The sequence below is a fragment of the Silene latifolia genome, chromosome 5, assembly GCF_048544455.1.
Source record: "Silene latifolia isolate original U9 population chromosome 5, ASM4854445v1, whole genome shotgun sequence".
Classification (NCBI taxonomy): Eukaryota; Viridiplantae; Streptophyta; class Magnoliopsida; order Caryophyllales; family Caryophyllaceae; genus Silene; species Silene latifolia.
The window spans coordinates 26,297,030-26,585,387 of NC_133530.1; the positions used below are offsets into that span (position 1 = coordinate 26,297,030).

General features: G+C 38.1%; 9 protein-coding genes, 2 non-coding genes and 2 pseudogenes across 15 annotated transcripts; 6 read left to right on the forward strand and 7 right to left on the reverse strand.

Moving 5' to 3' along the window:
• Nucleotides 1-23,357: 23,357 nt before the first annotated feature.
• Nucleotides 23,358-26,814, forward strand: LOC141655107 (putative F-box protein At3g61730). Its single transcript, XM_074462204.1, has 7 exons — nucleotides 23,358-23,392; nucleotides 25,279-25,469; nucleotides 25,591-25,641; nucleotides 25,814-25,975; nucleotides 26,064-26,111; nucleotides 26,391-26,561; nucleotides 26,708-26,814. Exons 1-7 carry the CDS (start codon nucleotides 23,358-23,360, stop codon nucleotides 26,812-26,814), a joined length of 765 nt encoding a protein of 254 aa, XP_074318305.1.
• A 3,987-nt stretch (nucleotides 26,815-30,801) lies between these two features.
• Nucleotides 30,802-33,239, forward strand: LOC141657089 (polycomb group protein FIE1-like; annotated as a pseudogene).
• A 1,598-nt stretch (nucleotides 33,240-34,837) lies between these two features.
• LOC141657090 (protein ACCELERATED CELL DEATH 6-like) lies at nucleotides 34,838-39,715 on the forward strand. Of its 2 annotated transcripts, XM_074464214.1 has the most exons (5): nucleotides 34,838-35,658; nucleotides 37,183-37,776; nucleotides 37,884-38,392; nucleotides 38,482-39,030; nucleotides 39,291-39,715. In XM_074464214.1, exons 1-5 carry the CDS (start codon nucleotides 34,983-34,985, stop codon nucleotides 39,336-39,338), a joined length of 2,376 nt encoding a protein of 791 aa, XP_074320315.1. In that variant the 5' UTR covers nucleotides 34,838-34,982; the 3' UTR covers nucleotides 39,339-39,715. The 2 variants fall into 2 exon arrangements, with proteins under 2 accessions (XP_074320315.1, XP_074320314.1); XM_074464213.1 differs by lacking the exon at nucleotides 39,291-39,715 and having other exon boundaries at nucleotides 34,918-35,658; nucleotides 38,482-39,177.
• An 8,177-nt stretch (nucleotides 39,716-47,892) lies between these two features.
• On the reverse strand, nucleotides 47,893-50,643 carry LOC141657091 (putative fructokinase-5). The gene is made up of 5 exons (XM_074464215.1): nucleotides 50,241-50,643; nucleotides 48,868-49,278; nucleotides 48,642-48,776; nucleotides 48,368-48,484; nucleotides 47,893-48,253 (listed from the first exon to the last, which is right to left on the reverse strand). Exons 1-5 carry the CDS (start codon nucleotides 50,439-50,441, stop codon nucleotides 48,125-48,127), a joined length of 993 nt encoding a protein of 330 aa, XP_074320316.1. The 5' UTR covers nucleotides 50,442-50,643; the 3' UTR covers nucleotides 47,893-48,124.
• A 10,415-nt stretch (nucleotides 50,644-61,058) lies between these two features.
• On the reverse strand, nucleotides 61,059-144,455 carry LOC141655108 (putative fructokinase-5; annotated as a pseudogene).
• Nucleotides 144,456-159,527: 15,072 nt separating this feature from the next.
• On the reverse strand, nucleotides 159,528-160,895 carry LOC141655109 (uncharacterized). Its single transcript, XM_074462205.1, has 4 exons — nucleotides 160,635-160,895; nucleotides 160,453-160,542; nucleotides 160,202-160,341; nucleotides 159,528-159,615 (listed from the first exon to the last, which is right to left on the reverse strand). Exons 1-4 carry the CDS (start codon nucleotides 160,893-160,895, stop codon nucleotides 159,528-159,530), a joined length of 579 nt encoding a protein of 192 aa, XP_074318306.1.
• Nucleotides 160,896-176,182: 15,287 nt separating this feature from the next.
• Nucleotides 176,183-179,280, forward strand: LOC141656019 (peroxisomal membrane protein PMP22-like). Its single transcript, XM_074462984.1, has 7 exons — nucleotides 176,183-176,631; nucleotides 176,745-176,843; nucleotides 177,571-177,672; nucleotides 177,783-177,858; nucleotides 178,459-178,529; nucleotides 178,643-178,728; nucleotides 179,022-179,280. Exons 1-7 carry the CDS (start codon nucleotides 176,560-176,562, stop codon nucleotides 179,068-179,070), a joined length of 555 nt encoding a protein of 184 aa, XP_074319085.1. The 5' UTR covers nucleotides 176,183-176,559; the 3' UTR covers nucleotides 179,071-179,280.
• A 5,517-nt stretch (nucleotides 179,281-184,797) lies between these two features.
• Nucleotides 184,798-193,012, forward strand: LOC141657092 (protein NPGR2-like). Of its 4 annotated transcripts, none has more exons than XM_074464219.1 (7): nucleotides 184,798-185,093; nucleotides 185,297-185,335; nucleotides 185,982-186,256; nucleotides 188,268-188,520; nucleotides 190,020-191,236; nucleotides 191,883-192,033; nucleotides 192,510-193,012. In XM_074464219.1, the coding sequence occupies exons 3-7, from the start codon at nucleotides 185,999-186,001 to the stop codon at nucleotides 192,827-192,829; spliced, it is 2,199 nt and encodes a 732-aa protein (XP_074320320.1). In that variant the 5' UTR covers nucleotides 184,798-185,093; nucleotides 185,297-185,335; nucleotides 185,982-185,998; the 3' UTR covers nucleotides 192,830-193,012. The 4 variants fall into 4 exon arrangements, with proteins under 4 accessions (XP_074320320.1, XP_074320318.1, XP_074320319.1 ...); XM_074464218.1 differs by having other exon boundaries at nucleotides 184,920-185,183; XM_074464217.1 differs by having other exon boundaries at nucleotides 184,798-185,335.
• Nucleotides 193,013-193,155: 143 nt separating this feature from the next.
• Nucleotides 193,156-195,767, reverse strand: LOC141657093 (large ribosomal subunit protein bL28c). The gene is made up of 2 exons (XM_074464220.1): nucleotides 195,455-195,767; nucleotides 193,156-193,636 (listed from the first exon to the last, which is right to left on the reverse strand). Exons 1-2 carry the CDS (start codon nucleotides 195,675-195,677, stop codon nucleotides 193,404-193,406), a joined length of 456 nt encoding a protein of 151 aa, XP_074320321.1. The 5' UTR covers nucleotides 195,678-195,767; the 3' UTR covers nucleotides 193,156-193,403.
• Nucleotides 195,768-207,446: 11,679 nt separating this feature from the next.
• On the reverse strand, nucleotides 207,447-208,679 carry LOC141655110 (uncharacterized). The gene has a single exon (XM_074462206.1). The coding sequence runs from the start codon at nucleotides 208,677-208,679 to the stop codon at nucleotides 207,447-207,449; it is 1,233 nt and encodes a 410-aa protein (XP_074318307.1).
• Nucleotides 208,680-222,607: 13,928 nt separating this feature from the next.
• Nucleotides 222,608-234,944, reverse strand: LOC141657094 (uncharacterized). Its single transcript, XM_074464221.1, has 10 exons — nucleotides 234,752-234,944; nucleotides 230,146-232,522; nucleotides 229,892-230,029; nucleotides 226,632-226,754; nucleotides 225,116-225,157; nucleotides 224,931-225,020; nucleotides 224,129-224,236; nucleotides 223,960-224,052; nucleotides 223,766-223,845; nucleotides 222,608-223,638 (listed from the first exon to the last, which is right to left on the reverse strand). The coding sequence occupies exons 2-10, from the start codon at nucleotides 232,519-232,521 to the stop codon at nucleotides 222,969-222,971; spliced, it is 3,720 nt and encodes a 1,239-aa protein (XP_074320322.1). The 5' UTR covers nucleotide 232,522; nucleotides 234,752-234,944; the 3' UTR covers nucleotides 222,608-222,968.
• A 23,052-nt stretch (nucleotides 234,945-257,996) lies between these two features.
• Nucleotides 257,997-258,103, reverse strand: LOC141658141 (small nucleolar RNA R71). Its single transcript, XR_012549045.1, has one exon. It is a non-coding gene; the product is annotated as a small nucleolar RNA R71 (small nucleolar RNA).
• A 24,140-nt stretch (nucleotides 258,104-282,243) lies between these two features.
• Nucleotides 282,244-282,350, forward strand: LOC141658287 (small nucleolar RNA R71). Its single transcript, XR_012549181.1, has one exon. It is a non-coding gene; the product is annotated as a small nucleolar RNA R71 (small nucleolar RNA).
• Nucleotides 282,351-288,358: the final 6,008 nt, after the last annotated feature.

Sequence of the window (288,358 nt, forward strand, 5' to 3'; positions counted from 1 at the left end):
GGGGGGAGTAGGTAAGCCAATTCCTACATCATGTAGGCATTGGAAGTTCCTGAGAACTTCTAATTCCCCCATTTTCCAAAAAATATGGCAACCAAACAACCCATGTTTTTGCAATTCATGTGATTTTCCAATTCCTGTGTTTTTCAAGTGTCAACCAAACAACCCCTTAAAATACCTACCTGTATGCCGTATGATGTATTGCTATATCAACCAATCATCCCTAATATTGGTACTTTTCTTAAACCACAAAGACAAACCATAGGATTATAGGTTTTGGATTGCTCAGTTCGATAAGGATCGTGCTGATAACGTGTTATAGAATAAGGACTTTTTAGTTGCGCATCAAAAACACACGAATTGTAATTCATGGGAAGTGTGAAAATAACTATTTGTTTGGTTGCCCCAATTCATGTGAATTGGTACTTCCTAGGAACTCTAATTCCTCCATAATGGAGGAAGTTGGTACTTCCTAAGAACTCTAATTTCTCCATAATAGACGAAAAGGCTACATGTACACGGGGTGTACAAGGCCCTTGGTACACAGGCCAATGAGCGCAGGCCAAGTGGAGTTTGGTAGGTACCATATGAAATCTTTTTCAAATAAGTTTTTAGAGGGAAAAATTTGAAAATTTTGAATTTCAAATTCAAAAAGAGACAACTTATTAATTGCTACACTTTCCAAAGATCATTAGCAATATTAATCTAATTTTTTTATACTAATCTCTATACTAATTATTTTTTGTTTCTTATATTTATTTTATGTTCTTATTTATTTTAACCATCAATTATTCCTTTCTCTAACTAAAAAAAATCGTTTCTCTCACTTAGAAAAATCATTATATTTTTTTTCGAAATCTATTAATCCATAAAAAAAATAGTTTCTCTCAATTTAAAAAATCAGTATATTTTTTTCCCAAATCTAATAATTCATAAAAAAAATCAGTATATTTTTTTTCCCAAATCTAATACTCCCTCCAATCCTCTATTTTCTTCCTCTTTACTTTGAGTACAAGAATTAAGAAATGAAGTATTATATTGATAAAAAGTTGGGTGGGGTTTAGTGATAGGAGAGAGGGATGAATAATTAAGAGTTAAATCATGAATTGTGGGCCACAAATATTAAAGTAAGGAATAAAATAGGATTAAAAGAGTTGGGTGGGTGGGGTAATAGGAGAGAGGTATGAATAAAATAAGAGTAAAAAGTTTCCAAAAATAGAAAGGGGAAGAAAACCTGAATAACCGTTTTAGGAAATAGGGAAGAATATGGTGAATTGGAGGGAGTAATCCATAAAAAAAAAAATCAGTATATTTTTTTTTCCAAATCTAATAATCATATTTAATTATTAAAATCTCATACGATATTTCAGTTGTATCGACACCATCATCATCTTTCAAATATGAGTTTTAGTCAATCTTGTTCTTGCGATTCACATTATTATCATAACTTGGTTCCAATCCGTCAACTCGTGAAAAAAATGGACCTAACAAAGGAAGGTTTTATTTATCGTTGTCCCTTATGGAAGCTATATTTATGTTTATAGCTCAAAATAATTTAATTAGTATAATATCTATGTTTATTGCTCTAATTAATTTTTAATGCATCTTTAGAATGAAGATTGTGGTTACTTCATATGGGATGAATGCGTGGAGGTTGATCGGAACTTGAACAGGTTGATTGATCTAAACAACTCTCTGGAGGATAGGTTACGCCAATTGACATCGGAAAATATTAAATTGAAATCTCAGAAGTTACGTGCTACTAAATCAGAAAAGTTAGCTCGTCGGTTATTGTATTATTCATGGGTTGTATTTGTATTATTACTCTCAATTTGTATTGTGATAATACTACATAAATAAGAGAAGAAGCTTTAATTTCTTATTCATTGTTGATAGTTGTCCAATATTCGTTGTCGATCAAAAATAATTTCGGTCTCGTTTTGTTATGCTTGATTATTTTGGTGTTAAAAACTTAAAATGAATCAATTGCAAAAAAAGAAAAAATTTAATTTGTAATGTGTTAACTTTGCAAATTGCAAATGACATCTACTGACTGACGGCCCAAGTAAATGAATCGATGAAAATGGCCCAATTGAGGAAGTAAATGGGTCGATGAAAATGACTCAATTGAGGAAGTAATAATGGGTCTAGTTACCGAAGGCCCAAGTAAGTTAGTTGATAAATAAAATGACCCCAAATTGTTATATAAGACCTATATTTTGATTGGGCTTTTCCCCTATTGGGGCCACATTCCTAATGGCCTGGTTTTAACATAGAAACATGGTAAATGAATAATAATGGCCCAAGTGAATAATGGTCAGTCCTACCAAATTAAATTGCATGATGATTTGTAGTAGCATAAGATCTTGTTGTGGCGTTTGTTACTCGCTTGGCCGTGTTCTACTCATGTGCCGGATTTTTTTTGGATTAAATTTAGTCGTCACACATTGGTAAATTACGGGTATTTTTTTAACGAAGAACGTAAGATAGTAATTAAAAAAAAATAACAGGACTTTGAAAAGGAAAATGGGTAGTTGATAATCATAGATCCATTAGAAAATATAAACCAACCTTTTAATCCTTACAAAATACGTACTATATAAATCATATTTAACCTAACTAAAAACCAAGAAATTCAAGTTGATCAAGCTCCAACTCAATTTTCCGGATTTCAATCACCCATTGTTCACGATTAGCTTTCACTTCATGTATAAGAGCTTCCATATTTTCCTGCACGTCCTTCATCCCTCTATTTATTGCCCGCTGCCTTGTCACCTCCGCTTGGTCTATTAGATCAGCCAACTGAGTGTCAATCTCTCGCAACTAAGCGAGTTTGTTTCTGCGATTGATAGTGTATTGTACTAATATAGGAATGAATTGTCTAACCATCTGAAATTCATACGAGTTAATTAAATTAAAAATAAAATGTTATGTAAAAAGAAAATTGGATGACAACCATTCATATGTCATCGCCAATATGCACATAAACCATTTATATTCAATTAAAAAATAATTATGATTGAAGAGTTATTAAATTGATTGTCACAAACATGCAAAAATCATTTATGATTTTAAACTTATACAAACGATTTCATTTAAAAGAAAGAATGGCTAAATACCTTGATGAAATGAGTAGTAAAAAAGAAATAATGGTTAAAATACCTTGATGAATGATGAATGAATTAGTAACAAGAGTTGTGAACAAGTTTGGACTCCTCCTTACAAGTATATATGAGATCTAGAGTTTGTGTTGTAAAGGGAGTTTTATTTTTGTAGATGAATGTAAAATAGTGTCATTTTCCTTTTATAATGGAGATAAAGACTGTAGATACCCGTATCCGTCGATATTGGAATTTATAGAGAACCCGACAAACACCCGATGATGATAGGACACATGTATTCCTTAGTTGTCATTGTCATTATTTGGAGCTCGTTTTACGAGGTAGAATGGGCGTCGTCGATGAAGTATTTTATTAATTTAAATGATATTTAAATTAATGTTTTTTTAAAAGGGAATTCATTTTATTATTTTAAATGATATTTAATTTAATGTTTTTAGTGAGTTCATTTTGCTAATTTGAATGATATTTAAATTATGGTTTTTTAGGTAAATTCAATTTATTTTATTTTATTTTGAATTTATTTTCCCAAGTTTATTTTATTGAAAATAAAATAAATAATTGATTTGAAAAATCATTTTATGAGTATATTTGATTTGAAAAGTCATTTATTTTAATCTATTAATTGATTTGAAAAATCGATTTTAAAAGCGAAGAACTCGTTTTTAACCGTGTGTTTTGAGCTCGATTTTAGCTCGGTTTTTAAGCCCGTTTCCTTTGCGAATTGGCACGAATCTCGATTACACTAACCAACCTATACCAATACCCATCAACCCATGTTCGAATCCCCTCACAAGCGGCCCAAATCCTCATCCCAAACAGGCCACAAGCAGCCCGCAAAACACCAATGCAGTCCCCTGTTTTTGCGTGTCAATTCGCGAGCCCAAACCCGCTCCAAACACTACCAAGACCCGTACCCATTAACCCTAACCCATACCTAGTATCCTACCCATATTATCCTAGCTTAATCACCAAGAAAACCCCCCTCAAACCCTCACAAAAACCGATGGACAGCAGCCATACAGGATTGAGCCCGACTGCCTCCTCCTCTCTTTTAACCTACTTTAACTCCCTATAAATACCACCCCTTCACCATACAATCATTCCTCTAAGTCCTACATACATCCAAGCATCACATACAAGCTTTAAACCTCAGAAACAAACCCTAAACATCCTTCAAAAACCCTAAACAAAACCGACACACAAACTGAAACTGTTTGTGTGTCCTCTTCGAAAACCCTTTCGTTCCTCCATCAAACCTCCATAAAAACTCGAGTTTCTTGTTCCTAATTAACCACATAACATCCATATACACATTAGGCAAAGAATTACGAGCCAAATTGCCCTTGAGAGTACACGAAATCCCTCGAAAAACAGAGTGAAATAACACTCTGTTTTCGCGGTTTCTTCTTGTCTGTCCAGTTCTGTTTGTGCTCGTTTTTCGTGCCCATTAACCCAAAACGAGCAGGGGTTGATTTAAGATCCTTGTTCTCCTCTCTTTCTAGTTTCCAAAACATCTTTCGGATCGAATTTTCGTCGTGAAACGAGGGAGATATCACTGTTTTAAAATCGCTGTCCAGAAACTTTCCAAAACGCGTGTTTGCTTTATTCTTCGTCGACGACGGCCTCTCGAGATAAAATCTACCATCGATTACGACCCAAGACGGTGTCAACGATACATGTAGGTTGAGGGTGCATCAAATCCCCTTTTCTCTCCTTTTTTTTTATTTCGTTTTTTTATGCCTTTTTTATAGTTTGTTTTTGTTTGTTTTCGTTTTGTTTATCGTTTGTTTTAATTAACTATGAAACTAGTTAGTCCGATTATGAGTTAAAGTACCACCACGAACACCCGCGTTGACTTGAGATGGGAAAAGAAACCGCTACTTCTGTCGGTCGTACACCCCCGTCTCATTTACATATCCTCGTGTTCAAGGTAGGGCATAAATAAAACGAGTTGTCTAACTTTCATCGCTTTCGACCCCTTTCTTCGCTTTCGCCAAATCGATATACCCTAGGACCCGTTGTATGTTAGTTTAACCTCTGATTGTTAACCTATGACGTATTTAGATGACTTTAAATTAATTTAATAATCTAATTAGACACGATAGGTGGCTTCGACGTAAGTTATAAAATCAATCGACGATTCTGTAAATAATTGAATGCATCTCTCTCTTTCACCTAATTTCTCGCTAGTATAAGAGTGCGTGATTAGCACCTTCTTATTGACACTCGATGAGTTAAATTAATTAGCGAATTTGACCTAATTAGACCCTTTAGGCCGTGTAGAATGCACCCTTGCGCGACAATCAATCGACATCGTTTTTAACTCGTTTTCTAACTTGTTTCCTATCCCTTTTCGCAATCATTCGATCTAACCAATGAATCTAACTTAGGAACTAGGTTGGCCTTGTCTTGGCCGTGAGGTTGCCGTGGGTTTGGGCCGTGAGTTGGCCGTGGGTTTTGTCTTTCCTATTTCGTTTCTCTTTCCTTGTTTGTCATTCGTTCTTTGTTTGTTTTGTAGCTTGTAATTCATAGTTTGTTTATCGAGTTTTAACCTTTCAAGTTTGTTTTCTTTTATCGAGTCAAATGATTTCTAAAACCTTAGTCTTGTTTGGTTAGACGGTTGTTCCCCAATGTTTGTAGAAGCGTAGTAAACTGCATGTTGTCTAAAGCGACATGGCCCTTGTTTATGCTAATGCATGCTTTGGTGCGTAGCCTTATGTCTAATTCGATGAGATTAAGCGCGAGCACGCATTACGAGGAGTGACCCAAGGACCGTGGGTCATGTGAGCCGTGGGCCACCCTCATGTGCACGGTTTTCAAGGCCCAATGGCCGTGTGTTTTGTGTCATGTATTGCGTCGTGTGTATAGCTTTGTATTTAGATCGAGTTGTATCTTTAATTTGTTGTTGTGTCGGCATGAAATGCCTGGTTTGTAATAGGTAGATCCCAACGGCTCCCCCATTCCCCATCAAGCCTTGTTTGTTTCGTTTGAATGTTGCTAGATCAATCAACCCACATGCTAAATTACAACTTTGACAAAGTTAGTTTAGTTGCATCTAAAACGACATAGAAATTGTTGTCACATGATAGGGTTAAAACAACGTTTGCATTTCATACATCGTAGTAGCTATGACCTTGTTTGAAATCCGACACTTGACTTAGTAGAGGCCGTTATTGACGGGCGGGGTTGGGTGTCCTTATGGGCTTCCCAACACGTACCCTCACCCCTTACTCAAGATCTATGGTTTGTGGATCCGTCTAAATACCATTGGATTACGAGAGTCATTCAAATCGAGTGATATAGGGTACAAGTCTTTATCTTTAATCACTCGTAGTCGATGGGCTTTATGCTTTTCGATGAAAGGTGTAAAGTTGACTTGAACGGTTCCAAGTTCCCATAAAACTTGGTGGCGACTCTAGTTTGTCTTAATTCGATTCGAAAGAACCTCGAGTCGATTATGCCTAGTGTGGATCCCGCGGACGCAGCCTCCCGAGGGCCTTGTCCACAGATTTGGCGACTCCGCTGGGGAAAAGAGGACTAGTTACACTGTGTTTCTAGGGTCTTTTCCTCCGAGGTGAAACTTGAAAAGAAAGTGTTGGAAAGTAAAACATTACTCATAGTGCTACGATTCATGCATAAACCCTTAAGGACTTGCCCGGGCCGTCCCAGCGTTTCTTCGTGATGCGTGGGGGGCGACGTCCCACTATGCTAGGAAGCTGCACATTGCTCGCTTCCACTTCACCTCGCGTGGTTCTTGATGGTGGGGACGATCTTCTAGGTACTCTACCTTAAGACACCTTGCTCTATAAGACCGCAAAAGGATGGAGGGCATAGACCTTCTTATAGAAGACTTGCCGAGACTTAGAGATGTCTAGGAGCATACATCCTTACAACATGAGAATGACAATGTGCAATTTGTTTTCCCGAGTCTTTTTCGAAATTTCCCATGTCCTTTTCAAAACCGAACTTTTGAACAACTTACTTTCGAAATAGCATGGTTTTAAAAACGCGAATGCCGCCCCAAATAGGACTAGAATTTTCGGCCCAAAAATGAGCTTTTATAGCGCGTCGCCCATTTCAAATCTCATTTTCGAATCAATCTTTCGTTTTTTTTTCAAAACCAATCCAAAATGCCTCTCGAACCTCAACCAAGCATGAAATGCGTCAAGTCGTGTCCAGGTCATGGCCGTGTTAGGCCGGGTGTGTTTCGTTCTAAGAGTCTAGAACACGACCTTGTTGGGTCACCCAAGCTCACCTCTTGGGCCTTGAGCCATGTTGGTCGACCTTTTGGTCTAGGATAGTCCACAAAAACGCCCAAGCTAGGCCATTTAGGGCGTTTCACCCGAACCTATGGGCTATGTTAGTCCAATCACGGGTTTGGCCACACCGAGTCCGGTTTATAACCGATTTATGACAGTTTGAGTCATGTCGTTTTGTCGAGTCTAAAATGAACCAAGGTCTAGATCCAACCGTGAGTCGAACCTCTGGTTAGTCAATCTCAAGTCGAAGTCTTTGTTTGAGTCAAGTTGGGGTCGTGTCTTTAAGTGTGCAGGGGCTTTTACTTTAAATATTGACTCAGTACGGGGTTTTCTTGTAGAAAGGCCGCCAAAAACCCGACGTCAAGCAATGGAAGATGCTATCAACAAGCTCACCGAGGCCGTGAACCTCATGATGACCCGCATGGATGCAATTGAATCTAAGCTGGGTGAAGATTCCCCTCCATTTACCCCACCTCTGACCGATCTGGAGAAACGGTTCAAGTTCATCGAAGACCATTTGAAACTCTCCCAGGGGAAGAACATTCACTATGAGAATGCTAGGGCCTATGCCCAAGTTCAGGATAAGTTGCCCACGAACATGGTACTCACTGACATCCCAAAGTTTAAGGGCACAGAAGATCCAGTCCACCATGTTAAGGCCTATAAGGGGTACTTAGCACTGAAGGGAGTACCTGCTGACATGCTCTCTGAAATTTTCGCCCAATCTCTGGATGAACACCCGAAGGCGTGGTTCTATAATCTTGACCTTAAGAACTTCCCCACTTTCGAAGATATTACGGTGGAGTTAGTAAGCACTATCTTGACAATGTTGAGATTCAAACCAACATAAGAACTTTGGAGGTTATGACACAAAAGGAGAAAGAGGGCTTTACCGAGTTCCTCGCAAGATGGCGCAACAAAGCGTGAAGTTGGCTAAGAAGCCTGATGAAGTTGAAATGGTAGATACGTTCGTGAAGAATTTACGACTTTTATCGTAATGCTCTGAAATACCAAAATTTTGGTTCTTTCAAAGAATTGATAAGGATCGGGATAAAGGTAGAGGACGATGTCCGAATTGCTGAAGCTGAGAAGCCAAAGGGATACCAAGGGGCTTCGTCATCTAAAGCAAAAGCACCCGCAGCGGCCCACTTTGTTGAAACTGTCAATCTCCTAGATGGACAGTAAAAAAGGCCTCCACGCCAAGCTCCGAGGGTATTCACCGATATCGGGTGCACTTACGCCTATGCTCTCCAAAGGCTCATGGCCCAAGGAAAGTTAAAGCCCATTGGTCCAACTCCGGACCCTCCTGCTGATCAACAAGGCAAATGGTACAAACCGAATGCCTCATCAGTGCCTTTCATCAAGGGAAGGGACACGATATCAAAGGTGCTTTAGACTAAAGCACGAAATTCAAGATATGATTGAGAACGGAACGCTCCCAATCCCGGCCATAAAGCCCAATAACGTCACCAATCCGTTTGGCGACCACACTAACTTTGTCTCTACCGAAGATAGTGTCGATTACTCTCACTTGATTCGCCCATGTCGTCTAAAAGGGGTTTTCGTCGGAAGAATATTCGTAGATTGCTCTGAATTCCTACCAAACTCGAGAAACGAGATTACATTCGGGGATTTTGTTGTCGATTGTACCCCTTACATTCTCCGAAGCGGCAATGAAATCAATGGCGTTTGGGCCGATGACGAGGATGATGTTTACCTCGTCAAAGGTGCGACAATTCCTCACACCCAAGAAGAAATCTTAAAGGTGAGGCAAGATGCCCTAGAGTCAAACCATTTGACTAGATCCGGGCGCCCATATCGTGTGGAGAAAGCTAAGGATATCCCGAGTAAGGCACCTCAAAAGGAGCCGGCAGTGGTCGAAGTTCTTGGTGAAGGGTCGACCTCCGAGGCTTCCCTCATCAAGCAACTCCAAAAGACTAAGGCCGACGTATCTATCTGGCAACTTATCCTGAGCTCTTTCGAGCATCGTCAAGCTTTGTTACAAGCTTTGATGAACATGACCGTGTCGTCAAGTACTACTCCCCGCGGACATGGTCACTCACATCGCCCGAATCGGCCTCGATTACCAACGCCGTGACATTCTCCGACGAAGATCTGCCACCGTTCGGGCCTCGACATAACCTGGCCCTCTATATTGCTACCGTGTGTCTCAACAAGCATATCCCTATGACCTTGGTTGACGACGGATCGGCCGTCAACGTACTCCTCTCGAAAACGGCGCACATTCTCGGGCTTGGAGAAGAATGACTTCATCCCCACTACACGATACATCCGGGCATTCGATGGCACTGTGCGTCGAGTGAGTGGACTTGTCGACCTAGTAGTACAGACTGGGCAAGTGGAAAAGAAAGTGAGTTGCCAAGTGATTCACATTTGCTCATCCTTCAACTTATTGTTGGGAAGACCTTGGATCCACGCTACAAGGGCCGTAACATCAACGCTGCATCGAAAAATCAAGGTCCCACTCAATGGCAAAACCGTCACCATTGACGCCACGCCAATTACTGTAGCGGGAGGAGACATTACTTCCGAAGTAAGGGTCGAAGCTACCAATGACGCATGTGGTTTCGAGATCGTCAACATGATCGAGCTGAACTCCGAAAATATGGATCTATATACGGGAAGTCATGTCTGCGAGGTGATTCTCAAAACTGGGAAGTACTTCGGTTTTTCATTATATCCTAGAAAGGAGGAGGCTTTCGAGTTGAAACCACCCGTAGCCAAAGGAGTAACCTTCGAGCTTGGATATGAGCCCACTGAGAAAGATCTACGGGAAAAGAAGGGAAGAACGATCGAAGATCGCGATATTAAAATGGGACCGTATCACCTAACTCTCAATGGTCACTTCGTGAAAGCTGGGGAAGAGCTCCCTTGCATGGACTTCCCCGAACCTATCTTTGACCCAAAAAAGAACCTTATGGTCCCAGGAATCGAAGTATTCCAAGATTGCTACTACATCCCTGAAGACATTCGACCGTGATGCGGAGAAACCAAACCGGATCCAATAAATGACGAGAAAAGCTATGGGTCTCCTTTTCGGTGAAGAGAAGAAATCACCAATACCAAACGAAGATTTGGTAAGCATGATCCTGAGAAGCGAGCGGTTTGACCCATCTACCCTCATCACCGATGTGGATCCTCTTAGGACCAACACGGGATGGCGTAAAAACAATCAAGTGGATCGACAACAAAGGACTCCTTTTCAAGTTGACAACGGGAGAAGGAGAGATGTTCAAGCCGACGATGTTACCGATTCCCGAGTCCGAGCCGAGTCCGAGTCCGAGTCCGAGTTAGGTCCTAAGATTGAGTCTAAGGAGTCAGGTGTTGAAAATACCCCTCCCTAGCTTTCCCTTCCTATGCACCTTTTCCTAATGGTGGTATTCCGGGCCTGTCCCGAATACCCCTATCTCGCCACCGAGCTCCGACCGGTTGGCTCAAATGTTAGCGCATTTCGCGCAATTTCAAATCAATAATAATATGAACCCGTTTGCTTACGACTCGTCTTACTTACATTGCAATTCAATTTTTGAAAATGATTGTTTTAATAATGACATTGAGACTGGGGTCGAGGATGAACAGTTGGTCGAAGAAGAAGAAGAAGAAGAAATGGAACCACCTCTACGATTTGATAAAAGGGTTGGAAGAGTACGAACAGAAAACCTCGGTCATCGAAGATACCGAAACCATCAATGTAGGTACAACCTTAGAACCACAGGAGCTTAAAATAGGAACTACTTTAAGTCCCACCGAAAGACAGGGGTTCATTGATTTGTTGCATGAGTTCAAAGATGTTTTCGCATGGTCCTACAAAGACATGCCAGGCATTGATAGGGAAATTGCAGAGCACAGGATCCCAATCAAGCCGGGTATAAGCCGATCAAAGCGAAGCTACGCAAAATGCACACAGATTGGTCTTTGAAAGTCAAGGAAGAAATCGACAAGCAACTCAAAGCTGGGTTCATCAAGGTGTCGTAATACTCTGACTGGGTGGCTAACGTCGTTCCAGTGCCTAAGAAAGATGGTAAAGTTCGGGTTTGTGTGGACTTCCGGGATTTAAACAAGGCAAGTCCGAAGGACGATTTCCCATTACCTCACATCGACATCCTGGTTGACAACACGGCAAAACACGCGTTACTTATCCTTTATGGATGGATACGCCGGTTATAATCGATTAAGATGGCGAAGGAAGATATGCATAAGATCTGCGTTCGAACGCAATGGGAACCTCTTGCTACACAAGAATGCCTTTTGGGTTGATAAACGCAGGGGCCACATATCAGAGGACCGCGACAACATTGTTACATGATTTGATGCACAAGGAGGTCGAGGTTTATGTCGACGACATGATTGTCAAGTCAAAGGAGCGTGATGGCCACCTTGGTACACTACGCAAATTCTTCGAACGATTGCGCAAGTATAACATGAGGTTGAATCCACAAAAATGCGCATTCGGAGTCACATCCGGCAAACTGTTGGGTCACGTCGTTAGCCACCGTGGCATCGAGGTGGACCCATCAAAAATAAAGGCCATAATGGAAATGCCTCACCCGAAAACCGAGAAGGAAATTCGAGGTTTCCTGGGAAGAATCCAATATATAAGTCGGTTCGTGGCAAGGCTAACGATGATATGCGAGCCAATTTTCAAGAAATTGAAGGTCGGGGAACACGTCGTATGGGATGATCACTGTCAAGCTGCGTTCGATAAGATCAAAGAAATACTATCTTCCCCTCCCGTGCTTAGCCCACCAACGGCTGGGTTACCACTTTTGTTGTATCTTACAGTCACAGATACTGCAATGGGGGCAATGCTGGCGCAAACGGTCGATAAAGAGGAGAGAGCGATTTACTACATTAGTAAAAAGTTCTTGGAGTATGAAATCAAGTATACTCAGCTCGAAAAGACATGTTTGGCTTTAGTATGGGCGACAAAGAAGTTACGGCACTACATGCTCAGTCATAGTGTCTGCATCCACTCGAAGATGGACCCAATCAAATACTTGTTTGAAAAACCAGTTCTGAACGGCAGGGTGTCAAGATGGACTTTAATGCTTTCCGAGTTTGACCTGAAATATGTACCGCTAAAAGTGATAAAGGGAAGGGCGGTTGCAGACTTCCTGGCGGATAACCCGATAGAAGAAACTGAGGTTTTGGATACGTGGTCGTTTCCCGACGAAGATATCGTTCACATAGACAATGATACGTGGGACCTCTATTTCGATGGAGCATCGAACTATAGGGGATACGGGATAGGAGTTCTACTCATTTCACCGGAAGGTGAACATGTCCCTATTTCGATCAAGTTGGACTTTAACGTCACTAATAACGCGGCTGAATATGAAGCATGCCTACTCGGTTTGCACAGTGCTCTCGAGTTAGGCATCAAAAAGCTCGTAGTACATGGGGACTCGTCCCTAGTGATCAATCAGGTGGCCGGGACGTGGAAAACCCGAAGTGATAGCTTGGCTCCGTACCAAGCGAAAATAGAGGAACTAGAAAAGTTGTTCACCGAGGTCAAGTACGTGCACCTCCCCAGAGATGAAAACCGGTTTTTGATGCACTATCAAAGCTAGTCGCTTCCGATCAACATACCGATCACATGGATACTATGCCGATATGTGTCGAACGAAGATCATCACCGCTTATGTTAATGTAATCGGAGACACAGGAAAAAACCGAGGCCGAACCTTGGTATCATGCTATTCTAAAATTTAAAGAATCAGGAGAGTATCCACCCGACATGGATAACCGCGGAAAGCGCGCTATTCGAATGCTAGCCGCTCAGTTCGTTAGAACCAATGACGGACAATTGTACAAGAAGACCGCGCAAAATGTCCTTCTGCGATGCATAGGCTCACCAATCATGCGAAAAGAGTCATGGAAGAAGTCCATGACGGAGAGTGTGGCCCACACATGAATGCCCATATGCTTTGGTTCGTAAAATCATGAGATTAGGGTATTCTGACAACGATGGAGACAGATTGTAGCCAATATGTCAAACATTGCCACAATTGCCAAATCTTCGCAAACATACAAAGATGTGCCGCCATCATCGTTATACACTTTGACATCACCATGGCCTTTCTCAACATGGGGAATCGACATTATTGGAAAGGTCAACCCATCCGAACAGGGGCATTGCTTCATGTTAGTCGCCATCGATTACTTCACGAAGTGGGTAGAAGTGAAATCATACAAAGTTCTACAAGCAAAGCACGTAGCAAAGTTCATTCAGAATGAAATCATTTGCAGATATGGGGTGCCGCATGAGCTCATTAGCGATCATGGCACTCACTTCCAGTGAAATCGCCGTAATACTTGAAAAGTATAAAATCAAACACCACAAGTCGTCACCGTATCGACCTCAAACAAATGGTGCAAAGTGGAAGCCGCCAACAATACAATCACCGTGATCCTCGAAAGATGACCGACAATTATCGCGAATGGCCGTAAAAGATACCGTTCGCACTATGGGGATACTGAACGTCTATTCGCACACCACCGGAGCAACTCCGTTCTATTTAATGTATGGGATGGAGGCGTTCACCTATCGAATTAGAGGTACCTTCTTTAAGGATCCTGTTAGAAAGTCGTGTCCTCGAAGGACGATCGGCTGCAAGCCGGTATGATTCCTTGGTCATGCTCGACGAGCGACGGCTAAATGCGTTACACCATGTTCAACTCTATCAGAAAAGGATACAAAGGGCATTTAACAAAAAGGTGAAACCTCGAGGAATAAAGGATGGGGATTTAGTCCTAAAGTCCGTCCGCGCTTTACTACCAATTGACCCGAGGGGAAAATTCAAGCCGAACTGGGCCGGTCCTTACCTAGTAAAGAAGATATTATCGGGAGGCGCAGTCAGACTGACAGATCTAGATGGAAATGACTTTGCGAATCCGACGAATTTGGATCAACTGAAGAAATACTATCCGTAGAACTCATTCTCAATGTCGTAAAATAAAATTTTGAATTGCAGTGCTCGTGAGCGAGTCTAGGCCGCGGCACTTTGCTTCGCTGCTTTTTTTTTTTTGCGCGTTATAAATCGATGATTGTAGCGCGTTTGTTTTGTGGAACTACGAGCTCGGTTTGATTCTGTTGATAACAGATACGTAGGCAGCTCTTTAAAAGAGTACAACCGACCCTTCCTTTGAATAAAATGAAATTTTATGCAGAAACTGGAATTTTTAATAGATAGTAAGTCTTATTAAAGATCGGGCGATGCCCGTTACATCCTCCAAAAGAAAAAAAAAAGAAAACAACTAGCAACAAATAATAAGTAGTAGTATCAAATAATATATTTGGAGTCGAAGGCTCCTACATCTTCTTTTTCCCTTTGCCTTTTGGGTCACGTGACCGAGGCTCCTGTGGGGGAGGGGTAGTTGTGTTCTGTCTAGCGCGCTTCTTAGGAGGGATCATCATTTCCTCCCGAGGGCCCACCTATCTTTCTTTTACACTCAAGCGAGGACCAAGCCTCCCTTCTAAGGCTGAGCCCGAGTGTGCCTTTGAACCCAACCGTTTCCACACACCTGTCGCCTGTGAGTCAGTCTTAGGAGTCTTCTCAGTCTTAGCACTCGACGTAGGCTAGGACGAGGATATAGGTTCAGATGAGTAGTGTCAAGTCTCGGAATGAGCTTTATCTAACGGTTTAGGCAAAGATGCCGAGTCATATAGATGTAGGTTTGTGTTGGGAACATAAAATATGAAAAACCCGCTGAAAAGAAAGAAGGCGTGGAAGAAAAATAGTAAAAACCCGCTGAAAAGAAAGAAGGCGTGGAAGAAAAATATTAAAAGCCCGCTGAAAAGAAAGAAGGCGGTGGCAAGAAATGATGAATACTCGCTGAAAAGAAAGGAGGCGAGGAGAAGAGTGACAGAATGTTCCCAACAAGAGTGATATGTGATGCCTAAGTGTTCTCATAAAATCAGTCTATGTTTAGTGTCTGGGCGAAGCCAACGTTGTTCCTCTGTGAGTTTAATCCACCTTGTCAATGCCAAGTGATCTTGATTCCCATGTGCCCTCGGGAGCACGCCCATGCCATACGATATCTCCGTCCCAAGTTCGACGACCTTGTGATTCCCATTTGCCATCTTGTGGCGCCGGAACGGCCGATTTACATTTCTACCCTCGACAAGTCCATATTTGAATTAAAGCCCGTGCACACTTACGGTTTTATTTTCTTTTTTTGTTTTGCGGTAGCGGGCTACGCCCACGTTGTTTACGGGTCATACGGAGTGTCTGAGTCGTATTTCCTGCTCACCCGTCAAGGTTCGATTTCAAAATGCCAAAGATTTCAGAATTTCGAAATTTCAAAAACTTTTTGGGTCGACGACCCAGCATCCAAGTGATTCATTTCAAATTCTAAATTTGGGTCGATAGCCCAATTATTCAAAATTTTCAACATGTTCAAATTTCGGGTCGATGACCCAGTCTTTCAAACTCAAATTTCGGGTCGATGACCCAACATTCCAAGTGATGTCAAATTCAAAATTCGGGTCGATGACCCAATTATTCAAAATTATCAAATTCAACTTTCGGGTCGATGACCCAGTACTTCAAAATGATCCAATTTCAAGATCGATGATCCAAATGTGCTCATGTGATGATTATTGCTAGTACGTTTTTTGTGTTTCAAATATAGCAGGATATGCTTCAACTGGGGGCTCTAAAGTCTTCGACTTTAGAGCCATTATCAGAAATCGGGGCTCTGAAGCCGTTGGCTCCAGAGACCATTATCAAGATGAAATGGATGACATCCACTCAGAATTCAATTCAATGCAAGAGTATGAAATGGAAGAATTCCGTAGCTGAAAGCAAATGATGAAAGCGACGGCAACCTCCTCGGAAAGTCCCGTCCCATTTTGACAAGCGCCAGCAGATGATAAATTTTGGGCAAATGTCAGAAGATGATGAATTTTGGACATACGCCAGCAGATGATAAACTTTGGGCATGTGTCAGCAGTGCCGAACTACGACGCGGGTTTTATTCCGTCAGAAACGGATACGTAGGCGCCTAAGGATAAGGCTCAACCCACCATTTATGCAACTTATGGGTCGATGACCAACGAAGATAATTCGACGCAATGAAGGAAGAGTTAATCCCGACGAAGTTTCGTGTATGATCTCTTCTTATGGTCAAGCGAGCTTATATACGCAAGTCTAATGGACTATAAACGACCCGTTAATCCTCGGTCGAAAGGGACCTGGGGTATACTTTGACTTTCGCCTTGTCCAAGCCTCAGTCAAAGTGGGGGCTCTGTAGATACCCGTATCCGTCGATATTGGAATTTATAGAGAACCCGACAAACACCCGATGATGATAGGACACATGTATTCCTTAGTTGTCATTGTCATTATTTGGAGCTCGTTTTACGAGGTAGAATGGGCGTCGTCGATGAAGTATTTTATTAATTTAAATGATATTTAAATTAATGTTTTTTTAAAAGGGAATTCATTTTATTATTTTAAATGATATTTAATTTAATGTTTTTAGTGAGTTCATTTTGCTAATTTGAATGATATTTAAATTATGGTTTTTTAGGTAAATTCAATTTATTTTATTTTATTTTGAATTTATTTTCCCAAGTTTATTTTATTGAAAATAAAATAAATAATTGATTTGAAAAATCATTTTATGAGTATATTTGATTTGAAAAGTCATTTATTTTAATCTATTAATTGATTTGAAAAATCGATTTTAAAAGCGAAGAACTCGTTTTTAACCGTGTGTTTTGAGCTCGATTTTAGCTCGGTTTTTAAGCCCGTTTCCTTTGCGAATTGGCACGAATCTCGAGTACACTAACCAACCTATACCAATACCCATCAACCCATGTTCGAACCCCCTCACAAGCGGCCCAAATCCTCATCCCAAACAGGCCACAAGCAGCCCGCAAAACACCAATGCAGTCCCCTGTTTTTGCGTGTCAATTCGCGAGCCCAAACCCGCTCCAAACACTACCAAGACCCGTACCCATTAACCCTAACCCATACCCTAGTATCCTACCCATATTATCCTAGCTTAATCACCAAGAAAACCCCCCTCAAACCCTCACAAAAACCGATGGACAGCAGCCATACGGGATTGAGCCCGACTGCCTCCTCCTCTCTTTTAACCTACTTTAACTCCCTATAAATACCACCCCTTCACCATACAATCATTCCTCTAAGTCCTCCATACATCCAAGCATCACATACAAGCTTTAAACCTCAGAAACAAACCCTAAACATCCTTCAAAAACCCTAAACAAAACCGACACACAAACTGAAACTGTTTGTGTGTCCTCTTCGAAAACCCTTTCGTTCCTCCATCAAACCTCCATAAAAACTCGAGTTTCTTGTTCCTAATTAACCACATAACATCCATATACACATTAGACAAAGAATTACGAGCCAAATTGCCCTTGAGAGTACACGAAATCCCTCGAAAAACAGAGTGAAATAACACTCTGTTTTCGCGGTTTCTTCTTGTCTGTCCAGTTCTGTTTGTGCTCGTTTTTCGTGCCCATTAACCCAAAACGAGCAGGGGTTGCTTTAAGATCCTTGTTCTCCTCTCTTTCTAGTTTCCAAAACATCTTTCGGATCGAATTTTCGTCGTGAAACGAGGGAGATATCACTGTTTTAAAATCGCTGTCCAGAAACTTTCCAAAACGCGTGTTTGCTTTATTCTTCGTCGACGACGGCCTCTCGAGATAAAATCTACCATCGATTACGACCCAAGACGGTGTCAACGATACATGTAGGTTGAGGGTGCATAAAATCCCCTTTTCTCTCCTTTTTTTATTTCGTTTTTTTATGCCTTTTTTATAGTTTGTTTTTGTTTGTTTTCGTTTTGTTTATCGTTTGTTTTAATTAACTATGAAACTAGTTAGTCCGAGTATGAGTTAAAGTACCACCACGAACACCCGCGTTGACTTGAGATAGGAAAAGAAACCGCTACTTCTGTCGGTCGTACACCCCCGTCTCATTTACATATCCTCGTGTTCAAGGTAGGGCATAAATAAAACGAGTTGTCTAACTTTCATCGCTTTTGACCCCTTTACTGTTTCGGCTATATCGATATACCCTAGGACCCGTTGTATGTTAGTTTAACCTCTGATTGTTAACCTATGACGTATTTAGATGACTTTAAATTAATTTAATAATCTAATTAGACACGATAGGTGGCTTCGACGTAAGTTATAAAATCAATCGACGATTCTGTAAATAATTGAATGCATCTCTCTCTTTCACCTAATTTCTCGCTAGTATAAGAGTGCGTGATTAGCACCTTCTTATTGACACTCGATGAGTTAAATTAATTAGCGAATTTGACCTAATTAGACCCTTTAGGCCGTGTAGAATGCACCCTTGCGCGACAATCAATCGACATCGTTTTTAACTCGTTTTCTAACTTGTTTCCTATCCCTTTTCGCAATCATTCGATCTAACCAATGAATCTAACTTAGGAACTAGGTTGGCCTTGTCTTGGCCGTGAGGTTGCCGTGGGTTTGGGCCGTGAGTTGGCCGTGGGTTTTGTCTTTCCTATTTCGTTTCTCTTTCCTTGTTTGTCATTCGTTCTTTGTTTGTTTTGTAGCTTGTAATTCATAGTTTGTTTATCGAGTTGTAACCTTTCAAGTTTGTTTTCTTTTATCGAGTCAAATGATTTCTAAAACCTTAGTCTTGTTTGGTTAGACGGTTGTTCCCCAATGTTTGTAGAAGCGTAGTAAACCGCATGTTGTCTAAAGCGACATGGCCCGGTTTATGCTAATGCATGCTTTGGTGCGTAGCCTTATGTCTAATTCGATGAGATTAAGCGCGAGCACGCATTACGAGGAGTGACCCAAGGACCGTGGGTCATGTGAGCCGTGGGCCACCCTCATGTGCACGGTTTTCAAGGCCCAATGGCCGTGTGTTTTGTGTCATGTATTGCGTCGTGTGTATAGCTTTGTATTTAGATCGAGTTGTATCTTTAATTTGTTGTTGTGTCGGCATGAAATGCCTGGTTTGTAATAGGTAGATCCCAACGGCTCCCCCATTCCCCATCAAGCCTTGTTTGTTTCGTTTGAATGTTGCTAGATCAATCAACCCACATGCTAAATTACAACTTTGACAAAGTTAGTTTAGTTGCATCTAAAACGACATAGAAATTGTTGTCACATGATAGGGTTAAAACAACGTTTGCATTTCATACATCGTAGTAGCTATGACCTTGTTTGAAATCCGACACTTGACTTAGTAGAGGCCGTTATTGACGGGCGGGGTTGGGTGTCCTTATGGGCTTCCCAACACGTACCCTCACCCCTTACTCAAGATCTATGGTTTGTGGATCCGTCTAAATACCATTGGATTACGAGAGTCATTCAAATCGAGTGATATAGGGTACAAGTCTTTATCTTTAATCACTCGTAGTCGATGGGCTTTATGCTTTTCGATGAAAGGTGTAAAGTTGACTTGAACGGTTCCAAGTTCCCATAAAACTTGGTGGCGACTCTAGTTTGTCTTAATTCGATTCGAAAGAACCTCGAGTCGATTATGCCTAGTGTGGATCCCGCGGACGCAGTTCCTGAGGGCCTTGTCCACAAAGACAATTTTTTTATTTTTCTAATTAGTGATGATGTGTTTAAATCCTGTCAATTGGAAGTCAAATAAACATGCATGCATGCTAGATTTCTGCCCTTTCGTTGCTTGCTTACACGACACACACAATCAAATCAAATCAATTGTAATTCTTTTTGTGTTGTGTTTAGTCAAATCAAAATAATTTATACGAAGTACTTAATAGAAAAATCAATCCACATTTTTAACTATTAATAGATATTCATATGTTATATCGAAACCAAAGAAAATCGATGAAAATAAAACTGATTTAAATGGAAAATATTAAAAACCCACATTTAAAATTTACATACTTAATATAAGTGACATCATGCATGCCCACTAAATTAAATAGAATTTAAACGAGAAATAGAGGCTCTTAGGGAGGCATTCTCTTCCATGATTTTGATCTTTACCTCCCTTGCTAGTTTGAGGTCTCGTAAAGCAGATGCAATATCTGCCTGCATCTTCTCCAACTCCGGCATAAAGCCATGATCTTTGGGATCTTAACATTAACAAGGAATAATTTGTTCTTCCTTTCGATTTCCTCTAAGCGATTTATGAAACATTTGTTGTACTCGATTGTTATCAATGTTTTGGTAATGTTCTGATCCATTATTTTGAAGGAAGTTTTAAGTTTAGGCTTTAAAGGTTTAGGGTTTGGAAATACTGAAAGACAAATCAAATTAGATAATGGCTTGGGTAGTAGATGTGGTTAGGATTTACTGAATATATGTAGTATATATATAAATAACAAGTGTGAGTCATGTCGTTTCATATGCCACACAGGAGGTTTTTTAATTATAAATTAAAATTAACAAGTGGAAGTTGATTTAAAATTAATATGTTTATAGGAAATGACAACTTGTCCTTTAATCTTCCGGTATAATGAATTGTATTTTAATAAATCTTACGTAATAAATATAATTCCGAGTATTTTTTTGCTTAAGAAGTTTTTTTTTTTAAATATTATTTATCATATTATGTACTCTATTTAAAACTAATATTTATTTATCAACTCTTGTTCAAGTACGAAATTAAAATGACGTCACATAGTTAACATTCAAATTCGAACAAAATATAAAAGAGGTAGAAGAGAAAACCCAACCATGATAGTACAAAATTGAAGTAATATTAAGATAAATTTAAATAAGAAAAGTACAACATAATAATAGTATAAAAATAAAACATGCATAGATATTAATTGGAAATTAAATACATGAATATTTAATTAAGGACTTCTTTTAATCCTTACTAATTTAAGGATTTTAAAGCCTTTAGATCCTCCTCAAATTCTTTCCTAAGGTCGATGCATTATCCATAAGAAACAAACAAGGATTGTATGAGATCATCCGCTTCCTTTTCAATCTCCTTAACGCCCTCTATATAACAATAGTTCCGAGTTTCAATCGCACTAACAATCATTTTCATCGTTCTCAACTCTTGTTCAAGTACCGTTTGAATGTGTTTTTCCAAATTGGCGATCAAACCCGTTGACATACCACTTAGGTTTGTCATTTGAAATCTTTTGTATTTTTAGTGAGAAGACAGAGAGAACTATTATTATTTTAAATGGTTTTCTTTTAGAATGATGTTAACCACCAAATATTTATAATTGAATTTATGACCTTTGGAGAACTGTGCGTTGAATAGTTTACAACAATTGCCACTTGCATTTTTATTTTTATTTTTATTTTTGACAAAATGGTTCATAAATTATGACTGTTGGTGATTGCCAATTGCATTTACCTTGCAAACAATGACCACTTGCATAGAAATCAAATGAATGATACACCTAAAAACGGAAGTAGATAACATTTTATCGGGACAGAGGGAGTATAAGAGAGGTAGAAGAAGAGAAAACCCAACAATGTTAACTAATTTAGAAATAATATCAGGATGAACTTAAAAAGAAAAGTACAACATAATTAAATAACTAAATATAAAACATGAATAAAATAAGGTCTCCTAATCCTTATTAATAATGAACTTTAAAGCGTCAATATCCTCTTCAAATCCTTTTCTAAGATTGTTAAATTTTTCATAAGTACCCAATACGTATTTGATGAAATCATCCGCGTCCTTTTCTGTTTCCTTAAGGCCCCTTAAATAACAATCGTTACGAGTTTCAATCGCCCCGACAACCACCTTCATTGCTTTGAACTCGAGTTCACGAAGATTGGAAACTTGTTCTAAAAATAGCAACGATTCAATTAACAAGTCATTAAGGTTTCTCATTCTAAAAATTTCAGTTGATTTATTTAGAGAGAAGATAAAAGGTGAAATTGTTTAGAAAGAGAGGAATAGTTATGTTTTAGAATGGATACTTTGTGTTAGCTCCCCACTATTTATAATTAAGTTGGTGACTGTTCGTGTATCATGTGTAATACTACGGTTTTATGAGTCTTTAGATACTCTATCGAGTGGGGTTTACTCTGTCAAGTAAGTAGTTTTGACGCAAAACTGTAATCTGTCTGTAGGGTACTCGATCGAGTAAGTTGGGTACTCGATCGAGTAGGGGACACTCGATCGAGTAGGGGACACTCGATCGAGTAGGGGACACTCGATCGAGTAAGTGCCTTACTCGATCGAGTAAGTGAGTTTACGGGTTGAGTTTTGACGGGTTTTGTTAATGATGCGAGATTAATATATAATGATACCGTCACTTTTCTTAAACCTTTTTAACTATTCTAAAAACCTAATTGAGAAGAAAGGAGTTACGTAAGTTCATCTAATCGCATTATCATTAGCAAATCCCCAAGGCTACGTTCGTTGGATCATCTTGTTCTTTACACCGTTGTGATCCTTGTGTCGGGGGTAAGCTTTTCATATAAATTTTATAATGTTTTGTTAAAGTTGGTTAAACCGTAATTGGGTGATTTGGGGTTTTTATGATTATGTGGTTAAGGTAGTAATTGTATGCATGTATGTATAGGAGGAGGATTCGTGGAGGAGAGATTTTGAGACAGCTGCTAGATCGTCTGATTCTGTGATTGTTTTCCAGGTAGGGTTTCCCTACTCAGTATTGGCTACATAAGTTGTTGGTAATTGTTGTTGTAACTATTGAGTAATTGTATTGTTGGATTGGTTTTAGTGTTGTTGATAGTATACTGTTGATTGATTGTGTAACTGTTTGTGATCTTCGGGGCGCGTCCCTGGCTGAGTGGAGTCACTTACGGGAGTGGATTCACGCCCTTGATTCGCTCTCTGTGGAACCCGTCACAGAGGGGATGTGCACATTAATGAACTTGAGTTTATCGCTCGATGGAGATGAGCGGGGATTTGGTGGGTACGGTTGCGGTCCCCCACTGGCGGCGTGGAGTACTTGTTGCGATGGGTACTCTGGCAGGACTACACACTTTTGTGTGTAGTCAGTTGTGTGGAATTTGGAGATGGGGACTGGGGATTTGTGTGAACTGCTTGAGCTGTTTGTGACGTTGTTTCTTTGTGGCATTTGTTTTTATGTAATCAATACTGACCCCGTTTAAATGTTTTAAAAACTGTGGTAATCCATTAGGGGGTGGTGAGCAGTTATTGAGCAGGTATGAGCTGAGGCGTATGAGATAACTGGGAGGAGTCACCACGATGCAGTTTAGAATTTTTCCACCGTGTCTGATAGTCTTTTGATAGTATACAGTTTTGGAGAACTTGTATCTCTTTATCAGTTTTGGTTTTTGGCATGTAATCACATTAAACGTTATTTACTATTTAAGTATGTTTCTTTATTGTCTGATGATTATCATTGCCTCGGGTAGCCGAGATGGTGACGTTCCTATACCCGAGTGATCCTGGTAAGGCACTTGGAGTATGGGGGGTGTCACAAAGTTGTATCAGAGCGACGATCTTGAAACCTGTAACCAATGAACCTAATGAACATAGGGAGTCAAATTAAAATGAACCCGGGGTAGAAGTTGTATGAGCTAATGCAAAGACTTGGGAGACGTCCTAAAGCCGCGAACTCGCCCTACAATTTTGAACCGGTCACCATGGGATATGAGTCGGGATCGCTATGTGTTTAATTTATGAATTGTGTACCTATATAGTGATGTGTGGCATGAATCAATATGATTTTGTATGTTGTTGGTTGAAAGCATGTTGAATGATAGTTGGTTTACAATGTTGGTTGAAATTGTTGAAAAGTATATGAGAATGATGAATGATGTGGTGGAAAAAGAAAGTAGTTCATATATGATAATATGTGATGAATAATGTATTGCAGGATGAATTATTTATATTGTGGCAATCTTAGTAACATGAGATTAGGCGATGTGATATGGTTATACATGATTTTGTTCCGTAAAGTTATATAATAAAGCTAGATACTATATGCATGCGTTAGATAAAGTGTATGATGGATGATGGATAATGTTGCTTAAAAATATGATTTCATGATTTAAGCATGTTTATATGACTGAAGTGGATTTTTTTTTTTATATAATGTTGATATGTTAGTAACACATGAATGAGAATTTTATGTTATATATATATATATATATATATATATATATATATATATATATATATATATATATATATATATATATATATATATATATATATATATATATATATATATATATATATATATATATATATATATATATATATATTGAATCATGTGAGGCACCCTCCTTAAAGGTGAGGTAGTGAACCCTTTTAAACCATTAGATTTAATAATTGTAGGTTCACCAGATTATAACACGTGTCCCTTAATAATTCCTAACTCACTTCACACTCTCTCTCTTTATCTCGTCTTCATCTGACACCGTTTTCGCCATTCTTCTTAGCTCCATTTTCGCCATTCTTCAGAGCTCCGTCTTCGTCATTCACTCAGATTTCGACGCCATTTTATCGCTGAGCTTCCTTCCTCCATTATCACTAAGCCTTTTGACCTCCATTAACATCCGGAAGTTAGGTAATTTCAATCACATACTTTTCATTTCGATTTATCCCGATTTTAGTCCTCATTCTTCACAATAATTTTCGATCAATTTATTTACTTTGTTAATTTCTCAATAAACTAGTTTAATTACTGATTTTCGTTCTTTTTTATGGAGGTTTTGATCGATTTGAGAGGAAATCTTCCTTCATTCCGTCTTTTTCGATTAATCTCGTCTTCGCCATTATCGTTGACCTTTCATTCCGTATTTTTCACACTAGCTTTTGAGTTTTATCCATTTAGTAGATAGGGGATTTTAAATTATGTTTTTGAGTTTTCACACTACCTTATTTAGAAAGATATTTAGTATCTTTCGAGTTTATACTTGCTCGAATTTATCTGAATGTGTTATTTGGTAATCTGTGTTTGTCAAGTTATGAGGATGATGTATGGATAGAGATATCAAAGTACTTAGGCGGAAAGTCACTGGTGAAGCTAGGAAGTACTTGCAAATGGTTCTACAAACTCATGTCAGAAGATTGCATTTGGAAATACGCTTGCTTACGAGATCTTGGCATGCCTAATCCAGAAATGTATCCTTCAGTGGCAAAAATCTATGCATCAAAGATTTGGTATGATCAGTATTCTTAAGAATTTCATTTTGTTATCCAATGTAATGCTATGTTGTAACAATAACGAATGAAAATGCTTACGCTTTTGATAAGCTTGATTCTCGTTTGATTATCGTTGCGATGGTACTCACTCGTACTTGTTTTGTCAGCAAGAGAAGTATATAGGTGCAGTGACACTTTCTTCTCTGGTCAATCAATTTATTACTCATTGGAGAAAAGTTTGAGTCTACTGATGGCTTTTGTTTAATTTGGTGCAAGTTCAGCAGTTAAAGAATTCCGATTGTTAAATGTTAATTACTCACTCGAGAACTAAGCATCAAAAGTCACCAATGTACAGAATGGATGCGGATTGGGGCTTTTTTCATGGACTCACCAGCAACACTCGTGACGGGAAAATTATCTTGGCCTAGAAGAGTTTCTATGGACACTATTGAGAAGATGTTGAAAACCATTGGATTATGTGTGCTCACCAACATTAAAACCGGAATCTGGATAGCTGGTAAACAATTTTGATTGCCAGATTTAAGCTCGTTTTAGTTACTTCTAGTTTGATGAATTCAAGTAAAATTCTGATCATAATCTTGCAGATCTGCAGCTTGTTCGATGCCCAGTCTGTAATCTCAGCACATGTGATGGTGAGCGCTTTAGATTTATGTGTGACTAGAGAAATATAGATGATGAATAAGCCACTTTGAAGCTATAGAAAAACTTACATGAGAATATGAGACGGTTATATGCATACAACCAAACCACTGTTTTACTGCATATAACCTTCTAACACAACACTCAATGTTGCTGTTTTTTCCGATCATCTTCTAGAGCAACATGGTGTAGAATTCTGCAACATGATGATTATTCTGTGTTATACATCATTTTGTTATAAATTCATTGGTCTAAAAGTTTGGTATGTGCAGGGACAATGCAGATGCTAGATACAAGGCACTTTGAGCTCTTTCTGAATGAGGGCTATCAAAATGGAAGCTGGGACTATATCCAACTCGGGTCACACGAGACAAAGAAACATGCCAATGAAGCTACTGGGGCCATCTTTGATTTGAAGCACTTGAACGACGCTTCAACTACAGGTTAAAACTTGAGACTGAATTTAGCCCAAAAGTATCTGTGGCGTATGTTAACCCGACTTTTTAGATTATGTAGCACAGCCACGGGCAGTACTCAGATATTTCTAACCGCGTATGGAAAACATAGTCTGACGCTTGGCATTCTGCAGAGGTGCTCAAGACGAAGACATGGGTCGAAAACAGGATGACTGCATACCAAAGGTTAAGATCACGCGTCATGCTGTTGCTCTCAACACCAACCTGCACCAAAGGTTAAGATCACTCGTCTTCACAAGATTAGCCCCAAGTCACAAAATCAAGTCCAAGATTCACAATATTAGGTTCAGGGTTCACAAAATTAGGTCCAGGATTCACAATATTAGCTCCAAGATTCACAATATTAAGTCCAAGATTCACAAAATAAGGTTCAAACATAGACCTGATTTTGTGAAACCTGGACTTGATTTTGTGAAGCTTAGACTAGATTATGTGAATCTAGGGCTGTTCATGTGAGACTTTTAGAAGTTCGTTCCTGATGCCCGTTCTACAATCACGGAGTCATATGGTAATGAATCTAGGGCTGTTCATCACATTGACAATCAATCGCAGGTTAGGCTTTTCATTGTTGCATATCTAAAGGCTATTAGCTTAAGGTTCCCCTTATTTAATCTTTGTTATGTACTCGTATATCTTAACGGCTATTAGCTCAAATGGGAGAGCAATGTGCAAATCTTGCACAAAGGTATGAGTTCGAATCTCATATAGCCTAGTTAATTTAAGAATTTAGTGTATTAAACTTAAATACAATAACATTGAGGATGAGTTAGCCAAATCCGTACTCAGATGTGCAAAATTGAGGATGAGTAGAAGAAGCTCAAACTTAGATGCGCACAAACGGCGTGCATAAGCCAAAACGTCGTCAGAGCCACTAAAGGAGCAAAGGATTACAATTTTGAGTCCTTTGTAAAGTCAATGTTAGAAATTATCTAAATTGGGTGCAATTGGATTTGACAGAAAATGTCAAAACCCAAAAGTCCACTAGAGAAATACCAATTAGGCTTTGAAGTAACAGTAGCAGTCAATAACCAACATGGGAATCGAACCCACACCTTGTGCATTGCACAACGCTCTGCCATTTGAGCTAATTGGTTTTAAAATAATTAAATCATTCCACTAGTTTTCATCATGTGAGTTGTTCCCTTATCTCTACTCCCCCTGCCATTAGAGGAACGACTGAAGAAATTGATTCTCGAGGTGTGCTCTAGTCCTTACCACTTATGATGACCAAGTTTCACAAAACAAGCTCTACGATTCACTGAACAAGGTCTGAGATTCACAAAACAAAGTCTCAGATTCACCTAATAAAGAAAAGAGCAAAATAGATGATTTTAACCACTTATGATGATCAAGTTTCACAAAACAAGCCTTAAGATTCACTGAATAAGGTATGAGATTCACAAAATAAGGCTTGAGATTCACCAAATAAGGAAAAGAGCAAGAAACGTGATTTTAACCACTTATGATGACCAGGTTTCACAAAACAAGCTCTAAGATTCACAAAACAAAGTCTGAGATTCACCTAATAAAGAAAAGAGCAAAATAGGTGATTTTAACCACTTATGATGATCAAATTTCACAAAACAAGCCTTAAGATTCACTGAATAAGGTATGAGATTCACAAAATAAGGTCTGAGATTCACCAAATAAGGAAAAGAGCAAAAAACGTGATTTTAACCACTTATGATGACCATGTTTCACAAAATAAGCTTTAAGATTCACTGAACAAGGTCTGAGATTCACAAAACAAAGTATGAGATTCACCTAATAAAGAAAAGAGCAAAATAGGTTATTTTAACCACTTATGATGATCAAGTTTCACAAAACAAGTCTTAAAATTCACTGAATAAGGTATGAGATTCACAAAATAAGGTATGAGATTCACCAAACAAGGAAAAGAGCAAAAAACGTGATTTTAACCAGTTATGATGACCAAGTTTCACAAAACAACCTCTAAGATTCACTGAACAAGGTCTGAGATTCATAAAACAAAGTCTGAGATTCACCTAATAAAGAAAAGAGCAAAATAGGTGATTTTAACCACTTATGATGATCAAGTTTCATAAAACAAGCCTTAAGATTCACTGAATAAGGACTGAGATTCACAAAATAAGGACTGAGATTCACAAAATAAGGCAAAGAACAAAATAGGTGATTCCTAACACCTATAATGACCAAGTTTTAGAAAATTATCTTACAGGTTCACAAAACAAGCTATAGGATTCACAACATAAGGACCGAGATTCACAAAATAAATCAGGAGAAGAGCAAAACAGGTTATCTCTTATCACTTATAACAAATTTTTATCAATAGAAGTAAACCTGAAAATTTGATAAATTAAAACCAATCGGATTCATAATTAAATCGATAATCAACAACCACTTTGTTTGTCCGAATATGACCAAATTATCAGCTTTTTCAGTTTTGCTTTATTATTATGGAAACACAAATGTTACGTGTTCCGCTCCAATTTGAAAGTCAAATGGGGTCAACATAAATATATGGAGGGACTAGGGAATATTGTAGATCACAGTTATCATCAGAGAAACCAACAGAATTTTTGCAGCAAGACACCACTATCATTGATTCATTGCTTAGTCAATTAGCTAAACAAATCCATCATGTTAATCAATGTCACCCAAACTTCTGCCAAATGTTTCATGTATTATGGAATACAATGAGAGGATATTTTACAGAGTCATAGAACCATATCTAAAACCACCATAAGTGTCGGGTTGCAAGGAATATAATCTTAGCAAGACAACACGAAATCGAGTTAACAGTCGAGCAACACATCTTAAAGGCCATCATATCATTAGTTTAAGAGTCGCAATAGCTATGACTTAGGCTACATATTAAGATTCAAAGATTTGAAGCACAACATATCCGACTGACATCAAAACAGCTGGTATAATCAGCATAATTCAGTGCCATGTCCATAGCAGAGCATACAGAAGAGAAAAATACCAACCAATTTGGTTAAATAGTATTAAAGAGAGACTCAAGCTGAAGGATGCCAGAAAAAGAGGAGGGAGGGGAGGGGGAGGGGGAGGGGGAGGGGGGTTTGAAACAGTAAAGGACACATGATAGGAGATTCAGAAATTACAATGAAGTAAATCGTGGAGAAAACAGTAAAGGACACATGATAGTCCAATAATATCTTCCCAAGTCATGCAACTAACAATTTTCATATTCCAAAAACTAAAATAAAAACATTTTTGTAGAATACAATAACAACAGCAGCAGCGTAAGACCCAAAATGGTCACTAAAATCGGCTTAACTACTCAAATAGCAACAAAATGGTTCACAAAAATTCAATTATTCTACTGTAGTATCTTAAAATTAGGGAAGTCGGTATGAGATGAATATCCAAATGGACAACATATTACTGAAATTGATAGTATAGAAAAGCAATAGACAAAACTTATAGATGCTATATGTCGATAAGTAGTAAAGCGCACCTTTGATGTTCTAGCTATTACTCGATGAATGCGTCGAGAGCAGAGAAACGGGGAAGCGGCAGAGAGGCGTCGTGAGCAAAGAGGAGGGGACAAAGCGCGAGTAAACCCTGGTGTGAATTGTGTAACAACGACGGCGATAGGCGAGAGGCGATGGCGATTTGGTGGTTGTTGAATTGATGCAATTTGAAAATCGCTACAATTGATCTGAAAATCGCTCAATTGATCAAATTGATCGAAAAAACGCCGGAATTGGTCAAATTGATCGAAAAAACTCTGAAATAGATCAAACTTATTGGGAAATCGCTACAATTGATCGGAAAATCGCTGCAATCTACGAACAATTGCTTCAATTGATTAGGTTATGGAGATTGATTTGGGAAAGATGGCTGAGAGGAGTTTTGATGATGAAGAAAGAACGTTGTTTGTAATAATGTAATTGGGTCAATTTTGATCTAAGCCCAAGAGCGCGCGCAATATCACATCCACTCAACATGTATCATTTTGGTGAGACCCGCCGCCTCGCCATAATGAGGTCACACCGGATCCTACTATCTATATATATATATATATATATATATATATATATATATATATATATATATATATATATATATATATATATATATATTGTCATTGTTTTTATGTAAGGTTATAGAATAAAAGCATGTGGGCATTACATGAGTGGTAAGTTAAATAATGTATGTGCATGATGGAAGTTGTTGTTTGGCTTTTGTAAATAGTAACATGTGGTTAGGGATACTGGTTTTATGAGTATTGAGTTGTTTTTTTGTTTACCTTGTTGTTGTTTAAGTTGTTTGGAAGTAAAATCGAATAGTTATGTCGTCTGATTACAGCAAAGTTGTCTTTAAACTGTTATAACTTGAGATGCATAAATTTGCGGTAGCTTGTGTTTACTCTTTGTTTTGGTTGGTGATATTTTAAAAAGCTGATGTAGTTTTGCTCATTAGTCTATTTAGGGTGGTAACAGCTTTCTGTTCTTTTAACGTATTCTAGATGACGATTTATAGATGTCTTGAAGGTGGTACAATTGCAGTTCTGCAATCTTTCATTGATGAGGATGTAAGTAAAGTCATTCATCCTCTCAACAGAATTTTATTACTTGGTTGAGTTCGCATATCTCCTTTATTTTGTGGTATAAATGTAAGCCAAAGGATGTTGTGTGGATCAGAAGGAGGAATCTTTCTATACTGTCAGCTGGGCTTGTGATGTGGACCGTACACCACTCCTTGTTGCTGGAGGAAGCAATGGCATTATACGTGTAATTGATGCTGCAAACCTGCAAATGAGAAGATACACAAGGTATGTTTTGCAAGTCTTTTACTTGGCATCGTGAGGCTTTATAAACTGTGAAATGATCAACATTTCAACCTTAGTGCTACACTGTTGCAGTGTTCGTACTAGTTTACTGTGATGAAGATTTATAATTTTGAGCAAATCTGTTTTCTAGGGGAGTGAGGCTGGGATGGAAGGGAATCTCGTTTATTTAATTTTGAGTTCTCCTAGTTTTTCTTCCCCGAGCTTATATATTTCAATTGTTTCCTGTAAATTTTTGCAGAGTTATGTTGGTCATGGGGACTCAATTAATGAAATAAAAACCCAGCCTTTGAATCCATCACTTATAGTGTCCGCGAGCAAAGTAAGTAAAATACCAAAAACATGATTTTTGAAGTTTGAACATTTACGGAGTTGATTACTCATGTTAATAGTTGTCCAGGATGAATCGGTTCGGTTGTGGAATGTTCATACTGGAATTTGTATTTTGATATTTGCTGGAGCTGGGGGTCATCGTAATGAAGTATTAAGCGTGGTGAGTCTTTGATAAGATGATTTGAGCTGCCTCTTTTCGCACGGCTAACGCCTTTACTTGTCGAGTTATTTCTATTGTGCCCCCATACTATGATGATATTGCTTTCTTTCCCTCAGGATTTTCATCCTTCTGATGAACACCGAATTGCAAGCTGTGGGATGGACAACACAGTTAAAATTTGGTCGATGAAGGGTAATGGTCTTTCCTTTGGTTTGACAAAATTGAAATTCTGTGTGTTTATTTCATGTACAGCGGAATTCAACCTTCCTCAATTACAAATGAATCAATTATCCTTTCAATATGGCATATGTAATAACTCTTTTGATTCAAGTAAATTCTCAAAACACAAGTGATCAATGCTGTAAAAACTGAACAGTACTCTATAAAATGGTTTTAAGGATAATAAGTCAATAACATCATTATATATGTGTGCTACCCTTATTATATCATGTATTACATCCCATATTCTATTGATAATACAGAAGAACTTGTAATTCATCAACTCCTAAACATTTATAGGCATATAATGGGCTTCGGCCCCTCTTTGCATCAAAAGAAAAAAGATAAACACAAATTCTCATTATAGACGGGAAATATCCGTCTATAGTTATAGACGGGCCAAATATCCACCCACTTTAAGATAAGACAAGAACACAAGTTGCGTGGTGGAGCCAAAAAATGTCACCACTTTAAGCATATTTGACCCGTCTTTCACTTTAGACGGATATATCTGTCTATAGTGAGACTAATTGAAAAATAAATGTGCTTGTTCTATTAGAAAAGAAGATATGTGCTGTTCGTTATCCGTGTTAATTGCTCTTGGGCATTCTTACTTGTACATTAAACTAGAGCTTAGACTGTAGATCATTGAATTGTTTTTTAATCAGAAGAGCAGTTGACTGTATCATCTTAAGTGGGGTATGTCACCATTTTCTGTAAAAAATGCTGACTTGCTTCATGCTAGTGTTGCAATCATATTTTTCTTTTGGGATTTTATTCAGATGTCAGAAATCTGAGCTAAAATTGTCGACGTTTTCTTGACCACAGTACAGTTGTTCCTCTAATCTTTATCTGCTTTGTTGTAGAGTGTTGACAATGAGATTGTACTGTGGGAACCTATTATGAAGGAACAGTCTCCAGGTGAGGTGAGTATATATCTGTCATAATCTTAGTCGTCTTTGGCACAACATGCATGTTTGCTTGAATGCATGAATGCCTTATTCCGGATTGCATTTTTGTCCAAGATGAAACTAACTTGCGTGATGCTCCATACTTTTCAGGGCTCAGTTGACATCCTTCAGAAATACCCTGTGCCCGACTGTGATATTTGGTTCATAAAATTCTCATGTGATTTTCATTACCTAGTTCCGATCAATATTTTGATCGAAGGATTGTGAGAGTATGATTTGAATCTCTTGGTTAAGTTCTGGTGATTGGTATTCGTATATACATTCAAGTAATTTTGCATTCTAGCTGTTTAAGAAAGACTGACATCATGACTTCATGAGCGACGGACTGATTTTTTTAAAACTTGGTCTTTGTCATTATGCAGAGCTGCAATTTGCAACTTAATCTTTGATTACCAATCTTGGATTTGTGAAAGATTGTTTTCACGTCTTTTTTGTTTACAGAATATTGATGGCTGAACGTTTGCATCTCTTGGTGTTGAGGATACCGTGTTGAACGAGGTGAACGACGTCTTGGCTCGAGAATGTGGGTACGTGTGATGTTACTCATGTCTCAATCTATATTCTTTATGTATGTGGGGTCTACTGCAAAGGCTTACTTTTGCTCTTTGGGACCTGGTGGAGTGGTGGGTGCACATTAGCGGGGTCATGTAAGGGACAATGTGAGCCACCATACATGGTTGAGTTGAACGTTGCGAGCTTGGGTCCCAGCCTTTCGTTGCTGCTTTGTTGTCTTAGAAACAAAAAATCGAGGATGATGGAAACCAAGCTCAATTTTCTTATGCTAACCAAACAATGTAGCTCCGATAAAATTTTTATTTAAATGAAATTAAAGTTTATAAGAATTTCATTTCATGCACAACTGCACAAGCTAGTAGCACCAAGTAATTTCTGTAAGGTTGCCATATAAATTTTCCTCAGGGAGTTGACTTTTGACTAGGTTAGTTTGGGTCAAAGTACTTGTGTTCTGGCGGCTGAAAATTCCGAAGTTTTGGTTAAAATTTTCCAGTTTTTTTCAAGGTAGTCCGCCCCCGCTGACCTGGCTCCGTTACTGAGATAGGCTCTAATGGGTCTAAATAGGCTGATAATTGGTAACCCCTAACTGACGGAGCGAGTAAATGGGTACCCGCAGAGTGGTGGAGCGGGTATAGTTGTTATTTTCCAAAAGTTTCACCCATCACGGGTCTTTAGGCGCGTGTGGACACTCGTTTTGGATTATTCCATTGCTATATTTCATTACATGATTGTAATTGAAGTGTTCACATTGCATATTCTCTATTAAGTCTATAAGCTGCGTGTCAAAGTCAACGAGATTGATTACGAAGTGAGCTTCCTTCAATACTCCATATGCCAAGAGTATGGGAACGGAACAACCTGTAATACGTACGTAGAGTATGTATTATGTATATCATAATTGATCCAGCTCATAGCTTAGTTGGACAAAGAGACGAGAAACGGTTAACTAAACCAGTCCGTCTCATTGTATACGGACACTATCCGTCTAAAGCTGTAGACGGATAGTGGCCTTTTCACAAAATGCAAGTGGGGGTATTCATTTCCCACCCACTTGCACTATCCACTCTCATTTTGTGAAATGCACACTATTCGTCTACAGCTTCAAACGGATAGTGTCCGTCTAAAGTGAGAATTTGTGTAACTAAACATAGTAGATTGATTAGTAGTCAATATTTTATTACGACCAGAAAAAAAATTGATTGGGTAGACGACTGATAATATTAAAATAATAATAATAAAAAATGAACGAGGAGGTAGTAGTGGACAGGTGGCGATAAAATGTGTGTGTATATATATAGAGGCGTGCAGGAGTTGTGGGAGTATGAAAACAATACTACTTTAAAATTAGAGTTAGAAATAAATCACCATTTTCCAAAAGAAGCGTTGCATAGAGGATGGATCCGGCGTTGAGGAACGCGGCTTTTGTAGGAAATGTGGAGTTTCTGAAAAAAGCATTGGCTAGAGAACCTACCGAATACTTCCTCGGTCTAGACAGTGGGAGAAAGTGCATCTTCCATCATACCGCATGGTTTGGCAGGGTAGAGTTTATGGAGGAAGCTATGAATATTCTACCCCCAAATATCCTAAAACAATTCCTCCACATCAGAGATGTAAATTCGTATACCGTGCTTCACACAGCGGCTTTGAAGGGCAGGTTCTCGGTGATCAAGTGTATTAGAGGAATGTACGAATCATTGTCGTGGGATGATGACGACGAGGATCACGTCAAGCCTTGGTTAGCGTTGACTGAGTTGCGTAACCAGAGTTTTCACATGGATCATTGTGGTGGGATGACGCCGTTGACCTTATGCTTGGCACAAGATGAGTTGGATGAGGATGCCAACACCCCGCTCTACTATGAGGAATGTGCGATGGAGATAATGTTGATGGATCCCGAACTAGTGAGCTGCACCATTGCTGATGAGGATGGCTACACCCCGCTCTACTATGCCGTCAAAGAGGGTTACAATCGTGTTGCTCAGAAGATTTTGATGTCTTCTCAACCTGCCACTTCTATTGTCGGCTCCTCAGATCTCTTGGAACTTGTTAGTCTTGCTACTAATTGCACAGGTCACTACTACTCTTCCTTTATCTACCTCCTTCATTCACGGATTCACCTACTCCCTACTCCCTACTCCCTACTCCCTACTCCCTACTCCTTACCCATTTCCATTAATTTGCATAGGCCAGGTTTGTTTCGACTCAAGCGGATCGGGTTATTTCCGGCCGGGTCAATGATTAAGTGGAAAAAAAAAGCATTTCAAGTCTTTTGGGTAATAAAAGTTATGTTTTGTCGGGTCATTTTCAGGTTGTGTGGTTTCGGATCGGGTAATTACAGGTCAGGTCTGTTACGGGTCCACAAAAGCTCGGGTCATTTTCGGGTCGGGTCGGGTCAATTCGGGTTTTGGGTGTCATTCGAGTACGGCAGTTTGAGTCGATCTCGAGTCTCGGGTCAGCCTTTTCGGGCCGGGTCGGGTTGATTTTGCCAGGTCTACTCTTAGTGGGTGTTTGGCCTAACTTTTCAAAGTGTTTTTGGAATTAAAAACACTTTTTGGCCAAACACATCATATATATTTAAAAGTTACTAATAAATTCTCAAAATCTCAAATGTCACCTTTTTGCCCATAAAAATAGAAGCATCAATTTGGTGCTTCTACATTGGGTTTTTGATCAAAAACTACCTTATATTTAGGGGTATTTGTAAAAAGACTACCTTATACTCCGTATTATTTTTGTTGCTTTTAACTACCTTTGTTTTCTTTATTTTTGGTCATTAACTACCTGTGTTGAAAATCTGACGAGATTTGATCAGTTTAGCGACATTAACGTATCTCTCATGACTTTGTTAACATCAGACAACAATTACCAACTACGACCAAACTGTAATTTAACTTCAGACAAGCAAAAGTTATGTTTACATATATCAACAACAACTACAAATATTCACTAAAGTTAAGCGTAAGTACATCTTGACTTCCTAAAATCGGATCTACGCAAGATTAAAGTAAGAAAGGACTCTTGTGAGATCAGTTAATGCTGTAAAACTGACCAAATATGTCTAGAATCTTGGTGCAGGTAGTTATTAACCCAAAACAAAGAAAATAAAGGTAGTTAAAAACAAAAATAATAATGTAAGGTAGTATTTTTACAAATACCCTTAATTATAAGGTAATTTTTGACAAAAAATCCTTCTACTTTTAAAAAACTACTTTTAAAAAATTAAGCTTAAAAAGTAGAAACTCATTTTTATCACACACATTATTATTTAAAAGCTAAAAAAAAAAGTGTTTTTGGACTCGAAAATACTTTTTGGCCAAACACATTATTATTCAAAAACTAAAAAAAATTCTCAAAAACCAAAAACCATATTTTTGGCTTTTTGCCCATAAAAATAGAAGCACCAAATTGCTGCTTTTGAAACACTTTTAGAAAATTGCTTGAAAAACTAAAACTCATTTTCTACAAGTTAGGCCAAACATATTCTAAGCAAAACATGCTCTTACTCCAACCATGAATTTAAGGGGTTCGATGAATGCACTCATTTGAACCAAAAAAAAAAAACACATTTCTAAGTCTCTAACAATGTAATAACAGATCATGTAGTGAGGTTGCTATTCCAAAAACTTGGAGATTGGTTTGACCTGATTGACGACAGAGGATTCACAATAGTTCATCAATGGGCCAAGGATGGAGAAGCAAGGCCGTGTAAAATACTTCTAGAGGGAGATGATATTGCTGAGGCGAAGACCAAAGTCTATAAGGAAATGATTATTATGAAAGATGATGAATTCGACACTCCATTGCACATAGCCGCGAGGAATGAGGAATGTGAAGTAGCGAAAATCTTGATACGCGGCTATCAGCAACAAGTGAGTCTAGGCGAGGAGATAAGCCAAGACAAAGTGGCTGCAGAGTGTCCTCCTTGGAAAATACAGAACAAAAATGGAGACACACCGTTACAAGCTGCCTTGTCTTCAAAACATGAAGAACTTGCACTAGAGATCCTGTCAATCGATCCAACGTTGTGTCAGATTCTTAACAACAAGAGTGAAAGTCCCTTCTTTCTTGCCGTTAGGTGTGGCTGTGCACGAGTTGTGGATGAGATCATGAGAATTGATGAACCTCGGTTCAAGATGCTTCGTCGCAATGACAGAACCACTGTACTTCATTATTTATCTACTCTTCCAGGTATGGTTTTTTACTTTTATACACTAGCTTGTATAAAAATGGTTCGCCTGCCAAGCCTTCCTGCTTCGGTTGGAAAGAACTAATATAAGTTTATATCACGAGCACAGAGAAAACATGCCGAATGTTGCTTAGTAAATATTGGTGGATCATCAACTTGGAAGATGATCAGGGAAAGACGGCCCTTGACTATGCCAAACGTGAAAACATTCCTTGGCTAGTAGATTTATTAACCGATCCTTCTCGTATACAAAAAGAAGACTTTGATTGGATAGAAGCATGTACAAGAGAAGAGAGCGATGCTGTTCTGGCCTTTGTTGATCACTGTCCAAATCTACAAAATCTTTGTCGCGAAGAAAGTGACACTCCGTTGCACCACATTAAACTACCCACTTTCAAAGATTACCGTTCTTTTCTAAAAAATTCGTCAATAGCAGAAGTTAAGAATTATGCTGATCATGATGGGGCAACAGCGTTACACCGTGCACTAGAGAGAAAGGATATACATCTTGCTAGGGCACTTCTACTTGATGATGAGGTCCAGCGGACAATCAAAGACGATAATGGCACAACTGCCATGGATTTACTCGCCAAGCTTTGTGAGGAAAATGAAGACTGGGTATGTTTAAACAACCTAATTTCTATGGTTACATTTTGATGAAAAAAATCGGGTAAGCTGAAAATGACGATGTTTGATACAACTTGCAGGACAAAATGTGCAAGCTAATAAAAGTGAATCCAAACCTAAAAACATCATTTATTCAACAAGGGACCAATTTGGACCAAATGAGAAACACCCTCTCAGTTGTTGCTGCTCTTTTAGCAACAATTACATTCGCGGCAGGATTCACTCTTCCTGGTGGCATCAACAGTGATACCGGGGAAGCAGTTCTCGCAAAGAAAGCAGCATTCTTAGTATTTTTACTGGCTGATGTATATGCAATGTGTACTTCCATATTAGTCCTCTTTTGCTTGATATGGTCTATGGTTATGGATTCTGAACCTGACGTTGCTCGAGTATTGGTCGACCGTAGTATGTTCATACTAATGCAGTCCTTATATGCAACCTTGTTAGCTTTTATGACTGGCATCTACACTGTTATACAACACAGTTCCTTATGGGCGGCCATAGTTATATTTGTCATGTGTTCAGTCATTGGAATCGCGGTAAATAAGTCCATTTTACATTTGGTGATTTCCAAATTAATTCCTGCTACAAGTCGGGAAAAGCAATACCGAACACCGGCGAACCAAGAGGTAACTCATTTGGCTCAAATCTTTACCCTTCAATATCACCATTATTCTTTCTCTTCTTGATTTAAATTCTCTTCTAATAATCTTAACTCTTAAGTGTGATTTCAAATCTCTTCTCTTCTATCTAAATTACTCCGTATAATCCTAATCTCTTCTTCGGTAATCATAGTCATTAGATCACTTACATAGATTTATACATTCTGTTAGCCTATAATCTTTGGAAGATATTGGAAATCATAATTGATTAATTACTCTTTTGACAGGAAATCGAGATCATAATTGCAAAAGATGAAGAGAGGACAATCGAGTAGATTACTGTACTTGCAATTTTCTCTACAAAACGAATCCTTGTTACTCCCTCCCATTCACTGGATTCATGGAGGAGGGGGTGGTCGGTCGGGGTTGAGATTTGAATTAGGTTTAATTTTCGGTTCATTGTGTGTATGACATGAGATCGGCAAAGTCGGAAAGAGTCAAAAATTTGTGATTGGGTATCTACATTCCAACTTGTATAAAGAATTAATTATTTCATTTAAATTTCCTTGGTTGTAAGTGATGAACCGGTTTTTGCGGTGTTGGAGACTTGGAGTGCTTCCGCTATGGCGCTATCATGACTTTGAAATAAACTCAGGTTAGTCATGTAATCATTTTCATTTTTCAATATATTTGGTGATAATATTGCTTGTTATACTTTGCTTACCACTGTTATTCTTAAGAAGTAATTTTATACAATGAATTGAATGAAACTTCATGTAATCATGTACTCCCTATTTCTTAATCCCTATGAGAATCCAGACTTAAAAATTGGCTTTATTTTACTAAATTTAAAATTGAAACGGTGGCTGAAACTTGTAAAATAGCTGAAATTTAATACTTTGTAGGAAGTGGTTAACTCTAAAGTGTGTATTAAAATATTGTGAAAAAAACGGACATTCGATTAAAAAAAGGCATAAAAGAAACATGATTACTATTCACGGTCATATAGATGAGCAGTTTATAGGCTATACATCTGAGGTAGTACCTTTTATTGTTTATTTTCTGAGTTTTATTTTAAAGTTTTTAAGTTCTGCTTTAGTATAAAATTTTTGAGCACATTTACTAAAATATTACACTAAAAAATTATAATATTTCTCAAAAACTATATTTATAAATGGTTGCTACCAACCAAGTTGGTTGCTAATCGCCCTTTTTCTTGTAGTGAGAGCAAAGGGCTCATACTTTATTTAAGCACTCATAAAAAGTATTCCGATCCATACTATGGACTAATATTTATTATTATCACTAGGAAAAAAATAGGGATAATTCACGTGGTGCCCTTGAGGTTTGGCTTAATTTACATGGTACCCCTGCGTTTAAGAATGTGCACATGGTGCCCCTGAACTTTCAGTTTAGTGCACTATTTGCCCTTTGTCATTAACGGTGTCAAATATTTAACGGCAGCAAGTTTGGGAGGAAAGTTAGTTAAAGCCCAACAACCTTTTGAATTTCCAACTAACTAAAATCTACAACTAATTATAAGTAACTAATTTGACTTTCACCAAATACCCCCGAAGTTTGAGAATTGTGCACCAAATACCCCTGAGGTTTGAGAATTGTGCACGAAATACCCCTGTTACCAGAAACACCTGTAACAGCTAGAAAAGTAGTCGTTGGACTAGAGTTATTGCATATAAAGTGAGTTGATGTTAAAATTGAGAGCGCAAATCATTGAGTGACTCTTAAAACACCATTACAAACATATTCCTAATAATAATGAAATCATCTAACTCAAGATTTAATTCAAAATGGATGCAAATAAATAACAAATATTGCCCTATACGCAAGACGAGATTCAATATAAGGTCGTCTGGACCTTTGGGAGAAAACCTCTCAAGATTATAGAAGAGTTGAAGAAGAAATTGAAGGAACAAACAACTAGCATTTGTGACTTAAAAAGAGATTATAAATTTATCTAAAATGTTTCAATATAGTTGAAAACAATTATAATAATGTATATGTTTTTAGTCTATATTATAATGAAGTAAGTGTACAAGCATTGTGATATCAAAAATGAAGATTTCTGAAACCTAAAACAACTTTCATGCATTATATGACATCATGGCATCCAAGCATCCATTCATTTTTCCCAAAAACTTACATGACTAATCTAGTACCATCTACACTCATATGACTGCTCATCCTTAGTATCATCTTTATCCCGTTCCTTTGTTTTATCAAATGGATCCCTACTACACTCAGATGACTACTCATCCTCAGTACCATCTTCATCCCCTTCACTCTCTTCAACAGTGGCAGAGTAGTCTTCATCAAATTCCTCAATCTCTTCATATCTTCATCCTCATCCAAGCCCAAATTAATTGGCTCACCCTTTTCTTACCCCTCTCTGTCCTTATCTTAGTTGCCTTAGCATTAGTTTCAGCAGCTCTTGACCTAGAATGGAGTATAAATCTCTTCTCTTAGGAGTTGGTCTAAGAATTTTTTGCATTATTATAGAAGGGATATCTTTGTTATCTATTTGCACTCCTTTTGAATTAGATTTTGAGTTAGATGATTGCATTATTATAGTAGGACTATGTTTGTGATAGTGTTTTAAGAGTCACTCAATGATTTGGGCTCTCAATTTTAACATCAATTCTCTTTATATGCAATAATAACTTCAGTCCAACGGCTACTTTTCTAGCTAGCCGTTACAACCTTACAAGTCTTTCTGGTAACAGGGGTATTTCGTGCACAATTCTCAAACCTCGGGGATATTTGGTGCACAATTCTCAAACTTCAGGGGTATTTAGTGAAAGTCAAATTAGTTACTTATAGTTAGTTGTAGATTTTAGTTAGTTGGAAATTCAAAAGGTTGTTGGGCTTTAACTAACTTTCCCTCCAAACCTGTTGCCGTTTAATATTTGACACCGTTAATGGCAAAGGGCAGATAGTGCACTAAACTGAAAGTTCAGGGACACCATGTGCACATTCTTAAACGCAGGGGTACCACGTGAATTAAACCAAACCTCAGGGGCACCACGTGAATTATCCCAAAAAAATATGCCTAGTGGACAAAGTTGGGGAGACACAATCGTAGGAGACGTTAGACAATAATACACTAGTTTATTAGCATTTGTTCCTCGGCAAAACAAAAACAAAAAACAACTGGATGTATAATCTTATTTGTGGTAAAACACTAGGAGCTGGTAGTGGACATTAATCATTATATCATATTTTAAGCAAAGGCGAGAATCTAGGAAAACTAGAAAGTAGAAACAAGTAGATGGAACTATAATCCTGATTCCGTCACTGAATATGTCAATGGATTCGGGTTTAAGGAGAGCGGCGAAGAAGGGAGATGTGAGCTTCCTGAAGAAAGCAGTTTCAATTCAACCTTCTGAGTACTTCCTGACTCAAGCTCCCAAGGACGAATCCGGGAATATTGGAGGTAACATCCTTCACTTGGCGATATGGAACAACCAACTCGAGTTCATCAGGGAAGCTGTTAGGATTATAGAGGGGGAGACGATAATAAGAGAGATTTGTATTATTGATTGATGTTCTTTTACATCGATATGGTGAGGTATTTATAATACCTCTCAACTTAATGGCAAACTCTAACCCTAATGGCAAACCCTAATGGTAGCCGGGCCTAGTATAGGCCCAATCTCCTAATACCCTCCCGCAATCGTAAAGGCAGTACGTATTACGAACTTTACGATTGGAGAAATACAAAGAAAAAAGAACATAAAAAAAAAATGAAATCTTCGTCTTCTTCAATCTTCATTAATTCTTCATCTCCGCAAGGTTGGTTGGTAAGATAAACAAGTATAAGACTCGTTAGAAAATTTTCTAACATCCAAAAACAGCTTTTGTTCCAGGTCGATGTGGACTATGTCTGTACCCCGCTCCACACAGCGGCTGTGATGAGCCAGGCGAATGCAAACCACGAGTTTGTCGTGATTGTTAAGGAAATGTTTGCGCCTTTGGATATTGATTATAATAAAGATGGTCTGGTTAAGCCGTGGTTGGCTTTAACACCGCATCTTATGACGCCGTTGCACATTGCTTTGAAAGACAATAAGGAGAATGAGAAATGTGCGATGGAGATATTGTTAATGGATCATGAATATGTGAGTTGTACTATGGTTGATTCTGATGGTAATACTCCGTTATACTATGCGCTCAAGAACGGGTTCAATCTCGTTGCTGAGACGATCTTGATGTCGCCTCTTTCTTCTAATTCGATTTACAGCTCCAAAGTTGTCGCCACGCCTTTCGATTGTGCTATAAATTGCTCTCATTTCGCTTACAATTACTCTGGTAACACTCTCGTTCTTGGTACCTTTTTATTCATTTTCAACATTTCTGTATACATACCCGACTTGAACCGACCTCTAGATTTAGATTTTTAGATTTATTTGAATGAAAATATTGAGATCTAGAATTTTAGATCCGATCCAACGAGCAAATGCTAAAATACTTACAAATTGGGTTTATTAGGTTGGATTAGAATCATTAGATCCAAAATTCATTTTAATTGCCTTTTATTAGCTTACAAAATTTTATATTTATCTACAAAATTTTTATTATTTTTTTGAAATAGAAGAATACTTTCATTAATGGAAAGTCATACGGCCCTATAAAGAATAATTATAATCGAATATGAATTTATTTGAAACCAAAGACAAAAAATAAATTTCTTGTAAATTAGGGATTTCAAACCATGATCTGACAATTCGACTCGGCCTCGTATTGCTATCTTCATGCAACTTGGCCCAAAGCGGACAATATCGTACTATTATGGGTTGTGGACACAGATGCAGCAGAGGCCCAACACGGGGTATTCACGCTCCCGCACAACAACAAGAAATACACAAATGTATTATTGTTGGGGAATAGACATAAAGACAAGCCGCAATAAGAAACTACTTCGTCTGATTCTTAAAAATTGCCTCATTTAATTAAATTAGTCCTCAAGAATCTTAAGAAATGGAGCAATTCCAAAGAATCCAAGGGAATAACTTTTATGATTTTCTTATACTCCCCTTCACAAAATTAATAAACATACAAGCTAACACATACTCCTTCCCCTTCTTAAACACAAGTCTTTAGCCTAGCGGTTAAGCCTGAGGTTTTCTTACTTTTTTTAGCAAACGAATTCGTTCTTGATTTTCTCTGTCTGCAGCAGGAACTAACTTGGCAATCACATAATGCAAAATGGTCCGATTTGCAGAAATTCCAATGATCGAACACATGACAAAAACAAGTATTGATGCCCATAAGGAAATGTCCGCTATTACAGTGTAGATGCCAACCATAAATGCCAGCAAGATGGCATATAAAGATTGCATTAGAATGAACACACTACGATATATGATGTGAAAGTCATCGTCGCAAAAAGCGCAGCAACAACAGAGAAACTGTTTCTTATTTTCGACAAGTTAGTCCCTCGTTGAACATATGATGTTCTTAGATATGGATTTACCTTAATTAGCTTGCACATTTTCTCCTGTAAGTAGTTCGTCTAAATTCAGCATTCATAAATAATTGAGATACATAAAATTTTTGTCTCATTTATCCAAGTGATTCATTTGACCCGTTTTAATCTTAGAACGGATATGCGTCTTAAGAGTGACCGATGGTTTATGATTAGGTGGTCCTTATATTGTCGATGTTAGTATAAAACTAGTATAGACCCATGCAATGTATGCATGGTATTAATAGAGTTTTACTTTTCAGAGTATTATTTGTGAAATTTAAATTGATAATTTAATTATCTATTTTTCATGCTTCTCATCATTGTATTTTGATTTAAGAAATAAAAGATTTAAATCGTAAGAAGTCATGAAATGAGTGTTTTTTTATTTTATTTTTTCCAGAGAAATTAACGACGTTACTTTATAAATATTTACTAATAACATATTTTTTTTGCGATAAATTTTTATCATAAATAATCAATGAATTTTTATCATAAAGTTTTAAGAAAAAAATAAATAATTTCTTTATCATAGAAAGACCGGAGATAAATTTATGCAGAATGTGAAATATTAAATATTATAAATATTCAAATCTAAAAGATTGTGCCCATTTATAACCCGTCATGTAAATACCTATAGTATATATGCTAAAAATACAAAACCCTATTCTAGGAAACATGTTTTAGGCGGAAAAATTTGAAGTTTCTCCTATTCATTTAGTAAATAGGAGATAGGAATAAAGGCTTTGTGAGGCGGTAATTAGACCTGACAAAATTGAAACCCAAATAACCCGGCGCAACACCCGAATTAAGGACCTGAACTTGACTCGAATCCGAAATGACCAACTCTTATCTTATACAAAAATAACCCTTATATTGAATTGAAGCATGTGAAAGAGGAGAGACCCCTGCGCTTCTGTTAAGAATTTGTGCCTTAAATTTGTGTCGAAAGATGGGCGAAGTTAAGACAAGAAGAAAGAAAAGCGTCGAAGGAATGGTGTAAGCCTCACGTGCGGGTCGCAGAAGTATCTGATGCCAAAGTAATTCTTGTACGTTAATGTTGGCTATATCACAAGCATTAGATGCTACATGAATATTAGACACGTTGACGTCTTTGTTAGTGTTTAGGAAATCTTATCTTTATTTATACAACCTTTTTTTTATTTTTTTTGGAAATTCAGGTTATGGTGGGTCCCGTTGGTGTGCAAAGAATTTATTTTTTCAAATCATCTGCCAATACAAACATGCGACAATTTCCGTCTTAAATTTTTTTTTATGAAATAATTACATACAATCGGAATAAATGAAATTAATTGCATGTAATCGGAATGAATTAGATTATTATAATAGAAATGCAAATGAAAAAATTCATCAAAAAAACATTCATATCGACCTAAATACATACCCGTGCAATTTTGCACGGGTTTAAAACTAGTTAGTTGTTTAATTTCCTATTAGTTTATTCTTTATTAGTTTAGATATTTTATCTTGGGTGAAATTAATATCACAAAAACTCCGGAGAGACGATTGAGAGACCTCTCACATGATGGGGTGAGGGACCCACTAAATTTTTTTCCCCCCTATTATGTCTCCCACTAAATTAGTGGGAGACGGTATCTCATGAGACCTACTAAATTAATATATAAAGACCCAAGTTTTATTCTAGGTTAATTAAGAGAGTGAAGAAGAAAACTCAGTTTGTTTCGGATTTTATTATTGGTGTTCGTATGTCTGCGAAGATCAGAGGAGTTTGTTCAGATCTTGGTAGGCCTCAAGATTATCTGTCCTTCGTCTTATTGGGGTAGTCTCTTTTGTTCCTCTGAGACTACTATATTTGTTGGTAGAATAGGGTATACTTTTGGCTCACATTAAGCGCGTGTGTACCGGTCTACTGTTCTACTATTTTCTCCACTATAGTGAAATTTGATCTCCTCGCAGGGTGAACGTAGCCAGTTATTTTACTGGTGAACCACGTAAATCTTTGTGTCAACGTTATGGTACGTAATTATAAGAATATTTTACTATCAGAAGTGAATGTAGACATAGGCTCCGTTTGGTAAGGCATTTCAGGTACCTGATTTGGTCAAAGTAGCTTATTTGACCAAAATTCCAGGTACCTTATTTTTTGTACGCGTTTGGCAAGTAGCTTATTTAACCAAATAAGCTACCTGAAATGAAATGCTACCTAGAGTAGCATTTGAGATTTCAGGTACCTGTTTTGATTTAATTTTCCGTTTTTACCCCTTAAATTTATACTATTAAATTATTATCATATCCTTTTACGTCATTTCATCAAAATCAGTTACCTTTTCAGTTAGTTTGCCAAACACTTTTTTATATAATCACTACCTTATCGGTTCCTAATTTTCACTACCTAATCGATTACCTTTTCGGTTTCGATTTACCTTTTTCGGTTTTCACTTTCCTTTTCGGTTTCACTACCTTTTCGTTTCAGTTTCAAATAGCTTTTCAGTTAGTTTTACCAAACAGAGCCATAGTGTAAAAATGGCTGGAAGATCAAACTATCAAAGCATAGCCATGTACCATATGATATAGTGATGGAGATAAAGAATAGTTTGTTATGGTATGTAATTATAAAATTATTAAATTGGTATATAATATTAGATATAGTTTAATTTTAATTAGTATATTTTATTAATAATACTAAAAGATTATGAATTACGCTTTTACCCTACGATGTTAGTGCAAAAACGAAAACTACTTGGCTATTTTTTATATTTTCTATTTTTTTAATTAGAGTGTTACCGGTGTCGCCCTAGCACTCTCCTAATTTTTTATGAGTATGATATAGTGACTTTGTGAACTTAGGATTTATATTATTTTTCAGATGCATCACAATTATTTTTAAGGTTTCGTATAATCATAGGATTTTAATGTTTAATCGGTAAATGTTTTTGTGAGTTCATTCGAGACTGGTTAGATACACATAAAAAAAAAAGTGTAAACAGTCAAATACTGGAAAATGGGTGATGTTTAAAAAGAATTTGGAAAAGATAGAAAGTAGATGTGTGCGCAAAGGTTTTAGCCAAATACAAATTTTTGTTTGAAACGGAAGTAAAATGTCAAATTGACATGACACGAAAAGTACAACGTCAGGAGAATTTTTTAACTCATCAACCTACAAAACGTAATATTCATTTCGTTTTTATACTTAAAACAGATATAGTCGGGAAACAGTCTCTCTGTTGACTTACTTTTATTGACTTGCGTTGTTCCAATTTGTCTTGAATCTTGAGGATCCATGGGTTTTTATAAATTTTATTCATGGAAAATTGCCAAGTGTTGACCACTTTGATAATCGGCAAATGCAATCATAACAAAAGGTGAAGTGACCAAATCTTATTTTCAACAAATCCCTTATCCGCATATCCGAGTTTACAAATGACTTAACAAATACGGAATAACCAAGTTTTAATCACTGGGAGTCGAACGAAGACCATAAAAGATAAACATGAGTAAAACGCTAGTAAACATAAATATAACCGTAGCATTATTCTAATAACATTAGGTGAAGTTTCACCATAAAGCACACTAAAAACTTAATTTAATCCCTAATTTAAAACCAAATTAAAAGACAAAATCGAAAAAACCATTGTTAATTAACTAATGTAAAACATCTTAATTTTTGTTGACCAATTCAAGTGCCTCAGCCATACTTGGAAGAGCAGGGATCGCACCCTTTTGAGTTGTTGCTAGTGCTCCACATGCATTTGCCAATTTTAGTGCCTCTACCAGCTTGCTTTCATCCTGTATATTCAAAGTTTAATAAATTATTAAACCGTACACTATGCATAAATATTATATCGAAATTAACTATAAACAAAAAATAAATGTTAAATTAAAAAAAAAATATATAGATACCTCCAGGAGTGAGGGATTGTTGGCAAGGGAGTAAAGGAAGGACCCAACATACGCATCTCCGGCTCCTGTTGTATCTACGGTTGCCACAGAGAACCCTTTTACCGATCCCTTGAATTTCTGCAATTATATTCAATGTGTATCCCAATAATCAATTTTTTTACCGTTATAAAATAATAACATATATAGGTCGAATCTCAAAATTATCCATTGACATCACCATTTAAGAATACGATTTTTGGTGTTATTTAATGGAGGTGGAGATTGAAAAACAAACCTTAGAGAAATATCGGCAGCCCTTTTCACCATCAGTAACCATGAGAAGCTTAAGATTATCATGCCATAAAGACATGACAACTTCTTCATTGTAAGGATCTTGTTGGGTTAGAAACTCCACCTCTTCATCACTTACCTATAAAGGAAACAAATTAATTTAGAATCTATTAATCTTGTAAACTACAAACGGAAAATCGAGTCAAATTTTGAATCGAGTAAACGTAAACCTTAATAATATCAGCGTGATTCCAAATGCTATTAATACCATCCCTAGCATCTTGAGCGGAAGCCCACAAAGGAAGTCTAACATTAGGGTCGTAAGAAAGAATAGCACCGGCTTCCTTGGCTAACTTCATCGCAGCTAAGTGAGCCGACCTGCATGGCTCGGTGATTAAACTAATGGAGCCATAGTGGAAGATCTTGGCTTGTTTGATAAGTTCGACATTAAGTTCAGATTCTTTTAGAAGCATATCTGCGCTAGGATTTCGGTAGAACATGAACTCCCTCTCACCATTTTTCTTTAGAGTTACGAAGGCTAGGGCCGTTCTTGCTTCCTTGTCGAAGGACACCCCTTTCGTGTTCACACCATTTTTGTCTAGTATGTCTACTAGCATTTTTCCAAATTCATCCTCGCCCACCTGTATTAGGTTATATACAAATTAGGGTTAGTGGCTTTGTTATATGTATATGAAAAAACACAAAATGTATGTATCGAGATTGATGATTAAAAACAACGAAGATCAGTGCTTTATTTAATTTATTACTAATAACAAATATGAGTGCTTTATTTAATTTATTACTAATCACAAATTAATTCAAAATACATAATGCATCAATAATTACTCGTAAGCAAAAATAATTTTCCATTATTTATCAAGTTTATTGTGTTGGGAAATTTGAGATGAAAGAAGACAAAACAAAGCAATTGTACTTGAAATTGAAGAAACTGGCTTTGTATTGCAAAGGAAACGTACATCATAATGGCCACTATATAGGCTAACTAGTTAACAAATTCCTAAACTCAAGCTAACTACATGCATTGACCACTAACATAGCAACTAATAATTACTCGTAAGCAAAAATAATTTTCCATTATTTATCAAGTTTATTGTGTTGGGAAATTTGAGATGAAAGAAGACAAAACAAAGCAATTGTACTTGAAATTGAAGAAACTGGCTTTGTATTGCAAAGGAAACGTACATCATAATGCCCACTATATAGGCTAACTAGTTAACAAATTCCTAAACTCAAGCTAACTACATGCATTGACCACTAACATAGCAACTAACCCATGAGCATGCAACATAATAGGAAACATGGGTATAATGCTAAACCCACACATACTGTATGTAACTAATTAACAAATTAATAGGCTAAGATAAATTGACTAATTTTGAATCAATTATTCAAAATATTGTAGAACTTTTTCCCCGGGTGACAAACAAAACACACAAAGATTTCATATTTAAATAAATTATATGCCAATTGTGATAAGAACCATATAAATTATGGTAACCATGCGGATGCGGATAAATAATGAAGCATGTTTAAAAAATGGTGCACAAAAATATTTAACGTAAAATTGAGAATAGTATGTTACCTTGCCCATGAAGGCGGATGAACCACCGAGTTTAGTAACTGCACAAGCCACATTAGCGGGAGCACCACCTGGAGCTTTGACAAAGCCACGAGATTCCCCCAATGAAACACCGGCTTCGTTCCCCAATGAAACACCGGCTTCGTCAGGAACGAAATCGATCAACATCTCTCCGAAGGAGACAATAGCAGCTGGGGACTCCATTGGTATTGAATATTAGTATTGAATTAAGGGGAAACTAATAATATTGAAGAAAGAATAGAGATTACTTGATAAGAATAAAGTGAATTAGGATAGGTATTGAGACGTGTATTTATAGGGTTAACATTGTACATTATTAATTTGTGATCAAACTCCTAGTCCGAATTATTTTTTTGATTTTTGATTTTTATTTGTTATCTAAATCGAATCGGATTAGTAGACAATTCCTTGATATACTCCGTATGACCGTATATCTATATCTATATCTATTTTGTGATCAGATTCTACTCCTAAGTTGTTTTTTTTCTTTTTAATTTTCGGTTATTAATGTTATTTAAATCGTATCGGATTAGAAGATAATTCCTCGACTCCGTATATCTATATCTATATCTATCTAATTTGTTTATAAAAATATACTTTCATTAGCAAATCAAATTAATATTAGGATTTAAAAAATATTATCCTAAATACAAACGATAATTAAACGACACTAGAGATCTTGATATTTTGGCTTACCTAATTACCAAGACTTAACAGAATAATAAGAGTTATGATTTAGTATACAAGATTTTATTTTATTTTATTTAGATAACTTTTTTTTCAAGAGTATTTTATTTAGATAATTAGATGTTCCACATAATTTTATCCACATTGCTAAAGGATAACAACGATAATAAACGAAAACACCATGTGATTAGAAGTTAGTTAGGAAACAAATTAGCATAATTTATGACAAAGTAATTCATTCATATTCAACCTCCATCAAACTCGTTAGATACATGAATTTCTCACTTTATCTATGATAAGAATATAATCATATTTGAAAATTAATAATGATTTGATATATTAATAAAATAATTTTTTGGGGTGCATAAATAAAATTATTGATATGATATTCATTAGTAGTTCTGTTAAAATCGATCGTAAATATCTTAATTGATAATCGATCGAACACTCGATATCAGTAATCTGAATAGTACCTGAAACCCGACTCAATCTGAATCTAACTGAAACTGAACAGAATTCAATAATAACCGAACGATGACCAAACTTGCATATATCCGAACCTATAAAAACTGAACTGATAGACCCAGATTATAAATACTTATTTTCTTTAAAAAACCACTTATTTTAGGTGTTTTTTCATTATTTTTTTATTTTATTAATGGTATTATGTATTATTTATTCAAATTGAAATGTATAAGATACAACTAACTCTAGAAAATTATGATCTAGAATTAAACTGAAATGATATTTTGACCCGATCTGAATCGCACTTGACTCAAAATAGTACAAATTGATTAAAGTGTCTAATCAAAATGAGCCCAATCGAACTGATCAACCCGATTTAAACCTAACTGATTTAACCCGATTCGAAATCAAATCGTATGACCCGTTTACCATGTCTAGTATATAAATATTATTATAAGGGCAAATCTTAAAAGCCACGTAGATAATGTCACCTTGCATTACTAAATGTCACCTTACATAACCAAAATTCCACGTCACCAACTATAGAAAGCCATGTCATTATTTCTTATTTAAAAAGAAAAAAAAATTGAACCATTAAATGTAAATAGCATAACAAACATTAACTTTGGCTTTTTTAATTTTTAGATAAATTAAACAACCATTAAAAATAAATTCATACTAAATTTAAAATGTTTACGTTTATTGTTAGAATATTTTAAGCAACAAATAAATATCACATAATTATAATTTTATATAATTTATGCAATAATATATAATTTGTAAATATTAAGAGCAAATAATAACATACTTAACATTAAACATTAATATTTTAATTTTTAAAACTAGAATAGGTTAAACGAAAAATTAAAATTTTACATCACTCTAATTTTAAACTGTTTATATGTGCAACTCCCTCTTAAATCTTATTGAAATAAACTTGCTCAATTTGGTTAAATTTGATAAATAAATAAATCTATAAATATAATTTATAAATAAAAGACAAGACAATATATCCACCTCTTTTAGTTTCGTATAAAAAATTCCCTAAACAATTCTCATTTAGTGTAAATTTTGTAAAAAAAAAAAAAGAAAAAAAAACTTTTACATTTCATTTCTATTTACTCTATATTTATGTCTATAATAAATATGCTAATAATGAAAACGAATATTCAAAAGTCATGAAATTTTTCTACATATTTATGCATATATTAACTTTGATAATAATAATAATAATAATAATAATAATAATAATAATAATAAAAAAGTCTAAAAGTCATAAAATGCATCCTTATTTGGCTATATAAATATTTTATGGAAGGCAATATTTGTGAGCCAAAATTCAAGCCAAATTTTTTACCCCTATTGCCAAAAGAATTGTATGTATGTGTCAATTATATTTCTTATCATTGTATCAACATCAAGGTAAGTGTATTAAGGTTTTAAATTAAGAATTTATTTATTTATTTTTAAGTTCCACTATTTTGAAGTAATCTTCACATTTTTAACCTTAATATATATGTAATTTCGTTTTCATTTAGAGGCTATCAAGATTTGTGGAGATTCAAAGGTAAATATACTTATATCTTTATAATTCAATGCCTATTTCTAACCTTATTTAAGAGAAAACTTAAATTAATAACGATAAGGTTAATATTACATAAATCAAATTCCATCATTTTATTTGTTATTAATCACTCAGTGGATTTTTTTTTTGTATGGATAGTTAATTGGAGAAATAAGACTATATGAAGAAGAGAAATAATTGCTTAAACAAATATTCCCTCCATTATACTCAATACTATGTTATAAACTAACTACAAGATTGACAACATGAATGTGAATGAGTAATTGTTTTTAGGTTCATAATTTTTTTTATTATTTCAGAAACTTTCACCTATATGTTTTATTTGGGTATGTGTTATTTTTTAATTCATCATTTTTTCTTTGAAAAATAGCTCTCATAGAATGAAATTGGAGTTGCGAGGATCTCGATCTTATTAACAAGTTGGACAAAAAAATCTCTTTTGAAATCTCTTTTGGTATTGATAACAGCTAAATGTAAATTATTGTCTAATACTTATGCGTACATGTCATATTATCTTGTGTGTATGTCTTATAACACAAATGAGACTGCAATGAGATTTGTAGTAGGCTACCATTTAACTCATTTTATCTTTTATGCAAAATTTTAAAATTTAGGATGTCTAATAAATTGATATAAACGATATATTAAGATTATCATTTATTAAACTTCATAATTATGCTACTATTAGAAAATATGATTTATGAGAATTAAAAGATTGAGAAGATAAAAAGTCTTATAATTCTATATCTTCTTAACTCCTTATATTTTGAGATTTATTATTCTAAAAAAGAAAAAGAAAAAAAAGAATCAATAATTTAATATTATGGATTAATTTACTCTTTCGTCTTCACGTACTAAATGACAAAGAGACATTCAAGCTTTCACATAGAAAATTTAGTACATAATCTATACAACCTAATTAAAAGGTAATCTTTAAGCATTTATCATAAATTACTGGACTTATTAAAGGTAATCTATAAAATATTATTAAAAGGCATCCTAAAAAATGTCAACTAGACAAAGCCACGTAGGTTGTGGAAAAGCCACATAGACATTCACATTGCCACCTTGGTTAAGATTGACACACGCCTACCCAACCATTCTCCACGCAGACTCTATACTATAAAGTTAAAAGGCTACTTATACCATTTAATTCTATTCCACATGTCATTTTTAGATTGGTTAATATTAATTAATTTTAATTTATATTGCTTACTTGATTAATGACAATTGACAACATAACATTAACTTATAAAATTAACATTTTAATTGAATGTTTTGTAATAAAACATGTTAATGAATTGATTAAGTTTTTTCATAGCTTTTTTTAAAAATTTATTTTCATATGATGAAATGTTGGTTGAAAATGTTGTATAATTTTTTTTTTTGGTAAAAAGTTAAACTTAACTTTCCTGAAATTGTAACACTTAAAATTTACACCTACATGTATTTATTTAAGAGCGTTATATACACCTTTTTAATTAAAAATTAAATAATTGTGAAGTTTAATAATATTCTTAAAAGTAAAGGTATGACATTTTATTTCAACCACTATTTAAGATCAATAATAATAATAGTAATTTTCATTAACATTTTTTCCTATTTGTTTTACCTCTTGAGCTCCTCATTAATGAATTATCTTATTTAATAATACTCATAACTCAAAAATAAATGAAAAGGCAAATTAAAAGATGGGAATCAATAGTTTATAACGGCTATTAAACCTACAATAGTGTCCATTCACTAATCCTCCATTTAATAACTATTACTCATGAACTTCCAAATTACAACTATATTTCATGGTTGAATTAAAAAATTCGAAAAAAAAAAAGAGATGTAACTTACCAAAAATCACATCAAAATTTCTTAATTTACAATTAAAATTCCCATTTTACAATAAAAAAATGTTAGTGAATCGATTAACATTTTTCATAGTAATATACTAGCTCATAAAAGTTATACATTTATTTATTTATTTAAAATTACACAAATTTGAAAATAAAAACAAATGAGTAGCTTAATAATATTCTTAAACGTAAAATTATGGCATTTTATATTCAACTATTATTTAAGTTTAACCCACGATAGTTTTCACATAAGTCCAATGATTTTCTTAAAGGCATCGTCGAATTTTCTCACAAGTCTCTTCTAATTCTCTACCCTAGCCTAACCGTTACTTCATTTAACTCTCATACTAATTTTGTAATAATTCTTACCACCATAAAGATTATATAAAGCAACCCATTATATACAATCTTTTGAATGCTTTTATTTTTTTCCCTAATTAATATTTATGTCATTTAAATTTTGTGAACACTAACTTTAGTGTGCATCATTTAACTTCCAAATTAGCATTATTTAGCCCCTCCTATTTAAGACCGTCTCATTTGTTTTCCTCAAAAAAAATCATTTAAGTTGGTAAAAATTTGCAGTATTTTCTTTAACTTGAATTTGGAATGACGAATTACTAATTTGTGTATTGTTTTTTTTGTTGTACTTTTGTTTTGTAGGCGGTACGAAAGGAAGACCTTGTGGTGAAGTCGTATGGTTAGCGGCTAACTCTTGATGTCACGCACACTCCACGGGTAAATTCACTTTTTATACAACTAACAACTTCAATATTTCAATTTGGTTTTAAAGTTTTCTAATTCGTACATAATCAAATTCTAAAATTTATGAATTTTTATTAGATGATGATCAAAATTAAAGAATAGGAATATGTATCAACAATGAAATAAATTCTGATTTCATTTGATATTCACAAAAAAAATCAACTATCTAAATTTTTAATTTTCCTAGAGATAACCCATGATTTTCACGGGTAACAAAACTAGTTAATTAGTTATTAACAACTAAAGTAAAAATTATTTCTTTGTCCTGCAGGGGGGTTAAGGCCAAATGTGGTAATTATGCAATTCGGGCCGGTTACGAGATCGGTTAAATCGGGTTGAGTTATTTCAGCTCCTAATTTTTGTCGGGTTAATACCTTGTCTGGATATGTTCATTTTCATGTCTGTCATCATCTGATTAAAATATCATTTAGTGACATGATGTGTCGGGTTTACCAAGAATCGTTATTGGATCAAGTGTCAGCATAAATTTTACGGAAAATTCACGTGGTACCCTCAAACTTTATCATTTTACACATGATACCCAACTTTTTAAGTTTATGTACATGATACCCTTTATGTTTGATTTTTATGCACAACATACTCTTTTTGTCGCTGTAAAAAAACTCAATTACGCATAACTCCTAGACCAGAATTCAGAATCCGCCAATTTTTTTTCTTAAAATGATTATCTTTTCGTAATCTACGATTTGAGAAAAAAAAAATTGCCGTCTGACATTTTATAGGATTTTTTTTTTCAACGAAAATCTCAAATCAACCATATCTTCGATCTTAAATTTTTGAATGACCATTTTTGTTTTATCAATTTATAGATCCCGAAGAGATAATCAATTTGAAAAAAAAATTAGTCAATTACGATTTTTGGTCTATGATTTATGCTCAATTGAAAATTTTAAAAACAATAAAAAGGGTACGTTATGCTTGAAAATCAAATCTTAAGGATATCATGTGCAAAAACTTAAAAAGTTGGGTACCACGTGCAAAATGACAAATTTCGAGGATACCACGTGAATTTTCCGTAAATTTTATCTTATTTAATTTGGGCCCATGGTAATGTTACTACACAAAATCTCATTTGTGACGGCACGTATTCGTCACTTTGGAGTGACGGATACCATTTTCCCTCACAAATGACCCAAATAGAGGAGAGAGGGAAGCACATGGGGTTGCCACCACCTTGTCCTCCCTATTCGTTTTGTGAGTGACATTATCCGTCACTTGCTCCGACCTGTCTTCAGCAAGACTAATTGTACTTACTAATAGGTGTATTAATTTAGTTTTGAGTTAAAACAGTTGATGTAAATGTTGATTTGATCTTACTCGAATCATTTTTCAACTGATTCGTTATCTATTTATCCATGGTGTCGAGTGAGTTTCGGGTCATGAATCATCAAGAGTCTAAATTAGTTTAACCTTTGGGTTACGTCAGGCCAATTTTAGTTCACTAAATTGTTAAGTTTTATTGAGTTATTGTATGTCACATCATACAAATTGAGTTTCTGGTTCAGATTAGTTTTTATCCACTCTCGATAAGGTAAATCCTTTCTACATGGCCTGATGGCCTAGTCTTTTAATAAGGAAACTTGGTATGCATAACACTCGAATGCATGCAAATATACCATGCATGGTTTCAAAAATTGACAAAACGCTAATGGTAGAACTAGGGGTATTCTGTCCCATTTTTGTGTCTCATCTCGTATACCAAGGTTTTTATCTTACGACATATTATCTCTCACAAAATAAAACGGGTAACTAGTTTTAAAACCCGTGAAAAATCACGGGTCCTATACAAATTTCCTTTTTTTTATTAATACTACTTGTATAAAACAGATTTTGATTTGGAAACATTGCAGACGATAAAATAAGATGGAAATTATGAGATTTAACATAATAACACGGTAATATAAATAATAATAATATGAAATTAGTGGGAAATGGAGGCATTTTATTTATCGTTAAAATGTGGGTCTTTGTAAAAGATATAAAAAAAATCTAATCATGAGTAACTCTTCTTCTCCTCCATTAACAACCTAGTAAATTATGGGATTTAGGCATTTAATAGAGAGTTTTTTTGAATGTATATGTTGAACGAATGACGTTGCTCATTGCTATGATGATTCATGATTTATGTTAACTCGTAAATTCAGTAATGATTTGCATTCTCAATTCATCATACTCAAATTAAATAGCCTAATTACATGTATATAGACATAAATTGTTTATATAGAAATCAATGATTAATACTTATACATGGGTTATGTATTATGTAACTTCAAGATACTTGTGCTCCGGAGATTGAAGAGTTTCTTAACCGCCAATTTATAAAAGGCGGTCGAGTTTTTCTCCTTCAATTGGTACAAGAAAAATAGCCTAACAAAGTGAATGAAGTAAGACTAATATAGTTATTGAATACATTAAATACGTGTCTCTCCATTTCAAATTTAATTATCATTTGATGGTTTTTTTTCTCTTGTAAGATTATCCGTCGATGTTGTGTCGATACTATCACTACAACTAAAATGTCAAGAATAACTAATAGGATAAAAATCTTAGCATAATTATTGGAACAAAAATAGATAGGCTAATATCAATTAAAATGATCAACGGCGTAAAAATACATCCTCAATATGGTGATTACTCCATTCAAGAGTTTCAGATTTGATCATCCATATGAACACATCCTCCAACATCAAATATCGTGTTAACTGATATTGAACTAATATCTGAAATAAAAAAAATTGATAATTCTTAAATTGTGTTCTGTACTCATCGATTGTCATGTATTAATAATTAAAATAGGAAAATATCCCAAAAAAAAAAGAAATTCCAAGAAAAAAATGAGAAACATCATGCTACCTCTTAAAAAATCCACATACTTGTCGATTGTCATTTGCACGTATTAATCTCCAAGTATGTCATGCTCCTGAAAATTCAATCAATTGTACAAATTAGTATTATGCCAAAATCAATTGTACACGAAATACAAAATTGCATAAGATATACAGAGCATATGTAAAATATTATCAAATGAGTTTTGTATTAATAATTAAAATAGAAAAATCTCCCAAAAAAAGAAATTCCAAGAAAAAAAATGAGAAACACTATGCTACCTCTTAAAAAATCCACATACTTGTCGATTGTCATTTGCATGTATTGGTCTCCAAGTATGTCATGCTCCTAACAATTCAATCAATTGTACAAATTAGTATTATGCCAAAATCAATTGTACACGAAATACAAAATTACATAAGATATACCGAGTATATTTAAAATATTATCAAATGAGTTTGACCAATATAGTAAAATCTTATAATGGAAAAGAGAACATGAGAAAAACGAATGAACTATATGCTGATAAAAAATTATAATAAAAATGCATGTCTATTGTTATGCTCATGCAATAAACATTATCATCTCTAGAAAAAAAAGTAGTAATTAAGAAGTCATAATATCATCAAAAGTTTTAAGGTAAACTAAAAATATGAATCATTATAAAGAAACTTGAGAAATGAGTTATGGAGAAAGAAGATGAAAAGTATGGTTAAATGCTTGTGGTGAAGTGAATAAAGTATTGAATTGGAAGAAGATAAAAAGTTTATTGTCTTCTTTAATTTTTTCTAATATTGTAATTGTAAGAATAAATATTAGGGGACATAAAAGCAAATAATTATGATATGATGAGACTTGTAATATGGCTTCTTGAAATCATGTGGTTATATCTCATGTCATTTAAAAGTGTACTCAATGTCAGCCTTTTTATACTATTTATTATATAGATTTTAAAGAAATAAATAAATATATACTTTAATTTTATGAGCTGTGTTAATATGAAAAAAATTAACCGACTCACTAACATCTATGTTCTCTTCCAAAAATTTCAATTAAAATGTGAAATATAAATGTAAATTATGAAAAATTTATGTGAATTTTGGTAAGTTACATCTTTTTTAGGTTTTTTTCTAGCATCAAATCTTTAATATATACATTTAGTTTAAGAATATTAATGATGTCTTTTAATTTTCTTTATTTGTATGTTACACAATATGTAATGACATTTTTGTAAGGACTTTTAGTAATCATTCATTTTTTTAAGAATCATATCAAATAACCAATAATCTAATAATAATATTAAACAGTCAATAAAAATTAATGGAAATTAACGAGGTATAGAATATTAAATGCTAATGCCATGTGAAATTAAATTAAATGCTTTAATCTAGCCTTTTAACTATATTGTATAGATTTACTTAAGTATTTACAGAATTTGTTTGTAAATTACTTAAATTAAATAAATATTTTCTTTTCCATATATTTTATATTTTCCAAAATCTTATCATTTACATGAAATAATTTCATGAACTAAATATACGGTATTTCTACCCTTTTAAAATTCTATTATTAGTGTTTAACTTCACTTAAATATTTACAGAATTTGTTTGTAAATTACTTAAATTAAATAAATATTTTCTTTTCCATATATTTTATATTTTATTAAGAAAATATTTTATATGATCTTTAATACTCATTTGTCGATTAATTAGTTCTGTAAAACATCTTCTATATACAACAAAGTTATAGTCACAATAATAGTGAATTAATGCCTTTCAAAAAAAAATTAGTGAATTAGTGATAATACAATTTATTTATTTTGTTTTCAACTTCATTTATTCTTCTTCGTTCTTAATTTCTTATGTATTCAATTTCTTTATTTCGAATACATATAATATTACTCCATATGAAATATCTTGAAATTATTAACTTATAGTTAATGCGTATTTTTTATTGTAGTATTTTTTTTTGAGTTAATTAAATTTAAAACTAATGGAATATGGATGGATTTTTAAAGGAAATAAGTGAATTAAATTAATGCAATATAATAATAAATTGAATAATTCATGTCATATTAATTTGCCAAGTCACATTATTATTGTGTACGTGGCTTTTTTTTTCATCCAATGTGGCATTGTCTATGTGGCATTTTTAGGCTAGCCTTTTAATAATATTAATAGATTATTTCTTTTAAATTAACGATGTGCTATAAGTAGACTTCTCACAATCAGACTCGGTACGAAAACCAACCCTAACCTGAACCGTAAGTAACTCGTTTTTACAACCCAAAAAACACCAGAATCCGTTTTGAACTGTAAACAACAGTTGACCAGTTGGGTCAAGAATGTATATATTCTTTAAAAAACGTCAAATAGCTATTGAATTTTAAAATTTTGAGGAAAAAATGTATATATGCCAACTTGTAACATTCTAACAACATCAGGTGAAGCTTCACCACAAATCACACTAAAACTTAATTAAATCCCTAACTTAAAACCAAATTAAAAAAATAATTGAAAAAAACCATTATTTATTAACTAATGAAAAACTTGTATAGCTTCCCCTCAAAAAAAAAATGAAAAAACTTCTATAACTTGGTGAAATTCAGTTTTTGTTGACCAATTCAAGTGCCTCAGCCATACTTGGAAGAGCCGGGATGGCACCTTTTTGAGTTGTTGCTAGTGCTCCACATACATCTGCCTATGTCAATGCCTCTACCAGCTCTAATCCTATATATTCAAATTTTAATTAGTTACCAACATATTAGATAAAAATAATATCGAAATTTATCGTAATAAAAAAAAAGAAAAAAAGTACAGATACCTCCAAGAGTGAGGGATTGTTGGCAAGGGAATAAAGAAGGGACCCAACATATGCATCTCCGGCTCCTATTGTATCTACTGTTGCCCCAGAGAACCCCTTCACCGATCCTTTAAATCTCTGCAATTTCATTTAATATTTCAATAGTTAATATTTTAAGTTATGCATATATGTTTGCTAGCGTTCTTGATACCATTCTCTAGCATTGAGAAATTCGATACAAACTTTAAGAGTTTGCAATAACCTTAGAGAAATATCTGCACCCTTATCACCATCGGTAACCATGGGAAGTTTGAGACCATCGTGCCATAAAGACATGACAACTTCTTTATTGTAAGGATCTTGTTGGGTTAGAAACTCCACCCCTTCATCACTTACCTATAATATAACAAATTAATTTATAATCTACTAAATATAAACGTAACAAATTAATTTAGAATCTATTAATCTCATAAGTTCCCTTTAAATAATATTTGTCTAAAAGTTTCAACCTCGTGTTACTTTTAAATTACTCGCTACCAATATGTAAAATTAACTCAAATTTTCTCGTGGGTTATATATTTTCATAAAATTAAACACTACAAACAGGGAAAAATAACTTAAATTATTTTAAATTGCGCGAACGTAAACTATGCAAATATAAACACAAACCTTAATAATATCATCCTGATTCCAGATGCTATTGATACCATCCCTAGCATCTTGAGGAGAAGCCCAAAGAGGGAGTCTACCATTAGGGTCGTAAGAGAGGATGACACCGGCTTCCTTGGCTAACTTCATTGCAGCTAAGTGAGCCGACCTGCATGGTTCGGTGATCAAGCTTATGGAGCCATAAAGGAAGATCTTGGCTTGCTTGATAAGTTCGACATTACGCTCAAATTCTTTTAGAAGCATATCAGCACTAGGGTTTCAGTAAAACATGAACTCTCGTTCGCTGTTTTTCATTAGAGTTACAAAGGCTTAGGCGGTTTTGGCTTCCTTGTCGAAGCACACCCCTTTTGTCTTTCCGAATTCATCTTCTCCAACCTTTGGTATAAGAAAAACCACAAAAATAGTACAAATAGTCCGTATAAAAACTGATATAGGATATCATGAATAAAGTATAAATTTAAAACAACGTACGTAGAAATGTAGAATCTAAGACATTATCATAAATGAGACTAAAAAGTTATGAAAATACAATTATTATAAATAAAACTAAAACTTACTACGGAGTAACATACAATTATAAATGAAAATAGTTAGCAATTATGTTTAAGTTAATAATCTCACACAATAACTACGGATATGCTTACCTAGTTTTGTGACTCACGCAATGCATGGGTTTTATCAAGACACTTTCTTAAAACTTTATTCTGATACGAAAGTGTAATGAAGAGGAAGGAAAATGGAGTCAAATTTTTTTTTCAACTATAAATAATTTTTTTTAAGATAAAATATAAAATAGTTGACACATGTTGTGAAATAATCCATATTGTGGTAAGATTTAAAATTTAGGGAATAATTTAGTTTGAGAAGTGGGTTAGTTAATACAGAGTATAATCCTTCTTAAAAATTATTCATGCATATGTTTGTTCAAAGTGGGTTGCAAAGTTGAAATGTACTTTTTTGTTAGTAAGTCAATGTATACTTAATGTGATGACATTATAAATAAAGAAGGAACACATAATTTTATTTACGTGGAAATTCTTATGTTAAGGACAAAATATGCAAACTTAAATTCATTTTGGTGGACTATCTTGTGAATTTGAGCTGTATTACAGTTATAATCTACGTAACATTCTAAACACGATGATGTAATTTGTTGCCTCAAGTCATATGCATAATCATTTTTCATTATATTTAATTACTTTTTAGGGTTAACAACTAATATTGTACATCACGTTTCAAACTAAATAATTGTTGTGCCTAATTAATCACATACTGCAAATCTGTCGGAATCTTGAAATTGGACGAATTTGTCTTAGCAATGTAAATCAAACTACTTAATAGGAATGCATGATATGCTTTGTCGCACACCTAATCAAAGATAAATTTCCCTAGACACAAATTAATGTAGTACGAGAGGTCGAACACAAGGAGACGGGAATTGCGTTATGAAAAGCTATGAATAGACTTCTATCAAGGTCGATTACGATTGTTTGTTTGATTGGTTTGGTGATTAGCAAATAAAGTGATGTAAAAGTATATGATAAAAAGAGTCTAGGAGAGTCGGGTCACACATGCAATTGTATATAGACGTTCATGTTAAACTCGGAATAAATAACATTGTTAATTGTTTAGGCTTAAAGACAATCACCTCTCGGCCTTATTGTCAATCATAGACCGGGTTTTAGAGAACTCTCGTTATGACTAGGTCGTCCTACTAACACATGCTTAGTCTAATTCGATTCCGTGCCTCTCGACTTATAGAACGAATTAATAAACTTGATCGATGAATATGGCCACTAAACAAAGATTAATCATGACGATGCAAACATGTATGTGATAAAAACAAATAGATAATATTACATCAACCTAATTTACCATTTACAAATATTAATTATGCATGGCTTCTCTAATCCCTAGACAAAAAGGAACTACTCACTCATATTAGAAATGAAACTAACAACAATGTATGAAATAATAAACATGCTAATAAATGTAAATATAACTAAATGAAATTGTAGTAGTTATAAATAAACTAGGTAACGTTAACATATGAAAAGTGAAATTACTAATGATAAGAAATGCTAATGATAAACTTGATAATAAAATGTGATAACAAACTAATATGAAATGCTAGTATCTAAATTGTAAATTGTAAATTAATGATAATGGAAAATATAATAGCGTAATAAACTAGAAACGAAATTACTGAAACAAGAACTTGAAGTGTAACACCCCCATATACCAAGGAGCCTTAACAAGACCTTCCCTAGCATATAATGGAGTTACCATCTCGGTTGCCCGAGGAAAGCAATCATCAAAAGTCGATAAAAGAACATTTATAATTAATTTACAAGTGATTAACCAAACTACTGATATACATGATACAACTCATCAAACACTATGAAGACTACTCCTGTCATGACTCGTGAAGACTCATCCCGTCAAGACTCCAGCTACCATCCAAGACATCACCTAATAAGACTGACTGCTCACCATAAGGGATCACGGCAGACACAACAGAAAAAAATAAGAAACAACCACACAAGGTCAGTCACAACAACAACTATCATCATACTACAAACACAACCAAGCACACACACAAACCACAACCACTCCAGCCAATCATCATCACCGACCGTCCACTGGACCAGCCCTGCCAGTGGGGGACCGCAACCATTCCCACCTAAGCCCCGTTCATCATATCGAGCGATAACCCTGTCCCATTAATGTGCACATCCCCTCCCGTGACGGGTTACACGGAGGGCGAAACTAGGGCGTGAAGCCACTCCCGCAAGTGACCCCACTCAACCGAGGACGCACCTCGAGAACCATAGACAATCATTCACACTCAGCTGCATCACAACAACAACAAACGGAACAACACAACCCCAACTGATTACCATAACCAAACAACTACACCGACACTACAATCAGCACAACAACCGACACACTAAACAACCAACAGAAACTGAGTAGGCGAACCTACCATTAGCCAACCGCAGCGATTCCTTGTTAAATCACATGACATCAACCAAGCAAGCAAAACTTCTATACAAATAGTACAAAAGCCTATTACTATCACCACAACCCTACAAGGAACAACAATGACAAAGATGATGATGATGATGATGACATACCTACGCATCTCATGTCGACGTTAAGACCGCTACCCGACTCAAGCAACCCATCCTCAAGACACTAGCATCCTCAAAGGCTCCCATGGAAGGAATTATGGTGAAGGGAAAGGATAAAAGCGACATCTAGGTCTGAAGGAAGGAGGCGGAAATGATTTGCGATTTTACCAAAACACGATTATAAACTCCCGCTGTAAAGACGCTACTCGATCGAGTAACTAACCTACTCGATCGAGTGCCCTCTACTCGATCGAGTACCCAAGCTACTCGATCGAGTAGACTCGACTAGATCGAGTACCACTCATTCCAAGGTCTAACACAACACGAGGCATCTCTTGCACGAATCCCCAAAGACTATCACATACCCCCAAGGTCGGTCAACATTGGTTAACGGGTCCCTAAAAGGACGGGTATTACAGTCCTCCCCCCTTAAAAAGAACTTCGTCCCCGAAGTTCGACTCATCCTCCCCCAAACCACACGACAAGAAACCAAGGTCGACACCACCGTTTACCCGACACAGGTCGACAATTCTCTAGAAGCATTATCCCACTACGTATGTCCATCAAACATCATCATCGTCATTAGCCTAACACACACCACACACTCACGCCTCGAAGAACCACTACTTGAATTACCGAACACACAACATGTACAAACACGACCAACTCAACTATCGTTTATACTACTACCTCGAACTATTCAAACACACATTAACGCAACTACGAGACTATGCTTTCACGGGCCAACGATTTCCAACACAAAACATGCAACATAACGGTCAGATTCACAACAATGTATGATAACACGGTCCTATCACAGATTCACAATAAGGTATGATTGTTGGAATATGTGTCCTCCGACAATAATGCGATCACAACTGTTGATCATGATGATCACATGTTTAAGTCTCATTTTAAGAATGCATGTGGGAAGTAATATTTTACTGTCAACTGGTCCACACATATCGGTAATGATTGGCTGACTAGAGTTTGACATTACTGTCGTGCGACGGTGGTGATCAGTTGATCCCCTTAGGTCATACCTAAAGGGTAACATTCTTAATTGATTATTTAATTGATCGTATGACGATACGGGTTAATTAAATTACTTAAAATTGACGGACAATTTTGGAAGTAATATTTACGTATCTCATTATAATTTGATTAAATAAGATACGGTCTAAGTGATCGAATTGTTTTATTACTTAGATGAAATTATTGTTTACGGAAACAATTAAATTTGAATGAATAATTTATTATAAATACAAGATGTTGTGATTTATAATTGGTAAATCATTTTGGTACAAGTAATTATGAATTACTAAGTCGATTTTGTACATGACGTATTTTTATTAATGCGTTGATTTTTAATATGTTAAAAATGCATAACAATTTTACATGACTTGCGACATGTGGCAAATTGATAAATTGACAAAGATAAAATGGAATCCATTTTATCTTAAATGGACCGAAATAGAGGGTGTATTAGGCTAAATATTGTATTGATTAATTTTTAAGTGGAAAGCATAATCATTTACCTAATTTCTAGCCATGCATACCTAGTTACTCTTGTGAAGAGCACCTTGGTCATGCATTGGCCCCTTTACCCTCCCCCTACCCGGTTTTCCTAGTGTAAAAGCCAAAGGGTTTTTCTCTTAATTTACCTAATATACACTACTTGAAAAAACTAGTGCATTATTCATTCTTGCATCATCTAAAACAAAAGAATTTTAGAGAGATAAATTACTCCATTATTCCTCCCTCTTGATCGAAATTTCAAGAGGACAAAACATTAGTTTTGGGTCAATTTTTAGTTAAATTAATATTGTTCTAGTATTAATAATATTAATTTTTAAGAGGTTATCTTGGGTATAATTCCTTGGGAGGGATTCTAAACTTGAATCCTTTTGTTCATCCAATATTAGGAAGCTCAAGAACAAGTGAGTAGGAGAACTCATTTGTGCCCATATATCCGATTTCTCAATGTAAGGAAAACGATTTATTCTTTATCTTTATTTATGTTTGCATGCATAAGATCTAAATTAATTTTATGACTAGATTAATTGAAACATATATGAATATGTTGAGTATAATGAGATATAGATTTCTAACAAGCGGTATCATGAGCCTTAGGTTGTTTGCATGCAAATCGGTTATAGTTTTTCTGAGTTATACGATTAACAAATAAAACTTATAAATTTGTGTTTATTATGATATATCACGAAATCAATTATGCATGTTAAAGTTTCTGGTCCTAAAATATATTTAGGATATTTTGGTTAATTTATGGATTTTTATTGTTCATTTTATATAATAATGGCATTAAAAATGTGATTTTATGATAAAAATGTCATTTTTGGACTAAAATTAGCTAAACTTCGATTTTTCCAGTGGTTTTTGGATATGTTTTCACATATATTATATTTTGATGACCTGTATTTGTTCATAATTTTATGACTTTGTATGCTCGAAATATGGATTTTTCAAGATAAAATCGAATTTAAATGGAAAAATAGGTTAATATGAGTTATATTTTGAATCTGGTCATAGAAATTTAGTATGTTGTCACATGCAATTTTACAAGATATGTGTAAAATAATTGGCTATAATGAAGTCTTTATGCATGATTTATGAATTTTTGATGAAAAATCACATAAATAGTGACTTTAATTAGTAAAAATTGCTAAAACATACTTCATGACTAAAGGAAAAACATCAGATATTGCATTTTATCACCTATTTCAGATCTAAAAGTGAAAAGTTGATAAAAATAATTTTTCTCATATTTTTATGGTTATAATTGATAAATCCGATAAACCGCAACATTGTTTTTCCTCGATAATTTTTCGAAATTTTAACCTAAGCTTTTTGAACATTATGAGTGTCATGGTATTTTTCCAGAATGTTCATGAGTTTAAAATTTCAAATTTTGAATGTATTTGAAATTTTTATGATTTATTTGAAGTTTATGGCATTATATTGTAATTTTAAGTTCTTTTATGAACAATATTAAGAAATATAAGTTAATTATTGTCAATATGTTAGTGGAGACTAATTTTGAGTCCTAAGATGGTTAGGGTAATTAACTAGTACATAAATATGATTTTATGTAATTATTGTGATTTTTAAAAGGTTGAATCACGCAAATCCGTAAAAACCAATTAATATACGATATTGGCTCCTTAAAGGCGATTTAGCATAAAATTGGGCATGGTCATACATATTATAATGCTGCATTTTATTTATGATTGTCATAATTTAATTTTATGTAATTTTTGAATTATGTAATTTTACTTAGTATGGCCTTAGTTTTTAATTGATATTACCCGAAATGTATGGGAATATCGATTCGGCTGTAATTTATTGTAATCTCGTATCACCGTTTTGTAATTTAATAGACTTATTTTATTTTAATTACAAATATATAATAGGAAATTATGTAATTTGTTATGTAATTTATTTATTCCGGAGATCCTTGAAGACGGTGCCACTCAAGAAGGCGATCCATTAAAGATGGTGTTACCTCGAGATGCGTGCCAAAACCGAAGTTCAAGGGACCAATGGAGTTGGTTTCCGAATTTGTAATAGTTTATTAGATTTACTATTTTAGGAAGGCCATACTAGGATTTTATTTATGCTTTGCATTTTATTTATATGTTGCATGCATCGCTAAATCGCCATAACTAAAACATGCATTATCATTTTAATCGAGTATATCGACCGTGTCAATTAAAATTATCGTAGTTCACCGCTTTAGTTCACTTAAAACGTGATAGATAATAAATTGACATGACCTCTCGCTAAAAATAAACAATTGAGACATAGCCTTACCAAAAAGTAGAAACCATGAAAACCTATTTCGCGAGGGAGTGCACTCGGCCACCCCGGGGTACAAACCTTGTTACGTAGGGGAAGTGGGTGATAAATGTCTATCCACCGAATTCATGTTGATGAGGGTTTCATCGGCTACCCCGTGCCCAAGTTAATGTGAATTTGGATCATGGACACATTTATTCGAAATTTGGATTGACCTCAGCGGAAGTATTCGTGACCGTAGTCGCATGTGTTCCGGGCTATAGATAAACATTAGAGTAATTTTATCGACCGAGAGTTCTAAAAGTAGAATCGATTAAAAAGTTAATCCACCGAGTTATATTGATAAGGGTTTCATCGGCTACCCCGTGCCCAAGTTAATATGAATTTGGGTCTTGGAATCATTTATCAAGTTGGGTAGAGGTCACTAGATAAATGCAGTAAAACTTGTTTAAATTAAATTTTTACGAGTGTTATTATTATTTTTTGAAAACGACATATGTTTTATTCCTTCTATTTTCGTTTTGTAGACCACTTTTATTTCTCATAACAAATGGCCGCTCCAAACACCAATGCCACACCTCTCACTAATGCTTCATGGCTCCGATCCTTCATGGATCGTTGTAAACTTGAAAAGAATGGGTCAAATTTCTCCGATTGGGATGCCCAACTCAAATTAGCCGCCCAAGGTGACGACAAGCTTCGTTACCTTACCGAGGCCTCTCCACCCGAACCTAATGCTAGGTCGAGTGCCGCCACTAGGGAAGCATATGAGGCTTACCACAAGGAGTCCGCCGCAATGAAAAATGTATTGATTTTTGCGATGGAGGCGGATCTCCAAAGGAGAGCCTTTAAAATGGGCACCGCTAATGAAATCTACTCCAAGCTTGTGACAATGTTTTCACAAACTCCGAGGATCGTCCAATATGAGGCGGCCGCGGCATTCTTTGATCTCGACTTTAAGGAGGGCCAAAAGGTTAGCCCTCACGTGCTCAAATTGATGGAGCTAGTCGAGACTTTGAAGATTCAAAAGGTTGAAATCCCCAAAGAACTCATTGTAGATAGGATTCTACACTCCTTATCCAAAGTCAAAGCATATGTTCAATTCCGGGTGAATTTTAACATGCAAGACAAGGACGTGTCTCTTGAAGAGTTGCACAAGTTACTTGTGCAAGCCGAAAGAGACATGGGGTTAAATGTTAACCCACCTAAGAATGTGCTTAACATAAGCACCAAGAGTAAGGAGAAGTTCAAAAAGAATGGGAAGAAGGGTAAGAAGCAAGCTCCCACTTTCACCAAGGCTAAGACTTTTGAAGCTAGCACTTCCAAGACCAAGAAGGGTCCTCTTGACAAATGCCATTATTGTAATGGTGTTGGACATTGGAAGAGGAATTGTTTCAAGTATCTTGGTGACATCAAAGCTGGAAAGATCACTCCAGTAGGTAAATGACTATCCTTTCTTTTATGTTTCTAATTCAACTATAGTATTGTGATACAAAGTTGTGATAATGTATCCACTTTTTATTGTAAATAGGGCCTCCACCAAGCAAGGACAAGGGAAAGGAAAAGCAAGCTTGAGAAATCATGAAGGAGCTAGGAGTAGCTACCGACAAAGCTTGGCTTTTATTATTGTCTTTATTTTAATGTTATGGATTTTTAGAACTATTTTGATTTCCGTGTTCGACATGAAAATAGTTGATCCTTTCTAAACAATGGTTGTATTTTGGATAATGGTGGCTTGGTTTGCAACCCAAGTCACCCGTTTTATCGTATTTTCTTTGTTCTAAAAATTCGTCTTTATATGCTTGCACATAGAAACATATGATCATCTACTTAAAGTGATCTAATAGACAACTATAGTGATGGGATTCATTATATGTCCACAAGCTTAAGGCTTGTGTATGATCAATTATAAAGTAATGTTGAGTTGATGAACTCTCTAGCTTAAAGGAATGTCAATCACCAAGTACACTTATCAAATCTAAAACAATTAGTCAACCTATGAGATAGTCCTCCTTATAGTTCAAAAATCATTATTTGTGTCTCATAAGCTATCTTTGAATCTCTAGTGTATTTATTCTAAAGATAGAGTGGGAGAAAAATGAAGACACAAAGAACACAAGGCAAACTTGTATACTTGAGTAAATGAGATCTACGCAAGAAAGAATGATTTGTATACCTATATAGATAGTGTACACGAATAGATGAGATCTATGGTCTCGAATAGATGAAATCTACATGACATAAGAGACCAAGTGAAGTAATCAAAAGAATATGTTCTCAAGATAACTACACGAGGAGACCAAAAGAAAGTTTTGGAATAAGAATGACTAAAGTAAAGTCTTAACAAGAGATTTGGCTAGTTTATGAACGACTTTTGACCAATAGTTTCAATATTGATATTTACTTAAGAGCCTAAATGCAACAAAGTTGCATCCTCGAAAATAAATGAGATTTATGACTGAAAGTTGCAAAGAATGATATGTCGATATCCACAAGAGCTAAGTTAAGTGTTAACCACGCTAGTGTCATTACTTAACCTCATTATGAAAATGAAATAGTTAAACCTCCTTCCGGAAAAGGGTATTTTGAGAAGGACGTATATTAAATGAAATTCACATTTAAATAATGACATTGCTACGCATCATTATAAAATGAATGAGTTAGAGATTAGAAATCTCTTTCCATAAGTTTAAGATTGAAACCTTTTCTAAATAGGTATTTTGAAAAGATATGTTGGGAACATTTTGGTTTTATCTTAATAACTTGGCAAAGCAAAATATATTTCAATTCTTGAAATGTTTTGATTGAGTAGTCAATTGCGAAACATGTGGAATTAAGTGGGAGTTTGAAATTATCATGTGAAGACATGGAATTTAGTGGGAGCAATCATCTAGTAAAAATTTATAACTCATTACTCATTGAGAATGACGAGCTAATACTATCTTTCACAAAGAAGTATTTGAGTTTTCAATTCTGGATGAAAATGGACTATGATGAATCCAAACACATCATGAGATGTTGGATAAGTATTGAGATATACACATCGAATAACCGAGAAACGTAGGTTATTCATGTCAATGAAAATGGAATTGCCGTTAGCAGTCATGGTCATTCATTGAACCTAAGATTGGTTGATCACATGATTATAAATTACTAATATTTCCGCCATTAGAATAATCATGCACATGTCCAATAATGAATCATATGTATAAGAAAATGATGAATCATTGGCAAGCCATAGAAGAATCGTCATGAATTCTCGAGGAGAACTAATGAGCGATTCCAGTGTTGGACAGAACACTCTGTTATGTGACAAGAGGTTTCACATATTGAAGTTCGAACACACGTAAGGATTTATGAAAATTCTAAGCTATTCAAGCTAAAAGGAGAAATAAGAAGTTTGGAAAGATACTTAGTTAAAGCAAGAAGTTACTCAAAACTAATGTTTTCTAATATACTAGGACTTATGAGAAGTGCTAGGCTAATCATCTTGACAATTATTGCAAGACCCTACAAAACGTATACCTAGTGCATTGTGAGTTGGTAGAACACTTAACCAGTGCAAGTTATATCACCCACCATAAAATCGTTGGTTATGTGATAAACAACGAGAAAGTTCTTTCAAGATAAAGAACCCAAACCAAGGTTGGGAACCTATATGTGTACTTGGTAAGGTTCATGCTATGAAAGATAACATGAATATAAAGGAAAATGCAATAAAAGAAGTTTGAACACATGGACACATGGTATGTTAAACTTCTATTGCAATCGACTAGTGTTTACACACTTACGATATACATTACGAGGTTCTAATATGGTATTGACTACCCGAAGGTGATGTCGACATTCGTCGTTTGAGTTATTATTAACTCACCTTATACCTTGTTACATCCTAACGGGTTGTAGAGACAATTGAACCCCGTTAAAGTGAACACGAATTAGCATTGTATTCGCCCATAGTTACATAGGCAGACTGTTTGTAATACTCCGTATTTATAAGTCTTTGGGTACTCTATCGAGTAGGCCTTACTCTGTCGAGTAAGGGTAAGTTGCGAAATAAAATAGTTTCTGACCTGTTGGGTACTCGATCGAGTAGCTGGGGCACTCGATCGAGTACCTTAGGTACTCGATCGAGTACCTTGGGTACTCGATCGAGTGTCCGGTTTTACGGGGAATTTTCTCGGGTTTTGTTAATTATGCGATTAAGGTATTTAAGTATCGTCGTCATTGTTTTAAATCACTTTTGCAAAACCTAAAACCCTGTTTAAGAGAGAAAGCAGTCAGTTCATCTTCCTAATCGCATTCTTAGCAATTCCCGGAGTTCAGACGGTCAGTTCTTGTCGTTGTTCGTGTCGTTGAGTTCCTTGCGTCAAGGGTAAGCTTTTAACATAATTTTTATAATGTTTAGTTAAGTTTGGTTAAACCCTAATTTAGGAATTGGGGGTTTTTATGTGTAGTATGTGATGTATGGCCTATATGTGTTATATGATAGGAGGAGGGTTCGTAGAAGAGGCTTTTTGAGACAGCTGTAGATACCGTCTGCTTGTTGTGCTTTTCAGGTAGGATTTCCTACTCAGTATTAGTCCCATAATGGGATATTGGTGATGTGCTGTAGTTAGTTGTTTGATATGATGATTGTGATTGTGATTGTGATTGGTTGTCTATGGCTCTCGAGATGCGTTCTCGGCTGAGTGGGGTCACTTGCGGGAGTGACTCCACGCCCTAGTTTCGCCCTTCGTGGAACCCGCCACGGAAGGGGATGTGCACATTAATGGGACAGGGTTATCGCTCGGTATGATGAGCGGGGCTTAGGTGGGAACGGCTGCGGTCCCCCATCGTGGTAGGTCCAAAGGTGGACGGTCAGATTGAGATGGTGGGGATTGGTTGGTGGTGTGTGTGTGTGATTCAAATTTTGTCTGTTTTGTCTTATTATTGATATATATATATATAAGTTGTGTGATTAGTATCGACCCCGTTTAAATGTTTTAAAAACTCGTGGTGATCCATTCGGGGTGGTGAGCGGTTGCTTAAGCGGTATATCTTGGATACGCGTGGGATCTAGCTGGGGATGGAGTCATCACATATCAGAGTCTTTAGTCTTCCGCTGTGTTTATTAGAACAGTTCCTTTCAGTTGGTTTATAGTTTGAGGACAGTTGTATTTTGCTTACAGTTGGTTTTGTAATGTAATCACTTAAACTTATTTAATAAAGTATGTTTCTTCATTGTCTTATGATTATCATGCCTCGGGTAACCGAGATGGTGACATCCTCATACCTGAGTGGTCCTGGTAAGGCACTTGGAGTATGGGGGTGTTACAAATGGTATCAGAGCGACGATCCTGAAACCTGTAACCAATGAATCTAATGAATCTAGGGAGTCAATTAAAATGAACCCGGGGTAAAGGTTGTAGGAGCTAATGCAAAGACTTGGGAGACGTCCTAAAGTCGCGAACTCGCCCTACAATTTTGAACTGGTCACCATGGGATATGTGTCGGGATCGTTATGTGCTTATTGTGTGCTGTGTTTATTTATGTAGTAGTATGTCGTATGAATTGATGGATGAAAGATGATAATGACGTGAATTGTATGTTGGTGGATTGTAAAGCATGAAAGTATAATGATTGATACATGTAATTTGGCATGTTATAGTTATGTAAGGGAAAAGTGTTTTGTCTATATATATATAAAGCGATGTGTAAGTCTACATGTTGTTGTTGTCGTGTTGAGTAAAAGTACAGAAGGTTGGGAGTGTGAATTGAACATGTGCTGAGTGAATATGTTGAACGAACATGGTGGATAAATATGTGGTATGATGGATGAATTAGTGAAAAAAGATGAATCATCGTGGTAGTAACATGTGAATAGGGGACTTGATGTCATGTATTTGTGATTTTGTTTACGAAAAGTGATAGAATAAAAAACATGTGGGTAAGTCATAATTGGCAAGTTAGATAAGTTATGTGCATGATGAATGTTGTTGTTTGGCTTTTGAAAATAGTAACATATGATTATGAATACTGGTTTTATGAGTTTTGGACTGGTTTTGTTTGCTTGGTTGTTGTTTAAGTTGTTTGGAAGTAAAATCAAGTAGTTGTGTTTTTCGATTATAAAGAGGTTGTCTTTAAACTGTTATAACTTGAGATTCATAATTGATTTTGATGTGATTCCAATTGAAGGTGATAGCTTGCCCTTTTACGATTCTAACGATAGGTCACACGCCCAAAACGACCAAGAAATGAGTGAGTTATATGTTTTTCTGAAAAACTGGGCATGTCTTGAGAATTGGGGTACTCGATCGAGTATCCTCGGTACTCGATCGAGTAAGGGGGCACTCGATCGAGTACGTTAGTTACTCGATCGAGTAGCCCTGGTGATTTGTTTTACGTGCTTCTGATCTTGACCTACTCGATCGAGTAAGTCCCTTACTCGATCGAGTGGCCTGTACTCGATCTAGTGACCCTTGTTTTGGGTCATATGTTTATCTTTTGACTTCGTTGCATATTATGTTTAATTCAAATGCGTTATTTTGCTTCTTTATGCATTGTTTTACATGTATGTTGGTCTTGACGCGTAAGTTACCCAATTTTGTGGTGTAAAGAGTGGCACCTATGATGAGTATGAGTTCGGTGGGGAGGACATGATTTATATGTGTTGGGATTAGTAAGACTTAATTGAGGCATAGAGCATGTTGTGTGAGACGAGATGAGTGACATGATTGTATGTTGAGTAATGAAAATGTAAGTGAATGTGGGCAAGGCATGATGTAAGTTTAAGGAACGTGAGAATGAAAAGATTGAAAGAAAGGATGTGGATAGTAGCAACCTGAGATGTATAATAAATTATGGAGGGAGATGGCTAGAAATAGTGTTGAGTAAGAACATATGTAATGAAAGGTCATTTGGAAATAGTGGTATATAGCGAACTTAATGGGACATGTCGCGACGTGGATTTGCGGTAGTAGTGAGTTTGGAAATTTGTGTTATCGAGAGACGAAACTCTTTGTGTGATTTCCTTGGGTAATTAACGGTATTAAATGAATTATGATTTCTAGAGATGTAAAAAGGGAGATGCAATTGTTTGAACATTAAACGTTGATTCTATGGATAGATTAGTGGCAAGTGTGAGTGATAGCATAATAAGAGAAGACCCATGGTAAGAAAGAGTGGGATGATGTCGGTAGAAAATAATGGAATTTGAGTTTTGGAGCAACGAAAGGGTAAATGGATTTCTAAAGAGTTAGCTAGAAGGAATAAGGAGTTGAACTATTAATTGGTATTATTGAGTGTAAAGAGAAAAGAAGGATAAAAGTAAGTTGAGGAAAATATTCACCGGAGTTATGTGATATAAAGGTAAGGAATCATCGAAATGTGTGATATTATCATGAGGATGTTAGTTAATGGTTATATGGGAGCTTCAGGACAACATGTTTAATAATGAGTTTCGAGAAATTAAGGAAAGTAAGAATTTAGTAGAATATCTGCATGATATGAGATTTTGGTGGAAAAATGGATGATGATTCAATTAAGGAAAATATTGGGAAGAATGTTGAGGTAATTTTGTTCATGGATTCGATGTTCGTTGTTTGGGATGTTAACCAAAGATAGAAAAGAAATCATGATGTTTAGAGATGAGTGAAGAGGTTTGATGTCCTGGACAAAGGTAGTGTTATGGTCTTTGACTAGTGGTTAAGGTTAAGGGTATATTAGAAAAGTGGCAATTCTAAAGAGGCCGATTTTGTAAAGACCGAATTGATAAAAGTATGGTTGTCAGGAAGTATAAGACATAGTCTTAGGGGGTGGTTTCTCATAATGAGTGTTAGCTGTATGGTTATGTATGACGAAAGGTCTTTGGTGATGCGAATGGAAGAATGTGATGAGGGGCATGCGAGTTAAGCTCGGACAACAGGTAACCTTTGTTGAGTGGTAACTTACGTGGTCGGGATTGACTAGTTGGTTGTGATTACGGGTCTATGATATGTGTAAATGTTTGTGTGAGGTTCCGACCTCACAAGAAGTGGTATGGTGTGATAATTATAAAGTTGTTTTATGAATGTTCGGTAATATATATGTTGGACACGGTAGTTTAATTGAATGATATCCAAAAAGGTAATAATTTGATTAATTTGACATGGCTAGTTATAATTTTATGTGTATTAATAACACATGTGTATTCCGTGAAATGGTAGAGATGATGTTCATGAGATGCTTATCTGTTTAATTCATATAATATGTTGCGTTGTGATTGAGTAAAGTGGATTTGAGTAAGTTTTCTTGTCCGAAAGGTTATTTCCGAGTCGATATTTATGGAATTGTATGTAGCTGTGATGTCTATCGATGTGGTTGTGGTGCCTCCGGTGGTGATCCGGGCACGGTATTTAGTATTGTGATGCGGGTATTTTCGCATTGTGGTGTGGCTGTTGGTGGCGGTGTCGTGATGCCGTCACCGGTTGTGGTGGAGTAGGCGGGATGATTATGATACGAGTTTTCGAAAGTGCATACAAGTTATACATAGATTGTTGTTTTGTTTGCTGTTGCTCTTTGTGAGTTTTGGTTGAACATGTAGACAGTTGTCTTGCTTATTGATGTTTTCTTTACCAGGTTAAGTTAAGAATGAGGTAGAGTATGATATGAAATAGAGTTGAATATGTTTTCGTTGTTGTCATGGTATAGTGATGTTCTATTGATGGGACACGGTTGTGAGAGGTTGTTCTGATAATTTTGATCTTGTTCTAGATAAGGCTTTAGTAGACATGGTAATGGAAAATGATTCGTGGAACATGTGTTGTAATGATCTGAAAGCGGCAGGTAGTTCATAATCTTTTGTTGGGACAGTGAGTGTAGGGTGTTGGGGGAATTAGTGTCATATTAAGTTATGTATGAGTTTTGCGGTAATGAAGGAAAGAACTTGAGGATCTAGTGTGAGTATGAGTAACGAGTGTGGATCGGGAGTTATGCTTCTGGAAGATAAGTGCTTTACATAGCGAGGTATGTTGGTTTGCAGTGATAATGAAGAGTTAGTATGGTGATTTTGCTACGAGCCTTATGGTATAGGTTAGGGGTGTGCAGATTGATTTGAAGTATGAGAACTGTTGAAGTAAGAGAGCCTTGAGAAATAGGAGTGATTATGGAAATGAGGTTATAGGCAGTTATCTTTGACATATGGTGGTGATGAGGATAATGAGATAATATAGCTAAGGGTTTAGTATTAGTGAGTTACGAGGACGTAACATTTGTCTTAAGAGGAGTAGGATGCAATAAAAGAGAGTTTCATGGTGGTGCATGCGGTAATATAATTGGAAGTAGAGTGTTAGCGTTGCGTAAAGGAGGGATTTGTTTTGTGGACAATACTTATAAAAGGCCATGGCCGTGCTTGTAGTAGTGTGATGCTTCGGAGTATGAGAATATTTTATATAGTGTTGACAGTTGGAGGATGATGTTATGAGTCTGAGTAAACTTCGAGGACGAAGTTCCTTTTAAGGGTGGTAGAATGTAACATTCCGTTTGTTGTCTATGAGTGTCTTAGTATTGGGTTTGATAGTTGATGATATTATGGAGCTAGCAGCATTAGAGGATGGTAGTTGATTATGTATGGAGTTGGTGTCGTGAGAGATATATATGTGGTAGATACGATATAGTGAGTCATGTTGTGGAAGTAAACATAGTTGGTAGAATGGGGGTTAAGAGTTCATGTTCTATGTTCGGTCGAGTTCTTGAGTCCTTAGCTAAGTTGTTGTGTCTTGGTCGAGTCAGTATGGTTGTTTTTATGTATGGGTTGAACTTCGGGGACGAAGTTCTTTTAAGGAGGGAAGACTGTAATACTCCGTATTTATAAGTCTTTGGGTACTCTATCGAGTAGGCCTTACTCGTCGAGTAAGGGTAAGTTGCGAAATAAAATAGTTTCGACTGTTGGGTACTCGATCGAGTAGCCGGCACTCGATCGAGTAGGGGGGTACTCGATCGAGTACCTTGGGTACTCGATCGAGTGTCCGGTTTTACGGGGAATTTTCTCGGGTTTTGTTAATTATGCGATTAAGGTATTTAAGTATCGTCGTCATTGTTTTAAATCACTTTTGCAAAACCTAAAACCCTATTTAAGAGAGAAAGCAGTCAGTTCATCTTCCTAATCGCATTCTTAGCAATTCCCGAGTTCGACGGTCGATTCTTGTCGTTGTTCGTGTCGTTGAGTTCCTTGCGTCAAGGGTAAGCTTTTAACATAATTTTTATAATGTTTAGTTAAGTTTGGTTAAACCCTAATTTAGGAATTGGGGGTTTTTATGTGTAGTATGTGATGTATGGCCTATATGTGTTATATGATAGGAGGAGGGTTCGTAGAAGAGGCTTTTTGAGACAGCTGTAGATACCGTCTGCTTGTTGTGCTTTTCAGGTAGGATTTCCTACTCAGTATTAGTCCCATAATGGGATATTGGTGATGTGCTGTAGTTAGTTGTTTGATATGATGATTGTGATTGTGATTGTGATTGTGATTGGTTGTCTATGGCTCTCGAGATGCGTTCTCGGCTGAGTGGGGTCACTTGCGGGAGTGACTCCACGCCCTAGTTTCGCCCTTCGTGGAACCCGCCACGGAAGGGGATGTGCACATTAATGGGACAGGGTTATCGCTCGGTATGATGAGCGGGGCTTAGGTGGGAACGGCTGCGGTCCCCCACTGGCAGGGCTGGTCCAGTGGACAGTCAGTATTGAGATGGTGGGGATTAGTTGGTGGTGTGTGTGTGTGTGTGACAGTTCAGCTGTCTGTTTGTCTTATTATTGATATATATATATATATATATATATATATATATATATATATATATATATAAGTTGTGTGATTAGTACTGACCCCGTTTAAATGTTTTAAAACTCGTGGTGATCCATTCGGGGTGGTGAGAAGTTGCTTAAGCGGTATATCTTGGATACGCGTGGGATCTAGCTGGGGATGGAGTCATCACATATCAGAGTCTTTAGTCTTCCGCTGTGTTTATTAGAACAGTTCCTTTCAGTTGGTTTATAGTTTGAGGACAGTTGTATTTTGCTTACAGTTGGTTTTGTAATGTAATCACTTAAACTTATTTAATAAAGTATGTTTCTTCATTGTCTTATGATTATCATGCCTCGGGTAACCGAGATGGTGACATCCTCATACCTGAGTGGTCCTGGTAAGGCACTTGGAGTATGGGGGTGTTACACTGTTAGGAACACCTTGTCGGGCCTTATGACCGCTTATAGAGTTCTGGCAAATTTATATAGCCTGGTCGTGGCGAGAGCTACTATAGTATTCTAATGAGTCGATTCTTTTCACTAAAGACTGTTCGCCTAAGATGGAACAGTTTCAGATTAACTTTGATTTGTGTTACTACGACCTTCGTAAATGGGGTCAAATGGGCATATTTTGGGTTATGATGGTTGTGGCTAGTCGAAGGGAATGAGTGCGATAGGAATTGTCCACCCCTTGTCAGGGTTATAACAATATCTCAGGGCCACTCGAGGAGTAATGAACTGGAAATGCGTGGCCACGCTCGGAAGATATCTATGGTAGATAAATCCGGTCAATCAGTTATTCTCCTGATCGAGGAAACCACTCTCGATATGATCACTTGCAAGTACGACCTGAAAGACACCTTGCATTGAGTGGGAGATAGTAATAGGACAAGAGAATTGGTGACGCACACATGTCGAGGACAAGTGGGAGATTGTTGGAATATGTGTCCTCCGACAATAATGCGATCACAACTGTCGATTATGATGATCACATGTTTAAGTCTCATTTTAAGAATGCATGTGAAAAGTAATATTTTACTGTCAACTAGTCCACACATATCGGTAATGATTGGCTGACTAGAGTTTGACATTATTACGTGCGGCGCGGTGATCGATTGATCCCCTTAGGTCATACCTAAAGGGTAACACTCTTAATTGATTATTTAATTGATCGTATGACGATACAGGTTAATTAAATTACTTAAAATTGACGGACGATTTTGGAAGTAATATTTATGTATCTCATTATAATTTGATTAAATAAGATACGGTCTAAGTGATCGAATTGTTTTATTACTTCGATGAAATTATTGTTTACGGAAACAATTAAATTTGAATGAATAATTTATTATAAATACAAGATGTTGTGATTTATAATTGGTAAATCATTTTGGTACAAGTAATTATGAATTACTAAGTCGATTTTGTACATGACGTATTTTTATTAATGCGTTGATTTTTAATATGTTAAAAATGCATAACAATTTTACATGACTTGTGACATGTGACAAATTGACAAATTAACAAAGATAAAATGGAATCCATTTTATCTTAAATGAACCGAAATAGAGGGTGTATTAGGCTAAATATTGTGTTGATTAATTTTAAAGTGGAAAGCATAATCATTTACCTAATTGCTAGCCATGCATACCTAGTTACTTTTGTGAAGAGCACCTTGGTCATGCATTGGCCCATTTACCCTCTCCCTACCCGGTTTTCCTAGTGAAAAAGCCAAAGGGTTTTTCTCTTAATTTACCTAATATACACTACTTGAAAAACCTAGTGCATTATTCATTCTTGCATCATCTAAAACAAAAGAATTTTAGAGAGATAAATTACTCCATTATTCCTCCCTCTTGACCGAAATTTCAAGAGGACAAAACATTAGTTTTGGGTCAATTTTTAGTTAAATTAATATTGTTCTAGTATTAATAATATTAATTTTTAAGAGGTTATCTTGGGTATAATTCATTGGGAGGGATTCTAAACTTGAATCCTTTTGTTCATCCAATATTAGGAAGCTCAAGAACAAGTGAGTAGGAGAACTCATTTGTGCCCATATCCGATTTCTCAATGTAAGGAAAACGATTTCTTCTTTATCTTTATTTATGTTTGCATGCATAAGATCTAAATTAATTTTATGACTAGATTAATTGAAACATATATGAATATGTTGAGTATAATGAGATATAGATTTCTAACAATGATAACATACGAATGATTGCTGATAACCCCGCTACTGCTCATGACATCATATTCTCATGATAACATAACGAATGATTACTGAAAATAAGATATAACGACATGTCATCCTGTTCGACAATTACCGACAATTATCAATTCTCACCCAATTATACAATTCCCACAATAAAACTACTAAAACAATTATAAACTCATATTTTAAATATAACAGAAATACTATAAAACATCACAAACATACTGCAAAATTGTTTTAATCACGGCATTTTCCTTTTGCGACATTACTCTTCCCCTCTAAAAAGGAATTTCGTCCCCGAAGTTCATCATCAAACGACTTTCCTGCCCCTTAACCCGACACATATTGCACCTTATCGACATTACTCATTAATCACGACTAACATTAATTTATATACACATGTCACTTTACGAACGGACATTACGTGACCACAACCCATCCACACGTAAACCATTGGAACAATATGTTACTCACGGACACATATGTATGTATATATATATTGTGATAGACTAGTAACCTCTCAACCACTTGATGACAGACAACCACAGTGAAGCAGTTAGAACATAATAGACATATTACTCGATTAACTATGACAGATGGTACGCACATACAGACTAAAAGGTAATACAAATACTAGTGAAACTGCGTGAATTGCTCAAAATCCCTGTCCATCCATGATACCTGACATCACGTAGCTACTACTCACAAGGTAAGAATATGTACATATACGAAAACGAACTTAAACAACATCACTTGCATGTCAAGTTCCCGCAACAATATGTTTTATTGTCCTGTCACCCCTATATCGCACAATTTTCACTTATAACTCAAGCACAAGTCAAAACATGACTAATAATGGGGCTAAAACATGTTACTAACCATTAAAAACCATGTCTAATATAGAAACATCCAAAACAAAAGCATTCGAACAATTTAAATTTCGAAAGGTTCCCGTAACAGTGACACTCGATCGAGTTGGTCAAGCACTCGATCGAGCTGACCCTACTCGATCGAGTTGGTCAAGCACTCGATCGAGCTGACCCTACTCGATCGAGTTGGTCAGGCACTCGATCGAGCTGACCCTACTCAATCGAGTATCTTAGCTACTCGATCGAGTAGCCTGAGATCAGAATACCCCTCCATCTGCCATACCTGCAGCTACTCGATCGAGTGGCCACAGGTCAAAATTCCCTCATACTTCAAAACACAAGATGTATGGTCACATAACTACGAGTCGGGATGATAACCCGACTACAAATCCTGTAAAACAAGTTCAAAACCAGCAAGTACGGCCTTATGGCCACCGATACAAACCAAGTACGAAAAGAAAAGGTTCCAACCGAAACAAACTAATATCCAACATAAACTATAAACATGATAGAAAGAAACGGAGTATCACTCCTGCATGCTGCTGCTGCTGCTCGTCCATCACGGTATCCTCATCTCCACCACCACCTGAAGTTCCCGCTCATGACGTACCAAGACCCGCATCACCACCGGCTCCAGCATCTGGCCTCACGTACCAAGGGGTCAAACCACCGTAAGGGTATAACTAAGGTGCTCCCCATATAGACATATCCACCCCGTAGGAGTGGAAAACCCCGCTGCTGTCCCCGACAACCCTCCACCAAACCGGATGGGGTCCCGATGCCCCTACACCCTGAACATATACCATCTCATGCAGGTTCCGGAGCGTCAAGATAGAGGACACTCTCTCGGCAAGGTAGCTCTCACGTGTCTCCGGGGTATCAAAAGAAGGGTAACCAGGAAACGGATACTGTGGTGGTACAGGCTGCTGTGGCTGCGTCTCAGCCACCCTCTCTCGCACTCGGCGTGGCCCTCTCCCCATCCTCGGTCGATCCTCCTCAACCCTCACGTTCTCCCCCTTCCTCGGCTCAGGCATGACTCAGAGGAGGTCCGGGTCGATGAAATACGTCTGCCTCGCAGGACGCGCATCCTCCTCCTCCTCGTCAAAATCGGCAAATATAACTGCCGCAGGTAAAGGCTCTGTCGGTGGGAGATGCTCAGGATCTGGTATCTTCATCCAACTCATGCCCCACACCCTCCACGCTAAACTGCCATCCTCCAAGGTTCTTAACCATTTCAGGTCGAGGAAATAGACTCTGTCCAAGGTAGGTACTGGGGTGGCTAAAGGGGTGTAGGCCGGGGAAGCCTCAAATGAAGTTAGCTTCTCAGCTAAATGTGTGGCAATGGCACCACAACTCAGGATCCTAGTGTCCGACGAGGCCATTAAAGCTAGGCTGGCACACACCATGGCAAGAGCAATAAAGGTCACCCTCTCAGTCCGCTCGGGGTTAAGGTACGCCATCAGAAGCATCAACTCATGTGAGTTCAACTTACTCACATCCGATCTCTCATAAAGGAGACACGACAAAGCACGAAGGAAGATTTTCAGAGTGACATGTTGCACATCATTGATCAACATGTTACTAGGAGTGGGAGCTGATTTCCCGGTGATACAAGGCATTAGACTGCAAACCCCACACTCGGTCGGTATATCACAAAGGGCTCCTTTGGCAGTCTTAGCCAAGCCAAGGTGAGAAGAAAACGAGTCCATGGTCAAGGCAAAGCTGGTATTCATGAGGCGGAACTCCACAGTTTGTTCCACCGGCTCGTATTTAAACGAGCTCATGAATTCGAGGGTCAGAAAGGCATACGAATTCTTTCGTAGGCAATATAGTCCGGTCAACCCCAAGGTCTCGAAAATGTGTCTGACATCAATCTCAATACCTAGGTCATCCAAAAGGGTCGTGTCAATGCAGCGGGTCGGTCTCATCTTACGAGTTTGTAAAGCCACAAACTTCTTTCTCTGGGTGAATTCTACGAATACCACAGACGAGTATTCGGGTACAACTTAGAAAACCGGTCCACTCCCCTTCCCAATTTCGGGCTCAGAAGCCCTACCCCTCTTACTCTGTCTGGTTCCTACTGTTGGTCTCGGCATCTGTTTCAACATACAATTTCAATATACCACCACATATACACTAAAGCATACAAAGCTTACATGTTTGATCATAAAAGAATCATCTAAGTACACACTATCACCAACAATTCCAAAATTACAAGTAAAATTCTCAATTCTTAGAAATCAGACGGTCTGTACAGCTGTAAAAATTTTGACATATTTGGCATCTTTTACATTACCAATACTAATTTTGAAGACTTGTCACTCAAAATAGCTTTCCCAACAAACAAATTTCACCATAACACAAAACGAATTTCAGTTTGGGGCACCTTTAAGACGGAGTTTTAGGGCAAAAGTTTGAGTGAAAACTATCAAAATCAACTCTAAACATGATATATACAACACACCTTACCCAATTTTCCCCCTTTTATATACAAAAGACTACCAAAATCCAATTTAAAATCTCAAACCCTAGAAATTTTGAGTCATAAAAACCCCTTTTTTATTCGATTTTTGGCACAACTAACATCAATAATCAACAAATTGAAGTAACTAGAGCATATGACAACAATTACAAACAAGATTTGGCACATATAAATCGATTTTCCAACAATTTTTAACATCCTATATTATTCTAACCAATTGAAAACATCAAAATACAGGGAGCATTCATACCTTGATCAATTAGGAAATAGGAAGAACAAATTCAAGCAAGAACATCACTAAATTGAAGCACCACAATCACAAGAATCAAAGAGTTTGAGAGGGATTTGGGGATTAGGGTTGGAGAAACAAGGAAAGAATAAGAAGAATGAATAAAAGAAAGGGTTTATGAACCCGCTACTTTCCGGGTACTGTAGCACTTACTCGATCGAGTAAGTACGGTACTCGATTGACTCGATCGAGTTGAAGTTACTCGGTCGAGTTTCAGCTGGCAGTTTCAACTTTTTCGACGTTATAACATCCTAACTAGATCGAATGAAGTCTACTCGGTCTAGTAGGCACTCGTACTCGGTCAAGCAAGGCTAGGTACACGGTCGGAAGTACAAGATTAAGAACGAGGTCAAAGTTACGAGTTTTGAGTCACGATTCCTGCAAAATAACAATGCGTGTCAATTCCAAAATAAATTCGGGAATCGTCACAGATTATTACATTAATTCTCACGCATTATCACTACTCATATGCAACACAACAATTTCATTCGACCAAAGTACATATCACTTCATTGTAAACGACGTTTCGAAATTAATTGACTACACTATTAGCTTTCTCATGCATACATGCAACATATTATTTTACTTCCAACTATGCAATTACAATCTCAATAACACAACCAACAATTATACTACTCGAAACATTCATCCAACATCATACCATTATTTATCACCCAAACTTTATAATAATCTAATCTTGTCACAGCAATTAAGAAACACTCACTCAAACCAATCGTCACATTGCGGAAGCGTTAATTCATACACCTATCACATCCAATCCAAATACTATTTTGATTCTTATTACGACAACTCAAAACTTATTAACTATCATTATTACCACATACAAGACTCGCAAGCTCTTTATATCAACTACTAATACCAACTATTTGGAGCAACCATTGCCATCACTTCATCACACCCATCGTCACGTAACATATATGTTTCACTATTCCCATTACTTTCATACCCATACCTACTCGACCACATACGCACACAGTTCCTCTTCATAATTACACATATTAGCATCCATAATGACTTCTGTTAGGCCTGGAAATCCGCAGACCTTCCTGATCAGTATCTCATCTAAACCTGACTGCCAGGCCGTCAGGGTGTCAGGCCATCAGGGCACATGAAGATAGGCGCCAGGCCATGGAGAGGACAACGGTCAAAATATCAGGACGATATTAGACCATAAACGCGTATTATAAAAGGATTATATACGCAGCATTGAATGAGAAGATCTCGCAAGAATGCGAATTAAGGGAGGAATATTTAGCCATTATTACAGGCAATAATAGAGAATAATCCGCATTCAATACCATATCAAGCAGCCGTTCAAGATTGGAACTTATATAAGGAACACTTTGAACACTTTGGACTCATCTCGTTCTCACACAAGAAGAAGCATACGCAATATATAGAGAAATATAAGCATTGTTATTGTCATACAATTATTCTCCTAAATTACATAGTGAAATCCTCTCCTGGCTTGGTGCCCGTGGTTTTTTCCCATTCAAGGGTTTTCCACGTACAAAATTCTTTGTCTCATTATTGTTATTACTATTATATTTACAGCTTTACATTTAAGCCTGACGACCTGACCAATAGACCATTTAGAGCTAGTTAACCTTGCATAACTCTACCCTGACCTGATTTCGCCTTGCGCAAAATCCACACAAAACAATTGGCGCCCATCGTGGGGCATCTAGCTCTTTAAATCCTTTTTTCTTATCCTACAAAAACTCAAAAATCCTACAAAATTGGCCCAACCCACCGTTGAAGAACAATTGAATGCAGCTCTCCAACAAATCGCTGAGTTGGAAAGCCTGAAAGAAAAAGTTGCCCAAATTGAGGCAGAAATCCTGCAATTAAAAGAATCTGAGTCAGCTCTAAAGGAAAAATTAGAAAAAACTCAAGGGGGAGGCTCTAGATTCCAACCAGGAACCCCATTTGCATCAATCATTAAAAATATTGATTTTTCCAGTTTTGGGAGCCCAAGTATTCCTAAATCCATTAATGTTGATGGTGATGATGAACCAAAAGATGGTAAAGACAAACCTGATGAATCCGCAGCAGCCATCATGATGGCAGTCGTTCAAGAGATCAAGAAACTCAACGAAAAATTCGATAAGATACCTAGAGTACCTGCCAGCATGGAAGAAGCTGCCGACAGCTATGCTGATTCGCCTTTCATAGACGAAATAGCAAAAGTAGACCTACCAAAAAAGTTCACAATTCCATCCATGAGGGTCTATGATGGAACCACGGATCCACAAAATCACGTGGCTCTTTACAAGCAGAAAATGCTGGCTGCATCCATTCCCAGCGAGTTTAGACAAGTTTGCATGTGCAAGGGATTCGGAACGACCTTGACTGGCCCTGCTCTGCAATGGTACATCAACCTGCCAACTGGGAGCATCCATTCCTTTGCGAACCTGATCAACAGTTTCAACCAGCAGTTCGCAAGTAGCAGGGAGTTGGAGAAACGATCCAGTGACCTTTACCGAGTTACACAGAAGCCTGATGAAACTCTCAGGACATTTCTTGCAAGATTCAACAAGGAGAAAGTATCCATACCCAGGTGTGACGTTGGAACAGCAGTGGAGGCATTCAGACAGGGGTTACTACCATATAGTGACTTATACAGCGAGCTCACTAAGTATCCCTGCCACACCTTCGAAGATGTTCAGGCCAAGACTCTTGCTTTCATCAGGCTAGAAGAAGATAAAAGCTATAAACTTGGATCGCCCAGTAGACCAAAGGATCATGAAAGGAGCAGTAGGAAGAGCAACAAAGGAAACAACTATAGACCTACTCCATATTCCAGGCCAGATCAGTCAGAAGTTAACCTGGCTCATGAGTATCAAGGTAAGGTTAAAGTTTATCCACCTATTTCCGAACATAAGTTCAGTGTTGATATTGCAGGATTAATCCAGAGACTTGACAACATGGGATCACTGTCGATGGCCCAGAAGTCGAAAAATCCAAATCCTAGAAGAGACAATTCTAAATGGTGCGAATTTCACATGGATATTGGACACACCACGGATGATTGTTTCACCCTGAGGAAGGAAGTGGCCTACCTACTAAAATCTGGATACTTGAAAGACCTGATCAAGACAAAAGGCAGGAACGCAAACCAGGATAAAGAGAATTAGGAGCATAAGCAGGATCGTAGTCTCCCTCCACCACCACCAATCTATGAAGTAAAATTCATATCCAGCGGATCAGAAATTTGTGGCCTGACAAGTTCAGCGGCAAAGAAGATAGCCAGGACACCAAGGACCGTATCACCCTGCAAGCCGGATCATATCCCAATAATCACTTTCAATGATTGTGACCTGGTGGGCATCCCTGATGTTCATCATGATGGCCTGGTAATTTCTATGCAGATTGGAACAGCCACAGTAAGAAGGATCCTGGTAGACGGAGGCAGCTCAATGAATCTGATCATGCTTGACGTACTGAAAGCCATGAAGATCAACGAGGACCAAATCATCAAGAAATCCAGCGTCCTAGTGGGATTCAGTGGCGAAACCAGGAGCACCCTACGAGAAATCCACCTCCCAACCTACGTGGAAGGAGTCTCATCTTATGAGAAATTTGGAGTCCTTGACTGCCTGTCATCCTACAACGCTATCTTGGGCAGGCTCTGGATTCATAATATCAAGGCCGTACCGTCAACCTATCACCAGTGTATCAAGATACCAACAGACTGGGGCATAGCCACAATCAAAGGGGATCACAAGATAGCCCAGGTATGCTACACAGCAGCCTTGAAGCCTTCCAACGCAGGTAAGTCGCTGGCATAGCAGTTATAGTACTCTGTCAGGAGTACCTATGTGGCACCACCCAAAATGGAAACGGGTCAGGTAATACTAGACCCTGAGTACCCTGACAGGTATGTTTTGATAGGGTCTAACGCACCAGATAGTGTCAGGCCTGAACTGGTGAAGTTCCTTAAAAATAAATCATCTTGGTTTGCTTGGTCACATTTTGATATGACTGGAATTAGCGCTGATATAATTACACATAAGCTCAATGTTGACCCATCTTTTAAGCCTGTACAACAGAAAAGGCGGAAATTTGCAGCTGGAAGAAATACCATTATTAACGAAGAAGTAGAAAAATTCTTGGATATGGGGATGATCAGGGAAGTAATGTACCCTGAGTGGTTGGCTAACGTAGTTGTTGTGCAGAAAAAGAATGGAAAGTGGAGAGTCTGTGTAGACTACACCGACTGAACAAAGCCCGTCCTAAAGATCCATTCCCCCGCCTCATATTGATGCCATGGTAGACGCCACAAAGAGGCCACGAGATGCGACATTCATGGATGCTTCCAAAGTGGATTCAATCAAATAAAGATGCACCTGCGACCAGGAGAGTATGCATTCATTACAGATCGAGGCATAAACTGTTACACTGCCATGCCTTTCGGCCTGAAGAATGCAGGGGCAACGTAACAGCGCCTGGTCAACATGATGTTTAAAGACCAAATAGGTGACATCATGGAAGTATACATAGACGACATGGTGGTGAAATCCAAAAATGCAGAAGATCATGTGAAACATCTAGAAATAGCATTTGAGATATTGGAAAAATACAACATGAAGCTAAACCCTGCAAAGTGCCACTTCGGAGTCTCTGCAGGCAAATTCCTTGGATATATGGTCACAAAAAGAGGCATAGAAGCTAGCCCTAAACAGATAAAGGCTATCCTGGAACTATAGTCACCCAAGTCTGTCAAGGATATCCAGAAATTGGCAGGTCGGGTAGATGCCATGAACCGTTTCATATCAAGATCCTCTGAGAGATGCAAAACATTCTATAACCTCTTCAGGAAGAATAAACAGTTCCAATGGACGGATGAACATGAGACAGCTTTTCAGGATCTAAAATCCTACTTATCATCTCCACCCTTACTGGCTAAGCCAGAGAAGGGAGAGCCTTTATCAGTATACCTATCTGTCACTGACACAGCAGTCAGCGTAGTCCTAGTAAAAGAAGAGGACGGTCAACAACATCCAGTCTACTATGTAAGTAAAAGCCTGGTAGATGCTGAGTTGAGGTGTGGACTACTTGAAAAATATGTCTTAGCTTTAATTATGTCATGTACTAAATTGCGACCTTATTTTGAAAGTCACCCCATTATAGTCAGGACCAATTTACCCATAAAATCTGTCCTACGTAAGCCTGAACTTTCAGGCAGGATGGCCAAATGGTCAGTACAGATTAGCACATACGACATCTCGTTTGAACCCAAGGCAGCGATCAAATCGCAGGCCCTAGCAGACTTTGTGGCTGACTTTAGCCCTAACCTGGAACCAGACCTGATAAAGAAGGTCAACCAACTAGAAAATAAAACCCCAGACCAAGAATGAACCCCATTCATAGATGGGGCATCCAATGCCAGGGGGACAGGGTTAGGACTAGTACTTAAATCGCCCCAGGGAGATATGATAGCACAGGCTGTAAGCTGTGAGTTCAAAGCCACGAACAACGAAGCAGAATATGAAGCCCTGATAGCAGGCTTAAAGGTATGTCTAAACCTCGATGTTCAAAACCTAAAGGTAAAAACTGATTCACTCCTAATTGCTAATCAAATAAAGGGAATTTATACGGCTAAGGATGCAAAAATGATTTCGTATTTAAAATATACAAAAAAACTTACCGCTAAATTTGCTTTATTTGACATAGATCAAATATCAAGAGATCTGAACACCCAGGCTGATGCTCTGGCCAGCCTAGGTTCAAATTTTACCCCCACTGTTTTCGACAAAATACCAATTGTGCACTTATTAGAGCCAGCCATCAGCAGACCTGGACAAGTTAGTCCTGTAAATCAGGACAATAACTCTTGGACTAAACCCTATTATGATTGGTTTCTCCGAGGAATACTGCCTCAGGGCAGACATGAGGCAAGGGCTTTTAAAATTAGAGCTTCAACTTATGCTATCATCAATAACACTCTGTTCAAGAGATCGCAGGCTGGACCCTACTTGAGATGTTTGGAGCCTGACGAAGCCAAACTAGTACTTCAAGAAATACACGATGGACACTGTGGCAACCACAAAGGAGGAAAGAGCCTGGCGAGAAAAGTTCTCAAGACAAAGCTACTCGGCCTACACCGAGGGCCGATCGCACGGAATACTCTTCAAAATGCGAAGCCTGCCAAATTCATGCACCAATCATACATCAGCCATCTGAACTCCTCCATTCAATTTCCGCGCCCTGGCCATTCATAAAGTGGGGCATGGATATTGTGGGAAAACTGCCTGTAGCTCCAGGACAAAAAGTGTTCATGTTGGCTATGACTGATTACTTCTCCAAATGGATTGAGGCTGACTCTTTCAGGCAAGTAACAGAAAAGGAAGTAATATCCTTCATCAGGACAAACATCATTTGCAGATACGGAGTCCCATCAGAAATAGTATGTGATAATGGAACTCAATTTGTGGGGAAAATGACCCAAGCATTTTGCCAAGAGTGGAATATCAACCTGGTAACATCAACCCCTGGATATCCAAAAGCTAATGGCCAGGCTGAATCAAGCAATAAGGTAGTTATAAGCTGCCTAAAAAAGAAGCTGAAAAGAAGATGAGGCAGATGGGCTGAAGAACTTCCATTAGTACTATGGGCGACAGACAACTCCAAAAACTCGCAACAGGCCAAACACCTTACTCCCTGGTGTATGGTCAGAAAGTCGTCATTCTGCGAGTACAAAGCCAACATCAAGGTACAAACAACAATGTTGAAGCAAACAAAGACCTAATGCAAGATAACCTGGTCCTAACAGAAGAATTAAGAGACGCTGCCAAGATCAGGATGGCATCATATCAACAAGCAGTCGCCAGGACTTACAATAAAAACGCCAGGATCAGAGTCTTTAAAGAAGGAGACCTTGTCCTACGCAAGGTATTTCCAAAAAAAAAAAAAAAAAGAAAAATCAGCAGGCAAGCTGGCTCCCACATGGGAAGGCCCTTACTTAATCGATTCAATTGTCGGACAAGGAGCATACAGGCTCCAAACGCTAGAAGGGAAAATGATCCCAAGATCCTGGAATGTAACTCATTTAAAATTATTCCATATGTAAAGATCAGATCAGGCTACAATTAGGTATAAATTCAATCACTACTCAACCTGACGTGCTACTTGATGAACTACATGTTTTACATGCCTTGTCTGTAATTTATATCTGTTCAACTAACCTATTTATTTACTTCTTGAATCCTGAACAAATATACATGATAAAAGATTATATGTATAAATATTCAGGATTGAGGGCTACTCTACTATATTTCTGAAACAAAAATTCTGCACTTGACTGTGCCTGACGAGTTGGTAACCGCCACCAGATACAGTAAATGTCATGACCAATCAGGCATGAAATAATTGCCTGACCTGACTAGGTTTACTGCTACGGATTACAACCAGCTGGACGCAGCAAGACAGGTGTAAGGGTGTTCTCTCCCAAACACTTAGTCTAAAATGCCCTCTTGACAGGCCGAATACCAAGCCCTCCAGCTAGGCAGGGGACATAAGCCCTCCCGATAGGCCGATTTTCCCACCCCTTCAACCATTATAGCAAAAAACTATACTTGGTTGAATTACTCATGAATAACAAAATAAAACGAAAATGATGTGCAGGTTATTCAAACAAAATGTTTGACAGGCCCAACAGAATGAAACTCACAAATCCAAGCAAAGTCAAAGGCAAAATCAGCCAAAAGAAGGCCATCATGCCTATATTAATAAAAAACCCTTACCCCCTGGGGTAAAGGCGCCAAAATATTCATAAAGGCCATGGATAGTCTCCCTGACCCAAAACAGAAAAAGAAAAATATTGTTTGTCCAGGGACATCCCCCCTGAATGGGCCAAAATTCCAACTAGAAAATTAAATTACTACTTCTCCTTAGAAACAGTACCAGCATCAACATCCTGCTCCCTACTCTTAGCCGGATCAGCGTCAACATCCTGCTCCCCTGGAGAGTCGACCTCCTGTTCATTTTCCATATTATGCAGGTCAGGATACTTTGAAGCAAAGAAAAGCCATCTCAAACTTCAGGGTTCCACTTCGCCCTGGCCTCAACAGGCTCTGACATAGCAGCAGCCCTTCCCTTGATATAGAAGTAGAGGGAAGCATCATCTTGCTTGAACTCCAAGTCATCCCTCTCTTGGGTGAACTCCTCATTTCTGTCCAAGGCCTCCTACAACAGCCGCTTGCTCGAAACTGCCTCAGTCTTAGCAACATCTCTCTCAGCCTGAACCCTCACTAAGTCAGCAGCTTTAGCAGCCAAGTCAGCTCGTGCAAAATCCAGCTCAGACTTCAGCCTATCATAATCTGATCTCATCAGATCAATCATGGCTACCAAAGAAGTAGCCTGATAGGCATTACGGAGACAGGTCGCAGCACCCTGATCAAAAACAGAGAGAAAAGTTTGAGTAATATACCCCAATAATAAAAACTGCTCAAACAAAACACACATAAATATTGTTCCAGCCTACCTCCCTTACAACAGCCAAGGCACCCGCCAAGAGGCTGACTGAATGATCCACCGAAGCAACTTCCTGAGTAGCAGTCTCAACAAGGTCAAGGGTGAGCATGACATCTGATTTAGAAGCAGCGTAATCCCTGATCTTCACCCTAGCAGCCTCCATATTGTCCACCCTAGCTCTCACTTTCCTGACGGGGGCAGAAATGTCAACATCTTCAATCTTCCTTTTTTGGGCTGCTGAACTTGTTTCAGCAGGGGCAGCAGGTACAGCAGTGACCTTGGCAGCATCAGATTGTTCAGGCAAATCAATAACAAGCTCAGCATCCCCGCTTCCCTGGGAACCTTCTTCCTTGATCTTAGCCAGCCTGGCTGAAAGGTCAGCCATACCAAACCTGGCAAGACGAGTAGATGACCTGGTGGCTACAACATGAAATACTATATTAGCAATATAAACCAAATATTATCAGGAAGCCAAAGCAAAAAGAAGAGAAAGACTAAGATAGACTTACTGCCTGAGGTAGTGGAACTAACAGCCCCAGAAGGTTTAGCCGGCCTGGCAGAACCGTCAGCCTTCAAGCAGCGAGGAAGGTGACCAACCCCACAACAGAGAGGCCAAGACCTCTCTAAAGGAGGAATAGCAAGGAAAGCAGAAATATTGGGAGTGGGATACTCAGTTTCAGTAACCCAATCATCAACTGCACATATAAGAGGTATGACTTATTATAAATTTCATTTTATTTTTCACTAACAAATAAAACATGCAGGGCAAAGAGAGAAACCAAAAGACTCACCAGCAACGCAAGCCTCATGATTTAAATATGCCAAGTCAGGACCCACAGAATTGGTCCTGACAAACATGTACCCAGCAACCCAGCCTTTATCATGGCCGCTGTCCAGGTTGCTCAAAAGAGGAGTAGTAGAAGCCCTGACCTTAAAACTTATACGGCCATGACTATTTGTTTTAACGGCATAACAAGCCTTCAAATCTTCAAGAGAAAAAGAAATATTGTGTTTTTTACAGAGATTCTCAATGAAATAGACAACTTTCCACACCATAGGCATCAACTGATAAGATGGAACACCGATCTCCTTAATAACCTCAACCATAAGAGGAGAAAAAGGAAGCTTACAACCTGCCCTGAAAGCCAGTCATGGATACAGAACCAACCAGGACAAGCCCAGTCGGCCCTGATAGGAGAATTCTCAGGGATCCAGACTTCAGCATCAGCAGGGATGATCCCCTTATCCTTCAAAATATTCTCAAACTCAGGCTTCAAACGATTTGCAACAGACTGATCCTCATTTAAAGCCTTCGTAGGCTTGAATTGAAAATCACCATGGAATATTGAGATCATCTCCAATGGAGAATCACTCGGCTTACCTATCACATCCAATCCAAATACTATTTTGATTCTTATTACGACAACTCAAAACTTATTAACTATCATTATTACAAAATACAAGACTCGCAAGCTCTTTATATCAACTACTAATACCAACTATTTGGAGCAACCATTGCCATCACTTCATCACACCCATCGTCACGTAACATATATGTTTCACTATTCCCATTGCTTTCATACCCATACCTACTCGACCACATACGCACACAGTTCCTCTTCATAATTACACATATTAGCATCCATAATGACTTCTGTTAGGCCTGGAAATCCGCAGACCTTCCTGATCAGTATCTCATCTAAACCTGACTGCCAGGCCGTCAGGGTGTCAGGCCATCAGGGCACATGAAGATAGGCGCCAGGCCATGGAGAGGACAACGGTCAAAATATCAGGACGATATTAGACCATAAACGCGTATTATAAAAGGATTATATACGCAACATTGAATGAGAAGATCTCGCAGTAAATGCAGTAATTAAGGGAGGAATATTTAGCCATTATTACAGGCAATAATAGAGAATAATCCGCATTCATACCATATCAAGCAGCCGTTCAAGATTGGAACTTATATAAGGAACACTTTGAAGACTTTGGACTCATCTCGTTCTCACACAAAAAGAAGCATACGCAATATATAGAGAAATATAAGTGTTGAGCCTGATATTTTACACTACCGTCAGGCTAGAATTCGGCCTCAGTATTACCGTTCAGGCGAGTTCAACGTAGCGGTCCAGGCAAGGAGACAGGCTAGAAGACTATATCAGGCGGACAAGGCATCATACTGAAAATACGATCGGTACAACTCGGTCGCATTATTATAAGTCAAGACAAGACATCAAGATGAGGCATTGTCGAGTGCAAAGAAGACAACATGCATTGTCAGGGTACAACAGACACAGTCAGGCTTGCGTACAAAGCAGTTTAGCCTGACAGGCATTGATACAGGCTAGGAGAGGTATCCAAGGATGAAGTGGACGACCAACATATAATATGGAGAAGATATTTACAAATATTGGGGGCTAAGCAATTAAGCACATGTTGAAATAAACTAAGTCAAAGGTAGTTCCTATAATCAAGGGAGACTAAGTCCACATCTTTATAAGCATGAGGTGAAGATCAAAACCCTAGAAGAATGAGCATAAGGTAGCAGCAACTAATAAGGAAAAGTCAACTATATTTAAGGAGTCTTACCTACAAACTAGCAACAACCACCACATCTTAAGGAAGGGGTTGTTGCTCTCCAACGGTCACTATAAATAAGAAGGGATGAAACTCATTCAAGGGACATCTTATCCCACTCTCATCTACTCTACCTTAAGTAAATACTACAATTATTTAGCAATTGCAACATTGTTCTTATATTACGCAAAATACATAGTGAAATCCTCTCCTGGCTTGGTGCCCGTGGTTTTTTCCCATTCAAGGGTTTTTCCACGTCTAAATTATTGTGTCATGTCTCTTTTTATTATTCTTTACTTCTAATTTATTTCTTTTTACTTTATAATCAACCCTGCAAAAGTACAACCACAATACCATCATAATAGGATGATACTAGTTAACCTCACCATAATCTACCCTGGCCGGAATACCCTAGAATGCCTGGCCGGATTCCAGGCTGCGTAAAATCCGGTCAAAACAATTGGCGCCCACCGTGGGGCAACTAGTTTATCATTCTTATACATTATTCGCAATATCTTTTCTTCTCCACAACAAGTTTTGAGAGCTTTAAGAAAGATCGATACAAAAATTTCCATCTCTACACTACAAACGTTGAATCCAAGAGAAATATTGTCAAGACAAGCTAGAAGCCCTTCCAATAACAACAAGTATAACATTGCTTAGGAGAATGCGGAGTTCAAGTGAAAATTTCTTTCTAAAGAAATTCAAAGATAAGTCTTTCTCATATCCAATACAAGTTTCGCAAACTCTAAACAATATATGTTAAAATTTTGGTACTTTGATCTTACTTGTATATTTAAATTTTAGATTTTTTTAATTCTAATAATTTTATGTTCTTAGGAAATTCAAAGCCTTGAACATCAAAATACAAGTCTGGCTGGACAACTTAGCCCTGACCGAAACAGGCTTAAAAGTCACCAACAAAGAGATGATGCGGCAAGACGACCGATCTTATCAGGACAGGGAATGCTTACCAACACTATATTACGCAGTAGCCCAGGAACAAATCATAAGGGCTGTTCTAGGAAAATTTCATGCAGGGGAGAAAGTTCTACCAAGAATTATTGTGCAGGGCTACTATGATAGGCTATCCTTCATTCCCCCTCATGGCTGATGCCTGGTCGTCATCTGCTAGCCTGGCTAGAATGCCCCAGCCAAATGTTTCCAAGCTGCACAAAGTCTGGTCAGAATATAATTTATCCTGGCCCAACATAAGTGTTCAAATATTTCTACACAAATAAGTCCTTATCCTTTATATAACATTTAAATATATATGTCAACTAAGGATCAAATATTTTTTTTTAAAAAAAAAAAAAATATAACCATCTTACATATGATATTTTTAATCTATCCTGATACACTAGTGTTAGTCAAGCCCGACATGACTGATTTTGGATAGAAAATCACCTGGCTTTGGCTTTGTTTTGGAAAGATAAATTGGCATGGCCTGACCAGTCAGTCCCGATATGCTTAGATCTATCATCACACTACCTTAATGAATTCTCACATTATTACTCATTAACTTTTCCTTATTATGTTTCAAACTTTTGTAGCATAAAACTAAAAACTTTGAACCAATAGAATTGTTACCTTTAATGGTTGATAATGCCTGGACAATTAAAGACACAATCTATCCTGACCAGCTAGTCAACATAGTTGTAATTGAATAATTTATGTGAATCATTAAGAAACTACTTGTGACTATTTTGGAAGATATGATATAATTTCAGTCATATCAAATACAAAACATTGTGTGCCATGTGATAAGTTTATAAGTTACAAGGAAACCAAAAGAGGCATAGAAGCCTGTCCCCGAGCAGTTAAAAGCAAACTGGAGCTCCAATCACCAAAGTCAGTCAGGGGCATCAAAAAGCTCTCGCCTGGCAGGAAAAGTTACAGCCCTGGACAAATTCTTATCGAGGCCCTCGGAAACATACAAAGCTTTCTATAACCTCCCTGAAAGGAAAACACAACTATTCGTGTGGACTCCTGTTCATGAGATGACATTACAAACTATCTTTCCACTCCTCTCATTCTCGGCCCGGCCGGCAAAAGGCAACCACTATCGGTTTACACATTTTTGTGACTGAAACAACCGTCGATAGAGTCCTGGTCGGGAAAGATAATGATCGGAACACCCGACCTATTCGGTAAGTAAAAGTCTACTAGATGCGGACATGAGGTATGACTTTCTTGACAAATATGTTTTAGATATAATTATTTCATGTACTAAACTTCGTCCCTACTATGAATGTCGCCCTATTATAGTCGAACTAACCTCCCCATTAAACCTGTCGTGAGGAAGCCCTTTGTTAGGCGGTAAGATGACCAAGTAGTCCATTCAGCTAAGCACATATGATATCACCTTTAACCCATGATAATAATCAAATCCCATGCCCTAGCAAACTTTGTGGCTGATTTTAGTCCTAACCTAGAATCAAACTTTAAACCAATTAGACACCTAGACCTCCGGTCAGGGATGAACCATGTTTACATATGGGGCAACCAACATGCAGGGGACATGATTAGGTTTAGTACTAAAATCGCCACAAAGGGACATAATAGCGCATGTTGTAAGCTGTTTATTCAAAATTGTCAACAATGAAGCTCGATACAAAGCTCTCATAGCAAGGTTCAGGGCTGAACCATACTTGAGATGTCTTGAACCACACAAATCTAACCAAGATCTCCAGGACAGACATGATGGATGTTGTGTCAACCACAAAGAGGAAAAGACTGGCCAGCAAAGTGCTCTGGGCTGACTATTATTGGCTAACACTGAGGGCCAATTGCCTGGACTACAACACAAAATGTGAAGCTTGACACAAACATGCTCCAATAAACTAACACGATTACTTATCTCCTTTTTTTCTCTATCAGCAGGACGTCAGGCTATCCAAAAACAAAATGCTAGGCAGAATCTAGCTGTAACACCCCCATACTCCAAGTGCCTTACCAGGACCACTCAGGTATGAAGATATTACCATCTCGGTTACCCGAGGCAGTGATAATCAAATAAACAATAAAGAAACAACGTTTAAATAGAAATACTTAGTGAAGGGTTACAATTCTCGAAACCAAAACCAAAAGTATAATACATGTTCTCAAACCGATCATTTCTTGTTCTAACTGAAATGTAAAGAAACTAATAAGCTACGGCGGAAAGACTTCTATCATCATATCGTGGCAATCCCAGCTATCCCAGTACTCATCTCATACTTGCTCAATATCTGCTCACCATCCCCGAATGGATCACCGCAGTTTTTACAAAACAACAACCGGGTCGTACTAATCACACAACTCAATATATATCAACAATAAGATAAACGGATATCTTAACTGTCACACACACAAACCACACCAATTCCAATCATCTCAATCACCGATCGTCCACTTTGGACCCACCACCGCTAGTGGGGGACCGCAACCGTACCCACCAAATCCCCGCTCCACATAGTGAGCGATAACCCTGTCCATTAATGTGCACATCCCTTCTGTGGCGGGTTCCACAGAAGGCGAAACTAGGGCGTGAAGCCACTCCCGCAAGTGACCCCACTCAGCCGAGGACACGCCTCGAGAACCATAGACAACAATCACAGTCACAATCACAACCGTCACAATACAATTACTATATCAAACAATCAATCTCAACACATCAACAATCATCCCATTATGGGACTAATACTGAGTAGGAAATCCTACCTGGAAAGCACACTATCAGACGGTCTCTACTGCTGTATCAAAAAGCTTCCTCTATGAAACCTCCTCCTATCATACAACATACAAATGTTACCAAATCACATACTACTCAAAAACCCCCAAATCCCTATATTAGGGTTTAACCAAATCAAAGGAAAGACAACAAAAAGGGTACATAGATCTTACCCTCGACGCAAGGATCTCAACGGTATAACCAACGATGAGAACCGACCTTCCAAACTCCGGGATTTGCTAACGATGCGATTAGGATTAAGAACGTACTTGCTTTCTCTCTTTAACAGTAAATTAGGTTTTGCAAAAGTGTTTAGAATAATGACGACGAAGGTTATATATCTTAATCGCATAATTAACAAAACCCGAGAAAAACTCCCCGTAAACCGGCTACTCGATCGAGTACCCCCTTACTCGATCGAGTATCCTAGTTACTCGATCGAGTACCCAACAGGTCAGAAACTTTTCTAAAACGCAACTTACCCTTACTCGACAGAGTAAGGCCTACTCGATAGAGTACTCAAAGACTCATAAATACGGAGTATTACAGTCTTCCCTCCTTAAAAAGAACTTCGTCCCCGAAGTTCAAACCACTACTAAACAAAGGTACTCCCATAACACTTTTGACTCAACAACCAAAACAAAATTCAACATAAAACATGTTACTAACCCAACTCATCCCGACACAACATACAAAAAGGGTGTAAAACTCTTAAAAACTGTTCGCGATCATCTCCTACCCCCTAAAAGAAACAAGGTTACGTCCCCGTAACCACACATACCTGATCAAAAAGAAAAGGGTAACGCTCTTTCATAGCTTCCTCTGGCTCCCATGTAGATTCCTCAGTCTCGTGGTTAGACCAAAAGATCTTAAGCAAAACTGTCTCGCCACTCCTAGTCTTCCTAACCTTTCGGTCAAGAATCTGCTTAGGCACCTCAAGATATGATAAGGACTCATCTAGCTCTAAGCTCTCTGCCTCTAATACATGTGACGGGTCACTCACATACTTCCGCAGCTGCGATACATGAAACACATTATGCACTCTCTCTAACGCAGCTGGTAAAGCCAGACGATATGCAACTTCCCCAACTCGCTCTAAGATCTCATAAGGCCCTATAAACTTCTGACTTAGCTTGCCTTTATTCCCAAATCTCATAACCCCATGCATAGGAGACACTTTCAAAAGAACCTTGTCCCCAACTTGAAACTCTATGTCCCTGCGATGTAGATCTGCATAACTCTTTTGCCTATCCTGAGCTGCTCTCATCCGTTCCCTGATCATCTTAATCTGTTCCACCATCTCATGCACCATCTCTGGTCCTAAAACCACTGCCTCAGCACTATCGTCCCAACAGATTGGACTCCTACATCTCCTCCTATACAAAGCCTCAAACGGTGCCATACCAATACTAGTGTGATAGCTGTTATTGTAAGAAAATTCTATCAAGTCCAACCTCTGTTCCCAGCTACCACCGAAATCCATCACACAAGCTCGCAACATATCCTCAAGAGTCTTGATTGTTCTCTCAGTCTGTCTGTCTGTCGCAGGATGAAATGTTGTACTCATCTTCAAAGTTGTTCCCAACGATTCCTACAACTCTTTCCAAAACCTTGATATAAACCTCGCATCTCTGTCAGACACTATATCCTTAGGGACTTCATGTAACTTAAGCACGTTCTTTCGATAGGCCATAGCTAATTGTGCCTTAGTCCATGTATCTTTCATTGGAACAAAGTGAGCTGACTTGGTCAGTCGATCCACTATTACCCAAATCATGTTGTTACCTTGTTGACTCTTTGGCAAACCCACAAAAAAATCCATGGGAATGGATTCCCACTTCCACTCAGGTACCTCTAAAGACTGAATCTTACCGTGTGGTCGTCGCTGTTCCCCTTTAACTCTTTGGCATGTCAAACAACGGGACACAAACTCAGCTGTCTCTTTCTTCATCCCAGGCCACCAAAACGTTTTCTTCAAATCCTTGTATAGCTTGTCACCACCTGGATGTACTGAATACGGTGTACAATGTGCCTCTGTCATGATAGTCTTTTCAACTCCTCATCATTAGGGACACACCACCTACCATCGAACCTCAAACTACCATCTGTATGAATAGAAAATCGGGACACTGTCCCTTTCTCTACTCTAGCTCTCCACTCAACTATCTTAGGATCCAACGCCTGCTTACCTCGAATGTCATCATAAAACTCAAGCTGTACTGTCATATCATCCATGGCATCTCCTTTCTGCATCATATGTTTCCCAAACCTCGCTACCTCATCTCTCAGCCTCATCAAAGATAGAGCTGTACACAGAGAATGTACACTCTTCTTACTCAAAGCATCAGCAACTACATTGGCCTTCCCTTCATGGTAGATGATTTCCATGTCATAATCGTCAATCAGCTCCATCCACCTCCTCTGTCTCATGTTCAACTCCTTTTGAGTGAAGATGTACTTGAGACTCTTGTGATCAGAAAATACCTTAAAGATTGCTCCATAAAGGTAATGTCTCCAAATCTTGAGAGCAAACCCCACCGCACCCAACTCCAGATCATGAGTAGGGTAGTTCTCCTCATAAGGCTTCAATTGCCTAGAAGCATAGACAATCACTTTACCATTCTGCATCAACACACATCCCAACCCATTCTTTGAGGCATCTGTATAAACCTCAAAGTTCTCGCTCCCTTCAGGCAATGCTAACACAGGAGTTGTGGTCAAACGCTCCTTTAATGTTTGGAACGCCGTCTCACAACTCTCATCCCAACGAAACCTGTTCTCTTTTCTCATCAACGCTGTCATAGGTCTAGCTATCTTGGAGAAATCTTTCACGAACCGTCTGTAATATCCAGCTAAACCCAAGAAACTCCTAATCTCAGCAACATTCTTTGGTGCTTCCCACTTTGTCACCGCCTCAATCTTCGCCGGATCCACAGCCACTCCCTCCTTAGAGATCACATGCCCCAGAAAAGCAACTTTCTCTAACCAGAACTCACACTTGGACAGCTTAGCATACAACTCATGCTCCCTCAAAGTTTGCAACACGATCCTCATATGCTCCTTGATACGTGCATTTTATATAGTCTTTTTAGCCTATTCTTGCACGCATCTTTATGCTATTTTAGTAGTTATTTTCTACGAATATGCCCCGAATTGCATACTTTGGAAGTTCTTGTATTAATTGCAGGAATGAGCTTAGAGATGCGGAATCAAGCCTAAAACATGTCCCTACGCATGCATTTAGGAGATGAGTTGAGTCGGAGCTTGGAAAGTGCTATTTTGAGATGCGCATTGGAGTAAGGAAGTTAGGCGAGCCAAGAGAGTGCTTCAATTTGCTAGTTCCTGCTTGTAAGAGCCATATCTCGAGTTCTACAACAGCTATTAAGGTGATTCCAGTTGGAGGTGAAAGCTTATCCTCTTAGATTTCCAACGCCACCAACCACGCCCTATTTGCCCAAGTAACGAAGAAATGGCAGCCGTTTGAAGTTCAGTGCGCGAAGCAGGAATTACGCGCTGAGAAGTGCTCGATCGAGAACTATTTCTATTCGATCGAGAGCCCATTTGCTCGATCGAGAGACACTTCTTCTCGATCGAGTGGTTTAGGATGAATAAGTACTCGATCGACTATTTGTCCTTTCGATCGACCAGTTCCTTTTATGCCTTTACTCGATCGAGTGATTTAGTTACTCGATCGAGTGGACTTTGCTACGGGCTGGGCTTTTTAGTCTAATTCCGTCATTAGGTTTAATTATACTCCTATTTTCTTATAAATAGGAGTTAGGATGTCATTAGTTATCATCTAGGGATCAATATACGTTACTTTCTTCTGTCACTTTCCCTGTTACTTTTGTTCTTTCATTTCCGGATCATTTATATCAGTAATTTCTTCCCTCTTTTCTCTCTTTTTATTTAATGTTTATTATTCCCCCTCCCTCTTTATTTATTGTTCTTATTAATTTCATGTCTAGCTAAATCCCCTTAGTATGTTAGGATTAGGGAAGCCGTGGTAGCAATGTTTTAACTGACTTATATAGATTAGTCTTGCGATAGGAATTGTATTAGGCAATTTAATTGTTATCCGGTCGAATGAATGCATGCAGGAGACCATAAATCTAGTTAACCCCGACCTAGATCGAAAGATTGGAAGGGAAGGCTTGCTTAATTACAATAGGGTATTGCGGTGAGGGCGAAAGTTAAGTCGTTTTACGCTCTAGGGCGGTTTAAGGACCGAAAGGTGACGACCATAGCTCTTCTTATCAATAGTCTAATCGCTTTAGTATTCATGATCGTATAAGATCGATAGCTGCCACGAGACCGACTCTAGCATACTTCCTTCCTCTTACTGTTAATTCTCTTATTCATTTCTCTTCTTTAGCCTTTTTAGTTTAGTCAACACAATCAATTCAACCCCATCAGTGACATTAGACAGATAAATCGACAAATAGATAGTACACCGCCTCCCTGTGGAGATCGACCCTACTTACCGCTGACTTCTGTTAGTAGTACTTAGGTATTTTATTTTTGGTACGAAACGACAGTATCACTCCTCATGCTCCTCCTTAGTCTTAGAATAGACTAAGATGTCATCGATAAATACCACCACAAACTGGTCCAAAAACTGTCTGAAGATTCTGTTCATCAAATCCATAAACACAGCCGGTGCATTAGACAACCCAAACGGCATAACCACATACTCATAATGGCCATACCTCGACGTGAAAGCTGTCTTTGGTATGTCCACCTCTCTAATCTTCACCTGATGGTACCCCGACCTCAAATCAATCTTGGAAAAGACTGATGCACCACTCAACTGATCAAACAGGTCATCTATCCTTGGCAAAGGGTACTTGTTCTTCACCGTCACTCGGTTCAGCTCCCTGTAATCTATGCACAACCTCAAACTCCCATCTTTCTTCTTCACGAAAAGAACTGGTGCTCCCCACGGCGATACACTTGGTCTAATGTATCCCTTCTCTATCAGATCATCTAACTGTTTCCTGAGCTCCTCCATCTCCTTAGGACCCATCCGGTACGGTGCCTTAGAGATTGGCCCCATCCCCGGTTTCAACTCAACGGTGAAATCTATCTCCCTCTTTGGTGGCACCCCGGAATCTCCTCCGGAAAAACATCTGCAAACTCTCCCACCACTGGTATCTGATCAACTGTCGGACTCTCTATCCGGTCATCTCTCACATGGCACAAGATCAAAGGACATCCCTTCCTCAGATAAGACTTCAAGGTGACAGCTGCAATCAACTTAACTTTGGGTTTGACTAGAAACCCACGATAAGACACACTAACGCCCTTAGGACCCTTTAAAGACACTTTCTTTTGATGATAGTCTATCTTAGCTTTATACTTTCCTAACCAATCCATCCCGACTATCATCTCAAAACCGTCATAAGGAAACTCTAGCAAGTCTACAAGTAGATCAACTTGCCCAACTATCATAGATACATCTCTAAACAACCTCCCACATGATACCGACTCACCCGAAGGTATAAAAACTTGCTCACTAACAGACTCATATTCCCTCAAACCCAACCGTTTAACATGACTTGAAGATACAAACGACTGAGAAGCCCCCGAATCAAACAAAACAAAGGTATGAATACCATTAACAAGGAAAGTACCGGTGATAACGTGTGCATCCTCCTCAGCTGCTTTCTTCTCCATCATGAATAACTTTCCACTGGTCTTCTGTCCACCTCCCTAGACAGTACTGGCTGATGTGGTCGGCTTCGCACCCGACCCTTGATTGTTGTTGTTGTTCGTTGGTGGTTTCTGATAAGAATTACTGCCGTTGCGGTTGCCTCCACTCTGGTAACTCTGACTTCCCTGGTTTGGCCATGACCCAGCCGGTCTATTGCTCGCATAGCTCTGCGCAGGTCTCTGGAAAGATCCCGGTGCACTTGTGCACTCATGTCTCTTGTGGCCTACACCACCACAGCTATAGCAGGTCACTCCCCAACTACCACTAACACTTCCACGGCCACGCCCAAAGGAAGCCCCAGCACTGAACCCTGACCCAGAAGAAAACCCCTTAGCATGATTGTGGTTGCCTTTCTTGTGATTAGACTGGCCACCACCCTCGCTCTCAGACTTCCTTTTCTCACCACCTGACCTCTCCTAAGCCATCTCCACCAACCTCTCAGCTCTCCCAGCCCTCTCATAAGCTTCCTTAACATCAGTAAGGACTCCCACGGGTAACTTATCCATAATCTTAGGGGTCAACCCCCTCTCAAACCTCAACGCCAAATTCTCCTCACTCAAACCCATATCCTCAGCATACCTAGACTTGTCATTGAACCGCTGTAGTACTCGGCCACGACATCTCGGTCATCTTAAAATCACAAACTCTTCTCTCAACTTACTCCTCACATGCTCCGGTTTAACTCCTTTATCACGGCCCTACGAAACTCCTCCCAAGGTATAGCAGGTAAACCTTGGTTTGTATATATCTCCTTAGCACTCACTTTCACTCAGTATCCCACCACTTGCCACCGCCTCCCTCAGATAGAACGCAGCTTGTTCCACCCTCATCTCATCAGGACAGTGAACCAAATCTAATATGTTCTCCATCTCTCAAAGCCAACTATCAAGAAGGTTAGGCTCCCCAACTCCCTTATACTCTTTCGGGTTAAACCTCGCTATATAGAGGCTGATTTTAGAATGATCAACCTCCTTCTCCTTATCCTTATCCTTATCTTTTCCCACAGTCTTTAAAGCCTCAGTAAGAGCATCCTGATGCTCCAACATCTTAACGATGTCGTCCATGGTCATAAGCTCAGCTCTCGCATACAACGCATTCTTCTTGGGCGGCATCTTGAAACTATCACAGAAAAAGGGGTGGATATAAACATACGAGCCAAAACCTCAAAACAAGAAAACACGCTGCCCAGACCCTACTCGATCGAGTTCCCAAACATACTCGATCGAGTAACGGGCTACTCGATCGAGTGCCCACCATACTCGATCGAGTGCCCCAACATCAGACCCCAAACAGACCTTCTGATCTCTAACATACTCGACCGAGTAGCTAGGCTACTCGATCGAGTGACCCCCCCTACTCGATCGAGTGCCCAAAAACACGATTCTGGACTCAAAATCGTCAAAAACTCACCCGATCAAGTCAGTCCCACTCGATCGAGTCATGCTAACTCAGAAACGCTACCCGCATGCTATGTCATATGCTAACATGCTAAAACTTTATAAAACCAACATTATATCATAACTAGGCATATAATGCTACGCATCTTTTTATACGATCTACGAAATCATTATATCATGTTATTAAACGCCACATTGTAAACACCCAACATGTTTTCATTCCAACAACAAGTCTACATATATCATCAACCTTTCTTTCATATTCTCAGCTTTCTACTTCTCCAACAGTTACACACACTTCATCACATTCACACACAAGTTAACCAAACAACACATACGACCTTGACATACACCCCCTCCCCCCATGTGACCGGTTCAAAATTGTAGAGCGAGTTCGCGACTTCAGGACGTCTCCCAAGCCTTTGCATTAGCTCCTACAACCTTTACCCCGGGTACTTTTTAATTGACTTCCTATGTTCATTAGGTTCATTGGTTACAGGTTTCAGGATCGTCGCTCTGTTACCATTTGTAACACCCCCATACTCCAAGTGCCTTACCAAGACCACTCAGGTATGAAGATATTACCATCTCGGTTACCCGAGGCAATGATAATCAAATAAACAATAAAGAAACAACGTTTAAATAGAAATACTTAGTGAAGGGTTACAATTCTCGAAACCAAAACCAAAAGTATAATACATGTTCTCAAACCGATCATTTCTTGTTATAACTGAAATGTAAAGAAACTAATAAGCTACAGCGGAAGACTTCTATCATCATATCGTGGCAATCCCAGCTATCCCAGTACTCATCTCATACCTGCTCAATATCTGCTCACCATCCCCGAATGGATCACCGCAGGTTTACAAAACAACAACCGGGGTCAGTACTAATCACACAACTCAATATATATCAACAATAAGATAAACAGACACTTAAGCTTAACTCACACACACAACCACACCAATTCCAATCATCTCAATCACCGATCGTCCACTTTGGACCAGCCACCCCGATGGGGGGACCGCAGCCGTACCCACCAAATCCCCGCTCCACATAGTGAGCGATAACCCCGTCCATTAATGTGCACATCCCTTCGTGGCGGTTTCCACGAAGGCGAAACTAGGGCGTGAAGCCACTCCCGCAAGTGACCCCACTCAGCCGAGGACACGCCTCGAGAACCATAGACAACAATCACAGTCACAATCACAACCGTCACAATAAAATTACTATATCAAACAATCAATCTCAACACATCAACAATCATCCCATTATGGGACTAATACCGAGTAGGAAATCCTGCCCGGAAAGCACACTATCGACGGTCTCTCTTCTTTGTATCAAAAAGCTTCCTCTATGAAACCTCCTCCTATCATACAACATACAAATGCTACCAAATCACATACTACTCAAAAACCCCCAAATCCCTATATTAGGGTTTAACCAAATCAAAGGAAAGACAACAAAAAGGGTACATAGATCTTACCCTCGACGCAAGGATCTCAACGGTATAACCAACGATGAGAACCGACCTTCCAAACTCCGGGATTTGCTAACGATGCGATTAGGATTAAGAACGTACTTGCTTTCTCTCTTTAACAGTAAATTAGGTTTTGCAAAAGTGTTTAGAATAATGACGACGAAGGTTATATATCTTAATCGCATAATTAACAAAACCCGAAAAAAACTCCCCGTAAGCCGGCTACTCGATCGAGTACCCAAGGTACTTGATCGAGTACCCCCTTACTCGATCGAGTATCCTAGTTACTCGATCGAGTACCCAACAGGTCAGAAACTTTTCTAAAACGCAACTTACCCTTACTCGACAGAGTAAGGCCTACTCGATAGAGTACCCAAAGACTCATAAATACGGAGTATTACACTAGCAACAAAGTAATAATCAGTTGCCTAAAGAAGAAGCTAGAAAGAAAGAAAGGAAGATGGGCTGAAGAACTTCCCTTGGTCCTTTGGGCTGACTGAACCACGCCTAAAACATCCACAGGCCAAACCTCCTACTCCTCGGTCTATGGATGTGAAGCAGTAATCCCAGCTGAGGTCGACATTCCATCGGCCCGGATGCGGCTTTGTATACAATAACGAGCAATATACCTCTAATGGAGGACAACCTGGACTTGACGGAAGAGCTAAGAGATGCAGCCAGCATTAGAATGGCAGCATAACAGCAAAGATTTGCAAAAAGCTACAACAAGACTGTCAAAGCTAGAGTATTCAGGGTAGGAGACCTTACTCTTAGAAAAGTTTTTCAAAACACAAAAGAGAAGAATGCTGGCAAATTGGCCCCAACCTGAGAAGGTCCCTACCTGATTGACTCAATAGTCGGCCAGGGAGCTTATAGACTACAAACCCTGGACGGCGAAATGATCCCAAGAGCTTGGAATATTGCACACTTAAAACTATTTCATATATAAAATATATCTCCTAGTCCAGGTATAATCTTCATCTTACCATTTCTGCCTAACTTTGATATGAAACTAAATGTATGATATTTGCCATTATATGAATAAATGCCTTATATGATTTCTTCCATTATGTGCCCAAGTACTTGTCAATATTCTCGTATTTAGTTTCTAGAGTAGAATCTTCAATATTTGTTTTACATACTGTACTTTACTTAAAACAAATTTTAAAGATTGGGGGCCACCCCACTGATATCCAAGTGATATCCAACTTTCAGTTGCAAAAACAGGCCTTAAAATATTGAGCTCAATTCAATATACAAACCTGGAAAACCTTTTCCTGGCTTGTATAACATAGATGGGTCATAAGCCCTCCAGACAGGCAGGGGACATAAGCCCTCCAAACAGGCAATAACCCCACCCATAACACAAAGAACTGGCCAGATCCAGCAAAAAAAAACTGGCCCGATCCAGTCGAATAATTGGCCAGATCCAGTACACATCCAAAATGGCCAGATCCAGACGAAAAGTTATATTCACGAGCCCTCCAGTCAGGCTGAGGATCATAAGCCCTCCAGACAGGCAAATATCCTTTCAAAAGTACAACTACCAAAAAACAAACAAAACAGGATCAAATACTATCACCAGTCAGAAATTGTTTCTCGCCTGACCGAGCACCATAATTCTTCTTTTCTCATGAAGGACATCAACCTCCATCAGCTTACGATCCCAGGATTGTTCCAGAACTAATGCCTTCACTTAAAAGGTGTTCTGAAAAGTTATAACATTATTTATCTTCATCAGCATTGGGACATCCTACATAACATATTGTTCAAAGGTTGTCTTATACTCATCATCATGTCCTTAAGGAGGAAACTTCACCTCAACTTCATCGTCAGGCTTCTAATGAAAGTCGGGGTATATATCATCAAAGCTATATCTTTCCTGACTTGGCAAAAGCTTCATGAGTGATTCCAATACACTTACAAAAAACAATATGTCAGCGATTGCTTGATTATTGCCACCAGGTTCACTCTTTCCTATATTTCATATTTCACTCTCCTGTTTTTCTATATATTTTCCACCTATCAGGAGCTATCATTCACGTGCAGGACACAGAGCGCATGACTAATCTAATTTTATTTACGACTATCTAAATGCTAGTACAAAAAATATTGCAGGGATATTAATTCATACACACTTGGTAAATACACTTGATCAAGTTACTAACATTGTCGATCTGCACTTTACTCTAATTTTATCTATCATATAAGTGGGGCAAAAACAAGCCCTACCAACTGTATGCAGGTTAGAAAGAATCCTTAGACACGTAAGAAAGCGGTTATTTTTTCATATATGGCCTGACCCAGCGCAGTGAAGAAACATTAAGTCAGGAATATGTACAAACTGCATGATCAAGCTTTGTCTATGATTGGAATGAAGTTATCTCCTCATTATTGGTTTGAACCACAAATAAATAAGGAGATAAGGGGCAATTGTTAAGCCTGATATTTTACACTACCGTCAGGCTAGAATTCGGCCTCAGCATTACCGTTCAGGCGAGTTCAACGTAGCGGTCCAGGCAAGGAGACAGGCTAGAAGACTATATCAAAGGACAGACATCATACCGAAAATACCGATCAGGGTACAACTCGGGTCGGCATTATTATAAGTCGACAAAGTACATCGATCAAGACAGGCATTGTCGGTGCAAAGAAGACAACATGCATTGTCAGGGTACAACAGACACAGTCAGGCTTGCGTACAAAGTAGTTTAGCCTGACAGGCATTGATACAGGCCAGGACAGGTATCCAGGGATGAAGTGGATGACCAACATATAATATGGAGAAGATATTTACAAATATTGGGGGCTAAGCAATTAAGCACATGTTGAAATAAACTAAGTCAAAGGTAGTTCCTATAATCAAGGGAGACTAAGTCCACATCTTTATAAGCATGAGGTGAAGATCAAAACCCTAGAAGAATGAGCATAAGGTAGCAGCAACTAATAAGGAAAAGTCAACTATATTTAAGGAGTCTTACCTACAAACTAGCAACAACCACCACATCTTAAGGAAGGGGTTGTTGCTCTCCAACGGTCACTATAAATAAGAAGGGATGAAGCTCATTCAAGGGACATCTTATCCCACTCTCATCTACTTTACCTTAAGCAAATACTACAATTATTTAGCAATTGCAACATTGTTCTTATATTACGCAAAATCTATAGTGAAATCCTCTCCTGGCTTGGTGCCGTGGTTTTTTCCCATTCAAGGGTTTTTCCACGTCTAAATTATTGTGTCATGTCTCTTTTTATTATTCTTTACTTCTAATTTATTTCTTTTTACTTTATAATCAACCCTGCAAAAGTACAACCACAATACCATCATAATAGGATGATACTAGTTAACCTCACCATAATCTACCCTGGCCGGAATACCCTAGAATGCCTGGCCGGATTCCAGGCTGCGTAAAATCCGGTCAAAACAATAAGCATTGTTATTGTCATATAATTATTCTCCCAAATTACATAGTGAAATCCTCTCCTGGCTTGGTGCCCGGGGTTTTTTCCCATTCAAGGGTTTTCCACGTACAAAATTCTTTGTCTCATTATTGTTATTGCTATTATATTTACAGCTTTACATTTAAGCCTGATGACCTGACCAATAGACCATTTAGAGCTAGTTAACCTTGCATAACTCAACCCTGACCTGATTTCGCCTTGCGCAAGATCCACACAAAACAACTTCTATCACAAAAATTTCTAACACAACTATTAAACACACTAAGCATATAATTCCCGACTTAACATCCCATAACCGGTGACTGGCTTAAGCATAATGGGGCCATGATTTTGAAATGAGGGCGCCTACTCACCCAAAACCTAGCATCAGCTAGGGCTCCCAATACAAATACACCAGGTTCCTTTTATTAGACTCACTACGTTCATTAGGCTCATTTGTTACAGGTTCCAAAATCGTTGCTCTGATACCACTTTGTAACACCCCATATACCAAGGAGCCTTAACAAGACCTTCCCTAGCATATAAAAGTGTTACCATCTCGGTTACCCGAGGAAAGCAATCATCAAAAGTCGATAAAAGAACATTTATAATTAATTTACAAGTGATTAACCAAACTACTGATATACATGATACAACTCATCAAACACTATGAAGACTACTCCTGTCATGACTCGTGAAGACTCATCCCGCCAAGACTCCAGCTACCATCCAAGACATCACCTGATAAGACTGACTGCTCACCATAAGGGATCACGGCAGACACAACAGAAACAAACAAGAAACAACCACACAAGGTCAGCAACTGAGGCAAGACACAACAACAACTATCATCATACTACAAACACAACTAAGCACACACACACAAACCACAACCACTCCAGCCAATCATCATCACCGACTGTCCACTGGACCAGCCCTGCCAGTGGGGGACCGCAGCCGTTCCCACCTAAGCCCCGCTCCTCATATCGAGCGATAACCATGTCCCATTAATCTGCACATCCCCTCCCGTCGCGGGTTCCACGGAGGGCGAAACTAGGGCGTGAAGCCACTCCCGCAAGTGACCCCACTCAGCCGAGGACGCATCTCGAGAACTATAGACATTCATTCACACTCAGCTTCATCACAACAACAACAAACGGAACAACACAACCCCAACTGATTACCATAACCAAACAACTACACCGACACTAGAATTAGCACAACAACCGACACACTAAACAACCAACAGAAACTGAGTAGGCGAACCTACCTTTAGCCAACCGCAGCGATTCCTTGTTCAATCACATGACATCAACCAAGCAAGCAAAACCTCTATACGAACAGTACAAAAGCCTATTACTATACCACAGCCCTACAAGGAACAACAATGACAAAGATGATGATAATGATGACATATCTACGCATCTCATATCGGCGTTAAGACCGCTACCCGACTCAAGCAACCCATCCTCAAGGGACTAGAATCCTCAAAGGCTCCCATGGAAGGAATTATGGTGAAGGGAAAGGAGAAAAGCGACATCTAGGTCTGAAGGAAGGAGGCGGAAATGATTTGCGTTTTTACCAAAACACGATTATAAACCTCCGCTGTAAAGATGCTACTCGATCGAGTAACTAACCTACTCGATCGAGTGCCCCCTACTCGATGGAGTACCCAAGCTACTCGATCGAGTAGCCTCGACTAGATCGGGTACCACTCATCCCAAGGTCTAACACAACACGAGGCATCTCTTGCACGAATCCCCAAAGACTATCACATGCACCCAAGGTCGGTCAACGTTGGTCAACGGGTCCCATTCATGTTATATTTATATGACGTATCTGTTGATGATTGATTGGCAGCTGAAGATAGGAGCAACAAAAACATACAGAATCTGCAAAGAACAAGTGAATGGATACGAAAACATTGGAGCAAGCTTAAATGATTTTAAGAACTTCCATAGGGATGTTAAATGTTTCATTCACGGACGGGATGGTCAGTTGTTTGTTGACCATTTCAAGAAAATGACTGAAACAAGAATAGGTTTCTACTTTGACTATGACCTTGACGATGATGGCAGCCTACGTAGGGCCATATGGGCGGACGGTACCGCCCGAGATAATTACAAAATTTTTGGTGATGCGGTGTCATTCGACCCAACTTACTCCACCAATAAGTATTCTATGGTATTCACACCATTCACAGGTGTTGACCACCATAAACGATCTGTGATGTTCTGTGGGGTCTAATTGCAAGGGAAGATTATGAGTCGTTTAATTGGGTTTTCAGCCGGTTTTTACAAGCAATGGGGGGTAAGGAACCCGAGTACATATTTACAGATCAGGACCCAGGTATTATCAAATCTATCCCTCTTGTTTTCAAGACAGCGCGCCATCGGTTCCGTATGTGGCATATAATGAACAAAATGCCCAGTAAGTTTGGCGTCTCGAAGAGTGATTATAATGAGTTCATGTGTAAAATTAATGACATTATATGGGACGATGAGCTTGAGGCAGAAGAATTTGATGATATCTGGGAGCAAATAATTGAAGATCATGGTGTTGGCGTAAATGATTGGTTTGCAGATACATATGTTATAAGGGGACAATGGGTGATGGCGCATTGCAGAGACTTGAGGATGGCGTCGATTATGAGGACAACTCAAAGATCAGAGAGCGAAAATAGCTTTTTCAAGAGGTTTGAGCACAAGTCAGGAATATTGGTTGAGTTTTGGATGCGTTTTGAGAACGCTATGGACCAACAAAGACATACACAGAAGCAGCTTGACAACATGGATAAGCACTCGTCCGCAACGGCGTCAACACATCTGGCATTAGAGATTCATGCTGCAAAGGTGTACACCTATTCAGCTTTCCACAAATTCAAACAAGAAGCCATCTTCTCAATTGATACATGTAGAACATGAGGTTTCACTAAGAGAGGCGAGCTAGAGGTAACTACTGTCAAAGATTCATCCAGAAAGAAGAATTTTGAAGTTGCATACAGTCCAGGTAGTTTACACTTCCTATGACATTTACACTTTCTGTTTTTATCTCATTTAAATTCCTATAACTTAACCTTTACACTTCTAATAACTTAACATTTACACATTACAGTTCATGACATTTACACTTCCTATTAGTTTACATTTACACTTCTAATAACTTAACATTTACACTTTACAATTGATGACATTTACACTTTACATCATATGACATTTACACTTCCTATACCTTAACATTTACACTTTTCCACTTTACAGTTCCTGACATTTACACTTCCTATTAGTTTACATTTACACTTCTAATAACTTAACATTTACACTTTACAATTGATGACATTTACACTTTACATCATATGACATTTACACTTCCTATACCTTAACATTTACACTTTTCCACTTAATGACATTTACACTACATTTCATTACATTTACACTTTACATCATATGACATTTACACATTTAAATCCCTATAACTTAACATTTACACTTCTAATACCTTAACATTTACACTTTTCCACTTTACAGTTCATATCATTTACACTTCCTATTAGTTTACATTTACACTTCTAATTACTTAGCATTTACACTTTACAATTCATGACATTTACACTTTACATCATATGACATTTACACTTTCTGTTTTTATCTCATTTAAATTCGTATAAGTTAACATTTACACTTCTAATACCTTAACATTTACGCTTTACAGTTCATATCATTTACACTTCTAATTAGTTTACATTTACACTTCTAATAACTTAACATTTACACTTTACAATTCTTGACATTTACACTTTACATCATATGACATTTACACTTCCTATACCTTAACATTTACACTTTTCCACTTAATGACATTTACACTACATTTCATGACATTTACACTTTACATCATATGACATTTACACATTTAAATCCCTATAACTTAACATTTACACTTCTAATACCTTAACATTTACACTTTACAGTTCATATCATTTACACTTCTAATTAGTTTACATTTACACTTCTAATAACTTAACATTTACACTTTACGATTCTTGACATTTACACTTTACATCAGTGACACTATTTTTAACGTTCACACTTACATGATAGCTTTATCTGATGACACACGTAAAGCAAGCTGCAGTTGTACGATGTTTGAAAGAACCGGAATCCTATGCCGCCATATAATATGGATTTTTTCAGCAAGTGGGATAAAGACTATACCAGAAGATTATGTTGTAAATAGATGGATGAAAGAGTATCTCCGATTAAGGATTTTCAATACTAATGGTGAAGGGACATAAAACATGCAAGTCATCGATGAAAAACAAATTGCAATGTCAATAATGTGGTCAGAAGTTCATGAAGCTGTAGGGCTCCTTCGAGACAAAGGAGTAGCTGATGTTGACAGCTTTTCCGCTGTAATTAGATCATTTAAACACTCCCTGTCACCATTAGGGGAAGTGTTGAATAAAAATCAACAAATGGAGAAATTTCTGAATTGTACGGCATCTGAGGTAGTGACTATATTGCCACCAAAGAATTCGAAAAATAAGGGGACCGGAAAAAGATTGTTGTCAGCCAAAACAAAAGCAATGGTGTTGGCTAGGAAACCCAAACGTAAGTGTAAGAATTGCAAGAGAATGACAAATCACGACAAGAGAAAACGCCCTAAACCCCTTCTCAGCACACACGCCATTGTGCGAAGGGGGTCGTCTCGAACTGAGAAGAGGATGAAGGAGAGGAGGAGGAAGAGCTGGAGTCAGAACAAGAATAGACGTCAGATCAGTGACAAGTGTTGCTCTATATATTTTGAGTGTGTAACTTAAAACTTTGATGTGCTATAACTGGAGCGGGCGATAAGGAATTGGTCTCATGGCAGCGTAACTTTGAACTGCAGTTGGTGTAACTTTTAGTAACACCAACGTTAGAGTTACACTGTCATAAGACCAAAATCTCTCTGTTTTATTAGATAGCCAAACATTGTGTTACTTGAACTTATTTTGGATTACTTATGTTATTTCAAGTAACAGTTACACTTATTTTCAAATAACTGGTGTTAACATTTACACTTACCATGTCAAGACATTTACACTTCCAAAGAACTTCACATTTACACATACTATATCCTCACATTTACACTTTGAATATCTTCACATTTACACTTCCAATTTAGTCAGTTTTACACTTTATTTGTTCACATTTACACTTCTCCTATATTCACATTTACACTTCCTATTTGTTCACATTTACACTTTTTTTTGTTCACATTTACACTTGGGTCATCACCACATTTACACTTCCCATGTCACCACATTTACACTGCATTCAATTTAATTTCAGTGTGTTCACATTCACACTTTCAAGATGATAAAGTTGACACTGGCAGTGTTAACATTTACACTTTAAGTGTGTTAACATTTACACTTAAAGTGTAAATGTGACTAAATTACAAGTGTGATAACAGTTACACTTGCAATTTAGTCACATTTACACTTTGAAAAAACTATGATTATAACTGCCAAAAAATAGTCAACCATTACACTTCATTAGTGTAATTTACCATTACACTTCATTACTGTAAAGCTTACACTTGCAAACATTGCCAACCACAGTGCAAAACATTCTTTTCTAAGTTCAAGATTGCCAAACAAAATACATTTCAAAAAAAATATGTCCACAAATTGTTCACTTTTTCGATAATACAGCCTTAATTTTGCACTTCTTTTGTAACTTGGCCCATAAATCTTCTTTTCCAGCGATAAACCCATTCAACTTTGCTTCAAAAATGTCTCTGTTGACATTTATGTCAGCTAGAACAAGCGTCGCCACCAACTCGACTACCAAGTACCGTCGATTCTTCTTCCTCTCTAAGTCTGGATGCTCAAAAGGTTGACCCTCGTACATCAGCATATACATCATACAGAAAATCCCTGATTCTGTTATGTTAGGAAGGAGTGTTTGGCGCCTGAACGGGATTTGCCGATGCTCAAAGCTAGTAATCTCATATCCCCTGTCCGTTCTGACATGCAAATAATCGCTAACAGCTGATGCCACTTGGCGAGTAACATTGCACATTTCAGACTGATCCCAGTTGGCATGATGTTGGTAGTCAAGGAGATCAACAGTTTGTTGTCCAAAATTTATACACACGCATGCAAAGTGCCCACCAATGTTGACAGGTACGAAGATAAACTCGGCATTCAGGTTGAAAGTTTTATCACAGTTGATACAGTCGTTATGTACCAAAAATAAATACCTAGCTACTACTAACAGAAGTCAGCGGTAAGTAGGGTCGATCTCCACAGGGAGGCGGTTTACTATCTACTTGTCTATTCTATCTGTCTAATGTCACAATTGGGGGGTTTGAAATGTTTTGACTAGACTAAAGATATTAAGGCAAGAGGGAAAAGAATAAGAGAAAATAAAGGAGAAATACAAGGGTAAATCAGATAAAAGAGAGAAATATGCTAGGAATCGGTCTACCGTGGCAGCTACACTATCGGGTCAACTGAGTCGATTAAATTATTGATAAGAAGAGCGAGGTCGTCACCTTTCGGTCCTTAAACCTACGATTATACCCTTTCGGTCTCTAATCGCCCTAGGGTCTCCCTAACTTAGCTTCCGCCCTAATTAGGTATCACCTATTGTAATTAAGCAAGCCTTCCCTTCCAATCTTTCGATCCAGGTCGGGGGTAACTAACTAAATTGGTCTCATGCATGCATTCATTCAACTTAATGACAATTATATTGCTTAATACAATTCTTATCGCAAAACTAATCTGATCATGTCAATCCTAACATATTGCTACCACGGCTTCCCTAGTCCTAACATATTAAAGGAATTAGCTAGACATAATCAAATGAAGTACATAAATAATAAAGAGAGGAAGAGAAATAAACATTAAATTAAAGAGGAAAAAGGAGAGAAATGTTACTGAAATAAATCTGGAATTAAGGAAGAATAAAGTAAAAGGGAAAACAGCGTCCGAACCAGAGTAAGAGGAAAGAAGGAGAGATTACAACTGACGTCCTAGCTTCCTATTTATAAGAAAATAGGAATTATTTAACCTAATGACGGAAATAAACTAAAAAGCCCAAGCCCGTAGGAGAATCCACTCGATCGAGTGGTTTAGAACCACTCGATCGAGCAAACTAAGGCTCAGACCGTTCGATCGACCAAACAAAGTGCTCGATCGACTAAACACTAATATGGAACTGGTCGATCGACCAACTAAAGTACTCGATCGACTAATTATTGAATCTAAAACCACTCGATCGGCTAGTAAAGTGCTCGATCGAGTGAATACTAACTTCAGCAGCTCATAATTCTCGTTAGTTTGACTTTGACTTGTCCTTTTGGCTCCCGAAACAGCTTCACGCGTCCCAAGACAGCAATAATTCCGCTCCAAATTCACTCTTCCTCCAAATGCATGCAAAACGGACGATAAATGGCTTGATTTCACTACTATCTGGTTCATTCCTGCAAATAAGACAAGATAACCCAAAGTAGCATATTCGGGGCATTTCGTAGCAATAAACTACTATAAAAGCATGGAAATACGTGCATAAAATAGGCTAAAAAGACTATATAAAATGCACGTATCAACAGTCCTGGATGAAGGTATCCCAAATGTGATACAGCCGATCAGTGATGTCATTAGACTGTGAGCCTGCTTCACGTATATCCAAAAGCTGCATGATACATTCCTGTTCAGAGAAGTGAGTGAGACTACATAATAAAAGTAAGAACTAATGTATAACTTTTAGGCTTTGTGCGGGGGGAGGGGGGGTGTACCATATGACGTATCCCAAAGAAGGCCATCCTAGGAAGTAAGTATTCAAAGACTCCAAATGGTTCAAAGAAACACCCACGACTCAATGACAACAGGCGACATTACAACCTCAGGAAGCATGGTCATGATGTCGGATCGGCGCAGCGCAGCATGCCTACTGTACCAAGAGATTGATTCGCTGCAATAAAACACACGTATAATAGTAAGAAATTGAGAAGTAGTCACAAATTAAATATCGTAACTAATTGGCCCTATTATAAGAGTCTGGCAGGTACTAACGAATTTTCAAAGTTGTAGTCGTCTAACAAGCAATAGTCCACCGCATGCTTTCGACGTGATCGAACACCCCTGACCAAGGTTTGATTGTTCCGTAAGAAGGTCGAGACAACAAGAGTCTGCGTACCAGCAGCCCCACAGTCAATTGAGCAACCCAAGCCATCCCCCCCACCCCGGGGACGGCTCCGTACGGCTGACAAAGGTTGGCTACTCGACGATCATGCGCGACGCTTGAACAACAACGGGGCTGCTTTCCGCCTGTATGGCTACAGGATTGACCACAGGGCTTCCTTCTACGCGTTTAGGGGGTGGGACTGCAACACGGGGACGTTTACTGTACGTAATCTCTTCCTTATTATCCAGACTCCGCTTCTGTGCAACATTGGAGACCGGGTTCAGACCTTGACCATACTTTTCCCTGAATTGGGTTATCCTTGCGCGAACGCTCTCCTTCACTTTGTTATGGTCACTCAGGATAAGAATCGACACCACTTCAGCCCGGACGAGATTGATAACGTCCATCTCACCTAAGGCGCAGTCAAATAGCTTCCCATTGAAAAGCAGCATGTGTATCATCATGTACACCCCGCAATCAAACGCAGAATAACCCGTACCTTGCCATTTAAATTCGACATTGACAAATTTGAACCCGGCAACCTTTGAACCTCTGACAAACCCTTTAGACTCCAGATACTCACCCATTAAATCACACTGTAAAAGGAATTTAAAAACAAAAAAGTCAATTTAAAAACAGTGTTTACAATTCTAGAATACATAAACACTAAAGAACAAATTAAGGTATGCTATTTATAATTATTACCGCAATACGGGAAATTTCAAAATATGGAAGCTTCTCAAAATCATCGTCGTATCGACGGTTGTCCAAATACTCTATCTGCTCGGAAATGAAGTTTATGCATGCACAGCTGTAATGATCATTATTGCTAGATAAGATCGGGATGAAGACCTGGCGGATGTAACAACAAAGACATAAAAGATACACTCAGTAAAATTTCACATTTACACTTTCAATAATTCGTCACATTTACAGTCCCTGTGTCATGACATTTACACTTTCCATATATTCACATTTACACTATATATGTCATGACATTTACACTTCATATTTAGTCACCTTTACACTCCCTGTGTCATAACATTTACACTTCACTATATCTCACATTTACACTTCCTATGTGATGACATTTACACTTTCCATATATTCACATTTACACTTTATATGTGCTGACATTTACACTTCCTATTTAGTCACCTTTACACTCCTATGTCATCACATTTACACTTTCTATATAATCACATTTCCACTATACATCATGGCATTTACACGTCACTATGTATCACATTTACACTTCATATTTCATTACATTTACACTTCACAATATCTCACGACATTTACAGTTCACTATGTCTCACGTTTACACTTCATATGTCATGACATTTACACTTTACATATATTCACATTTACACTTTATATGTGCTGACATTTACACTTTCTATTTAGTCACCTTTACACTCGCTATGTCATCACATTTACACTTTCTATATAATCACATTTACACTATACATCATGACATTTACACTTCACTATGTATCACATTTACACTTCATATTTCATGACATTTACACTTTCTTCTTAATCACATCCAGGCATTTACACTTTCTGTGAAAATCACATATACACTTTCGGTGTGATGACATTTACACTTCACAATAGGTCACATTTACACTTACCATATCAGATCCAAGTTGAAATGGAGACAAACATGATTGAATCCAAGCAACCCACCCAGCCCAGATTTCGTCCTTTTTGTCAAGAACAATTCCTTTCTTCTTGGCTTTCCAAATATCCAGTGCAGGGCTCTATTTAAACGAAGGGCAGCGCTATTAAATTTAGACACTTACGTTACAATTAAATTGGAATTATAAAAATTGCATTGAGTGAGGATAGGACAAGTACGGTGTGACTAAGCCCGAAGAAACAACGAGAGGATGCAATCGTGCGGTTTGGTCATACATCATCTTATTGATTAGTAGGCACCAACAATCGATTACAGAATTCATAACTTCTTGTCCAGGTTCAAGGGTTAACATGTCTTCCCGTGACACGAAGAAAAAGTCTGAAAAAACTGCCAATTCTTCCCTACAAAAAAAGAAAAAATTATATAAGGCGAACATGGTTACGACAACATATAAGTATTAATATGTTTGACATAGAAATTAATCGACTCACCCTTTCAACCAAGCTTCTGATTTGTTAAATACGTAGTCCAGGACGTATTTCCTTTCCTTAAAAACACCCCTAAATAATTTCTTATTCAGCTGCAGGTATACAGTAACAAAGCCCTGCTCGGGCATGGGTTCCCCACAATCCATGGTGCAAGTCAGATTCTCAGGGACCACTTCCATGCACTGTAAGGGCTCATGTGAATGAAATAGGAAAGGGTGGTGATCCATATTACTCCGGGGGACATAAATTTCCCGACCATCCGCAGGAACGGCTGGTTCAGAAGGGCCTGCCGCATCAGTCACTCCAAAATCCTCACCTGGAACCCCCTTAAATGCCTCAGCTAGCTCTGCAGTAGATATAAACGTACACTGAAATTCCGGCAACTTAAACTCAGAGGAGGGTGCTTCAACAACCACCTTATCTGCTCCCTCTGCAACATCCATCGGCTTGTCATCATTCTGAAATGAACCAGGATAACCGGGTTATGCAGTAGGGCCCTCACCTTGCTCGTTGACCATGCCACTACCAATCTCTAACCCTTCTTGCGATGCATCTTCACGGACTGTGGTTGAAACAACGTCAGGCTCACCATCCGGTGCTTTCGTACCACTAACTTGGCGTCGGTCAACAGGCTGTTCCACTCCCGGTGCACCGCTAACATCCACAGCCTCACCAGGCACTAGTCCAACCACGAGGGGTTCGGGCCCACGGCAGGGCCCCTGATCTTGGGGTGGCTCCATGTCCATGCCCTGCACAGCCTCATCCTGGACTGTCGGTGCACCGCTAACATCCACAACCACGCCAGGCACTAGTCCAACCACCACTGATTCAGGCCCACGGCGGGTCCCCTGATCTTGAGGCGGCTCCATATCCATTCGTTGCACAGCCTCGTCCTGTTCTCTCGGTGCACCACCCTGTGCCACTTCACTGTCACCGCTGTCTGTCAACTTTTTCAGCGCGTTATCAATATCAGCTGTCACTATAAATTTCAACTGAAATGAAGATGATCCACCTTCAATTGACAGGACTACTAATCCGCATCCACCTTGTTCGCTACTTTTGAAAAAGACGCCTCCCCTTCACCAGAAACAGACCCATGTTCTTGAGCCAGCTCCATATCCATACCCTGCACAATCTCATCCTCACCTATCTGTACGCAGCCCTCTACCGCTTCACCACCACCATGACCAATATCTCAAAACCTTGCGGCGTTCTCAATATCAGCAGTTAAAATAAATTTTAGTTGAACTGAAGATGAACCATCTTCAGTTGACTGACCTACCACATCCGCATCAACCTTATTCGTTGCTTCTGACTTACACTTCTCAACAACATGTTCAGCTTTCTCAGGGGCACCACTAGTGTCAGGCACTTCCCATCCCAAACTTTCCTGCTCCTCGTTCAATGAGGGCTTTGTGTAAGCTTCTTCAACTTCATCCGGGCTATAAATTTTCTCTAGAATCTGCCGATCAATTAATTGAGTCAAGTCATCGGTTAAATCTAGCCCGCATTCCTCTTCCTCTCGTCGACAGGCTTCGTTAAGTTCAGCGGTGTTGTAGAAATCAGCGGTCTCCATTACCTGTGACATCGCCGCATCACCTGCTTTATCACCCAAATCAGAATCTTCTGCAAGTGATACAGGCTTTATAGTGGGCGTAAACTCGAACTTAGGAACCTTGGTCTTTTTTTTCTTGCTTGCCTTTGTTTTTTTCTTGGCCACCTTCCCAACATCTGACAATGAGGGAGCGTTATCATTATACTTCTTCATTTGGGAAGCTAAATTTCTAACTTCTTCAACATATTCCTTCAACTTTGCACCTTCAAAAAAAGCTTGCGTCGCTTATGACGGAACAAGATCAGTTGAAGAAGTAGACCTGTTGTTAAATTCTTAAGCATTGCAGCTGCATCCGTATACCAGGAATAGAAGGCCACAGCGTTCCTTTGAATCTTCAAGTACAGCTCGTGTACACCCTACAGTTGGTAACAAAAAAATATTTAAGAGTCTAGATACACAAAATATACCTGCTCAATATATATATATATATATATATATATATATATATATATATATATATATATATATATATATATATATATATATATATATATATATATATATATATATATATTAAAAAAATATGCGATTAATTAAACATTCATAACATAAATCTTACATCTACAGCCCTAAATTTCAACTCATCGTCATCTTCAACACCGAGAGGGAGTTCAATCTGAATAAACTTCTTATCGGGTGATGTACCCGACGTTGAAATCAGAAGAGGCGTAGGGCTTGCCAATGGCGCCTTGGGCGCACCAGCTATAGCCAACATCGTATTACCAGTGTCCTTCTCATCAGGGGTCTTGTTTTGACATTGCGGGTGCTTCTCCTTCGACAAAGTTAGTCGACCCAGTGGACCCACGTCCAGCTCATCCTTTAACCTCTTCGATAGAGTTTTCAGATCCCAAACATGAATAAGTGGAAGGCCATCTGGGCAACTCTTGCCACGGGAATCATACCGCTGAAAATAAGTAATCATAAGGAAAGGGATACAACCAAGCAGATGTGACTGCACGCTGCGACCCTCGGCTGCAGCATTAGCTAAACATTCTAATACATACGAGCACCAGTCATACTCCGGTATGGCACTCACATCTTCAACCACTTTCAAAAGTTTGATTTCAATGCCGTTGTTCAATGTCGGCGCAAGGAATGATGAAATGCTATGAAGCACAAACAGGCGGCAGAATTCATCACCTCCATCTTTGAATTGCTCTGACTCAATATAATTGAAGACGTCTCCTAAAGGAATAGAATCAGAATTTGATTTCACTTTGAACTTTTTGCGCCACAGTTGTTTTATGCGCACATATTTTTCATCTTTAGCACTAGGCATATGTCCAGTAGGTACTATTTCCATCTCTCTCTCACCAACAGGTAACATGAAACAGTCATAGACATCATACTTAGTAACCATAAACTCCTTCAACTCCCTCACATTTACACTTCCAGTATCCTCACATTTACACATCCAATTTAGTCAGATTTACACTTTTTTGTTCACATTTACACTTCTCCTATCCTCACATTTACACTTCCAGTATCTTCACATTTACACTTCCAATTTAGTCAGATTTACCCTTTATTTGTTCACATTTACACTTCTCCTACACTCACATTTACACTTCCATTATCTGCACATTTACACTTCCAATTTAGTCAGATTTACCCTTTATTTGTTCACATTTACACTTCTCCTACACTCACATTTACACTTCCATTATCTTCACATTTACACTTCCAATTTAGTCAGATTTACCCTTTATTTGTTCACATTTACACTTCTCCTACACTCACATTTACACTTCCATTATCTTCACATTTACACTTCCAATTTAGTCAGATTTACCCTTTATTTGTTCACATTTACACTTACTCTATCCTCACATTTACACTTCCAGTATCTTCACATTTACACTTCCACTTTAGTCAGATTTACGCTTTATTTGTTCACATTTACACTTCTCCTATCCTCACATTTACACTTCCAGTATCTTCACATTTACACTTCCAATTTAGTCAGATTTACCCTTTATTTGTTCACATTTACAATTCTCCTACCCTCACATTTACACTTCCATTATCTTCACATTTGCACTTCCAGTTTAGACAGATTTACACTTTATTTGATCACATTTACACTTCTCCTATCCTCACATTTACACTTCCAGTATCTTTACATTTACCCTTTATTTGTTCACATTTACACTTCTCCTACACTCACATTTACACTTCCATTATCTTCACATCTACAGTTCCATTTTAGTCAGATTTACAGTTTTAGTGTTCACGTTTACACTTACTCTATCCTCACATTTACACTTTGAATATCTTCACATTTACACTTCCAATTGAGTCAGATTTACACTTTATTTGATAACATTTACACTTCTCCTATCCTCACATTTACATTTTCTATTTGTTCACATTTACACTTTTTTTGGTTCACAGTTACACTTGGGCTGTCCTCACATTCACAGTCCCAATTACATCATATTTACAATCCCCAAAAATAGGCTTGATTAAAACCCTAACAAATACATTGACACTACCCATCAATTCAGATTTACACTATGAATTTAATTAAAAATTCAAACACGCAATAAAATCACATAAATTGAAACACGCAATAAAATTGAAACACGCAATATAACAATTACGACTCAAGCATAATTTGCAAAATTAAAAAATTACAACAAAGAAAAGAATAAAGGATGATCAATGAATTACCTTCAAAGTGAGGTAAAGAAACAAAGATAGGAACTACAAGGGTTTGAATGCGATAAAATATAGAAAATAAAATGGAATTGTTGTATTTGGTAAGCAAGAGAAATGGAACAGTAAGTAATAGAAAAGAAATGAAGAAATGTGAGATGAAAGACAGGAATAAGGAAGGACGGATTTTTGAAATTATGAGGAGGTTGTATGAGATAGTGGAGGGAAGTTGAATAACGTGCAAGTGACTGATAGAGGAACATACATGCAGAATGGAACAGTAAGTCTAACAGCCTAAGGAGAGAGGTAATTAGTCTACATATTATTATAATGTTATAAGTTGTTTTTTGGTGTAATCTTAGCCATTCATCCTCACAATCTAAGGGCTCTAAATGGGACTTATGGACTTAATGACTTAAAGTGGACTCACTTGATCCTTCTTCTATATAGAGGCAAGATCCGGTGAGTCCACCTATATTTTTGAGTCTCATGAGTCCAGTTATGTATCGCACGTTGTACACAAGAATATCACTTGAAGAAAATTTTTGTTTCGACACACAACAAAAAAACGAGGCTGTCTTGAAATTTATCTCATACATCAAATAATCCTCTATTATCTAAGAATGTAATCATTATAAAAAAAGATAAAGCCCTGGTCAAGATTGAGGTGTATAAGACAGCAAGAAACATACAAAACCCACTCCCATTACTGCCCCCACAAGCATATGAGTGGCTGAGATTGACAATCCGAGTTTTGATGCAAAAAGAACAACAAAAGCACCTGCAAATTCTGCAGCAAATCCCCTGGTTGGAGTCAATTCTGTGATACAAAACCTTTGCATATAGACTTAAGGAGACAACTTGTTTGCTATGGATCTGAAGAGTATTATTTTCACTAGAATGGATTAACTTTAAAATCAGGTTTTATTCTCATGTAATCCTCTTCCTTCGTCATTTATTGACCCGCTAACCTCGTCGTGATTGACGCTTTTTAATGTAAAAAAAAGTAAGCCCCTGAAAATAAATTCATCATAAAATGAAATATAGATGTATGAATACTAACTTCCATTGTAATGGCCGCTGTAAAATGATATAACGTGCAAGCTTTAGAGAACTAGTTTTGCATATTTTAGATTTAGTGGTATGATATTGTATAGTATAACCCGTGATATTATTTAGTACAACCAGTGATATTGTTTATTGTAAGGTGTGATCTTGTTTTGTATAACTCGTGATACTCTTTTACTGGACTCACATACTCAGATACAATATCACAGGTTATACTAAACAATATCACAGCTTTTTTTTACAAAAAAAAAAAAAATTGTTTTTTTTTTGTTTTAAAAAGAAACGTGATATTTTTGTGTAGAGCGTGTGATACATAAGTGGACTCACGGGACTCAAAAAGATAGGGTGGACTCATGTGATCCTAATTCTATACATATATATATATATATATATATATATATATATATATATATGTGACACCCTTAAATAACCCGATAATTAAACGCGTAAATTCTACGGAAAAACTGGTAGGATATGTTTGTAATTGGTTCAACTAGCCAAAAACCTGTAATTTCAAAAAAATTTCCTAAACCAATCACAACATTTCCAACGTTCCCAATAGACGGGTGCCAAAACCTGCAATTGCTAACAATCTAACTTACTTACACCGCTAAAGGTAAGAAAATACATAATGATACAACCCAAAATAGAAAAGGGAGACATATGTCCCTTCAAATTATATACAAAACCAAAAGTTAAAAGGTTATATACATAACCAAAAGATAAAAGGTTTCTACAAAAGAAAGCCAAACTAGGTCCAAGGTTCCTTGCTCACTAGCTCGTCTGTGACCCCAACTAAGCATCAACAACCTGTCAATCGCATTTTATACAAACACGAAAGCCACAATTCAGTGGGGAGTAACTTCGAGTCCTCCCAGCCACGAATCGTCATAATTAATGTAACATGTAGTAAAACATGTAAACTATATGATAATTCATCTAATTTCCAAGCATCCTAACATATGAATGCTAAATTGACTAATTTAAACTAACATGTGAAAAATTTAACAAATTGTAATCCAAACTCTATCAACCATAGCCGGCTTGCATCTCACCTTCTATGATTCATAGAATCATCAAACAAGAAAGGGCAATATATCAAAGACAGGCATAAGTTCTTAGTCCCGTCAATAGTCACTTTGTAACTCGAGTCTATACCACGAGGTAGGGAAGGTAATCGAACCGGTATCTTGGCTCAGCGGTTAATATTAATAAAAACATGGCCAAGAGACAACACAACCCTAGCCTAAAATCTGCGCAGACCTAGACATGCGGATACACACCACCGCACCCAAGACCCACAATTTTTCTAAAACAAAGTGAGTACCCTAAGGAGTCCACCAAAGGGTTGGCTAGTACTTAAGCTGACCACTTACTATCAAAATAAGTAACTGAGATCATGCCCCAACTTGGATATAAATCCACTAGTCAGGAACACAAAGGCTATCAAGCAGTGAACATATACTCGTCAAAGACTATAAAGACCTATCTATGATGAAGGCCGAAATACTCACCTAGGACCTAGTCCCAGCTAGTCCCAGCTTGAATACTTTAGCCCACACCACACAAGACTCACCACACAAGTCAAGTAAGACACCCACTTAACCATAAGAGGACCAAAAAGTCCAACTTACCCACCTAAATGCTAACATTCTATCATGTGAAAGGCTATATAAATGTCTATTCAGCAAACAACCCAACAATATCCTCAATAAGTATTCAATACTAATTTCTAATTCTAGCAATTTTAACAATATTAAAGGCTTTAGGGGAAACTAGGGCCATTTCTACAATACAAGACAATATTAAATTCAATAAGCTATACATGTGAACTAAAGCTTGATAAATGGCCTAAAACAAGAAAAAGGCCGATTATCTAATTCATACAACCGAATTTTTACCCGCAACCCCACCTGCGGCGAGTGCGGGTTAAATTGCGGCTGACCAATCACTCAATTAACTGACATCGCATCAGTCAAAGGGACTAAGTCTCAGTTTTCGGCACAATCAACAAAACATTACAATTATCCCTATACAATTCATTCTGAGCCTATTATTTACAAATTCATTTTGTAAACTATTCTAACATGTGATAACTATTAACATAAGCATAGTTTTACCATTAACATAATTTTTATTACTTATATGATTCAATTCCTAAAGTGTACTCATACTAACTATATCATTAATAAACCTGAAATGACAAATTTTGCAAGGAAAACCGCGAAACAAGCAACGGACCAACCCGGGCCAACCCCAAGGCCGGCCGTGGGCTGCCGTGGGCTCTGCGGCTTTGGCCGTCCCCCTACACCACCATTTTTTTCCATTTTTGTTTAGTAAAAGACCGTCTGAACATTAATTAATCGTCCCCAATTCAACTTTGATAATTTAAACTAACAAAAGGCACAAATTAAGCATGCATGCAACAAATTCTAACATGTGAAAACTACTACTCAAACAAAAATCACCAAACATACAAAAACAACAAAGCATGTGACGATCTTTCGTCGAGTAACTCGAAATATGTTACCTTAAGCTAGAAAAAGAGCAATTAGCACCTCAAAACCGAAACCCTAACAACAACTAGCCGCTATCCTCTACAATATACGAGTCCCCGAACTCGTCTTCCAAATCTTCACCTAATTAAACAATAAAAACACCATAAATAAGCACAAATACCGAAAATACCGAAATTTTGTCTTAAAACAACTTAATGAAAACTGAAATTAGAACATACTAAGTTGTAGATCTCGGCGAGGGGATTCCGGAAAGGTAAATTTCGTGAAAATCCGAGTAGAAACGAAGAAATTATGGCCAAATTAGCTTGATTTTATGTAAAAATGGTGTTTGTAAGATTAGAAGTTGAAGATGATGAAGGATAGAAGAAAAATCAGAAAAATGAAGGGGAAGGGGGGTTTGGTCCGCGGGAAAGGGAGAAACAAAGGAGGGAGTCGGGTTTGAGTCGGGATTTTTCGAGTTGGTTTTGACTCGTTTCGATAATAATTAAAACCGTAAGTCAAATGCAAATTTCGTCAAGACCAAAGTTTTTAAACATGGGATTACAAGAAAATTGAATATTTATACTACCCATTTCCAAATTCGTTTACCCAACGTTCAAAAGAATTGTCATTTTCCCCCCGATACGCCTTTATTTCGAAATAAAAGATTTTACACGGTTTAAACTATTTTTAAACATTTCAAAACTATCAAAATAAATACTTTTCTTCAAAATATAATAAAATTATATTTCTTTGAATTATTTTTACTTTAAATACTTTAATGTCAAATTTTACTTGATTAATTAATTATTTTCGAAATATATTAACGGTCCGAAATTTATATATATATACTCGTGATATTATTTAGTACAACCAGTGATATTGTTTATTGTAAGGTGTGATATTGTTTTGTATAACTCGTGATACTCTTTTACTGGACTCACAGACTCAGATACAATATCACAGGTTATACTAAACAATATCACAGCTTTTATTTACACAAAAAAAAAATGTTTTTTTTTGTTTTAAAAAGAAACGTGATATTTTTGTGTAGAGCGTGTGATACATAAGTGGACTCACGGGACTCAAAAAGATAGGGTGGACTCATGTGATCCTAATTCTATACATACATATATATATATATATATATATATATATATATATATATATATATATATATATATATATATATATATATATAGAAAAGGGATCCTATAAGTCCACCTTATTTAGGTGAGTCCTTGAGTCCTCATCCAAGCCCTTAGATCTAAATAATGGATGGCTAGGATTAGAGCAAAATAAAGGGTTGTGCTATAAATACCACAAAACCCTAATCTCTCATTTCATTTCCTCACAACACAAATCTTTCACTTCTCTCTCTTCCTCCCATCTCTCTCTAAACTGCCGCCAGCCCGCCACCACACCTCCACTGCCGCCACACCTCCACCACCACGCCAATGTTGCAGGCCGCCGCCGCCACCACTCGAACGCCGCCACAACTCCACCACGGTCTCCTCCACGCTGCCGCATCCCTCATCTTTTCCATTTTTTTCAGATCTGAGAAACCAACAAAACCACCCCCGTATCCCTCACGCCGCCGCCGCCGCAGCCGCAGCACTTGGACCGCAACTCCACCATGCTGCCGCCTCCTCTTTCCCCTTTTTTTTAGATCTGAGAAACCTCCCAATCTCCCTCACCCCGACGTCGCCACACCGCCACCACCATTCCACTGCCGCCTTCACTCCGTGCTCCTCTTCTCCCTTCGTTCTTTCTCATATCGTCCTCCTTGCAAATCTGTTTTTTTTGTCTTTTTTTTTTTATTGCGTCAAAGTTGGCGGTCGTCCTCCTTGCAAATCTGTTTTTTTTTTTTTTTTTTTTTATTGCGTCAAAGTTGGCGGTTGTTGTTAGTATTGTGGTGGGGTTTTTTGGTCTTTGTTGCAGGCGTGGGTTGGTGGTGGTGGTGAGGACGTTTTTTTTTTAAGTTTGTTGCTGGTGGTTGTTTGGTGGTCGGTGAGAAAGAAGGGTGGTCGTGGTGGTGATGGTCCTGACTGAAGTTACACTCTTATCGGACAAAAGTTACACTCTTACCGAACTGAAGTTACACTCTTATCAGTCTCTTTTTTACACTCATATCGGACTAGAGTTACACTCTTAACGTATTGCAGTTACACTTATATCGGACTAAAGTTACACTTATTATGACTATAGTTACAATCGTAAATGAGTAAAGTTACATAAAATTGTGTTAAAATTAAATTTCAACATAAATTAAAAATTACATAAATTTTACATAAAAAATGACTTAAAAAATTAAAGTTACATCCTTAAAATACTAAAATTACACTTGTAAAACAGTAGAGTTACACTCATAACGGATGGAAGTTACATAAATCGTTAAAATTACATAAATGTAAATTTATATATTTAAAATAAGATTATATAACATAAATTCAAATTTTTGTATAAAAAAATGACTTAAAATGAACAAATTCAAATTTTTTATATTAAAAAATGATTTAAATGATTAAAGTTACACTCGTAAAGAATTAAAGTTACACTTAAAATTACATAAATGTAAGTTTATATATTTAAAATAAGATTATATAACATAAATTCAAATTTTTTTATAAGAAAATGACTTAAAATGAACAAATTCAAATTTTTTATATTAAAAAATGATTTAAATGATTAAAGTTACATTCGTAAATAATTAAAGTTACACTTATGGACTAAAGTTACACTCATAAAGTACTGAAGTTACATCTAAAAAATGAGTGGCTAAGATTAGGACTCAAGGACTCAACCAAATTTGTGGACTTATAAGAACTCATCTCTATATATATATATATATATATATATATATATATATATATATATATATATATATATATATATATATATATATATATATATATATATATATATATATATAACCCGTGATATTATTTAGTACAACCAGTGATATTGTTTATTGTAAGGTGTGATATTGTTTTGTATAACTCGTGATACTCTTTTACTGGACTCACAGACTCAGATACAATATCACAGGTTATACTAAACAATATCACAGCTTTTTTTTACAAAAAAAAAAAAAAACAAAAAAAAAAGAAAATTAAAGGTATGCGGTATGCCTGCATCCTCAGAATTCCGAGTTCAGGACACGTTGTTATGAATCCAAAGAATACGTGAAAACTGAAAAGCACTACCCCCACATAATCACATATGTGACTATTGACTATGTCTCTGTTTATCAGGTTGGTTTTATCGTTCCAAAGCCAACCTGTTGATACAGACTTTGTCATACTCCTGTCATATATCAGGAATGCCGATGTTGGAGCCAAAAATGAAATGATGATTTGCACGATCTCAAGCTATGTTATATTTGACAAAGTATATGCTTAAGACTTTTAGTTATAATTAATCAAGTGCAAGTAGAATGTATACACTTACTCACGTCCCACGTTCCATGCTTCGGCCTCGAGGATTGTTTCCACTTTTATGCTCTACTTGCTTTACTAAACCATGGTTCACATGGGACTTACCTAACCTTTCTCTTCAATGTTGCAAAGACCGCCAAAGGTCAAGACGATCGGAGTACAATCGGTGTTTGAGAGAGCAGACCGAGAGTTAAATTGTTTCAACAGAGCTCAGTTCCAGCAGAGTAGTGCTCTATAACCTTGTATTGTGGTTAGGATTATTTGATGTATGAGAGAAATTTCAAGACAGCCTCGTTTTTTGTTGTGTGTCGAAACAAAAATTTTCTTCAAGTGATATTCTTGTGTTCAACGTGTGATACATAAGTGGACTCATGAGACTCAAAAATATAGGTGGACTCACCGGATCTTGTTATGTAACGAAGATTTGGTGGAGATTTACTAAGGGTTTTCACGGTTCTCATTATGTTAGTGGTTCTCACCGGATCTCGACTATATATATATATATATATATATATATATATATATATATATATATATATATACATATATATATATATATATATATACATATATATATATATATAGAGAGAGAGAGAGAGAGAGACACAGAGAGAGAGAGAGTAAAGATCAAGTAAGTCCATGCTCTAAGTGTGAGTCCATAAGTCCTCATCCAAGCCATTGGATGAGGAAGATGGGTGGTGGAGATTAAAGCACAAAAAGGTGATTAATTAGCTAAATAAACACTCTCTCTCACTACCTTAACTAATCCACCCTAATTATCACTAATTCCACTATATATAATTTATCATCACACCCATTTATCTCCCATCCCACACAATTCATTCACCTTCTCTATGAAAAACCCAATAAAATCAAAAACCCAATAAATTCAAAACCTATAAATTCAAAAAAAAATCCCCCTCTTTTCCTCACCAACCCACCCCCTCACGCAGCCGCCACCACCCACGCATCTTACCACCTCCTCACAACCACCTCCCCCACGCAGCCACCACCCCCACAAGGCCACGACCCACAACTACCTCCTCCCCACGTCAGATCTGCCGACACACCATAACCGCAACCACCACCACCCACGCATCCCACCACCTCCTCACAGCCACCTCCCCCACGACCACAACCACCGTCATCCTCACACGACACACCATCACCGCAGCCACCACCTCCCCCTCATTTCTCTTTTTTTTTTCAGATTGCACTCACGACTCACGCCCCCACCCTACACCAAAACCACCGCACACCCACCACCCACTACACGACTGCCTCCCTCCTCTCCAACCCGACACCACTGCCACATCTCCTCTCCAACTCCACACCTTCACCATAACCGACTGCCTCCCTCCTCTCCAACCCGACACCAACTCGGAACCACTGCCACATCTCCTCTCCAACTCGACACCACCGCCGCACCACTCTCCACCGTGCATTTAAGCTGCCACATCTCGTTTATTCTTTTTTTTTTCAGATTTGTTGTTTGTGTGTCTTTTTGTATTTTGTTTTTTGTTTTGGGTTTTGTTTTTTGCTTCTTTTGCATATTTTTTTTTTAAAGTTTTGATGGTGGTGATGTAAAATGGTCTGTTGTGTTTTGTATTGTTTTATTTTTCTTTTCCTTTTTTTGTTTTTAGTTTTTTTTTTTTAAGTTTTGATGGTGGTGATGTAAAATGGTCCATAATGTTGTGTTTTGTATTGCTTTATTATTGTTTTGTCGATAATTTGTAAATTTTTTGTTTTTAGTTTTTTTTTTTTAAGTTTTAGATCTGATTGTTGTGTTTTTTTATCTCTATTAAAGTTACATTTTTCTTAATTAAAGTTATAATTTTCTCGATTAAAGTTACATTTTCCCCTATTTATTAAAGTTACACTTTATCTTGTTAAAGTTACATTTTTCTCTATTAAAGTTACACTTATTAAAATTACAGTTTTCTCTATTAAAATTACACCTTTTTTATGTTAAAATTACACTTTTCTCCATTAAAATTACACTTTTTTATGTTAAAATTACACTTCTTTCTGTTAAAATTACACTTTTTTTCTGTTAAAATTACACTTTTTTCTATTATAATTACACTTTTTTCTGTTAAAATTACACTTTTTTTCTGTTAAAATTGCACTTTTTTCTATTATAATTACACTTTTTTCTATTAAAATTACACTTTTTTTTGTTAAAGTTACACTTATCTCTATTAAGGATACCCTCTCAAGGACTAAAGTTATACTCTCAATGGATTAAAATTACACAATGAACATGGACTAGAGATTTATACTCTCAATAGACTAAAATTACCATTTAATGGCCTGAAATTACACTTTAGTTGACTAAAGTTACACTTCTGGACTAAAATTACAAATTAATGGACTAAAGTTACACTTCTGGACTAATGTTACAATTTAATGGACTAAAATTACACTTTAATGGACTAAAGTTATACTTTTAAAGACTAAAGTTACACTTATAAATCACTCAATTTAAAATGAGTTGTGTTAAAATTTGAAAAAAAAAATGTCTCAAAATATTGACGTAAATATGCTTCAAAATTTCAAATTTGTCGTAAAACGCAAAATTTGTCGTAAAGTTGCTTCAAAATTTGAAATTTCAAAATAATATCCGTCAAAACCGCTTTCTTTTGTTAAAATTACACTTTTTTTTGTTAGAATTACACTTTTAAAACAGTAAAATGTCATGAAATTTGTATAAACTTTCTCTCAAAAATTTTTTTGTAAAAACTTGAAAATATAAGAAGGCCAAAAATAATGTTAATTGGGTAGAATAATCAATTAGTGAATGTATAATTAAAGCTAGAGAGAGAAAGTTGATTAATTAGTGTATAAGAAACTAATTAGTATTAAGTGTGTTTTGTTGCTTTCAATCTCAACCATCTTTAGTGGAAGATCTAAGGGATGTAGAGAGGACTTAGGGACTCAAATATTTAGGTGGACTTATAAGAATTTGACTCTCTCTCTCTCTCTCTCTCTCTATATATATATATATATATATATATATATATATATATAGAGAGAGAGAGAGAGAGAGAGAGAAGGGATCAAGTAAGTCCACTATATGTATTTGAGTCCATAAGTTCTATTAAGGGCCCTTGGATGGTGAAAATGGATGGCCAAGATCAACCTCCAAAAAGTGTGTTTATGGACTAATATCACTCATTCTCTCCTCCCTCACTAATCCTTCTAATTAATCACTAATTCACTATAACTTCCTTTCCTCTCATCCACTTCTCTCACATATCACACAACTCATCTCCTCTCTCAAACCTCAAAAAATAAAAAACCCAAAAAAATCCAAATAAATAAAAAACCCCAAAAACCCAAATAAATAAATAAATAAAACCCAAAAAATCCATATAAATCAAAAAACCCAAAAAATCCAAATAAATCAAAAAACCCAAATAAATCATTCATTCCTCTCTTCCTCATTCACCACCACCCACCACTATCCCACCCGACACCACCCACCGCCCACCCCCACCGCCACCCACCTCCACCACCGCCGTCGGTAAATTCTATAAACTCGTTTTTTTTTCCATATTTTGCGTCTCGGTATTTTTCGTCACTTTTTTTTCCAGATTCTGTGTTAAATTTGTTGTTTGAGGTCGGTTTATTTTATTTGTTAATTTTTGTTGGTTTTTGTTGTTATTTATTCTTTTCAAATCTCTTCTTGTTATACGTTTTTTTTTTAGATTTCGGGTTTTAAATATCGTTTTTTTTTGTGATATACTTTTTTTCATCTATGATCTACTAAAATATTTTTCATAAAATTTGTTGTTTTAATCTTAGCTATATTAAAATTCTTATAATTTGTTGATTTTTAATCTTATATTTCACATTTTTATAAAAAAATGATATAAAATGACTAAAGTATACACAGTTATGGACAAAAGTTATACTGTTATGGACTAAAGTTATACAAAAATGGTCTAAAGTTATACAAAAATTGACTAAAGTTATACAAAAATTGACTAAAGTTATACAAATATGGACTAAAGTTATACAAATAAGGACTAAAGTTATACAAATATGGACTAAAATTATACAAATAAGGACTAAAGTTATACAAAAATGGACTAAAGTTATACAAAAATGGACTAAATTTATACAAATAAGGACTAAAGTTATACAAAAATGGACTAAAGTTATACAAATATGGACTAAAGTTATACAAATAAGGACTAAAGTTATACAAAAATGTACTAAGTTATACAAAAATTGACTAAAGTTATACAAATATGGATTAAAGTTATACAAAAATTGCCTAAAGTTATACAAATAAGGAAAAGTTATACAAATATCTACATTAGGAATGTGTTGAACTTCTACTCAATGAATGTATAACTCTAGTAACGATATGAATAACTTCTACTCAACGAATGTATAACTCCAGTAGAAATGTGTGTAACTTCAATGAAAGTATTTGTATAACTTTTGTTTTCTCATTTCTCTTTGTTGACAAATGAAAAAAAAAAATATAATTATAACAACAAAAAATTACAAATAAAAACCAACACTATAAATTTGAATTTATATAAGTACTGTTTGTATAACTTTAGTCAATTTTTGTATAACTTTAATATATTTTTGTATAATTTTAGTCCATTTTTGTATAACTTTAGTCAATTTTTGTATAACTTTAGTCTTTATTTATATAACTTTAGTCCATATTTGTATAACTTTAGGTAATTTTTGTATAACTTTAGTCCATTTTTGTATAACTCTAGTCCTTATTTGTATAACTTTAGTCCATATTTGTATAAATTTAGTCCTTCATATGTATAACTTTAGTCCTTCATATGTATAACTTTAGTCCATATTTGTATAACTTTAGTCCAAAATTGTGTAACTTTACTACAAAATCGCATAACTTTAGTCCAAAATCGTATAACTTTAGTCCAAAATCGTATAACTTTAGTCCAATATATAACCGAAATCCTAAAAGCCATCAATACTAACTTTAAACCAACAATACTAGATCTTAAAAAAAAGCCATTATCTAAATATCAAAATTGTATATAAGACATAATTGAAATAAAAAAATATGAAATAAGTAAATAACAATATAATAAGTAAATAACAACACAGAACAAAATAGTATAAATTGTATAACTTTAATTTTTGAAGAATATAACTTTAGTCGTAAATAGTATAACTTTAATGTTTTAAGGGTATAACTTTAGTCGTAAATAGTATAACTTTAGTTGTATTTACATATAGTTTTGAAAATTCAAAATAAAAAAAGTGATGAAAGTTGAGAAGAAGAAAACTAGATATGAAAACTAATAATAAAAAAAACAAACAACAATAACAAAAAAAACCCATAATAACAAAAACCAAAAAACCCATAATAACAAAAACCCGTTAATCTAACAAAAAAACTCGTAAATCTAACAAAAAAAACAAATATAAAAAAAAACAAATAACAATAACAAAAAAAAACCAAATAACAAAATCATGATTCATCAAAAAAAAATTAACAATGAAATACAATACAATAACAATAATTGAAATAAAAAACGTCAGATCTAAAAATTTAAATATTTAAATTTGAAAAATTTATATATCGTGTGTATAACTTTAATACACGCAGTGTATAACTTTAATAGATAAGATGTATAACTTCAGTCCAAAATTTGTGTAACTTCAATTTATACAATGTATAACTTTAGAGGTTAATAGTATGAATGACCCATGACAATAACAAATTATATACATAAATTAAAAAAGTAAATCTGAAAAAAAAAAATCAAATAACAATAACAACCAAATAACAAAAACCAAAAAACAATAACAAAACCAAATAACAATAACAATAACAACCAAATAACAAAAACAAAGATATTATGTATAACAAATCTGAAAAATTAAAATCAACAAATCTAAAAACCAAAATTTAAAAAGATTTGAAAATAACAAAAATCAAAATTTAAGACTAGAAACTAAAAACATAAAGGATAAAAAAATAAAAAAAACCGTTAACCAGCAACAAGTTTTCAACATTAACACCTAACCACAAATAAAAAAAAACTGAAAAAGAGAGAACGGTGGCCGACAGCACAACCGTCACCCAAAAAACCACCAGCGACCCACAACCGTCACCCTCCGCCCCAGATCTAAAAAAAAAAAGAGAAAAGGAGAGGAAGGAGGGAGGCCGGCGAGGGCTGTTGTCGAGGAGAAGAGGAGGTTGCGTGCCGCGGCTGTAATGGTGGAGGTCGAAGGGTAATGAGGGGCGGCTGAAATGGTGGATGTCGAAGGGTAGATATGAGACGAGGAGGGTGGTCGTGGAGAGGAAGTTGGCGGTTCTGGAGGTGTTGACGTCGTAGGGAGGAGGTGTGGGGCTGGAGTTGGCGGTGGTGGGGCTGGAAGTTGGCGGTGGTGGGTGGGGGGTGGCGTCGTGGGGGCTGGAAGATGGTGGTGGTGGGTGGGGCTAAATGGAGGGTTGGAAGATGGTGGTTTTGTTTTTTTTTTTTTTAGTTTGGGTTTTTTTTGTTTCAGTTTGGGTTTTTTTTTTTTTTTAAAGAGGGTGGGAGGAAAATGAGAGAGAAAGAGTGAATAAGAGAAGTGAGAGAGGATGAGTGAATGAGGAAGTGAGTAGGGAGATTAGAATAGGGAAGGAGTTATACAGATTAGGAAGAGTTATATAGGATTAGGGAGGGAGATTAGGGAGGGAGATTTATGGCCCTTCATTGAGATGTAATCTCATCCCTCCATTCCCTTCATCCAAGAGCCCTTATAAGGACTTAGGGACTCTTAAGATATAAGGGACTTACTAGAACCTCTCTCTCTCTCTCTCTCTCTCTCTCTATCTATCTATCTATCTATCTATCTATCTATCTATCTATCTATATATATATATATATATATATATATATATATATATCATTTCTGACGATTTTGTCTCTTTTTTCAGCATGATTTCCATGAGGAGATGAGTCAACCATTGCCACCTGGACAGTCTCCCGATGAGATCCGGGCGTACTACAAGGCTATCAAGGGCTTTGACGAGAAGAACCGGTTATTTGGGACCGGAGATAAAGGGGCCGAAATATGGTATAATCCTCCTACTAACAAAGCTGGTCGACGATCTTTCTCTTATGCTCCTAGCATGATTTCACAGCTTTCCACCGAAATGAATGATGAGCGAACAGCTCGAATTGCTCTTGAAGAAACCGTTCGTTAACAGGCCGAACAAATGGCGGCAATGCAAAAGGCTTGAGCTGATATGCATGCATCTCAACCCCCAAACACGTGTTCACAATTGAATCCACATAGGTGGGATGACTTTGCGGATGATGGACATGGGTTTGGAGGTGGTAGTTTTGTTGAGACTTTAGGTTAGAGCCTTTAGTTAGGTTAGTATTGTCGTCTAGTAGGGAGTATGAAAAAACATTGGTGATTCGTATTTAATTAGTAAGACAATGTACGAATTTGACTGACTTTTTATGTAAAAAAATTGCGTTCAATTCTCTTTTATTGCTTCTCTTGATTTCGGCAATAGCGGTCGACGTGAAAATGAATTCCCGCTTGGCGGTAGACGATTCTATATGTGTTTTGCATGTTTTGGTTGTATTTGAAACGATGCAAATAGACATTGTGGCTGTATTTGAAACGATGCAAAAATGCATCGTGGCTGGGCAGCAGGCTGTTGTTTCCAGCCCCTATTTATTAATAAAACTGACGAAAATTCCGTCAGTATTTTCCAAAATACCAACGGAATTTCCGTCATTGGCATTTTTTTTTCAGATTTTCCATATATTCCAGGAGTTTGCCACGTGTCAAGTGTACCGACGGAATTTCCGTCAGGAATGGCCAAAAAACTGACGGAATTTCCGTCAGGGACCTTTTTTCAGATTTTCAAAAGAACCGCCAAAAACTGCCACGTGTCTCGTCTGTGACGGAATGTCCGTCAGTAAATCAGAATACTGGCGGAAATTCCATCAATTGTGTGATGGTATTAGACGACGGTTATTCTGTCAGTCATCCGTCAGTATTTGTATTTACTGATGGAAATTCCGACAGAATACGTATTTTTGTGACTAAAAACGCTGACGCCATATACCGACAGAAATTCTGTCAGTAAATGACTTTTACTGACAGATTTTGCCCCTTACTGACGGATAAACTTCCCGCGTTTTCGTTGTAGTGACCAGTGGTAAAAAAATTTTACTTCTTTTTTCGCAACAATAAAAAGATGTAATTATTTGCAAATATTTGTTTTAAAATTATCAGAATAATTGAAATGGTTGGTGAAGTTAGTGAGGAAATCATACTATTAGTCGACAATGGAGTAACCGAAAGATTTAGAACAGACCATTAGATATCTGCAAATTTAAACATCAATAAATTAATTAATAGGAAAATATAACTAAAGACGCTAAGTGAAAGAAGCAAATTAAATCCTTTATAATGAATAAATAATACAAAGGAAGAGATATGCAATTACACTGAAATGAGCAAATGATTTATATGACCATTTTTTATACATAATAATATATAGTAATCCTATAAAACACAACAAAATTAAAAAATTAAACTTAATTTATTTATAGAAATGACCCATATAAAAAATCACCAGCAAGATATCTACACAAAACATATGTAATTTCACATAAAGAGAAGAAGCAAATATAACTATTATACTTTAGAAAATACAATAAATTGAGAGGGATACAAAGAGCTACCATAACTATAGAAATAAAGAGTATTAATTCCACACTTTTTAATTAATAGGAGAAGTTTTTTGTTTAGGGATAGGAAGTGGAATAGCCCTAAAAATTTTGTAGCTAAAAGAGAATTAAAGCCCTTAATGAGAGAGATCACTCACCCCATAACATGCTTTAAATGAGTTTTGTATGAATTATATAATGTTGGCATGTGACACTCAATGTTAGCCTTTTTATATTATTGTATAGATTTCGAAAAAGCAATTAATTTAGAATAAATTTTAAAGGATAATTAAACAATAAAAGTGGAACGGAGAAGGTATCATTTAAATTCACCATGAACACAAAACTATAAATATAATTATTTTAGTTTTGCTTACTAAATATATTGCTAAACAATGCAATTTGTTTTTTTTATAAAACCTTATCCTTTACGTGAAATAATTTCATGAACTAAATACATGGTATTACTACCCTTTTAAAATTCTATTATTAGTGTTTAATTTCAGTTAAGTATTTACAGAATTTATTTGTAAATAACTTAAATTAAATAATAATTTATTTTCCATATATTTTATATTTTCCTAGGAAAATATTTTATATGATCTTTAATGCTCATTTGTTGATTAATTAGTTCTGTAAAACATCTTTTATATACAACAAAGTTATAGTAGATTATTTTCTTTATAGTAACATCAATAATGAATTAGTGTCTTTAAAAAAAACAATAGTGAATTATTGACAATACAATTCTTTTTTGTTTTTAACTTCATTTATTCTTCTTCGTTCTCAATTTCTTATGTATTCAGTTTTTTTTTTTTTTTTCGAATACATATAATACTATTTCATATGAAATATCTTGAAATTATTTACTTATAGTTAATGCGTATTTTTTATTGTAGTTTTTTTCTTGAGTTAATTAAGTTTAAAGCTAATGAAATATGATTGGATTTTTAAAGGAAATAAGTGATAAGTGAATTAAATAAAAGAAATATAATAATAAATTGATAATCCATATCATATTAGTTTGCCAAGTCACATTGTTATTGTGTACGTGGCTTTTTTTCATCTCATGTGGCATTGTCTACGTGGCATTTTTAGACTAGCCTTTTAATAATATTTTTTAGATTTTGTTTCCTTTTTAACTTCATTTATTCTTATTCGTTCTTAATTTCTTATGTATTCAGTTTTTTTATTTTATTTCGAATACATATAATACTATTCCATATGAAATATCTTGAAATTATTTACTTATAGTTAATGCATAGTTTTTTTTTGTAGTTTTTTTCCTTAGGTTAATTAAGTTTAAAGCTAATGAAATATGGATGGATTTTTAAAAGAAATAAGTGAATTAATGAAAGCAATATAATAATAATAATAATTGATAATCTATGTCATATTATTTTGCCAAGTCACATTGTTATTGTGTACGTACCTTTTTTTCATCCTATGTGACATTGTTTACGTGGCATTTTTTTGCTAGCCTTTTAATAATATTTTTTAGATACTGACAAATAGAGCATTTATCGCTTAATATTGACAAATAAAGCACCAAATTTTGATATTTAAATAATTAAATCATTCATTAACAACCTAATATAGCATTATACTTTGTACAACATAATTAAACACATGACTATACGCTATAGTACGATAAAGGTGAAGGATAATTAGGTAATTTAAATGGAGAGAATAATATGCTATCTTGCCCATAAAGGCGGAAGTGTCCCCAAGTTTAGTAACAGCACAAGCCACATAAGCGGGTGCACCACTGGGTGCCTTGACAAACCCACGAGATTCACCCAATGAAACACCAGCTTCGTCAGGGACGAAATCAATTAAAATCTCTCCAAAGCACACTATAGCGGGTGACTCCATTATTTCTTTGGTAAATTTAATTAAGAGAAACTAATAATAATAAGAAGAAAAAGATATATTAGTGATTGAGATTTAAAGTGAGTTATGATGAATATTGAGGCGTATATTTCTAGTGTTGTACGTAGTTGTTGATTTGTGATCAAACTCCTGAAAAGTATTTGTTATACCGTTATTTTTATTTTGTTTAATTAACTAAATCAAATCGGATAAGAATATATTGTTCTCTTAATCTCTTACGGTAAATTACGAGAGCATAAAAACAATAATTAAACGGCAGTAGAGGTCTTGACATTTTGGGTTACCGAATTCGTAAGTCCTAACAAGTTAAGAGTTCTGATTTAGTAATACAAAATTGTATTGTATTTAGATAATTAGAATAGATAATTAGATTAGGTGATCCACATAATTTTATCCACTATCGTTAAAGGATAAGATCGATAATAAGCGTAAACTTCATGTTATGAGAAGTTTATTTCCGAAACAAATTAGCATCATGTATGAAAAAAATAATTTTATTTATATCCAACTTCCATCTAGCTCGTTAGTTACGTGAACTTCGCCCTTTATCTAAAAAAATATATAATCGTATTTTGAAATTAATACTGACTTGATATATTAATAAAATTAAACTATTGAAATGATATTCATTAGTACTCTCATTATTATTAATTAAATTATTTAATTTCTTTGTCCCGCATGAGGGGTAAGGGGTAAAGGTGGCGGTTATGCTACTCAAGTTGGCTATGAGATCGGTAAATCGAATTGAGCTATTTCAGCTACGAATTTTGTCGGGTCAATATCTTGTCCAAGTCTATTCATTTTCAATGTAGGTCATCATCAGGTTTGAATATTATTATGTAACATGATGTCCGAGTTTAGTTTAAGTTTAGTAAAAATAATATATATTGTAATTTGATGAAAAATTGATGAAATGGTTGAGCAAATACATTTTACATGTTTATTTACGACACTATTCATGTCGAGAAAATTTAATAGAGAGAGAAACTAATAGAGAAACCATAATTTTCTTCAAGCTTCCCTGCAATGGCGCGAAGTAAGAAGACAATGTCTGCTAATAACACTCCCAATCGACCTAAGAATAATAATAATTCATCAATTATTAATACAAACAAATAAAAAAATAATAGTATTGCGCCTATAATAAAGAATTGAGTGAAATTGCTATGACTATGAGTGAAGGTGAGAGTTCTAAGCCTGGAGAATTACGTGCGTTCAACCTTGATAAGGAATTGAATGTGATTTTGGAGGACAAATCAACGGATGATGAAGAATGGTAAGAGGTTGGGCGTCGTCGCAATTGATTGCCTAAAACTGCATCTGTTAAGACTCTGACATTGCAAATTTTTGTTGATAATGTTAAGGGTGAGCTAGAATTTTGGTCTACATCGATATTTTGCTTTGTATTGGGAGCAAATCCGCCTAGTTCTATATTAGGAGGATTTGTTCGAAGGATTTGGAAGACTTTATCGGTGGATAAGATTGCCTTCCAACCAAATGGTGTATATTTCATTCGATTTAAGACTGGAGAAGCTAAGCATATAGTATTGCAGTCAGGACCTATTTTCTTTGACAGTAAGTTGTTCATTGTTAAGGATTGGGTCTCTGACTCAAAGTTGGAGAAAGGTAAACCCAAGTTTGTACCTGTATGGATTAGGTTTTACAATCTTGATTTCAAATTCTGGGGATTAGTGCTACCAAAAATAGATGGTTTGGTTGGGACTCGTGTCCAATGTTGTTGAGTTTATGGATTCAAGTACCTAAGAGGGGGAGGGGGTGAATTAGGTACTCTTTTAAAAATTTTAACTTCAACTTTATTGGATTAAAGTAAGTTAAGTGAACAAAAGAGATTAGAGGATACTTTGAATAATATTGAAAGATTGAACAAGTATCACAATGAATGTTTGCTGAAGTATGAAAGCAACAATTGTTCTGACTGTATCTATTTGTCTCAGTTTGTGGAGTATTACTGCAGACCAAATACGACAAAGTATGGTGAATCATTACTTCTAAGTTTAAGCGAAACAAAACAAACAAAGTTACAATGAATGTTTGTTTGAAGTATGAAAGCAACAATCGTTATTTGTATCTATTTGTCTCGGTTTGTGGAGTATTACTGCAGACCAAATACGACAAAGATGGTGAATCACATTACTTCTAAGCTTAAGCGAAACAAAACAAACAAAGTAAGAAAGCAGCGGAATTAAAGAGATAAACAATGAACACGAGTTTTTGAATTGGTTCGGCAAATACTAAAGTGCCTACGTCCAATCTACCTTTTTATTACTTTCCTTTAGTGATCTACTCCGACAACTAAAAGACCCTTGTAATAAAAGACGCCAACCTACTCCGGTTGCAAAGCTAGTACAAGAACTACTCCGTTCTATGACAAGCTAACTCGCAATCTACTCCGATTGCCAACTCACAACCTACTCCGGTTGTCAAGAGTAAAAGACTACTCCGTCCTAAACTCTTCTAACACACTTAAAATGTAAAGGATCAAGTTTCCACTAACACATTCTTAACAAAGAATAGAGGTGGACAACTTTTACAAGATCAACACTTTTAAGCAAGAGAGTTTAGTATATAAAAGCAACAGTGGCCACGACTGTAGAAACTGAAAGACACTTGAAGACTTTTAAAAGTATTTTGCAAAAGAACACGGTTTTAAGCTATTAAAAACACTTTGCAAAACATGAAAGAATTAATTCAGAAAGTCTTAGGGATTTATGAAGATAGGACACGGTATTTATAGAGGAGGTAGTGAAGGGGGTTGCTAGGGTTTTGAAGGGTCAAAGGTTTTGCATGTGAGGAGCAATGGTAGCCATTCAAAAGCTTGCACCAAAATGGAGTCTTTTGCATAGGTAAGAATAAGGAAAGAAGGATAGAAGAATACCCTTAAATGCTCATGTAAACTCAGAAAACAAAGAATGAAAGACAAGTCACAAGAGACAAGTTATCACCAAAATGGCAAAAATCAACTTTTGTTTTCTTAAAAACCAAGGGATTGAATTTGCACAAAGAGGAAACATTTTGAATAATTCAAACCACTCTTCATTGGATACTACCTCCTTAATAAAATCAGATTTTTATCTTTGAAAATAAGAGTCACGAGAGAGCATTTGAAAGATAAAAAGATCTTCAAGTTCTTACGAGTCATGGCAAAGTCCACTCAGCTGTTTGCTTGTTAAAGCAACGATCATCCGGACTGTTTTCTATTACTCTACTATACTTAACTTTCTCACTTGTACATTAGATGACACTTGACTAATTTACAAAGGGATGATTAACAACTTCAATACTTCTTAATCCAAGCTTGATTACGTCATTAGTCCTGAAAAGGTAAACTAAGATAGCACAAATCAAATGGGCATGTTATCATCAACATAAGGAACCCAACAAATGTGACCGTGCTACTCATGAGAAGGAATACCTGGAGTATGCAAGGTACATGGTGGAAGTACAGGTGGGACAAGCTCTCCCTAATTCTATTGAATTTTTAGATGAAAATGGTTTGATAAGGACATAATTGGTCTATTATGAGTGGTTATACGGTTGTCGTAACCTATCAAAAATAAACCAACTGGACTCTAACTAATATAGCTAGGAAAGTGGGGATCATATTCACAGGGAGGCTGCTGTATGCTTTCTACTTGTTAAACTAAGTTTGTCTAGGTCACAAATGAGGGTTGTTTGATTTTTACTAAACTAAAGCAATAAGATAGAAGGATTAAAAAGAGAAATAGAGTTGAGAGAAATATAAGGAAAAGGAGCTAGGACATCGGTTCATCATGGATTGTGTGCTGGCCTGGCCCTGAGTAAAGACTATGAGTATCGGATTCTTCTCGGGTTGATTGACCTTAAATGAATCCTCATACTCTTTGAAAGACACAATTAAAGAATCCTTCCTTCACTGTGATACCAAGATCTTGAAAGTTTTTAGATCCATATGTGTGTGAAGAGTTAAGAACGAAAAACACCTAAGAGGGGGAGGGGGTGAATTAGGTGTACCTTTTAAAACTTTTATCCTTAACTTAGTTAATTGATTAACTTAAGTAAAGAATATTGAAGTATAAAACTTGAGAGACTTAATTGAATGTAAGTTCACAAGAAGATACAGCAGTTTTATGTCACAGTATAGGTGACTGTGACACAGAACTTGACTAGGTATAAGCGAGAAATAGCAAAGTGAAAGAACGTAAAAGTAAATGAACAAACAAACGACATTTTAAAAATTGGTTCAGCCTCTACTCTGAGGCCTACGTCCAACCATTACTTTATTACTTGTTTAGAAATTTACTCAAACTTACTAAACCCCTTACAATGAAAATAACTCGCCAACCTACTCCGGTTGCACTCAAACTTAAAGCTACTCCGCTTCAAGAGTTTATGGGTTCTATCTCAAGGTGTTACAGAATCTTGAATCTCAAGAGTTCACTAAATGAACATGGAGATCACAATTAAGATCTAATACGAGAATCATGGAACAAACTCATTATGTCACAGTACAGCGAACTGATACTTGGAGGTTTTACAGCTTTTTCGAAAATAATTTGAAGACTTTAAAAATCTGAAAAACGTTTTGCAAACACTTGAAGAACAAAGCTTTAAATGCACAAATGATTTACAAAGTTTTACAATAAATGCTTTGGAAGTCTTAGGAAATAAATGAGACAAAGACACTCTATTTATAGTGGATTTAATCTTAGGTAAGTAGAACTTAGGAAAATTAAACCCAATATAAAAATAGTAGTCTTGAGTGATGTTAAGTGTTATACTATAGGCTTGGGGCTTAAGAAATCAGAAAACTTAAGCTTCTACACTCAACATGTGACATTTTACCAAAATGGCAAAAAAACTTTTCTTACTTTAGAAGTTTGACAAGTCTTCCTTACCATTTTAGTAAAAGGTGTGTGCACAAATCTAGAGGCTTAGTCAAGTGGATTTGTGACTCAAAAATTTCATATTGTTTTTAAGCTTTTGAAAATTCAAATGTTTAAGGTTTGAAATTTGCAAAGTTTTAGCACTTAAAACATCTTGTCGAAAGACATCCTCCATACGGTAGTACCAGAAACCACAGTACAACGTACTGTAGCATGGTTTTGCTATAACTTGACTTAAATGAGAATGTTACACTTACTCTTAGATTGTTCGACTAAGGCTTAGAAAATATCATTGTCTTGACTTTCTTGATTATCTTGATCATCTTGAATCATTGTTGAAAGTCCATTTGATTGCTTCAATCACTAATCATTCAACTAAAAGCAAACAATTAAATAACAAAGGGGACTTGGCATCATCAACTTAATGTGTTCTAACAAATTCCCCCTTTAATGATGACAAGTCCAAACATGTGTGATATTCCCCCTTAGCCCATGGTTAGTCGGTCTTTGGTCAATACAACATACACAAAATTCATAAACATGATCAAGGTAATCGAAGGGTGCAACATGCTTGGCCAAAATAAAAACATCTAATCATGGAAGCTAAGACATAATCACGGTGGACGTTGGTCTAAGAGTTAAAAGATCACACATAGCATAGTTTGAACTACTTCCCCCTCTTGACATCATCAAGGGAGGATAAAACATGTTCAATTTTAGCAACACGATTTGAAAACACACACAAATTGTTCAAGCAAACTAAACACACAAGCATCCAAAGAGTGCAAAAAGAGTCTTAAAACAACAAAGAGCCAAGGTTTAAATAAGAGATAAACGGGTTAGGAAGGCATGAGCTTAAGTGGAGGAATTCGGCTTCTTAACATCAAGACGTTCAAGAAGATCTTCATTCATGGTATGAAGATCACCAATCTCATCCCGTAACTTGCCTTGTTCCTTGACCAAGCGATTGACAACTCCAAGAAGTTCATCCAACTTTGTTAGCACCATACCCAGTTCAACAGTAGACCCCATTGTAGCACCACTACCCGACTGATTTTTCCGCTCCAATTTCCCATCCTTAATCTCCAAATTCATCCGAGATAGAAGACCCGGTGTCATTTCATCACTCAACTTCTCAATTGCGGGACTTCCCTTCAACACTAACCCCTCCTTCATAAAGAAAGTAGAGAGCCACATACCATAAGGCACCACGGCATTTTTGTCGAAATTGTCGCTTTGAAATTTGGTGGACATCTCATGAATTTGGTGAAACATAAGGCAAGGGAGATTTATGGGTTTGTGTTTGACAATGTGATGGATAAGGAGCATATCAAGAAGGGAGCATCTCCCACGGCTATTGTTGCTAGGGACAAGATTGCGGAAAACAAGGTTAAAGATGAACCTAATGGGTGCGGTCAGTTCAAAGGCATAAATGTTGGTTGGTCCATTGTTATCATGAGGTCGAAGAACCTTCATGACTTGGGTGGATGTGACCTCATCAATTTCTCCCCAGTCACGTTTGGGAAAGGAGGTAAGCCCGACATTACATACATTAAGATGGGCAGCAAGTTGGTCAAGTGTAAGGACAAAAAGTTTCTGATTAATGTAGGCGGAGAGGGTTCCAGATGCAACATCGACCTTGACTATTGCATAGAATTGAATGATCTCAGACAAGTACATGGGACTATACTTGTCCAACAGATTCACCCAACCATGTGCATACATAGCTTCCTTGAAGTATTTGAAGGCAAGAGAAGTATCATACCAAGATTTTTTGTATCTCCTTCCACTGTGAAAGCAAAAGATCAGCATACCGTGGCATAGCTTGAGAGTCTCATCCGGGAGATCGAGAGAATTGAGATGGTTGAGGACGTTATTCTTGAATGATTCGCCAAAAGGAGCAATGACAAGGTCCATGCATGTGTTGAGTGGAACCTTCTCCTCAATAATCTCATCTTCATTCACACTTGGCATCTCTTGATGATACCGAGCCTTTTTGGTTGCCTTGGTTTTGGAACTGGATCCCTTCTTTCTTTGAGTAGCCTTGGGCTTTGGTGGGGTGGCTTCCGGTGTCACATCATCATCATCACCGAAGATCTCAATCATCTTCCTTTTAGACCGAGTTCTTGATGCCGGTTTTGAAAATAATGGGTCAAGCCCATCATCAAACACCTCCTCGGCATTACCATGATCCTCAACATCAACTACTTCTTCAACATGCACAGTCTTCTTTGGATCAATTTTTGGGTTTTCATCAGTTTTCTCAATGTTATGAATGATTTCCTCTTCAACAGTAGGAGTGCTTGTTGCATCCGTCTTATCCGGCACATCATCCTCCAATTGTTCATTCACCAAGTCTTTTAGGAGCACATCACCATCATTCTTTTCAGCATTAACATCAACACTCTTCTCCTTCTTTTCCTTCGAAACTTTTTTTCCTCTTTTTGATTTTTTCGAACTTGCCTTTGAATCTTCCTCATTTTCTTTTGATTTTTCTTTTTCTCCATCTAATTCTTCCTTACTTTCTTTTTATTTTTCTTCATCTCTCTCTGATTTTTCCTCACTTTCTTTACTCTCTTTTGATTTTTCACCTTCAAGTTCCCCCTCTTTCATCTCACTTGGTTGATCTTTCTTTTCATTTGATTTTACAACATCACTTACTTTGTCAATTTCTTCATCCTTTTCGGTTTCCTTAGAACCGGATTCTTCTTCATCAGTGTCAAAATCCACCGCTTCATCCAAATGGAGCGAGATTGGATGTCTCCTGCCACGACCACCGCCTCTTTTGGCGGTTGTTTTCTTTCGTGCAACGGTGAGTTTGGTAGTGGCAGATGTGGTCTCATTAGTCTTGGCAGCGGGTTTGGAAGACATTTTCTTTTTGGCAATATATTTTGGATTGAATGAGTTTCTAAGTTGAAGGACTTCTTTAGAAAATCTATGTTTTGAGGACATTTTGAATTATTGGCAAAGGAAGGGGTATTGACGGTTTGGGAATTCGAAAAAGGTGAGGTTATTTGTTTAGTGGATAATAGGAGGTTTTTTTTTCATGGAAAATAAATGTGGGTTGGTGTGGTTAACAAGGGAAGTGGGTGGTTGAGTGTTGAGAGGTTAAGGCTAGGTTGTAAGCTTTTAGATGATTTGACATAAAGTGGTTTAGTGGCTCAAAGCTTATTAACTCAAATACACAAGGAATTTTGATGTTTATTTTTTCTCGACCCATTTGCATGCATTAGACGGATTAGCTAATTTTGTTAACACATAATTTCATCCTCTAGTCAATCATTGAAGAAAATAATTTATTTTAGCTACATGTCACCTAGTAAACCAATTTCCGACCGAAGTCTTACGAATTGTTCTCTTTCCAACGGTTTTGTGAAAATGTCCGCAATTTGATTTTCCGTTTTACAAAAGCTTAAACATATATTACCCTTTTCAACTTGATCACGTAAAAAATGATGCCGTATGTCGATGTGTTTAGTTCGTGAGTGTTGTATAGGATTCTTTGATATATTGATCGCACTAGTATTGTCACAAAATATGAGGGTAGTCTCGAAAATAAGGCCATAATCATGCAATTGTTGACGTACCCAAAGAATTTGTGCACAACATAGAGCGGCACTCACATATTCACTTTCGGCCTGGACAATGCAACGGTGTTTTGCTTCTTAGAAGCCCATGAAATGAGACACGGTCCTAGGAATGTAGCAATGCCCGAAGTGCTTTTCCTATCCAATGTATCACCGGCATAATCCGCATCCGAAAATCCTACAAGATCAAGTTCGTAGTGAGTTGGGTACCAAAGATATAGCCCTTGTGTTCCAATCAAATACCTAAAAATCCGTTTGACGGCTTTAAAATGTGATTCCTTAGGATTTGCTTGGAAACGGGCACAAGCACACACACTAAATTGTATGTCGGGTCGACTAGCGGTTAAGTAGAGTAAGGAACCGATCATACCTCGATGTACCTTTTCACTAATGCTCTTACCATTTTCGTCCTTGTCAAGCCTGACTTTAGGCACCATTGGTGTAGGCATAGGATTAGAATTAGTCAACCCAAACTTACTTAGCATTTCTTTTAAGTACTTCTGTTGATGAATCATTGTTCCATTTTCATTTTGTTTGATTTGAAGACCAAGGAAAAATCCAAGTTCTCCCATCATACTCATTTCAAATTCGGAAGTCATTAAATCAGAAAAGTACTTATAAAGAACATTATTAGTTGCTCCAAAAATAATGTCATCGACATATACTTGCACAAGCAACAGTTCATCTCCTTGCGACTTGATAAACAACGTTTTATCCACGGACTCACGTAAGAAACCATTTTCCAATAGAAACTTTGAAAGCCTATCATACCAGGCCCTAGGAGCCTGTTTTAAACCATAAAGTGCTTTATGAAGTTTAAAAACGTGGTTGGGAAATTCGTTGTTTACAAAGCCCGGAGGTTGTTCAACAAACACTTCTTCATCAAGGTATCCATTTAAAAATGCGGTTTTGACATCCATTTGAAAAAGCTTTATACCTTGAAAAGATGCAAAAGCTACAAGCATTCGTATGGCTTCAAGCCTAGCTATCGGTGCAAAGGTTTCATCGTAATCAATTTCTTATTGTTGATTAAAACCTTGCACCACTAGTCTAGCTTTATTCCTTACGATTTCTCCAACATCATCTAGCTTGTTGCGAAAGACCCACCGTACCAATTACAGTACGTTGGGAGGGCCTAGGGGAAAGATGACATACCTTATTCCTTTCGAATTGCTCCAATTCCTCTTGCATTGCTATCATCCAGCATTCATCAGTCAGGGCTACTGTGACATGGTCTGGTTCAATTTGTGAGATGAAAGCGTTGTGTGCATAGAAATTTTGGAGCGATGATCTGGTTTTTATTCCAGAGGTTAAGTCACTGGTTAGGTTTGAGAGAGGATGTGAGTTTTGGTGTTTCCATTTTTTGGGAATAAGTGAGTTAGAGGATTTGGTTTGTTCATCTGTAACAGTAGAAGGGACTGTTGCATGAGGATTGTTTAAAGGAGGTGATTGTGGTTCGTTTATACTTTGATTTGGCTGTTCTTCACCATCCTTGTTCCCCCTAGATGAGCTAGCATCATCTTGGTTTGGAGGACGATTAGTTCCCCCTGAATTTTGGACATCCTCCTCAGGCAACAGTGGCTCCAACTGTTGCTCAGCCTCTTCCACCACTTGATCCATGTCACGTCGTGTCATAAAAATCTCAAAATCATCATCGTATTCATCATCCTCATCATCAACCTGTGTGTTTGACACAAAAAGACTAGATTCGTCTAATATTACATGAACGCTTTCTTCCATGTTCATAGTCCTTTTGTTATAAACCTTATAGGCTTTACTATGATCGGAATAACCAACAAAACTCCTTCATCACTACGAGCATCAAATTTGCCAAGGTTGTCTTTTCCATTATTGTGTACAAAGCATTTACTACCAAATCAATTTAAATGTGAGAGATTAGGTTTTCTTCCTCGTAGTAGTTCATAGGGAGTTTTCTCAATGATTTTTCTAATCATGACACGGTTGTAAATATAACAAGATGTGTTTACGGCTTCGGCCCAAAAATTCTTAGGAACTTTAGAGCTAATGAGCATTGTCCTAGCCATATTTTCAAGAGTTCGATTCATTCGTTCCACAACCCCATTTTGTTGTGGAGTTCTTGCGGCCAAAAAGTTATGACTAACACCATTCTCATTACAATAAGACTCAAATTATAAGTTCCCAAACTCGGTTCCATGGTCGGATCTCAATGAGACAAGTTTATAACCAAATTTGTTTTGAACCATTTTGACCGAAATTAAGAACTCATCAAATGTTTGGTCCTTAGAACTTAAGAAGAGAAGCCAAATAAATCTTGTGAAGTCATCTAAAATGACACAAATATAACGACTTCCACCTCTACTCACAATGCGCATGGGACCATATAAGTCAATATGAATGAGTTCAAGTGGTAAGGAAGTGCTAACAACCTTTTTGGATTTAAAAGAGCATTTAACTTGTTTTCCTTTAACACAATCATCACAAAGTGATTTAAACTCAAACTTAATGTTAGGAATGCCTTCAACTAGATCAAGTCTCTTGAGGGTGTTAAGTGTCTTAGCATTTACATGACCAAGTCGTTTGTGCCAAAGCCAAGGGTCGTTCTTTTGAACACTCATGCATGATAGTGATTGACCCGACAATGAATATAAATTAGTCATGTAGACATCTTTGACACGTTTACCTTCAAGTATGAGTTTTTTAATTTTTCCATGAATGATTCTACATTCACTAGCAAGAAATTCAACAATATTACCTCGATCACATAGTTGTGAAATGCTCAAGAGATTGTGTTTCAAACCTTTGACAAGCAACACTTTGTCCACGCATAATGACTTTGACTTACCAACTTTTCCAATACCAATGATTTCGCCTTTCTTGTTGTCGCCAAAAGTCACCATGCCACCATCGTAGGCTTCTAGCGAGAGGAATTGGCTTTCATCTCCCGTCATGTGACGAGAGCATCCACTGTCTAAGTACCAATTGCTGCTGCCCCTCACTAATGCCTATAAGAAATCAAACATTTAGTTAAGAAACCCAAACAAGTTTGGGTTCCTTCTTGACAATGACCTTTTTGACTTCCTCTTTCTTGATCCAAACTTGTTTAGCATTTTTAGTGTTTCTTTCTAAGTCACGGACTCTTTTTTCACAGCCATTAAACTCATGACCTATTTTGCTACAATAGTTACAAATAATGTACTCGGGAAGACCAGCATACTTTCTTCTTCGGAAGTCAGTTTTGCTTGGATCCTGGTTTCGAGTGCAACAGTGTGTGCTACTGTTGCATTTGAAACCAAGTCCAGCTTTCTTTGCAAATTTTTCATATTTTTGTGATTGTTTTAAGAGAAACTCTAAAACATTCTGACTTCCTTCCCATTTCAAGTAAAGCATCTTAGCCTCATCTAGCTCTTTAGTCAATGTTTCGATTTTAGCAAGATGATTAAGATTTAATTTACCCAAGTTGTCGAAAGCTTGTTTTGCAAGTCTTTCTTCATCACTAAGTAACAATCCAATTTGTTCTAGTTTTTTGTTATCCCTTTGACACGATGTAAGGTCAGCTAGGAGAGAGTCTCGTTCTTTAGTCAAGGAAGACACTAGTTTGGTGAGAGTATCTATTTCTTTTCTTGACTCGGATGCCACAGTAGAGACCTCTGTGGCATGAGTCTGTTCAGCCCTTTTTAACATCTCAATTTGAGCAAGAAGGTCATCATTTGATTTTTGGACACGTTCTAAGGCACTTTTGACATGACTAGACTCCTCATTCAACATTTCAGCAATTTTAACAAGATCATCTTTTTCATTGTTACGAGTAGCTAAGTCAATCAAAAGTTGGTCACGTTCTTGAGTTAGTGACGACACATGTCCTTTAGAACTGAATGCAACAGTGCAGGGATCTGTTGCACCCGTTTCATCGACTTTGTTGGCTAAAAACAGATTTTATTTTCGAAGCTTTTTTATTTCTTTTTCAAGACTCAACATGGAACTAGGTTGATCATTCTCATTTAGACTTTCTTTTAAGATAACATTTTCCTCAGCTATGTCCTCAATTTCGATTTGCATAGCTTCCAACTTATTAGTTTGGACACGACATTTATCAATAAATTGATCTAAGAGGAGACAAATTTTGTCTTTAGAGAAGGATCGAACATTTTTCTTGCGCTTAATTACCTCATGGTCTGAATCTGAGTCGGAATCTACGGAGTGAGCCATAAGACATTTGATGTCTTCTTTCTTTGAGGATTTGGAACCACCTTTTGAAGAGTTAGAAGAGATGCACAATTTGGCGTCTAATTCATCCTCAAGGACATCGTCCTCTTCAGAATCAGACATGCCCCAAATAGCAGTCATTACCTTGCTTTTGTAATCACGTTTTGCAGAGTCACGTTTTTCCTTAGATTTGATATTGTTCCACTTTGGGCATTCTTTGATTTGGTGACCTTTGTCACTACATTTAAATCAACCAACAGTGGAGTTAGATCTTCTCTTAGGAAAACGGCGTTTACTAGAATTGTTGTTATACCTTTGAGAGTTTCGACCATTTATCATGCCAACAATGTTTTTAGTGAACATTGCAAACTCATCGTCTTCTTCCTCCTCATCACTTGAAAGAGCATTAAGAGCGAGTCCTTTCCCTTTAGAGCTTTCACTAGAACGCTTCATGAGAGTTAACTCATGAGCCATAAGTGAGCCCATAAGTTCATCAAGGGTGAGCAATGAAAGGTCCTTAGCTTCCTCAATAGCCGTAACCTTCGGTTGCCACTTTTCAGTTAGGCTACGAAGGATTTTACGGACTAAATCCTCGGATTGAAAACTCCTACCTAAACTCTTAAGGTCATTGACAATACTAGAAAAACGTGAAGACAAACTATTAATTAACTCATCTCGTTCCATATTGAACATCTCATATTGTTGCATGAGAAGATCAATACGGTATTTCTTGACTTGTGACGTTCCTTCATAAGCAAGGCTTAGGGTGTCCCAAATCTCTTTGGCCGAAGCACATCCAGATATACGATTAATATCTTGGTCACCGATTCCATATTGAAGAATGGACATGGCCTTAGAGTTTTTCTCGATTTTCCTATAATCGGCCTCAACATATTTATCCTCACTTTTCAAGGTACTAGTGCCATCAGCATTAGTCACTTCGATTTTGAGGGGACCCTTTTGAATGATCAACCAACATTCATAGTCCGCATTTTTAACATAATGCTCCACGCGATGTTTCCACCAGGCATAGTTTTCTCCCTTGAAAATGGGATACTTAGTGTGTTTTGAATCGTCCATAACTATTGGATCAACTCTTTGGATTTAACCAATATCAAGAGCACGAGGCTCTGATACCAATTGAAGAGTTAAGAACGAAAAACAACTAAGAGGGGGAGGGGGTGAATTAGGTGTACCTTTTAAAAAATTTATCCTTAACTTAGTTAATTGATTAACTTAAGTAAAGAATATTGAAGTATAAAACTTGAGAGACTTAATTGAATGTAAGTTCACAAGAAGATACAGCAGTTTTATGTCACAGTATAGGTGACTGTGACACAGAACTTGACTAGGTATAAGCGAGAAATATCAAAGTGAAAGAACGTAAAAGTAAATGAACAAACAAACGACATTTTAAAAATTGGTTCAGCCTCTACTCCGAGGCCTACATCCAACCGTTATTTTATTGCTTGTTTAGAAATTTACTCAAACTTACTAAACCCCTTACAATGAAAATAACTCGCCAACCTACTCCGGTTGCACTCAAACTTAAAGCTACTCCGCTTCAAGAGTTTATGGGTTCTATCTCAAGGTGTTACAGAATCTTGAATCTCAAGAGTTCACTAAATGAACATGGAGATCACAATTAAGATCTAATAAGAGAATCATGGAACAAACTCATTATGTCACAGTACAGCGAACTGATACTTGGAGGTTTTACAGCTTTTTCGAAAACAATTTGAAGACTTTAAAAATCTGAAAAACGTTTTGCAAACACTTGAAGAACAAAGCTTTAAATGCACAAATGATTTGCAAAGTTTTACAATAAATGCTTTGGAAGTCTTAGGAAATAAATGAGACAAAGACACTCTATTTATAGTGGATTTCACTACAGGAAAAACGCGGGAAACTGACGGAAAAATAAAGCCCATACTGACGGCCTTTCCGTCGGTATTTCATTTTACTGACGGAAATTACGTCAGGAATCAGGGTCAGCTTATTTCGTCAGTAAAATACCTGTACTGACGGAATTTCCGTCAGTTTTCCAAAATACTGACGGATATGTGACGGGAAATCCGTCTTTATTTTCAGCCCCAAAGTGACGGATTTTCCGTCAGTTTTGTAAAATTGCTGACGGAAATTCCGTCGGTGGTCCTGACACGTGGATTTTTAGGGTGATATCAGGGAAAATGGGAAAGATAGTGAGTGACGGAAAATCCGTCAGTTTTCCCACTTTACTGACGGAAAATCCGTCAGTTTTCTCACTTTACTGACGAAAAATCCGTCAGTTACATGGACACGTGGCACTTTCCTCTTGAATCTGGAAAAATGGAGAGGGAAAGCAGTGACGGAAATTCCGTCGGTATTTTAAAATTACTGACGGAATTTCCGTCGATATATTAAATAACAGGCACGAAACAAAGACTGCCGCCCGACCACGATGCGTTTTTGCATCGTTTCAAATACAACTGCTTTTGCCCACGATGCCTATTTGCATCGTTTCCAATATAAACAAAACCTGCAAAACACATCCAATCGTCGACCGCCAAGCGGGAATCCATTTTCATGTCGACCGCTAATGCGGGAATCAATAGACAACAAAAGACAAGGGGACGCAAATTGTTTTACATAAAAACATCGTCAAATTTGTACATTGTCTTACAAATTAAACAGAGAATTGTTTTACCATGTCTTTCATACTTACTAGACGACAATACTAACTAAACTAAAGTTCTAACCTAAAGGCTCTAACCTAAAGGCTCTAACTTAAAGGCTCTAAGTGTTTATAGGGTCAATAAAACTACCACAAATACCTCCAAACCCGTCATCACCACCCCCAAAGTCATCCCGTCTATGTGGAGTAAATTGTGAACACGTGTTTGGGGGTTGAGATGCTTGCAAATCAGCCCAAGCCTTTCTCATTGCCGCCATTTCTTCAGCCTGTTCACGAACCTGTCTTTCAAGAGCAACTCGAGCGGATCGCTCATCATTCATTTGGGTGGAAAGTCGTGAAATTATGCTAGGAGCATAAGATAAAGACCGTCGGCCAGCTTTGTTAGGAGGAAGATCATACCATATTTGGGCCCCTGTAGGTCCTGTCCCAAACATCCGGTTCTTCTCGTCAAATCCTCCTACAGCCTTGTAGTAGGCCTGAATCTCATCGGGAGACTGTCCAGGTGGCAATGGCTGCCTCATCTCCTCTTGGAAATCACGCTGAAAAAATAGAAAATCGTCAGAAATGATATATATATACCTATCTTTATAAGAAAGAGATTATCGTTCTTTGTAATAAAAATAAATATTAAATTAAATTCAAGAATTTACCTCAACATCAGCCGCTCGAGGGTTAACCCACTCGCCCTTCTTATTTTTCTTCGTCTTCATGAACATCTTGTGGGGGGTGGCCTCTTGACCCTGAAATTATTATGGAAACAAGTAAAATCAAGTATATTTTTGTCAATCATATATATTAACCACTTTTTAAAAGCAATATAAACAATACTTACCAATTCCTTGAAAGCATCGGAGCAACTCTTCCGACCAAGAGTGTGGGTGCCCAATGCTTTCCCATCTTTCCCACCCGACTTCCTATTTGCCGTGTTGATTTTCGAATGTTTGGCAAAAGTAGCATCATTTGGCCTATTCCTAAGGTTCTCCAACCAAGAAACAGGCACCCACTTTGGCGGTTTCTTGTTATATTTTATTCCATTGATAAGAGTGGTAATCCGCCTCGTTACCCTCGCTTTGCCACTCGGGAATAGGATCATACCCAGGATCGATGGATCTTACATGAGTCTGTTTCAAAAAACAAGTGTGAAATTAGTTATATAAAACTTTGGAAAATTCTTATAAACTTAAGAAAATTATTATAAACTTAAGAAAATTATTATAAACTTAAGAAAATTATTATTGAAAAACATAATTACCGCAAAGTAATTCCACATCTTCCGACGCTGTGCGTTACTCGCTTCACCCCACCTAGTGAAGTACTCATCTCCTGTGTTACAGGTGAATGACCAAGTAACATATTTCTTGATTGGTTCGTCATCCCACCTGAAAAACACATAAATATTTGAAATTAAAACTGTAAATGTTAAGTTTTTTTAAACTTAAGAAAAATTAACATAAACTTACCAAAAATGATCTGGCCGAGCACGGGCCTCTGAGAGAATCACCTGCATGTTCTCCTGTCTATCTGTTGGAAATTCAGGATTTTCCTCATCCTCAACCTCGTCGTCCTCCCGATTCCGTTGAGATGCATTTGCCTTACTATTGCTACCAATCATACGGCGAAAAATGTTCGGCATAATCACTGCATGTTAACAATTCAAATCGTTAGTTCAAAACAACCATTTCTGCAGGGTATATATAAACAATTGAAAAAAACACTATGGAAAACTGTGAACTAATTACCACTTGCCTCTTCTTTAATGCATTTTATTGGGTGAATTGAGAGGTTTCTTATAACCAAATCTTGAAAATTGAAACACACTATTGATGTTAAGCTAAAACGACATGTATAAAACAAAAAACCAAATAGCTTAGAACGACAAGTAATAAAAAACGGAGGGCATATTTTATTGAATGTTTAATAATTGTACAATTACAACTAGTCCTCCTCACTATCACTATCACTACAAATCAAAACAGGTTCATCATCCGAAAAAGCACTCCCACTTCTTCCTCTGATTCCTCATTTTCGTATCTAATAAGTTCTTCAACTTCATCTTCATCCCCTTCTTCTTCGACGTCTCTGTCATATTCCCCTTGACCTCTTTCCACTGTCACTTCGTATACATCTTCATCATCTGTATCTTCCAACAAAATCGGTGAAATTGAGTGATCATTCACAACCACATCTTCTTGAAAGACACTTTCTTCAATAGGAGCATCAACTTGTGATCTTGCCTTGGTTTTAAAAACCGCGGACCACTGAATACCTTGATTACCTTTCTTAATGGTTGGATAAGGAGCATAACAAACTTGATCGACTTGAAAAGCTGCCACAAATGGGTTATGTCCACGAAGTTTCTTTTTCTCGTTTACATCTACAAGTCCATAAACCTTATGGATACTAAGTCCTTGTGGGGAATTATCAAGCCAATCACATTTAAACAATATAACCCTATAAACCCTTTGCCCGGCATAATAAGAAAGCTCAATTACTTCATTTAGGGTTCCATAGTAGTCCAACCCTTCAGTTGAATTCACAAAAACCCCATTGCTTAACGTAGACTTCGAAACATCAACTCCCTCCTTATAAGCTCGAAACTTATAGCCGTTGATGGAATACCGTCTCCAAGACTTCACCATGTTACTAGGACCCAATGCTAAAGCTATTATTAGATGATCCTTCAATCTATGAACCTATGAATAAAAAAATGTTAATTAAGTTGTTATATTTTTTTCAATATCTAATAAGAAATCTAAATGTATAGTTCAATTTCAAAGAAAATGTATCATCACTTACTTGATTTTGGAACCATTTCGGAAAACTTTTATCATGTGATGCCCAAACATCATCAGAGGATGTGACATCAGGAAAATTGATTTTGATATGTGCCTCAAATTCCCTATAAGTAGGGAAAGCATGTTTTAGTTATGTATTAATTACCTATAAATTCGATCTAATTTGATAATTAAAAAACAATTGAGTAATGATGAAGTATTAACTTACTTTTCATAAGTATCTAAAAAATCTCCACAGTTCCTTAGCACATAAAAATGAGCTTCTTCATACTCTTTCTCAGTTAAGTACCTCTGTATACATTTTCCGATTGTAGTTCCCATGTCATCATTGAATAACTCAGGTAACTTAGATTTCAACTGGTCATCGGAATTTACACCAACATCTAAGTCTTTTGCTTTTGTGTCAATGTGATCTTCGAAATAAAAAGAACAGAAATTTGAAATTTCCTCTAACAAAAAAGCGTTGCATATTGAACCCTCCACCCGAGCTTTGTTGCCAATCTTTTTTTTATATGATTAAGAAATCTCTCAAATGGATACATCCATCGATATTGAACAAGTCCTCCAACTTTTGCTTCATAAGGTAGGTGAAGAGGCAAATGCTCCATGGAATTGAAAAAAGACGGGGAAATATCTTCTCTAACTTGCATATTATCTCCGCAATGTTTGACTCCAGACGTTCCATAGAATCAACTCTAATCGTAGAAGTACACTGGTCTCTAAAAAATTGGCTTATCTCGGTTATTGCATTCCAAGGACCCGTCGGAGCAACTCTTTCAAGGCAACGGGGAGTAGTCGTTCCATAAAGACATGACAATCATGACTTTTCATGGAATGTAACACCATCTTTTTATGGTCAACACACCGACTCAAATCTGAAGCATAACCATCCGGGAATTTTAAGTTAGCAACCCAGTCACATAGAGCCTTTTTCTCCGCGTTTGATAAAACAAACCTAGATGATGTGCTCCGTTTATAGCAAAGTTCATTAAAGTCTTCTTTACCCTTAGTGTCAAATTTAGTTTTGCCTGGTACATCCATGATGGTGTTGATAAGCTGTTCAAAAAAAATTTTCTCAATGTGCATAACATCCAAGTTGTGTCGAATCAGCAACGTTTTCCAATAGGGAAGTTCCCAGAATATGCTTTGTTTCCACCAACCTTCATTCTGATCTTTCAATCTTTTCAATTCTTTATCAGAAGCATCAACTATTTTAGGCAAGTCTTTTACGGATTCCCACACTTCATCACCCGTTAGTTTCGATGCGGCTATGCGATTCACAGTTTTTCTGTTTTTTAAGAAAATGCTTACAATTGTCGCGGAAAGGATGATCAGGTGTTAAGAACTCACGGTGACAATCAAACCAACAAACCTTTTTGCTATTTTTAAGCCAAAAAGATCTATGATCATTTTCAGGACAATAAGGACAGACGATATCCACTTGTGGACCAACCGAGAAAGCATGCCATATGCTTGGAAATCGTTGATCGTCCACATTAATGCAACCTTTAATTGAAAATTTTGTTTCTTAGAGACATCATAGGTGTCCACGCCGGTTTCCCAAAGTTGTTTCAACTCTTTGATCAACGGTTGGAGGAAAACATCTAAATTTGTTTTCGGATTCTTAGGACCGGGAACTAGCACAGATAAGAACAGAAATTGTCTCTTCATGCATAACCAAGGAGGTAAGTTGTACGGAGTCACAATCACGGGCCAACAAGAGTATTTCGTCCCAAACTGCCCAAAAGGTTGAAATCCATCCGTACACAAACCTAGCCTAACATTTCCGGGTTCACTTGCAAAATCTGGATGCTCTCTATCGAAATGCTTCCACGCTTCTCCATCACTTGGATGTGCCATTGTCCCCCTTTCTCTTAATCGAGAGTTTTTGTAGTGCCAACTCATCTCACCTGCTATGTGCTTGGTTGCATATAGTCGTTGTAACCTTGGCGCAAGCGAGAAATAAGTTATTGGTTTACATGGAATTCGCCTCCCACTTGAATTCTTTTTACCTTTATACCGAGATGCACGACACTTTGTACATTCTTCAAGATTAGAATTTTCCTCCCAGAAAAGCATGCATCCATTGATACATGCATCAATCTTTTCATGGGGAAGTTGGAGTCCCTTCAGAACTTTTTTAATCTCATAAAAATTGCGCGCCATTTGATTTTCCTTTGGAATTATGTCACCAACGAACGACACAAAACTATTAGCGCATCTAAGAGATATGTTGTTCTCACATTTAATTGATAACAACCTAGCAAACTTACTTGAACAAACTCATATCACTTCCCTCAAACACCGGTTGTTCAGCTTGCTCTAACATTTTAAAGAACGAAGAAACTTTGGGGTTCGGGGTTTCATAACGCACTTCTTCATCGTTAAGGTCATCAGGATTAAGTCGATCCTCCAAAATTTGGTCAACAGTATCACGCAATGCATTTTCCACGAACTCACGGTAAGGATTCTCACTAGCATTTGTACTAGGTAGTTTCTCACCGTGATACGTCCATACATAATAATTATCGGCGAAACCATACGACCAAAGATGAATTTGAACATCCGCTTTCCTTTTAAAACCTAGGTTTTTGCATTTCTTACACGGACACCTCATTTCACCTAAATTCTTGTACTCACTACTTCCTTCCGCGAATTTAATAAACTCTTTCACCCCCTCTGCATATGCTTTCTTGGGTTTCTTTTTTCGTCTAATCTTTCATACATCCACTGCCGTTCTAATCTTTTCATGTTATTATATGTCTACACATTTATATATGTCATTAAAAAAGATAATAACCTAACAACAATCAAAATCAAGCATAATAAACAATAATTTAACATTTTAACCAATATAAATATTGTATTTCTTTGAATTGGGTCCTTATCACTCCAACCTAAACCCATCAATGTACGTTTTAAGTCACTAGCAAACATGTACTTGTGATTTATTAATGAGAAAAAAAAATTCGGCAGCAATTCCCATCCGTTCTCCAAATACACAATATAGAATAAATAATTACTCTACATATGCATTTAGAGAACATTAAAGGAATTGTCACCAAACTCTTTTCTCATTAACAAATCACAAGCACATGTTTACTACCTAAGTGACTTAAAACGTACAAAGACAGTCCCAAAACGGGGACTATTCAAAAATTACTCCTAGTGAGTAATTTTTGAACGGGTACTAGGTCAATATGAACAATAATTTTAACAATATTAAAAACAAAACATACAACAATGACTACTTTTTCAATTAACATAAACTAACATGATTTACTTTTCATTTTACATATCTAGTCTAATTATCATTTTAAAAACTAACATCAATAATTTTTCAATTTACATATCTAGTCTAATTATCATTTTAAAAACATTAACATTTAACAAAATTTAACAATAATCTAATTAACAAAAAAATTAGATGCATACAATAAAACCGTCACAACATAAATTTAAACAAAATTGGCTTCTATCCTAAGTCAACATGCATCAACATCAACAATAATTCAACAGTAATTAAAACAATAACTAATATTCTAATTCAATTAAGATAATTAAACAAAAAAAATTAAAAGAGAAAATACCTAATTAGTTCAACAAAGAAAAAAATGAAAAAGAAGGATGAGAAAGAGGGAAGTGGCGGCAGGGGGTGGCGGGGGGCGCGACAGGCGGCGGCAAGGGCGGCAGTAGTGGCGGTGGGAAGCTATGGAGAAAAAAAAAAATTAAAAACAATTAAAGAATAAGGAAAAAGAGAAAGGAGAAAAGAAGAAAAACAAATAAAATTACCTTATAGTGATGGCGACGGCGTGGTGGTGTTGTTGGTGGTGGTGGCGGCGCCGGAAGTAGAAGAGGTTGGTGGTGGTGTCGGGTTTTAAGGTGGTGGAGGAGGGTTTGGCGATTTTTAATTTGGGGGAAAAAATTGGTAAAGTGATACGGGATGTTCCCGTGGTTGAGATAAAAGGAGACACCGACGGAATATCCGTCGATAAAAAAAAAAAAAAAAACGACGGGATATCCGTCGGTATAAATCACAAAACCGACGGAATATCCGTCAGTGATACCCTTATCAGAACAATAATGCAGCCACTTTACACGTCACAATTATTTGCCCCACTGACGGACTATCCGTCGATTTTTAAAAATACGACGGAATATCCGTCGAGGCCAATAATTGTGACAACTGTCATCAACACAAAGATTCAAATAACTCCGCCTCTCGACGGATATTCCGTCGGGATTATTAAAAAATCGACGGATATTCCGTCGGTGTACTAATAATTCCACTGCATACTCCAATTTAAGGTGTGAAGCCCACCGACGGAATATCCGTCGATTGTGGGGATTACTGACGGAATTTCCGTCACATTTTTTTTGGCGCCTTTGACTTGGTCAACGCGCCAATAGATACTGACGGGATATCCGTCAGGAAACGGTCCTGACGGAATTTCCGTCACAAATCCGTCAGTAACCCGTGTTTTCTGACGGCCTCTTTTTTCCGTCGGTAGGGCCGTCAGTAACCCGCGTTTTTTTTGTAGTGTTTAATCTTAGGTAAGTACAACTTAGGAAAATTAAACCCAATATAAAAATAGTAGCCTTGAGTGATGGTAAGTGTTAGACTATAGGCTTGGGGCTTAAGAAATCAGAAAACTTAAGCTTCTACACTCAACATGTGACATTTTACCAAAATGGCAAAAAGCTTTTCTTACTTTAGAAGTTTGACAAGTCTTTCTTACCATTTTAGTAAAAGGTGTGTGCACAAATCTAGAGGCTTAGTCAAGTGGATTTGTGACTCAAAAATTTCAGATTGTTTTTAAGCTTTTGAAAATTCAAATGTTTAAGGTTTGAAATTTGCAAAGTTTTAACACTTAAAACATTTTGTCGAAAAACATCCTCCATACGGTAGTACCAGAAACCACAATACAGCGTACTGTTGCATGGTTTTGCTATAACTTGACTTAAATGAGAATGTTATACTTACTCTTACATTGTTCGACTAAGGCTTAGAAAATATCATTGTCTTGATTTTCTTGATTATCTTGATCATCTTGAATCATTGTTGAAAGTCCATTTGATTGCTTCAATCACTAATCATTCAACTAAAAGGAAACAATCAAATAACAAAGGGGACTTGGCATCATCAACTTAATGTGTTCTAACAGTGTAGAACTAAAAAGGAATGAGACCGGAAGATATTAAGATATAAAATTACTAGGATGGAAGAACTGGGTCATTGATAAGGCCATGTTCAGTTTGTCTGGTAGTTTAGTTTTTATTTAACTTGCGTTGGGTTGAATATGAGTTGCGGAATGTTAGATAAGATAGTTGGACCTAAAGTTTCTCCCCAACTCAAGAAAAACATGTAATTCATTTACTAAAGAAACCAAGCTCTTGAAAGTTCTTATATCCAGGAGATAGTGCGAGTGACTCCGTATTAGTTGAGGACAAAATGTTGTGGGTCATGCTAGAACCATGCTCAGGTTGTCAGGTCGTTTTAGTGTCCCTAAAATTCAATTCAAGCCTTTATTATGGGATTAGAAGGATGTCAAACCTTCATAGGGAGTTGGACCTAAATTTTCGCCTGAAGTTGGTAAACCAATGTTATTGTACTCCATATTGCCTTAGATAGTCTCGAGTATTTCTGTTCAACTTGACCTGCGATAAATGAAGTGGACATGACTTTTTGATAGCTGAAACTGTATATGAGTTCTAGCATATTGAAAGTAGATCAGTTTTCAGACCCACTCAATTATGATTTATATGATTAGTACTACGAGCTTCAAAATTGTGTGGACTTTGCAAGTCTGTAGTGTGTTCTATATGTTAGAAAAGCAAGAATTGATTTTGAATGTTGTGTTTTATTAATGCAATGAGATACAATATTTATAGTAGGACAATACAATGATTATGGAAAACCTAATAACATATTTACCTAAACTATGAAAGAAATAAGGAAAGAAATAATTACAAGAAAGATAGAAAGAGTAGCGATCAAGACAATACAAGATACGGAAATAGACTAGAATATTCTAATGATTAACACGCCCCCGCAAGATGGATGATCCGGAGGATAGGCCAATATTGGAGCAAAGAGTATCAAAATGAGAACGAGGTAAGGACTTTGTAAGAAGATCAACAAGTTGATCAGAACCAGCGATGTGTTGAACCCGACGCTTCTGAGCAAGAATACGTTCTCGGACAAAATGGAAGGCAATAGCAACATGCTTCATTCGAGAGTGAAACACAGGATTGGCGGAGTAATGCGTCGCACTTAAGTTATCACAATAAAGGACGGGAGAAGTAGAGAGGGAAACACCAAGGTCAGTGAGAAGGGCATGAATCCATTCGATATCAGCAGTAGTATCAGCAATAGCACGAAACTCTGCTTCAGTAGTAGATGTAGCTAAAGTACGTTGCTTGCAAGAGGACCAAGTAAGGATATTACGACCAAGATAAATCAAGTAACCAGAGGTAGAAACATAATCATCTTTGTCATCAGCATAGTCTGCGTCACAGAAAGCATGTAGAGCGAGCGGCGAGTCACGATACAATTGTAACCCAACATTGTGCGTACCATGTAAATAGCGAAGAAGTCGTTTAGCAGCTAGCCAATGCAAATCAGTTGGAGCCGACATGAATTGAGCAAGTTTATTAACTGTAAATGAGATATCAGGACGAGTAAAAGCAAGATATTGAAGGCCACCAACGATAGCGCGATAATCAGAAGCATTAGGTAGCGGAGTACCATGAGAACGAAGGAGAGGAGGGTGACCAGCAACCGGCGTAGGAAGAGGCTTAGCTTCATGCATATGATGACGTTCAAGAAGGTTAAGAATGTATTTCGATTGAGTGAGCAACAGACCGCTTTATTAGGAGTGACCTCAACACCCAAGAAGTACGACAGAGGACCCAAATCTTTAAGAGAAAAATGAGCAGCAAGCGTAGAGATAAAGGACGATAGACGAGCAGTAGACGGGCTGGTAACAATAATATCATCAACATAAACCAAGAGATAAATAGGAGAAGGTGTAGAAGTACATATGAAGAGAGACGGATCAGCAGGAGAACAGCGAAAACCATAGGCAATGAGAGCAGATTTAAGTTCAGTGTACCAAGCGCGAGGGGCTTGATTAAGTCCATAGATGGCTTTGGAGAGAAGACAATGATGAGCCGGAGAGGATTGATCAACAAAACCAGGTGGTTGTGCCATATAAACAGTGTCAGTTAGAGAACCCTGCAGAAACGCATTATTGACGTCCAACTGGCGAATAGACCAATTATGACAAACACCGAGAGACAAGAGAACACGAACCGTAGCCGGTTTTACAACCGGACTAAAAGTTTCCGAGTAATCAAGACCGGACTATGATTATAACCTTTAGCAACGAGGCGAGCTTTATATTTGTGAATGGTGTTATCGGGATTGTATTTAATCCGAAACACCCATTTGCAGCCAATCAAATTTCGGTCAGGTTGAGGCGGGACAAGAGGCCATGTGTTGTTTTTGGTTAAGGCATTAAACTCATCTTGCATAGCAGCCTGCCAATGGGGAATGGACAAGGCTTGCTTGGCCGAGGTGGGAAGGTAATGAGGGTCAGAGAGGATGGCGGTTTTAGCGTACTTAGGGTTAGGTTTGCGAATATTATTTGTTAAACGGGTGATAACTGTTCGAGAAGGATGAGGAGGTGGTGGTTGCGGTGGTGGTGGCGGTGGTGGTGGGGGAGGTGGTGATGACGACGAGGTAGTTAGGGAAGGAGGAGTGGATGTAGAGGAATGAGATATAGTGGGGGTGGCAGGTATAGTCGAAACAGAGGAGGGAGTTGTAGCATGAGTAGGCGAGGCAGGGGTGGAAGTTGCAGGACTGTTGGGGTCCTGGTTAGGAGATTGGACAGGAGAGAGAGGAGTTGTAGAGGTGGTTGGGTTGGGGTTCATGGTGGAGGGAGTTGGTGTTGGAGATGGAACAGGGAGAAGGAAAGTGCACCAACGAGATGTGGCAGAGACAGAGGGAGAGACTGAATTGGTAAGAGTTGGGAATGGAAATGTTTCTTCAACAAATTTGACATGTCGAGAAGTATAAAGCCGATTAGAGGTGGGGTCAAGACAGTGGTAAGCACTTTGGGAAGCAGAATAACCGACAAAGATGCAGGGTACGGAACGAGGGGCAAGTTTGTGAGAGGCATAGGGGCGGAGCCATGGATAGCACAAACATCCAAAGCTGCGTAATTTGAGGTAGTTTGGTTTATTTTGAAATAATTTCAAGTAAGGAGAAGCATTAGATAGTGTTGGAGTTGGGAGACGATTAATAAGATACACTGCAGTAGAGAAAGCATGAGGCCAAAAAGAGTCGGGAAGAGAGGCGTGGGATAGAATGGAGAGACCCGTTTCGACAATGTGACGATGACGACGTTCCGCATACCCATTGTGTTCAGGGGTATGTGGTGGTGAAGTGAGGTGAGTGACACCATTGGTGGACAAAAGTGGTGTAAGTTTGAGGTATTCACCACCGTTGTCGGAAAAGAGTTGCTTTATAAGACGATTAAAATATTTTTCGACAAGAGCTTTAAAACGTTGAAACACAGTGTGTGTATCGGATTTCTTTTTAAGGGGATAAAACCATATGTATTTGGTAAAATGGTCGACAAAAATAACATAGTATTTAAAGTTATCGTAAGAGAGAACAGGAGAAGTCCAGACATCAGAAAACATGAGTTTTAGAGGTGCATTGGAGCGTAAAGAAGATTCGGAAAAAACTAATTTGTGACTTTTATTGATATCGCAAGCATTACAATTTGAGTAATCTAAAGACGGAATACTTAAAGAGTAATTATTGCGTAAATAGGATAAAATAGATTTAGACGGGTGTCCTAATTTGTGATGCCACATGAGTGATGGAGCGAGATGACCAAGATAAGCTTGAGGAGACGGTGGGTGCCAGAGATAGACGCCATCTTCAAGGTTTCCTTGAAGCAGCACCCGACTCGTGTTGATGTCCTTAATTAAGAAGGCAGAAGAAGAAAACTCGATTTTAGCATTGCTATCACGACAAAATTGAGAAACGAAAAATATTTTGCGAGAAATACGAGGAACATGTAAGACATTAAGAAACTTTAAAGATGAAGAAGAAGTATGAAAAAGAAAAGACCCTATAGCAGATATAGGTAAGGAAGTACCGTCACCAATGATCACATCGTCTGAGCCGTCATATGGTGAGTGAAGTGAAAGATTAGCAAGGTCGTTGGTGATGTGATGATTGGCACCATTATCAACTATCCAAGGACGAGAGGAGGAGGGCATAGAGGCAGCAGCGATGTGAGCTTGGGGTTGGGTGGTTGATGGAGTGCGATTTGTAGACCGAGGAGATGGGAAAGGCAAGTCATAGAGTTGAAGAGTAGGAAAATCGCGCTTAAACTTGCGACAGATGGTGAGGTAATGGCCGGGATATTTGCAATATTGACATCTACCTTTGAAGGGTGTTTGGGGTTCGGTTGCAGTAGCAGAGGAGTTTTGGGAAGTAGGGGTGTGTGAGGAGTTTGACGAGTATAGTCACGGTTGTAATTTGGGCGGGTGTGAGCAGCTAGAGCAGTTACAGGATAGGTAATATCAGATGAAGGATTTGTTTGCTTGATGGTGAGTTCATGGTTAATTAGTTTTTCATGAAGGGCATCGAAGGAGATGGTTGTGTCTCGGGCTCGTATTGCATCAATGACGGGTTGGTAATTTTTGTCGAGGCCACGGAGGATTTTAGCAACGATGTCCTCGGCATCCATAGGTTTGCCGAGAGCAGCAAGTTTGTCGGAGTAAGTTTTGAATTTGGTCATGTAATCGGATATAGAGAGGCCACCTTTGGAGAGGGAGTCTAGAGCATCCTTGACTTGAAGTATGTGACCCCTCGAGGGGTTAGCATACGTGTTGGCTAGGGTAAGCCAGGCTTCACGGGAAGTGGTTGCGTTTGTGAGAAGGGAAGCGATGTTGGTGGGTAGTGTGCCGGCAATTGCACCAAGGATGAGACGATCTTGGCGCTGCCAAGTATGAAGAGCTGGATTTGGTTTGGTCGTTTTTGTTGTTTCGTCAGTGACGGTGTCGGGTGGTGCAGGATGTGTGCCATCCACGAATTTCAGAAGATCGTATCCGAAGAGGATGTTGGACAATTGTGTTTTCCAGTTGAAGTAGGTAAGGGGGGTGAGTTCTTTGCATTGAGATAGGTTGACATCGATGAAAGGGGCTTTGGGGTCGTTTGAGATTAGGTTTCCATGAGGAGCCATGGTAGGGGAAGGAACGGGTTATGGGAATTTGAGGGAGACCGAAAAAAAATTGAAAGCAATTGGGGTAAGACGGATCTTAAAAGCTCGATACCATGTTAGAAAAGCAAGAATTGATTTTGAATGTTGTGTTTTATTAATGCAATGAGATACAATATTTATAGTAGGACAATACAATGATTATGGAAAACCTAATAACATATTTACCTAAACTATGAAAGAAATAAGGAAAGAAATAATTACAAGAAAGATAGAAAGAGTAGCGATCAAGACGATACAAGATACGGAAATAGACTAGAATATTCTAATGATTAACACTATACAGCTTAGCATTAATGCGAGTTCGTTAAATCTTTTACAGATCAAGCTAGCATCAGTAAAACAAGGAATGAAGTACATGAAAAGAGTATTAGCAGAGCTTGAAATAGTCGGTGGTGGTCCCGAGGAAGAAGAACTAATCGTTCAAGGAGTTCGTTTCGCATTTAGAGTTCATGAGGTACATTCAGTAAACTCGCTATGAAAACCGTTCATGACTACCAACTAGGGTACGATCTTTTTAGAAATGGAGCCACAAGAGCAATTATCGATGCTGATGGGCTTGAATTATGATCAATGACTTTACCATGTGCCAATGTTGCTAAATTTTGCAAGATTTCTTCTGCAGCGAACTCGGCTTTCACCAGTCCATCTTTTGTTTTTGTAAAGATAAATCATGTAATATCATTTTTTGTGGAAAATAACAGGGAAGTGATCATTTTGCGTTGTCTAATCTTTACATTATTTTGAGGGAGCATTTATTAACACTCCGAAACAGGCTCCCAACTCTCGGACTGTTGTATAATTATATATTACTGGGAATTTTTCGAAGTGTCATAGTAACTCCATTTTGTATTAGCTTTCTTCTCAGTAAACAAAAATGAGCGTGTATTGATTAGTGAATATACGTTGCGGTGTTTCAAGCTAAGATGTATCTTCTTGATGTTTTGAAGACACTTAGAGACAGTAAATTTCTCAAATGTTCAAATATCTTCTTGATGTTTTGAAGACACTTAGAGACAGTATTCAATTGCAATTATTCTGACTATAAACATAGGATATGGTTGATGAACATAGGAAAGGTAGGTGGTGGTGTTTTAATGGTGGGTGAGGTGATGAGAGTCGTGAATGAAGATTCTAGGTCAATCTTGGTGGAAATAATAAGGAAGTATATTGGGGATGTTGAAGGCAAGATTGATGTAAGCGGGTGACGAGAGGAAATGAAATGGAGGCATACGGGACGAGTAATGGTAAGAAAGGAGGCGTGTGTGCAGGGGAAGGGTAAATGAATTAGTCATTTTTTAGCCCAACGTTCAATTTAATAAAACGAGGTGACACCTTCCTAACATAAAATTAAGAGTAAAAAGCAATTTACTACTCCATATTTCTATATAGAAACCAATCACATTTATTAAGTCATCTGCCCTAAATAGTCAAAACATGAGAATTCCAAAATGGCAAACAATGATTCATTCACCTAATCTCATGAAACCCCATTTTTTTCAAGCCTTAAAGCCTGGTGTCCATTCAAATTTCATGATCAGTTATTCACTTCTATTTCATCACTCTTTTTAATGGTATAATTTGGCAAGGAGGCGAAGAAGAAGGGGAAAGGGAAGGAGGAAAGTGATAATGAATTAAGAAGTCAAAGGCGAGGAGAAATGAAATGTAATAATCAACTTACAAACGATTGCTAATAAGAAGAAAAAGATGAGGGAGAAAGAGGAAGGGGGAGTAAGCTGACGAGAAAGGGGAAGAGGATGAGAGGAAAGAAAGGAGTGGGTTGAGGAGAAATGGGGGGGGGGTGAGGAGGAGTGGGGAGAATAACGACAGGGAATAGAGGATATGGAGGCGGAATAATAACGGCAAGGGAAAAAAAAAGCATTAGTATATGAAGCGGGGAGGATAAGGGAGTACCATAAGAGAAGGGGATATGGCACTAGGACTAGCACAAGGGGGAATAACAAGACGAGGAAGCGCGGGGATAAAGACTAAGGATATGAGTACGAATGGCGAGGAGGAGGGAGAAGCATAAAGGAAGAGATACGGAAGCCACAGGAGGATGAGAAGGAATAGTTAAACGCGTAGGCGGAGGGATAAGAATAAGGAGAAGGAGAAGGAGAAGAAGAGGGGGAGTTTAGGTATATTCTATGTGTAGGTGTCAAATGCACTAAGGCATCAAGCCCACATCATGGCTGATGTAGAGGCAAATAACGCATATGTTAATGTTGTCGATGCATTTATTGTAATGTATCTCTGAACTGTCTCCAAAAACACACCATTCTAATTTTCCTGAAGCAAGGCTGGATCAGTAAGTTTAGTTTTGAAGAGCGTTTCATCGTTGTGTCCACTTCTCAATCTGTCAGATTTAGACATGGAGAAATAAAATGTTGCCAGTGATAGATAATAGTGCTATTATTGCTAAGCGTCAATGTTTTCTCTAATATGGCTGCCAGTTTATGTGTAATATCATAAAAAGACTAATATCTATGTTAGCAAGTTAATGATGGTACTACGCTTATCGAATGATCCAAGTTTTATAGAATACTCGCAAATTTGTCCAACTCAGAATACACCTACTGAATATAGCTTCAAAAAAACACTATATAAACATCAACCGAAAACAAGATAGCTACCTAAAAATGCAAGCGCAAAACGAAATGCACCATATAGCTTCAAAAAAACCCGCTATGTGTGTGGTGTGTGTTGATAAGCCTACGTTTTGAGTGCAAAATGTTTATAACTTTCTTAATAAATCGTGTTTAAGAATATCTGTGTAGTTGAACAAAGTCTTGTATATGTGTTTACGTTACTTAACAAGCTACAACATACTACTAATGTCTTATGTATTCTATGTTACTATGTTTTTAACAATTAACCATCTAAGCAAACGGCATAGTGTTATTCGGATATCCAGGCTCTCTGCAAAGTTAAAAACGAATATTTTACCAATGGTTGTAATTTTGTTTGCAATCAATTCAACCATCAAAATAATATAATAATAATAATAAGAGTTTCATTGTGTATGACACTCAACATGCACAGACAACCGAACCAAATAAAATACACTAACATGTACATAAAATGTCAACAATTAAAATATCTTGGGAGACCGTACGCAAAGCACGCGGTGCAACCAACTAGTATTATAAAAGGTTGTGTCCCACTGCCTTAAAATTTGATACATCACAGTTTATAATAGAAATGGTGATAATAAAAATCAAAATTGATACTTATGTCAATAGAGAAATGATGGGGCATATACAGAAGATCTGTACTGCATTTTCAGGTTGTTAAACTCCTGTCAAGTTCAGAAGTCAGAGCAGGAAAACGTTGGTAGTTAACGACTTTTGCATGAACTTGCCCAGAAGTAACAAAGAAAAGATACGTCTAAAATCAAAATCAAAATTGTTTCTAAAATAATTTAAAAAATTGATCACACACGTTGACGAGAAACAGAGATTCAATAACTCACAGCTCATAATGTCACCTAACAACCCTTCTTCTTTAATTTAAATTACTTGTAATATTACCAGTAATTTCCCTTTCATTTTTGGTCAAACCCTCTTTTCATCACCTTTTTAATCACAATTTTCTCTGAGACATTTCATCAAACACATATCAGGCATTAAGCATATAGAGTTGTATTGATTATTGATTAATTATGTCTGATTTGATTACTGATGTATGGAAGAAATACCTTTTGCAGCTTCAAATTCACCCTCTTAGAACAAAGGTTGAATGAATTTTAATTATGTTTTGAGTTTTGATTTGGGTTGTTTTTTTGGTGAATTTGATCTGGGTTTAGTTCTAATTTTGTGATTATGGTTTGTTTTATGGTGATTTAAGGCAATTACTGCTGGAGTTTTAGCTGGGTGTAGTGATTTTACTGCTCAGAAGATTTCTGGGATTAAAAAGCTTCAGTTAAAGAGATTGTTACTGCTTATGGTAAACCCTCTTTGATTATATTTATTATATTATATTAATGTGCGATACTTATATGAGACGGTCTTGCAGTAATGTCTGGTACGAGTTTTTGTGTTAAGGGATCAAAGTTCACACCTTTGGTAATATGAGTGATTCTTAGATGAGACGGTCTTACAGTACTGTCTCGTACGAGTTTTTTGTGTTAAGGGATCAAAGTTCACATCTTTGGTAATATGAGTGATTCTTAGGTTTGACTGTCTCACAGTACTATCTCGTATCACATCTTTGGTAATAATAATATGCGCGATTCTTAGATGAGACGGTCTCAGTGTCTCACAATACAGTCTTGTAAGAGCTTTTGGTGTTAAGGGTTCAAACTTCAAACTTCACATCTTTGGTAGTATGAGCGATTCTTAGATGAAACACTCTCACAATAATCTCTCGTGTGAATTTTTTTTCTGTGTTAGGGATCAAAGTTCACATCTTTTTTTTTTTTTTTTTGGTCTAAACCATCCGGTAATCCGAACCACATTGGGCCGACTAATCCGGATTTCGGGGCGTGTCCAAGGATTACGGTATTTAAATCCCTCCCAATCGCAGTTGTGGGGGATCGATCCGCAGACCTCCCTACCAAGCGCAGCCCCATGCTACCACTGCGCCAACCAACGATTGGTCAAAGTTCACATCTTTGGTGATAGGGAATTTATAAGAAGTAAGTTTGATGTTGATGTTGTGTACTTGTGTGTAGGTTTATGGGTTTTTGTATTCTGGACCAGTTGGGCATTTCTTTCACAAATTAATGGACAAAATTTTCAAAGGGAAACAAGGAAACTCAACTGTTGGGAAGAAGGTAAAAAAGCTTATACTACAATCTACATATATGTATTTTACATAATGTTTGGTACTGAATTTTTGTAGTAGTTTTGCTGTAGTTTCGTAATATTGTTTTTCCTCCTAAAGGTCTTATTGGAGCAGTTGACTATCAGTCCATGGAACAACATGTTATTTATGATGTATTATGGCCTTGTCGTAGAAGGTATGTTTGCTATAGTAATCTACTTACGTTTGGAATCGCAATAGTCATGTTTATATGCCTTCTCTTAAGTCTTGATATTAGTCTGTTAAACATATGTTGGTACACCTACTTTGGGTGATGTAGACTGTAGAATTCAAGTTCTGTTTGCGACGTTGTCTGGGAACTGAAAGTGATCTTGAGTTTCTAGATTCTATCCATGAGTGGGCCTTATGCCCTTATGACCTTATGGCACAAGATCTCCTCTATGACAAGTTGATCTTTTGTAAGACCGTTGTATACTTGTATGGTACTACATACTATTTTTGTCATTAAGTGAGGTGACTAAGATGATTTCTGTACAAAGTTCTCCCTCCTGAGTCTTAACGCTACTGCATTTTGAAATTTGAAGGATTGAACTTGAGATTTGTGGTTAAACTAGATCAATCCGTCACTAGTTGATCAAAGTGCTTGGTATTTCTTCTCTATGAGATAAGTCATGTCAAGTGGTATAAATTATAGCTATATACATGGGAGCGATTGGTTTTATTGACTGTAAATTCTATTCACTTCACGATTTCCTGGACTGTTGATTGAGATATTCCTCATGTTGTACTGAATCAGGAAGATCATGGCCAATGGTCAAAAGCAAGGTTAAGAAAGACTATCCTACTGTACAATTAACTTCTTGGAAGGTAATTGATACTTTTCTCTGAATTAAATTTCCAAAATGCTATGTGAATGATGATAGTATGTTCCGGAATCTGAAATTGTATAAAGATTTTTTTAACTGTTGTATTATTTACAGTTTTGGCCAATTGTTAATTGGGTTAATTACCAGTACATGCCTCTGCAACTGCGAGTCTTGTTCCACAGCTCTATTGCTTCTTGCTGGTTAGTACATCTCTTTTTTTTTTTTTTTTTTTTTTTTGCTTGATCTGTTTCGTGTCCTTAACCTTGTAATACATGAATTTCATGATTTGGCGACAAATTATAGATTTATAGGAAATACAATCATATCGAATTGAGTTTCAAATTTCAATTTTTTATTTAAAAAAAAAAAACATGAATCAGCTGATCGGTAAGTTGATAAAAAATTTGATTGGTTTTGGATAATTGTAAAACCAATCAATCAGAATGCACAGGTTTACAGACAGCATTTTGATTATGTTTGTTATCGATTGCAGGGCAATATTCCTTAACCTGAAAGCCAGATCCACCATTAAAAATGCCTAAAATTGGAAGATAATTTTGCTGGTGGAGTTGAGTTATAGGAACTGTTGAAGCTGTTATGAATTTATTAGCATTTTCATTGTTTGTAATAGGAGGAAATCTTGTGTGTTTCTTCATTATGTACAGTATAATCTGATTTCCATACCAGTAGTTGCAAGTGATTGTGAACCTTTAATCTCATAAAATCGAATCCGATCAATAGATGTACAGGCATTCTGGCAACAATCTGGAATCCTCCCTTGCCAGTTGCCACCCCAACCATCGTCTGTGGCTACTAGCCACCACCCTAGACCATTGTTACGAGCATAGCCTCAGCCATTAAGAGTAAAACTTCCAAGTGATATTGGAACGTCTTGCCCTCGCACTTGCTAAATACTCGTAATTATATGAACAACCTGTTATACATATAGTATGACTAGTAGCAAAATAACATAACATGTCTTGGACAAATTAACTTATGTATTATAAAGTAAATAATATAATTGTAATTATGATAAATAGTTATGAAATACTAAAACGAGAGAGCTTATCTGGATAAAGAGGAGGTTGTGACGTGACTTGAGGTCACTGTCCTAAAGTCAAATATGCCCCGTTTGCTACACACGGCCTCAATGGCATTCGACCCCCAGGATTAACACAACCGCTGCGACTTCGGTGTAGGCAAAGACGCCGATGAGAACCGCCAAGATCGTTGCCAGAAAACCTCAAAGAATATTTCTTATTAAGAATGTATGTGAGAAGAATGATTTTTTGTCATCTCAAAACTGAAGGAGAATGCTTCTTTATATAGGCTAAAAAGGCTTAAGAATTAACGAAATCAAATTTTGGAAAATAAGAAAGCATGGTAAACCGGGCAATCAGTTTGGATGACCACAACAATCAATTCCGTAGACTGCGCCAATCAGTCTCGGAAATTGAACCTTTGAAAACATTAAAAGATGTTCCAAAAAATAACTTAACAAGTATTTTTACAATGTAGGACAAAAAGACTATTAAAGCCATTATTCCAACACAACCAACACATGTAAGGCTTAGCCGGTACAAGAAGTCCGAGGTTCGAGCCCATTCAAGGCTCGAAGCTCAGGAACCTGCTGGTACAATCTTGTGGGAGTATTATGGCTTGAAACTATGTTTTCTAAACTTGAGTCTGTCACCTTGATAAAGAAGGTGGATAACCTAGTATGTATGATTTACAGGCTATCACGTATACACAAGGTTGATTTGAATGGTTATGAAAGTGGAGTATGCCTTTTCTAAGACTAACCCCAAAGCCACATATCATTGAATCAACGATAAGTGCATGGCCATAATTATCATTTACTTTATATTATTTTTATTTTCTTTTCATTTCTCAAATTATTAGGTGAAAAATACCAAGATAAACCATCTACTAAGGTAACCAAAATCACAACTCAGAGACTCATAAAAATTTGCGCAAATTCTTGTTTTAGACGACCACTTTTCGTCTGAAGCTTGCATATGTGATTCTTTTATGGTTAAATGTAACCACAATGGTATAGGCAGTGTTGTAATTTATGAGGCATGAATGTACTAGTGGTGGATGGAGGAGTAGGCGCACATTTAATTAAGGCGCACCTTCTATGGTTAAATGTAACCACAATGGTAACTTATTTTCAATACTAGTCACATTTAATCGTAAAATAGTTACAAAATTCCGTCTTATTACTTTAAACCAAAATGGCCTATTTAAAGGAAGACCAATTGTAAAATTTGTATTAAGCGAATCTAATCCATTTGTGAGGCATGAATGTACTAGTGGTGGATGGAGGAGTAGGCTCACATTTAATTAAGGCGGTTCTTAATGATGAGAACGACTCCAAGTCCCAATCTAGTAATCTACTATGCCAAATTGCTAACCACTAACCATCTTAAATTAGTATGGACTATATGCCTATAGACCTATAGGCTATAGTCAATGAGTGAGTAAATCCAAAACTTAGTATGGAAGATTTAGAATCCAAAACTCTCTCTTGTTGCGTGTCCTATATTATTTGGACACAAACGTCCAACTATCTAAGTACAGAAATCAAATACTCCGTACTACCCAACAAACTCAAGGTACATAGGAGGAGTAGATGGATTAATTAAGTATTCGTGTTAAAACGTACACTCAATTCAGCTTAGAGCAATACTTATGTTCTTCGAGGGGATAGTTTTCCTTACACTTAGACCATCCCCAAGCAAGGTCGTGAAGGAGGTCGTGACCTTGCTTGGGTCACCTTAATCATGATTAAGGGAAAAATTAGCGTGACCCAGGTCGTGGCCAAGGCAAGTAAAGGTCAGTTTGTGACGCTTCTGCAGTGACCTCGACCTCTTCCATGACCTGCTAGGTGTCATGTTCTGTTTGGTTACAAGGACACACTTTAGTCTTGTCTGCAAAAGTAGCTGTTACTTTCCCTCAAATGCCTGCAATTTTCCCAAATAAAAGAAATATATGAAGAACTAATTAATAAGAAACTAAATGGAAATTATACAGTAAATCGAAACAATAAAAAATATGAGCATATAAAAAAGAACTATATTTTTAAATTGTCTACTAAATGAGCTTAATTTTGATATATTTTGACTCACTCGTTTTTTTCTATTTTCTCAAATACACCATTATATTTTTAATATTTTTATAAATAAGAAAATCAAAACAACCTCAAAACAGAAAAATAAATAAAGATAAATACATGGCTACCTGACGGTGTTGTGAAGGTGATGGTGAAGACGGTGTTGATCGACGACGGTGATGGTAATCGTTCAAGATGACGGTGCGTGAGACGTAAGCGTCCCGAATAGGAGATGTTAACGATGTTTGATTGATTAAGAAATAGAAGATCGATGATGATGAAGATCGGCTATGATGGTGAAGATCGAGTATGGTGATGCACTGAAGATGGTGATGATGAAGATCGGCTAGGATTTTTTTTAACTGGGATTCTTTGTATATCTGGGTTGGGGGTAATGATTTGGGAAAAGGGGGATTAATTTTAGAGTTTGGTTTGTTGTGTCTATGTGGTTTGACCACGTCAAATTTAGTTTTTTTTTTTTTTTTTTTTTTTGTTTTTTGTTTTTGAGTTTGTTTAATACGGAGTATTAAAGCTATCATATTGACTCGATTATTATACGGTTCAAAATAGTAATACGATTATTACATTGAATAGATTTTCGTTAAAATACAACTATAAAATTAAATTAATATTTTTACTAATATCCGAATTAAAGATAAAATATTTATCATCGACTCGTAATTACTATTTTAAAATTAAATTATTTATAAAATTATAAAAATAAAATTAAGTTATATAAATTAAATGATAATTGGAAAAAAATGAGAAGCTTTAGTGGGGTGATTATGTGAGAAATGATTGAAATTGTTGGAAAGTGGAAAATGATTGAGTTGATGACCTAGGTCGTGACCTTCTGCTTGGGAGGGTAAAAATGGGTCAAGGTTAATAAGGTGAGATTAAGAGTAAAACCGGGTCGCGACCTAATTAGCGCGACCTTTGCTTGGGGATGGTCTTAGAGTTAACTTACCAAATGAAATATTATAAATATTTCGGAAAATTCACGTGGTACCCTCGAATTTTGTCATTTTACACGTGGCATCCAACTTTTTAATTTTGTGCACATGATATCCTTGAGATTTAATTTTCAAGCACAACGTGCCTTTTTAATCGTTTTTTAGATTTTCAATGGAGCATAAATCATAGACCAAAAATCGAAATTGACTAATTTTTTTTCCAGATTGATTAACTTTTCGAGATCTATAAAATGATAAAATAAAAATGGTCATTTGGAAATTTAAGATCGAAGATATGGTTGATTTGAGATTTTCGTTAAAAAAAACCCTATGAAATGTCAGTCGACAATTTTTTTTCCTCAAATCGTAAATTATGACGAGATAATCATTTTAGGAAAAAAAATTGGCCTACTCTGAATTCCGGTCTACGAGTTATGCGCAATTGAGTTTTTTTTATAGCGACAAAAAGAGTATGTTGGGCATGAAAATTAAACACGTAGGGTATTATGTACATAAACTTAAAAAGTTGGGTACCACATGCAAAATGATAAAATTCGAGGAAACCACGTGAATTTTCCATAAATACTTTAGTATAAGGAGTATAATCCTTCCGGAATACACAAAAAATTTATTCGGCTTAAATGTTGCCCAAATTTCATATAATGGTCCATAACATTATTTGGTGGTATTCATTTCAATAAATAGGTAGATTATAGAAAATTCCGCTCAATTAATGATTTTTTCCCGAAATCGTGTACGATTTATTACTCAGTAAATTTATAAGTAGTTGTAACATTAACTCATTTATCTCATTAATTTTTGCAAATATTTAAATTTTTCGGTATTTAAGTTGTTTATTTAATTTTTTATCTTATTATATTATGCAAATCGACCACTCATTTGCATTTTAGTCTACTTGTCAATTTCTCTCATTTCTCAATAGTCAACCCTCCTTATTGATACAGTATTTGTCAAAGTAAACTATAGTCCTATACGGATGAAATACATACTCATATGTAGAGGTGGCAATCGGGTCAGTCGGGTCGGGTTTGGGTCGGGTCACGTCGGGTCGGGTCATATCGGATTCGGGTCATATCGGGTCAGCATACCCTTTCGGGTCGAGTCGGGTCGGGTTCGGATCGTTATCGGGTTGGGTCATTTCGGGTCAAATGATGTATCGGGTCGGTTCGGGTTTGGGTCGGGTCATTATCGGGTCCGATAACTTAATCGCATTACTATAATTTTTTACAATTTAGTTTTTAACCTATTATTTGGTTTAATTAATCCATTTACTAAGTCAAACATATCAATGTAAACAAAAAATCACTTTCATTTTGATCAAAATTAAGCTTAATAATTGTCGGGTCATCAATTTAATCGGGTCAGTATCGGGTCGGGTCAATATCGGGTCGGGTCTGGGTCGGGTTCGAGTCACTGATAATCGGGTCGTGTCGGGTTACGGGTCGTCATTGGGTCGGGTCGGTTTCGGGTCATAATATTTTCGGGTTCGGGTCGGGTCAGGTTTGCTCGGGTTCGGGTCGGGTCACTCGGGTCGGGTCACTCGGGTCGGATCAGGCTTGCCAGCTCTACTCATATGGCACAAATTCTCTTTATGACGGAGGGTATCCGTCACAAGGACGGGTACCATATTGTCTCACAAAAAACTCATAGGGGGTGAGAGAAGGAGCACATGGGGTGTCCTCTCTACCCATTTCCACTCACAAAATAACCGTCGCAAGATCTGACCCGTCACAAGGGAGACCTACTGCTCATATGATATGTAAATGTCTTTTGTAAGTATTTTGTATAAAAGACACTAGTGAGTCGAACCCGCTTTTTATTAAAGCAGTTAAGTCACTTCAATAATACCGGTGTTCAATAATTAAATTGAAATTATAATAGTGTCTCATACTCGACGTTAGTCATTACAAAACAACAATCTTTTCTAACACAAAAATAAAAATACATTTATTCGATTATTAATTAAAAATCTTTCAAAACATGAATAATCTCATTATATTAGTTGCCAATCCAATGCTTCTATTAAAATCACGTCCTTTTAATTTAATCACAACGAGTGATTCTCGAAAACCATAAAAATTCTAGTGCAATACAATATAAGGAAACAAGAATTCATACTCAAATACTATATATCTTATTCAATTTCCTATATTTATCAGATAAGCTAAAACATCTTCGATATAACTGGGTGTAATAATTAAAGACAAAAATCAAGACTTGGGAAGTTAAACAAATGATTAACTCAAGTAGCACGCAGTTGACTGATTCATCATGTCATCCAAAACAAGGAAGAGTTAAAGACAACCCCACTTGCACATTCTTCCTCCGATTCTTCCAATCTCTCCAATCTCTTTCCTTTTAATACCAATTTACTTAATCCTTACCACTTAAATTAACCACTTAATCCCTCAACTTTGAGAGTGTAATTTTTTTTTAACTGTTTGATTAATACTTAAGAAAATCTACCTAATTTCAGGTTAATTTTTTGGCTTTTTAATCCACTAAATATACCCAATTAGTCAAAAAGCTACCATTTTTATGCAAATTTTTAGAAAATAATAAGAGGGTAAGATTAAAGTTGGTAAATTGGTAGGTGGGTCTTTGGATTCTTACCATTTTATCATAATTTTGAAGGCTTTTTAAAGCTTTTGTTTTGCAAAAATGTTGTTTTGTTTTCAGGTTTTGTGGGCTCCTTCCATACTTTCTGTCAATCAACTGGTATACTTACTCTTTTCTCTCTTCCTTTATTATTCTTTGATTATGATTATGATTTTGATTCTTTTTCTTTTGTAATTGCTTTTTTGGATTAATGAGTAGTGTAGAAGAATTGGGTTTGTGTGCTTTATTTTGATTGTTTGTACCTTAATTTGTTGGTGTAGCATTGTTATGTGGATGATTCTTCTTGTGGTTGGGTTTACACTTACGGATATCTCCGTCTTAAACGAGAATTTGTGTTGGGTTTAAGAGAATTATGAAAAATTTGAGACTGTGATACTAGTTCTCATTTTGCCTGAACTGTATGCCTTTTTCATTCTTATGATTCTTGATGGTTCATGTTAGCCGATCCCGGATTCTTATGTGGCTAAAAGGTTTTTTTTGTTAGTTGTTACTTCTGTTGATGATCAGGGTTTTGAGGTTGTTGGAATTTTACACTTGTATCTGCATTTGTTGTGTCTCTTGTTGATTTGCTGGCTTTGCTATTCTTTTATTTGTGTCTCAAGGAGAATCTTAGAAAGCAATCTCGAAATATATTGTTTGAAGTTCAGTAATTGTGTATGTTTGTAGGACAATATTGTTACTTGTTAGTAATTTTTTAGAAGAGTTTGTCTGACGTTTGTTGTTATGTGCATTGTGGGTGTTAAAGAAAAACGTATTAGTAATATGAGAGCAAATCCTCGTTCAAAAAGGTCGGGAGTTGGTGGTAGGGTAAGGCTGAAGAAGATGATGAAATGCATTTTCTTAGGGAAGCAAATGACAACTGATGACGTAGCCGAGTCATCAGAGTCATCCTTAGCTACTCGAGACTATTCAGCCAGTGGTTATTCAGCTCGAGTGGTTGAGGCTGAAAGCAAACCCCAAACGAGCACCATTGAAGAAGCTGAGTCATCTCTCCGTGAAAGTGGTTATCTCAACTACGAGGTTCGTCTATTAGTTCCCTTTTAAAGATTGCATCATTTGTTTTTATCCATTTTGGTCCAGTGTCGCCGTGAATAAGATTATGTGCAGTCAATCTTTTTTGACGTATTTGTTACGTTAGTCTTGTATGTGACGAATCTCATATGGAAGACCAACCTAAATCCATGTTATAACTCATATGCAGTCAGTATTTGCGGTATTTTTACAGTTACTGTTGAATTAGATGGTCTCACATTTGGATAGCGTATCCTGGTTTAGTTTCTCTCTGGAGCAGCTAGTCTTTGATGTTCAATTGTACTTCATGTAACATTAGCCCTATTTTGCTTCAGCCGTAAACTGAGCTTCTCTTTAGTACAACAGTATGTGATCCAGGCTGAGAGCTATCATCTCGCATCTATTACCGAGTACTACGGGCTAGCTACGACATCTAACTGTTCTATACCCTTAGCCTTACTTTTTCACCAGTTATGTAGGTCTATCTGGCTGGCACATTGACGGTGGCAGACCCAAAAAATCATATTTTCGGGTCTTGTTCAATATTTTAATGATATTATGATACAAAAGCTCTAAATTTCAATACTTTTTAGCACAATATCCTGGCAAAATTCCCAAAATTTAATTTCGTTATCCAATGATCCGGGGTCCTATAACGTGCATCCGCCAGTACAAGCTAAGATGAGGACTCAGAGTCCAGAAGATGGTGCAAACCCCGGGATGATGTCTGACGTATCTGCATACCTAGTTCCCGCAAGATTAGTTTGAACTACTGTAGAGCCAACAGTCTTGCATTGTCTTGTTAAGCTTCAAGGTGACTATACCTGTTTGGGTGTTTAATCTAAGTAGGCATGTGGCGCTGAAAACTGACGTCGTTTGCGTGGAAGCTTTCATCCATGCAGTCGGAGCTTAAACCTATATGAGATTTATGACGCTTATAAGGAACTATTGAAAACTGAAATTTTTGAAACTATGGTATGTCGTAATATCTATAATTTGGTAACATTTACACAATGAATCTATTTAGAGTTAGCTTCTACTTTTCGGGAAACTTGTAATAAAAAGAGTAATTAAATAATACTCTGTAGTAAGGATAAGTTTCTTTCATGAACGGCTATAAGTGCAAGTTACTGTTATCCGTCAGATTTTGCTATTTAATTGTTGTACGGAATCAGGTAAAGGTAACAAAGCTTGCTAGTTACTATAGGTCGTAATATTGTAAATCTGGAAATAATTGCTAAATGAATCTATTCAAGATTAGCTTCTAGTAATCTGGGGAACTTGTGATTAAGAACGTAATTAAACCTATGTATTTTTGACACTTCACTTTGGCCACATGTCCCGTGTTGGATACTTGAAGTGTCTGTTATGACACGACACTTCGACAGTTCAGTTTAAACCAAAAAAATTGAAACCTTTGCGGAAAATAACCGTATCCGAACACTTGAAACCGAGTTGAAGTTACAAAAAATTAAACAATAAAGTGAAGTGTCGAAATACTCAGCGAGAAGTACAGGTTGCTATTATCAGTCACATTCTGCTGTTTAGGAATGAAATCATCTAGATAGTGTTTCATCTATATGACTATATCTATACATGAAACATTAACTTGTTGATTTTTTACTATATCCTCTTCTTGTTTTTCGGGCACATTCGAGCAGGTTACGAGAACGGACCTGACACTCATCCTGTTAATATTCGGCTATCTTCCAGTCGAACCTGTATTCTTGCCTCCTTTTGTAGGATAAGATTGAGTTTTTAATGTGGGATTGAAGAAAAAGACAGCTCATATTTATTCAGATAGTCCCACGAGCCTGATGATCCTTAAAAACTATCCTCAATCATTGCAAGATATTTGTTCTCCTTGACATTATCTTACATATATATCCTTTATAACTGAGTCTGAGAATTCATATCTAGAGAGAAAATGAGACGATTGCTGGCGACTTTAGGCTTTTGCGGAGTAACTCAAAAGCGTAAACCATTAACGAGGTCTTATGATTCCATCTATGATGTGCAGGAAGCCAGGGCTTTGTTAGGAAGGCTGGAGTACCAGAAAGGCAACATGGAAGCTGCTTATCGCGTTTTTGAAGGAATTGACATGGATGTTGTAAAACCAAACATCAAAGTTGCATTAACCAGAAGATGTGAGCCACAAAGACGCCATTCTAAGAGTGATTCTGTGCCGCTCATGTCACTGCATGCCATTAGTCTCCTATTTGAAGCAATTTTTCTCAAATCGAAGGCCTTGAAAGCTCTTGGAAGATTTGAAGGTATTCTTGTGTGCTTATTTATTTAATACTCGTAGTTTTTTATGAAGATGATATTTGGTAAATCAAAGTTTGTAATCTATGTGCTGCATTGCAGTTTTATCAAGATAATATTTTCTTTCCCATTGTAATTTTAAAGTAAATTGAATTTTCTAATCGATGTGCTTAATCTCATTTATACCTTGTACGAGATTTTTGGTTCCCTTGTCCCACTCTCGTATTGATTCTGATAATGAACAATAATTGAAGTATTATTTTGCGAGTTTAATAAAGCAAATAAGCAATTAGCGGAGGTTTAAATAGTCAATTGGTGATAATCTGTTCGGATTTTTTGGGCTATTGATGGAGTCCAAGGTTTTACTTGTGTTCGTTCGAGACCCACGTGAGCATTTCAAATATTTCTCTCTTGTGGATGATTTCAAAGGAGGATTCATGATAGCCGACCGAATATATATTAGAATTCGGCCTTTGATGTTGCTATTGATGTCAGTTACCAGATTTGAATTGCAAATGAAATAGCCAATTAGGAACTTTTGAGACTTAAAGGTTGAGGAATATTTCTGATCTTCTTGATGAACAATCTTGGATGCTCTTTTTTATGAAATAATTTTTTTTATTCATTTGCCTTACCCTGTAGTTTCCATATTTCCAATGGAGCCAAAGACTCATTACTCTTTGGTTATGGATTATAATGGAATAAATCAAAATGGCTCATTAATGTGACTGCGCTTCTTTCTTTTGTGAAGTAGTGGTCCTTCATGCAGTTATCGACGCAATTTTCATCTTGGGTCATTCGGAAACAGCCTCTTTGTGTTGCTAACACAAGGGAAAGGCTGCGTACATCCGACCCCCCCTTACTCCGCAATTTGCGGGAGCCATTGAGGCACTGGGGTAATGTTGTTGTTGTTGTTGTATTTGCCTTACCCTGTAATTTGGTAACTGTAGCCCGATTTATTTCAGGGAAAAGCTTTGTTGTTTGTTAGTTACTTTATATCATAAGCAACTTCCCTTGCGTTTTATGTTATCGACATCCATGATCCATCAAAACTCATAGACTTCATGTTTCAAGTGTTAGGGTCATAGTGGCCTCTTCCAAGTGTTACTCTCATGACTATGTGGATTGGGCTAATATAGGTTCCAGGATCATATTTTTTTCATTTTATGGGACTCTGATAATACTAAAGTATCGTACCCATTTGCGCTCTTTCTTGAATATGCACTGCATAGTGAAGAACTATTGCTTCATTCAATATGCGAAATTGGCGGAGCCAAGACATTTGGTAGAGTTATATAGTGCTAAGGATCGCTACAAGTACTTTTGTAAAGTGGGTTGTACATGAATATTATTGTGAAAAATAACCCTTTAGGTAATCATACTATAATCTATGGAGTGGTATGAGTTTTCGTAATGAGTGATTTGCAATATTTTTTTGCAAAACCGCCTTATGAGAGACTTTTTGAAAGATCATATATTCAAATCATATTCTTAAATCTTTTTGCAGAAGCTGCTCAATCATGCCATGTTATTCTGGAAACTGTGGAGTCTGCAATACCAGACGGTATGAATGGAAGGTTTTCCACCCATTATAAGTTTCAGGAGATCTTGAACAAGGCAGTGGAGTTGCTACCCGAGTTGTGGAAACTTGCAGGAAATCCCCATAAGGCAATTTCAGCATACCGACAAGCATTACTCTTTCGTTGGGATCTCGAAGTGGAAACTCGAGCAGGGATCGAGAAAGAGTTTGCCATATTTCTTTTGTACAGTGGCATTGATGCAAGTCCACCGATTCTTCGTTTCCAACCCGAAGGAGCATTCATCCCTAAAAACAACATAGAAGAAGCCATCCTTCTTCTGTTGCTTTTACTGAAGAAATTTCTTCAGAGAAGAATCAGTTGGGACCCTTCAATCATGGACCATCTCTCTTTTGCCCTCTCTATTTCAGGAGATTTACGGACGTTAGCCCTTCAATTAGAGGAGTTGCCGGAATATGTCATAGATAGAAAAGGAAGATGTAGGACGCTAGCTCTCTGCTATCACGGAGAAGGGGAAGATCAGGTGAGTCTGAACCTATTGAGGAACCTTCTTAACGACCGGAGAAATAAAGATTGCACCCTGGATTTGTTACTAGCTTCAAAAATATGTGCCGGAGACACTAAACTCACTGAGGAAGGGCTCAATTATGCAACCATAGCAACCAAGAGACTTGAAGGACAATGTGAACAGCTTGCTGGTAATGCCAGCTGTTTACTAGGTACTTTATCCTCCGCTCAATCAAGAAATGTTACCTCGGACTCAAAGAGGGTAGAGCTGCAATCTCAAGCTCTGGATGCATTGGCAACTTCTGAAAAGTTGGTGAAAGGACTAGATAGTAATGTAATTTACCAGCTTGCCCTTGAAAATGCCGAGCAGAGAAAGTTGGATATTGCACTTACTCATGCAAAGAAGCTTTTAAAACTTGAGAATGGCTCAAGCAGTAAAGGATGGGTTCTTTTGGCTCGGATACTGTCTGCTAAGAAGCGTTATCTGGATGCAGAAACCATTGTCGATGCTGCTCTCGAGCAAACTGAGAAATGGGAACATGCTGAACTACTGAGGACTAAAGCTAAACTCCAAATTGCTCAAGGGCAAACAAAGAATGCTATTAAGACATACACTCATGTCCTTGCAGTTCTTCAAGTTCGAAGGAAGAGCTTTGGTGTCGGGAAAAAGCATCTAGAGGTATTTTCTGTTTCTTACGTACTCCCTCCAACCCATTTATATTATCCTCATTTGATTATGCTGACAAACAATGCCGACTGACACTATTTTTTCACGATACTATTAAAAATGAAAATCGTTGTTTTGATAAATCAAACATGACAAATTTCACATTGTATATTTACATACATTTGGAGTAATCAACGTTTAAGGTTGACATTGATCAACTTCTAAAGTCAAATGAGGTCAATAAATTTGGGATGAAGGTAGTACTTGCTATACGGTATTTTTGATTTGGATATTTGTTGTGCAACTTATTCTCTAGCATCTATCTGCGTATACCGCTGCTGTCATATTTGTTCATAATGACGTTTTGATTCAAACATTCATCAAATTTGCTAAACTTTGACAGTCACACACACACTGAAAACCATTCAAGTGGGAAAATCTTTAGCGTCAATGTACTTTTATGATATGGTCAGAGAACGACAAACGTTTCATTAAGCAAGTCTGAAGAAAAAGAATCTTCTTTTTGTCCACAAAAAACCATTATATACAAACTGGAGGGTGTGGAAATGAAGTATCGACTGAATTTACTTTTCGGTTATGTTGCACTTAGAAAAGTTGAATGATACAATGATTCTTGAATTGCAATTTCTTATGGCAGAGGAGAGACCAAGGGAAAATACTGGAGATGGAGACATGGCACGACCTGGCGGATGTGTATACCAACCTATCGCAATGGCAAGATGCTGAGCTCTGTCTTTCTAAATCACAAGCCCTCTCTCCTCATTCTGCGTCTAGATGCCATTCCAAAGGTACATGCCACTTCTCTTGTATTGTCTTTGTGGCCGAGATATTTGAACTTTACCCCTGAGATCGCTCTTCGCTCCTATCAGAATTTTCATGTTTTTATTGTGCAATGAGAAGACGTGAAGTATTTTTTTCATAAATAGACTTCAAAAACAAAAATCATTCTTGCAAAACCATAGTAAAGATTGTGCAGCCTTTTGGAGGTGATAAACTACGTCTCATGATCGTCAAGATGAAAGCCCCAATGACCTTTTTGTAACTCTTGCTTTGGAAAAAACCTCCATGTGCTGTAAACAAAGAGATAAGGTTACATACATCCGAACCCCCTTACCCTGCTATTTAGGCTAGTATCCGACTCTGTGCTGATAATGCAGCTGTATTTTCAGTTCATGACTTGAGAACCATCTGTGTTATTTATGCGACAAGGATACTGAATACAAGTCACGAAATGACGCTTCTTTGAATGACATCTTGTAAACAGGTATACTCTATCAAGCACAGGGGCTTGACAAGGAAGCTCAGCAGGCATACTGGGAGGCACTTGACAAAGACCCAAGCCACGTCCCGAGCTTGATCTCTATGGCTAAAATCATGATGACGCATGGAGATGAAGCATTACCGATAGCAAGAAGCCTAGTGAGGCAAGCTATCGATATTGATAGGACAAATTACTCTGCCTGGTACACACTGGGGCTGATCCACAAGTCGGAAAGTGCAGGCACATCAGCTGTTGAAGCTGTCGAATGTTTCGAGGCTGCTACTGTTCTTGAAGAGACTGCTCCTGTTGAGCCCTTTAGATGATGCCCCCCTCCCTCCCTGTACAGGACTCTAATTGAATTTATCTCTTGGAAAATCTAGTTTCCTAGTCCTTAATACTTCGTCAAAATATGATTTTATAATGATATTGCACCCTAAGGGGGGCAATTTGAATTATGGGATTATAAAATAGCACCAAAAAAAAAATGAAAGACCACAGTTTTAAAATCCTGAAGTGTTCCGATTTTATTGCTTTTTCTTTTTTAATTAAATTCTTAAACAGGTAGCGGATTTTGTATGAGATGGTTTCATGTGCGTGAGATTTTCCTTAAAATATATTCAGCAGAATGAATTGCAGATTAACAGAGAGATGATGCAGAAGGTATCGGGCATTACTCGACAGATTCAATAATACAATTAATTGCTGCAATAAGGTGATGAGCCTCTATTTTGTAAACAATACTTCTCCGGAAAAAAAAAATGCTTATAATATCCTCGAAATCCTAAAGCCATTAAGCATTTCAGAGAAAGCCAGTTAAACCCGACAAAATTACAAAGCGATAGATAATTGCCATTCACAGTACTTTACAGTTCACATTTCACAGATATGTTTGTTTCATTACTCCTTCCTGAGATCAATCCCCGCTTTCTTTGCAACAGCATCGAGTCCATTCTTTTCAATGGTCTTTAAAGCCTTGGTCGATAGCCTAAGTTTCACAAATCTTTTTCCAGCTTCCCACCAGACTCTCTTGTATTGCAGGTTGACAAACTGCAACTTCTTGGTCTTGTGGTTTGAGAACGAAACTTTGTTTGCGTTGTTTGATTTCTTACCGGTGAAAGGGCACACTCTGCCTGATAATCATTCACGCAAAAAAATCAATGAAATCATTCAAGTACAAGCTATCTGCTATGTTACTTTGACTTCTGGATCATACCCATGTACGACATCGACATGACACCCCCACACAAGGATATGGTTGTCAAATCCATACCTAAAACTTACCAGTGTGACACTTCCCGTAACAAACACAAAAAGGAGACTCACACGACAAACGCAGAGGAATAGACTAATGAGTGATGTTTAAGGAATTTAAACTCAACATTTTTTAAGCATCTCTCTATTCCAGTGGATATTCTATAAGGAGCATATAAAATTTTAAAATCGTCACCCAAAAAAAGTCATAGCAGGCCTGACACTTGAATATGTACACGATCTGGACACTCATAAACGACTCTTAGTAACACATAGTTCAAGTAACTGCCTAGCTTATACCATAAACATAACACAAAGACATGAATTTTAACTACCAATAGATCAATATCAAATATCTTAGCAGGGAAGTTCATCTAACAGAAAACAGAAGTCGACTTAAGATGAACTTGTCAACTTTCAGTCATCTTCATAACAAATGCAAAACTCTGACACCAAATGCGCATGCCCATTGTTTACCATCTCAGCTCATAGAAATGGGTGGTGAACTGGCGAAAAGCAATCATTTGGTTAACAGTTAACAAAATCACAACTATCATTGTCCATTAACAAAAGGCGTCTTCGCACATTTTAATCTAACAGGCGACCTCAGTACACACCACACAAGTACACAGGCAACCCCACTAGATTCAACAATATGAATACGATGCTATCCATACACGCAAAATGTGTTCACAACCATGACAGTTCAATACAAGCAAGTTAGTTTTATCACCAGTAAGAATGCTACTCAGCTGCTGTATTTTCAAGACCCGAGGCCAATGAAATGTTCGAAAGGAACTTCCTTTTTAACACTATTAACTGTCAAATTCCAATTATATGCAATTCCCTTATATATCAAGCCAATCAAACCTTCCTTTCTAACCCTTAGGGTCCGTTTGGATACAATTATAGGAGGGAAAGGGAGGGGAGGGGGAGTGAGGGGAGGTGAAGGGAGGGGAGAGAAGGGGAGGGCAAATGGGATTTGGGTGTTTGGATAACAAAAATTATGAAGGGAAATGGAAGGGGAGGAAGGAGGGAGATGAAGAATGGATGGAGGATTGAAGGATGGTGGTGGTATAATTAGAGTACAAATAATGTTTTCTTTCCAAATCTTGCCACCCTTGGAAAGATTATAATTTGTTCTATAGGAGGGAAAATAAGTCCTCTCATTTCTCTCCCCTTCCATTTCCTTTCTCCCATATTTTTTATCCAAACAAAGGAAATTAAATCCCTTCCTTTCCCTCCCCTCCCCTTCTCTCCAATTCCTTCAATCCAAACGGACCCTTAATTTTCATACCAGCAATTAATTCATAACCTCAAGTACTCCACAAAAAAAAAACAGAATTTCGTCCTCGGTTTCAGTAATGCACTCAAAGGGCTAAGCTGGTACAAAAGCACAATTCTTTAACCAACATTTTCAACACAATCAAAGTTAATTAGCTGAAGCACAAGGAACAAACATATAAATATATAATTGCAGCTCAATTTTTACACATATTGAAATGAACACATCCATTTAAAAAAAGTTGCTAAATTTGCAGCAAATTAACATAAACATTCAAACAATGCAAAATTAAAGAGAACCCATGAACTAAAATTTGAATTAATCGAAACCCATTACAGCATAAACCATAAATAACACAAATTTATGTAATTTAATCATAAAAAAAAAAAGACAAAATAATAGATGGGCTTACGCGCAACAGGCTGAACAACAGAAGGGTAAAGAGGAGCAGAAGAAATCAAAGGTTTGTTAATGGAAGTAATGTGAATGCCAGAAAGTTGGGAAGTGACAAACCCTAATTCAGGTGAAATTGTAGTTGTCTTTGATTTGAGTGATAATTGGGGTTTATTGAAGCATATATTTCTTGGATTGTTAATCAAAATTGCAGCAGATGTTGCTGTGAATATTGCAGCCATGTTTCTTTCTTGCTATTGTTTTTTTCAAGTGTGTTTTGCTTATCTACTTCGGTTTAGAAGATGTGTCTCTAGTATTGGTGGATGAAATGCTATCCTTTCTACACTATTTAATGTTTATTAAGATGGCACCAGGGGTTAACGAGCCGAGCCCGAGCCTGACTTTGCTCGGTTGTGATCAAGAACCAAAATCTGAGCTCGGCCAATCTCGAGTTTACCCAAGCTTGAAAAGGTTGTGCAGCCTCAAATCAAGCCTATATAAAATTGTTAATTATTTTATTTTTTTCTTTCGATATTTTCAATAGCAAGGTTTGAAGATTATATGTAAAAATATTTGGTAAATTAGTGAGACATTTGATATGTTTAATACAAAGATATAATCATGATAAATTATTTTTATAAAATATGATCAATATCTTATATAATCACACAAGTTTGAGCCGCCCGCGAGCTCTTCGAATCGAGCCAGCGTTTGCTCGGCTTGACTCGTTAAGTTCTCGAGCAGAGCCCGAGCTGAGCTCGCACAAGCCGAGCTTTGACAGAGCTTTGATCGAGCCAATCTCGAGTTGCTCGCGAGCTGTTTCATCTCATTATCACTCCTAGATGGCAATATCCTTAAGCGGTATGATACTTTTTTTTTTTTTGAAAGGAAAACGTGCCATTTTATTTATTCGCCATTAAAAGCCAAAACGACATCATAGTTTACTACATCCGAGACTAACTCCGGCACCGTACCGACCCACATTCTAGTAGAGTAATCTACGGGAAGTAAATGGGCCAGGCAGTGGTCCGCTCTATTCCCGTCCCTTCCAACAAAATTAAACACAACAGTACTAAAACAAGTAGCTAAACTTAAGATCGACCGTCCCACGTTACCCAAGTAGTTCAACGGGAAACACCTCGACTTCATCATATTCACAAGCGCCATACAATCCGATTCAACCGCTATGTTTTCGAGGCCCATTTGACGTGCCATTCTCACCCCGAACTCCATAGCTCTAGCCTCGGCAATACCCGACTCCCATCTTTCCCTGGTTTGCTGCACCCCCGCCCTCTCCACCGCTCCATTATGGTCACGAACTATCACACCCAGGCCGCACCCCAAGGTCCCCATCACCGCTGCATCAGTGTTGATCTTTTTGAAACCTTCCTGTGGTGGCTCCCACTTTGCTGCCTCCACCACACGACTCCTCCTCTGTTTCATTCCCTTCCCTTGAACCTCGTTCCAAGCCCGCCAATATCCCCATGCGGTTTCAACCACTCGACTAGCTGCCCACTCATCCCCGCCATGTAGCTCCTTATTTCTCTGACTCCAAATCGCCCATAGGACCATAATCAACTTGCTCTGCTCCTCCTCTCTGTATCTGTTAAGAATATAGTCGATTACGTCCGGCAAATGCAAAATTCGATCCCAAACCTCATTGACCCCTATCCCTGCTTTTTCCCAAATTGCTTGAGCATGTAAGCACCAAACAAGCGCATGAGCATCACTTTCTAGCTGTCCTTGGCAGCGGAAGCATGATGGGTCCGCCTCTTTTACTCGTCGTTGGATATTCATCGCACTCGGTAAGGCTCCTCTATAAGCACGCCATACAAAGCTCTTGACTTTTGGTGGTACTTGGAGCTTCCACAATTTTCCCCACACACTCGGACCTTCACTCGAGCTCCCACTTCCTTCCCTTTGTTCCTTCTTCCATCGAATAAAATGATAGCCCGTATTCACCGTGTATTTCTCATGCTTCTCATAGTGCCAAATTAGCTTATCTTCATCAACTCCCTCACAAAGTGGGATTTGTGCCACTTCTTGTACCTCGAACTCGAGAAGGTGTTGCTGCAGCTTCTCTATATTCCACCTTTTAGGTCCATCAAGCATCCAGTCGGCGACTCTGCTATCTAGCTCTCCCCTAGCCGGTGAAATAGGACGGAAAGTAGGCCCTCGGATCAGCCAGGGGCCGTTCCAAAACTCTATTCTCCTACCATCTCCAACTAGCCATCGACTACCCTCCCTAAAGACCCACATTGCCTCCATTAAGATCCTCCATATATACGACGGGTGATGCCCCAGCACAGTGGATGTTATATCTCCATTCGGGAAATAGCGAGCAGCGAGAAGGCGTGCGACCAGTGAGCTCGGGTTCTCATAAATTCTCCATATTTGTTTTGTGAGCATGGGAGTGTTAAAGGATTCGAAATGGCGATATCCAAGTCCTCCGTCTCGCTTTGATTTACACATTTTATCCCAAGCTATCCAATGAATCCGATGCTACTCATCTCCATGTCCCCACCAAAATCTCGCCAAGCCTCCTTCGATGTCCGAGCATAGCTTCAATGGAAATTTGAATAATCCCATTTGGTAAGTAGGGATCGATTGGGCCACTGCCTTAATAAGGATCTCTCTATCTGCAAATGAAATTAGTTTTTCTTTCCACCCCTTAAGCTTTTTCCATATCCGTTCCTTCAGCGAGGCAAAAGCTTGTGTCTTATTCTTCCCGATAATGGCTGGGATGCCGAGGTACTTGGACGGAATTTGGACCACGCTAGCATCGAGACATTCCTGCACTTCTTGTCTCGTTTCCTCCGACGTACTTGGACTGTAAAAAATCTCTGATTTTTGCAAGTTTAGCCGCTGTCCCGAGGCCTCCTGGTACCTATCGATTACCCGCTTGATTGTTTCCCCGTTTTTCTTATCAGCCCGACACGTGATGAGAGTGTCATCCGGAAAAAAGAGGTGGGACAGAGTAGGTGCGTGTCTACAAATCCGAACTCCATCCAGATTCCTCCTCTCCACCTCCTTGGTAATTAGTCGTGAAAACACATTAGCACAGAGGATAAACAGGTAAGGCGATAACGGGCCCTCCTGCCTCAATCCCCGTCTAGGGCAAATAAAGGTCGTTGGCGATCCATTTATAAGGACGACAGACTTCACAGTTCGAACACACCTCATCACCATGTTAATCCATCTAGCCTCAAAACCCATTCTTACCATAATTCGTTCCAAAAAAGACCACTCCACTCGGTCGTATGCCTTGCTCATGTCGAGTTTAAATGCCATATAGCCCTGTTTCCCTTGGTTATAGGATTTAATAAAATGGAAAGTCTCAAAGGCAATGATAGCATTATCTGTTATAAGTCGACCCGGAACGAACGCACTCTACTCTCCATCCACTAACTCGTCCAGGTAAGGTTTGAGCCTGTTGACGATCACTTTTGCAGCCAGCTTGTATAGGACATTACATAGCGATATCGGTCGAAACTCACCCATATGACTAACCTGCTTTATCTTCGGAATTAACACGATAAACGTGTTATTTATTTGGGATATATCTTCCTCCCCTTTGAGACACTTGATCACAAAATCAGTGTAATACCCGCCCTTTTAGGGATCCTTTGACCAGCATTGACTGTCCTTGGGGGAGTGGGAGTAACCTTAGGGAAGCGTGCCAGACCATCTTGGGGTGCGTTTTATGAGTGATACTCGATAGAGTAGAGGCTACTCGATCGAGTAGCTAGGGTACTCGATCGAGTAGGGGGCCACTCGATCGAGTAGGTTGGGTACTCGATCGAGTGCCTGGATTTCAGCGGGGGTTTTATATCGCGTTTTGACAAATCCGCAAATCACTTTCATTACTTTCCTCCTATCCTTCAGCCGCCTCTTTCCCTTCCCTTCACCTCAAAACCTCCATGGATGCCTTTTGAAGATTCTTGAGCCTTAGGAGAGCGTCTCTTGAGTCGGGTAGCGGTCTTTTGCTGAGTTTCTCCCCTAATAGGTATGTCACAATCATCATCCGTGCCTTTGTCTCGTTAGTTAGGGTTTGCTTGTTGTAATAGATATTTGTATGGTGCTAATAGGCTTGGCTTGTGCGCTGGATGCTTTGTTTGTCGGCATGGATTAGTTGCGGATGCGTAAAGGTAGGTTCGCCTACTCAGTCTCTGTAGACGGTCTAGTGTGTCGGTCGTTGTGATAGTATTGTGGTTGCTTGACATGGTAGTTGTATTGTGTTGTGGTTGTGGTTGTGATCGTTGTTGATGGTTCTCGAGGTGCGTCCTCGGCTGAGTGGAGTCACTTGCGGGAGTGGCTTCACGCCCTAGTTTCGCCCTTCGTGGAACCCGCCACGGAAGGGGATGTGCACATTAATGAGCAGGGTTATCGCTCTACGATGAGCGGGGCTTAGGTGGGAACGGCTGCGGTCCCCCACTGGCAGGGCTGGTCCAGTGGACAGCCAGTGACAGGTTCGGTTGGTTTGTCGAGGTTGTGGTAGTGACTAGTGACGTTGGTTGTATCGTTGTTTGTGGTTGCTATTGTCTTATCTTGTCTCAGTACTGACCTTGTATGTTTGTTTGTTTGTTGTGTGTCTGCCGTGATCCCTTATGGTGAGCAGTCGGTCTTAGCAGGAATTGATGTTGTTGATAGCTGAGGTCCGGGCAGGGATGAGTCTTCACGAGATGCGGTGGTCATAACGAGTAGTCTTTGAGTTGTACCTTTATGTTGGGTTGAATCACTTGTAAATTAACGTAATAGTTCTTTTATTGACGTTTGATAATTACTCTCCTCGGGCAACCGAGATGGTAACGCCCTTATATGCTAAGGAAGGCCTAGTTAAGGCTCCTCTGAATATGGGGGTGTTACAAAGTGGTATCAGAGCGACGATTTTGGAACCTGTAACAAATGAACATAATGAACGTAGAGAGTCTAATAAAATGAACCTGGTGAATGTGTTATGGGAGCCCCGGCTGATGCTAGATTTTGGGTGAGTAGGCGCCCTCATTTCAAAATCTTGGCCCCATGACACTTAAGCCAGTCACATGGGATGGGAATGTGGAGTCCGTGTGTCTATATGTGCTATGTATGTTAGTTGTGCCGGAGCTACCTCCGGTTAAGCTTTGGTTAGAATTAATAGAGGTGAGATAGTAATGTCTAGGTTGAGTAGGGAAACTAGTGACGAGATTGTTTAAGCTCGTTGTATAATTAGTGAGCTTATAGGATAGCTAGGAGTTATGTGACGAGATTATACGTCATGTAGATGCGTGAAAGTGTGAATTTGAATGTGTTATATGAATAGCAAACGCGTAGATGTTTGTCATAAAATTTATGATGACGGAAGTTGTAAGCGAACTTGTAGATCCTACCGCGGTGACTATAATGATAATTGTAGTGTAGATGAGTAATGACCCGAATCAAGTATGTGGTAATGTGTTTGTGTTTTGCTATTCAGTTGAAATTTTTCCGCTGCGTAATAATTAATTTATGCAAATAAATTGCTTATGACCGAATGTGAAATATGGTAGATTAAATTGTTTTGAAAAGTATGCATTTATGTAACATGTAAAATAATGAATTAGTGTTAATTATACGTTTCAATTTGATGAAAACACGAGTTTAGTAATAGCATGTAAAGTGAGTTTAAATGTAATAAAATGACGCGACAAGGTTTATACATAACTCGGTGACAGGTAGACCGAGTTGGGTAATTTGTATAACGTAACGTAATAGGTCTCTTAGTTGTTGAAGAGTTGTGTTTTGGGTGGTAATGGTTATAAAACGTGATTGAATGCGATAATGAGGGTCGAATTCCGAACTTGGTTGGAATCGACACGCGGTGTTGTTTTTGCAGGAATCTTCAAAGTTACTTCGTATTCTTGATCGAGTACGTAACTATACTTGACCGAGTGCGAGTGCTTACTTGACCGAGTAGACCCCACTCGATCTAATTAGGAAGCTAAGATGACGGAATGTGGGAAAAATTTCCGCAGTTACTCGATGATTTAGCTCCTACTCGATCGAGTAGGGTGGTACTCGATCGAGTACCCCAGGCACTCGATCGAGTAGGTTACTGTACAGTGACTTCTGCGGGTTTTCTTAAAACCCCTAATCCTCCTATATCTTCTTCTTATTCTTCTATATTTCGACACCCTCACCTCTAAACTTCTCTCAACTCCCCTATTTCCTCCAAAATCATAGCTTTCTCTTGGGTTAGTAGTGAATCTCGGGGTTAATTTTCTTAGTTTAATTCGTTTCTTGCCTTACTAATCAATCAAGGTATGTTATTCTTCCTAATTTATGTGATTTGTTACTTGGAATGTGTTAAAATAGTGCAATAATCAGAAATTTTCGATTATAATGATCAAATTGGTGCTTTTAATTGTTGAAATATGATTCATATGTCTCCTTTTTCATGGTTGTTGGTGACTATATGCTGTAAATTAGATTAGAAATTGCAATAGTAGGACCCGAAATTTCTAGGGTTTCCAATTTGAAATCGATTTTTGGCTGTTTTATAATGATTAGATAGTAAAATTGAGCTTTAATTATGGTTTATATCATGTTGGAGGTTAGATTTTAACGATTTTACCCTTAGAAAGTTGCCTTAAAACTCCGTCTTAAAAGTGTCTTATGAGAAAATTGATGTTGTAATTGACAATATAAGCATGAATAAAATTCCAACATGATAAAAGAAACAATGATTGATGAATACATGCCACAATTCTCACAGCTGTAAAGACCGTCTGAAAATTTTGATTGAGTTGTTTTACATAATAGTGAAGAGTGACAATGGTTTGTCATAAACTATTCTTTCTCTTGCATTAGTGACATGTAGTTTGCAATGTAAATGGAACGACCTTTAGAAGCATGCTAGGACATTCAAATTGCTGAGTATATGTGTCCACATGCCAAACTTTCGTAATTATGGTTTATAAGTGGCTACAAACTGAGATCATAGGATAAAAATTGAGGAAACTATTGATGATATATGACTACCTAGCGAAACATCTAAGTTTAATGACACTAACTATGAGCCTCGAGTATGGAATTGGTTAGCGAGTTAGTGAAGTTGCCAATTATATAAAATTCGAATTGTATGAAGTGTATGCCTACGTGTCTTATACAAATTGCTTGAACTTATATGTCAAAAATTGGAAACTGTTGATAAACATGTGCACTTATCTTAATATTCAAGTTTAATAACATGAAGTATGTGCTTCACATGTCAAAATTGTTGGGAAATTCTGTGCTTAGCTGGATATGTGAATTCAGGTTACATGAAATAATTGTTTGGATGTTTATACAAGTTGTTTGGACTCATGCCTAAAACAGATCCCGAGACTAAACCTTGGAACCCGTCAGAGTAAACGGGGAAGGGTTGATCCACTTGAGAGGGGGGAGGCTAGTGGACCGGTAGTACCCGAGCTTTCGAGTACCCTTCTGTTGTTTTTGTTGACTTTAAGCAAAGGGAGCGTTTTGTAGCTTTACAAAAACGCAAGATGAGACCCACAAAGTGTATTGACACCGGTGTGTTAGAAGAGTTGGAAATAGAGACGGATGTCCGCCATATTTTCGAGACCTTGGGGTTTACGGGTTTGTACCGGTTGAGGAAGCACACTTATCCTTTCCTCACCCTTGAGTTCATGAGTTCCTTTAACTATGACCCAGCGGGTCAGACTGTTGAGTTCAGATTGATGAATACCAGTTTCTTGTTAACCATGGATCTGTTTGCCTCTCACCTTGGGTTGGCCAAGCCTCCCAAGGACTCCATCACCGACATTCCAGCTGAGTGCGGCGTCTGCCGCCTAATGCCTTGCTTAACTGGGAAGCAAGCTCCCACCGCAAGCAATATGCTGATTAACGATGTTCAGCACATCACCTTGAGAGTCTTTCTTCGTTCCCTTTCAAATCTCCTCTATGATAGAAAGGATATCAGTAAGTTGAACAACCATGAGGTCTTACTTTTGATGTCGTATCTGAACCCGGAGCGGACCAAGAAAGTGGTCTTCAATGCTCCTTCCATAGTTTGTGCTGCTCTTGCCTTAATGGCTTCTTCTAATTCTCGATACCTGAGTTGTGGTGCCATTGCCACTCGGTTAGCTGAAAAGCTAACCTCCTTTGAGGCTTCTTCGGCGCACGTGCCACTTGCTACCCCGGTGCCTACCATGGATCGTGAATACTACCTCGACCTGAAATGGTTGAGAACCTTGGCGGACGGCAACCTAGCTTGGAGGGTGCATGGGATGAGTTGGATGAAAATTCCAGCTCCCGAGCACCTCCCACCGACGGAGCCCCTGGAGTCGACAGTGGTGACGGTGGACTCCGATGACGAGGAGGAGGAGGATGAGGATGTACCCCGCCAGCTGCAGACCTATCTCATCGACGATGCCATCCTCCAGGAGATGCCGGAGCCGACGAAGGGCGAAAATGCGGAAGTCCAGAGGGTGGAGAGACCCAGAGTGGTGAGGGGACCCCGACGAGTGAGAGAGAGGGCCGCGGAGTCTAGGCCACAGCCAGCAGCGCCGCAGCAGCAGCAGTCCTTCCCTTGCTACCCCTATCTTGACACCCCGGAGACGCGCTCCAGCTACTTGTCGGAGAGAGTGTCATCTACTTTGACACTCCGGAGCATGCATGAGATGGCCTACGCGCAGGGGATAGGGACCGAGGGACCGCATCCGATTTGGTGGAGGGGTTGGGGACTACTCAGGGGTTTTCCATGCCTACGGGGTGGATCAGTCGACGTGGGGAGCACCTCAGTCCTTCCCTTACGGTGGCTTGACCCCGTGGTATGTGGGCCCGGGAGCAGGAGCAGGAGGTGATGCAGGAGTGGGATCATCAGGTGGTGGTGGTGATGAGGAGATGATGGAGCAGCAGCAGCAGCAGCGGGAGGAGTGATGCTCCTCGTTTCTATCTCGATTCATGATTGTTATTAGTAGTAGTTGTTGGTAGCGGAGTTAGATTTTTCGGTTGTTTTCTTTAGTGGAAACTTCATTTGTGAACTTGTATTGTTGGCCATAAGGCCGGATTTGCTAGTTAACTTTGTTGCAGGATCGATTTGGAGTTCGGGAATTCATCCCGACTCAAGCTATGTGACGACCATGTGTATATATGTTAGCTTATGACAGGTTTCATAAGGAATTTAACCTGTAGGTACTCGATAGAGTACCCCGTACTCTATCGAGTAGCTGCGGGAAAGTGGGATAAAAAGTTTCTGATCTGTAGGCCACTCGATCGAGTAGCCAGGGCACTCGATCGAGTAGCATGGCACTCGATCGAGTACCGTTACTTACTCGATCGAGTGTCACTGTTACAGGAGGTTTTTGAAAAATAAAAGTGTTCAATTGTTTTATAATTACAAGTCCAATGTTTAAAGTTGCTACAACTGCATAGTAACGCCTTTGAGCCGTTAATTTCATACATTACAAGTCTTGATTGGAATTTTATAAACATAATTGTTATAATTGGTGATGAGGTAGTAATTTCTTGTTGCGATTAGTGAAGCGGTAATCCCTTTCTCGTTACTTTTATATGACATACGCCTCATTACGATCCACTTGTCAGAGTTGTAACTTCGCCTATAATTGTGCATATCATTTTAACATGTGTTGTCAACGGTAACTAGTTATTCCGGTGGAGTGGGTATGATTTTAATTTGACGAGAGCACAATTAGTGAGTAATGTCCATAATAATGTGTTTCCGTTCATGTTTGGTTGCCCATAATAAGTAATACGTGTTGGTATTTAGGTGGTGAACTTCGGGGACGAAGTTCCTTTTTAGGGGGGAAGAGTAATGTCGCGAAATAAAAAGGTTGTTTTCGTATAGTGTCTTGCTTGTTTATAATATTGCTAATGGTTGTTTATAAGGCGGTTGGTGTCATGTAAAAAAAAAATAATAATAAAATAAAAATAAAAATAAAATAATAGTAGTAAATAAATTTGTTGTTGAATTATAATGACTTGTTTTCCTTGCGATTGTATCTGAATCGTGTTGCCAAGTAACATGGTGGCATTAGTTGTACCACATGAAAGTTGATGTGAGACATGTTCTAGATGGATGGTTAAACGGTAATTAGTGTATGTCGGAAGTTCGTGAGCGGCGATTCGCACTGCGCGTCGGATGCTTTAAGTGTATATAATATAACAGTGGACGGTGATAAACTTGCATGATAGTGACAAGGGTCGGCAGGTTTAGTTGTGGACGGTGATGATGATGACATGGGGGGGGGGGGAACGGTGTTTACAAGGGGTGATGACCTAATCGGGGAGATGGGTGAGATGGGGTTGGTTCCGCGCCATGAGCGGGAGAGGTGAGTTGAACTTCGGGGACGAAGTTCTTTTTAAGGGGGGAAGACTGTAATACCCGCCCTTTTAGGGATCCTTTGACCAGCATTGACTGTCCTTGGGGGAGTGGGAGTAACCTTAGGGAAGCGTGCCAGACCATCTTGGGGTGCGTTTTATGAGTGATACTCGATAGAGTAGAGGCTACTCGATCGAGTAGCTAGGGTACTCGATCGAGTAGGGGGCCACTCGATCGAGTAGGTTGGGTACTCGATCGAGTGCCTGGATTTCAGCGGGGGTTTTATATCGCGTTTTGACAAATCCGCAAATCACTTTCATTACTTTCCTCCTATCCTTCAGCCGCCTCTTTCCCTTCCCTTCACCTCAAAACCTCCATGGATGCCTTTTGAAGATTCTTGAGCCTTAGGAGAGCGTCTCTTGAGTCGGGTAGCGGTCTTTTGCTGAGTTTCTCCCCTAATAGGTATGTCACAATCATCATCCGTGCCTTTGTCTCGTTAGTTAGGGTTTGCTTGTTGTAATAGATATTTGTATGGTGCTAATAGGCTTGGCTTGTGCGCTGGATGCTTTGTTTGTCGGCATGGATTAGTTGCGGATGCGTAAAGGTAGGTTCGCCTACTCAGTCTCTGTAGACGGTCTAGTGTGTCGGTCGTTGTGATAGTATTGTGGTTGCTTGACATGGTAGTTGTATTGTGTTGTGGTTGTGGTTGTGATCGTTGTTGATGGTTCTCGAGGTGCGTCCTCGGCTGAGTGGAGTCACTTGCGGGAGTGGCTTCACGCCCTAGTTTCGGCCTTCGTGGAACCCGCCACGGAAGGGGATGTGCACATTAATGAGCAGGGTTATCGCTCTACGATGAGCGGGGCTTAGGTGGGAACGGCTGCGGTCCCCCACTGGCAGGGCTGGTCCAGTGGACAGCCAGTGACAGGTTCGGTTGGTTTGTCGAGGTTGTGGTAGTGACTAGTGACGTTGGTTGTATCGTTGTTTGTGGTTGCTATTGTCTTATCTTGTCTCAGTACTGACCTTGTATGTTTGTTTGTTTGTTGTGTGTCTGCCGTGATCCCTTATGGTGAGCAGTCGGTCTTAGCAGGAATTGATGTTGTTGATAGCTGAGGTCCGGGCAGGGATGAGTCTTCACGAGATGCGGTGGTCATAACGAGTAGTCTTTGAGTTGTACCTTTATGTTGTATGTTGGGTTGAATCACTTGTAAATTAACGTAATAGTTCTTTTATTGACGTTTGATAATTACTCTCCTCGGGCAACCGAGATGGTAACGCCCTTATATGCTAAGGAAGGCCTAGTTAAGGCTCCTCTGAATATGGGGGTGTTACAATCAGCCACTTCATTTCCAAAGATGTGCCAGTATGTTTGAAAAAAATTCGCATTTAAACTGTCCGGTCCCGGTGCTTTCGAAGGCTTCATTTGACTAAGGGCCTGGTAAACCTCCTCCCTCCTAAACGGATTTGTAAAGTCCGCATTCATCTCCTCTGTCACATTTTGCAGAAGACAGTGTACGGCTTCATCCATCCTAGTTGGGTTCGATGATGCAAAGAGCTCATTAAAGTGATCAGTAGCTAATTTTTCCAACCCCTCCTCATCAGTGACCCATTCTCCTGCTTCATTCTTCAAGCGGTCAATTATATTCCGTCTTTTTCGATTTGAAGCTTTCAGGTGAAAGAACGACGTATTTTTGTCCCCTTCTTCAAGATAAGCTACTCAGGACCATTGTCTCCAATACCCCTCCTCCGCCATTAGAAGATCATCCAAGCGCGTACAGGTTTCTCTTTTATCCGCCACCATCTCAACTGTCGGTGCACATGAGTCCAAGAACATTAGCCTTTTTCGAGTTTCTTCGATCTGTTTTCTCAAGTTCCCATAACGGTGTTTACTCCATTCCGCAAGCTTAGTTTTACACCATTCTAATTTCCCCAAGGCCTCATGTCCACCCTCCCAAGCATCTTGGATAACTCCTTCACACGCTTCATCATTAGCCCACATGTCTTCGAAACGAAACTTTTTTGTCTTTGCAGTCTTTGGGGCCTTATATAAGGCTAGTTTGATAGGGGCATGGTCGGATTTATCGAAATCTAAGTGATTGAGCTTAATGGTAGGGCAGTGGTTAATAAAAGACGGAGTTGCTAGTGCGCGGTCCAATCTCTCATAAATTGCCTCCGAGTCACCCCTCCTGTTCCACCACGTAAATGGGTTCCCCCAGTACCCAATATCCATCAAGCCACATTCATCAATCGCCTCCCTGAACGCATCCATGACCGGATACTCCCTTATTGTCCCCCCTGATTTCTCATGCTCAAAAAGGATTTCGTTAAAGTCGCCAATGACGACCCATGGCAGATTCGACATAGGTTGAAGTTCCCTTAGTAATTGCCACGACCGCCACTTATCTTCGTGTCTTACCCATCCATAAAAGCCAGACAAGCGCCATTCATCGATGCCAAATAAACCCTTAACAGAGACACCAATATGGTGAGCTGAAACTGATATCACTTCTACCTCAACACCCTCCTTCCACAAAACCGCAACTCCCGCAGACCGACCCATTGAATCAGCCCCTACCCCTTTGTATCCTCCCAATCTCGTGATTACATTCCGCATTTCTACCACACTCAATTTTTTTTCCACGAGAATGACCACATCCGCTCCCTCCTGCCGTAGCAACCCACTCAACCTAACAACTGTCGGTTCATTGTCTAATCTCCGGCAGTTGTAACATAATAGACTTATTGGTCCGGCGGGGTTGAGCGACCTCAACCACCGCCTCAGGTATAAAAGCACCCCTGATGATTTTCGTCTTCTTAACTCACTCAGATCCAAACCAGGCTCTTCTTCTCTCCCCCTCTTCCCATGACTAATGATTTTAGTCCCGTGGTCAGAAGTATTCTTTCTCGCCCCTTGCATTCTCGTCCATTTCCTGCCCTGCACATCAGCCATCCCTTCCTTCCCATTTTCCAGTTGCCCATCCTCCACGCTCTGAACTTCCACCCCCGTCTTCCCATTAATCCCATGCTCATCAGCCACTTCTACAATAATCGTACTTCCTCGTTTTTCCGTCTTTTATCCCTGATGTCCGCCAAAAAAACCACCTTCGTTCACTCCTTCATTATCAGCTCGACAGTCTTCAGAAAGAAACGGTTCTCTATGTGTTTCCGTGGCATGCTCAAACCTCGTATCGTTTTTTGTTTCATAAGTCTTATTCATTTTCGAGTTCTCTTTTAAATGAGTAGGCAAAATAATACCTTTGGATTTTATAGCAATTTGTTGCAGCCTGTCAATCATGATTGAGATGGCCTCTTCTTCTCTTGCTTTAAACTCCACATCAAACACGCCAGTCAAGGATCGTGGCCTACTCATTTTGATATCAACAGCCGTCTTAATTACTTTCCAAGGCGATGCCCTCATCGTGTCATCATACCTCAGCTCGCCTTCCTCATAAGGGCCTTCGTCACAGTCTTTTTCCCCGTGTCCGAGCAATCCGCACCCATAGCAGTATGTAGGAAGCCTCTCATATTTTACTTTGAATCTCTCATATTTACCCGACTTCAATACTACGACCACTTCTGCCTTGAGGGGTTTACGCACATCTTGGATAAATCTTAGACGGACTGCTCGCTCCATCTCCGGGTGAGGAGCATCATTTACTTTCACAAAGGTTCCCAATTGTGCACCCAATTTCCGCAGGTTCTCCTCATTCGACCTACCCCGCAGCAGTAGATCATAAACCCTAGCCCATAGAGGCACAAAGGACAATGGCACATCCGTCATCTTTCCGTCATAGTTTGGTTCGCCAAGACACCAGATAAATTTATCGAAGTGCCAAGGTTGTCCATCAAGGATTTTTGCCTTGTCTCGTTCCTCATCGAAACTGAACATGAAAATTTTCTCCTTTGCGTCGATTAGCTTTCCCATGATAGAGCCCTTCGTATTCCATAATTTAATCATAGTTTCGACCGTGGCCTTTGCGTTGATGGCTTTCAACGACCATATCTTCCCTACCAGCATTGCCTTTCTTGTGTTTTCGTTTTTTCCGTCATCTCCGACATCCCATACAAAACCCTCGTCCTCTTCGCTACAATCCCTTCCCCATTGCTTACTGCCACCCCTAGAGTCCTCCATCCCGTTGTTGGATTAGAAACTACCCGAGAAGCACTCTATGATAGCACGGAATGACAGAAATGTTAGAACACATTGTGTTGATGATGCCAAGTCCCTTTATTATTTGATTGTTTGCTCTTAGTTGAAATGATTAGTGATTGAAGCAATCAAATGGACTTTCAACAATGATTCAAGATGATCAAGATAATCAAGAAAGTCAAGACAATGATATTTTCTAAGTCTTAGTCGAAAAATGTAAGAGTAAGTACAACATTCTCATTTAAGTCAAGTTATGGCAAAACCATGCAATAGTACGTTGTACTGTTGTTTCTGGTACTATCATACGGAGGAGGAATTTCGACCAAAATGTTTTAAGTGTTAAAACTTTGCAAAACTTCAAACCTTAAACATTTGAATTTTCAAAAGCTTGAAAATAATCTCAAATTTTGGAGTCACAAACCCACTTGACTAAGCTTCTAGATTTGTGCAAACACCTTTTACTAAAATGGCAAAGAAGACTTGTCAAACTTCTAAAGTAAAAAAAACTTTTTGCCATTTTGGTAAAATGTCACATGTTGAGTGTAGTAGCTTAAGTTTTCTGATTTCTTATGCCCCAAGCCTATAGTCTAACACTTACCATCACTCAAGGCTACCATTTTAATATTGAATTTAATTTTTCTAAGTTGTACTTACCTAAGACTAAATCCACTATAAATAGAGTGTCTTAGTCACATTTATTTCTTAAGACTTCCAAAGCATTTATTGTAAAAACCTTGCAAATCATTTGTGCATTTAAAGCTTTGTTCTTCAAGTGTTTATAAAACGTTTTTCTGATTTTCAAAGTCTTCAAATTGTTTTTCGAAAAAGCTGTAAAACATCCAAGTATCAGTTCGTTGTACTGTGACATAATGAGTTTGTTCCATGATTCTCGTGTTAGATCTTCATTGTAATCTCCATGTTCATTTAGTGAACTCTTGAGATTCAAGATTCTGTAACACATTGAGATAGAACCCATAAACTCTTGAAGCGGAGTAGCTTTAAGTTTGAGTGCAACCGGAGTAGGTTGGCGAGTTATTTTCATTGTAAGGGGTTTAGCAAGTTTGAGTAAATTTCTAAACAAGCAATAAAATAACGGTTGGACGTAGGCCTCGGAGTAAAGGCTGAACCAATTTTTAAAATGTTTGTTTGTTCATTTACTTTTACGTTCTTCCACTTTGCTATTTCTCGCTTGTACCTAATCAAGTTCTGTGTCACAGTCACCTATACTGTGACATAGAACTGCTGTACCTTCTTGTGAACTTACATTCAATTAAGTCTCTCAAGTCTTATACTTCAATATTCTTTACTTAAGTTAATTAATTAACCAAGTTAAGGATAAAATTTTAAAAGGTACACCTAATTCACTCCCTCCCCCTCTTAGGTGTTAATCGTTCTTAACTCTTCAATTGGTATTAGAGCCTCGTGCTCTTGATATTGGTTAAATCCAAAGAGTTGATCCTATAGTTATGGACGATTCAAAACACACTAAGTATCCCATTTTCAAGGGAGAAAACTATGCCTGGTGGAAACATCGCATGGAGCACTATGTCAAAAGTGCGGACTATGAATGTTGGTTAATCATTCAAAAGGGTCCCCTCAAAATCGAAGTGACTAATGTTGATGGCACTAGCTCCTTGAAAAGTGAGGATAAGTATGTTGAGGCCGACTATAAGAAAATCGAGAAAAACTCTAAGGTCATGTCCATTCTTCAATATGGGATCGGTGACCAAGAGATTAATCGTATATCTGGATGTGCTTCAGCCAAATAGATTTGGGACACCCTAAGCTTTGCTTATGAGGGAACGTCACAAGTCAAGAAATACCGTATTGATCTTCTCATGCAACAATATGAGATGTTCAATATGGAACGAGATGAGTCAATTAATAGTTTGTCTTCACGTTTTTCTAGTATTGTCAATGATCTTAAGAGTTTAGGTAGGAGTTTTCAATCCGAGTATTTAGTCCGTAAAATCCTTCGTAGCCTAACTGAAAAGTGGCAACCAAAGGTTACGGCTATTGAGGAAGCTAAGGACCTTTCTTTGCTCACCCTTGATGAACTTATGGGCTCACTTATGGCTCATGAGTTAACTCTCATGAAGCGTTCTAGTGAAAGCTCTAAAGGGAAAGGACTCGCTCTTAATGCTCTCTCAAGTGATGAGGAGGATGAAGACGATGAGTTTGCAATGTTCACTAAAAACATTGTTGGCATGATAAATGGTCGAAACTCTCAAAGGTATAGCAACAACTCTAGTAAACGCCGTTTTCCTAAAAAAAGATCTAAGTCCACTGTTGGTTGCTTTAAATGTGGTGACAAAGGTCACCAAATCAAAGAATGCCCAAAGTGGAACGATATCAAATCTAAGGAAAAACGTGACTTTGCAAAACGTGATTACAAAAACAAGGTAATGACTGCTATTTGGGGAATGTCTGATTCTGAAGAGGACGATGTCCTTAAGGATGAATTAGACGCCAAATTGTGCATCTCTTCTAGCTCTTCAAAAGGTGGTTCCAAATCTTCAAAGAAAGAAGACATCAAATGTCTTATGGCTCATTCAAATGAGACTCAGACTCGATTCAGACCATGAGGTAATTAAGCTCAATAAAAAGGTTCGATCCTTCTCTAAAGACAAAATTTGTCTCCTTCTTGATCAATTTATTGATAAATGTCGTGTCCAAACTAATAAGTTGGAAGCTATGCAAATCGAAATTGAGGACATAGCTGAGGAAAATGTCGTCCTAAAAGAAAGTCTAAATGAGAATGATCAACCTAGTTTCATATTGAGTCTTGAGAAAGAAATCAAAAAGCTTCGAAAACAAAATTTGTTTTTAGCCAACAAAGTCGATGAAACCGGTGCAACAGATCCCTGCACTGTTGCATCCAGTTCTAACAAAGGAAATGTGTCCTCACTAACTCAAGAACGTGACCAACTTTTGATTGACTTAGCTACTCGTAACAACGAAAAGGATGATCTTGTTAAGATTGCTGAAATGTTAAATGATGAGTCTAGTCATGTCAAAAGTGCCTTAGAACGAGCTCAAAAATCAAATGATGACCTTCTTGTTCAAATTGAGATGTTAAAAAGGGCTGAAGAGACTCATGCCACAGAGGTCTCTACTGTGGCATCTGAGTCGAGAAAAGAAATAGATACTCTCACGGAATTAGTGTCTTCTTTGACTAAGGAACGTGACACTCTTCTAGTTGACCTCAAATTGTGTCAAAGGGATAATAAACAATTGGAACAAATTGGGATGTTACTTAGTGATGAAGCAAGACTTGCAAAACAAGCATTCGACAATTTAGGTAAATTGAATCTTAATCATCTTGCTAAAATCGAAACATTGACTAAAGAGCTAGATGAGGCTAAGATATTCTACTTAAAATGGGAAGGAAGTCAGAATGTTTTGGAGTTTCTCTTGAAACAATCACAAGAAAATGAAAAATTTGCAAAGAAAGCTGGACTTGGTTTCAAATGCAACAGTAGCACACACTGTTGCACTCGAAACTAGGATCCAAGTCAAACTGAGTTCCGAAAAAGAAAGTATGCTGGTCTTCCTGAGTACATAATTTGTAACTATTGTGACAAAACAGGTCATGAGTTTAATGGTTGTGAAAAAAGAGTCCGTGACATAGAAAGAAACACTAAAAACGCTAAACAAGTGTGGATCAAGAAAGCGGAAGTCAAAAAGGTTATTGTCAAGAAGGAGCCCAAACTTGTTTGGGTTCCTAAGCTAAATGTTTGATTTCTTATAGGCATTAGTGAGGGGCAGCAGCAATTGGTACTTAGACAGTGGATGCTCTCGTCACATGACGGGAGATGAAAACCAATTCCTCTCGCTAGAAGCCTACGATGGTGGCATGGTGACTTTTGGCGACAACAAGAAAGGTGAAATCATTGGTATTGGAAAAGTTGGTAAGTCAAAGTTATTATTCGTGGACAAAGTGTTGCTTGTCAAAGGTTTGAAACACAATCTCTTGAGCATTTCACAACTATGTGATCGAGGTAATATTGTTGAATTTCTTGCTAGTGAATGTAGAATCATCAATGAAAAAACTAGAGAACTTATACTTGAAGGTAAACGTGTCAAAGATGTCTATATGACTAACTTATATTCATTGTCGAGTCAATCACTATCATGTATGAGTGTTCAAAAGAACGACCCTTGGCTTTGGCACAAACGACTTGGTCATGTAAATGCTAAGACACTTAACACCCTCAAGAGACTTGATCTAGTTGACGGCATTCCTAACATTAAGTTTGAATTTAAATCACTTTGTGATGATTGTGTTAAAGGAAAACAAGTTAAGTGCTCTTTTAAATCCAAAAAGGTTGTTAGCACTTCCTTACCTCTTGAACTTATTCATATTGATTTATATGGTCCCATGCGAGTTGTGAGTAGAGGTGGAAGTCGTTATATTTGTGTCATTGTAGATGACTTTACAAGATTTGTTTGGCTTCTCTTCTTAAGCACTAAGGATCAAACATTTGATGAGTTCTTAATTTGGGTCAAGAAGGTTCAAAATAAATTTGGTTATAAACTTGTCTCATTGAGATCCGACCATGGAACCGAGTTTGAGAACTTGTCATTTGAGTCTTATTGTAATGAGAATGGTGTTAGTCATAACTTTTCGGCCGCAAGAACCCACAACAAAATGGGGTTGTGGAAGGAATGAATCGAACTCTTGAAAATATGGCTAGGACCATGCTCATTAGCTCTAAAGTTCCTAAGAATTTTTGGGCCGAAGCCGTAAACACATCTTGTTATATTTACAACCGTGTCATGATTAGAAAAATCATTGAGAAAACTCCCTATGAACTACTACGAGGAAGAAAACCTAATCTTTCACATTTAAAATATTTTGGTAGTAAATGCTTTGTACACAATAATGGAAAAGACAACCTTGGCAAATTTGATGCTCGTAGTGATGAAGGAGTTTTTGTTGGTTATTCCGATCATAGTAAAGCCTATAAGGTTTATAACAAAAGGACTATGAAAATGGAAGAAAGCGTTCATGTAATATTTGACAAATCTAGTCTTTTTGTGTCAAACACACAGGTGATGATGAGGATGATGAATATGATGATGATTTTGAGATTGGTATGACACGACATGATATGGATCAAGTGGTGGAAGAGGCTGGGCAACAGTTGGAGCCACTGTTGCATGAGGAGGATGTCCAAAATTCAGGGGGAACTAATCGTCCTCCTACACAAAATGATGCTACCTCATCCAGGGGGAACAAGGATGGTGAAGAACAGCCCAACATAATCATAAACGAACCACAATCACCTCCTTCAAACAATCTTCATGCAACAGTCCCCTCTACTGTTGCAGACGAACAAACCGAATCCTCTAACCCACTCATCCCCAAAAAATGGAAGCACCAAAGCTCACATCCTTTATCAAATCTAACCAGTGACCTAACCTCTGGAATAAAAAACCAGATCATCGCTCCAAAATTTCTGTGCACACAATGCTTTCATCTCGCAAATTGAACCAGACCATGTCACAGTAACCTTGACTGATGAATGCTGGATAATAGCAATGCAAGAGGAATTGGAGCAATTCGAAAGGAACAAGGTATTACATCTTGTCCCTAGGCCCTCCCAACGTACTGTAATTGGTACACGGTGGGTCTTTCGCAATAAGCTAGATGATGTTGGAGAAATCGTAAGTAACAAAGCTAGACTAGTGGTGCAAGGTTTTAACTAACAAGAAGGAATTGATTACGATGAAACCTTTGCACCGATAGCTAGGCTTGAAGCCATACGAATGCTTGTAGCTTTTGCGTCTTTTCAAGGTATAAAGCTTTTTCAAATGGATGTCAAAACCGCATTTTTAAATGGATACCTTGATGAAGAAGTGTTTGTTGAACAACCTCCGGGCTTTGTAAACAACGAGTTTTCTAACCACGTTTTTAAACTTGATAAAGCACTTTATGGATTAAAACAGACTCCTAGGGCCTGGTATGATAGGCTTTCAAAGTTTCTATTGGAAAATGGTTTCTTAAGTGGGTCCGTGGATAAAACGTTGTTTATCAAGTCACAAGGAGATGAACTGTTGCTTGTGCAAGTATATGTCGATGACATTATTTTTGGAGCAACTAACAATGTTCTTTATAAGTACTTTTCTGATTTAATGACTTCCGAATTTGAAATGAGTATGATGGGAGAACTTGGATTCTTTCTTGGTCTTCAAATCAAACAATGTGAAAATGGAACGATGATTCATCAACAAAAGTACTTAAAAGAAATGTTAAGTAAGTTTGGGTTGACTGATTCTAATCCTATGTTTGCACCAATGGTGCCTAAAATCAAGCTTGATAAGGACGAAAATGGTAAGAGCATTAGTGAAAAGGTTTATCGAGGTATGATCGGTTCCTTACTTTACTTAACCGCTAGTCGACCCGACATACAATTTAGTGTGTGTGTTTGTGCCCGTTTCAAAGCAAATCCTAAGGAATCACATTTCAAAGCCGTTAAACGGATTTTTAGGTATTTGATTGGAACACAAGGGCTATATCTTTGGTACCCAACTCATTACGAACTTGATCTTGTAGGTTTTTCGGATGCGGATTATGCCGGTGATACATTGGATAGGAAAAGCACTTCGGGCATTGCTACTTTCCTAGGTCTGTGTCTCATTTCGTGGGCTTCTAAGAAGCAAAACACCGTCGCATTGTCCATGGCCGAAAGTGAATATGTGAGTGCCGCTCTTTGTTGTGCACAAATTTTTTGGGTACGTCAACAATTGCATGATTATGGCTTTATTTTCGAGACTACCCCTATATTTTGTGACAATACTAGTCCGATTAATATATCAAAGAATCCTATACAACACTCACGAGCTAAACACATCGACATACGACATCATTTTTTACGTGATCAAGTTGAAAAGGGTAATATATGTCTAAGCTTTTGTAAAACGAAAAATCAAATTGCAGACATTTTCACAAAACCGTTGGAAAGAGAACAATTCATAAGACTTCGGTCGAAAATTGGTTTACTAGGTGACATGTAGCTAAAATAAACTATTTTCTTCAATGATTGACTAGAGGTTGGAATTAATATGTTGTTTAGCAAAATAAATTTCATATGCATACAAATATGAACTGTGCATCATAATTTAAGATCCTTTAGTTGCATTTGAGTCTTTTATTTCTTTGTGCATTGAGCCACTCCCACTTTATGTCTCATCAATCACCATTAAACACTCCACCTACCCTTATTAACCGTGCCCCTCACAAAACCACATTCAACTCTCTTTAATCCCACCGTACACATCATTGCCCTTCATGCAAATTCACAACCAACTCCTTTTATCCACTAAATAATAAAAATCCTTTCAAAACTTTCTTTATTCTCAAAAACCGTCCAAATCAATCCCTTTATACTCAAAGATGCCTCCAAAACCTCGACTGTCCAAAGAACTTGTAAACCTTAGAAACACCTTTAATCCAAAGTTCATTGCAAAGCAAAAAATGGCTCCCAAAACCGCTGCAGAAACTATTCCCGTCACCACCAAACACACCACCTCTGCTACCGTTAAACCTAATGTTACATGAAGGAAAACAACCGCCAAAAGAGGAGGTGATCGAGGCAGAGGAGGACGAGGTAGGAGACCTCCAATCTCGCTGGAGTTGGATGCCGAGGTTGACTTTGATACTGATGAGGAACCCGCCACTATGGAATCTGAGAAAATTGAAACACTCGAAAAGGAGGATGAAATTATGAAATCGAAAGAAAAAGAAAAGGAGGAAAGAAGTCATTCAAGTGAAAAGAAAGAGGGGGAATGTGATGAAGACAAACAAGAAGAAGGTGATGATTTCAATGAAGTTGAGAAACAGATGAAGGAAGATGAGGTTGAAAATCAAAAGAAAATACAGAAAGAAAAAGAGAGTGGAGAAAAATCAGAAAAAGAGGGAGAAATTGGTGAGAACAATGAAAAAGAGGAAAGGGAGAATGAAGAAAAATCAGAAAAAGAGAGTGAGACAAGTGGGAAAAAGGAAAAAGAAAAGAGTGAAGAAAAATTAAGTGAGGAAAAGAGGGATGATGGTATTGATGAAATCCTAAAAGACTTGGTGAATGGGAGAATGAAGGAAGATGTGCCGGATGAGACTGATGCAACAAAGGCATCAACTGTTGAAGAAATGATCAATGTTGATGATTGTGATGTTGGGAAGGAAGTTGATGATGGGCTTGATCCAGTCTTTCCAAAAAGGTCCTCTCGGACACGATCCAAGAGAAAGATGATCGAAATATTTGGTGATGATGATGATGTAACACCAGAAGCATCCCCACCTAAACCTAAAGTCACTCAAAGAAAGAAGGGATCCGGTTCAAGAACCAAGGCACCCAAATGACCTCGGTATCATCGGGATCTGCCAAGTTTGGACACAATCGATGAAGATGAGATTATTGAGGAGAAGATTCCCTTCAATACATGCATGGATCTGATTGTTGCACCTCATTCCGATCAATTCAAAAATGATGTCTTAAATCATCTTAACTCCATTGACCTTCCCGAAGAAACATTGAAGCTGTGTCACGGTATTCTGCACTGTTGTTTTCATAGTGGCAGACGATACAAAAAATCCTGGTATGACTCCTCACCCGCCTTTAAATACTTCAAAGAGGCAATGGTAGCTCAGGGTTGGATAAATCTTTTGGACAAGTATAGCCATATTTACTTGTCCGAGATTATTCAATTTTATGCCACTGTCAAGGTTAATGTTGCATCTGGTACTCTCTCGGCCTACATCAATCAAAAACCCCTTGTCCTCACAACTAAGAAACTTGCGACCCATTTAGAGATTAATGATGTTGAGCTAACCACCTTTCCAAAACGTGACTGGGGTGAGGTTGAGGAAGTCACATCTACCGAGGTTATGAAAGTTCTTAGACCTCACGAGGAACATGGTCCTACAAATGTCTATGTCCTTGAACTCCCGGCCCCAATTCGATTTATCTTCAATCTTGTCTTTAGGAATCTGGTACCTAGCAATAACAGTCGAGGGAGGTGCTCTCTCCTCGACATGCTCCTCATTCATCATATTGTCAAACATATTCCCATTAATCTTCCCTGTCTCATGTTCCACCACATCAATGAGATAGCTGTCGAATTTCAAGATGGGAATTATGATAAGAATATCGTGGTTCCATATGGGATATGACTTTCTCTAATTTTCGAGAAAGAAGGTTTAGTGTTGAAAGGGAGTCCCGCTGTTGAGAAGCTAAGTGATGAGATGACTCCGGGTCTCCTTTCCCGAATGAATATGGAAATTCAAAATGGGAAATTAGCAAAGAAAAATCTGGGAAGAGGTGATGCCACAGTTCAAGCTTCTGTTAATCTTGGCCTTGTGCTTAGTAAGTTGGATCAACTCTTGGGAATGGTTAATCGCTGGGTTAAGGAGAATTCTAAGCTTCGGGATGAGATGAATGATTTGCGTACCATGAATGAAGATCTCCTTGAACGTCTTGACAAGAGGAAGTCATCCCTGTAACTTTGTTGTTGCCTTTCTAATCCTCTTTCTCCTTAAACTTTTCGGCTCTTTGCTTTAGAAACTTATCTTGAAACTCTTGGATGTTTTTCTTTTATGCTTGGACTTATTTGTGTGTGTTTTGACCTATTCTCGCTATCCTTGAACATGTTTTATCCTCCTTTGACGATGTCAAGAGGGGGAAGTAGTTCAACTACGCTATGTGTGATCTTTTAACTCTTCGGTCAACGTTCACCGTGACTATGCCTTAACTTCCATGATTAGAAGTTTTAACTTAGCCAAGCATGTTGCACCTTTCGACTACCTTGATCATGTTTATATATTCTGTTTATGTTGAAATGACCAAAGACCGACTAACCGTGGGCTAAGGGGGAATATCACACATGTTTGGACTTGTCATCATCAAAGGGGGAATTTGTTAGAACACATTGTGTTGATGATGTCAAGTCCCTTTGTTATTTGATTGTTTGCTCTTAGTTGAAATGATTAGTGATTGAAGCAATCAAATGGACTTTCAACAATGATTCAAGATGATCAAGATAATCAAGAAAGTCAAGACAATGATATTTTCTAAGCCTTAGTCGAAAAATGTAAGAGTAAGTGCAACATTCTCATTTAAGTCAAGTTATGCAAAACCATGCAACAGTACGTTGTACTGTGGTTTCTGGTACTATCATACGGAGGAGGAAATTCGACCAAAATGTTTTAAGTGTTAAAACTTTGCAAAACTTCAAACCTTAAACATTTGAATTTTCAAAAGCTTGAAAATAATCTGAAATTTTGGAGTCACAGACCCACTTAACTAAGCCTCTAGATTTGTGCAAACACCTTTTACTAAAATGGCAAAGAAGACTTGTCAAACTTCTAAAGTAAGAAAAACTTTTTGCCATTTTGGTAAAATGTCACATGTTGAGTGTAGTAGCTTAAGTTTTCTGATTTCTTAAGCCCCAAGCCTATAGTCTAACACTTACCATCACTCAAGGCTACCATTTTAATATTGGATTTAATTTTTCTAAGTTGTACTTACCTAAGACTAAATCCACTACAAATAGAGTGTCTTAGTCACATTTATTTTTTAAGACTTTCAAAGCATTTATTATTGTAAAAACCTTGCAAATCATTTGTGCATTTAAAGCTTTGTTCTTCAAGTGTTTGTAAAACGTTTTTCTGATTTTTAAAGTCTTCAAATTGTTTTTCGACAAAGCTGTAAAACCTCCAAGTATCAGTTCGTTGTACTGTGACATAATGAGTTTGTTCCATGATTCTCGTGTTAGATCTTCATTGTAATCTCCATGTTCATTTAGTGAACTCTTGAGATTCAAGATTCTGTAACACCTTGAGATAGAACCCAGAAACTCTTGAAGCGGAGTAGCTTTAAGTTTGAGTGCAACCGGAGTAGATTGGCGAGTTATTTTCATTGTAAGGGGTTTAGCAAGTTTGATAAATCTCTAAACAAGTAATAAAATAACGGTTGGACGTAGGCCTCGGAGTAGAGGCTGAACCAATTTTTAAGATGTCGTTTGTTTGTTCATTTACTTTTACGTTCTTCCACTTTGCTATTTCTCGCTTGTACATAATCAAGTTCTGTGTCACAGTCACCTATACTGTGACATAGAACTGATGTACCTTCTTGTGAACTTACATTCAATTAAGTCTCTCAAGTCTTATACTTCAATATTCTTTACTTAAGTTAATTAATTAACCAAGTTAAGGATAAAATTTTAAAAGGTACACCTAATTCACCCCCTCCCCCTCTTAGGTGTTAATCGTTCTTAACTCTTCAAGAAAGAATGTAATTTTCACGGTGTAAATGAAAAAAACGCCTTCAGAAGCAAGGAGAAAGCTTAGACGGAGGCTTAGACGGAACCCTCATCGAAACCCTAGAGGAGACTCTCCCACTAAAAATTTAATTTTAAGCAGTATGATACTTGATGCGTCTTAAATGAAAATTTGTGAATATTTTTTTAGGCGGTATGCATACAGACCATTTTACCCTCTTATTTTTTTTTTCTTTCTCCTCATTTCTCTTATGTACTAAATTGAAAAAGAAAACACTAATATTATACAGTATAGTAATTTGATGATATGAGTAATTATCGACGACGAATAATATTTAGGCACGAAATATATATTCTTATAATTTCACATTGGTCCGACTTGCTCATTCGCTAACCAGCTCGTCTGTGAGCAAAAGAAATCAATGTGAGCTCATCATGTACACTAGCTCAAGCCTAGGGGTGCTAACGAGCCGAGCCGAGCCCGAGCTTGGCCTTGCTCGGCTTGTGCTCAAGAACAAAAACTCGAGCTCGAGCCGATCTCGAGCTTACCCGAGCTTGAAAAAAATGTGCTCGTTATAAAGCTTGCGAGCTTTAACGCGAGCTCGAGCCACACTCGAGCCCAAATCGAGCCTATATAAAACTGTTTATTTTTTTATTTTTTTTCTTTCGATATTTTCAATAATAAGGCTCAAGGGTTATATGTAACAATATTTGGCAAATCAGCGAGACATTTGATATGTGTGAAACAAAAATATAATTATGATAAAATATTTTTATAAAATATCAGTAATATCTTATGTAATCACACAAATTCGAGCCGCCAGCGAGAAGCTTTTCGAGTCGAGCCGCCTTTGCTTTGCGGCTTGACTCGTTAAGCTCTCGAGCCGAGTACGAGCCCGAGCCGAGCTCGCACGAGCCGAGCTTTGACCGAGCTTTGACCGAGCCGATCACGAATAGCTCGCGAGCTGTCTCGTCTCATTAACACCCCTACTCAAGCCTAGAGCTGAGCACATCATTTCCAAAACACGCATTAGAAATGAAGTTTTTTTCTTTTTAAACGTGGGAACAGATTGTCGTTCCCAGTAGAAATTTTTTCGTAGGATAATTTGGGTAAATAATGAGTTTTACCACACCCTTTTTCTGAATGCCTTGTGTAAAATTAGGGTTGAAAGCTAAGCACAAATATATGCTGCCATTACGAAATATCAAACTATCAAGATTCATTTTCAGTATGCAAGCCGATCTCGAGCATAGTCAAGCTTGATATCGGCTCGGCTTTGTTCAATTACGCCCCTAGGCTCTCATATGTGATGATAAAGGGACGCACAGTCAAATGTCAAGTAAAAACATGAAAAGTTTCACTGACTTTTTCATTCGCTGTACAGTTTCACTAGAATTAAACAAAATACCTTGCCAAGACGCAACAATTCGGAAAAAAAAAAATCCAACAGTTCCAAATATAAAGTACAACACAATTCTATAAATAAAAAGCAGACGGACCAAAATCCATCACACTTGTGACTGTAATTGGTATATAGCATCCACAAAGTTACTGCTACAGGGTACAACTCAATAACAAAGCAGGTTATGATTTATATCTCGAATTCGATTTCTTGTGAATGCTCCAATGTCCAGACTCAGGACTAAGAGTTGTACCATCCATGTTGCCTTAGTCGGCTCGGTGGTGCAGACTGGAAAAAAATGATGCTCAACTTCACCCGGTAAGCCATGAAGCCTGATCGATCACAAAAGCCACATAACCCCACATTTAACCAGTTTTAAGAGAAAGACGCGAGGGTTACCAGACCAGATTCATTTCGGAAACCTGGCATGGTAGACTTCAACAGGAACATATTCCACCGTAACAATCCGATCGTCAAAGAGACGTCCATGTAAACAATGTGCTGCCATACATGACGCTTCAATTCGCTTGAACTCTACTAAAATGCAACCTACCTCAAAGATGTTGCCCACTTCACAAGTTTCAGTTGTTCGATTACTAACTGGACTGTCACTTGACTCACGAGCAACTTCCTGTACTGTGCCAGTGACTTCGTCCAAAGGTTCTATGTTATCAGCATGACAAGTTTCACTGTCACCCAACTTCACGATACCAGCATCTTCATCAAGCCCCATCATAATGGGTTCTGGGCCAATAACAGCCACTTCAGCACAATCAAGGAGCACACTTGGTTCAGCTTTTTTCGTGTCTACAGGGCCAGAAGCCGCTGCTTCATTAGCAGGTACAGTATCTAAGTCATGCTTGTTACCTTCCAAATTAGTAAGAGGTTTGTCGCCATTAGCCTCTCCATCATGTTCCATAGCAACTTGTTCCATTAAGTTCGTATTCAAATGGTCAAGTGACTCTCTTTCTTTGGGAGTCTGGGAAGGCAACTCTTCATTGTTCTCTTCTTTTTCTTCCGAATTAGTAGTGTGCACATTGCTAGTTCTTACAGCATTAATAGATACAACAGAGCCAAACCTGCATATAATAAAATAGGTGATATAATAAACCATAGATTGAGCAACTTGCTGCTAACCGTCGTATTAGAAGTATTACCAAGTTGTAAAACCGCGACCACACACACACAATGAACATAATTTTGTACCTCGAACATTCTAATCGTATATCTTCCAAAATTTCTTCCAAGTCTAAATCTGGAAGCAGCTCTATTCCCTTCTGCTCAAGCTGCAAATTTCAAACAGAAAAAGTGTCATCACTAAATGATATGAAGATGCCACATTACACTAACCTTCATACAAAAGTTGACAAGGCTCGGTTAAGTTGGAAAATCGAATTTACCACATTGCTGAGCTTCAGGACCGGAGTTGGATTCTCAAGAAGGGGTTTTACATGTTCAGGTATTCCATAAAATGGCGGAGATTCGAAGTTTTCCTGAAAATCATCAAAGTTGATTTCATAGAAAAAAATATCAACATAATCAGAAACAGTTCACTCAAACACCACAGACCTCGAAAGATGCATCTGGAGTAGCATGGGCTACAGTCAGAATCCTCCCACCTAACTTCATGCCGTTTAGGGCAGCACAAGCTTTTGATGTGATTGATGAATCTGCATACTGTAATCAACAAGTAGTACGGGTAGTATTTTATCAGCATTCAGAAATAACATGTCCCAATAAAATCTGATGTCAAAATACTTGAACTCTATCGTTATCCAATGACCTCGCCTCTAGTACAAAAACCATAGAGAAAAATGGGAGCCTAGCTGAATGTATGGTTATTATCATCCTCCCGATTTCAGAGGTGGCAATCCTCACATTACCGTTTATATTAAATAATTAGCAGTTGTCAACAAGTCCTCCATAATCCCACTATTGATAGTTCATAGATACCTGTGCTTGCGTTTGTGGTGAATTAATTCTTTGGTGATTTCATGAATGGTTATCGATTGGAGACCCATGTGGAGTCTGCTGGGTCAAATAGGTCTCATGCTCTCAAGAGGACGAAGATCTTTGGACCCCTTCATGGGGGCCACATCATTTAATAACAGTGTAAAGAGGGCACACAGAGATACTTAGCAAGGAATATTTTCTTTGATTGTGCAGGAAAAATATTTAGATGAGGTAATAACAGTATGTTACAACCATCTACTGGAGGAAAATAGGTTACACCATATAACAGTGTAATACTATTTACTCTCTCATTTATAAGACGCGCATTTTGGATTGTGGCTTGACCAATAAGTTCATCAAGTAAACAACAGCAATTAGTTTCCAACCACAGAACATGCACGGCAATAGACAAGAATACCTCTAAGAAAACACATGGCTCATTCAAGTTCTTGTTGGTATTGAAATAGAATGCCTTTAACGGTCCTAATACACTGAAAATCTCCATAATCTGGAAAAGAGAACAATTAACTCAGTGCCAACCAGCATAAAGTAAAAAACAGTAATAAATAGTCAAGTTCAATTACAACTTCAGCAACTTATTACCATTTCAGAAGAAAGCCCGTCTGCAATTCCTCCAACGAAGATCTGCATTTTATCAGAACATTTCCAGGGCTATGAATACTATAGATACATGTATACACATATGCTTGTACAGTTGTACATGTTCCAGCTACATTCAACAAGTCACATAATAAGCAATAGAAAAGGAAGATGAGGCCGTAATTGATTGTAAAGATTCCAACTACGTATTTGTGTGTTGAAAAACCAACCACTCACTCATGCCTCTGCCCAAACGAACTGTCATTAACCCAACTACAATAGGTGGGTAGCATTACAACTCCAGTGAAATTATGTTGCAATCATGACTTTCTCATGTCAGTAACAACAGAACCTGGAGCGAAGGCCCTAACAACAGAACCTAGAGCGAAGGGCCTTCGCTCCAGGTTCTGTTGTTACTGACATGAGAAAGTCGTGATTGCAACAATAGTTCTGGTCTATATAAAACCCATAGTCTATATCAAACCCATAGTGAGATATACTTAGCCAGTAAGTACAATAGTTCGACAACAGCCTAGCACCCAATAGACACTGCCCAAAATACTCGCTGCCAATTATCAAGACCAGATAAAAAAGCCAAGCTTCTCCTTCTATAATAGAGCAAAAATACTATAGCTTTGGAATGCGATGGAATTAGGGATGTCAACTGGTTGGGGTGTGTGTGTGTGTGGGTGGGTGGGGGGAACAGCACCCATACGTACCGAGGAAAATCCATACCTATATTTGCCTTGTCACTCATAACGATACAAGTTTTATAAGACATACCCGTCTCAATTAGTGGAAATCTAAAACGGTACACGTCTCTTCTACCCGCTAATCATCTATACCATAATTATATTCAACACTTTTATAATAAACGTCAATTAGTCACAGTAAAATCTCAAAAGGTTTTGAATCTCTCTTAACAGTTAAGTTCTTAATTGGGTTTTGAACAAAACTTTAATAAAAAAAATCTTTATAAAATAGTATTACCGATGTCACATATATGTCAATATTTGGCAGATCGATGGGTAATCCGGCATAATCGGTATGATGTAAAATTCACCAACCATGGACGTGTCTGATATCCATACCCTCCCCACCACCCACTAATACTCTACCCATATCTACCACTACCCCCTTAAATCCGCCTGAGTAACATTTCAAGATGGAATAAAAAAATGACTCAAAACAGCTTCTATGTTTTCAATATACGAGTAACTGAGTAAGGCTATGTACATCCCAACCTACCTTGTCATAGGTCGGAGCCTTTAAGGAAGCGAGATGATGGTGTGTTCAATATAAAAAGTCAACCCCCACAATACTTGCCACTTATTAACCTCAAAAAAACAAGATTAGAACTCGAGAACAAGCAGTGAAAGAAAACCATCTACAAGTGAAGTAAACAAATTCAAGACGAGATCTAGAACATGTTGTCTCACAAGAAACATATCTACATGCAAAATCAGAGAGCAAATACATGTAAACCATAGTCCTATTTTAGATAACACTAAATGGATACCTTATTCGGAGAATCCTGCACAATATCACTGATCGCGACATCTTTTCCAACATTAACGGCTGCAGCATCAGGAATAGCATTACTTTTTCCAGCTTGAGCCTTCAATCTTTCCGCAGACCCACTCTGCACGAAAATATAGCAACTGTCTGAAAACCTGCTACATGGATGGTAACCAAACACCTCAGATATTGCGAAAGGAGTAGCAGATACACCAATTCAACCAAAAATAAAATGATAGCAATTAAATTAGAAACCCAACAGCAAATAAATACTGCAATGCATTGTTATTTTCAGCATGGGAGAGAACAGTATTGTACATTACTGAAACTGACTAGAAACAGAAGGTATAAACTCAAACCTAAAATGAGCCATTTGCACCCGCTAAGCTCAACCTAAAATATGTCCAATAGATCTAGGTGCAATCTGCATGTGTAATTTCCAGATCACCAAATATCATCAAAACCATAAACCAGCAGGCATCTAGGTATACTGTAACACCCCAGCTTCTCATACACATGAAACAGATCCCATGGTAACTCGACCGGCCGTGTACTGACCATACAACCAGGGACTAACACAAGTCCTTTCAGCGCATTTTTCCCTCACTCGTGCGCACCCTAGGAGACTTCCCATGTGTTCACTCATCCTAAGAGTATACTCCAACAAGCACGCTTAATTACAGAGTGCTTAGCACTAAGAATATAGTGAAAGAATGAAGGCAAACGCTGAAATACATATGATTGAGAAGACATCTTAAAACTTAAAAGGTTACACTATTAACAAAGGACCCAATACAACATGATAAACATTGACAAACACATAATACTATCACTGAGTATAACCTATGATTACTGGAAAGACAAGGAAACATGATGAATGGTTACCACAACACACAAAAGGAATAATATACATGTTAAGTCACAACATCATCGATGATTAGCAACATATGGTGAAACAAGATATTGAGCAAAAGTTAACACAACTCACGTATCAAAATCACAGAAGTGCATAGCTAAAAACATGTTCCCAATGACTTGAAAGATAATTGTGTCAATGGGTGCATCAAATGACTGCTAGATGATAATGGACAGAAGCGTAACCAGTTTGTTGAGTTAGTTTGTTTTATTACATCGTAATCCAAAACCAAAGAGTGCGGAGTCTTAGGCTCCATTTGGACTAGAACACTGCATCACTAACATATCTGAATTCTGAACATCTTCTTCACCATTCAAAGATGTTTGCAATTTGGTTGAAAGAAGTACAGTATCATAATAACTAAAAATCCGACCATGTGTTCGATATATGGAGCCTTACCAGTTACCCCTAAATCAACGAAAGATATATTTTAGTCAAATTAAATCTCACAGAAATGAGAGCATGGGGTTCTAATTTCAAATTATGTGAATAAAGAGCATCCATTACAGGCTGCAAAAGCCCATGCCCATCTAACTGATTCAACTTTTGACTGTTAACTCATCTAACTAAGCGATGCAGCAAAATGAATACACCACTTTGAGAACGAGGGACAATGCCAGAGACAAGAATGGGAGAAAGAAAGAAAAACATAAATTCTGGATGACTTGGACTTGAGAGAATCATCCCCACGATGACAAGAGGGAATCCCTAAAATAGTAGCCATTTTTATCAAAAAGGTGATAAAATAGGTAACTTCATGGTAAACTATGAAAGTAACATACAAAGTAGTAGAATGGCCTAAGCTGAATTAACCGTAAATTTGTAATGCTCCAATCCAAAGAATTAAAACAATATTCATAAGGCTTGAATATATAAGAATAACAGCAATAGTGCCTTGGAGGATCCCACATATATCAGACAGTATACCTAATATATAAATAAAATATCAAATAGTCCAATCAAGGGCGAAAGTTCACTGAATAAAGCTGCAACATGTCAGGCTTGTCACAATATCTGGAATCTTCTTAATTGAGTCTGCTTCCTCACCGCCCTTTATGCGGAAATGTAGAATTGAGAATAACAACACAAGCAAGTACAAACCCTATGTGAAAGATTCCAATAAGTCAGTCAAATCATTTCACAGGTAATTTGGAAGACATCCAGATGCATTAGCTAAAGTTAGCAGCAGTCTAGCTCAAAAAAAAAAAAAAAAAAAAGAGTTTTTGGTGACCCCACACACACGCACACAAAAGGGGAGGGAAAAAAAAAGAGCAACACATCCACAAAAATAAATAAGATAAGAAAAAAAGGGAGAGAAGATAGATGCTCAAGGACACTATGAGGAAACGTCGATTGAAAGCACACCCAATTTCTCCTTAAACTACTACTAACAGAACCCAAGACCAATCATGTTCACTCACAATGGAGTATACACCATAGCATATAATGAAGTAACGAGTTGCTTACTGTTCCCACATTTTTTCCCTTGTACGAGAAACTCTAAACAATGACTAAATAAAGACCCCCCCGCCCCCCCCACTGGATGGATTTGTTGGCATTATAAGTACAGTTGATGCGGAGCCATCAACAGTACATGGCAATAAAGGTTTACAAAAGACCAGAATAATAACCTTTCTGAATGGATTAATGGAAAACAGAGTATGAACAATTATTTGAGATATTGAGCACAGTAAACTGCACCAACCAACCAATTGAAATGGGATGCGGGCAAAGAGGTTCAATGCTACTATAAAGGTTGAGGATACTTACGGTACAACTACACATAACAATAGTTACAGCTAGGAAAGTACCCGAAACACTTCAATTCGTTACAGTTGCAAATGACTCATATAGTCGTATTTTCAAAGAAGGAAAAGTACCAAGGGTATTGTGTTTATAAGTTACAAATGGAAGGCAAATTGAGTAGCAAGTCACCTTGCTTTAGGAGGGGAGTTTTGCCCAAAACAAATATAGTGAATTGGTTAAAAGTTAAAAACTGTTCAAAAAGGAAAACATTGTGAATCGACATGAATAGAGGAAAAAGGTTAATAACACAACAACAAAACTATCCCAATGCATCAAAGACTCCCCCAATAGCAAGATCGGAGTTATCAGATGTGTGCAACATTACCCTTTTGTAAAAACTTGAAAACACAAAGAGGCAGTAACTTTAGGTAAACAGAAGCCACAGCAGCAGAAAATAAATTTGAACTCATATAGGAATTAAGAAACATTATATCCTCAACATAGAATAAAGCAGAAGAGGTTGACAATCATTCAAGGATAAACGGAGTAGCATTTTCAAATATAATAATAGAAATGATTGAGATTGTGATCATCCTTACTGTCATTTCAACATAATCTTTTGGACGTCTGATCTTAAGCACACTGCCATAAAGGGATCTGCCATTGAAGGAAAGTGCTGCGGATGCATATTCTGGAGTGAGGAATTCGAGCAAAGCTTGCCCCTTCTCTTTGTGAATCTGCATTTAACAAGAACCCATGTTAAGCATGATTTTTAAATACTAGGCCTCCAGACATAGAGATCAAAGTTGATGGAAGCCGATTAGAAAATAAGATCCAGCAAAAAGCAACCTACCATGCAGCTAATACACGGGCGAGTGCTTCGGACATAAATAGAACTGGAAGAAAGTAGATAAGAGTTGAAAGATTCCATTATCTCTTTCTCGGAGGCCGAAGCAGGTATGTTATCGACATAAAGCCTTCTCATAGGTCTGGTAGCTTGGGTTAGTTGAACAGAGTCAATCGAAGGCTCCTGAAATGTGGATAGGCCATGAAAGAACATAGTAGATATTGGCATGGCCATACTTGAAGCAACAGGAATCCGTGCTGCCAAGTCAATATTATGAGACGACATCGTTTGTGAGATCAGGTGTGAGCCAGAAGTAACAGACGCACTGAGGTTTCTATCCACTTCAGATGATGGGAGATCCCGCACAGCACTATTTCTCTCGGGTGAGCGAATAGGTGAAGGGGTCTTAACAGCCGCATCAGATTTTCTCTTCCTTGGTGAATAGCCCCCAAGTCCACTTGAAAAACCCGTATGCCGCCGATGATGACTGATAGATTCATTAATTGCCATATTGCTTCGATCAACATCAGAATTGTGTTTAGATCTCTCTTTTTGAGAATGTACCAAAAGAGGATCATAGTCCTGCTCATGAGATAACGGATTTTTCTGTGGCTTAGGTGATGCAGACCTGGGCCTCCTATCCTTATTTTCAGGGCGCTCTGGACTCCTTGACCTCCTCCTTTTCGATTTACTCTCATCATGGCGTGAATGCGAGAACTCCTTTTGTTCCTTCCTTTCTGAAATTTCGGGGTCCCGCCTATGTCCACTATCATGTTTTTTCGCAGAATCCCTAAGTTTATACTTCTCATCATCAGCGGTTCGATCTTTCCTTTTCTTTTCGCTTTCAGATTCTCCTCTACTTCTTTCCGGGTACCTATTCTGAGTCGTATAGTCTCTGTTAGTTTTAACATAGTTATCATACTTAGCAGCATCCCTCAAATTTTCGCCTTGGCGGCTTCTTACAAGGCCCTGCTGGCTATTTTTTAACTCCTCATCCCTATTGCTTGTATGTTTCAGATGCTTGTTTATAGCTCTACTATCCACATGATGACTCTCCTCATCCCGTTTGTCTCGCACACTCCCTCTCGTGTCAGATTTTACTAACAGAGTAATATTCTTCGCATTTTTCTCATGTTTGTCCTTTGGTCTAGCACTCATATCATGTTTCTCCTCATCTATTCTCCCGTTTCCATGCCTTAGCCTGACAGTTTTTGATCCTACAGTGCCACTCCTCTCATGTTTTTCATTGTTATGCTTAGATCTAGAGTCCATATCCCGATTCTCCTCAGGCAGTTTGTCTGGTATATTCCTTCGTCTGTTAGCTTCAAATGATGGAGTACTATTCTTCACACTGTACTCGTGTTTGTTAATAGACTCAGAATGCATAGGACGTCTCTCCTCATTTATTCTACCACTTACATGTCCTCGCCTGTCCAATCTTGAGACTTCGGGATCGTTCCTCGCATCTAATTTGTGTTTATGCCTAGATCTAGAGTCAATATCATGATTCTCCTCATCCGGTTTGTCTCGCCTGTCCATTCTTGAGACTTCAGGATCGTTCCTCACATCTAATTTGTGTTTATGCCTAGATCTAGAGTCAATATCATGATTCTCCTCATCCGGTTTGTCTCGCCTGTCCATTCTTGAGACTTCAGGATCGTTCCTCGCATCTAATTTGTATTTATGCCTCGATCTAGTATCGATGATATCATGATTCTCCTCATCCGGCATGTCTCGTACATTTCGTCGGCTGTCAGCTTTTAGTGATGGAACATTATTCTTCACAATGTTCTCATGTTTTTCTTTCGACCGAGCATCCATATCATGACTTTCATCATCTATTCTGCCACTTGCATGGCGTCTCCCGTCATACTTTGACACTTCAGAGATGCTCTTGACATCATTATCATGTTTGTGCTTAGATCGAGAGTTCACAAACTGAGTCTCTTCATCATATCCCCGCCTAACAGTTTTTATAGCCTCCATGCCATTTCGTGCATCCTTTTCGCAAGTGTGCTTAGATCGACTATCATGACTCTCTTTATTTTTACTTTTACTATGTATATCTTCCATCCTGGAGCTCTTTTCATCCATCTTTCTATAACCAGATTCCCCAGCATGATTCCTTGAATAGTTTATGCCAGCAGTATTTGAATCCCTGCTGTGATGATCAAGGTTCTTAACATTTTCTTCATATCTAGCGTGTTCTGTTTCTTGCACTTCCTCTTTAACACCATCTGTTTGCTTCTTACTTTTTCTCCTCCGCATTATTTCATCATAACTTGATGGTCTAGTACGAGCAGAAGTCCCCTCACTCAGATCATCATGTGAATTTCCACGGCTTATTTCAGATCTTAATCTTGGTCTGAAAGATCCAGTCATCCTGCTCAATCAAATGCACCATGTATCAAATATGATTTACAACATTCTCCAACATGCAGATCGGGACCGTAAAAACTAGATGGGATGTCATTACTGATGGTGGAAATTTTCACAATACATATGCCAGAATGCCACTTAACGAATCGTATTTTATGCTCATTTACCTAAAATGATGAAATCTCAGCCCATTCCCTCAACCGATATCGCCCAACACAAGCTAAACTGATACATATTAGTATAATACTAATACTAATATATAGTTATATACGACCTCCATCCCAAATTTCTTGTCACCATTTGACTTTGCTTTGAACATATATCTCTCAAATATATAGAAATATAGTGTAAAATTGTCATATTTGATTTATCACAACAATCTTTCGCATCATTTTTTTAAAAAGGTGCAATGTATATTATAAGAAACAATTGTCAAAGTCGACATCGTTTGATCACCAAAATCACATGGGAACAAAAAAAAAAATGGGACAAAGACAGTATTACCTAAGGTGAATGTCAACCAAAAACTACCAAGCCGTCTCCCAAAATAATATTACCACACAGCATTTGTATAGTCCCTATTTGACTTTTTATCATCAAAAGAGTTAATTTTAATCATTAATTCTCCATGTATATGTATCTTTCTAAGTATAATTTGTCAAAATTTTGGTTTGATATAATCACCTAAAAAGGTTGTATCTAGTAAAGTCATGGGGGGAATACATAGGTGACATGGGCAGCAGTAGTGAGGTGAAGGCACGCATATCATGCATATGAGACGAACTGGTTTTAAAAAAACAAATTTTGTAGTTTTTGAATAAAATCAACTATACTCTTTTTAGAATCTAAAATGGGTTAACATGAAAACAAGTAAAAGTTATAATAAAGGAAAGGGAGGGGAATAGTAAAAGAACTAGAAAAACAGGACATCCAAAATGGTTGCTTTTTAAGCCCATTTGTCCTTGGTAAGATGTCCTTAGGAAGAAAGAACCATTAGCTGGTCCTTACTCCTTAGTTTACAACTTGCATATAAAGAGGGCCGAGATAGAGTGGGTCTATTCATAAAACTTTGAGGTTTTTTAATTGATGAATGTAGGCTTTGAAAGGGAGGGGAATAGGCTTTCAATTGTTGATATGGAAATGGTAGAACATGGCAAGGAGCTCCAACCATTGTCGATGCCCTAATCGACAATTGTTGGTTTCTTGATCCCTTTGGTTCATCCTTATTAGTTATTAAGGAGCACCTTTGGCCAAAGAAAAAAAAAAAAAAAAAAAAAAAAAGAAGTTGATTACCAATGAAAACGGCGATAATTTTTTTTGGTATATTGGGAACCACAAGGACATATATGATGCTGACAGGAATCGTACACACAATATAAATACCACCCTTCATAACTTTACTGACTACGCTAGCCGAAATCTCCAAGAAAAAGTAGAGATGGCGTGAGACCCTTTCATAAATTAGTTTGAGGTTTTTCAATTGATGAGGGTAGATCTTACGTGAATATTTTTTATACTGATGGTGTGAACTGATGTGGCAACTCACAACTGTAAGAGCCTGAGCATCTCCCACCATCACGCATTCCCTAAGAAAACTTCATAATACTGTCCTTTGCTAGCCCCGCCTTGGGTGGTCCGTATATATAACATGCACCGAAGGCACTATATGCCATGTTGACTAGCGCATCACTACGCCTTAACCCCAGATAAGCCCGAGTCATACTTTCTAAACCATGACCCACAGGGTATATTCCGGGAAAACATTGGTCAAGGTTGGCATTGTTGTACCACAAGTCACTTGAGCCAAACATAAATGTGATAGACGGGCACGACTAATAACATTAAAAACGGTAGCGATAAGCAGAGTCTTCAATCACACATTCACACCAAATCCTTCGACTTCGGACATTAAAGCACAATTTTTCGTAAACCTTGAACTTTGGACTATTGAAGTTCAAATTCATCTCGGTTATGTCGTAACTGAAACTGAAGTATCCTAACTACAATACCTAACCCTAGCACCAAGAACAATCATACTAGCCACAAAAATGATTATCCAAATTGAGCATAACCCTAATTAATCACACATTCAACAATCAAATCACATAAAACTACTAAACCCTAAAAAGAATCCAAATTCGCAGCAGAAATGATTGAAATACAAAGCAGAATTCGGCAATTAATCACTGATAAACAAAGCGCATACAAAAATTAGGTTTCCAAATTAACAAACCTTGCACAAATTGCGAAGACCTAAGCACCGGGAATAAGTGTGTTACTGAATCGCCGGAAAATGGTGGAATTAGGGATTGAGTTAATTGAGAATGGTGGTCGAATGTCGACGAAATCGCGCCTATGCGAAATGGTTATTAATACAGTGAAAATGGGAAATTGAGGAAACAAGCCGGGCCTAGTATACTAGCCACAGCCCACAATATGTGTTTTTGAAAGCCACTAGGTGTTGCTTGGGTGCCTGACCTTAATATGTGAATGCACGCTCGGTTTTGAATTTGATTCGGGTTTCGAATGAGCTTATGACCTACTTGGTCTATTTTTTTTTCCGGGTTGCGGAACGCTGTCGACGTTTTATAACGAATCGTCGACGTTTTTTAAAAAAAGACGAACTTGCTCTTCCTCACTCTCTATCTTTAATCTCTCTTTCTCTCAAACCCCAATCCGCATCACCCCTACACAGCACCCACCAAACCCGCATCACCACCCCCACCACACTCCAGCACCGTAGCAGTACTATAACAACCCGACCCGCCACCGTCGTAACACAACCCCAATAAGATCAGATGTGTACCTTTGGGTCCATTATTTGTCCTCACTCAAGCCCAAAAGCATAAGGCCTTGTTACTAAGTGGTGGGTGGAATCCTTTATAAACATATCACAAGCTCCACATTTTCCCGATGTGAGACAAATTACCCTTAATCATCTGCCCGGAGGCTGACCGCAGCCAAACCCAGATTCCCCACTTAAATAACACAACGTCCTCGTTGTAGCTAAGCCCAGAATCCTCCCTCGCTAGGTGGGTGACCTGAGTACTCCTGACCACATCCTCCCTCGCTAGGTGGGTGACCTGAGTAGTCCTGACCACAGGCTCACCACACGGTTGCAGGGTTGCTCTGATACCATTTATAACAACCCGATCCGCCACCGTCGTAACACAAGCCCAATAAGATGAGATGTGTATCTTTGGGCCCATTATTTGTCCTCACTCAAGCCCAAAAGTATAAGGCCTTGTTACTAAGTGGTGGGTGGAATCCTTTATAAACATATCACAAGCTCCATATTTTCCTAATGTGGGACAAATTACTCTCAATCAACTTTTGGGGTGTTACAAGTACCCCCACCACACTCCAGCACCGCAGCACCGCAGCACCACCGTAGCACCACCACCGACCAACGCAACACCACCCTTTCTCGTTTCTCCTCTCAATTTCGTTCTTCTTCATTCTCAAGTAAGTACACGATTCCTTTGTTTTTCTTTTGAATTAGTTTATGATTTTAGTTTGTATAAATTGATTTTAATTAGGTTAGTGATGTTTGTTTGTCTTGATTTGTATGATTTCTCGTCTCAATTTCATTCTTCTTCTTCATTCTTGTTTTTTTCACATTATCGGATTTTTTGTTGTTGTTGTTGTTGGTGGTGGTGGTGTCGATGGATTTGTTGTTGTTGTTGTTGTTGTTGTTGTTGTTGTTGTTGTTGTTGTTGTTGTTGTTGTTGTTGTTGTTGTTGTTGTTGTTGTTGTTGTTGTTGTTGTTGTTGTCGGATTTGTCAAGAATGGTGGAGGGACGTTGGAATTCAACGTCATGGAGGGAAGACGACGTTGAATCTCAACTTCTTCGAGGGGAAGGGACGACGAATGTGGCCGTCTGATGGGGATAGGGACGATGAAAGGGCACGTCTGATAGGGGATTGGAAGATGAAGAGGCACGTTTAAGCCAGCCTGGATGTGCTTTTGTCCGTCTGAACTGGAGGTGGACGTTGGGTTTCAACGTCTCTCATGGGCTCAGACGTTGAAACTCAATGTCTTGGCCATGGTCGGACTTTGAAATTCAATGTCCGGCCACGGTTCAGACCTTTTTATATTATTTTAGCCGTATATTTTCAATTTTAACGAGTAATTTATATTTTTTTTTGTTTTAAAAGTTGTTACTTTTGTAGTTTAATGGGTAATTTATATTTTTTTTGTTTTAAAAGTTGATTATTTTTATTTATTAGGGGTATTTATATTCTTTTTGTTTAAGAAGTAGTTGTTTATTTTTATTTATAATGGTTAATTTATATTTTTTTGTATTAAAAGTTGTTAATTTTTTATTTAAATTGGTAATTTTATTTTTTGTATTAAAAGTTGATTTTTTATATTTATCTAACGTATTAACATCGCAAATGCAGATGTCAGATAGCGAAGATAACATTATGACTACTTCGGGCCGTATGAGAAATCGAAGAGTGACATCATCCAAGCGGTGTATCCCCTTACCTTTACCGCCACGTCGTAGTCGGGCAAAGGGCGTCCACATTAGCTTTTCTCCTGGTCCCGTTACGAGCGAACCTGATTTTCCGAATGCGCTTTATATGGATGGTGTAGCCGGTGCCCATTCTGATGATGATGAGGAGGAGGTGGAACATTTTGATGCATCGATTCAGGAGGAGGAGAAGGAGGACGCGGATGACTCTCGGTTTTTGGACGAGGGGCTGTCGAAGCACCACCTAAAAAGGTGGTACGAGATGGTGATAAGGTTATTTTCAGTCGTTGGCCTTAATCAAAGTAAACCTAAACTACTACTAACAAAATAGCTAGCGGTAAGTCAGGGTCGAATCCACAGGGAGGCGGTGATTATCTAGTTTGTTTATATTTAAATCTGTCTTAAAGTAACCAGTTGTGGGGGTTTTGATTGTTTGTATTCTAAAAGCTAATTGCAAGTAATTAAAAGACAAATAACAATAATATTAAAGAGTCTAGGGATTCGGGTTCACTAGGTAGTCATAAAAGGGTAGAATTTAATTCATTGATTGAGCAATTTATATTGTTGAAAGTCATATGATCAGTCGATTCAATATTTTTTTTAGATCTAATTTAACATGCGATCGCTATCATTAAATTATCTCTATTCAATTATCTAGGCCTATACTAGTCTTAACCCGATAGGTGATAATCCTAGTTTATGCAAGACTAATTAATCAATTCTGATCAGTAATCAACTAATTAGAAGTAATACGATAATTAAACAACAATCAAGAGCAATTTAACAATCAATTCATAATAACCCTTTTCTAACAACCTAGATCCCCTTTCTCCCTAGATTATAGGCTTAGCTACTCATAAATCAAAATAAGCAAGTACAAATAATAATTGAATGCATAATTAAAGTAAAGAGAAGAAAAACTTAGTCTTGAATTAAACGCAAAGAAAGAACAAAGACGGAGATAGTACAGAAAACGGAACTGACTCCTCCCAAATAAAACCTACGTACAACTCTATTTATGCAGGTGAGAATCCCTCGCAATAATACGTACGTAGTTTTTATTTCCTAATTTCTCAGTAAAAGACCAATCAATTAACTAGTCAAAGCCCATATGTGTGGCCCTAACAATGTTCCAGCATTCAGCATCGTAATTTAACATAGCCTTGTCTCTCTTTATGCCTTCGAGATCATGTTTTTGTAGTTGGATTGCGGGGGTCGATCTAACATGTTGCTTCTATTTTATTGGCGCTCCTTGTTAACCGTCAACTTTTAGTATAAAAGACGTTTTTCTGCAAATAAATAAATAAACTCAAAGTAAACCGCAAAGAAGCAAAATATAATATAAAACGTCCTCAAATTGTTGGAAAGATATATAAATTACGGGGAATAACTATATAAAATATAGGTAGAATAATGAGTTATCAAACTACCCCATGCTAGACCTTTACTCGTCCTCGAGTAAACTCAAGAGGCAAAACAAGACAATACAAAACAAGGTCTAACCAGTGACAAAATACAAGGGAACCGAGCAATAATCCAACCAAGGTTTTCGAAAAGAAATCAAACACAAGTTCAAAATCATTTTAATTTCGAAATAGATTTAGTTCACAATTTAGCAAGTAAGAACAATCACCCTAACAAATCCGTCAAAATATCATGTAATGCACAAGTGACCATTCATTCTTACCACCAACCGTCTAGATAAGTGACAAACCGGTGGACCCTCACTTTCGGGAATGTAAACACGGAAAATCACTCACTCTCATGTGTCCAAGTGATGAGGACATGGGTCACACATATAAACTAAGCCTAAACTTGCCGACTAATACATGTCAAGAGGACTTTTAAGGGTTGTAACGGAGCTATGGGTTAAAGGGAAGAATATGGATAAGTTTATGGAAATCTATATAACATTATTAAAAGGCTAGTATAAAAAAGTCACGTAGACAATGCCACATGGGATGAAAAAAATCCACGTACGCAATAACAATGTGACTTGGCAAACTAATATGACATGGCTTATCACTTTATTATTATTATATTGCATTAATTTAGTTTACTTATTTCCTTTAAAAATCACCCAAATTCCATTAGCTTCAAACTTTATTAACTAAAAAAAACTACAATAAAAAAATACGCATTAACTATAAGTTAATAATTTCAAGATATTTCATATGGTGTGGTATTATATGTATTCGAAATAAAAAAAAACGAATACATGAAATTAAGAACGAAGAAGAATAAATGAAGTTGAAAACAAAAAAAAAAAATTATATATACAATATAGTTAAAAGGCTACTTAAAACATTTAATTTTAATCCACATGTCGATTTTTTATTGGTAAATACTAATTCATCTATATTGATTACTTGATTATTTATTTATACAATATTATAAAAGTCCAGATTATGTATTAAAAAGTTATCTTTAAAGCTGTCACATGCTTATAAGTACAAAAAAATTTTAAAAATATTAATTGCAAACACAAAAAAATAAATTAATACAAACTCTTTATTTTCCTCTCATAAATTTGGTTATTAATCTACTTATTCAGTTAACCTTTAATTTCTTTTATTTAATAGGATGATTTTTGGTTTCTCTCACCATCATTATAATTTGTAGTTATCATAATTTTTTTTATCTCCTTTTAATTCACAAAATCGTTCCTCTTCCATCGAATAAATTGTTGAAATTAATCAATAATTAATAACAAAAAGTTTCCTATGTAACTATTATAATAACAAGCCTAATTTTCATTTTTATTCAAAAAGTTGGTAGGTAAAGTATACATACATAGATAATTAAATGAATTCTTTTGCTTTTTATCCTTATTATGTTTTAAGTTTTCTTGATAGTAAGAATATTATTTAGTTATTGTTTTTATGTTTGTATTAAAATTGCAGGAAGATGACATACTTAATTATCAATAACATTACAAGAAATCTATACTATCTAATTAAAAGGGCAACTTAGAATATTCAATTTCATTTCACATGACATTTTCACACCCCATTAATTCTTATTCATTTTTATTGATTATTTAATTATATTGACAATATGACATGCATGGAATAATAATTGAATTTATAAAACTATAATCTATAATTAAAAAGTAAGTCAAACTATCTACCATTATCTGAATGTCATATTTTAAATTTCATAAGATAATTTCTAAATCATTCTTATGCAAAGTGGATTTTGTAAAAAATAAAAATAAGAATATAATAAACCAAATCTTTTACATTCCATTTCTCCTCTGCTCCATATTTAGGTCTATATTAAATTTCATAATAATGAGAAAAATCTATAACTCAATAATCTAAATATAAAATATATAAATCTAATTAAAAGGCAAGCAAAACTAACTATCATCATTTACATGTCATATTTTAATTACATAATAAGACAACATCTTAAATCAATCTCATGTAAAGTGGATCTTGTAAAAAAATAAATTATAATAATAATAATAATAATAGTAGTAGTAGTAGTAGTAGTAGTAGTAGTAGTAGTAGTAGTAGTAGTAGTAGTAGTACTAATAATAATAATAATAATAATAATAATAATAATAATAATAATAATAATAATAATAATAATAATAATCAAGCAAAACTTATACATTCCATTTCTCTTTATTCCTTATTAATGTTTGTATTAAATTTCATAATAATGAAAAAATGATGCTCAAAAGTCATGAACCTTGATTCATATTTATACCTATATTAATTTTGATAATAATGAAAAAAGGATGATCAAAAGTCATAAAATGCATCCTCAATTCTTTATATATTTTTTATGGAAGATAAAAATAATAAGCCAAAATTTTTCTTCTCTCTATCGTCAGTAGAACTAAATGTATCACTAAACTTTCCTATCATTCTATTAATATCAAGACAAGTGTATTCTGGTTTTAAAATTATTAACTAATTTATTTACTTTTTATGTAAGTTCCATTGGGTTATGAAATGTTCATCACATTCTCAATTTCATCGTTTGTGTTTGTTTTGTTCTCATTTAGGGGCTATCAAGATTTGTGGTGTTGAGATATTCAAAGGTAATATACTTACATCTCTACAACTTCATTCTCATTCCCTTTTTCTTTCACTATTTAAGAGGAAACTTAAGTTAACAACGATAATATTGCATAAAACAAATTTCACTATTTTGTTGGTTAATTCAGACTAATTACTGAGTTACTTTTTTTTTTATTATAGGGTCGATTCATTGGAAAAAGAAGACTATATGAAGAAGAAAAATACTAGAATAGCTTAAATAACTATATATTGGAGACTAACTACAAGATTGACGACTTCAACGTGAATGACTAATAGTTTTTTTTTTCAAATGTATATTTTATTTTTGTATTTGTTTATTTTTTTTTCATCATTTTACCTTCGAAAAAATAGCAAATTCACCTACTTTTGCTTATTTAATTTATCGACTTTGATCTTTATTTTAACATGTAAACGCCCATAATCTTAGTGCGCAATCAGTGATGACTTATTCATAAGGTGAGCTTCTATATGTTTTGATATTTTATAAAATTTCGATTACTAAAAACACTACAAACATCACACTCAAAACAAAACATCCCCGTGAATTTCACGGGTCACAAAACTAGTGTGGTGTTAAAGAGTAAGAGCTAGAAAAGAACATGTCAAATCTCGGCCTAAGAAATGAACGCAAAAACCTCCAAACTAATACTCCTCGTATGAAATATAGCGCACACACCATTTTATTAACAAAATCTCCATCATATAGAACATATCCATCTGAAATGAAACTCAAACCCAATTTATTTACTAGTACATCTATGACTCCTTTTTCTTCTTTTTTTTTTCTTTCTCTGTTCTCTGTCACTTTTTTTTGGAAATTTTTTTTTGGCTCTTTTTTTTTGTTCTTCTGATTTTTTTTCTTTTTTTTAAATAGATCAATCTTTCTCATATGACAAATATTCACCAAATTGCCATCAATTACTACCCCATATTTCGCTTGTATGATACCTCTATTTAAACCGAGAAAAACAGACACTTCACTAGCCCTTACTTGGGTAGGATAATGTGGGGAAACGGGTTAAAATATTGGGTAACAAAGAAACAAGGCTAAGGCTCAAAGGGGTTGCAAATAGGAAATATTAAATTCGGGACGGCTATTTGGCTAATGTAGCTCATAAACAAATGAATGCCTCTATCACTCATGTAATCCTAATGGCAAGTACTAATCCTATAACCACTCATGAAAGAATTAGATTGGCATGGATGTCCCAATCTTATTTGGCTCATGTGATCTCACGGCTTTTTGGTCACACGGTTATATAGTCACAAGTCTAGTCATACCGTCTTACCACAAACAATGTCACGAGATGAAGCACAAAACAATTATTCTGTTGGACTATCAAGGGCAAAAACGTCTCACAAGCCGCATATGATCAAAATAGAAAATAATTTGCAAGCAATTCATTTTCAAAATAAAATCAACTCGATCAAATTATGCTCGGTTCCACAAGAATTTGCCACTAGATACATTCGTGACATTAGAATTTTAAAATTTTCAAAGATATTCACCGGATTCAAGCCCATCAATCAATCGCAATAATTAATCCCTACCCCATGCTTGAATAATGCAATGTCCTCATTGTATGCAATTAAGAGCAAATATCACAAAGTAAGGGACACAAAAGAAGGGAAGGAAACTGGCTCACCAAATGAATAATAAAAGGCGTGAGGAATCCAGCAAAGCATATTTCAGTTGGTGTGTCATTAGGGACCGAGTGCGGATACCAGCAAAATCCGCCATTGAACATCATGGAAACGTAGATAAGAAGCTAAGTGACTCAACGCATCCAGACTGACTTGACATAGCAGAAATCAAGACAGCCCCTCAAAATGTAGAAGCTAATCAGACTCAGGTACGCCCAAAAATACGCCTAAAACTCATCCTAAATCAGCAGAAACAATTGGACCGGTTCTGATTTTCTTGGTGATCGCCGCAGCAGGGGGCGATGGTAGCTCTGAACGCGGTGGTGTTGGTAGGAGTATGCGTCACAGCAGGGGACACATGGAGGACTAGGCGTCGCAGCCGTGAGCGACAAAAACACGAGTCACGTTCCATAATCAAGGACACAAAACAGTAGAATGAAACCATCAAAACCCAGCAGAATCATCAAATCATATTAGAACTCGACATAGCAGGTGTCAAGCTAAACCGGCCTCGGAATTCGCACATCCAACTAGTATGGGTAGGAATCAACCTTCCGTTGCAGCCAAAATCAAACCCCAAACAAGGATGCGCACAAATCAAACACACATTTGGAGGAAATCAACCCTCCGAATCAGCCCATTCAAGCTATAATTCGTAACAAGAGCTCGGCTCAAATCACTCCAATGAAATAGCAATTCCGAAACATAAATCATATCCAAATAAATTAGATGAATCTCGACCCACTTAAACCCGAAAATTGGTATCTCAATCACCAGCAAAACCGAAATCAAGTTACTCAGACCAATTTCCAAAATAACAGCAAAATCAAACTAATTAAAGCCAGGATATGTCGCCTACCTCTGACTGAAAACGAACCTTAATTCGCTCTGATGCAGGCCCAGAACTCCGTCTCATTTGAGAGCAATGAAACCGATAAGTTTAGGCGGTGGTTGGGTGAGGACGGTCGCGTCAGTGAGTAACCAGGTCGAGCTGAGGCATCTCAGCAGGGGACGCCAAGGGGATGGTCAGCTGTGTCGCTTCAGTGAGCGACGGGTGTGGCTTGAAGACGGCGCCGGCCACTATGAAGATGGCGGAACGGAGTTTGGTGGTGGCTTGAGGTTGGCAAGGGATGAGTGAGTTACTAAGATACTGAGTAATATAGGTGTTGGATTGTGGGAAAATAAAACCCCTGGGAGCTTAGAATTCGAGAATTTGTATGACCAACTTTTGCCTTTCTCGTTTACTCTTATTACTACAAACAAGCACACTCGCAATTATTAAACCAATATAGAAATAACAATAATTATTAAAATTAATAAATTAATAATGAGAATAAATTTCGAGTGTCTCCTGATCAGCGGTCATTTATATTCGTGAACTTAACATCACATTCTCAAGAGCGGAAGCACTCAACGCTCTTAGAAGTCGATCAAAGGTCCGGTCATGAAACTCAGAAAAATGACAGTAATAACTGGTTAGACATGGCAAAGCAGAGATATAATCATGTAACAAATTTTTCTTTGTGTCTCCATGTTTAGTTCTTACTTTTTCATCATTTTTAGACCAATTAAAAAGTAATACGAGGGGATAATGGGTGGAAGGTATAGAAGGTTCTTCTGAAACAAAAAGCTCAATGTGCTCATAAGTTTTCACCGCAGTAGATTCTCCATCTTTTTCATCATCTAGCTCACGACTTGGAGTGTAATCGTACCCATTACCTAAAAGAGCTGCTTCGATAGCATCCACTTGAGCTTCCCAAGAATCACCTGCAAAAACCTCTAAACATGGAACCTCTAAACATGGTACGCAATCCAAATGGCTTAAAGCAAGGAGCTCAGAAGAAAACTCCTTCAACAAATCTTCCATTAAATCCTCGTCAATAAGAACGGGAATTGGGGTGTCAGAAATAAGCGTGTCCTCTTCGTAGGACGGTTCTCCTGACTCAAATATGTGCTTTGTATCACTGTCAAGTATACTCAAGTCTTCTACTTGACCTATTTCTCTTTGAAATTTTCGTCTGTAGCGAAAAGTCCCCTCTGGCTCGAGATCAAAAGGTACAATCTCCGACCTGTAAGACCTGCGCATACACGAAAACAACAAGAAAAATATCAAACTGTCTCAAGGAACTGACGCTCCCTGAGACAAAAGACAAAAATAAAGAAAAACAAACAGAAAAATTATTGCCTCCCCGGCAACAGCGCCAAATTTGATAAGGTTATTTTCAGTCGTTGGGCTTAATCAAAGTAAACCTAAACTACTATTAACAAAATAGCTAGCGGTAAGTCAGGGTCGAATCCACAGGGAGGCGGTGATTATCTAGTTTGTTTATATTTAAATTTGTATTAAAGAAACCAGTTGTGGGGGTTTTGATTGTTTGTATTCTAAAAGCTAATTGCAAGTAATTAAAAGACAAATAACAATAATATTAAAGAGTCTAGGGATTCGGGTTCACTAGGTAGTCATAAAAGGGTAGAATTTAATTCATTGATTGAGCAATTTATATTGTTGAAAGTCATATGATCAGTCGATTCAATATTTCTTTTAGATCTATTTTAACATGTGATCGCTATCATTAAATTATCTCTATTCAATTATCTAGGCCTATACTAGTCTTAACCCGATCGGTGATAATCCTAGTTTATGCAAGACTAATTAATCAATTCTGATCAGTAATCAACTAATTAGAAGTAATATGATAATTAAACAACAATCAAGAGCAATTTAACAATCAATTCATAATAACCCTTTTCTAACAACCTAGATCCCCTTTCTCCCTAGATTATAGGCTTAGCTACTCATAAATCGAAATAAGCAAGTACAAATAATAATTGAATGCATAATTAAAGTAAAGAGAAGAAAAACTTAGTCTTGAATTAAACGCAAAGAAAGAACAAAGACGGAGATAGTACAGAAAACGGAACTGACTCCTTCCAAATAAAACCTACGTACAGCTCTATTTATGCAGGTGAGAATCCCTCGCAATAATACGTACGTAGTTTTTATTTCCTAATTTCTCAGTAAAAGACCAATCAATTAACTAGTCAAAGCCCATATGTGTGGCCCTAACAATGTTCCAGCATTCAGCATCGTAATTTAACATAGCCTTGTCTCTCTTTATGCCTTCGAGATCATGTTTTTGTAGTTGGATTGCGGGGGTCGATCCAACATGTTGCTTCTATTTTATTGGCGCTCCTTGTTAACCGTCAACTTTTAGTATAAAAGACGTTTTTCTGCAAATAAATAAATAAACTCGAAGTAAACCGCAAAGAAGCAAAATATAATATAAAACGTCCTCAAATTGTTGGAAAGATATAGAAATTACGGGGAATAACTATATAAAATATAGGTAGAATAATGAGTTATCAGATGGTAAAGGTCGATATCAGCCTTATGTTAAGGGTTCATCTAGTAGCACGGAGAGAAAGAAGACAAAAAAGACGAATCTATCTTGGCATCTTACAGGTCTAGTTGAGGGTGGACCGAGTCACATTAGCGTCCTACGTAGCTTTAGTGGCCACGTAGCTTATACTAGTTGGACCGAGCTGGAAAGCGTGAGAGCATGGCTATGCTGTTACGAGAGGCCGAGTTTTTTAGAGATGATGAAGAAGTTAAAGCTGTGTGATGGTGTTTCTCAGAGAGTTAGTCAGAGTGGGCTTGGTCATTGGAGGAGTTGTATGCCGACCGGTTTGGATGAAAACTTGATTAGTGCTTTTGTAGAGAGGTGGCATCCCGACACAACACTTTTCATATGCCTTTCGGTGAGATTACTATCTTGTTACACGACGTTGAGCGCATCCTTGGATATGGATGGATGGCATGAAGGTGTCTGTGGAGGGTATGGCGCAAGAGGATGAGGGTGTTACGAGGGAGGAAGTCGGCTTGAAGGGGAAGGTGAGCGTCTTTTTCGGAGTGCCTGAGAGAGATGTCAAACCACCGCTTTATGAGGGTGGTGGATTGTTGGTTAAGCGGTTGAGGGAGGTTGTGGAAAAGGGTAACCGACATGACTCGCTCATGACTTACATGATGTTGTTGCTAGGACAGACTTTGTTCATAGACAAGTCTCGTGATAGAGTTATCGCCCGTATGTTGTCGTTGTTTGATGATTTGGGTGATATTGGCAAGTATTCTTTGGGGGCCGAGACATTGGCCTACTTGTATCGACATTTGGGGATAGCTTCGCGACGCGAGGCCTAGGGTCTTAGCAATTGTTTACCCTTGCTTCAGGCTTGGATATATGATTACTTTCCCCAATTTCGACACCACTCCAGATATTATGTCGAGGGGAGATCACTTGTGGAGACTTGGTCACGGGTTCCTAGGTTTAAGGGAATTACTGTGTTGTTAGAGGAGCACCGGCAGAGGTTGGATGGGCTTAGGGCAGAGCACGTCATGTGGACCCCTTACGGTTTTGGTTCACATAAGACTTGTAGGACGTCGCTCTACTCGGGGTTGATTAGATTTCTTGATATAGTAGAGTCGTACCAGCCTGATCGGTATCTCTGTAACACCCCCATATACCGAGGAGCCTTAACTAGACCTTCCTTAGCATATAAGGGCGTTACCGTCTCGGTTGCCCGAGGAAAGTAATCATCAAAGGCCAATAACAGAACATTTATAATTATGTTACAAGTGTTATAACCAAATAACATAATAAAGGTACAACTCGTCAGCTACACACTAACTCTATCAGAACTCGTGAAGACTCATCCCTGCCAGGACTCTAGCTATCAACCACATCAACACCTGCTAAGACTGACTGCTCACCATAAGGGATCACGGCTGACACATAAACAAACAAGACAACCACACAAGGTCAGCAACTGAGGTAAGACACAACACAAACCAACAACAATCGTCAGCGCAATATAAACACAACCAGTCACACACAATCACACCCACTCCAATCAATCTCCGTCACCGATCGTCCACCGGACCAGCCACCAGCGATGGGGGACCGCAACTGTTCCCACCTAAGCTCCGCTCATCATACCGAGCGATAACCCTGTCCCATTAATGTGCACATCCCCTCCCGTGGCGGGTTCCACGGAGGGCGAAACTAGGGCGTGAAGCCACTCTCGCAAGTGACTCCACTCAGCCGAGGACGCACCTCGAGAACCAAAGACAATCAATCACAGACAACTGCAATACAACAACAACCAACAAACTGTATACACCAACCGATTACCGCACATACTCTGCCACACAAACACAACAACAACGCAACAACCACGACACAATGACCGACACACTAGACCATCCACAGAAACTGAGTAGGCGAACCTACCTTTAAGTGACTGCTACGATTCCATGCCCATACACGCAATACCCAACAATCAAGCAACACCTATATACACAACACAATCATCTATCACTACCAAACTAACCCCAACTGCAAAGACAAAGATACGGATGATGATGACGACATACCTACATGAGGAAACCTGGCAAATGACCACTACCCGACTTAAGCTATGCACTCCTAAGGCACAAGGACCTTCAAAGGCTCCCATTGAAGGTAGATGGTGAAGGGAAGGGAAGGAGGCGACCTAAGGATCTGAAGAAATGAGGCGGAAATGATTTGTGGTTTTAACAAAACGCGATTATAAACCCTCGCTGAAAAGACGCTACTCGATCAAGTGGCCCACCTACTCGATCGAGTGGCCCCTACTCGATCGAGTATCCAAGCTACTCAATCGAGTAGCCTCTACTATATCGAGTACCACCCCTAACTCAAAACACAGGATAACTTTGGTACGCACTTCTAAGGACTATTACTGCTCCCAAGGTCGGTCAACTGGTCTCTAAAAGGGCGGGTATTACAGTCTTCCCCCCTTAAAAAGAACTTCGTCCCCGAAGTTCAACTCACCTATCCCAAAGCATAAGATACGGGAACAAAACGACATCACTACTCTTCCGACATAGGTCACTACTCCCCGGGAATACTATCCCCCATGTCATCATCATCAACTGTCTAACACTCCATATAGATCGACTTCTACAAGCTACCACTTGAAATACCAACCTCACAACATGGACCAACACAACCAACGACTACACTGCTGCTCACAACTCTTAGCCACGCACTATAAGATAACACTTTTACTAGTACACAATCATCCATACAAAACATGTCACGTTAATACAACTATGTTACCCAACGACACGATTCTATTCCAACGCATAACATCATAACTATTTCTCTATGACCGTCTTTTAAAGCACACTATTCAACTTTAACTTCAACATACAAATTACTCAACGAACAAGTGAAAACAATTATAGTTTCGTACAAGAAATGTAACCGAAGTAATAGCAAACATTATAAACAAACAACAAAATGATTGCCATATCGGCCTTTTTACTTTGCGACATTACTCTTCCCCTCTAAAAAGGAACTTCGTCCCCGAAGTTCACCACCGAATTACTACACATATTACTGAAAACTTACCTTTTGACATGTACCCAACACATATGATTCATTATTGACATTACTCATTACTCATACAACCTTTAATTCATAAAAGCATATGCAACTATATTCGAATAATTTGTGACAGTCACAGTCACGAATGCATGTATATATCATTTGTATATATATATGGAAAGACACAACTCCGGTGAAATATAATTAGTAGACATTACGGATGTAAAATGAATGCAACAAGAACCAACTACTACTTGCACTGTTCGTTACGAATACGCATCCAAAACACAAACACGACTCCCAACATAAGAAATTAACGGTTCAAACATGTTACTAATCATAAACAACCATATTAAACCTCAAAACTTGTAATGATATGATCGTTAAAACAATTTTAATTAACGAAAAGTTCCTGTAACAGTGCTACTCGATCGAGTATATAGGGTACTCGATCGAGTGCCCGCTACTCGATCGAGTGTCTTGGCTACTCGATCGAGTAGCCTGAGATCAGAATACTTCCTCCTCGTCACACCTGCAGCTACTCGGCCGAGTGAGGGACACTCTGTCGAGTAGCCACATGTCAAAGTCCTCGAAGTCTTCCCGTCATAACACAATATATATATATGTAAGATGTCACATAAAGGCGAGTCAGGATGACAACCCGACTCCTCAAAATCCTGCAACAAGTTTAAACCAAGCAAATACGGCCTTATGGCCATCCATATAAACCAAATGTAAAAAGTACTAACTAAAACACCTACTACCATCCAACACAATCAACCATAAACAAAGAGAAAGAAAGGAGTATCACTCCTGCTGCTGCTGCTCGTCCTTCATCTCATCTCCACCATCATCCCCTCCCGAGGTGCCTGCTCCTGATGACCCAAGACCCACATCGACCCCTGCCCCAGCTCCAGGACTCTCATACCATGGGGTCAAACCACCAAAGGCAAAGGACTGAGGTGTCCCCCATGCTGTCTGGTCCACCCCGTACGAGTGGAAAACCCCACTGTAGTCCCCAACTCCGCTCCACCACACTGGGTGTGGTCCCTCGGTCCCAATACCCTGAGCATACGCTATCTCGTGCATGTTTCGGAGTGTCAAAGTAGATGACACTCTCTCTGCCAAGTAGCTCGAACGCGTCTCTGGGGTATCAAGGTAGGGGTAACAAGGAAATGGGTGCTGTGGTGGTGTTGCTGGCTGTGGTCTGGTCTCAACTGTCCTCTCCCTCACACGACGTGGTCCCCTCCCTAGCCTAGGTCTATCCTCGGCCGCTCTCACATTCTCCCCCTTTATCGGCTCGGGCATCACCTGAAGGATCGTGTCGTCAATGAGGTATGTCTGTATCTGTCAAGGTGCATCCTCATCCTCCTCTTCAGAATCAACCGCATCCAGAGGCTCAGTCGGTGGAAGGTGCTCAGGAGCCGGTATCCTCATCCAGCTCATACCCCACACCCTCCATGCTAGACTACCATCCTCCAAGGTTCTCAACCATTTCAGGTCGAGGTAGTAGTCTTTGTCCAAGGTAGGCACCGATGTGGCTAGGGGAACGTACTCAGAAGAAGCCTCAAAGGATGCTAGCTTTTCAGCTAACTGGGTGGCAAGAGCACCAAAACTCAAGTACCGAGTGGTAGAAGTAGCCATCAAAGCAAGGCTAGCACAAACCATGGCAGGAGCATTGAAGACCACCCTCTCAGTCTGCTCCGGGTTAAGATAAGACATCAAAAGCAACAACTCGTGATTGTTCAGCTTACTCATATCCGGCCTCTCATAAAGAAGATTCGATATAGAACGAAGGAAGACCCTCAAAGTAACATGTTGAACATCGTTAATCAACATGTTGCTGGCGGTGGGAGCTGACTTCCCAGACAGACAAGGCATAAGGCGGCAAACCCCGCACTCAGCTGGAATCTCGCTGATGGAATCCTTGGGAGGCTTAGCCAAACCAAGGTGAGAAGCAAAGAGGTCCATGGTCAACACAAAACTCGTGTTCATAAGACGGAACTCAACAGACTGTGCAGCTGGCTCGTATTTAAACGAGCTCATGAATTGCAAAGTCAGAAAAGGATAGGAATGCTTCCTCAAACGATACAACCCCGTGAACCCCAAGGTCTAAAAAATATGATGGACATCCGTCTCAATCCCTAGGTCATCAAGAAGTGTAGTGTCCACACAATGGGTGGGTCTCATCTTGCGTTTATGAAATGCTACAAACCTCTCCCTCTGTTTGAAGTCTACAAAGACTACTGAAGGGTATTCCGGTACAGCTGGTACCACGGGTCCACTACCCTCCCCAATTTCGGGGTGTGAAGCCCTTCCCCTCTTACTCTGACGGGTTTCCAAGTTTAGTCTCGGCATCTGTTTCAGCATACAGTTTAAACATACTTGCATAGGCACTTAAAGCATGTAATATACACAAATTGAACATTGAATAACCATCTATGTACACACTTTCACCAACTAATTCCCAATTTTGATATATAAATTTAGTTCATAGCATTTCAGACGATCTCTATAGCTGTGAAAATTTTAGCATGGATAACATGATTTATTCGACTACTTCAACTGTCAAGACATGGCTCAAATACTACTCCATATATACTTGAAAACAGATGAAACATTCATGTATGCTCATAGAAAGGCAACTAAGTACACGTCATCACTGACATTCAACATTATGAGCAACTTCTCAATTAAACAGTTAGACGGTCTCTACAGCTGTAACAATTTGGCATATTTGACAAGAATTAATCATCACTACTACCATATCAAAGGTTTAGCTCTTACACATTCATTCATATTCAACACAAAATCTCAATTATAGAAAACGAATTTCAATTTGGGGCACTTTAAAGATGGAGTTTTAAGGCAAATTTTAAGGTGAAAATCACAAAATCCAACTTCCAACATGATATATGCAACATATACTACTCAATTTTATCATCCAACATGTAGAGAACACCCAAAAATCAATTTGATTTCAGAAACCCTAGAAAAATTCGTCCCCAAATTTGCAATTTCTATTCTATTTTTAGCACCATAAACATCACTAATCATGGAAGGGAAGCATGTGGATCATATTACAACAATTACAAGCAACTTTTCGTCCATATGAATCGAAATTTCATATTATTCTATCATTGCAATAGATTCTAAGTGATGAAAACATGAAAATAGGAAAGAAATTCATACCTTTATCAAATAGGAAGTGAAAGAACGAATCAAAGCAAAGAAAACTACCCGAATTAATCACCACAAACACAAAGGTATAAGAGTTTTTGAGAGGTTTAAGAGGTTAGGGTTTCGAAATAAGAGGAAAGAATAAGAAGAATGAGGAAAAACAAGGGTTTTATGAAACCCGTGAAAGCCCCTGTACTGTAGCCTACTCGATCGAGTGCCTGGGGTACTCGATCGAGTAGGTGCTATTTCGTCGAGTATCCGCAGAAAATTCCTACATCTCGACGTCATAGCTTCCTAACTAGATCGAGTGAGGTCTACTCGGTCTAGTAAGCACTCGCACTCGGTCAAGTAAGGTTGAGTACTCGGTCAGAATTACAAAACTAACTGAAGATTCCTGCAAAACAATATTACGTGTCGATTCCAAACCAAGTTCGGAGATCGTCACTGGTTATCGTACTCTCTCATATATCACCATTACTACTCAAATATATCATATCATCTCATCAGATAGGATTCATATCACATTACGCTACAACAAACTTCACACAACATGGTTTACCAGCTACCGAGTCATCCGTATGCGCAATTATGTCATTGTATCATGTCTAAACTCGTCTTACCACATTGCTAGCAACTTATACTTACGTTAATCAAAACACATAACTAACGATAAATTTTCCATACGTCATCCAAGTGCATTACTATCATGTTCAAGCTTCACATAAACAAATTATTCTACACAAATTAATCACCACACAGCGGAAACTTTCAACCATTAAACATTGCATATACCCACTACTATTTTGATATTTCCCATACTATAACTCAACGCCTTTTTTTTTTTTTAGCTATCATTATTATGGCTACGGTAAGACTTTTAAACTCGTATAGGATCACCATCACTAACAACCTGAAACAAACACCAACATGACCACATCTCATACTACAGCATACACTTCTACACTTTTCACGCACTTCTATCACATAAAACCTTCCACGTTCCTCATTATCACCACATACACACACTGACACTGCTGAAACTTCACCGTTCATGTCTCTGACGCAACTACCGTGCCTACATTACTTCAACAAGGACTCAACCACAGACAGTTCCAACATAATCAACATACACGTTAAGTACATACTTACTGACTCCATATTCCCATACCCAGTGACTGGCTTAAGCACAATGGGGCCAAGATTTTGAAATGAGGGCGCCTACTCACCCAAAATCTAGCATCAGCTGGGGCTCCCAGTACACATACACCAGGTTTATTTTATTAGACTCATTACGTTCATTAGGCTAACTGGTTACAGGTTCCAAAATCATCGCATTGATACCACTTTGTAACACCCCCATATACCGAGGAGCCTTAACTAGACCTTCCTTAGCATATAAGGGCGTTACCGTCTCGGTTGCCCGAGGAAAGTAATCATCAAAGGCCAATAACATAACATTTATAATTATGTTACAAGTGTTACAACCAAATAACAAAATAAAGGTACAACTCGTCAGCTACACACTAACTCTATCAGAACTCGTGAAGACTCATCCCTGTCAGGACTCCAACTATCAACCACATCAACACCTGCTAAGACTGACTGCTCACCATAAGGAATCACGACAGACACATAAACAAACAAGACAACCACACAAGGTCAGCAACTGAGGTAAGACACAACACAAACCAACAACAATCGTCAGCGCAATATAAACACAACCAGTCACACATAATCACACCCACTCCAATCAATCTCCGTCACCGACTGTCCACTGGACCAGCCCTGCCAGTGGGGGACCGCAGCCGTTCCCACCTAAGCCCCGCTCATCATACCGAGCGATAACCCTGTCCCATTAATGTGCACATCCCCTCCCGTGGCGGGTTTCACGGAGGGCGAAACTAGGGCGTGAAGCCACTCTCGCAAGTGACTCCGCTCAGCCGAGGACGCACCTCGAGAACCAAAGACAATCAATCACAGACAGCTGCAATACAACAACAACCAACAAACTGTATACACCAACCGATTACCGCGCATACTCTGCCACACAAACACAACAACAACGCAACAACCACGACACAACGACCGACACACTAGACCATCCACAGAAACTGGGTAGGCGAACCTACCTTTAAGCGACTGCTACGATTCCATGCCCATACACACAATACCCAACAATCAAGCAACACCTATATACACAACACAATCATCTATCACTACCAAACTAACCCTAACTGCAAAGACAAAGATACGGATGATGATGACGACATACCTACATGAGGAAACCTGGCAAATGACCGCTACCCGACTCAAGCTATGCACTCCTAAGGCACAAGGACCTTCAAAGGCTCCCATGGAAGGTAGATGGTGAAGGGAAGGGAAGGAGGCGACCTAAGGATCTGAAGAAATGAGGCGGAAATGATTTGTGGTTTTAACAAAACGCGATTATAAACCCTCGCTGAAAAGACGCTACTCGATCAAGTGGCCCACCTACTCGATCGAGTGGCCCCTACTCGATCGAGTATCCAAGCTACTCAATCGAGTAGCCTCTACTCTATCGAGTACCACCCCTAACTCAAAACACAGGATAACTTTGGTACGCACTTCTAAGGACTATTACTGCTCCCAAGGTCGGTCAACGTTGGTCAACTGGTCTCTAAAAGGGCGGGTATTACAATCTCCGCTAGTACCGGTATATTCAGATTATCTCGACACCTATGCGTGTCCCGACTGTTGAGCATCATCCGGCTAAGCCGGCATCGGGTTATAAGCTGTGTTATGGAGACTCTCCTGATTTGGAGTAGGGGATCAGGGATGCCGAGATAGTTTTGAGAGACCGGTTTGAACGTGCCATAATGCCTTTTCAGACTCATCCGCGCTAGATGGTATGGTATGGGGAGAATTCCCACCCGTACTTCTATCCTCCTACACTTCGTACTCGTTTCGCACACTCCCTATTATCACATTACGCGTCATTTCTCATATATCTACACACAACCTACCGAGCGGAGAAGTGGGAATATGTGGAGAAGTTGGTGAATGAGATGGAGCATTATTTCAGGATGATGATGATGATGATCCGTCGACGATGTAGAGTGTTTTTTTATTTACTGTCGGTATTGTTATGTATTAGAATGAAATATTTTATTTTGTTTTGCTTTTATTTACTTTAGTTCAATTTTTATTTAATTTTATCATTTTCTATGCATATTTTATGTTTTTAATGTAATTTTATCACTTTTTATTTGAAGTTAACAAATTTGACGTAAATTAAAATACAACTGATGTGACCAATATTTGAGTATATTTTGTCCCCGAATTAGCCTTGCTCCTATGCTTTTTAGTGCATATTTGGGTCATTTATAATCTTTAGTGTCTTGTTTTGCATATTCTTTGAGGTTTTGTTTCCTTGGTAGGAGAGGAGAACCTTGCAGTTTCATGGCAAAATGGAGCTAAATTGATCGAATCTAATGACCAAGCATCAAAGTGAAGACAAGACTAGAAGGCCTATGTAAATAATGAAGTAGATGGGAAATGATGAGAAGATCCTTGCATTCCCAACATAATCCTTGAGGATTGATGGAGGAAGGAAAGAAGAAAAGAAGTAGAAGCTTGCTGAGCTACTATCCGGGCGTCTTGGCCACAAGACGAGCGTCCTGACTGGCTACAATCCGAGCGTCCCGTAGCCAGTCCGCTCGTCCTTGCCCTCTACAATCCGAGCGTCTCATGCCTCAGGCCGCTCGGATTCCTTCCTAGGGCAAGCCGTCTCCTCCTCAGTCCACTCAGGATGTGCATATTCCTTGAAGGCTAGCGAAGCGGACATGAGCATTTTCTTCGAGAGGAGCATTTCCTCAACTTTTCTTAAGGGTCTTAATCGTCATTTAAGCCCTTAGTAACCTTAATTATGTACTTAATCCTTAGTATAAATACCCCATTGTAGTAATTAGAGGAAAAATGTCTTCTTATGCAATCTTAATCTCATTTTAATCTTGTAATCAGCCTTTAATTAAGCATTAATACAAATCTCATTTCCTTAATTTCTCTATTGTTTATCATTTATTTTGGGTAATTGAAGATTATTTGGGGTTTATTTAGAGGATTGACAACCTTCCATCAATCATCAAGTACTTCTATTATTCTTTGCTTATTATTTTGGAATCATCATTAGGTATAATTCTCTTAATCCCTTTTTAATATTGTTAATCATCTTCATTTATTCATCATGTTTTATCTTGCTAGTATGACTGATAACCTTGTTAGCATGTTAAACTTGATAATGAGTGAGCAGTTTCCTTAACTATGGTTAATCGGGAATTAGGGGAAACCAACATGAGGATTGATTCATGCTTAATCTAATATGCTTTCATAATTAATTTGCTTGCTTGTTGTGATTTCAAGTTATGCACATGTTATGTTTGATGAAATGCGAGCCTATGAATCCTTGCATTTTTTTACCCATCACCTATCTTTTCAATGAGACTTGTAAGACATAAACCAACTCGAGTCTCATTAGACCATGCATATTGTTGGATAGGGGGATTAAGTCGACTTGTAGGTGTTGTACAATCTAATCGATTTGGCTCCGGGACCCAAACCTTCCTAGGAATTGTAAGATATACACTAACTCGATCTCATCACAACAATAATTGTTTGCATCTAGTAGAAAACATGTTTGTATGATCAAATCCCATGAATTCCCTATGAACCCATGACACCCTAGTGCTTTTAATCAATTGTTTACATCTCTTTTTAATCACCTTGCTTGTTTTCATTTGCTTTGATTAGTTTAGTGATCTCTTATCTCAACCCAAATTGTGATACCCCTAGACACGACCATTTGCAATCGAAAATCCTTCATCAATACCCGTCCCTTGGAATCCGACCTTTACTTACCTCTTTACTAATAGTAGAGTAGTTGGTGAAGTTATAAATATTGTTTTGGTCTAGGGACTCCTAACGACAAGTAACCGAAAACGATAGTCCGACAAAAAAAATGGCGCCGTTCTTGTCGGACGGTGTTAACTTGATTAGATTTTCTTTGTTTGTTTTTAGTTGTGTCTTTCTTTACCTTGAGGAAGTAACACTCCTCATGGTTTGTTCTAATTATTTTCGAGTTGTTTGATATTCTTCATGTCTAAAAGATCACAAGGTGATTTGTTACCTATTGATCACGAAATTGAGAGAACTTTGACCAATAATAGAAGACTTGCTAGATATACTTTGAGAGGTATTGGTGAGGTTATAGATATTCATCCAAATACTATTGAGTTCATCAACCCTTTTTCAAGAGAAGGAGAGGAGAACCCAACACAAAATCAACCCACAATGCCTAAGTTTTCATCACATTTCGTACCAACCGAGGAGAACCTACCCAATGGTACTCTCACACAACAACACTTGACCGGTAATTTCATTGCAAAATCCGCACTTATCCAATTAGTTGAAAGAAGCCAATTTGGGGGGATGCCTAGTGAAGACCCTCATTCTCACATGGAGACTTTTTGTGACTATTGTGATGCAATCTCTCAAACCGGAGTGACTCAAAACCAAATTCGATGGGTCTTATTCCCATTTTCTTTGATTGGAACCGCGAAACAATGGTTAAAGAGCCTTGATAAGGCTACTCTAGGAATTGACTCTTGGAAGAAATTGGCTCTTGCTTTCTACAAAAAGTTCTACCCTCCGGAAAAGACTAACATGCTAAGAGCCCAAATCACGGGGTTCAAACAAAGTGACGAAGAATCTTTGTATGAAGCTTGGGAGCGATTCAAAGGAACTTATCGCTCATGTCCTCATCACAGACTTAGCGAGTGGTTCTTGGTACAATAATTTTGGAATGGTCTTTATGAGGACTCCCGAAACATTCTCAACATGGGATCAAATGGTATGTTCACTGAAGTTGACGATAATCAAACATGGAATAAGATTGAGGAAATGGCAGTCCATAATTCACAATATAGTAGACCTCGAAAGGCTAGTAGAGGAGGAAAGCATGAAGTGGGCTCTATTACTCAATTGGGTTCTCAACTTAGTGCTCATATTGATACCATCAACTTAAAGTTTGAGAAGGCTATGGCTAAACTTGAAAAAGCCTCCAAACTACCAAAGCAACATGTTAATGCCATGGTGGCATCTTCATCAATTCCAAGTGGAATATGTGAGAATTGTGGAACTTTGGGACATGACCAAAGTGAATGTAGGGGAACAAGTGAGCAAGTGAATTCTTTTCAAACATACAAAAGTGGTACCCCTTATTCTAATTATTACAATGAAAATACCAAATTCCATCCAAATCTCTCATACAAAAGCCAAAATGTTCAAAACCCTCAACCAACATACACCCCACCTCCAATGAGAAACCAAAATCAAAGACCCTTTTACAACCAAAACCAAGGCTACCAAAATCAAACTCCATACAACCAATCTAATGACCAAGGTTTTGATGTTCAAAAAGCGGTCCTTCAAATGCAAAAGAACCAACAAGAATTTTTCACTCAAATGCAAAAAGATAGTCAAGCAAAAGACATAACCATCAACAATATCCTAGCCCACACCAAGATGTTGGAAACCCAAATGACTCAATTAGCATCTTCAAACTCTCAAAGACAAAAGGGGCAATTACCACCTCAAAGTAATCCCCCAAGACATGAATCGGTGAATTCCATCCACTTGAGGAGTCTTACAAGTTATGAAGGGCCAAAGAAACAAATTGAGGATGACATTGTGAAGGCTAGTGATATGGAAATAGTTGTGCAAAACTCTAGGGAAGAAGAAGAACCCACCATTCAAGAAGTTTCAAAGAAGAATGAAGAAAAGGCAAAAGAGAAGGAGCCCATTGTGATTAGACTTCCATTCCCAAGTCGTCAAGCTAAACCTAAGTTTGATGAACAACTTGGCAAATTCATGGAGATTGTGAAGAATTTAGAAGTCTCGATTCCATTCACGGAATTGATCAATCACGTTCCGGCCTATGCAAAGTACATGAAAGATATTCTTACAAAGAAGAAATCCATCCGAAAACTTGAGACTATTGCTTTCACCAAAGTGAGTAGTGCTATTCTTCAAGGAAGTTCACCTCCAAAGCTCAAGGATCCGGGAAGTTTCTCCATTCCATGAACTATTGGTGACACTACAATCAACAAAGCTTTATGTGACCTTGGGGCAAGTGTTAGTGTCATTTCATATTCGGTAAGCAAGAGGCTAGGGATGGGAGAGCTCAAATGCACCAACATCACACTTCAAATCGTGGATAGATCAACCAAGCTACATTTAGGGGTATGGGAAGTTGTGCACGTAAGAATTGGCAAATTCTTCATCCCGGTGGATTTCGTTATTGTTGACATGGAAGAAGACTCCAACATTCCTATTATCTTAGGAAGACCTTTCTTGCACACCGTGGGAGCGGTGATCGATGTGAAACATGGAGAACTCACCCTTGAAGTGGGAGATGAAACCATCACTTTTAATCTTGACAAGACAATGAGAGCTCCCCGAATTAATGAACCATGTTTTATGATCACTATAGCCGGAAAGATGATAGGAAGAAGTTGACATTTCAATGGAAGAAGAAAGTGGATGATGCTCAATCAAAAGAGCAAGGAAATTGCAACAAAGAGAGCTTGAAAAGCTCACCCATGACAAGTGAAGAAGAAGGCCTCATTGGCCAAGAAAAGAAAGAAGGAGAGTTGTCTTCATCAACTCATGACATTTTTAGTGATCAAGTAGACGAAGTATGCGATCTTTGGGATGATGAGTTTGAAGGGATATTCAATCCTTATGTCGGCAATGCCATGAACCAAGACCACAATGGAGAACAACAAGTGCAAAGGTCTATTGAAGATCTTTATCATGACAATGAACAAGCATTCGACTACTTCTTCAAGGTTTTGAGCAACATCAACAACACCTTGAACATGCCCCCTTGACATCTCATTATTGAATGAGAGTTTGGTGGAGTCCTCCCTAAACCACCACTTGTAATTATTCTAACTCCCTAACTTGCATTTTAATTATTGTATTGCATTTTTATCAATTTTGGATTTATATTTTTATGCCTTGATCAAGATTTTCATCATTTTTGAGAGAAGTGAGGGAGGGACTTATGAGTTTATTGATGTGTAGTGTTTTGCCTTAGTGGCGGGATAGCAATTGCCTAGGCTATCCAAGCCTTTGTAGTGCCCCCACAATGAAGACCACGAGAATTGAAGGATGAATGACACGGGTTATGAAGCACCCACGGATGGACCTGAATCCGTGTGGAAAGGAAGAATCCGAGCGTCCCAGTAGGGAATCTGCTCGTCTTGAAAAGAACCCGAGCGTCTAAGGCATAAGACGCTCGTCTTGAGAAGTTGCAGAAATAATTTTTGGGTCTGACTGAGAATCCGAGCGTCTCAGCCAGGACGGTCGTCCCAGAGGAAAGACGCTCGTCTTTACACTGCCAATTTTTGGGATTTCTCCCTGGAAAGGAATCCGAGCATCCCCAGCTTAGGACGCTCATCCCATTCCAAAAATCCGCTCGTCTTACCTTCGAGACGCTCGTCCCCAGGCGTCTTTTCCTGAACCCAGAAAACAGAAAGAATCCGAGCGTCCCGAGTACTATCCGCTCGTCTCCCTCTGCTTTTCAAAAATCCAACGGGTCTTTAAACCCCTCTTTCCCAATTCATTTTCATTAATTCAAAAACAAACACTACCCAAAACCCCAAAACCCTCATTCTCTCCCTCAACAAAACTTAAATTTCTCAACCAAAATCAACCAAATCAAATCCAAACTTCCTCAAAACAAAATTAAATCACTCTTTTGGCAACAACAAGCAGTCAAAACACCAAAATCTTCAAGGTTTAAGTCGATTTTTAGGATACAAAGCAACAATCAAAAATCCTAAATCGATTTGGGTATTACTAGAAATTGAAGATTTCAAGCTTTCCTTGGTGTTACTAAGCAAAGGAGCATGGTAAGAACGAAAGGTGGAAACAAGGCACCCCAAAAGACTAACTATATAGCTAGGGAAGTCAGGTCGATCTCCACAGGGAGGCAAGATATCTGTAGAAGTCCGTCTATTTGGTCACAAATGAGGGGGTTGTTTGAATTGTTATCTAAACTACGAGGTTTTAAAGGAAGAGAAATAAATATAAGAGCAATAAAGGCAGAGAAATAAGATTGAACTAACAGATAAAGAGGGACATGTCAGGATTTCGGTTCACTACGGTAGTCCAGTAACTCAGCTGTAAATGACTCAGACGAATTAATGTAAGACGGATGTTGAAAGGTCCTTTCGGTCCACTTTCTATCCTAAATTGCCACTAACTTAACTTTCATTCTCGTCAGGGTAGTCTACTGTTCATGGCAGGCCTATTTAGTCCAATCTTTCGATTTAGGATTAATTTTATCCAGATTAAAGAGGTGACTCGGAAGTGTGCACTCAACTAAGTCGGTAAATACAATTAAATTGCTATGGTGACAGAGTCTCGTAATTAATTAATCTAATTCATTTACTACATCGTCACACTCCTACCGCAGATCCCCTAATCCCAACATGAAAGGGGTTTAGGTACTCATGTCGCTAATTAAACTAACAACAGATAATTTTCCAGCAGTAAACATTATGGAGTAACAATAAAATTGCATAAAAGAGAAATTAGGGCAAAGGGAATAAATGGAGTAAACAAGAATTTTAAGCAAACAATGATCAATTATTAATAAGAGAAGAAGAAGGAATTTCAATCAAGCGAATCCGGCGTAAAGAACAATCAAATCCGAGTAAGAATAATCCCAAAGTAAGGTTACAGTGAGTAATGTAAAGCAACGTAGTAAAGTTTCTGATAATATGAAAAGATAGATGAAAAGGATCCTAATAACCTAGTTAACGTAGGTTTAAATAGCAAAGTAATTAAGTTTAGCAAAATAAAACAACACACGGGCTGTTTAGAAGCCCAAATCAGCGAAACCACTCGATCGAGTGGAATAAAACCACTCGATCAAGCAAACACCCCAGCAAAACTACTCGATCGAGTAGAAAGTTACTCGATCGAGTAACTCATCTTTCTGCAGGCTAAGGATCGAGTAGAATTCTACTCGATCGACCAATGGGAGACGTAAAAACCACTCGATCGAGTGGTAAAACTGCTCGATCGAGTACGTCATCTTCAAATCAGCTCAAGTCCATGCCTAAATGCCTCGTAATCCGTGCCATGACGCTTCCCAATGCAGTATCTCACTCTGGACAGATCCCATCTCCTCTAAATGCATGCAAAAAGGACGAAAAAGAGTACGATTCCACTACTTTCGCGTTCATTTCTACAAAGTGGACAAAACGAACCAAAGTAGCCAATTCGGGGTAAAATACTATAAAAACAGTATAAAAATGCATAGAAATACGTGCTGAAATAGGTTAAAAAGACTATATATTAGGCACGTATCAAATCTCCCCAAACCGAAACTTTACTCGTCCTCGAGTAAACTAAAATGCAACTAATGGAACGGAAATGATAACTCAGAGCTAGCTTAACTTGTCTACTTGAACCAATTTAATGCAACAAAAACTAACAGTTAAAGCTAAGCAGTCAATACGCAAACGAATTATAAGCTGTTCAGAAATATGGCCAACCTATCGACCTTGCAAGACCAACAAAATCGGACTCTCTCGTGGTCACTCTTCTCTCATGAAGCAAAGGTGAATGATATATGTAAAAGAGGTACGAAAAGACAGTCACTCACCTAACTGCAACCTACATAGCATGCATGCAACAAAAATAAAAGACAATTCAAGTACTAATGCACACACTCCAACCGATAATGTCGGTCACAGCCGAGGGCTTACAAATAATATGGGAATAGTGAGGTTCAGGTGAGAAAAGGCAAAACAAGTTATGGTAATGTGGAGGTAAAAGCGTCAAGCTAGTTCCTAACAGGACCATAAAGAAACCATCCGAATCTCAACTGACTGAAGAACTAAGTACAAGTGCCCTTCATTTGGCACAAAACTCACTAGACTCAAAACACAATCTCCTCAAAAATAATGGGATAAAACGGAGGAGTCAGACGGTCACAAACTTCCCTTTTTAATACCGTCTGAATGAACTAACTCAAATAAAACAACTCTTTTTTTTTCAAACTTCCTTTTTTTTTTTCTTCCTGATTCACGTTTCCAACTTTTCTTTTCCTTTTTTTTTTCATTTTTTTTCTTTCTTTCTTTTTTCACGTCTTTCCTTTTTTTTCTTTTTCAATTCTTTTTTTTTTCTTATTCCTCCTTCCTCAATTTCCATCAACTCCAAAACAGAGAAAAATGGGCCAAACTGCAACGGGAAAACATACCACAGAAGAACATACTAACTAGCTTGACTAGGCAGGCTTAATTTAGGATGTAGCTAATGGGTCAAAAGGGCAAGTTTTGGCTAATGTGGAGCTAAATGGGTGAAAAATATAAGGAAAGGGAAATTTGCAAGTACCTCCCCGCATGTGACACCAACCACAAACCCGAATATGTGCATTTGACAAGAAATTGAATGTCATAAATGTGCAAAAAGAGACGAACATGCTATGCAAGGAGTACTACTCTCGATTCCTAATGAACTGGTCATGAATGCCACCAGTTATGGCTCTAAAACTCAGAATTTTTCAAGTAGTTTGCCAATTTATCAGGTCAAGTCTAGACACTCGGCTATATTTAAACAGAAACTCGTAGACTATGCGTATGACAAAGCTAATAACTATCAATAAAAGTGCAAGGCTCAAGCAAAAAGACAAGTTATAGTGCACTATCATCACGAAAATCTACCGTTCCGACTCAACCTATATGCAAAAATAAACGTGAAATTTTTTGATTTTTTTTGAAATTTTCTAATTTTTTTGGATTTTTTATTTTTAAATGAAATAAACAACAATGCAAAGCTGAAAAATAAACGTGAATGCAAAACAAATGCAAATGCAGACTCAAAAGGATGCAATACCCTCCCCAAACCAAAACGGACAACGCCCTTGTTGTCCTCCAGCATACACCAGCAGATATATACAAGGGAATGGGAATATACAACCAATCAATAAAAACAATAAAAATAAAGGAGACAAAATAAAAGAGTAAGAGATACATACAAAATACGAACTTCCCCAAACCAGCCAGAAAACTGGGGAAGTGAGTAGACCAGTAGCTACTCGTCGTCGTCGTCGTCACTGCTGTCACGAATCTCCTCCACCCTGAACTCCGGGTCTCTCTCCTCCTCCGCTCCTCAACTCGAGCTCTCTCCACTGCCACCTCCGGGACCTCGCCCTCCTCCTCGTCAGCAGACTCCAGGTACCCCTCAGCTGGGAACCGGAAGAAGGAAGGGTGTGGCCAACCCTCTGGAATCGGACGGTGTCGACCGCAAGTGGTACTTGTACAGAGAATGCAAGGCAAGAGCCATGTCCCTCTCCATATGAGCCTGACGCGCTGCAATCTCAAGCAACAAACCGTAAACGGCGCCCCCTTGGTCCATGACCGCGGGCGCCACAAAGGGAGGAGGTGGTAAGAAAGTAGCCGGTAAGACCGGCTCAGTCTGTGTCTGGTCAGTGGGAGTGGGGGTAGGAGTAGAAGTGGTAGTGGTAGTGGGAGTAGGGGTCGGATCGGGAGTAGCCGTGGAAGGTTGGGCACTCCCTGAAGGTGTAGACCCCTCTCCGGTCTCAAGACGCCGCTTCTTCGCGGCGGGTGCAGCAGGAGTAGGTCTAGGTGGAAGGAGAAGGTGAGGTAGTGGTGGCAGACGGGCGCCCCTAGCAACAGTAGGAAGGGGCTCAAGACGGGAGAGAGTGTCACAAGGTAAGTCTACAGACAAGGAGCCGTCAATCTTCTAAGTCTGGTAGTCTGGGGTCAGCCAATGCTGAGAAAGCATGGCGTCCAGACTCAGTAGCCTCTCTCCCTCGAGGTACTGCAGGTCACGGGGCCAAACGAGGAAAAGGCGACGGGCAAGAATGGTGGCTATGCCATCGCAGGCAATGGTTCCCGTCTCCTTCTTCCCCTGGCTCAGAAGATACTGGGCGGTCAAATAAGCTATGTTGAGGGTAAAAGGACCCTCGCAGTCGATGTTTAGGTAACCGCCCAGGATGGAGAGCTCGGTGTTGGTCATGTTGTTCGGCTCCTTTCGGCCGAAAATAGTGCTCCCCGTCAGTCTAAGGAAATAGCGGACAGGGGGAAGGTGGACCTGATGGAGCTTTCGCTCCCTAAAAGTGGTCTAGGCCAAGCACCGCCAAAGCTGACGGTAGACCTTCCTTGGGGCAGCAGTCAGGCCCGTAAAGTAAAGGTCAAGTAACCTACCAAAATCTCCTAGTGTCATCGGAAAGATCCGGTTAAACAACCGGAAGGACACTGAAGAACTATCGGGGTCAGCCTCGTGTGCCCCGGGGGAGAAGGTAAAAGAGCTGAGAAACTCGAGGCTCAGCTCTAAAAAAGTACGGCCGCTCATAGTGATGAGCCCGGCCATCCCCGTGCCCCGTAGTAAGTCACAAACCGACTCGTAGATACCGAGTCTCTCAAGTGCCGATTTCTCTAGAAATCGGGAAGGTACATGCACACAGCGAAGCAGGTTATAAAATTTCTTACGATGTAAGGCGTTAACGAAAAGTACCTGCGGGTAATCTGGGTGAGGGTCGAGGTAAGTGTCACCTCGGACCGTGACAGTGCCAGAAGTAGAAGCAGCAGCAGCTGTAGAAGTGCTAGTGTAGATACCCGTATCCGTCGATATTGGAATTTATAGAGAACCCGACAAACACCCGATGATGATAGGACACATGTATTTGTTAATTGTCATTGTCATTATTTGGAGCTCGTTTTACGATGTAGAATGGGCGTCGTCGATGAAGTATTTTATTAATTTAAATGATATTTAAATTAATGTTTCTTAAGTGAGTTCATTTTATTAATTTAAATGATATTTAAATTAAAGCCTTTTCAAAGTGATTTCAATTTAATTTATTTTATTTTGAATTTATTTTCCCAAGTTTATTTTATTGAAAATAAAATAAATATTTGATTTGAAAAATCATTTTATGAGTATATTTGGTTTGAAAAATCATTTATTTTAATGTGTTATTTAATTTGAAAAATCGATTTGAAAATCGAAAAGAACTCGTTTTGAACATGTGTTTTTGAGCTCGATTTTAGCTCGGTTTTTGAGCCCGTTTTCTTTACGAATTGGCACGAATCTCGAGTACACTAACCAACCTAGGCCTCTACTCATCCACCCCAGTTCGAACCCCCATAACCACGGCCCAAATCCCATCCTAAACACCCCCCAACAGCCCGCGCAAACACAAAACAGCCCCCTGTTTTGCAGCTCAAACCCCGAGCCCAAAACCCGCTCCAAACACCACCAAAACCCGTACCCATTAACCCTAACCCATACCCTAGTATCCTACCCATATTACCTTACCTTAACCACCAAGAAAACCCCCCATACGAACCCTAGAAAATCCACCAAAGCTGCTGGACAGCAGCTATGCACGAACAGGCCCGTCTGCTTCTCTCCCCCCTTTTACCCTATTTTAACTCCTTATAAATACCACCCCTTCACCATACATTCATGCCTCTAAGTTCTCCCCACATCCTACCATCACTCACAAGCTTTAAACCTCAGAAACAAACCCTAATTGCCTCTCAAAAACCCTCCACAAAACCGACATACAAACTGAAACTGTTTGTGTGTCCTCCTCGAAAAACAATTCGTTCCTCCCTCAAACCTCCATCAAAACTCGATTTTCTTGTTCCTAATTAACCACATAACATCCATCTACACATTAGACAAAGATTTACGAGCCAAATTGCCCTTGAGAGTACACGAAATCCCTCGAAAAACAGAGTGTTATACACTCTGCTTTCGCGGTTTATTCTTGTCTGTCCAGTTTTGTTTGTGCTCGTTTTTCGTGCCCAATAACCCAAAAAGAGCAGGGGTTGCTTTAAGATCCCTGTTCTCCTCTATTTCTAGTTTTCAAAACATCTTTTAAATCGAATTTTCGTCGTGAAACGAGGGAGAAATCATCGTTTGAAAGTTGCTGTCCAGATTTGTCAAAAAACGCGTGTTTGCTTGTTTCTTCGTCGACGACGGCCTCTCGAGATAAAATCTACCATCGATTACGACCCAAGACGGTGTCAACGATACATGTAGGTTGAGGGTGCATCAAATCCTCCTCTTTCTCCCTTTTTATTTCGTTTTATGTTTGTTCTTTTATAGTTCGTTTTTGTTCGTTTATCGTTTTTTGTTTATCGATTGTTTAATTAACTATGAAACTAGTTTAGTCCGAGTATGAGTTAAAGTACCACCATGAACACCCGCGTTGACTTGAGATGGGAAAATAAACCGCTACTTCAGTCGGTCGTACACCCCCGTCTCATTTACATATCCTCGTGTTCAAGGTAGGGCATTAATAAAACAAATTTTAACTTCGTTCTTCGCTTTTGACATCTCCTCTTCTCTCGTGTGATTCGACCCATCTTAGGACCCGTCACATGTTAGTATGACCTCTGATTGTTAACATATAACTCATTTAGATGACATTAGATCAATTTGATAACCTAATTAGACACATTAGGGTACATCGACATAGCTTTAAAAACCGACTAACAATTCTATAACTTAATTGAACGCATCTCTCTCTTTCACCTAATTTCTCGCTAGGATAAGAGTGCGTGATTAGCACCTTCTTATTAACACTCGAAGAGTTAACTTAATTAGCGAACTTGACCTAATTTGACCCCCTTTAGGCCGTGTAGAATTCACCTTTGCGCGACATCATCTCAATCGATCAACGTTGCTTCTAACTCGTTTTCTAACTTGTTTCCTATCCCGTTTTGCAATCATCTATCTAACCTAATGAATCTAACCTAAGAATTAGGGTAGGCTAGTACGTGTAGGCCGTGTTTGGCCGTGTCCTTGTGGTCCTTTTCTCGTTGTTTTCTTATCTTTATCTCGTTATTTCGCATCTTGTAATTACTTTGTTTATCGAGTCATGTTTGGTAGTTTGTTTGTAATTAGTTTACTTTTATCGAGTCAAAACCTCTTCTAAAAACCTTAGTCTTGTTTAGTTAGACGGTTGTGCCCCAATGCAAGTGAGAGCGTAGTAAATCGCATGTTGTTTAAAGCAACATGGCCCGATTTATGCTAATGCATGCTTTGGTGTGTGACCCAATGTCTAATTCGATAAGATTAAGTGAAAGCACGCATTACGAGGAGTGACCCAAGGCCGTGAGTCATGTAGGCCGTGAGTCACCCCTTTGTGCACGTTTTCCTAGGCCGAATGGCCATGTGTCGTGTATGGTGTCGTATATAGCAATTGTATTTAGATCGAGTTGTATCTTTAATTTATTGTTGTGTCGGCATGAAATGCCTGGTTTGTAATAGGTAGATCCCACGGCTCCCCCATTCCCCATCAAGCCTTGTTTGTTTCGTTTGAATGTTGCTAGATCAATCAACCCACATGCTAAATTACAACTTTGACAAAGTTAGTTTAGTTGCATCTAAAACGACATAGAAATTGTTGTCACATGATAGGGTTAAAACAACGTTTGCATATCATACATCGTAGTAGCTATGACCTTGTTTGAAATTCGACACTTGACTTAGTAGAGGCCGTTATTGACGGGCGGGGTTGGGTGTCCTTATGGGCTTCCCAACACGTACCCTCACCCCTTACTCAAGATCTATGGTTTGTGGATCCGTCTAAATACCATTGGATTACGAGAGTCATTCAAATCGAGTGATATAGGGTACAAGTCTTTATCTTTAATCGCTCGTAGTCGATTGGCTTTATGCTTTTCGATGAAAGGTGTAAAGTTGACTTGAACGGTTCCAAGTTCCCAAAAAACTTGGTGGCGACTCTAATTTGTCTTAATTCGATTCGAAAGAACCTCGAGTCGATTATGCCTAGTGTGGATCCCGCGGACGCAGTTCCCGAGGGCCTTGTCCACAGTTTGGCGACTCCGCTGGGGAAAAGAGGACTAGTTACACTTTGTTTCTAGGGTCTTTTCCTCCGAGGTGAAACTTGAAAAGAAAGTGTTGGAAAGTAAAACATTACTCATAGTGCTACGATTCATGCATAAACCCTTAAGGACTTGCCCCGGGCCGTCCCAGCGTTTCTTCGTGATGCGTGGGGGGCGACGTCCCACTATGCTAGGAAGCTGCACATTGCTCGCTTCCACTTCACCTCGCGTGGTTCTTGATGGTGGGGACGATCTTCTAGGTACTCTACCTTAAGACACCTTGCTCTATAAGACCGCAAAAGGATGGAGGGCATAGACCTTCTTGTAGAAGACTTGCCGAGACTTAGAGATGTCTAGGAGCATACATCCTTGTAACATGAGAATGACAATGTGCAAATTGTTTTCCCGAGTCTTTTTGAAATCTCCCATGTCCTTTTCAAAACCGAACTTTTGAACAACTTACTTTCAAAATTAGCATGGTTTTAAAAACGCGGAATGCTGCCCAAATAGGACTAGAATTTTTGGCCCAAAATGAGCTTTTATAGCCGGCATGCTGCCCATTTCAAATCTCATTTTCAAATCAATCCTTCATTTTTCAAAATCAATCCAAAATGTTTCTCGAACCTCAACCAAGCATGAAATGCGTCGAGTCGTGTCCGGGTCATGGCCGTGTTAGGCCGGGTGAGTTTCGTTCTAAGAGTCTAGAACACGACCTTGTTGGGTCAACCAAGCTCACCTCTTGGGCTTTGAGTCATGTTGGTCGACCTTTTGGTCTAGGATAGTCCACAAAAAACGTCCAAGCTAGGCCCTTTAGGACGTTTCACTCGAACCTAAGGACTATGTTGGTCCAATCACGGGTTTAGTCACACCGAGTCCAGTTTAGAATCGAGCTATGACAGTTTGAGTCATGTCGTTTTGTCGAGTCTAAAATGAACCAAGGTCTAGATCCAACCGTGAGTCGAACCTTTGGTTAGTCAATCTCAAGTCGAGTCTTTGTTTGAGTCAAGTTGGGGTCGTGTCCTTAAGTGTGCAGGGGCTCTTACTTTAAATATTGACTCAGTACGGGGTTTTCTTGTAGAAAGGCCGCCAAAAACCCGACGTCAAGCAATGGAAGATGCTGTTAACAAGCTTACTATGGCCGTGAACCTCATGATGACCCGCATGGATGCAATTGAATCTAAGCTGGGTGAAGATTCCCCTCCATTTACCCCACCTCTGACCGTCTGACCGATCTGGAGAAACGGTTCAAGTTCATCGAAGACCGTCTGAAACTCTCCCAGGGGAAGAACATCCACTATGAGAATGCTAGGGCCTATGCCCCAGTTCAGGATAAGTTGCCTACGAACATGGTACTCACCGACATCCCAAAGTTCAAGGGCACCGAAGATCCGATCCACCATGTTAAGGCCTATAAAGGGTACTCAAGATCAAGGGAGTACTGCGGACATGCTCTCTGAAATTTTTGCCCAATCTCTGGATGAACACCCGAAGGCGTGGTTCTATAATCTTGACCTTAAGAACTTCCCCACTTTCGAAGATATTACGGTGGAGTTCTGCAAGCACTATGCTGATAATGTCGAGATTCAAACCAATATAAGAACATTGGAGGTGATGACACAGAAAGAAAAAGAAGGCTTTACTGAATTCCTTGCAAGATGGCGCGCTGAAAGCGTGAAATTAGCTAAGAATCCTGACGAAGTTGAAATGGTAGATAAGTTCGTAAAGAATCTACGACCTGTTTACCGTAATGCTCTGAAATACCAGAATTTTGTCTCTTTCAAAGAATTGAAAAGAATCGGGATAAAGGTAGAAGATGATGTCATATGGGCAGAGGCTGAAAAGCCGAAAGGGTACCAAGGGGCCTCATCGTCTAAGGGCAAGGCCCCAGCAACGGCCCATATTGATGAAGCCATCAATCTCTTAGAAGGGCAATCGAAGAAGTCGCAGCGCCAAACACCTAGGGCATTCACCGATATCGGATGCACTTATACATACGCTCTCCAAAGGCTCATAGCCCAAGGAAAGCTGAAGCCTATTGGTCCAACTCCGGACCCTCCCGCTGATCAACAAGGTAAATGGTATAAACCAAATGCCTACTGTGCCTTTCATCAAGGGAAAGGCCATGATACTGAAAGGTGCTATCGACTGAAGCACGAAATCCAAGACATGATTGAGAATGGAACACTCCCAATCCCAACTGTTAAACCCAATAACATCACCAATCCATTTGCGATCACGCCAACTTTGTTTCTGTCGAAGACAATGTCGATTATTCCCATCTTATCCGCCCATGTCACTTGAAAGGGGTGTTTATCGGGAAAATATTTGTGGATTGCTTCGAATTCGTGCCAAACCCGAAGAATGAAATTCAAGTCGGGAGTCTCGCTCTAGAATGTACTCCTCTCGTTAACGAAGTTAATAAAGGACAATTCGATTCACCAACCTTCATCACTGGCGTAGATCCTCAGAGGACTACCTCAGGATGGAGGCAGGCCATCAAAGGGATCAAGGACTAGAACCGAGCATCTAAGCTGACAGCTGAACAAGGGAAAGCTCAAGACCAGATTTGAAAAATTATGAGTCGGGATCGGTTTTCTTTTCTTAGTCGAGTCGAGTCTAGGACTTTCTTTTCTTGAAGTTGAGTCGTTTGTCCCGCGATGACCTAGGGTGTGTCCTAGGAATCGTTTCTTCGAGTCTGTTAAGCATTTCTCATTCCAATAAAAAAGTTGCAGTTCGTTTCCAAATATGTCTTGTTTCCAATCCTCAATCATTTCGAAAGCATGATAAAATGCACAACACACTCAAAGGCATCCCTGGGGTATAAATATGTCCCATTTCAAAATGTAAGGTACACTAGGATCCCGTGTTTGATTCCTTTACCTATTCCATGTCTGGCGGTAGAAAACCTCCATCAAAACCAGTCTTATAACAAGCTTTTAGATGATTCTATGACAAACCCGGACTAGCTCCTTGTTTCCCCTATCGATGATGGAAGGCAAGTCTTTTCCCCAACAAAATCATCCCATCTCGAAGAGAGAAGATATCAACCCGTTCTAACAGGGAATTGTTAGTTCTTACCCAAATTAGTTGGCGAAGCCCAGTTTTCAAGGTGTATCCATTTATGACTAAGAGAATGAATAGAAGATCATTTTCAAAGAGAGAAAAAAGATGAAAAAGAATGAAAAAATGAGAAAAAGAGAAAAAAGAGAAAAATTGGAAAAATGAAAAAAAAAAGAAAAAAATGAAAAAATGAAAAAAAAGATGAAAGAATGAAAAAAAAAAAAGAAAAAAAGATGTTGAAGTTATTGCGGAATGCTTTTTGGTTGAATGTCGAAGTTACGGAAGCCAGAATTCAAGTCAAGTACCCATAGTTGAGGTTCAATGGGCGAAGCCCAAAAGCGTAAGTAGTGACCTCTTTACCCTTTAAGTCCTTCCTGAGACGGTTACAAGGGGATAGTCAGGAATTTTGAGAATCATTCCGCTTGTGCTGTTACACCCAACCTTTAGGGTCCAGACATGGAAATTTGAACCCACATCATTTTTCAACCCATTTGCACTCGTGGTTCATCAAACCCGAGACACCCATTCCAACCACATCAGCAGCCATAGCCCTTGGCCTTAGCACCACAAAACAAACCTTCAGAATGATGGTTAACCATTCCAACTTGTTATTACCAAGCTCCACATCCCAAAAGATCCAAGCCTTTTACACCTAACCCCAAACACGGGATTTAACGGTACTTTACAGGCTAGAATGGGATATGACATGATACCTTAGGTGAAACCTTCGAGTGTGTACACACAATCAAAATGCCATGTTTATGCACCATGATCGAACTACGTCGGATTTGATTTCGCTTCACGCGAATACGTAGGCAGTCCTTCAGATTAAAGGATTCAATCCACTCATCAACCAAGTTGTCATCTTGTCGGTTTATTACGGGTCTTAACCAAGTCCAAATGAAGCCACCTTTGTTTGAGTCGGTCTTAGCACTCGATGTAGGCTAGGATAAGGATATAGGTTCGGATGAATAGTATCGAGTCTCAGAATGAGCTTTATCTAACGGTGTAGGCAAAGATGCTGAGTCACATAGACGTGGGTTTGTGTTGGGAACAGAAAATATGAAAAACCCGCTGAAAAGAATGAAGGCGTGGAAGAAAAATAATAAAAAGCCCGCTGAAAAGAAAGAAGGCGGTGGCAAGAAATGATGAATACTCGCTGAAAAGAAAGGAGGCGAGGAGAAGAGTGGCAGAATGTTCCCAACAAGAGTGATGTGTGATGTCCAACTGTTCTCATAAAATCAGTCTGTGTTTAGTGTCTAGGCGAAGCTAACATTGTGGCTCCATTAGTTTAATCCACCTTGTCAATGTCAAGTGATCTTGATTCCCATGTGCCCTCGGGAGCACGTCCATGCCATACGATATCTCCGTCCCAAGTTCGACGACCTTGTGATTCCCATTTGCCATCTTTTGGCGCCGGAACGGCCAATTTACATTTCTACCCCCAGCAAGTCCATATTTGAATTCAAGCCCGTGCACACTTGCGGTTTTATTTTCCTTTTTTGTTTTACGGTAGCGGGCTACGCCCACGTTGTTTACGGGTCATACGGAGTGTCTGAGTCGTATTTCATGCTCACTCATCAAGGTTCGATTTCAAAAAAAAATTTCACAATTTCAATTTCAAAATTTCAAAATTCCAAAAACTTTTTGCGAGTTATGGATAGATGATCCAAGTAGTAGAATCTTTGCGGGTCGATGGCCCAATCATTCAAAATTTTCAAATTCAATTTTTGAAGGGTCGATGGCCCAACATACCAAGTGATGTCAAATTTAAACTTCGGGTCGATGGCCCAATTATTCAAAATTTTCAAATTCAATTTTCGGGTCGATGACCCAATCTTTCAAATAATCCAATTTTCAGATCGATGATCCAAATGTGCTTATGTGATGATTATTGCTAGTACGTTTTTATGTTTCAAATATAGCAGGATATGCTTCAACTGGGGGCTCTAAAGTCTTCGACTTTAGAGCCATTGAATCAGGGCTCGAAGCCGTTGGCTTCAGAGACCATTATCAAGATGTAAAGGATGACATCCACTCAGAACTCAATTCAATACAAGAGTATGAAATGGAAGAATTCCGTAGCTGAAAGCAAATGATGAAAGTGGCGGCAACCTCCTTGGAAAGTCCCGTCCCATTCGGACAAGCGCCAGCAGATGATAAATTTTGGGCAAATGTCAGCAGATGATGAATTTTGGATATACGCCAGCAGATGATAAACTTTGGGCATGTGTCAGCAGTTGCCGAACTACGACGCGGGTTTGATTCCGTCAGAAACGGATACGTAGGCGCCTAAGGATAGGGCTCAATCCACCATATATGCAATTTTATGGGTCGACGACCAACGATGATGATTTGACACAACAGAAGCAAGAGTCAATCCCCAACGAAGTTTCAGGTATGATCTCTTCTTATGGCTGGCGAGCTTACATACGCAAGTCTAATGGACTATAAACGACCCGCAGAATCCTCACGTCGAAAGGGACCCGGGGTATACTTTGACTTTCGCCTTGTCCAAGCCTCAGTCAAAGTGGGGGCTCTGTAGATACCCGTATCCGTCGATATTGGAATTTATAGAGAACCCGACAAACACCCGATGATGATAGGACACATGTATTTGTTAATTGTCATTGTCATTATTTGGAGCTCGTTTTACGATGTAGAATGGGCGTCGTCGATGAAGTATTTTATTAATTTAAATGATATTTAAATTAATGTTTCTTAAGTGAGTTCATTTCATTAATTTAAATGATATTTAAATTAAAGCCTTTTCAAAGTGATTTCAATTTAATTTATTTTATTTTGAATTTATTTTCCCAAGTTTATTTTATTGAAAATAAAATAAATATTTGATTTGAAAAATCATTTTATGAGTATATTTGGTTTGAAAAATCATTTATTTTAATGTGTTATTTAATTTGAAAAATCGATTTGAAAATCGAAAAGAACTCGTTTTGAACATGTGTTTTTGAGCTCGATTTTAGCTCGGTTTTTGAGCCCGTTTTCTTTACGAATTGGCACGAATCTCGAGTACACTAACCAACCTAGGCCTCTACTCATCCACCCAAGTTCTAACCCCCATAACCACGGCCCAAATCCCATCCTAAACACCCCCCAACAGCCCGCGCAAACACAAAACAGCCCCCTGTTTTGCAGCTCAAACCCCGAGCCCAAAACCCGCTCCAAACACCACCAAAACCCGTACCCATTAACCCTAACCCATACCCTAGTATCCTACCCATATTACCTTACCTTAACCACCAAGAAAACCCCCCATACAAACCCTAGAAAATCCACCAAAGCTGCTGGACAGCAGCTATGCACGAACAGGCCCGTCTGCTTCTCTCCCCCCTTTTACCCTATTTTAACTCCTTATAAATACCACCCCTTCACCATACATTCATGCCTCTAAGTTCTCCCCACATCCTACCATCACTCACAAGCTTTAAACCTCATAAACAAACCCTAATTGCCTCTCAAAAACCCTCCACAAAACCGACATACAAACTGAAACTGTTTGTGTGTCCTCCTCGAAAAACAATTCGTTCCTCCCTCAAACCTCCATCAAAACTCGATTTTCTTGTTCCTAATTAACCACATAACATCCATATACACATTAGACAAAGATTTACGAGCCAAATTGCCCTTGAGAGTACACGAAATCCCTCGAAAAACAGAGTGTTATACACTCTGTTTTCGCGGTTTATTCTTGTCTGTCCAGTTCTGTTTGTGCTCGTTTTTCGTGCCCAATAACCCAAAACGAGCAGGGGTTGATTTAAGATCCCTGTTCTCCTCTCTTTCTAGTTTCAAAACATCTTTTAAATCGAATTTTCGTCGTGAAACGAGGGAGAAATCATCGTTTGAAAGTTGCTGTCCAGATTTGTCAAAAAACGCGTGTTTGCTTGTTTCTTCGTCGACGACGGCCTCTCGAGATAAAATCTACCATCGATTACGACCCAAGACGGTGTCAACGATACATGTAGGTTGAGGGTGCATCAAATCCTCTTCTTTCTCCCTTTTTATTTCGTTTTATGTTTGTTCTTTTATAGTTCGTTTTTGTTCGTTTATCGTTTTTTGTTTATCGATTGTTTAATTAACTATGAAACTAGTTTAGTCCGAGTATGAGTTAAAGTACCACCATGAACACCCGCGTTGACTTGAGATGGGAAAATAAACCGCTACTTCAGTCGGTCGTACACCCCCGTCTCATTTACATATCCTCGTGTTCAAGGTAGGGCATTAATAAAACAAATTTTAACTTCGTTCTTCGCTTTTGACATCTCCTCTTCTCTCGTGTGATTCGACCCATCTTAGGACCCGTCACATGTTAGTATGACCTCTGATTGTTAACATATAACTCATTTAGATGACATTAGATCAATTTGATAACCTAATTAGACACATTAGGGTACATCGACATAGCTTTAAAAACCGACTAACAATTCTATAACTTAATTGAACGCATCTCTCTCTTTCACCTAATTTCTCGCTAGTATAAGAGTGCGTGATTAGCACCTTCTTATTAACACTCGAAGAGTTAACTTAATTAGTGAACTTGACCTAATTTGACCCCCTTTAGGCCGTGTAGAATTCACCTTTGCGCGACATCATCTCAATCGATCAACGTTGCTTCTAACTCGTTTTCTAACTTGTTTCCTATCCCGTTTTGCAATCATCTATCTAACCTAATGAATCTAACCTAAGAATTAGGGTAGGCTAGTACGTGTAGGCCGTGTTTGGCCGTGTCCTTGTGGTCCTTTTCTCGTTGTTTTCTTATCTTTATCTCGTTATTTCGCATCTTGTAATTACTTTGTTTATCGAGTCATGTTTGGTAGTTTGTTTGTAATTAGTTTACTTTTATCGAGTCAAAACCTCTTCTAAAAACCTTAGTCTTGTTTAGTTAGACGGTTGTGCCCCAATGCAAGTGAGAGCGTAGTAAATCGCATGTTGTTTAAAGCAACATGGCCCGATTTATGCTAATGCATGCTTTGGTGTGTGACCCAATGTCTAATTCGATAAGATTAAGTGAAAGCACGCATTACGAGGAGTGACCCAAGGCCGTGAGTCATGTAGGCCGTGAGTCACCCCTTTGTGCACGTTTTCCTAGGCCGAATGGCCATGTGTCGTGTATGGTGTCGTATATAGCAATTGTATTTAGATCGAGTTGTATCTTTAATTTATTGTTGTGTCGGCATGAAATGCCTGGTTTGTAATAGGTAGATCCCACGGCTCCCCCATTCCCCATCAAGCCTTGTTTGTTTCGTTTGAATGTTGCTAGATCAATCAACCCACATGCTAAATTACAACTTTGACAAAGTTAGTTTAGTTGCATCTAAAACGACATAGAAATTGTTGTCACATGATAGGGTTAAAACAACGTTTGCATATCATACATCGTAGTAGCTATGACCTTGTTTGAAATTCGACATTTGACTTAGTAGAGGCCGTTATTGACGGGCGGGGTTGGGTGTCCTTATGGGCTTCCCAACACGTACCCTCACCCCTTACTCAAGATCTATGGTTTGTGGATCCGTCTAAATACCATTGGATTACGAGAGTCATTCAAATCGAGTGATATAGGGTACAAGTCTTTATCTTTAATCGCTCGTAGTCGATTGGCTTTATGCTTTTCGATGAAAGGTGTAAAGTTGACTTGAACGGTTCCAAGTTCCCAAAAAACTTGGTGGCGACTCTAATTTGTCTTAATTCGATTCGAAAGAACCTCGAGTCGATTATGCCTAGTGTGGATCCCGCGGACGCAGTTCCCGAGGGCCTTGTCCACAGCTAGGAGCGGAAGTAGAGGTAACAGGAGCTGGCATAGCTCGGGGATGTCTACGGCCTCGGCCTGTGGAACTCAAAGTAGAAGCCCGTGCGATGACGATGTGAGGAACCAGGGCTGCTCTGAAGGCAGCTGCGACTGCTGGCGAGTCCGCCACAGGTGTAAAAGTAGAGGTCAGTGCGGTAGGTAGTGGTCGCTGTGGTCACCATCAAGAGGGACTAGCAAAGAAGTGCTAGGCGTGGTGGTGACCGTAGAGGAAGTGGCAACCTGAACTGAGCTAGCAGCTAAGCTAGCTGGAGCAAAAACTATACCTGCAGCTGAAACTAGAAACACTGGGGCTGCAGTAGTGACTAAGGCGGAGGCAGCGGCAACAGCACGGGCCACTCTTTCACTCGAAGACGGACTAGAGGTGGTACTGGTAGAAGGTAAAGTACTAGACTTCATCCTATAAGCAAAGGGCAGGGGGTATTATAAGAAAACAATGGCTAACAGAGGCTAAAACAGCACGAAATCAGCATGTTAAACCATAAAAACTCCCCTACCAGTCGAAAATTTTCGACCTACAGCATATAATTCCCAACAACTCCTCAAACAGAATCGAAAAGCAGCATGTAAATGGCGATAAAGCGGGCATGACAGTCAACAACAACAACGTCCAAGCAACACAGAAGGGAATTAAGCCATGAAAGTAGGCAAACCCGTCTGACAGTCAAGAATTTCGACTGAAACAACTCTAATCGCAAAAATTCGCGCAACATTCGAATTGAAGCATGTTAATCATCAGTAATACCCCGTCTGACAGTCGAAAATTTCGACTGTCCTGAACCCATATCGCGAAAATCATGTGTAATTCGAAAAAAAAACATGCAATAAACAGCGAGAAATTGGGATTGATCATCAGGCAAGATAGATAAGGGCAATAAACACAATTAAAGTCGAAAAATTCGACCAACATGGATTTTCGAACCCTAATTCTGATTTTTCCTCATGAAAATGCAAAAAAAATAATGAAATTAAAATGCAATGAAACTAGAGGAAACACTTACTTGATGAATACAACCTACAAATGCAATTAATCTTCAATCAAACAAGCAAAAGAGGCGAATTTTCGTTCGAAAAATCGCAAACCCTAACCCGCGTTAAAACCCGTGTAAATGAGCACAAATTAAGGGGGAATCAAAGGGCTATGAAAGATTAATTGGCTAGCAAGAGATTGTAGGTGGCGGATTTGGGGATTGGGCAAGAAAAAATTGGGGATTTGGTGATTATTTGATCGCAAAAGGGGAGTGTTAGACGAAATTAGGGGAAAATGAATGAGAATTAGGAATAAAAGAGTTTAAGTTAGAAAAAACTCCCTGTGTCATGTTGCAGTTACTCGATCGAGTGGTTTTAAACCACTCGATCGAGCGTTCTGATGCTCCATCTACTCGATCGAGTAGAAATCTACTCGATCGAGAAATCCCCTTTATTGCTTTACTCGATCGACTGGAAAAAGTGCTCGATCAACCATATTTTCACTCGATCGAGTACATAAAGTACTCGATCGAGCTCTTTTCTCGCGTAAGCTCTTGAATTTCGTCAGTTCTTCCCTTGGAGTGCGTAAAACTTCCCTAAACCTGCATAAAAACGAGTGCAAAAATATCCCAAAATACCAAATACGCAAAAGAACAGTCTATAGTCTTAATCTATGCTAAAGAACAGTCTATAAGCTAATTGTCCTAATTAAAAGCAATAAAATAAATTCAACGGAAAATTAAAAAATTATCTATTACAAAGTGTTACACGGGGCATTTCCCCGTTTAATTCCCAATGCAATTCAGTAGCCCCTTGAAGGGCTCCTGACTGGAGGACGTCACCTCAGCAACATTGACTGTCCTCTTCAACTTCCATGAGCATGAATTATCATTTGAAACGGTAGGAGGGGAGTAGTTCACATCCACATAAGCGCGAACTTTCCTCGTCCTTGCTCCTCTATCACCGGCTGTAGCGTCATCATCTCCAATTTGATTGACAGTAATTGCACCATGCCCCTTGATAGCTCCTTCATTGCTTTCATCTGTACCTACAGCAAAGAAGACAGACGAACTTTCCTCCTTTTTGCTCTCAGTCGGAGGCGGAGGGGTAACAATTGCAGCACAATACTCCAAATTTTCATCTGGAGTGTCAATACTAGGGTCAATAGAAGAGAGGACATTGCAAGGCTGAGCTTGCATGGGAGCCCTCCGGGACTTAGACTGATGAAAAATCAGCTCCTCGTCCCCTACCTGAAAGGTCAAAGTCTTTCCCCGACGTCTATAATCGCACGGGCAAAGTGGACACAAATGGTCTCCCTAAAATAATAGGGGTGTGTGCATCTTCGGGGATGTCTAAGACAACGAAATCAACGGAATAAAGAATCTCCCCATCCTCACACGTCTTCTACTATACCTAGTGGCCGTGATATACTACGGTCGGCCATCTGGACTGTCATGTTAGTGCAACTCAGCTTTGTCAAACCAAGTCTCTTAGCCAGAGACAGCGGTAAGACACTTACGCTAGCGCCTAAATCGCATAGCGCATTATCAATCAAATAGTTACCGATATGACACGGAATTGAAAAACTACCCGGGTCTGACTGCTTAGGAGGTAACTTATTTTGAAATAGGGCTGACCCCACCTCAGTCAAAGCTACGGTCTCACTATCACTAATACTCCTCTTACGCGATAGAATTTCTTTCATAAACTTAAGATAAGAGGGTACCTTTGTCAGCAACTCAGTGAACGGCACAGTGACTTCCAAGCTTTTCATAAGTTCGACAAATTTGCCGAATTGTTGATTGGCCTTAGTATTCTGCAATCGCCTCGGGAAGGGAACCGTGATAGGTATCTCGAGTCCCTTGTTTCTCTCTTCCAATGTATCTTCCGGAGCAAGTTCTGTATCCTTTGGACGCTTCTTACCTCTCGAACGAGGTCTTTCCGATGATTTATCGCTTAAACGAGCACTAACAGACTCTCGAATAAGCTTCCCGTCATCAAAACTACTCGATCGACCAATATACCCATTCGATCGAGTAGAATCTTCATCAATACTACTCGATCGAGTAGTTTTTTCACTCGATCGAGCAACTCCATTTTGCTCATCACTCGATCGAGTAGAAAAACTACTCAATCGACCATTCTGCCTTTCCTGTTCACTCGATCGAGTGGTATTTTCACTCGATCGACCACTTTCGTCCCCAAATCTGCTCGATCGACCACCTGAAACCAGTCGATCGAGCACTTTCTTTGCCGTGAGCTCATTTTCTTCGCCAGAACACTGTTCACCATCAGTTACAACTCTCCTCGGGTCTGATTTCTGCATTTCCGGTCCCTCATATGAACGACCGCTTCTCAGATTGATGAAATTTACCGTCTCGTGTGGATTCTTCTTATTTTGAGTCGGTAATTGACCCTGCTTTCTTGTGGACTGATTAGTGGCTAATTGGGCAACTTGAGTTTCAAGTGCCTTTATGGACGATCTTTCTGTGATCACTCAATTGCCATCGCTTCATGAAGGCTTGCAACATAGACTTAAGCTCACCAATTTCACTCACCCCACCTAAGATGACGCACCATGGTTAGGAGGAGTAAAAGAAGGGGGCTTTTGAAAGCCTTGTTGGTTCTTGTGTGGAGGGACATAAGGCCGCCACAAAGCGGAGGAGGAGTAGGATTGAGCACGTTCGACTAGTCCACCTCGGGATGGGATGGACCGCCCCTTGATTATTGTAATAGGAACCCCCTCCCCGCCTATATTGCTTTGAAAGGCAAGGACTTGTTCCTTCTCTACAAGACAACCAACAAATAAAGGTGGGCCATCATTACTCCCACATCTCTCACAAGAAACGGTCTCTCCTCTAGTAAGAACATGGACCGTCCGAGGCTCCCCGAGCTTGTAATTCTAAATTGTCGAACCTAGCATTCATGGTCTCCACCGAGCCAAAACCTCGCTTATCAACTGCATGAACCGTCCTAATCCCATCCCTCGGGTTACCATATTCAAAGACTGTGATTCGCCATCTCTTCAATAAGGGACCATCCCTTATCATCATCTGTATTCTCCTGAAATCTTCCACTGGATGCCGCATCAAGTATGGCTCTCTGGTCGTCATACAGCCCATTGTAGAACTGATTAGCTAGGAACCATGGGTCAAAACCATGGTGAGGGATAGACCTCACCAACTTCTTGAATCGTGACCATGCTTCATATAAACTTTCATCGGGAGCCTGTCTGAAACTAGTAATCTTGGCCCTCAGCAAATTTGTGACACCCTTATATAAAGCGTTAATTACATACGTAAATTCTACAGAAAAACTGACAGGATATGTTTGTAATTGGTTCAACTAGACAAAACCTGTAATTTTAAAAACTTTTCTAAACCATTTACAAACACTTCCAAAAGAAGAGTGCCAAAACCTGCAAATGCTAACCAACTAATTTACATAACATAGCTAACGATAAGAAAATATAATGATACAAACCAAAATCAAAGAGGGAGACATATGTCCCTTCAAAATATATACACAACTAAAAGTTAAAAGGTTTACTACAAAACTAGCCAAACTAGGTCCAAGGTCCTTTTGCTCACTAGCTCGTCTGTATACCCCATCTAATCATCTTCAACCTGTCAATCGCATTTAATACAAACACGAAAGCCACAATTCAAATGGGAGTAACTTCGAGTCCTCCCGTACCACGAAACGTCATATTTAATGTAACATGTAATGTAACATGTAAACAACATGATAAATCAATTAACTATCGAGTATTCTAACATGTGAACACTAAACCGACCAAACTAAACTATCATGTGAATCATATAACAAACAAGAATCCAAACTTTATCAATTGTAACCTGCTTACATCTCACCTATTACAATTCATAAAATCACCATACAAGAAAGGGCAATATATCAAAGACAGGCATAAAGTTCTTAGCACCGTCAATAGTCACTCAGAACTCGAGTCTATACCACGAGGTAGGGAAGGTAATCGAACCGGTATCTTGGCTCAGAGGTTCTATCAAAACATGGCCAAGACACAACACAACCCTAGCCTAAAATCTGCGCAGACCTAGACATGCGGATACACACCACCGCACCCAAGACCCACAATTTTTCTAAAACAAAGTGAGTACCCTAAGGAGTCCACCAAAGGGTTGGCTAGTACTTAAGCTGACCACTTACTATCAAAATAAGTAACGAGGTCATGCCCCAACTTGGATATAATCCCACCAAGTCAGGAACACAAAGGCTATTAAGCAGTGAACATATACTCGTCAAAGACTATAAAGACCTATCTATGACAACCACAACAACCTGCAAGAAGTATTCAATACCAATTCTAGCAATATTAACAATATTAAAGGCTTCAGGGAATCTAGGGCCGTTTCTACAATATAAGAAACTATTAAATTCAACCAACTATACATGTGAACTAAAAACTTGATAAATGGCCTAAAACAAGAAAAAGGCCGATTATCCAATTCATATAAAATTTCATCCAACCGAATTTTTACCCGCAACCCCACCTATGCGACAGTGCGGGTTAAATTGCGGTGACCAATCACTCAATTAATCGACATCGAATCGACCAAAGGGACTAAGGCTCAGTTTTCGGCACAATCATCAAAACATTACCATTATCGCTATAAAATTCATTTTGAGCCTAATCATTACAATTTCATTTTATAATCTACCCTAACATGTGCAACTACCAATATAAACATAATTTTTACCATTAACATAATTTTTTACTACTAATATGATTCAATTCAAAAGTGTACTCATATGTAACTTATACTAACTATAATATTAATGAACCCGAAATGACGAATATTGCATGAAAAACCGCGAAACAAGCAACGGGCTGACCTGGCCAGCCGTGGCTCGCACGGCTGCCGGCTCGCTTGCCGCCACCCCCACTCCTCCATTTTTCCGTTTTTGTTCATTTTAACTCCGTTTTAAGCATTACTTAATCGTTCCCATTCTATTTCTATACTATTATGAGAATTTAAACTAACAAAAGACATGCATGCAACCCATTTTATCATGTGAAAATTAACTACTCAAACAAAAATCACAAAAACATACAAAAAGCAAGGAATGTGACGATTATTCGCCGAGTAACTCGAAATATGTTACCTTAAGCTAGAAAATGAGCAATTAGCACCTTGAATACCAAACCCTAATATACACTAGCCACTATCTTCAACAATATACGAGTCCCCAAACTCGTCTTCCAAATCTTCACCTAAATAAACAATAAAAACACAATAATAAGTATAAAAAACCGAAATTTGCCCAAAATCGTCTTAAAACAACTTAATGAAAACTGAAATTAAAACATACTAGGTTGTAGATCTCGAAGAGAGGATTCCGGAAATATAAATTTTGTAAAAATCCGACAAGAAATGAGGAAGTTATGGTGAAAACTAGCTTGAAATCTTAAGTTTTAATGGTGTTTTGTTTTGGAATGTTTAAGAATGTTAAGGAAGGTGTAGTTGGACAGAAAAATCAGAAAGAAAGGAAGGGGAAGGGGGTGTGCCGCGGGAAAGGAAAGGAGGAAAGGAAGGGAGCGGGTTTTAGTCGGGATTTTACGAGTCGGTTTTGGCTCGTTTCGATAATAATTAGAACCGCTTGTCAATTGCAAATTCCGACAAGACCAAAGTTCTTAAACACGAGATTACAAGAAAATTGAATACTCATACGACCCATTTCCATAATCGTTTGCCCAATTTTCAATAGAGTTGTCATTTTTCTCCGATATGCCCTTATTTCGAAATAAAAGGTTTTTACACGGTTTAAACTATTTTCAAACATTTCGAAACTATAAAAATAAATAATTTTCTTCAAAATATAATAAAATTATATTTCTTTGAATTATTATTACTTCAAATACATTAATATCAAATTTTACTTGATTAATAAATTACTTCCGCAAAATAATAATGGTTCGAAATTACGGGGCGTTACAATCACCCCTCCTTTTAAAAAGTTTCGTCCTCGAAACTTAGAAGGAGAAATTATAGTATACAACATCTTAAAAATATAATCATAAGAAAAATATAGGTATCTATTCAATGAAACGGTGATATTCTTGTTGATCAGACAAGAACATCAACATTCATATCAAGATATAAAAATATTTCTACACCAATAAATGAGAAAACCCATTATTGGGACGTCTCCAACAACGAGATTTAACATTCACTAATGTTAAAACCATTAAAAATCATAAAAGCATTTTCAAAATTTTAGTTTAAAGTTCTATAATAAGAATAATATCTTTACTAATTATGATCAAATACGGCTTAGTAACGCGGAAAATGAGTAAGAAAAGGAATACCTTACGAGAATAATTCAGGATATTTAGCTAACATAGAAGCTTCAGTCTCCCAAGTCTCTTCTTCGACATTTCCACAACGCCAAAGAACACGGACTAAAGGTACAACTTTGCTCCTAAGTTGCTTGTTGGCTTTTTCAAGAATCCGAATTGGCCTTTCTTCAACCACCAAGTTAGGCTCCAATTCAAGAATCTCTTCTTAGATGACATGGCTAGGGTCACTAATATACTTCCTCAACTGAGAAACATGGAAGACATTGTGAACTTTGCTCAGATTTGGGGGCAATTCTAAACGGTAAGCAGCAGGACCAATCTTTTCAATCACTAGGAAAGGTCCAATATATTTAGGACTCAACTTCCCTTTAACGCCAAACCGTTTCACCCCTTTCATAGGTGACACTTTAAGGAATACTTGATCATCAACCTCAAAAGAAAGTGGTCGACGACGGACATCAGCATATGATTTTTGACGGTCCTGAGCGGCTTTCATCCGCTCCCGAATGATCTTAACTTGTTCAATGGACTCGGTCACCAAATCAGGCCCTAACATTGGAACATTTTGGGTTTGATCCCAACAGACTGGAGTACGGCATTTTCTACCGTACAGAGCTTCATATGGTGCCATTTTAATGGAGGCTTGATAGCTATTGTTGTAACAGAACTCAACCAGAGGTAAACATTTCTCCCAAGAAGTTTGGAAATCTAAAGCACAAGCACGAAGAAGATCCTCTAAAGTTTGAATTGTTCTCTCAGTCTGACCATCAGTGGCGGCGTGAAAAGCAGTGCTCATTAATAGTTTACTACCCAAGGCCTCCTGTAATGCAGTCCAGAAACGAGAACAAAATCGAGGATCCCGATCTGAAACTATATCTTTAGGAACCCCATGATAGCGCACTATCTCATCCACATAGACACGAGCTAGAACTTCTAAACTCCAGGTTTCTTTGATAGGAATAAACCGAGCACACTTAGTCAATTGGTCCACAATCACCCAAACAACATTCTTCCCTGTGGAAGTCCTGGGTAAAGCCATTACGAAATCCATGGAAATAGACTCCCATTTCCAAAGAGGAACATCCAAGGGTTGAAGCAAACCCCCGGGCTTTTGATGCTCTATCTTTACTTTCTGACAGGTGAGGCATTTACTGACATACTCCATAACTTCAATCTTCATCCTAGGCCACCAGAATTGCAACCTCAAATCTTTGTACATTTTGGTACCTCCCGGATGAATGGAGTAAGGAGAGAGGTGTGCTTCATCAAGAATTCTTTTTCTCAAATCGGCTGCACTCTAACATAGATTCTACCATGATAACGAAGATACCCATCATCATCAATCTTACAATCCTTAGCTTGCCCAAGTTGAATTTTAACTCGAATGGATTTGAAAGTAGGATCATCAGGAAGGCAAGCACGGATCTCACGGTAGAAGTCAGGTTCGGCTGACATGGCATCAAGATGATGAGAGCCCCTTTTTACAAGGCTTACTCCTAATTTTTGAAGTTCTAAAGCAAGTTCGGGAGGTAATTCCTGAAAAGAATTCAAAGAATGACAGGATTTTCTGCTAAGAGCATCAACCACCACATTAGCTTTTCCTTCGTGATAGATTAGATTGGCATCATAGTCATTCACCAATTCCAACCATCTTCTTTGTCTCATGTTCAGCTCTTTTTGGGTAAAGAGATATTTCAGGCTTTTGTGGTCGGTGTAGATGTTGCAATGGACTCCAATGAGGTAGTGTCTCCAAATCTTTAAAGCATGCACCACCGCAGCTAATTCAAGATCATGAGTCGGGTAGTTAACTTCATGAACTCTAAGCTGTCGAGAGGCATACGCAATAACTTTCCATTTTTGCATCAAGACACAACCTATACCATGCTTAGAAGCATCGCAGTAAACATCAAAGTCCACTCCTTCTTCAGGTAAGGTCAACACCGGAGCGGTAGTCAACCTCTTTTTCAATTCCTGGAAGGCATTTTCACACTCTTCAGACCACACAAATTTAGACTCTTTCTTCAGCAACTGAGTCATCGGCCTAGCAATCTTTGAAAAATCCTTCACAAATCGCCGATAGTAACCCGCCAAGCCAAGGAAACTACGGATTTCAGAAACATTGGTCGGACTTTTCCAATCAACAACGACTTCAATTTTGGCAGGATCTACCATAACGCCCTCTTTTGAAATGACATGCCCAAGGAAGGTCACTTTAGGTAACCAGAATTCACATTTAGAGAATTTAGCATACCATTTTTCACGGCGCAGAATCTCTAAAATAACACGAAGGTTTTTAGCATGTTCTTTTTCAGATTTAGAATAGATCAGGATGTCATCAATGAACACTACAACACATTTGTCAAGGTGTTCTCTGAAAGTACGGTTCATCTGATCCATGAATACTGCTGGAGCATTGGTCAATCCGAATGGCATCACTGTAAACTCGAAATGACCATATCTCGTACTGAAGGCGGTTCTAGGAATGTCAGCTTCTCGGACTGGAATTTGATGATAGCCCGAACGAAGATCAATTTTAGAAAAAGTGGAAGCACCTCGGAGTTGGTCGAAAAGATCATCAATTCTAGGAAGAGGATACTTATTCTTGATAGTTGTAGACACCTCATTTCTGCACCTCCCGCAAACCACCCGGTGATGATTGGGCCGCATGTTTGATACGCGGAACGATTTGTGACAGTTCGTAAGATTATCGTCAAGTGATTGCTCAAATATTAATGTCTACCTCTTGGTTGTCATCTACGTCCTGATACGGTCGTTTTGGCAGTAATTAGAGTACATTCGGAGTCCGGGTCAAAAACCGTCTCCATTTTCTGATAACTGTTAAATCCCGAGTCGGAATGTTCTGGAATGTTCCGGATGTTTCTATTCCATATTTCATAAATTTTATCTTTTGGCAATAATATCCCGTAAT

Bases quoted from the DNA above. Each gene is read 5' to 3' on its own strand.
- LOC141655107 (XM_074462204.1), top strand. From the start codon at position 23,358: ATGGGGACTGGGGATTTGTGTGAACTGCTTGAGCT. The intron at 25,976-26,063 runs GTAAACAATTTT...ATAATCTTGCAG, and splicing joins AACCGGAATCTGGATAGCTG to ATCTGCAGCTTGTTCGATGC. The intron at 26,112-26,390 runs GTGAGCGCTTTA...TGGTATGTGCAG, and splicing joins TAATCTCAGCACATGTGATG to GGACAATGCAGATGCTAGAT.
- LOC141657090 (XM_074464213.1), top strand. From the start codon at position 34,983: ATGGATCCGGCGTTGAGGAACGCGGCTTTTGTAGGAAATGTGGAGTTT. The intron at 37,777-37,883 runs GTATGGTTTTTT...TCACGAGCACAG, and splicing joins TTATTTATCTACTCTTCCAG to AGAAAACATGCCGAATGTTG. The intron at 38,393-38,481 runs GTATGTTTAAAC...TACAACTTGCAG, and splicing joins GTGAGGAAAATGAAGACTGG to GACAAAATGTGCAAGCTAAT.
- LOC141657091 (XM_074464215.1), bottom strand. From the start codon at position 50,441: ATGGAGTCCCCAGCTGCTATTGTCTCCTTCGGAGAGATGTTGATCGAT. The intron at 48,777-48,867 runs GTTTACGTTTAC...TTTCCTTTATAG, and splicing joins ATCACGCTGATATTATTAAG to GTAAGTGATGAAGAGGTGGA. The intron at 48,254-48,367 runs GTATCTATATAT...TTGAATATACAG, and splicing joins ACAATCCCTCACTCCTGGAG to GATGAAAGCAAGCTGGTAGA.
- LOC141655109 (XM_074462205.1), bottom strand. From the start codon at position 160,895: ATGATCCTATTCCCGAGTGGCAAAGCGAGGGTAACGAGGCGGATTACC. The intron at 160,543-160,634 runs GTAAGTATTGTT...TAATAATTTCAG, and splicing joins CCGATGCTTTCAAGGAATTG to GGTCAAGAGGCCACCCCCCA. The intron at 159,616-160,201 runs GTATGATCTTCC...CGATGCAAATAG, and splicing joins CCTACAGGGGCCCAAATATG to GCATCGTGGGCAAAAGCAGT.
- LOC141656019 (XM_074462984.1), top strand. From the start codon at position 176,560: ATGTCTGATTTGATTACTGATGTATGGAAGAAATACCTTTTGCAGCTT. The intron at 176,844-177,570 runs GTAAACCCTCTT...ACTTGTGTGTAG, and splicing joins AGAGATTGTTACTGCTTATG to GTTTATGGGTTTTTGTATTC. The intron at 177,859-178,458 runs GTATGTTTGCTA...GTACTGAATCAG, and splicing joins TTATGGCCTTGTCGTAGAAG to GAAGATCATGGCCAATGGTC.
- LOC141657092 (XM_074464216.1), top strand. From the start codon at position 185,960: ATGTGCATTGTGGGTGTTAAAGAAAAACGTATTAGTAATATGAGAGCA. The intron at 186,257-188,267 runs GTTCGTCTATTA...TATGATGTGCAG, and splicing joins GTGGTTATCTCAACTACGAG to GAAGCCAGGGCTTTGTTAGG. The intron at 192,034-192,509 runs GTACATGCCACT...TCTTGTAAACAG, and splicing joins GTCTAGATGCCATTCCAAAG to GTATACTCTATCAAGCACAG.
- LOC141657093 (XM_074464220.1), bottom strand. From the start codon at position 195,677: ATGGCTGCAATATTCACAGCAACATCTGCTGCAATTTTGATTAACAAT. The intron at 193,637-195,454 runs GTAAGCCCATCT...AATGATTATCAG, and splicing joins TGTTGTTCAGCCTGTTGCGC to GCAGAGTGTGCCCTTTCACC.
- LOC141655110 (XM_074462206.1), bottom strand. From the start codon at position 208,679: ATGGCTGATGTGCAGGGCAGGAAATGGACGAGAATGCAAGGGGCGAGA.
- LOC141657094 (XM_074464221.1), bottom strand. From the start codon at position 232,521: ATGACTGGATCTTTCAGACCAAGATTAAGATCTGAAATAAGCCGTGGA. The intron at 230,030-230,145 runs GTAGGTTGCTTT...TGTTAAATGCAG, and splicing joins GCCCGTGTATTAGCTGCATG to ATTCACAAAGAGAAGGGGCA. The intron at 225,158-226,631 runs GTATCCATTTAG...GATAAAATGCAG, and splicing joins TGCAGGATTCTCCGAATAAG to ATCTTCGTTGGAGGAATTGC.